We start from the raw sequence: 231757 nt of genomic DNA, 5'->3' as shown, positions 1-231757 counted from the left end.
TATGCCAACTGTCTAGGTCCCATCTCTGAGTCTCCTTATGTCACAGGTCATTGGTCACTGTCCTTCTTCAATCCCAAGACAGGACTGCTGCCCCCTCGCTCCCACCCCCCCACCCCCACCCCCTGTAATGTTGCCAAATGATCTGACATACAACCTTCTCCTCTCTGGGTGTCTCCAGTGCCTTGTCTCTAGAAGGGCTAACCCTAGAGCTTGCCTCATGAGGGTGCTGTAAAGGTCAAAAAAACCAAATGTCACCTCCAGGGTGCCCAAGGGAGAGCCTCAGCAAAGTTGTAGTCTGCCGAGAATCAGGTCTGTCTGCTCCAGTCCCTCATAAAGACTTGGGGCAGCAAAGACCCTAGATTTAAGCTGGTCCAGCGCCCCTTGCCTGCAACCCCAGCACTTAAGAAGCTGAGCCTAAAGGACTGCAGAGAGCTTGGGGGTTTTTTTGTTTGTTTGGTTGGGTTTTTGCTGTTGTTGTTGTTGTTGGGGTTTTTTTGTTTGTTTGTTTTTGTTTTTCGAGACAGGGTTTCTCTGTGTAGCCTTGGCTATCCTAGACTCGCTTTTGTAGACTAGGCTGGCCTCGAACTCACAGCGATCTACCTGTCTCTGCCTCCCGAGTGCTGGGATTAAAGGTGTGAGCCACCACCGCCCAGCCACTGCTGAGAGCTTGAAGCCAGCCTGGGCTACATAGTGAATCCTAGCATAGCCTCGGCTAGAGAGAGTCTCTCTTCTCTCTCTCTCTCTCTCTCTCTCTCTCTCTCTCTCTCTCACACACACACACACACACACACACACACACACACACACACACGAGAAGACTGGCAACTTGGCTTAGTGGTTTAAGGCACTTACCAACAAGTCTGATGACCAGACTTGGAACCCCAGGCCTCACATAATGGAAAGGGAGAACAAACTCCGGCAAGCTATCCTCTGACCTCTGTTGTGTGCAAACACACTAAGTAATGAAAAGAAAATGGTTTAAGGTGAGCCTTGGATATAGATCTGTTAGTGGAGTGCTTGCCTGGCATGCAGAAAACCCTGGGTTCGATGCCCAGGCCCACAGAAAGCAAGCCTGGTAATGCATGTGTGTGTGATCCCAGATCCCTTCCCAGGAGGTAGAGGCAGGATGCTCAGAAGTACAAGGTCACCCTTGCCTCATACTGAGTTCAAGACCAGCCTGGGCTATCTGAAATGACAAACAAAAACAACGATCCTGGACCTACTTCCACTATCTGTCCACTGGCCACCTGAGCCACCAGGGCCTGTGTTAGCAGGTCCTGGGCCTCAAACACTCCCCTATCTCCGTCCACTCAGGCCAGTCTGGCTGGATACCTGTAAGTATTCCTTCTGGACCCTGGAACTGGGTGCTCCACACAAACCACATCAAAGGCAGGACAGTGACACTTAGATAACATCAATCTTCTGTGCAGTAATGACACTTGAAGAATCTGCAATTTAGCTGGGCACAGTGGCACATGCCTGTAATCCCAGCACTGGGGTAAGCAGATCTCTGAGTTCAAGACCAGCCTGATCTACAAAGCAAGTTCCAGGACATCCAAAGCTAACACGGTGAAACCCTGCCTCAAAAGCAAAACAAAACAAAAAGAATCTGTGCTGGCCAAATATAAAGGGCACATCTGGCAGGGCATGGAGGCCCAACACTCAGGAGGCAGAGAAACAGGTGGATCACAGGGCCAGGCCAGCCATGGCTACATGGTTAGACACTGTCTCAAAACAACAGCAACAAATGATGGTGATGATGGTGGTGGTGATGATGATGATGATGATGATGATGATGATGATAGTAATAGTAATAAATTTATTTCAGAAGTGCTGGGGACGCATGTCAGTGGTAAAGGCTCCGTGGCAAACCCTTACCCAGCAGATGGAAGACTCTGAGTGTAGCTGCCAGTATTTCAAGAGAGCAAGGGCAGACTGAAAACACGTCCACCTGCTGCGCAGAACAATGGACAGAAGGGCTGGCAAGGTGGCCGAGCAGTTAAAGACACTCGCCACCGGGCTGGAGAGATGGCTCCGAGGTTAAGGGCACTGACTGCTCCTCCAGAGGTCCTGAGTTCAATTCCCAGCAACCACATGGTGCCTCACAACCATCTATAATGTGATCTGATGCCCTTGTCTGACCTGCAGGTGTACATGCAGGCAGAGCACTGTATACATAATAAATACATTAAAAAAAAAAAAAGACACTCATCACTACGCCAGACAACTCGAGTTCGATTTCTGGGACCTCCATGATAGAAGGAGAAATTTGAAAGTTGTTCTCTGACCTCCACATGCAACCTGGGGTAGGTGTGAACACACACACACACACACACACACACGAAATACAAATGTTTATTATAACGTCTTTGGTAATCCCAGCACTTGGGAAGCAGAGGCAGGTGGATCTCTATGAGGCCAGCCTGGTCTACAGAGTGAGTTACAGGACAACCAGAGCTACACAGAGAAACTATCTGGAGAACTCCCCCCCCCAAAAAAAAAAACATTTTTAGGAAGGGAATGCCTCATGTGGCTCAGACTGGTATCAGACTTGCAATGCAGCCAAGGGTGACCTTGAACTCCTGACTCTCCTTCCTCTACTCCAGAGCACTGAAGTTATAGTCACGGACAACCATGCCGGGGCACATGACCCACCACTACCCTCCCTGTTCCTGCCCCTTGATATTTGGTTTTCTTCCTCTTCCTAAAGGGTCTCATGTCCACTTTTGTGTCATATATATTATCAAACAAACATATAAAGCATCTCGGGCTGGAGAGATGGCTCAGTGGCTAAAGGCACACAGTCCTCTGGCAGAGGACCTGAGTTCAGTTTCCAGCTCCCCTATCAGGTGGCTCACAACCTCCTGTAACTCCAGCTGGTGGAGGGGGGGGTTATCTGATGCCATACTGGCCTTTAAGGACACTGCATACACAGACTCAGGCATAGAAAACCTTGCTTGAGACAGGGTCTCACTACACTCCCAGGCTGGACTTGAACTTGGAATCTGCCTCCCTCCATCCCCTGTGTTGCTGGACTTACAAGCATGCGTTGCCTGTCCTGACCTTGACAGAACAGCTTCCCTGTTAAGCCTTGTCTGAACTGAGACCATAGGGGCCACTCAATACTCCCAGCATCCCTACAGCACTTTACAGATGGGGAAACGGAGGCACAGACAGGAGTGTGGGATCCCTTTCCCTAGGAATGTCACAAAGTTTTGCCAGTGTCACGGCAAAATTTGAACTCAGTCTCTGTCCCTAATCCTGTGAGGATGAAACGGGGCGTCTCAGCCTTCACATTGATGGGTAATTCTTAGCTGTGGAGTCCCTCCCTGGGCACTGTGCCTTTAACAGCATCTCAAGCCTTCATGTGATACTAGTAACACCTGCTCCCTGTTTTGTTTGCCTGTCTGTTTGTTTGTTTGTTTTGAGACAGGCTTTCACAATGTAGCCCAGGCTGGCCCCCTGAGCGCTAGTGTTACAGGTGTGCACCAACAGGCCTAGTACAACTTGGCAAGCAGAAATTGTGTAAATATTGTCAGAGGGACCTTGAGGACGGAGGGGACAGATAGCCAGATTGTTGCCATTTGACAATCTGGTGTCACATGCCTGCAGTCCCATCATTGGGGAGGTACGAGGTCCTCCTTAACTACATAGTGAGACCGACCCAGCCTGGACTATCTGACATGAGCCCTCGTCTCAGAAAACAAACGAACAAAATAAAATGAGGCACTGAAGATGTGGTTCTGGTGGTAGCGTGTTTGCCTGTCATGCACAAAGGCCTGTCTTAAAACAAAATACTTGGGTCCTGTCCCCAGTCCTGCATAAACCAGGCACAGAGAGGACCAGAAATTCAAGGCCATATTTATTTTTTTGTTTTGGTTTTTTGAGACAGGGTTTTTTGTTTTGTTTTGTTTTGTTTCTGTTTGTTTGGTTTTGGTTTTTCAAGACAGTGTTTCTCTGTGTAGCCTTGGCTGTCCTGGACTCACTCTGTAGACCAGGTTGGCCTTGAACTCACAGCAATCTGTCTGCCTCTGCCTCTCCAGTGCTGTATTAAAGGGGTGCGCCATCACGCCCGGCCCTTCTGTTTGTTTTTAACTCTTCTTTTTTCCTTAATGTTGTATGTGTGCGTGTTTTGCCTGCTTGTTTGTCTGATGTGCAAGAGTTGCCTGCTCAGTATCCACAGAGCCAGAAGATGATGCCCCGGACCTGGAGTCATGGTGGTTGTAAGCTGCCATGTGGGTGCTGAGAGCCAAACTGGCAACCCCTGGAAGAGCAGCCAGTGTTCTTCACCACTGAGCCATCTCTCCAGATTTGATTTTTTTTTTATTTCGAGACAAGGTTTCTCTGTGTCACCCTGGATGTCCTCGACTCACTTTGTAGACCAGGCTGGCCTCGAACTCAGCAATCCGCCTGCCTCTGCCTCCCAAAGGCTGGGATTAAAGGCATGCACCTTATTTAATTTACATACTGAGTTTGAGAGGCAACATGAGAAAGTTCCTGTCCCGAAAAATTAATAAAATTAAAAAGAGAGAAAACCAGTGGGGGCATAGTGCAGGCCTTTAATCCCAACACTCAAAAGGCAGAGGCAGGAGGATCTCTGTGAGTTCGAGACCAGCCTGGTCTAAAAAGGGAGTCTAGGACAGCCAAGGCTACACAGAGAAACCCTGTCTCGAAAAACAAAACGAGAGAGAGAGAGAGAGAGAGAGAGAGAGAGAGAGAGAAAGGAAGGAAGGAAGAATGGTTGGTCATGGGGGCACACAATTTTAATCTCGGCACTCAGGAGGCAGTGTCAGGTGGATCTGAGTTTGAGGACAGCCTGGTCTACACAGTCCAGCCAGGGCTATATAGTGAGACCCTGCATAAGAGGAAAAAATGGGGAGAGAGGGAGGAAGGAAGGGCAGACAGAGACAGACAGAACCAGCGGGCTAAGGAATACATCAAATTGTGCCAAGGCAGCAACCCTTGCCTCCTTTCCAACAGCCCTCTAAGGAAAGTCCTGCCGGAGGAAAAGAAATATGTTGGGCCGTCCAGCCTGAAGGTAGTAGAGTGGAAATTTTGAATTCATTCATAGCCAGAAGCTGTTTCCACTGAGAGAGCCGCGATCACTACGGCTCACGCAAGATCTGGTGCCCCCTGGCGGCCAGGGCGCTGGGCGGGGGGAGGGGGACTGACGTCAGCGCTGATTCACTCGCGGGGCTCCCGGTCCACCACAGCTTGGCCATTTATAGAATCCCCGCGAGCTCTGAAGTCAGAGCACAAGCACGGCGGGCGGAGGAGGCGGCGGAGGCGGCGGTCGGGGGGAGCCCGGGTACTCCAGGGGCGGTGCTCTGTGGGCCTGCCTCGGCGTCCTGACCCTGGAGCTCAATCGCTGGTCCCATCCAGGTCCCTGAACCACTCCTCCACAGGCCCATAGCAGCCCCTGTGCCTCAGTTTCCCACTCCTTGAAGAAGCTTGGTGCCTTTCAAGTTTGCTGATGTACAGCACTGATGCCAGCACTCAGGAGGTGGAGGCAGGTGCGTCAGGAGTTCAGGTCAGCATGGGCTACATAGTGAGTTCCAGGTTAGCCTAGGATACATGAGAACCTATCACAAAACAAAACAAAAAACAACAACAACAAAAAGTTTTAATCAAAGAAATTTTAAATAAGCCAGGCTGCGGTGGCGCACACCTTTAATCCCAGCAGAGGTAGACAGATCCCCGAGTTTGAGGCCAACCTGGTTGGTCTACAGACTTCCAGGACACCAAGGACTACACAAAGAAACCCTGTTTCGATAAAATAAATAAATAAATAGTAAAGAAGGAAAAGCTGGTGTCTTCCCTAAGCATGAGGGGACTCCCTAAAACATTACCCCCCACGTTTCATGTGTTGGGGTGAGTGATTAAACACCACTACACGAGTGTCTTTTGGCAATCCTTCTCTTCCAGACTCCTCTTGTCCTGCCTGTCTCTCCAGGAGACAGGTGGAAGGGGCTGAGTTTGAGACTTAGAGGTAGTGTCTGCCTAGCATGCTAGCGTGCAGTAGGACTTATCCCAGCCCATCAACAGATTCATGTTTTGTTTGGGTCTGTGCACAGAGGGCTTGCTAAGCACACACAGAGCACTGGGTTCTAACCCCAGTACGGAACAAACCAGGCGCCATGTTAAAGGCCTGTACTCCCAGCTCTTCGATGTGGGAGGCGGTATAATCAGTAGTTCAAGGCCAGCCTAGGCAACAGTTAGTCCTAAGCCATCATGGACTACGTCAAATGCTGTCTCAAACGGCAAACATAAAACCCACGTAAATAAAAATAAAGAAGGCTAGGGTGGAGGCTCGGCGGGAGAATGCTTGTCTGGCATGCACAAGGTCAACGTTCATCTGTAAAGGTCAGAAAGGTGGAAGATCTGGGGCTCACACTCACCCCGCTCACGCTCACCCTGCTCACACTCAACCGCTTTTGACATGGGGACTTTAAAAAAATTTGGGGGGGGGGGTTGAGACCGGACAGCGCTGGCTGTCCTGGACTCACTTTGTAGACTAAGCTGGCCTTGAACTCACAGAGATCCGCCTGCCTCTGCCTCCCAAGTGCCAGGATTAAAGGTGCACGCCACCACCCTCGGCTTTTAAGATTTATTTGTTTGTTTATTTATTATGTATGCAATGGTCTATGTGCGTGTACACCTGCAGGCCAGAAGAGGGCATCAAATCATTATAGGTGGTTGTGAGCCACCATGTGGTTGCTGGGAATTGAACTCAGGACCTCTGGAAGATCAGTCAGTGCTCTTAACCTCTGAGCCATCTCTCCAGCTTTTTTGTGGCGGGGGGAGGGGTTGTTTTTCGAGACAAGGTTTCTCTGTGTAGCCTTGGCTGTCCTGGACTCTCTTTGTAGACCAGGTTGGCCTCGAACTCACAGCGATCCGCCTGCCTCTGCCTCCCAAGTGCTGGGATTAAAGGCGTGCGCCACCATGCCCGGATTTATGCTAACATTTCTTAAAGCTGTGCATAAATGTGTGTTCCCATGTGTTCATGTGCACATGAGTATGTGTGTGCATGCAGGTGTCCAGAGGTGTTGGGTCCCCTGGAGCTGGAGTGACAAGGGATGTGAGTTACAACATGGGTTCTGGGAATTGAACTCGGGTTCTCTGCAAAGCAGTGGCTGTTCTTAACTGCTGAGCTGTCTCTCCAGCCCCTAATGTTCACCGCTGTAAGTAAAAAATAAATTAACGTTTTGGTTTGTTTAGTCAGCTGAGACGGGATCTTGTTATGTGGCCCAGGCCAGGTCTCAAACTCACAGGTCTCCTGCCTCAGCGGCCTAACTCTGAGGATTACAGGTGTGTACGCCATGTCCCATTCAGGAAAACTTCCCTATCTGCTAAACTAGAGGCCTCATGAGGGCTGTTCAGGGTCTGCGCTTTGTTTGCTTTTCTGTCCCTTCTCTCTCACTTGGGTGTTTTTTCTAGCCCAGGAGAGCAAGCCACGCCCCTTCCTTGCACTTAGTTTCCCAGCTCTACGGATTCTCGGCTGGGTGTTCTCTGTCAGCCGGCTGTGAGCCTGCGCCGACTCTCAGCAGGGGTTTGCGTGGAGAGTCTCCTACAGTGGCCCCAATGCAACTGAACCTTTCTGGGAAGGATACCAGAGAGATGACAGCGTGCCTGTGTGCGTCATACCCAGGGCATGTGATGTCACTATGACTCACGGCTGCTGACGTGAACGGTGGCCTCTGGCTGCCAGCACTCCTCACTATTTATCTAGGGTTATTTTAAGGGCTGCACGAAAGAGGGACAGACACTCAGGGCTTCAAATATTCTATTGTGTTCTATACCATACACAGCTGAGAAGGGACACGGGTGCCCAGCAAAGACATGTGTTTTAACAACTACTCAGGGCTACATTCCTTTGCCTTCAGTTGCTTAAATTTTTTTAAAAAATATATTTTGTGCATGCAAGCAGAAGCCAGGACACACATGTGAAGATCAAAGGATACCATGTGGAAGGGTGGTGTCCCCCGTCCCTCCCTGTTCCCCCGCCCCCCACTAAGTGGACTCTAGGAATCAGAGTTCAGGTCTCAGGGTCTTTACACGAGCCACATCACTGCATCACTGATCTGGGATTTTTTTTTTTTTCTTTCGAGACAGGGTTTTTCTGGGTAGCCTTGGCTGTCCTGGACTCCCTGTGTAGACTAGGCTGGCCTTGAACTCACAGCAATCTGCCTGTCTCTGCCTCCCCAGTGCTGGCATTTAAGGCATATGCCACCACGCCCAGCCTTTTTTTTTTTTTTTAATGGTGGTGATGAGAACAGAACCTAGGGACTGGTGAATGCTAAGCAAGCACTCTACCGCTGAACTACATATGGAACCCCATGGCACCTTTTCTTTGTTTGTTTGTTTGTTTCTTTCTTTTTTAAAAAAGATTTATTTATTATTTATACAGTGGTCTATATGTACATTTGCAGGCCAAAAGAGGGCATCAGGTTACATTATAGATGGTTGTGAGCCACCATGTGGTTGCTGGGAATTGAACTCAGGACCTCTGAAAGAGCAGTCAGTGTTCTTAATCTCTGAGCCATTGCTCCAGTCCTGTACCTTTTCATTTTAAAGCCTTTAATCATTTAAAAAAACTTATGGGCATGAGTGTTTGCCTGCACTGAAGTGTAGCGTGTGCCTTTAATGCCAGCAAGAGCAAGTTTAGTTCCCAGACCCAGCTCACAATCATCTGTAACTCCAGTTTCAGATCTGTTGCCCTCTTCTGGCCTTTTCAGACACTGCACACAAGTGCACAATCCACACTCAGACACATGTACAAACACATAAATAAAAATAACAAAACTAGGGGACTAGAGAGATGGCTCAGAGGTTAAGAACACTGTTTTCTCTTCCAGAGGTCCCAAGTTCAATTCCTAGCAACCACATGGTGGCTCACAGCCATCTATAATGAGATCTGGTGTCCTCTTCTGGCATGTAGGCATACATGCAGGCAGAGCACTGCATACATAATAAATAAAAATTTTAAATAAGAAAGCAGAAATCATATGGTGATGGCACACGCTTTAATCCCAGCACTTGGGAGCAAGGGGAAGGCAGATCTCTGTGAGTTCGAGGCCAGCCTGGTCTACAAAGCGAGTCCAGGACAGCCAAGGCTATACAGAGAAACCCTGTCCCAAAAAACCAAGAAAAAAAAAAGCATAAAATTTTTTTAAGTTAAAAAAAAAAAAGAAAGAAAATGAAAAAGTAAAAGAAAAACATAGCTGGTCATGGTAGCATCCGTCTTTAATCTGAGTACTCAGAAGGCAAAAGCAGGTGGATCTCAGTGAGTTCAATGCCATTCTGGTCTACAGAGTAAGCTCCAGACCAGTCAGAGATTCATAGTCAATAACAATAATAATAAATCTTTTTTTTAAAAAAGGTTAAACATAAAAAAAATTAAACATCAGGGGCTGGAGAGATGGCTCAGTGGTTAAGAGCGCCGCCTGCTCTTCCAAAGGTCCTGAGTTCAATTCCCAGCAACCACATGGTGGCTCACAACCATCTGTAATGTGATCTGGCGCCCTCTTCTGGCTTGCAGGAGTACATGCAAGCAGAGCACTGTATACATACTAATAAATAAATAAATAAATCTTAAAAAATTAAACATCAGTCTGGAGAGATGGTTCAGAGGTTAAGAGCACTGGCTGCTCTTCCAGAGGTCCTGAGTTCCATTCCCAGCAACACAATTATCAATGAGATCTGGTGTCCTCCTCTGGCCTTCAGGCACACATGCAGGCAGAACACTGTATACATCATAAATAAATAAATCTCTAGAAAACTAACCATCAAAGGCAAAGACAAAGTCATAGGAGTGTAACTGAAGACCCCTGGACCCACCTAGCTAGAGCCCCCTACATGTACAGCAAGTGACTAAGGCAAAAGCTATAGTCCAAGGGGTCATAAAAACAGAACTCCATCATGTCTCACTAGGCAGCCTTAAGTAGGCACTAAGGGGTTGGCACAGGGCAACCCAGACCCTAGATCTACCTCTGCCTTGTCTAGATGTATTAATGTTTTATGTTACTATGGTGAAATGCCTGAGACTGGGTAGCTTGATAAAAAAGAATCCATTCAGCTTAGTGTATGTTCTGGAGGTTCAAAGGCTCAACACTGGGTGACATTTTCTTGCTGGCAGAGAGCCCAGGAAGTGCAAAGCATCACCTGGCAAGAGATGGGGACCGTGAACATGTCCTCTGCGTCCTCCCAACACACACACACTTTTTTTTTTAAATTTATTTATTTTTTTGGTTTTTCGAGACAGGGTTTCTCTGTGTAGCCCTTGGCTGTCCTGGACTCACTTTGTAGACCAGGCTGGCCTCGAACTCACAGCGATCCGCCTGCCTCTGCCTCTCGAGTGCTGGGATTAAAGGCGTGCTCCACCACGCCCGGCCACACACACTTTTTGAGACAGGGTTTCTCATTATGTAGCTCTAGGTGGACCAGGTTATACCTGATTCTGTCACTTTTCATATGAAGACAATAGTACCCAATAACTGGGCCCCATTCTAATGACTCTATGCAGTCCCAATCACCACTCAATGGCATCACCTCAAAGCTACACACCTGGGTTAAATTCTGTCCTTTTATGGAGGCGGGGTCTTATAACAGCCCAGGCTCTGCCATGTCAAGGATTCATTTGAACTGCTGGTTCTTCTGCCTCCACTGTAGTGGATGTAAACATGTTTTTGTTTTGATCCCAAGTGTGGGATATGAAAGAGACTTGTGTGAGGGTGTGCAGTGTTTGTCTGCTGGAAACAGACTTAGGAGAGGACACAGACTTGTGAGAGGACATGTGGTGTTTGTCCTCTAGAAGAGGAACTGTCTCTTTTGGGGGTGGGGCATGGTCTTTGCCAGCTAATAAACATCCTAGTACAGACTTGGAGAAGATATATATATAGTGTGTGTGTGTGTGTGTGTGTGTGTGTGTGTGTGTACTATATATATATATTATAATATATATATGATATATGCCCAAAATAAGAGGCTTGACCTTTTTCATTTTGGCATCGCTTCCTGTCATTTGGCTGGTCATCTATCTGCTTCAAGGCACTGCTAGAAAGAACCACTCCAGAGAAAGCGTCAAGGTTTCAGGGTTGTCTGCAGTGGCTGCAGTCACCTTTGCTGAATTGCTGGTTTGCGGTTTAACGGGTCTGCTGGAATCCTGACACTGAAGAGTAGAACTGCCCCAAGGAACTGAGCTTTAAAAGGTCTACTTCTCCTGTTCCTATTAACCTCTTTTCTCTTCTATCTAGGGTAGGTGAGTTAGAAGAGAGGTATAGGCATTAAAGAGCCCCAAATAAAGTAGGTTTGAAAAAGCTCAAAGCCTACACTCCATTTCTTGAGTTCTAGGGAGTAACAGCCATGTGCTGGGCTCACTCACTTTCTTTTCCTTCCTTCTCCTTTGTCTTAGCTACAGATCCAGTTTGAGGCTAACCTGGGCTATATAAGACCTTGTCTTAAAAATAGTCTGGGCTGGAGAGATGGCTCAGAGGTTAAGAGCACTGGCTGCTCTTCCAAAGGTCCTGAGTTCAATTCCCAGCAACTGCATGGTGGCTCACAACCATCTATACTGGGATCTGATGCCCTCTTCTGCTGTGCAGGAGTATATGCAGATAGAGTGCTCATATACATAAAATAAATAAATTAATCTTTAAAAAAAAAGTTAACCTAGCCCCTAAGCATGGTGGCACATTAATCCTAGCACTTAAGAAACAGAGGTAGGCAGATCTCTGTGAGTTCAAGGCCTGTCAGAATACAGTCCAAGAATGGAGTCATGTGAGAATTCAGAGTGCTTGTGAGAAAATGCCAAGAAAACAAGTCTTGTGACCTCATTGCCTTTAAAACACAGAGTTGTTCTTGGAATGTGTGTTTGTGCTCCTTCCAAGGGTAGCGGACAGGAATTCACTTCAGCTGTGGTTTTCCATGTTTCTGCCACATGTGGCTTGTCCTGTGATTGGACACCTTACTCATGTGACACTCCTTAACCCTCAGAGTACAAACTGACTGACGCCCTGAACAAAGCTGGCTACTGCATGACACTTTAGTCGGCCTCATTTAAGCCCCATTCTCCCAGGTTCATACCACCAACTAGAGTAGGTAAACAAGGGCCGGCCTGGTCTACACAAAGAGTTCCAGGCTAGCCAGGGCAAGCAATATAATGAGACCTTGTCTAAACAAAAGGGTTGGGGCTCTACCTCTTACAATGTAAGAGGCTCTGGATTCTATTCCCAGCCCTACATAAGCAATGCATGATAGCACAGGCCTGTAAATCCAGTGCAGGAAGGTGAGTTCAAAGTCAAACTCAGCTACATACAAATTCAAAGCTAGTCTGGACTACACAAAACCTTGACTTAAAAATGATTACTCCTGGGGTTGATAAGATGGCTCAGTGGGTAAAGTGCTGCCTAGTCTGATGGCCTGAGTTCAATCCCTAGGACCCACACATTAGACAGATTGTACCAAGTTATCACCACATGCACCACCCTCCAAAACAACATTACACACACACACACAGGCACTATTATCTATACACACACACACCAATTCTAAGGCATGATCCAGTCACCTACACAAGTACTCCATAGGCCTCTCAGCCCTCAGAGTGGGTGGTCTGAAGTCAACCTAGCCTCCCAGCTGGGGCGGGAGAGGGGTGCCAGCAACGCACATCCTTTCTCACAGTAGCCCTTGTTGTAGTTATATAGCCATTTTACGTAGATGGATCCAAACCTCAAAAACTCTTATTGAAGGGGGTTAAAAGTGGCTGCAGCCAAGCTTGATAACCCAGGTTTCAGCCCCAGTACCCACATGGTGGAAGGGCCCCTCCTCTCTGACCTCCACACGCATACACAAAATAAATAACGTAACTTGAAATCCTGTGAAAGCTGCTGGCAGTGCTGCCCACCTGAAGTTCCAGCTCCTCAGGAGGCTGAACCCGGAAGATCACTTTGAGTCCGGGGTTTTGAGACCAGACTTAGTACTACAGCAAGACCTTGACTCAAACAGCTCAAAAGCAACCAAGCAAACTAAAACTTTGCTTAGTGAAAACAAATCTTGGGACTTGGGGCTGTAGATTAGGCTGACAGCGGTAGACTGCTTGCTTAGCACGCAAGAGGCTCTGGGTTCCGAACCAGACGTGGTGCTTCCGGTCCGGAACAATAATTTACCATCTCGGGTGAGAAAACTGAACAGACAAGACGGGCTCGAAGGTCGTACGCTTAGAGCCTCCGCCGCAGGAACCCAAGGTTCCCAGGCTTCTGGCATTTGGTGAAGGGAAGCATGGCACTTGCTCCTCCTGAGGCGGGACCAGTGTCCTCCCTCCTTCCTATTGGTGTATCTCTTCTTGGAGGCGGGACCTCTCGGTCACAGGCTCTATTGATTTGCTGTCACTTTCGGCCCGTAACCGGAAGCTCTATGGCTCAACATGACGGCGCCGAGCGGTTCCACTGAGCCGGCTTGGGTCCCGGGCCCGCCGCGTGAGTAGGTGGGTCATGCGAGGGAGGGCTATGGGGCTGTTTGGGATTCGGGGCGTCCACATCCAGGCCTAGTAGGGCCGAGCCGGGGAGGATGCCCTTCAACTCGGCCTCAGAACAGGGCACCGTGACCTTTTTGGGGTGCAGGCTGGGGACCTGCGAGGAAAGGTTGCTGGGCGCCTCTTGCTGCAGATGTCCGGTTTCGCAGATGGGACAGCCGACTCAGGCCACACACATCGGCGGTGAAGGCAGGCACTGGAGCCTTCCAGTCTGCGAGAGACCCGGAACGTGCCAGCCCACACACATACGTACACACCACCTCGCTGTTCAGATTTATCTATGTTTTGTAACATATTATTATTAGCTAATTATTGAGCAAACCACAAACGGGACAGGTAATTTTGTGATTTCAAATAGTGATTGTTGCAAGCAATTCCCCCGCCCTCTCCGAGACAAGAGTCTTCATGTGTTTCAAGCTGGCCTCGAACTCATGGTCCTCCTGCTTCAGCCTTCTGAGGGCTGGATTACACCAAGACAGTAATAGGCAGAGGGTAAAAACAAGTTCAAAGCCCTTGAGACCAATAAACTTGTCTTGTTTCAGAAACAGTGTGGCTGAGGCTACAAGGGATGGGGAGCACAGCAGGTAGGCTCCGTGTGATATGTATTCACTTTGAAGGCTGTTGCGGCCGGGGCACACATGTCATGTTGCATGGCGGAGGTCAGAGGACAATTTTTTTTTTCTTCTATGGTTTTTTTGGAGACAGAGTTTCTCTGTGTAGCCTTGGCTGTCCTGGACTCATCTTGTAGACCAGGCTGGTCACAAACTCACAGTGATCTGCCTGCCTCTGCCTCCCAAGTGCTGGGATTAAAGGCCTGTGCCACCACGCCCAGCCCAGAGGACAATTTTGTTGAATTTTATCCATACGTTTTATGTTGGTTCCAGGATTTGAACTCTGGTCATTAGGCTTGCATTGTTCCAACAGCAAGTACTTTTCCAGATTACATTTTAGACAGGACCTTACTGTAGCTCAGATGGCCATGGAACTCACTGATTATCACCAGCTGGTCAGATTCTGGAGGCAATCCTCCTGCCTCAGACTCCCCAGTGCTCCCTTTACAGACACAATACTGTCTCAAATCCGTTTGTTTGTTTAAAGACGGGCTCCCACTATGTAGCCCTGGCTAGTCTGGAACTTGCTATGTCTGTGTAGGTCAGTCTCACCTCACACTCAGAGATCTGCTTGCCTGTATCTCCTGAGTGCTGGGATTACGCCTGGAAATTCTGTGAGTTCATATGTGGGTGCATGGGCGTATGTTGGTACCTGTACACATGCATGCACATGTGTACAGAGGACAAATGTCAACCTTGGATGTTGTTCCTTAGGAGCTGTCCTCCTTGTGTCTTTCACAGGGACATGGAACTAACCGCTAGGCCAGCTGTGAGCTCAGGGACCTGCCTGTCTCTGCTTCTCCAGTGCTGAGACTGCATGTCATCTCACTTTGTATGTGGGTGTAAGTTGTGCTTAGGTTTGGAGGAGGAAACATTAGGGCACCCTGAGCAGAAATACTTACAACTCTAAGATGTGCAGGCGCCGCCTATGGGTGTTACAGTGCAGATCTCACGCAGGAGGTCTCACAGGCCCTGGGACTCAACTTGCAAAGGTTTAGATTCTTCTCATCTAAATGTATGTCAAGCAGGGTTCCTACTGTGAGCCACGCCATCAGCCCGTCACTAGGCAGAGCCTCCCTGGGCCATGTGCCCCGTAGCTCACTGGAGGGCTCTAGGCCAGGTCTGTCCTATGGAATCCGGTCTAGTTACACCTCCTCCTCCCAGCAGCAGCTGCAGCTGTCACCCAGAAGTTTTCTAGAAGGGCAACTATGTTCCTGCCAAGTCTGAATCTGCATGTTTTGTGCTCCCAGGGCATGTATCTACACCCTTAGCTGTGCACACTGTGGACGTTGAGAGGCCTCTCGTTGATTGGCTGAGAAACAGGCATGGATGCCAGGAAGGAAATCAAGGATGTTAACAAGGGGAGGGGCCTCATTATTGGATCCTTGGCAGAAACTGAACAAGTCGACACTGTGCAGACACTGGCCTCTTCAGGGTGTATTGGACTGACATTACTGACATGACTGTCAGGTGGAGAGGAAGGAGACAGTGTGCAAACATGGCTTAGGTGTAGCTTTGATGGGAAAAAAAGCAGGAAGCTGGAGGGAGATTTTGGGCCAAAATGGGAGATAACTATAAAAATAGTTGTTTTTTTCTTAAATAAGTTCTCACTATGTAGCTGGCCCGGGACTCACTGAGAGCTGCCTGCCTCTACCTCCTGAATGCTGGAATTAAAGGTGTGCAGCATTACCATGCCTGTCTCAACTAGAGGATCTGTCTATCCATCCATCCTGTGTGTGTGCGTGCGTGTGTGTGTACCCATGCCAGTGGAAGAGTGTAGGTCAGAGGACAACTTGTAGGAGTAAGTTCTTTCCTTCCACCCTGGATTCTAGGGATGGAATTCTGGTTGTCAAGACATGCCAGCAAACTGGGTGGTGGTGGCACACGCCTTTAATCTCAGCACTCCGGAGGCAGAGGCAGGCAGATTTCCGTGAAATTGAAAGCCAGCCTGGTCTACGGAGTGATTCCAGGATAGCCAAGGCTACACAGAGAAACCCTGTTTTGAAAAACAAAAGAAAACAAAACAAGATATGCCAGCAACTGCCTTTACCTGTAAAGCCATCTTGTCAGCCCCTAAGGTGGTATTTTGCTTTGTATTTTCTGATTTATTTTCGGGGTGGGGGATGGTGGTGGTCTTTTCTTGATTTTTAGACAGGCTCTCGTGTAGCCCCTGGCTTTACACTTGCTGTGTCTCCAAGGCTGACCCTCTTCCACCTCAGGGCTGGGATTCCAGGTGCACACCACTACTCCTGCCTCCAGCAAGTTTTGGTGGTCCAAGGGTGATCCAAACTCTCCCTAACATGTTCTCTGATATCAAAATCAAGAAGTACACAAGAAAACTGCACACCAGTGCCTCATGAATAGGACTGTAAAATTCTCTCATATGGGTGTGCAAACATGCAAAAAGGAATCTATATCATGTCTGAGGAATTTATCTCCAAAATGCAAGGTTAGTTTAATATCTGAACATTTATGGAATATAAATAGAACACAACCCTAAAATTACGTGGCTATTTCAGACAATGCAAAAAATATTTGAAAAAAATTCAAATGCTTACTCTATTTGAGACAAGGGCTCACTGTGTAGAACAGGCTGCGTGTGGTGGTCCCTGTAAGCGTCATAGCAGCAGCAAGTCAGTCCAGATGACGTTAGGAATGAAATTCGAGTCAGCACAACTTAGCTGCTTCCAAACTTCTGGAGTTTTAATGCCAAGTGATTTGTTTCTTACACACTGAAACGCAGTGTAACTTTGCAAGAAAGTTTCCCCGTGGCAATTATCACAACAAAGCTTTAGACATGGATACACTGACACCCCTTGCAAGTACATGTCTAGCAAACTCATTTCCCAAAAAATGAGTTCTGTTGACTGAGAACAGTGCTCAGGACAAGGGCCCAGGGAGGGAGGGTTTGTAATAAGCATAAAGACGGGTTCTCCTGGCTGAGACGGTGCTCAGCAGTCTGGGGCACTCCATGAGGCTGGCCTTACAGAAAAGCAAAGATTCCCAGCTATTAGCACGTCCATTCCCAGCCTTCTGGTTGGTTTCTTCCTTCTCGGGTGCTGTGTAAGCTGTGCCCTCTACAGCTGGCCTCAAACTCACAGAGATCCGCCTGCCTCTGCCTCCTGGGTGCCACCATGACGAGTGAAAGATTAGATTGGTTTTTTTTGCAGAGTTTAGGAAGCAGACAAGGCTGTGCACTCTGGACACTTCTCAGGGCTTCCAGCAGTAGCACCCAGGCAAGAGAAAGAAAAGAGCCACCATGGAGGCAGCTCAGTTGGTAAAGGACTTCCTGCATGAGCCTGACCATCTGAGTTCTAGCTCAAGTGCCCAGGGTAAGGAAGAGAGGGGACTGGGGACATGGCTAACTGGGTAAAAGTGATTGCTTCAAGCCCAAGGACCTGAGTTCAATCCTCAGCACCCACATGGTGGCTCACCATCTGGAACTCCAGTTCCAGAGGGGCCAAAGCCCTCTCCTGACATATCCAGGCACTTGTATGGTGCATATACATAAATAAAAGCAAAATGTTTATGCATATACTGGCCCCCCAAAAAGTTTTTTTTTCTAGTTAAAAAAAAAAAAGCCAGGCAGCAATGGTATATGCCTTTAATCCTAACATTCAGGAGGCAGAGGCAGGCAGATCTCTGTGAGTTACAAGACAGCCAAGGCTACACAGAGAAACCCTGTCTCCAAATACCAAAGTGGGGTGGGGCACTGAGATGGCTCGGTGGATAAAAGTGTTTGCTACTAAGCCTGAGGTCATGAGTTCACTCCCCAGGGCCCACATGATGGAAGGAGAGAACTGAATTCTGCAAGTTGTCCTCTGTGCTGGTGTCTAGCACATTTGTATACACGCACTCAGGAATGCACACATAGTTTTCTTTAAAAAATTTTTTTGTCTTAAGCCACACCTGTTGTCAGGTGGATCCTACTTTCTTTTGAGTGCCTCTCTCTCTCTTTCTCTGGTATTTGTTGTTGTTTTGTTTTTGTTTTTTGAGATAGGGTTTCTCTGTGTAGCCTTGGCTGTCCTGGACTTGCTTTGTAGACCAGGCTGGCCTCGAACTCACATCGATCCACCTGCCTCTGCCTCCCGAGTGCTGGGACTAAAGGTGTGCGCCACCACACCTGGCTTGAGTACCCATCTCTTAACCCTTGTGCTCTCACTTTTCTTTTCCTTTTAAAGTTGGAGAAGGCAGAGAAAGGGGGGGTCCTTGGGGCTCAATGGTCAGCCAGCCTAGCTGAATTGGCGAGCTCCAGTTCAATATAACACTGCCTCAAAAAATATTCTGGTGCATGCTGTTAATCCCAGCACTTGGGAGACAGAGGCAGGCGGATTGATGTGAGTTTGAGGCCAGCCTGGTCTACAGAGTGAGTCCAGGATGGCTAAGGATACACAGAGATACCCTGTCTGGAAAAACCAGAAGGAGGAGGAGGAGGAGGAGGAGGAGGAGGAGGAGGAGGAGGAGGAACTGTCAGGTCTGAGTTAGTGAGATGACTCATGGTATATAAAGGTACTTGCTGCCAAGCCTGAAAAAATGAGTCCAGTGCTTAAGTTCAGAGACCCACATGGTGGAAGAGAGGACCAGTTCTCCAGGCTATCCTCAGACCTCCACACCAGTGCATGTGTATGTGCACACAGTAAATCAATAGATATAATTTGAGAAATTGCCAACGTTGCGGTTCACACCTGTCATCTCTGCATGTGGGAAGTGAAAGTGAGAGGGTCAGGAGTTAGGGCATCCTTGGCTACCTGGGCAATGCAATACTATGTAGTGGACTAGGCTCTTGGGTTGGACTGTGCTCTGTCACAGTGATGCTGTCTTACGGAAGGTGCGTTGCCAGGCTAATGCTGTCTCCATCTCGTTCAACTAGGTGGTGGTTGAATCTGCAGAGGCATGAGCTGGGTGCAGGCCAGCCTGCTGGCCCGAGGCCTCTCGAGAGGCTGGGGAGGCATCTGCTGGACTGCCCTGTCAGGAGCACCCTTTGCTCAGGTAACCAACCACTGGCTGGGCATTCGTGTGTGGGGAAGGGAAGGCCTGGGCTTTACTCTCACCTCAGGATCAGGCCACAGAAGGTGAAGGTGGTCCTTGGCCTGCCTATCCTGGTGCTGGCCCATGAATTAGTTATTTTGTCATTGCTGTACAGCAACCAAAAGCAATTTACATTAGAAAGTGTGTGTTGGTGCACAGTTCCAGGGGCTGAGTCCCTAATGGCCCCGTGTGAGCAGCATACAGGAAGCCGAGAACAAACTGTGAGGGAGAGGTGGCTATAAAACCTCTACCCCCACCTCCAGCAGGCGCCATGTCCTGAAGGTTCCATAAACCCCAGGAGCACCACCAACCGGGACTGTTCAAACACGTGAGCCCGTGAGGGACAGTCCCAACTCACCCCGTAACGACCTGCCCTCTCCCGGCCCCGTGGCTCCTGGCAGGGTCATGATGCAAAATCATTTCATGCAGGTTCACAAGTCCCCATGGCCTCCAGGGTCAGTAGTGTTTCCCATTCCAAAAGGGCGGAATGAAGGCACAGGGAAGGAACACTGAACCAAAGCAGGGCTGAAAGCCCAGCAGGGCAAACTCTAGACCCTGTAGCTCCAGTGTGTGAGGCGTTAGTTTCAAATAGCTTAGACAGCCCCACTCCTAGCTTTGCACCCCAAAACATACCCCACCCAGACTGGCTCCACTCGCTCTGTGCGGCTCTCCTCCGCAGGTATCTCATGGCTCTGACATCTCCAATATCTTGGCGTCTACAGCAGCCCAGCTTCACTTTCACAGCTTTGTGCTGTGGCCTCTTGAGGTCTCCCGCCCTCTCGGGACTTTCACACAGAGAATCCCCGGCCGCACACCACGGGACCTCAGTGGCTTCCTGAAACTAGATTGGAAGGAGCCACCATGACCCTGTCACTCTTGCTTCCTTCATGTCTTCAAAGCCACTTCCATGTGACACGGCCGAGTGTGGCTGCCAGCTCGTGCTATTTCATCATAGTAACAGAAAAGTAACTAATATAGCCAGGCATGGTGGCGCACACCTTTAATCCCAGCACTCAGGAGGCAGACGCAGGCGGATTGCTAAGAGTTTGGGGCCAGCCTGGTCTACAAAGTGAGTCCAGGACAGCCAGGGCTACACAGAGAAAAAAGCAAACAAACAAACAAAACAAACAGAAGTTGATACTGAAAAGTAGGGTGGCTGCTGTAAAGCCCGGGCCATGGTGTTTTGGGAAGGTGGAGGACTTTGGAGATTTGGTCTAGACAAGCAGGTGAATGCTGTAAGTGAGTTTGAAAGCCCTATGAGGGCATTTCTCATTCAAACCACAACAGTGTGCATATGTGAAACAGAGGCATGCATGTGTGTGGATGCAGACATCCCTGTGAAGTGTGAGTGCTCTACCGTCTGAGGCATCTTGCTGGTCCTTGCAATGTTTCTTAACTGTTTTCTTTATGCTCGTGCTTGCTCATGTGCGTGCATATATGTACTGCACCCATACATGCACATGCACATGCACCATATGTAATCCCAAATGGCCTGGTCATGGAACATGATAGCTGGTCATGGTGGCACACGCCTTTAGCCTCAGCACTCAGGAGGCAGAGGCAGGCGGATCTCTGTGAGTTCGAGGCCAGCCTGGTCTACAAAGTGAGTCCAGGACAGCCAAGGCTACACAGAGAGACCAAAAACTAAATGAAACAACAACAACAAAGAACATGATGTGTGGTTCAAGCTAGCCTTGAGCTCTCAATTCTTCTGACTTAGCCTCCTGGGGGTTGGGATTTCAGGTATGTACCACCATGTGACAGTATTTTTTTTTAAATTTTTTATTCTTTTTTGTTTTTGTCTTTGTTTGTTTGTTTTTTCGAGACAGAGTTTTTCTGTGTAGCCTTGACTGTCCTGGACTCACTTTGTAGACCAGGCTGGCCTTGAACTCACAGTGAACTGTCTGCCTCTGTCTCCCAAATGCTGAGATTAAAGGCGTGGCAGTATTTCCAATGCATTTTGGCATGATATTTCATCCAGGGTTATCAGCCACAGTATCAAAGCTCCTCTGAGGCCCTCCATGATATCCAGGGCACCTCTGCTGGAACACCTAAGCCACAGCCATCCTCTCCCCCCAGGTGCCCTTCCAGGCCCCACGAGGCCTCCACTGCAGTGCAGTGACACATAAGGATGAGGTGTGGTTGGTTCCTCGAGCCCCCAAGCCCCAGAGGAAGCCCATCCCAGCTATGCATGAAGACCTGTTCAGGCCATCGGCAAATGGGGATCAGGACAAGGCAAACTTCCTGCGAGCAGTGCGCAGCTTTGGGGAGCACAGCGTGCGCAAGCGCGGCCATGTGGACTTCATCTACCTAGCACTGCGCAAGATGCCAGAGTTCGGCGTGGAGCGGGACCTGTCAGTGTACAACCTGCTGCTGGATATCTTCCCTAAGGAGGTCTTCCGGCCCCGCAACGCCATCCAGCGCATCTTCGTCCACTACCCACGGCAGCAGGAGTGTGGAATCGCCGTCCTGGAGCAGATGGAGCGGCACGGTGAGGGAAGTGGGCGCAGCCTCTGCACCCAGCTCCACTCCCCTTCTTTCTCCATCTCCCGAGTCCTTTACATCTCTTTCTCTCAGGCTCCTCCTCTTAGAATTATGGGTCCTAGGGCTGTAGGTAAGTTGGAGAAGGACATACCTGGGATGCCCCAAGGCTGACCCCCAGTACCCGGCAACCTCAGGTGCACACCTATCACCCCAGCGCCCCGGGGGACAGAGGGATAAAGCTCAACCTTCACTATATAAGTTGGTTTCTTGTTTGTTTTTAAGAATTCTTTTTCTTTTTTGTTTTTTAAGATTTATTTATTATTTATATAGTATTCTGCCTGCATGTGTGCCTGCCTGCACGAGAAGGAACCAGATTTCACTACAAGATGGTCATGAGCCACCATGTGGTTGCTGGGAATTGAACTCAGGACCTCTGGAAGAGCAGATGGTGCTCTCAACCTCTGAGCCATCTCTCCAGCCCCTAATTTTTAGGTTTTTTTTGAGACAGGGTTTCTCTGTGTAGTCTTGGCTGTCCTGGGCTCACTTTGTAGACCAGGCTGGCTTCGAATTCACAGCGATCCGCCTGTCTTTGCCTCCCAATTGCTGGGATTAGAGGTATGCACCACCATGCCTGGCTTTAAGATTTATTTTTAATCCCATGTATGCTATGTGTCAGTGGGAACGTGAGTGAATGCTGGTGCCCAAGGAGGCCAGAAGAGGGTGTTGGCTACCCTGGCCTGGAGTTCATAGTGGCGCCGTACATGTTCCTTCCTGCCGCCATTTCTTTCTCTACCCTCTGTGCTCAACACGTACATTTTACATGGTCTCATGTAGCTGAGGCTGACCTTGAATTTGCTGTGCTGGGTAGCCAAACCTGGCTTTGAACTCCTGATTTTTGCCTCCTGTTCCAAGTGCTGGGATTACAGGCATGTGGCACTATGCTGCTTTTATATGGTGCTGGGAGTCAATTCTCCAGCTCTGTGTGTCAGACCAGCATTCTACTCAGCTATGCCCCAGCCTCACCCCTAGTCCCTGCTTCAAACAGAACAAACCAGACCACTGATGGGCCAGGTGTGGTGGTGCATACCTTTGATCCCAGCACCTGGAAAGCAGATGCCTATGAGTTCTGTTCTACATATGACAGAGTTCAAGGCCAGCCAGCTACATAGGTAGCAAGACCCTGTTTCAAAATAAGAATAAGGAAAAATAAAATCATGGAAAATACATTCCTTCCCTTTCATTCTAATCTACCTGCTGCTCTGTTTCCTGACTTCAAACTTACGTCTAACCCTGCCTCTCTGAGGCTCTGCTTGGTCTGCCCAGCACAGGAGTCATGCCCAACACAGAGACGGAGTTCCTGCTCATTCAGATATTTGGACGCAAAAGTTACCCCATGCTCAAGTTCATACGGATGAAGCTGTGGTTGACCCGATTCAAGAATATCAACCCCTACCCCGTGCCCCGAGATCTGCCCCAGGACCCTTTAGACCTGGCCAAGCTGGGCCTGCGACACATGGAGCCTGACTTCAGCGCCAAGGTCACTGTCTACCAGGTACACATTCCTGTTATACCCTAAATGACCCTCCATGGCTGGGCCACATGGCTGCTCCCCTGGGCTCTGCTTACTCACCTGCTGTCTTGGCAGTGATCATGACCCTTCCTTATTACCACAGTTGAACCTGTCCTAGTCTATTTAGCCTTGTAACAAATTACCCTAGGTCAGGTGTATTAGTCGCTTTTTGTTGCTGTAACAAAATCCTGGAGGCTGGGTACCTTATAAAGAGAAGAGCATTCAGGCTTAGTGGTGTACACCTTTACTCCCAGCGCTTGGAAGGCAGAAGTAGGGGGATCTTTTCAGAGCTCAAGGCCAGCCTGGTCTACACAGTGAGGTCTGTGCAAGCCTGGACTACACAGTGAGATCTGTGCCAGCCTGGACTATACAGTGAGGTCTGTGCCAGCCTGGACTGCACAGTGAGGTCTGTGCCAGCCAGAACTGCATAGAAGAGCCTCTACTTCATGCCCTAGTGAGGGCGGGGGTGTTGCCTTCCTTGTTCTAGGCATGGGGTCCCACTCCTAGCACTGTGACAATAGAACTTTATGCAGCATGCTAGGCAAGCGCTCGCTACTGAGCCAGTTGTTGGTGCCGCCGTCTGAAGAAGTGTTACTTTCTGCTCCTGCCACTTTTCACATATCTGGGTAACCTGAGCTACAGAGGGAGTGACTTGGACGAGATCACTGCAGGCTGAATATAGGTTGGATGGCTCCAACGCCGCCTCAGGGTCAGCTCAATGTTGACAGCTCTGGCCAAACTGGCTCTAAGCAAAGAGGAAAGGACCACTTTTAGTGACCTGGCACAACTGCTCAGGATTGGCTAGCATCCCCTCCTTCTTGGCTCTCTTGGGCTCCCTGTAGAAGCTGGGAGTCACAACCCCTGCTTTTCCTTGCAGATGTCTTTGCCCAGTGACTCAACAGGCATGGAAGATCGCCCCCAGCCCCACATTGTAGGTAAGGCCCCAGCGTGTCCCCGTTCCTGCTGGGTCCCTCTGGGCCTTTTGCTGTTAGGGCACCAACAGGTCTCATCTCTACACCAGGCATCCAGAGTCCAGATCAGCAAGCCGCCCTGGCCCGCCACGACCCTGCCAGGCCTGTGTTTGTGGAGGGCCCCTTCCCTCTCTGGCTGCGCAATAAGTGTGTCTATTATCACATCCTGAGAGCTGACCTGCCACCCCCTGAGGATGAGGTGAGTTAAGGCCAAGGGCTTGCTGCTAAGCCAGACCACCCGAGTTTGATCTCCAGGACCCAATGGTGAAAGGAGAGAACTGTCTCCTGCAGGCTGTCATCTGAGCTACACAGGGCTATGCATAAATACACGTAATTTAAAAAAAAAAAAAAAGACATACATAGTGGCACTCAGGAGACAGAGGCAGGCAGATCTCTTGCATTCAAGGCTATCCTCGTCTGCTCACTGAGGTCCAGATTAGTGGTAACTCTAGATTCTTGACTACGGGTGCAGGGCTAGTGCTATCCTGAAGGCTCGGGTGAGGGCTGAGGTCCTGTGTTCTGGCCTCTGATCCTGCCTGCTCTCTCTTACCTGAGGTAGAAAGCGGAGGAGATCCCGGAGGAGTGGAACCTATACTACCCAATGACGCTGGACCTGGAGTATTCACGGGGCAACTGGGACGACTACGATTTTGACGTGGACGAAGGTAAAAGCAGTCCTGGCACAGCACATCCTGTGTGGGGCCAGAGGGCTGCAGGCTGAGACGCGCACTGCCTATTTCCCCAACTCTCCACACAGCCAGGGGTCACGCGTCCCTGCGGAACCTGTCCCCCTTGGCCACTGCCCCTCCCCCTTATAATATCGATTATGGAACATTTTATATTAATTAGTGACATGACCAGGATAGGTGCAAGCCTCTGGTCAGTGTAACAGTCAAGTTATACGTGGGGGGCGTTGGGAGGCTTGGGGTCAAGGTTAGCTTCCGGGTAGCATCTAAAGCAGCAGGCACATGGCCCAAGTGAACCGTAGAGCATCCGTGTGGCAGAGAGGGCTGCTGCGTGCATGCATGGACATGGTCATGAGTGCCTCCAGGTGATGACAGCACAAACTCCTCTCTCCCGCAGTGACAGAAGGCCCCATCTTCGCCATGTGCATGGCTGGTGCCCATGACCAGGCGACGTTGGTCAAGTGGATCCAGGGCTTGCAGGAGAGCAACCCAGCCCTGGCACAGATCCCAGTGGTATTCCGCCTGGCCAGGTCTACGGAGGAGCTCCTCATAACCTCAAAGCAGGAGGGACAGTCCGCTTCCCATGTCCCTCCTAAGGGCCAGGAGGAGGATGAGGTCCTTCAGGCACAACAGCAGCAGGGTCAGAGCTGAGGCTGAGCTGGACTGGTACAAAATAATAATGAGAAAATAAAAAAATAAAAATCTCTTCCTGGCCATGTGGCTTCCCTTGAGATACTAGGCACGGGTTCTTCTGGCTTTACCATCTTGGGACCCTCCTTTTTAAAATTTATCTTTTTAAAAATTCTGTTTATGAGCCAGGTGCCAGTGGTGCATGTAATCCCAGCACTCTAGGAGTCAGAGGCAGGCGGATTTCTGTGAGTCCAGGACAGCTAAGGCTACACAGAGAAGCCCTGTCTCAAAAAACCAAAAATCTGTCTATGTACTTTGTGGTGTGGAGATCAGAAGACCACCTGCTGGAGTCAGTTCTGGCTTTTTGACTCCGTGAATCCCACAAATGGAATTCAGATTGTCAGGTATGGCAGCATGGCCTTTACCTGCAGAGCCATCTTGCTGGCTTTTTTTTTTTTTAAAGATTTATTTATTATTATGTATACAGTGCACTGCCTGCATGTACATCTGCTGGCCAGAGGAGGGCATGAGATCACATTATAGGTGGTTGTAAACCACCATGTGATTGCTGGGAATTGAACTCAGGACCTCTGGAAGAAGTCGGTGCTCTTAACGGCTGAGCCATCTCTCCAGCCCCTTTTTAATCTTTTTAAAAATTTACTTACCTTTATTTTATGTGCATTGGTGTTTTGCCTACATGTATGTCTATGTGAGAGTGTAATATCTTTGCGTTAACTGACAGTTCTAAACTGTTATGTGGGTGCTGGAATTTGAACTCGTGTCCTCTGGAAGACCAATCAGAACCCTTCACAGCTGAGCCATTTCTCCAGCCTCTTCGAGAAAAATCTTAAGCCATACTGCTCTAGAATTCAAGAGACAGCTGAGGGTAACCTAAGTACCAGGATCTTGCTGCCTATATTTCCCAAGTAACTGGTTACAATTGGGGTGCACCTCCATGGGCCAAGACGGATTATGCGCATGCGCAGTTTTGGCTAGCTGTCCTGGTTTGGCGCCGCGGGCACTGAAGACTGTGAGAAATCTCCCGGCGGCGCAGACTAGGCACGCCACTTCCGGTCGGGGCTCCTAACAACGGGGGAGGCCGGTAACCAGGGTGGGGGGGATGGCGGAGCGGGCTCCAGAGCCCGGGGCGGAGGCAGAGGCGGGCGCAGGCGGGGAGGCGGCGGCAGAGGAGGGCGCGGCAGGCAGAAAGGCGCGGGGCCGGCCGCGGCTCACAGAATCAGACCGGGCCCGGAGGCGGCTCGAATCCCGGAAGAAGTACGACGTACGGCGCGTGTACCTGGGCGAGGCGCACGGCCCCTGGGTGGACCTGAGACGCCGGAGCGGCTGGAGCGACGCCAAACTCGCCGCCTACCTCATTTCGCTGGAGCGTGGCCAGCGAAGCGGCCGCCACGGGTGAGGGGGCGCGGGGCCGGGAAGGGAGGAGGGAGGAAAGGAGGGAGGGGTGAGAAGAGCTCGGGGCCCCGCCCCCTGCACGTCCCGCCCCGCCCACGAGGCCCCGCCCCCTGTCCTCCAAGCCGGCTTAGAACTCAAGCATTTAAGCAGCCAGACCCTTCAAACGCGCCGCCTCCGGCCCGCTGGCTACCCAGTGCAAGCTTTGCCGCACCCCTCTGCCCGCCTCCAGGAGCTCTGACTGGCCCGTCTCGGGGCGGGACGGGGAGGTCGATCCGCCCCCACTGGCCTCTATTGGGGGGGGGGGGTCTCACAGGTGCTCCAAAGACTGGTTTTCTGTGTATGAGTGCCTTGCCTGCATGTATGTATGTGTACTATGTGCATGCCTGCTGTCTGCAGAGGTCAGAGGTCAGAGGAGGGCGTCGGATCCGCTGGAACTCTAGTTATAGATGGTTGTGCTGGAAATCAGACCCTGGCCCACTGCAAGTTCAGAAAACAGTCTTAAGGACCGAGCCATCTGCTCAGCCACCTGTTTCAGTACCCTTGTCACGTCTCCGTACAAAGACAACAGGTGAAGACTTTGCACAGTACGCTGGTGCTCAGTTAGGTCAGTTAACTTTTTTTTTTTTAACCTGACCTTCCCTGGGCTGAGTTGCTCCCCAGGAAGCAAGAGGCCTGAGGAGTGACTATGCAGCATAGCCTGGGTGTCTGGATAAGAGTATTTTTATTTGTTTGTTTGCTGAAACATGGTTTTTCTACATAACCCTAGCTGTCCCAGAACTCGATCTGTGCATCAGGCTGGCCTTGAAGTCAGGAATCCGCCTGTCTCTGCATCCAGAGTGCTGGGACTAATGGCATGCGCCGGGCTTGGCATGAGGGCTCTTTTAAGAATTTGCTATGGTGTGTTTGTATGTGTATGTGTGTGATATATGTAGGCTCACATGTAGAGGTGGGAGGATCATTTTGCAGAGCTGGTCCTCTCCCACCATGTGTCTTATAGGGATCAAACTCAGACCATAAATGACTCATCACACTGTAGTTGTCCGCATATGCCATGTGCTGCTTGCCCGCACTGAGAAGCTGGCTCTGGATGGATGGCTGTCCCTCCTCATTTGAGACCCATGTTTGTCTCAGTGTCCTCCACTACCCTTTGTCTTAGGTAAGGTTGGGTCATCTAACTCTGATGGGAAGAGAAGAGAACAGTAGAACCGCCCATGAGCAAAAGCCCTGTGCCCTTAAGAACAGCAAGAAGGTGGCACATTTCCAACAGAGGGAGCCCATAATGCAGGGATAGCCACAGAGGGAAAGAGAAACCTCCACCTGGAACTCCAGTGGAAGCTGCAGGTTCTCCAGTCAGCTGCTGCTGCGTGCTGTGACACCTTGTTCAATGTTATCTCTCTCCGGTCTGCACAGACAGTTCCAGCCAGCCAGGGCTACATAATGATACCTGGTCCCGAATAAAACACAAAACAAGAACACAGCTTAGAAAGGATGAGGAGTCACAGTGTAGCCTGTTCGCTCTCGTTTGTTCTCATCACCTGAATGATTCTTTAAGAGTTGATGCTGGGGCTGAAGACGATGGCTCAGTGTTAAGAGCATGTGTTGCTCTTTCAGAGGACCTGGGTCTGGTTCCAAACACAGGAATTGTGGTTCACAACCATCCAGAACCGCAGTTCCAAGGGATACAGTGCCCTGTCTGCCATCCAGTCTGGGTACTCGGCGCAGACCTGCTGCAGAGACATAATTGCAAACAAAAACGTATGCACATGAGAGAGTAAAATCATTTTTAAAAAGTTATCCAGGCATAGTGGTGCAGGCTTTAGTTCCAAGCTCCTTGGAAGCAGACGCAGATAGAGCTGTCTTGAGTTTGAGGCCAGCCTGGTCTACATATTGAGTTCCAAAGATAGCCAGGGCTATAGAGAGATCCTATCTGAGAAGAAAAAGAAAAAACAAAAATAAAACCACTTTGATGCTGAGGGGCAGTAACCAGCTAGGAGCCAGGGGCATAACTCAGTGGTGAAGTGCCTAATACATGAACACACCCGCGCACACGCACTAGTCAGGCATATGGCTCCATCAGCAGCTTGCCTGTCATACATGAAGCTCTAGATTCATTGCATGATTATAATCCCAGCACTCCCAGGCCCGATGACCTTAAATGACCCCCAGGACATATACGGTAGAAAGAGAAAGCTGATTCCTCCAAGTTACTGTGCCATATTCCTTATCCCAGTAAGTAAATAAGCATAACACAAATTCTTTGTAAGAATCAAACTCATACATTGAAGCAGGAGGAATGAGGGTAGGCAGTGGCAGGCCAGGAAGGAGGAGGTCGCAATAATCTCCCTGCCCTGCCTTTACCTCTTGAGTGTTGGAGTCATAGTCACAAGTTACCACCTCGGGTCTGTGGTGTTCAGGGAACGGAGCCCTGGGCTTTGTGGTGATAATAGTTTTCCTTTATTTTGCTTTTTGAAGTAGGGTTTCCCTATATAAGCTAAGTTAGCCTTGACTTCTTCATGTAATTCAACTGTCCTCAATTCCTGATCCTCCCACCTCTGCCTTCTGAGTGCTGGGGGAGGCAGGCATCACCACCACCCCTGACTAACATTTTCAATTGGTGGTTGGTGGAATCTGTGGATACAGAGGCTGGCTCCACACAGGGTGTGTGTTCCACGGGGTAGAAATCACGATGCCCTCTTAGCCTTCTTCCCACCCTCCCAACCCCATCTGCCTGGGGCCTTCTCTAGTAGTGGTAAGAAACCTCCATTCATGGCAGTCCCCCATGCCTGGGACTGCTGGGAAGGGACCAGGACAACTGCAGTTCAAACGCCGTCCCAGAGTTGATGAACTGCTGTGGTTTTCTACCAGGTCAGGATTCGGGCCGGCTTGGCCCCTCATTCACCCTCACCACCTCTCTGTGTTGCAGGAAGCCTTGGGAGCAAGTCCCCAAAAAGCCAAAGCGGAAGAAAAGTAAGTGGAGCCACAGCCTGGGGAGGGGTGGGAGCACCTGCAGAGCATAGCCCAGACATGGCCAGTCATCCAGCGTCCCTGTCCCTCTGCTGCACTATGGGAAGGGAGAAGAGGTGGTCCCTACCTTGCCTGCCTGAGGCAGAGCACGTCAAGTACCAGGTGGGTTGTCACTAAACAGGCCCCATCCAGCATGACCTCGATGCCTTCGGGTCGCGGCATGCCCCCCCTCCCCCCAGCACTGTGGTCCGGAGAGAACCACCTAGTGGCAGTGAGCCTTGCCCTGCCTCTTTTGATGCAAAGGTCTCATGTAGCTCAAGTAAGCCTCAGACTCACTCTGTAGCAGAGGCCGGCATATCTCCCACAATGCTAGGCTGACAGAGTGCCACCAGTACAGTTCATGTGGGGCTAGTGATGGAACCTAGGGCTTTGTGTGTACTAAGTAGGCACTTTACACCTAAGCTATATCCCCAGCTCCCAATGTAAACATTGTTTTCACATGTATTTATCCTTTTATTTGTGTGTATACAGGCATCACTAGTGTTGGAATCAGAACAGTTTGTGGAAGTTGGTTCTTTTTTTTTTTCTTTCTTTTTTGGTTTTTGGAGATAGGGTTTCTCTCTGTAGCCTTGGCTGTCCCTCTGTAGCCTTGGCTGTCCTAGACTCGCTTTGTAGACCAGGCTGATCCCAAAGTCACAGAGATCCTCCTGCCTCTGCCTCCCAAGTATTAGGATTAAAGATGTGCGCCACCGTGCCTGGCAATTCTTGCTTTCTACCACATAGGTTCTGAGCATCTAACTGGGTGAGCCAGGCTTGGTAGCAAGCACCGTGACTCACTGAACCATCCTGGCAGCCTGTTCTTCCTGGCCAGCTTTGCTCTATAAAGCAGGCTGGCCTCAAAACTCCCAACTTGCCTGTCTCGGGATTATAGGCATGCCCCGCCATTCCCATCCCCAGCTTTGGCACAGGAGTGAGCCATTATCTTTCCTCTTCCTCCCTGAAGGGTTAGGGAGTGCCAGACTGGAAATGGGCCAGCTGTGGAAGGAAGTCCATGCCACTGCCGTGCTCCTCACTAGGACGGAGACCCTGGGTATTCTCCTACAGCCCAAATGCCTCTTTTGGCCCCCTCTCCCTTCCAGCCCTACAGGTGGCCCCAGCCTTCTTAATTCCCTCATGGCCTCTCTGCTTCCTCCTGCCTCCTGCAGTCCCCAGCGGTGGAATCCTGGCTTTCCCCTGGTCACTTACTTAGAGCTGCTCAGCCAGATTGTGGCAAAGCCAAGACCTGAATGCAGCCAGTCTGGCTCTGTAGTGCCCACCCTCCAGCACCCTCACCATGTCTGGGAGCTCTTGCCTTAGCCAGTCCCAAGGAAGCAAAACTGATTGCTGTCTCTGCAATCGGAGTGGGACTGGCACTCTACTGGGGAAGACAGACAATAGGCCCCTTAATAGATGGCCACAGGCAGCCTCTTAGTGCTATTATAAACAAACCAAAGTTGGCTAGACCGACTCTGGAAGGAGTGGCTTCTGAGAGGAGAGTGCATGTGGGGAGATTCCTGGATGAAGGCATTGAGCAAGGCTGTTACCTGGAGCAACAGGGCACAGCCATACCCATGAGCCATACCCAGCTCATCTGAAGGGCAGCTAGGAGGCCATGTGGCTAGAGACAGTGAAGAGAAGACAGACCCGGAAAGGATGGCATGGGACCTGGCAGTACATGGCCTTGCTACCCACCGCAGCACTTGCTCCTCACCCTTTGAGGTGGTAGCCAGTGGATTTTGAGCTGAGCGACGACATGTCCTGCTCCCCTAGTGCCCCCTTGTGGCTGTAGATGGCTGCATGAAGGTAGCAAGGAAACTTCCGGGGACCGTGTGGGATGAAGAGTTTGGTTTGGTTGGGGAGTGTTGTTTTGTTGTTTTTGAAACAGGTTTCTCTCCGTAGCCCTGGCTGCCCTGGAACTAGTCTGTAGCTGGCCTCAAACTCAACATCTGCCTGCCTCTGCTTCCAGAGTGCTGCTATTCAAGATGCTGGCTGCAGGATGAAGATTTTTATTAAGAAACAGCTGGAGGGCTGGAGAGATGGCTCAGAGCACTGTCTGCCCTTCTAAAGGTCCTGAATTCAGATCCCAGCAGCCACATGGTAGCTCACAACCATCTATAATGAGATCTGGTGCCCTTTTCTGGTATATAGGTGTACATGCAGGAAAAACACTGTATAATAATAAATAAATAAATCTTAAAAAGGAAAAGAAACAGCTGGAGCTGGGCATGGAATCCCAGCCCTTGGGGAGGCAGAGGCAGGTGGATCTCTGTGATTTCGAGGCCAGCCTAGTCTACAAAGTGAGTCCAGGACAGCCAGGACTACACAGAGAAATCCTGCCTTGAGAAAAAACTAGAAAAGGAAGAAACAGCCGGATGTGGTAGCACATGTCTTTAATCTCAAAAGAAACAGCTAAAAGCTGAGCAGTGGCACACACCTTTAATCCCAGCTCTGGATAGACAGAAGCAGGCGGACTACATAATAAGGCCCTATTTAAAAGAAAAAAAAAAAAGGAAAAGAAAGGAAACAATTAACAATTCTTGTGGCCTGTGCCAGTCTCCATTATCTGTCTGACTTGCTCAGCCAAGGACAGTCCTGGCTGTCTCCCGCGTCCTAGTTTTCTCTAGGTTGTGCCATCTCTCCAAGCCTCAGTTTCTTCTTCTTCTGCAGAGTGACAGTGAGATTCAAGAGGCCGTCTCAAACTGTGGGACTTTTGGGCCCTAGGGGGAGTGGAGCACCTGTTCTCACGGCCACCTGGGGCCATGTGTCCACAGGGCGGCGACGCAATGTGAACTGCCTGAAGAATGTGGTGATCTGGTATGAGGACCACAAACACCGCTGCCCGTATGAGCCGCACCTGGCTGAACTTGACCCCACCTTCGGCCTTTACACAACAGCCGTGTGGCAGTGTGAAGCTGGACACCGCTACTTCCAGGACCTGCACTCCCCGCTCAAACCCCTCAGTGATTCAGAGCCTGACAGTGACAAAGGTGGGTCTGTGGGGTAAGGGCCGAGGGGACAGCAGGCATGGGGGCCTCTGCACACTTCCTGGGGGGTCACCCTGGGCCGCCCTCCGCCTCAGGGAGCCATCACAAGTGCATGAGCCAGGGCTGTGGCACTGTCCTAAGCGCAGACTTGTAGCCTTTGAGTCCCTGCCCAGCTGAGCAGAATTCTGTCCTTCTGCAAGCTAACAACCTTCTAATTTCCTCCAGTTCTTTCAGCTCTGTCACTCTCACTCACCCTCTTTCTAACTCTTTCCCTTCTTACCCCACTTTGTTCTCTTCAGCTGGGTTACTGGTTTTCTTTTTGTTGTAAAGATTTTATGCTTTTTTTTTTTTTCATCTACTTTTGGGACAGGGTCTCACTATGTAGCTCTGGCTGGCCTGGAACTTGCTAATTTAGACCAGGCTGGCTTTGAACTCACTGATCTGCCTTCTTCTGCCTCCTTAGAGCTGAGATTAAGGCATGCACCACCACACTCAGCCCTGTTCTGTTTCCTCAAGTCAAGTCTTTTGATACAGCCCAGGCTGGCTTTGAGTTCTGGACAGTTCTTCCACCTTAGCCCAGCAAGTACTGGGATTGCAGGTGTGCATGCAAAGCCTAAGCCTTCCTAGCGTGTTCATGCCCTTCGCTCGTCACTACAGATTCTAGGCAGGCGCTCTTCCACTGAGCCACACATCCATAACTCCACACCCCTTTCCAGCCTTCATTTTTTCCATTGTTTATTCTGTATCTTGTTTTGCTCATGTATGTCTGTGCACCACAGTGCCTTTGGAGCCAGAGGTGGTGTATCTCCTGGGGCTGGAGTTACAGATGGTTGTGAGCCACCATGTGGGTGCTGAACCCTGGTTCTCTAGAAGAGCCATCAGTGCTCTTAACCTCTGAGCCATCCCTCCAGCCTCTTTCAACCTTCTTTTTACTTTTAAGTCTGAGATGTAGTCTCACTAAGTCACCCAGGCTGGCCTTGGACGCTCTGTAGCTCAGGTGAACCTTGAAAATCCTCCTGTGTCAGCATCCCAAGCAGCTAGAATTACAGGCCTGGGCCACACTCAAGTTTCTTTCCTGTCCTTGATTTTCTGTTTCCCACTGTCATCTCTGTCCCCCTACTACCACCCTCTGTTCCCTGAATCTGTCACATGTTTTATCCCCTACCTCTCTCTTCTGTCCCACACAAGTCACACTGGGCTAGGTGCCCACTGAGGCAGAGAAGGACTCTAGGGAAGGCCCAAGTGCATCATGGTGTGGGCAGTGAGGATGCTGCATGCTACCTCAGGACTTGGCATGACTGACAAGGCCTATAGGGCCAGCTGCCAAGTGCTGTGACAGGCCTGAAGGTGGAGCTAGTCATCAGGGCTAAGTCTGTGCTGGCAGGCGTCACCAAGCAGGTGGCATCCCAGCTGGCTGAAGGGAAGCTAGGGTGAGAAGTACTCCTGGTGGGCCCCACACCCACGGCCACCCCGTTGGGTCTTGGCCAGTCTCCAGAGGGCAGGCATTCCCTCAGCCTGCCACTCCTCCCTCAGTGTGCCCTGCTGGAGGCCCTTTCCTGGGCCATCTGACTCCTCCCATTACTCTGTCATTTGTCTTGAGGAAACCCAGGAGGATTGGCACTAGTCTATCTAGTACCTTAGGCAGAGATGGTGTCACCCCAAGCCAACACTGCTTTGGGAATGAGCCCTGTGGTCCATTAGCCACGTCTGCCCAGGCAGCAGTAAGGAAGTGGATCTGCTCCTGTCCTAGGCTCTTCCCAAGCCCCTCTCCATACCGTGGCCCTTGTCTGGGTGGCCTTGCCACCTCTCTCATGTCAGCCTGAATAAAGTCCAGAAGCACACAGATGCTCCTCTCCTTGGTTGCTGTGGCATAGAACCCAGACCCTGACACATGCTAGGCATGCATTCTCCCCTTGAGCTTTTTGGGAGCTGGGGATGGGCACCAAGTTGCCCATGCTGGCCTTGAATTCACTTCATAATGCCAGTAGGCCTTGAACTACCAGTCTTTCTGCCTCAGGCTCTTGAGAAGCTGGGGTCATAGATTGGCACCCCCAGGCCTGATGTTATGGGTGGCAGGGAGGCCTGTCCCTCTTCCCAACCACTCTGTGGTCCCTGAATCCGGATGGCATCTCCATGCCTGTGTGGGTCAGAGTGCCCAGAGCAATCCACCTAGAAAGAGAAAAGCCTTATCTAGGTTCCAGAGGCTCTGGCCCTGTCAGAACCTGATGCTCAGGGTGAGCAATAGTGGGAGTGCCTACAGAAAAGAGCCACTCAACACAGCTTCCACCAGAGCGAGCCAGAGCAAGCTGAGGTCCCACAATTTTCCTCAGGGCACACTTGTGACCTCAGCCTGCCTGTTAAAAGCTCTACCACCTGCTGTTGTGGTTAATGTAAAAGTATAGCCTAATAAATGTTTATTATTAGGCTATAGTTATTATGGTGGTACTAGACCTCAAATGCAGGCCACTTTGGTGAACACTTAGCCAAGCCATAGCCATGACCCAAGGGCTACTGAGAAGCCAAAAACAAAAATCCAGACCTCCATCTACCTCATCTACCCTTTCGGTCTGTTTTCTTTTTCTTTTCTTTCTTTCTTTCTTTCTTTTTTTTTTTTTTTTTTTTTGGTTTTTCGAGACAAGGTTTCTCTGTGTATCCTTGCCTGTCCTGGACTAACTTTGTAGACCAGGCTGGCCTTGAACTCACAGTGATCCGCCTGCCTCTGCCTCCCGAGTGCTGGGATTAAAGGTGTGCGCCGCCACCGCCCAGCTCTTTTTTTGGATTTTCAAGACAGGGTTTCTCTGTGTAGCCTTGGCTTTCCTGGACTCGACTTGTAGGCCTCGAACTCACAGTGATTCCCCTGCCTCACTTCCTGAGTGCTGGAATTAAAGGTGTGCACCATCACGCCTAGCTCTGTTTTCTTAATAATTAGCCCTAGTGCTAGTTAGACTGGCAGCAGTGATTCTGTGGCCCATCATGGTGCTGTGAAGGCAGGCTATACAAACAACTATAGTAGGTACCAACCCAGGCTCTGGAGCCATAGAGCCCAGGGTCCCAGACAGCCGTGCCCAGTTGTATTATGGGCATAATCAAAGTTCCAGCCACTCATGGCCCCGATCCCTTCAGTTGTGTGTGGAGTTCAGTAGCAAATACCTAATTGAGATGTTGGGCCTGTTGGCCTACTGTTGGCCTTCTGGGAGTGGGAGGGATGCTTTGCCAGGGGGCCGTGTGTGTGTGTGTGTGTGTGTGTGTGTGTGTGTGTGTGTGTGTGTAGGTGCCCAAGGAGGCAAGAGGCATGGGATCCCCTGGAGCTAGTGTTGCAGGCGGGAAGCATCCTGGCAGGGTGTGGGGACTGAAGTGAGAACCTCTGCAGTAGTTAGTACATGACATGCTCTTAGCTGCTGAGCCATCTCTCTGGCCCCCTTTAGGCATTTCTGTCCTAGAGCAGAAGCAGGCAGTGAGCAAAATAATTAACACAGCATCAAATACTCTGGGACAGGGGCTGTTTGAGACAGGTGATCAGGGCGCCTCCCCGAAAGTCAGTGAGCGGCCTGCAGTTCCAAGCAATGCCTGAGAGAGGGGTAGCAGGTGGGATTGCAAGTACAAAGACCCTGAGGCCAGAGCTTGTCTAATGCCTCTGGAGTAGAGCTCTAGAGAGGGAGTGAAGAGACAGTCAGGGAGACAATTGGAGACAGGTAGTGTGGGCTGCTGAGCTACACTGAGTGCCTTCCGAATCCTTACAGGAAGACGACCTGGCCTTGAACATATTAGGACTTTTTTATTTTTTGTGTTTTGGCTTTTGGAGACAGGGATTCTCTGTGTGGCCCTGGTTGTCCTGGGATTAGCTCTGTAGACCAGGCTAGCCTCAAACTGAAAGATTTGCCTACCTGTGCCTCCTGAGTGCTGAAATCAAAGTGCACCAATGCTGAGTGTACCACGACACCCAGCAGTTTTATATGTTTTGAAATTTTTTTTGAGTTTGAGTGTGGGTATGTGGGTAAGCGTGTCACAGTATGTATATCAAGGTCAGAAGACAACTTGTAGGAACCAGTTCTCTCGTTGTACCATGTGGTTGTCCTGGATGGAACTCAGGTCCTCAGAGGTTTGGAGATAAGCATCCCACTGGCTCCATCAGTTCTTACCACTGGCTGATGCTCTGAACTCAGCACCCACAACCCACTTGCTGCTTTGTACCTGGAGACTCAGGATCTTTTCGTCCTGTGGTTCTATTGCCCTCCTAGGCCTGCCTAGATGGATGGTGGGGCCAGGGGCCAGGGAAGTGGAGCTTGGCCCAAGGGAAACCACATCTGCTGCTACACTGGCTGGAACCAGTGCTGGGCTGTCCACCTGTTGCAGGGCATGGGAGATGCAGCCCAGCAGGGTGTGTGTGGAAGGAGGAATGGCTGGGTGTGGGAGCGGCTGGCCTGTCTGTTGTAGGAAGTGATGAGTGGGCTCTCAGGAGCAGAGGAGCAAGCTGCCTCTGTTGTACGAATGCTGAGGCCGTGACCAGCATCTGTAGAGATTGAGGAGAGACAGTTGGGCTGTGGGTGGATGGGTTTTGGATGCAGTCCCAACAGGTTTTGCCGACAGATTGGAAGTGGGTGTGAGAGAGAAAGTCAAGGATAGCCCTAGGACGTTGGCTTGAGCCACAGGAAGGACAGAGCTGCCACCCTGTGAGGCAGGGCCACCTGTGAGTGGCACAGGCTCTGTTGGGAGGATCTGGTGGAGGAAGTCCCAGTGTTGCGAGTGGTTCTGAGATGGCGGGCAGGGGCGGAGGGTGTGGTACCAAGAGTTTGGGGCTCCTAGGAGGCCCAGCTCCTTGTAAACGCATAGAGTTACCAGCACTGGTGTAGCCTATGGTGTCATAAAAATAGAGCTCAGGAGCTCAGGAGATGGCCAAGTTGGTAAAGTGCTTGCTATGCAAGCATGAGAACATGAGTTCAATTCCCAGCACATACATCAAAAAGGCCAGCTACCATGCCTCACTCCTGTAGTGCCAGCAGTGGGGAAATGGGGACAAGACACACACACACACACACACACATACCACACCACACACCCCCGCCGGGCTCAGTGACCAGGTAGGCTAAGCAAAGGGGTGAGCTCAGTACTGAAGGGGAGATTCTTATCTACAAACATAAATTGGAGCTAGGCATTGTGCACACATCTTTAATTCCAGCACTTGAGAGACAGAGATAGAGTTCTGTGAGTTCAAGGCCAGCCTTGTCTACAGAGTAAGTTCTGGGCCAGCCAGGGCTACAAACTGAAACTCAAAAATCAGGGGATTCCAAAAAATGAAATAAAAATAAACGAGTAAGGTAGGCAGAGAGTGAGAAACCCAAAACTGGTTTCTGGTCCACACATGTCTGTACACATGTACACACACGCACACACATGCACACATACACACCTGGTAGATGCAGCAGCACTCTGTGGCTACAGGTTCCATCCGAAGTGCTTCTGTCTGCTCACAAAGTCAGTCATTCAGGACTAAGCTCAGAGAAAGGTCAGCTTGTGGCGGTCACCCTCACACATCGCCGTATGCACCTGTTTCCTTTTAATTTCTGGGTTCTTGAGATGCTTAGTCCTAACTTCCTTCTGTTTTGTTTGTTTGCTTCCAAAACAATACAGTATTGAAAGAGTAGTTTGTGTTATATCAGGTATTATAAATGATTTAAGGCAAGTGGAAGAGTGTATAGAGGTCTATGAAGGCTTACATCGATACAGTTATTTGTTGGGTGGAGTGTGTGTGCCATGACACCATTGTGGATGTCAGTACACATCAGAGGGCAACTTAATGGAGGTTCACAGGGGGGAGTGGGGGGGCCTGGGGGTCAAACTGAACTGTAGACCTGGAGGCTTTTTTTCCCCCCGTTTTTTAGTTGACAGGGTTTCTCTGTGTAGCTTTGGCTGTCCTGGACTTGCTTTGTAGACCAGGCTGGCCTCCAACTCACAGTGATCTGCCTGCCTCTGCCACCATACCTGGCTATTCTTTCATCTTTAAAAGAAGATTTTATTTATTTTATGTATGAGCACTCTAACTGCATGTGCACCTGCCTGCCAGAAAAAGACATCAGATCTCATTCTAGATGGTTGTGAGCCACTGTGTGGCTGCTGGGTATTGAACTCAGGACCTCTAGAAGAGCAGCCAGTGCTCTATCTGCCGAGCCATCTCTCCAGCCCCATGGTTTTTTATTTTTTTGAAACAGGTTTCTCTGTGTAGCCTTGGTTGTCCTGGAACTGGATCTGTAGACCAGGCTGGCCTTGAACTCAGTGATCTGCCTACCTCTGCCTTCCCAAGTGCTGGGATTAAAGGTGTGTGGGACAACACCCAGCTTCCCTGCTTGCTTGCTTTTCTTTCTTTCTTTCTTTCTTTCTTTCTTTCTTTCTTTCTTTCTTTCTCTTTCTTTCCAGGTTCTCATGTACCCCAGGCTGGCCTTGGCTCAATATACAGCCAAGGATGACCTTGAACTTCTGATCCTCTAGCCCCACCACCCCAGTGGTGGAGCTGCAGCATCACGTGTTTATGCAGTGCTGGGGATAGAACCCAGCGCTTTGTGTGTGCTAGGCAAGTGCTCCGCCAACTGAGCTGCAGCTACAGCCTGCAGATACTACATTTTTAAAAACTATGTCGGTTGGGTGTGGTCACGCACACCTTTGGTCCCTGTACTTGGAGAGCAGATGCAGGTAGATCTCTGCAAGTTCAAGGCCAACCTGGTCTACAGAGTGACAGCTGCGGCTACCTAGGAAAAACCTTGCACTCATCGTCCCCAAAAGAGTATATGAGTGTTTGTGGGCATACGTATGTGCACCACATGGGTGTCCAGTACCTGTAGAGGCCAGAAGAATGTCTCAGATCCCCTGGGACTGAAGTTATAGGCAATTGTGAGCTGCCATGTGGGTACTGTGAAGTGCACTCTGTCTTCTGCAAGAGTAGCCAGTGCTCTTAACCACTGAGTCATCTCTCCAGTCCACAAATACTGCATTTAAATAAGGGATTTGATCTTATGAGTATTTTGATATCAGCTTGGAGTTCTAGAACCAATCTCCTCTGAACAATCTTTAGAATTTCTCGAGTGTAGGGGTGGTTACATTCTTTTGTAAACAGCCTCTCAATGAGTAGTTAGAATCTTCTCAGTTTACTTTTACCTTATCAGTGTGTGTGTACACATCCAGTGCTGCAGTTAGAGGTGGTTGTGGCTCCTTGGGATGGAATGTGGGTCCTCTGGGGGAGCACAAGTGCGCTTTCACCCTCAGCCGGGTCGTCTCTACAGCCCCAGTAGCTGTGGGCTGTGTACTCCTATGAAGCCACCGGAACAAGGAGCTCTTTGGAATACCTACCCTTGCTTCTCTGCTCCTTACCTGAGCTAGGTCAGCATACAGAGCTGCTGGGTGGGGCTTGTCATCTAAAAGGCCAAACACAGCGTCAGAGGGGATAGTAACCCAACACCTACCCTGCGGGAGGAGCCCAGCATTTGCTCCTGAAAGATCTTCTGAGCCTGGGGAGACGCTCAGTCAGTGAAGAGCTTGCTGTACAAGCATGAGGACAGGAGTTTGGGTGTCCAGCACCCACAGGAAAGCTGAGTGCTCAGAGGTGCTTGTTGCCAGGTCAGATGCCTGAGTTCTGTCCTCAGAGCCTACATACTGAAGGGAAAGAGCCCACTCCTGCAAGCCGTCCTCTGACCTCCACACATGCACACCATGGTGTCCCCTACCTGCAAGTAAATAAATTTGAGAAATAAAAATAATAAGGGAGCAAGACTGAGGAAGACAGATGTCCACCTCTGGCCTCTGCACACCAGGCTCTGGAGCAGTGAGCAGATTGCTCTGGAGGTACAGATACTTGATAGTGCTGAGATGGAGGTGCTCTCCAAGAGGTACAGGAAGACCTAGGCGCGTGACTTGTGTTACCCTCTTCCGACCACTGATGAGTTGCACCTCAAAGTAAAGCTGTGAGAGTGGTTAACTGAGGGAGAGCTTTCTAGCCTCAGGAGTCTTCCCAGCAAGTCACGCACCTGGGAGCAGCAGCATGGGAATCCCCAACTGACACTTACACAGACAGACAGACAGACAGACACAGACGGACAGTGCTCCAGGACTTTGCACAGGCATCACAGGTGGAGAGTCCTGTGACAGAGCCCTAGAAGCTTGCTTACTCCAGGTATTTTAAGTGAAGTGACCACACTTAACATGAATCTAACCAGCATGGAGTCAGCACTGATACTGGCCGCTTTTGATCCCAGCTCTTGGGAGGCAGAGGCAGGTGGATCTCTGAGTTCAAGAACACCCTGGTCTACATATGAATTTCAGGCCAGGGAGAAGCACTGAGGGCCTAGCAAAGAGAGACCATGGTGATTGAGTACAGCCAGCCATGTCAGGAACAGGAACCCAGAAGGCACCACTGGCTTTGGCTCTGAAAGTCACAGCACCTTGTTCCTGGTGACACATAAATCCCAGCAAGAGCTCCCCACCCCCTCACCCCAGTGTATATGTTTTTACATGAGTGGGGGTAGAAGCCCATGGATAACCTTGGGTGTCATCCTCATAAATGTCATCTACCTCCTTTGAGACAAGCTTCCTCAATGTCCTGGAGCGCACCAATAGGCTAGGCTGTCTGCTCAGGAGCCCAGGGACCCTCCTGTCCCTGCCTCATCAGTGGGGGAGGGGGGTGGGCTCACACATGCACACCACTAAGCCTGGCCTGACATTTTAGAATAGTTTTACATACTATTAGTGAGTGAGTATGTAGCATGTGTGTGGCTCGTTGGGGGGGGGGGCATTGGGTACGAGGGCATGCATGCCACAGAGCAGTCTCTTTCCACCTATGTAGTATTTTTTTTTCTTTTTTTGAGGTAGGATTTCTCTTTCTCTGTTTAGTCTTGGCTGTCCTGGCCATACTCTATAGATCAGGCTAGGCTCAAACTCCAAGATCACCTGCCTCTGTCTGGGGACTGCTGGGATTAAAGGTGTGGGCCACCATGGCCAGACTTATTAGTCACTTTTACACCATGACACAAAAGAGACTTATGGAAGAAAGAATTTGTTCGGACTTAGAGCTCCAGAGGGGTAGAAACCTCAAATCTTGCCCCTAGTGGTGCACTTCCTTCAGCAAGGCTCTACAACCTAAACTTCCCCAAACAGTGATACTAACCGGGGACAAGTGTTCAAATGCCTGAGCCTATGGGAACATTTACCATTCAGATCACCACATGTCGGTTCCAGGAACCTGACTCAGGTAGCCAGGCTTACCTGGAAAAGGCTTTTAACCACCAAGGCAGCCAGCTCACCGGTCAACACAGAAATAGAAAGACTTATTTTTATTTTATGTGTGTGAGTGTTTAGTCTGCATGTATGTAAATGTACATGTGCAGTACTAGAGGAGGCCAGAGAGGATGTCAGATCCCCTTCAACTGGAGTTACAGACTGGACTGAGCACCATGTGGGTGCTGGGAACTGAACTCTGGTCCTCTCAAAGAGTAGTAATACGCTTAACTGCTGAGCCATCTTTCCAGTTCCCATGCGTGGTGTTTCACATGAGTTCTGGAAATGGAACTCAGATCTTTGTACTTAAAAGACAAACCCTTCAGGCTGAGCCACCTCCCCAGCTCGTAACCGTCCCCTCCCTTCTCTCTGCAGTGGGCGATGGCCTGGTGGCTGGCAGCTCTGGCTCATCCAGCTCCAGCTCCAGCTCTGACTCGGAGGAGCCGCCTGAGGCCCAGCCAGCCCAAGCCTCCGCTGCTGCTGCTGCTGCTGCTGCTGCTGTCACCCCCACCAGCCCCACAGGCAGCAGTGGGCTTATCACTCAGGAAGGAGTTCATATCCCCTTTGATGTCCACCACGTGGAGAGCCTGGCCGAGCAGGGCACCCCTCTGTGCCAAAACCCTGCAGGCAGTGGGCCCGAGGCCCTGGAGACGGTGGTGTGTGTGCCTGTGCCCATGCAAGTGGGCACTGGCCCTGGCACCCTCTTTGAGAACATGCCCCAGGAGGCACTGGGTGAGGTGGTGGCCAGCTGCCCAGTGTCAGGCATGGTGCCTGGCTCCCAGGTGATCATCATTGCTGGTCCTGGCTATGACACTCTCACAGCCGAGGGCATCCACCTCAATGTGGCTGCTGGCAGTGGCACTCCTAGCAGCGGCCTGGGTGAGGAAGTATCCTGTGCCATGATGGAGGGCGTGGCAGCCTATACACAGACGGAGCCCGAGGGCACCCAGCACAGCACCATGGACACCACCTCTATAGCCAGCATCGAGACGAAGAAAGGTCTGGGGGTGCCACTGTGGCCTATGGCAGGGGTTGGGAGGGGTGGCAGAGGGGAAGGAGTGGCTCTCGAAGTGAGCTTCTTGACAGCCTTATCCCCACAGACACCACCCCATGTTGCCCCGTAGAGAAGGAGGACCTGTATATGCTCAAGGAGGAGAAAGAGGACGCAGTGGCCCCACAGCTGACAGAGCTGGCAGCTGCCATGCCCGAGAACACAGAAGCAGAAGCAGAGGTGGATGGAGAGGAACTGGACGGCAGTGACATGTCAGCCATTATCTATGAGATTCCTAAGGAGCCCGAGAAGTGGGTGCGAGGATGTGTGGGTGGGACTGAGGGCAAAGAACAGCTGCAGGCGTAGAGCCCGCTGTGCACGCGCCCTGACGCCACAGGCCCCTTCTCTCCAGGAGACGGCGGAGCAAGCGGTCACGGGTGATGGACGCTGATGGCCTGCTGGAGATGTTTCACTGTCCCTACGAGGGCTGCAGCCAGGTGTATGTGGCTCTCAGCAGTTTCCAGGTGAGGCTACTCCCCAGGCAGGGCTGGTGCTGGGTCCAGATGGCCTGGGCCACGTGGCTGCTTGGAGAGTTTTAGGTATAGTGGTGCAGGGCCTGCCTCCATGAGCCCAGTTCATCCCAGCTGGCCTCTCTGCAGACACCAGGCATAGCTGTCTGGTCTGACCATCACTTCCCAGTCCACCCTCTTGGTCTTCCATAGGAAGACTACCCTAGTCCCAGGGACTATCCATGCATGGGAGCCCCAGATCCTTCTACAGGGAGACCTCTTCCTGTAGTTTGCCTTCTGTAGTGTGGATGGTATACCCTAGGGGTAGAATGGGCTTCCCTCATCTCATCACACAAGGCAGCACCTGTAACCTCTTGACTGGCTGAGCATGTATTAAGCACTTAGGCTGTTCTCATGGTCTAAAGAATGAAAAAACAACAAAGTGGATCAAGTCATCGTCGTCCCCACCACCCCAGGGCCAGTGTAGCACCTCGGAGGCATGGGCCAACCACTGTTCCCCAAGGCTCGGTGTCCTCGTGTGTACTGGGCTAGCAGCAGGAGCCTCCCAAGGTTAACGAGCCCAGAGCCAGGACTGGTAAAGCTTTTCTTTGACCAGGCTGCACACTAGGATGCCTCTTCTACCTTCCAGTCTAGGCTGACTATGGCTTCTGCCCTGGCTCCCTGTATGTCTCCCCCACTTTTAGAGCCCCTCCCCATGGGCCCATGGTACCCACTCCTCCTCTCACTCCTAGAACCACGTCAACCTCGTGCACCGAAAGGGGAAGACCAAAGTGTGCCCCCACCCTGGCTGTGGCAAGAAGTTTTATTTATCCAACCACCTGCGACGTCACATGATCATCCATTCAGGTCAGGCTCTGCCAGCTGGGACCCATAGGCCAGGTGTAGTGCACATGTGTAAATTCCAGGGTCCAGGAGGTCTGTGCAGTACCCACATTCATATGTGTCCCAGGTGCTGGTTTTCTTGTGCAGTTGTCCCAAGCCCCAACACGGGTCGTATGGGAGGCTGTCTCAGCTTGGCAATTGACACCTGGTGTCAGGAACCTGGCCCTCTTCTTACTTAATGTCACTGCAGCAGACATTAGCTCTTAGGGAGGTGGGAGAGGAGGTAGGGTAGCTGTCTCCTCGTAGTCACCTCTACTGGGCAGTGTCCTGAGGCTGCTGCCACCTGCAGGCGTCCGAGAGTTCACCTGTGAGACCTGCGGCAAGTCTTTCAAGAGGAAGAACCACCTGGAGGTGCACAGGCGAACACACACCGGGGAGACACCCCTGCAGTGAGTGTCGGGCGCTCAGGAGGGAGGGGACCTAGGCCGGCTGCAGGGGAGGCTCAGCTTGCAGTGTGACCTGCTCTGAGCCCGTCTCCCGCCACACAGGTGCGAGATTTGTGGGTACCAGTGCCGGCAGCGAGCGTCGCTCAATTGGCACATGAAGAAGCACACAGCCGAGGTGCAGTACAACTTCACGTGCGAGCGCTGCGGAAAGCGCTTTGAGAAGCTGGAAAGCGTCAAGTTCCACACACTCAAAAGCCACCCGGACCACAAACCCACCTGACCTGCCCACGCCCACGGACCTCAGCCTCTATTTATTTGTACTCTTGGACGTTATGTCCAGACCTGTCAGAGCCCAAGACACCCACTGGGGCTGCCCCAACCGCAGGCCGGAAGGAGGCATTCCCCACTCTCCCCTGGGCAGGTGCCCCGCCCTACCCCATCATATCCCACTCGAGGAGCTGGCACCTGGGACTGCACTGCTGAACTGTGTCAAGAGCGCAGAGTGAGATTAAAGTGAAAAAAAGATGCCCTTCCCCTAGGCCTGAATAATTATAGGGGCTGGCACCTCTTTGTGACCAATTGACCTGCTCCCTTCCTGACCAAGGCTAGGTTGGGATGGCTGCCCCTGTTAGCCTCTGCTCCCCCAGGGGAGATGTGAGGGACCAGAATCCTGGTGCTTGTGCCTCCCATGTTTCACAGAATATTCATTCCTGGCCCAGAGAACTGCGGGAGGAGCTAAGCTGTTGAACAAACATTTGGAAACCCCAAAATGAGACATCTGCACTGGGCAGAGAATGGAGTGATGGGTTGGCTTAGGAAGGGAGGGGCCTTCCCTGAGGAGGTGGCTTTTGCTCTTTAGCCAGAATGACAAAGAGAATCCATCCTTGTATGGGAGAACGGCTCCTTGTGTTCTTGGAACAGCACGCCATGGGATAAGGGCTGCCTTGGACCCATGGCATGCAGGGAGAGGGAGGTGCCACCACCAGGTGGTGCGCAAGTCGTTTGTCTACTCGGGGTAGTTGCTGCCACGTGACCCAGGGGAGCACAACCACGAGCTCTGGCACGTGCCCTTGGGAGCCCTGCCGCACCACGCGCAGATTGGTCCCGATGGGGTGGCAACAAGACTCAATTCCCATTTGGGCCACTTCAGCCTGGTGCAGGATTACGGGGCTGGTCTAAGAGCTCCGAGAGCCCCTTCCTTCTCTTACTCGCTCAATAGGACCAGGCAGTTTCCATGGGGACCGCGGCTTTGCCCCAGGAGTAGCCTGGCGGCAGACACTGACTCCTAGTCAATGGGAACGTGGGGGCAAGGCGGGGGTGAGCTATCTCTTGGAGGAGGTCCCGCATAGGCAGCCGAGTTGCCCCACAAGCCCCAGAGGAGCCACTCGGAAACTCGTTCTGCCACCGCCCCTATTGCGTGGGTCACTGTGATTAGCCCGCCCTCTCCAGCGTGGCAGCATTCTAGGCGTGTGCTCTCTCATTGGCTCAATCTGCAGGGCTTCTTGCAATTGGGTCTCTCGAGAGTCATTTTTCATTGGGTAAATCAGGCTGATTCGCACTCTTGACAAACTGGATTCTGAAGGGGCGTCCAAGAATAAGAATAGGGATGCCAAGACAGCTCATGGGTAAAAGCATCTGTCCCCAAGAGTGGAAACCTGAGTTCGATTCCTGGGAGCCATACGGTGGAATCCTGAATCCCGAAAAGTTCCCCCTGCGCGTGCGCGCATGTGGAGAGAGGGAGGGAGGGAGGGAGGGAGGGAGAGAGGAGAGAGAGAGAGAGAGAGAGAGAGAGAGAGAGAGAGTTAAAACAAAGGGGGTGTTGTTAGGCTAGGTACTGCGGCTCTGGATGGAGGACTTGAGTGTTGGCAGCAGCGCTTTCCCACCTTGTCAGACCGCTGTCTGTGGTGCTGAAGCCGTGGGCGAGTCCCCTTCCAGCCCCAGGAAATGCACTAAATATTAAAGGAGGCGTTGTGGCTCCAATCTCCGTAAATAGGCGTGTGCTTCCACGGGAGAACCAATCACACGCCCAGGAAGCCAGACATTAGCCAGTAGGACTGCCAAGCCCCACTTACTCAAGTTTGGAGACCTATCTATGGCTCCCAGGTTGTATGACTCCAGTGGGGATAGACCGTAAAGAACATTAGCACAACCCTCTTCACCTGCTTCGGAGCAGCATGGAATTCCCCCCCCCCCGCCAGGAAAGATGCCAGCGCCCACGTTCTGAGTTCTAGAGTGGCGCACTCAAAACCCACAAGCTCTAGTTTCCTTCCATAGATGATAAAGTAAGGCCACCCCCACTGCTTAATCACCTCCTCACTTCCACTTTTCCTTTCCTTCCTTCTTCTTTCTTTCTTTCTTCTGTTGTTCTTGTTTGATTTTGTTGTTTGTTTTGAGACAAGATCTATGTAGCTCAGGCTGGCTTGGAATTCACTATGTCGCCGAGGATGATTTTGAACTTCTGACCCTTTTGCCTCAGTTTTCTGAGCATTGGGGTTACAGCCTTGCAGCACTATGCCAATTTTTTGTGGTGCTTGGGATGGAACCCAGGGCTTTATGTGTGCTAGTAAATGAGCCAATCCCCAGACCATTTTAAAAAGGTATTTATTATTTATTGTTGTTACTAGTACTACTACTGTGTGTGTGTGCATGTGGGTGTGCATGTGCGTGTGAGTGTGTGTGTGAGTGTGTGTGTGTGTGTGTGTGTGTGTGTGTGTATACCTCAGGTGTGTGTGGATGTCAGAGGGCAGCTTTATGGCTCTGGTTCTCTCCTTCAACCTTTTCATCGGTTCCAGGAATCAAATTCAGGTTGCCACCCAACATGGTGACACGTGTCTTTCACCCCAGCACCTGGGAAAGGCAGATGGATATCTGAGTTGGGGGCCACCCTGGTCCATCAAGAGAGGACAGCCAGGGCTACACAGGGGAACCCTGTCTCAAGAACAAAACAAACAAACAAACAAAAAAAAACCCTCAGATTTCCAGGCCTGCATGGCAGGAATCTTTTCCTGCTGAGCTATGTCTACTGCTTCCTAGACCCTTTTGTTGTATTTTATTTTATTTTATTTTATTTTTGGGAAAGGGTCTCATGTAACTCAGGCTGGCTTTGAACTCCTGATGCCCATGATTTTCTGTCTTCCCAAACTGGCCTTACAAACATGTGCCATTGTCCGTGCCTTTTCTCTCTCTTTTCCTTTCTTTCTTTTTCTTTTTATTTAAAAAAAAAAAAGGACAGTGTCTCCTATATAGCACACAACAGGCTATATAACCCAGGTCACCTTTGAGTCCTGTGTCGCCTCTGCTAGACTCAAACTACCAACGCTCCTCCTGGCTCACCACACCTAGTGTTATTTCTAATAACATCAGAGGTCATGTGGAGACAAACACTATTCACCTCGGATCTAGCGGGACATGTCTGGCTCTCTGTCCTCCTGGTTGTGTTTGGGCCACGGGAAGCTTTCTTTACCCCCTTCAGAGTTAGATGCTGGACAAAAGAGAGGAGCCCAGTTTTTCTGCAAAGCTAAAGGAATACTGAAAAGGGGCATCTAGACAGGACTCGGTGTCCGCAGGCATTAGAGAGCCAAAATCTAAGGCCTCACTCAGCCTGTTTGTTCTCAGTATGCGGAGTCCAGGCCGGCATGCACTCGCTTGCTTCCACCTGCCGCGCCGTCGGGAGCCGGGAGGAGGCGGGGACACGCTGTCCCAGCCAATGAGCGACGCCGGCGCTGGCAGCTGCCGCTATAAAGGGCTGGGGGCGGCGGCGGTGCTACCCAGAGCGCGGAGCGCGCAGCGCGGGCCGGAGGGAGGGAGGGAGGGTGGGCGTGAGGAGAAGACCCGGCACCCGGCATCCGGCACCAGGCACCAGAGAGGCCGGACGGAGGTCCCTCCGCAAGAAGGCAGAGCTGCCGAGATCTCAGTCTAGAAAGGGCGACCTCTCCGGGCCCCTCAGGGCCGCGCACCGAGCGTCCTCCATCGCGCGCTCGCTCCCTCCATCCACCTGCCGCCGGGGGCCCGGCCGTCGGCGCGCGCATCCCCAGGCTTGGGTCAGTTCCTGGCCTTCGAGGGCGCCGCCGTCTCCATCTCCGCCTCTGCAGCGTCCGCAGTCGCAGACGGCCGGGCGGGACCCCGGCGTGAGCATCAGGCGCCCCCCCAGGAGTGCACGACCCCCGGAGCCGCCCTCGATACGGACCGCGCCCGCCGGGCATACAAGAATGGTCACTGTAGGTACTCCCTTGTCGCCACTAGACGAACACGGGAGGGAGGGGCTGGGGCTGGCTCTACAGAGACGCGGTGGGGTGGGGGGGTAGGACCAGGCCTAGCTAGGCCTGAATGGGGGGGTAGGACCGCGCCTCAGGCCTGAGAGTGGTCAGAGCCGCATCCGGAGTTCTGGGATGTGGAGCCTGGCCTGAGAGGCTTTGGAGAGCTGGGCTGTGTGTGAGGTGCCCTCAGCCACTCGGGGATGGGGTGGCCCCTCTCTGGAAGGCTGTGGGGGAGGGGCCACGGCGGCGGAGGATGCTTCCAGCATCCCAGGCCCAGACCCGCAGGCGGCCCAGGGGAACGCCGGCCCGATCGTCTGCTGTTGGTCGGGGCAGAGGCCACACGGCATTCTCTAAGAGCTTTTTTTTGGGGGGGGGGGATGGGAGGCGGGGTGGCTCTCGAATTGCGCTGCCCCAGGCCCCGGCCGCACCCGAGAGGCGGGCATTTTCGTCCTCAAGCCCCGTCGACCTTGCGGCAAGCGGGGAGGGGAAGAGGAGGGGGCGCCCTGAGGCCTCGCGGTTGCTGCCGTGGTCCCTTTGTCTCTCCGCCGGGCTGTAGCCTCGCGCGGGGCCTTGGGGCTGCTGGGGGGGGAGGGTAGGTGCGGGAGGGGGGCTTCCCATTCCCCGGCCGCTGCCTCCGTGTGAAGGAGTTCGGGGCTGCAGCAGCACCCCATAGGGCCTGCTGTACTCGCCCTCCCTCGGCCAGGGCTCCGGGCCTCGGGGTGACCTTGAACGCGCCCGCAACTCGCGCCGCCCGGCCAGCGCACAGTCGCTTTCAGCAGCCTCAGAGCTGGTCAGCTCCCGAACTCGCGGCCCCGCCCGGTAATGCCACGCCCTGTCGTGCCACGCCCATCCAGGCCCCGCCCCGAGGCCCCCAGGACCTGCCCTGGAGCGAGCCCTCGGACCTCCACCGGGCAACCCGGGCGTGTCCCGGGGCGGGGCTGGCCAGTGCTCACCGCACCCTGGCTCCACCCCCGCCTCCCTGAGCGACTAGCTCCCCGCGCCGCCGCGCGTCCTTTGTCTGGTCCCCGCGCCCAGCCTACCTTTTCTGCTCTCCGGAGATCTCTTCCCGTGTGTCTCTGAACACCAAGTGTTGTTAGCGACCTCTTTTTCGAGTCATGGCTAACACAGTGGGGATCGGGAAGTTCAGTAGTCCATCTTGGGTCTCCCCTCTCCGGGTTCCCGGACCAGCCCACCTGGCTCTAAGAAAACAAACAAACAAACAAACAAACAAACCACCTCCTCCCCATGCCTTCCCAAAGGCTCATTTTGCTGTGTGACCTGAGGCTGGTTCCTTACCATCTCTGAGCCTCAAGGTGCTCAGCCAGGTCTGAGAACAGGAGTGTGGCCTCCTGGGGACTCTGAGAATCCCTTTAACAATATAACACCGCCTAGACTAACGCCTCATCTGTTGTTCTGCTTGAAAAGGATGCGCAAAAGAAGAGGGTGTGGTAAGAGGTTACAGCAGGGCCTGGGCCCCTCGGAGGCCTGGAACTCCCGATGGTGGAGGTGTGGACACTCAAGGACAGACACTGTGAGGATAGACCAGGAGGAAGTGAGGGGATGGATGAGCCGGTGAGGGCCCCTCGCAGAAGAAGTATAAGGAAAAGGGCTCAGAAATAGAAGGCTCAGTCTGCACCACGTGGTGGCCCTGACTTACCGTGCATAGATAGCCACTCAATGCCCTATTGTCACCAGTATCCAAGCATCTGTCACTGTGACTGGAGCCCAGAGGCCCAGCTGGAGGCCAAAGGGAGTCTGAGGAGCAAGTGGCTTTAGTTGTGTTTTTGAGGAATCATCCTTACTTCAGCTGTGTGTGGTTGGGGGGAGGGGGCTACAAAGACAGGCTGGGGGGGGGCGGTAACAGTGGAAAAGAGAAAGAGTGAGGGGAAGGAAGGCAAGAGTGAGAAACAGACCCACGGGAAGAGCCAGGAGAAGGAGAGAGACCAAGTCCCAGCCAGCCAGCCCTGACCCTCCTGGTTGCTCTCCTTTTTTTGTGTGTGACTGGGCCGGTCCTCAGGGTCCCTCTGATGCTGTGGTGCCAGCATCCCAGGCCACACAGTTAGCAGGGGTGGGTCAGGGCAGGCCGGGTGTGGCTTCTGCCAATCCGATCCCCATTATCGGCTTAGTCGGCTCAGTAGGTTCAGCTGTGAGATGAACGCCTGGCCCTGCCCCTGCCCCGCTAAGCTCAAGCACAGACAGGGGGGAGAAGTGGAGATGAGCAGGCCCCGCGGCAAACCCGTGGACCTGATACATCCCAGTGCCCCCTAATGTCCTTAAAGTGTGGGCAGGGAGGTAACTCCGCAGACTTGGGGAGCCTAAATGCTGGCTGGAAGCTGGCGTGAAGCAGGCAGGATGGATGGCTCAGCAGGTGCTTGCCACCAACTGGGCCCACATAGGTTACATCCCTGGAACGCACAGGGCAGAAGGAGAGGACCAACGCCCAGAAGTTGTCCTTTGGCCTCCGTACAGGTGCAGGAGTACACAGGAACACACAGGTGCACACACACAGGCCTGTCTAGGCTCCATAGGGAACGCCAGCTCCCTTACTGAGAAGTGAAGCAAATGACCTCCACTTTTCTGTATAGTGCTAGAAGTCTAAAAATGTAGCTGGCCGTGGTGGCACCGGCCTTTAAATCCCAGCAGAGGCAGTTGGATCTTTGAGTTCAAGGCCAGCCTGGTCTACTTAGTGAGCTCCAGGCCAGGCAGGGCTACACAGAGAAACCAAAATAAAATAAATCCAAATTCCACATGCTCAGTGCCTGACACACAGTAGGGCTCCAAAACCTAGGGTGTAAGGCTGAAGACAAAGTTCCTAGCATGCACAATGTCTTACATTCCATCCCCAGTGCCCCTCCCCCCAAAAAAAGCACTGCTCGCAGCGTAGTGAACAGTAACCATGCCGCACTGCTTTCCTGTTTTGGATGTTTAGTTGTCTTTTTATTCAGTTTCGTTTTTAAGACAGATATTATTCTGCGTCAGGTTCCTGAGGTCCTGGGAATTACAGAGATGAGCTACTATACCAGTCTTAGTTTGCTATTTTTGTGTTTGTTTGTGATGGCTTTTTGTTTGTTTGTGTTGCTGTAGGTGCTGGGGCTAGACCCCAGGGCTTTGCTACATGCTAAGCAAGGGTTCTACCAAAGAGTTACACGGTTGTTGGTATTATTGGCCTTTTCTTTGATCCTAGATTTGAATTTTCATTACCCTTTTTTTTTCCCCTCTCAAGACTGGTTTCTCTGTGTAGCCTTGGCTATTCCAGACACACTTTGTAGACGACCAGGCTGGCCTCGAACTCACAGAGATCCACCTGCCTCTGCCTCCTCAAGTGCTGGGACTATAGGTGTGCCCCACCATGCCCAGTTTCATTACACTTTTAAATTCATTTACTTATGTGTGTGAAGGTCAGAGGACGACTTGCAGGACTTGGCTCCCTCCTTCAAGCACACGGAGTCCAGGTATCAAGCTCAAGCCCTCAGGCACGGTGGCGAGCATCTTTATCCGATGAGCCGTGGGGTTGAGTTTCCACTCTGCCATTTCACCCAGTGCAATCCTTGTGTGTTCAGTGGAGAAAAGACCCTCATAATGTTCAGTGTTGGGAGGATTTCTTGACGTTTCTCAGTATGAGTGAGGCCCGAGTTCAGTTCCTAGTACTAAAAAGACAAAACAATCAGACGAAGAAGAACAGGCTACAAGGCTCTCAAAACTCAGCTATGCTGTCGACATATTATTAGTATCAGGGAACTTGAATGTAAACCTTGCAGTGTTCGCTGTCTGACGTCTGTGCCCTCGGCAGACGTTACTAATAAACCCAGGATTTAATACATGCAGGGCATGTTCCTTTAGAGACTAGACGTGGCTTCGGAGTACTTTGAGCAGATCACTGTAAGCAGCCACTCTCAGCTGACTGGATGTCAGCGTTCACTCTCTGTGACACCCCTTCCCCTCACCCTGTAGTATTCCGATGCCTTGCACATTATAGGGAAGCGCTATGCCACTGAACTACATGAGTGTAGGGACAACCTTTCTAGGAGACAGAAAGGCAGCTGGGCCTGATGGGGCACAACTGTTGCCAGCCACAGCTACCTGGGAGGTTGACAGAATTCATCGGCCACCCCACGGGCAGGGTATGTGGCCTGAAGAGTGCTTCTTGGCATACCACAAAGCCTGGAATGGATTTCCAGCTCCACTCAAACTGGGCACACTCATACATGCCAGTACATCCCAGCTTGGGGAGGTAGAAGACTCAGAAGTTCAAGGTCAGGGTTCAGAAGGCTCAGCAAGTAAATGCACTTGCCATGAAGCCTGATGCCCTGAATTCAATACCTGGGACCCCACCCCCCACCCCACCCCCAAGGCAGAAGGAGAGAACCACCTTTTGCAAGTTGTAGATGGAACCAGTACTCACTGAGGTGGGGGTAACTGTTGGTAACTATGCTAAGGCGGGGGCTATGAACCGCTACTCAGAGCTAAGCCCATGGCGGACATGGCGAACTGGTCTCAGGCTGCTTGCTGTGCCTGCAATCTGAGTTTCAGCAGTGTGGACTAGAGTCCCAGAAACTTCAGGCAGCATGTCTGAGAATGCACAGCTGAGCAGCTAGTACCAGCCGTGCGTGGTTGGCAGGGGTCAGCAACAGCCTCACCTGCCACATTTCAACTATTATTTCATTAGTGAGCATGTGAGTGTGACAGGCATGCGAGTGCTGCGGCAAGTGTGTGAAGACCAGAGGACAACTTAGTGGTGTCTGTTCTGCCCATGAGCCATGAGTGCCTGGGCTAAACTCTGGTCCTAAGGCTTGCAGGAATGCTTTTACCCACTGAGCCATTGCACCACCCCCAGCAAACATTTGTTTTTTTTAAGATGTGTGTGTGTGTGTATGTGTGTGTGTGTGTGTGTGTGTGTTGACTGTATTCATGTGTGTGTACACATATGGACCTGGTGGTAGTTCAAAGGCCAGAAGAAGGCACTGGCTACATTGAAACTGGAGATACAGATGTGAGTAGTCTTATGCCGCTGAGCTGCCTCTCCAGGCCTCAGCCTCCGTTTTTATGCTCTGTGATGTGGGCTTTGTCTTTGGAGAGAAGGCTTCATTTTGTAGTAATGCCTAAAATTAGGCATATAGACTAGGCTGGCCTCAGGCTCACAGAGATTCACCTGCTCTGTCTGCCTAGACCCAGAGTTAAAGGTGTGTGCCGTCATGTCCAGCATAAATTTACTTTAGGTAGAGTGGTAGAGCGTTGATATGTCTATCATACTGGCTAGCTGACCTCAAACTTGCCATACTCCTGCCTCAGCTTCTCAAGTGCTAGGATTACTGGGAGAGGGGTTGGGGGTGTGTTTACATGCACACCCACGTGCCTGCCACAGTGCACACGTGGAGGTCAGAGTTCAGCTTGACGCACTTGGTTCTTCCTCTGTGTGGGTCCCAGGAATGGAACTCAGGTTTTCAGGCTCATGGTAGGTGCCCTTCCTTACCTCAAAATAAAAGGAACCTCAGTTTCCTTTGTAACCGGACCACACTGAGTGTGGGCTGGATCACTGCAGACTTGCAAACCCATCCAGGAGCAGCCTGAGCCCTGCTGCCATTTCACAGAGTCCTTGGGGATGGATCGCTGCTCTGAGGTGTCTTGTTGGTCCCCAGTTGTTTGGGTTTTTGTGTTTGTTTGTTTGTTTTTAATTTTATTTCATTTTAATTTATGTGCATTGGTGTGAGGGTGCCAGATCTTAGAGTTACAGACAGTCGTGAGCTGCCATGTGGGTACTGGAAATTGAACCTGGGTCCTTTGGAAGAGCAGGCAGTGCTCTTAACCACTGAGCCATCTCTCCAGCGCCCCCAGTTGTTTGTTTATTTGTTTGCCTAGAACGTGCTATGTAGACCAGGCTGGCCTCAAACTCACAGAGATCTACCCACCTCTGCCTCCTGAGTACTGGGATTAAAGATGTGCACCACCACTGGGACTGGCTCGTTTTATTCTCTCTCTCTCTCTCTCTCTCTCTCTCTCTCTCTCTCTCTCTCTCTCTCTCTTTTTGTTGTTGTTGGTTTTTGTTTTTTTTCGAGACAGGGTTTCTCTGTGTAGCCTTGGCTACCCTGGACCAGCTGCCTCTGCCTCCTGATTTTATTTATTTTTTTGAGACAGGCTCGCTTGTAATCCGGACTGGCCTTGAACTGGTGTATGCTGCTGAAAATGACCTTGAATTTCTGTGCAGTGGGCATCATGGGGTCCTAAGACTGTGTCCAGTTATCCTGAGCGATGTCACCTGGTCATGGTTATCAGGCATAGTAGGGTTCCTAAAACTCCCCCTTTCACTCATTTTTTGTTTACTTTTTTTTTAAGTGGTGTACATTAGTATGAGTGTGTGGGGGTCAAAGGACAACTTGCAGGAATCAGTTCTCTTCTATTTTATGGGCCCCGGGGGATTGAACTCTGGTCATCAGGCTTGGCTGCAAGCACCTTTGCCTGCTGAACCATTTTGCAGCGTCCTCTCTTCCCACCACAGCAAGGAAGAGCTGGAGGCAGTGCTGGTTACTTTACATGGCACGGCAGACACAACCAATAGATCCCAGCACTCTTCCCAGCCAAGCCGAGGCCTGGTTTCCCAAGGGCTTTAACACAGCCCGCCCTTCAGAGTCTTTGTTTTGTTTTCACGTGTATGAGTGTTTCTGCATCATGTAAGTGCAATGCCTGGAGGCCTGAAGGTGTCAGATCCTCAGGACTGGGGTCACAGATGGTTACGAGACATCATGTGGATGCCGGGAATCAAACCCGGGTCCTATGGAGGAGCAGCCGGTACTCTTAGCTGCTGAGCCGTCTCTCCAGTTGCTTTGGTTTTGCTGCAAGGTAACACAGAACCTCTTAATATAAGAGCCTCAAGAATATATTCAAAGGCATCAACTGAGTGTGGAAGCCTTTAGTGGCTCTCCTCTCTCACAGGGAATACTAATTTGCCCTTCAGTGGAGAGCGGCCTGCATTTGAGGTCTAATGCCAGCCAAATGCTATGTGACTCAGCAAGTCCTGTACCGTCTCTGAGCCTTAGATTTCGCATCTATCCCAGCAGAATTAGCTCCTGTCTTCAAGGTGTGTCTCCTCGCCCTCGGTGGCGTGGCCACAGGATCTACGAAGCTGACCCAACATAAAACCATAATCCTATTTAAAACGGGTTTTGCCTGACATGGTGGCACACACGATTAATCCCAGAATTCAGAAGGCCTCAGGGGCGGGTTGGATCTGTGAGTTCAAGAACACCTTGCTGTATGTTTTGAGAGCCTGCTTCCAAATAAACACGAGATTGGGGATGGCGGACATTTTGTAAATGGCTGTGGTTCCACAGTGTGAACTTCCAGACAGCCCGAGTGTGATCCAGGGCCAAAAGCTTGGCCACACCTGTCACATGTCCAGCTGAGTTATACTTCTGCATGGAAATGTGAGAAGAGCTGGTTGACAGGGTGGGGCTCAGAGTGCAGCACTTGCCTGGCAGTGTGAAGCTCTGGCTTCAATGCCCAGATCCCAGTGAAAAGAAAAAACACAGCAAACTACATTAAGCCACGCAAACAAAATCCGTTACAATAGGCATGAGAGATGGCTCAGCAGGCACTTGCCGCCAAGCCTGCCGACCTGAGTTCAATCCCCAGGACCCACATGGTGGAGGGAGAGAACCAATTCCAACAGTTTTCCTCTGACTGTCGCATAGGTTAGGGTGTGCATGCACCCACACAAATATTCATATTACAAATAAGTAAACAAAATAATAAAAATTAAAAATCAATAAATAAGCCAGGCGTGATGGTACACACCTTTAATCCCAGCACTTGGGAGGCTGAGGCAGGCAGATCACTGTGAGTTCGCAGCCGACCTGGTCTGCAAAGCAAGCCCAAGACAGCGAAGGCTAACACAGAGAGACCCTGTCTCAAAAAAAAAAAAAAAAAAAAAAAAAAAAACCAAAAAAAAAACCCCACAAATGTAGTTAAAAGAATGTTTGAGATAGGGTCTATTAACCCTGGCTGCCTTGGAACTCCATACACAGACCAGGCTGGCCTGGAACTCACAATCATCCATCTGCCTCAAGAATGCTGGGATTAAAAAAAAAGAATGCTGGGATTTAGGGGCTGGAGAGATGGCTCAGAGGTTAAGAGCACTAACTGCTCTTCCAAAGGTCATGAGTTCAATTCCCAGCAACCACATGGTGGCTCGCAACCATCTCTTCTGGCCCTCAGGCAGAATGCTGTATACATAATAAATAAATCTTTTAAAAAATAAAAAAGAATTCTGGGATTTAATGTGTATGCCACCAACCTCAGCCCAAAATTTAATAAAATAAATATTTAAAACTGTGCATTGTTTTTCTAAACTGCTTGATTTGATGCTTGAAAATCAGTTAACATAGTCTGTGGCATTAATATCTTAAATATAAAAAATCATTTAGTATGCTAGGCATGGTGGTCCAGGCTTAGAATCACAGGGGACCAACGCAGAGGGATCACAAGTTTAAGGCCAGTGGAGGTGTTATCCTAGCACTCAGGAGATAAAGACAGCAGCATCAGTTCAAGATGACCGGCTCTGCTCCAGGTCAGTCTAGGGCACTTGAAATCCTGCCTCAAAAACAGAAGAAAAAAAAAATCTAAGTGTGGTGGTCCTTATCTTTTGTTTGTTTGGGTTTGGTTTTGGTTTTTCTTTCTTTCTTTCTTTCTTTTTTTTTTTCTTTCTTTTTTTTTCGAGACAGGGTTTCTCTGTGTAGCCTTGGCTGTCCTAGACTTACTATGTAGACCAGGCTGGCCTCGAACTCAGCGATCTGCCTGCCTCTGCCTCCCAAGTGCTGGGATTAAAGGTGTGCGCCACCACTGCCCGGCTTGGTTTTGTTTTTTCAAGACGGGGTTTCTCTGTGTAACCCTGGCTGTCCTGGGGCTCGGAATCCGCCTGCCTCTGTCCCCCAGATGCTGGAGTTGAAGGCTCACCACGCCCACCCAGTTTGCCACCCGCCTTTAATCCCACTGCTTGTGATGCAGAAGCAGATGGATCCATGTGAGTCTGAAACCAGCCTGGTCCACACAGAGTTCCAAACAGATTCACTGATCAGGGATCCACAGAGAGACACAGAGAGAGGGGAGGAGGTGCAGGAGAGATGGCTCAGAAGTTAAAGCAGTTACTGCTCTTGCAGGGGACTTGAGTTCCCAGCAGGTGTCTCACACCTGCCTCTAACTCCGGCTCCAGGAGGTCCTGACGTCTCTGACCCCTGCTGGCATCTGCACTCTCAGACCCACACACAAACACATAATTAAGAAGGATAAAAATAAATCCAAACAGAATAAAAATAAATGTGTTAGTTACATGCCATCTAGCTCTGTCTTAAAAATTCATTTCAGCAGATACAAACTCAAAACTATTCTTTAGAAACTTGGAAGCTGGGCGCGGTGGCACACACCTGGAATCCCAGCACTCAGGAGGCAGAGGCAGGCGGAGCACTGTGAGTTCTGAAGCCAGCCTGGTCTACAAAGTGAGTCCAGGACAGCCAAGGCTACACAGAGAAACCCTGTCTCGAAAAACCAACAAAACAAAACAAAGACAGACACTTGGGAGAGCAGGGGCTGCAGAGCACACTTCCGGTTCCAACTACTCTGGAGTTCTGGAGGTTGCAAGCCTGAGGACAGCGTAACAACAGGTTGACCTGGACAGTTTATCAAGACCCATAACAAAAGCTGGGGCATGTTGGGACGCAACTCAGTTGGTAGACTGCCTGTCTAGTGTGCTGTGGTGGTGTCTGCCCCAAATCCCAGCAGAGGTTCAGGAGTTCAAGGTCATCCTGGCCTACCTTGGGCTTTATTAGACCTTGACACAAAAAGAAAATAAAATGGCTACAGAAATAATACAGTGTAGTGAGGTCATCTGGCATGTATGAGCTCATGTTCAACCCCTGCTGAAAGGATAAATTTAAAACAAATGAAAATATTGCTTTTTTGGTTTTTTTCTTTCTTTCTTTCATTTATTTATTTTATTACATATACAGTGTTTTGCCTGCAGGCCAGAAGAGGGCACCAGATCTCATTATAGATGGTTGTGAGCTACCTTGTAGTTGCTGGGAATTGAAGTCAGGACCTTTGGAAAAGCAGACAATGCTGTTATCCTCTGAGCCATCTCTCCAGCCCCTCTTTTTTTTATTTAATGTATGAGTGCTCTATCTACATGTACACATATATGCCAGAAGAGGGCATCAGATTCTAGGATAGACAGCTGTGAGCCATCATGTGGTTGCTGGGAACTGAACTCAGGACCTCTGGAAGAACAGACAGTGCTCTTATCCAGTGAACCATCTCTCCAGCCCTGTTTTGTTTTCTGGAGACAACGTTTCTCTGTGTAGCTTTGACTGTCCTGGACTCATCTTGAAGACCAGGCTGGCCTCCAACTCACAGTGATCCGCCTGCCTCTGCTGGGATTACAGGAATGAGCCACTGTGCCCAGCTGCTTTTTTTTTTTTTTTTAAATCCAGGTGATCAAATAGAGACCCTTGCTCACCTCAGTTACAGCTCCAGGTCCGAAGAAAACATCCCGGTTTTTCTTTGTTTAAAATAGTGTCTACTCTCAGCACTGGGAGGCAGAGGCAGGCAGATTGCTGTGAGTTTGAGGGCAGCCTGGTCTACAAAGTGAGTCCAGGACATCCAGGGCTACACAGAGAACCATTCTCAAAAAAGAAAAAAAAAAGTGTGTGTGTGTGTGTGTGTGTGACAGTGTGACAGAGAGAGAGGGTCATAGGACAATTGAAAGACTTCATTTTCCCCTTCCAATGTGGGATCCGGGGATCAAACTCAGGGTGTCAGATTTTTGAGCCTTCCTACTGGCCCATTTTCTTTTTTTTCTCTTCTTTTTTTGTGGGGGGCCTTTTGGTTTTTTTGAAACAGGGTTTCTCTGTGTAGCCTTGGCTGTCTTGGACTCACTTTGTAGGCTAGGCTGTCCTTGAACTCAAAGAGATCTGCCTGCCTCTGTCTCCAGAGTGCTGGGATTACAGGTGTGTGCTACTGCACCCAGCATCCATTTTCTTTTTTGTTTCTTCCTTCTTTCTTTCTTTCTTTCTTTCTTTCTTTCTTTCTTTTTTTTATGGGATCTCATGTAGTCCAAGTTGGCCTTTTAGGAGAGGGTTATGATGAACCTTCAGCCTCTGCCCCCTGCTTTTGGGTTTGCATGGGCCACTGCCACATCCACCTCCAATTTCCATACTGAATAATCGTTGTTGTTGTTGTTGTTGTTGTTGTTGTTTGTTTGTTTGTTTTCAAGGCAGGGTTTCTCTGTGTAAAAGCCCTCCTTGTCCTTGAACTCACAGAGATCCGCCTGCCTCTGCCTCCCAAGTGCTGGGTTCAAAGGCATGTGCCCCCACCATCTGGCTTCATACTAAATAATCTTAACTGGGTAAAACTCAGTAGAAAAAAAAAATCTCTCTGCTGGGCAGTGGTGGTGCATGCTTTTAATCCCAGCACTTGGGAGGGAGAGGCAGGAGGATCTCTGTGAGTTTGAGGCCAGCCTGCTCTATAAAGTGAGTCCAGGACAGCTAAGGCCACACAGAGAAACCCTGTCTCAAACAAAACAAAACAAAACTCTCAACTCCACTTTCAAGTTGTCCAGTATTTATTTCCTGTATGTGTGAGCATGTATGTGCAGGGTGCAGGGGTAGTGGTAAAACAACGAATTACAACAATGGCCTTCCACCTTGTGGGTCCTGGGGGTGGGGGGTGGCGTTAAAGCTACCAAAATTGTTATGCTTCTAGTTTTTGTTTCTTATTTTGGTTTCTTTTCTTTTCTTTCTTCCTTCCTTCCTTCCTTCCTTCCTTCCTTTCTTTTCAAGACAGGGTTTCTCTGTGTAGCCCTGGCTATCCTGGACTTGTTCTGTAGACCAGGCTGGCTTCAAACACACAGAGATCCACCTGCCGCTGCCTCCTGAGTCCTAGGATTAAAGTTGTGAGCCACCATGCCCAGATTTGCTTTTGTTTCTTTTTTCTTCTGTCTCTCTCTCTTGGAAACAGGGTCCCTCTGTGTAGCCCTGGCTGTCCTGGAAGTTGCTATGTAGACTAGGCCCAGAAGCACTGGGATTGAAAGTGTGGCTCACCACTCAGGCTGTGACTACTTTTCTTTTTGCAAAGAGAAGTGTTTCTTTCTTTCTTTCTTTCTTTCTTTTTTTTTTTTTTTTTGTTTGTTTGTTTTGTTTTTCTGAGATAGGATTTCTCTGTGTAGCCCCTGGCTGTCCTGGACTTACTCTGTACACCAGGCTGGCCTTGAACTCAGAGATCCGCCTGACTGCGTCCTCAGTGCTAGGGTTAAAGGTGTGAGCTACCACCACCTTGCAAGTATTCCTTTCTTTCTTTCTTTCTTTCTTTCTTTCTTTCTTTTTTTTAAAGGTATTTTAAAGGCTTTAATTTCTTTTCTTTTTTTTGTCTTTGTTTTTTGTTTTGTTTTTTTCGAGACAGGGTTTCTCTGTGTAGACTTGGCTGTCTTAGACTCCGTTTGTAGACCAGGCCAGCCTCAAACTCACAGCCATCCATCTGCCTCTGCCTCCCAAGTGCTGGGATTAAAGGAGTGCTCCACCAGTGCCCAGCTAAGTGTTCCTTTATTATTAGGCAAATTCCCAGGTTGACTTTAGGCACTTGCTTGTTTATATAAAGTAACTGCCTATTTTCTCTTATATTTGAAGCTGAATGCTTATTAAGAAAAGAGGGGGCTGGGAAGATGATCCAGCAGTTAAGAGCACCAGCTGCTCTTCCAGAGGACCCAAGTCCAATTCTCAGCACCCACATGACAGCTCACAGCTGTTGGAAACTCCAGTTCCAGAGGATCTGACACCTTCACACAGACATAAGTGCAGGCAAAACACCAATACACATAAACAAAGGAAGAAAGAAAGAAAGAAAGAAAGAAAGAAGGAAAGAAAGAAAGAGAAAGAAAGAGAAAAGGAGGAGAGACCAATGAGTTGGTTCAGCAGTTAAAGGTGCTTGGTGCCAGACTGGATGCCATGAGTTCGATCCCTGGCTCCCATGTGGTGGAAAGAGAGAACAGACTCTCCCTGATGTCCTGAAGTGTGTCATGGCACGTGTGCAGTGTACACACACTATAAATAAATAATATTTAAAGACTTGACATTTTCAGAGAAAGAAAGCGGTTTGGGGTGTTTTGTTTTTGTTAGGTGGGGTGTTTTGTCTTTGTTAGGGCCTCACTGTGCAACCTAGGCCAGCCTCAGAGCTGCTGCAAGAGTCAGCCCTGCCTCAGTCTCCCAAGTGCTAGGATGACAGCCATGTGCTACCTTGTTGAGCTACAAAAGCTTGGCGTTGGAGGTTCAAAGTCTAAGCGCAGGTGGCCCCACCTGTTCATTCCATTGGTTGGTCACAGTGTGGCAGAGAAGGGGAAAGGTTCTCGAGAAACCATAGGGCTTCCCTGGTAGAATGTGCTGACCCCCTACTCTGAGGGGTAGGAAAGCAAACAAGAAGAAACCGCTGTGTTCAAAAAGGCCAGGCGCCTGTGACAGTCTTTCTGCATAAAGACCTAAAGGCTTTGGGTGTGGCTCACTGAGACACCCTGTTCCACCTAGACCTGGGTTTCAGTCAGCACTCCCTACCCTAAAACAACCTAGTGTCTGTCTCTGTAACTTTATTTTATTAATGTGCATGTATAGGCGCATGTGAGTGCAGTACCTCTAGAGGCCAAAAGAGGGCATCAGTGAACCGAGGCTTGAGTTACAGGTGATTGGCTGTGAGGTGCCTGACAGTCTGGTCCTCGGCAAGAACTCAAACTCTCTTAACGGCTGGGCTTCACTCTCCAGCCCCAAACAACCCAGTCTTGAGAGAACTGGCCAGGCTCCCTAGAGAACACCTCTCTCTTCCAAGGGAAACACTCCCTGCCAGTGACCTAATTACTTCCCACTAGGCCCCATTTCTTCAACGCAGGCACACTAGGACCAAGGCCCCAGCACACACACTCCATGTAGCCAGACTATAGAGTACCATGTTTGTTTGTGGGGCAGGCTTAGGACTCAGCCCTCACCCATGTTAGGCAAGTGCCCTGCTGCTGAGTCACTTCCCCTGCTCATATACTGTATTTTGGTTAGGTTTTAAGACAGGGTCTGGGGTGTGGGGGTGTACCCCTATAATCCTAGCACCTGAGTGGTAGAGGCAAGAAAGTCAGGAGTTCATAGTTACATTAGCTACATAGCAAGTTTTGAGATCAGCTTGGGTTACATGAAACCCTGTCCAAAAAAAACCCCAAAATCAACCAAACAAAAAGCTCCGCCAAGGTCTCATTCTTTAGTCCAGGCCTACTGAGTGCTGGGGTTACAGGCACGTAAGATACTTAGCCTTGTGGGGCATGGGCACTCGGGAGGCAGAGGCAGGCGGGTCGCTGTGAGTTCGAGGCCAGCATGGTCTACAAAGTGAGTCTAGGACAGCCAAGGCTACACAGAGAGACCCTGTCTCGAAAAACCAAAAAAAAAAAAAAAAAAAAAAAAGATGCTTAGCCTTATAAAGCATTTATACTTAGCCACATAAGGCATTTGTTTTATTTTATTTATTTATATTAAGATTTTGTTTATTTATTGTGTATACAGTTGTCTGTCTGCCTGTACACCTGCAGGCCAGAAGAGGGCATCAAACATATTGTAGATGGCTGTGAGCTACCATGTGGTTGCTGGGAATTGAACTCAGAACCTCTAAATGAGCAGTCAGTGCTCTTAACCTCGGAGCCATATCTCCAGCCCTATTTTATTTTTTATTAAAAAGTATATTACATTATTTAACTTTGTAGCCAGATGTGGTGGCACACGCCTTTAATCCCAGCACTTGGGAGGCAGAGGCAGGAGGATCACTGTGAGTTCAAGGCCGGCCTGGTCTACAGGGGGAGTCCAGGACAGCCAAGGCTAACACTGTCTTGGAAAAAAACAAAACAAAACAAAACAAAACATTCTAATTTTGTGTACATGCGTGGTGCACTCCTGTCATGGGCCATTTGCAGAGGTCATAGCCCAAAGGCACCATTACCCCCTCCTCTGACTAAACCCGTGTTAGTCTTGTCTAGTTCACCCCCAAAACCGTCTTTTCTGCTAGCCCAATGATGGGGAGTGGGCGGTGAGCGGGTGCAACCTGTTTTCTCCAGCAGATACTGGGGGCCATGGAGTCTCAGGTTGGGGGGGGGCCGGCCGGCCCGGCCCTGCCCAACGGGCCACTCCTTGGGACAAACGGAGCCACTGATGACAGCAAGACCAACCTCATCGTCAACTACCTACCCCAGAACATGACACAGGACGAGTTCAAGAGTCTCTTCGGCAGCATTGGGGACATTGAATCCTGCAAGTTGGTTCGGGATAAGATCACAGGTGTGGCTCTATGTGTGTGTGTGTGTGTGTGTGTGTGTGTGTGTATGTGTGAATGTGTGTGTGAGTGTGTGTGTGTGTATGTGTGAGTGTGTGTGTATGTGTGAGTGTGTGTCAGTGTGTGTGTATGTGTGATGTGTGTGTGTGTCAGTGTGTGTGCGTGTGTGTGAGTGTGTGTGTATATGTGTGAGTGTGTGTGTGAATGTGTGTGTGTGTGTGTGTGAGTGTGTGTGTGTGTGTGTGTGTGTGCGGCCCTAGGTGGCAAGGGTGGGGGAAGTAGCCTCAGAAAAACAAATGTGACCTTGGTGGGGCACCTCAGGATGAATGGAGCCAAGTGGCCCTCTGGGGAACACATTATCGTGGGGGATAATAAGAGTGGGAGGCTGTCCAGCAGCAGGGTGTGCTGGGGGCGCTGGGCAGACTAGGGAAGTCACTCTTGTGGTCTTCCCACAGGGCAGAGCCTGGGCTATGGGTTTGTGAACTACTCTGACCCCAATGATGCAGACAAAGCCATCAACACCCTCAACGGCCTCAAACTGCAGACAAAGACCATCAAGGTGAGTGTGGACCCCCTGTGTGACACCTGCCCTCTCTGCTGTCCCTGCTCCCTGCTCCCTGCTCAGTTCTCTAGCCTCCCAGCCAGTCACCTGGCTTTATTTCCTTGAGCCTGTTTCCTTACCTATCAGTGTGGAAGACTATTGTGTATTTTATTATTCTGTGTGTGTGTGTGCATGCGCACACGTGTGCAGCTCTATGTGTGGAGAGTAGAGCAGACTTGTGGGAATTAGCTTTTCTCCTTTCACCAAGTGGGTCCCAGGGGTCAAAATCAGATGGTAGGCTTGGCACCAAGTGCCTTTGCTGGCTGAGCCTTTCCCCCTAGCTGGAGAATATACTATCAACAAACAGTAAGTCACAAGTTCTTTGAAAGATTTAGAGAATCTGGCAGGCCCAGGAGGTAGGACAGAGTGACCAGGACCCCATGGACAGACCCTCTCCCTGTCTTTGTTCTGGGACAGAGGGTAGGGCCCATCTGCCATCTGGAATCTAATTAGGGCCTGGGGAGGGGGCTGGATGGGGTGGCCCCTCCCCCACCCTTGTGCAGCGCCCCTCCCCCCCCCATGGCCTCCCTGCTCAGCAGCTGCAGCTGGGACCATGTGAGCCCAAGTTCCCTTGGGAGGGATCACCATGGAAACCCCCCCTCTAACTTGGCCTGGGGGTGTTTAGGCTCCTCCCTTCAAATCTGCTCCAGGACCCCTGGGGAGGCCAGGCTGAGGGTGCCCATCTGGCCCCCAATTTATCCTGGGAACAGAAGCATAGGAATCTTTTCCTCTCCCCAGTATTGGGGGGAAATGGGGGAGATGGTACACAGGATGAGCCTCTCTGTGGTCAGCTTGATCCTGAAACTTCCAGTATGTATGAGGCAGTGATCATGACCCTGTGGTTGTGGGACACAGCGTCTGTGCAAGTAACTGTTGTCAGATGGGTCTGGACGGTTTGAGATCCAGGGCTGGGAGTGTGGCTCAGTGGTGGAGTGCTTCCCCAGCCTGTGGAGCTCTGAGATCCATCTACAGCACAGAAAGAAACACCTGAGTGACTGCGGTGGGGCCTGGGGAGATAGCTCAATTATTTGGAGTGATTTGAAAACCTGAGTTCAATTCCCAGGACCCCAATAAACAAGCCAGGTGTGTAAAGCCAGGCATGGTGCTAGGACTTAGGAGGCAGAAGCAGACTGATCTTTGTGAATTGGGGCCAGCCTGGTCTACATAGCAAGTTCTGGGTCAGCCAGAGCTGTATAATGAGACCTTGTCAAAAAAAAAAAAAAAAGACAGATTTGGCAGCCTTTGCCTGTGACCCCAGCACTGGAGGTGAAGTGGGTAGACCCCGGCACCCTATCCTAAGGGCGGACAGCCTCTGGCCAACCCAGGCATGCGTTCTCATGCACAAGAGGGCTTGGGCTGTTTCTGCAAGGAGCACTTACCCAGCATGCTATCCACCATCACATATCCTGGGCGCGGAGGTGCAAGCCGATGGCCCCAGCATTCTTCATGTGTCAGGAAGATGATCAGAAGGTCAAGGTCATTCTTACTTTCCTAGCAAGTTTGAAGCTAGCCTGGGCTACATGAGACCTTGTCTCAAAAATCAAACAGCAACAACAGACAAAATGACGATGGGAGTGTATAACCTGGCGTTAATGTCACACTAGAATTCATGATATGGCCTCCAGGATGCACCAGGGGACGTGTACGTTGCAACAAGATATTTGTGTGGCTTGATGTGGTGGTGGTGGTGGTGGTGTGTGTGTGTGTTGCCTGTGCTGGGTCTGTGGGCCTTATGTGCCGTGGGGTTGGTCTGTGGTCAGCACCTGTTTGCTTTCTTACTGTAGTTCTGGAGGACACAGTTTTATGAGCATGGCAGTGACTTTATGATACCCTTTAGCTGGTTTCATCACCAAAGCCCTGGGTGTTGATGAGGTCTGAATGCTGCCCAGGGTAGATTTGGGCCAAAACACTCCCCGTTACTTGGATGCTGCAGCTCCCATCCCAGTGTGCGGTACTTGAGGAGCATAGCCTAACCTCAGACACTCCAGAGGAACAGAAAAGGCTGAGGAATGGCTGAAGTGTTGTGTGATGAAACTTCCCCTGGGGAGAAAAAACACATGTCTACTCACCCTGCCCATAGGGACCCCACGGCAGACCAAAGCACAGACACCACCCAAGTCCAACTTGGTGAGCCGTGAGTTCTGTTGGGGCTACTTACAGGAATCTGGATGAGAGGTTCCTCACAGGAGCAGAAGTGACTCACAGACAGCTGCATGACCAAACCCCACTCCAGCATGGGTGACAGCTCACAAAGCTGAGAAGCTGGAGCTCACCGCACAGCGTGTGGACAGCTCAGCAGGGTAGACAGTGTCCTTACTGGGTGCCTCAGTTGCTCTACAGCTCTTCTGGGCAGCTGGTCTGGCCTCAGAGCCATCTTTGCTGCTCTGCTCTCCGAGTCTCTCAGAGGGACTCAGCTCTCACTGCTCACTCAGGCAGGAGGAGGCCTAGCGAATCTGCTCAGGTTCAGGGACTTCCTGAGGCTGTTTGAGTTACTTACCTTCCTGCTTCAGGCCTTTCCCTGCAGGATTAACTGTTTCAGTCACGGAGGAAACTATTTTACAGTACTCTACCCCTTCCTCATGCTCTTACATTCCTTTTGGTTGGTTCGAGGTTTTTGTTTTGTTTTGTTTTCTTTTTGGTTTTCCAAGACAGGGTTTCTCTGTGTAGCCCTGGCTGTCCTGAAATCACTTTGTAGACCTACCTGGTCTCAAACTCTGTGATCCACCTGCCTCTGCCTCCCGAGTGCTGGGATTAAAGGTGTGCACCACCATGCCGGGCCTGTTTTTTCTTTTTCAAGACAGGGTTTCTCCGTGTAGCCCTGGCTGTCCTGAAGCTCTCTATGTAGAGCAGGCTGGCTTCGAACTCACAGAGATCTGCCTGCCTCTGCCTCCTGAGCGCTCAGATTAAAGGCGTGCGCCGCCGCCGCCACCACCACCCGTCCTGCTCTTAGATTCTTTCTTCCCCCTCTTTGGTGGTGACCCCTGAGCCTTGGTGGAGGTGACTGTAGATGTCCACCTGTGGCTATGAAATAGGCCACCACGCCAGAGTAACAGTCGCTTGTTCTCAGGAGCGTCTCAGTCGCTATGAGCTGAGGCCTGTGACAACCGTGATCTATAGGGGTAAACACGCATTCAGAGTGCACTTCGCCAGGCACCTCACATCCATCTAGAACAAGGGTTCTCAACCTTCCTGGTGCTGTGACCCCTTAATACAGTTCCTCATGTCATGGTGACCCCCAACCAATAAAATTTTCTCACTACTCCATAACTGCGATTTTGCTACAGTTCTGAGTTGTAATGTAAGTATCTGATATGCATGACCCACCGGTTGAGAACCACTGATCTTGAAAAACCATACAAGTTGCTTCCCCATTGTGACCTATGACCTCCTCAGCCACAGGTTTTTGTCCTGGCTTAACAGTATTAGACGTGAACTCTCGCTCTTTTGGAGCGGGCTTTAAATCCAGCTGGAAGGTTGTTGGTGAGCCCAGGACAGCTGAGCCACTATTGCACAGGCAGGTACAAGGAGGTGCTGTCAGTATTTCAGCACACAAGGTCCCTAGCCAAGCAGCAATGTTGGTGGCAGTTCTTCAGCAGCTACCTGGGTGTGGCTCCTTCTGTCACTATGAAAGCCAGCTAGTGGAGTGAAAATTTCCAGTTCAGTCCCAGCTTAAGTCTTCATGTCTTTTTTTTTTTTTTTTTTTTTAAGATTTATGTATTATGAATACAGTGCTCTGCCTGCATGTGTGCCTGCATGCCAGAAGAGGGCATCAGATCACATTATAGATGGTTGTGAGCCACCATGTGGTTGCTGGGAATTGAACTCAGGACCTTTGGAAGAGCAGTCAGTGCTCTTAACCGCTGAGCCACCTCTCCAGCCCCAAGTTTTCGTGTCTAATAACCGACACATGCATATGCAGTGTCTTCAGCGAGAGGATGTCACCTTCTGGTCTGGCCTACCACCACCAGCAGTAGTAGGGTTTGTGTGGCTTCAGGAGCTTCCTGGGCCAACAACTCACAGGAAGGCAGCCCAACCCTGACACTGAGGCTTTCGCTCAATAAACCCATGGCCTCTGGGAGTGTCCTTTTTCACCCATGCAGCGTATCTTTTGGATTTTCTGTTTCCTTTCAATTAACCCAGCTCCAGTGGAGTTCTGAGCTGGGTGCCAGCACCAGTGCACCTGGTTGTCTCTGATTGTTTTTGTCTCTTGAGACAAGGTTTCCCTGAGTAGCCTTGGCTGTCCTGGAACTAAATCTGTGCACCAGGCTGGCCTCCAACTCAGAGAGGTCCACCTGCCTCCGCCTCTGAGTGCTGAGATTAAAGGCAAGTGCCGCAGCCACCACCTGGCTATGGTGGGTTTTCAAATCTGCAGAACATCCAGGGGTTAGTTATTTGTTTGTTTGTTTTTTTCCCCTCGGAGACAGGGTTTTCTGTGTAGTCTTGGCTGTCCTGGACTCATTTTGTAGACCAGGCTGGCCTCGAACTCACAGCGATCCACCTGCCTCTGCCTCCCGAGTGCTGGAATTAAAGGTGTGCGCCACCACGCCTGGCTCAGAGGTCAGTTTTCTGTCATCCAGAGAATGGGCAAGAGGACAAGGTGATATCCTGAGCCACCATCCCATAACAAATGATGAGTGACAGAGGCAACCTTGGTGTAGCACTCTGAAAGTTGTCACCCGCTCGCTGCAGGTGTCAGGTGATCCCAGAGGCTCACAGCTGGAAGACACTCAAGTCAAACATAGCAAGGTCTAGCACAGCACGGATGCTCCATCCATTGCTTCCTCCACAGAGCATGGACGGGAGGCTGTAAGTCAGCTGCTGTAACCCTCAGTCATTCTCTCTCGGCCATTGTGTTTCTGTATCCTAGAGCTCCTCCACAGAGCCTCCCCACACTCCCCAACCCTGAGGAACTCAGTGAGCCTCACTCAATCTGCTCAGACCTAATCGGGCACAGAGAAGAAGGCGGTCCTGCTTTCCCCTGCTGGCTCCCTGGGTCAGACAGGCCCGGGGCTGGGATGAGGATGTAGCTGTGGCCTTCAGGGAGTCTGTGACTGGACAAACCATCTCCACCCCTAACATAACCTTTTGCTGGGGAGGAATATACCCTCCTTAGAATGGAGGATAACTACCAGCCCCCGGGCGCGCTTGCTCCTTTTCACCTGGGTTGTTCTATCACAGGTGTCTTCTGGGAAGGGCTCCCCAGGCTTGAAAGCCTTCCAGAAGCTCCTTGGCACACAGTCTGGCTTCTTTCAATCTTTTCCTCAGGAGCTCCAGCTCCCCACACAGATCTTACCACCTTTGTCTCTGAGTAACCCAAACAGACATCTTCCTCTGTTTACCCTCTTCCTAAATTCTCTAAGTTGATTTTTTTTTTTTTTTTTACTTTACAAACTCCCTTTACAGGCTGGTCTAAGTCACTGAGACCTGCCAAAGCCTTTCCTGCTTTATAAAGATCTTGCCCCACAGAAGGGCTCAGCAAAGCCACGAAAGCCTGTACCAGCCTCAGTCCCCATTGCATCCCTTGTTCTTAAAGCCCTATGAACACGGCTTTGTCCAGCCAGTGAACTGGGCTTCAAACACAGCCTTCCTAGTACCTACAAGACTGCCCCTCCCGTCCACTGCCCTCCACTCCCAGACATTTATGGGGACTTGGGCAGAGGTAACTGAGTTTCCTAATGGCTGATAAGCCAGTTCATGAAGACTGATTTCCTAGGTTATACCTTAGGAAGGGATGGAAGTTACACTGCTCAGTTTTCTGCCTCCACAGCCATCAGACTCATCTCATCTGTGCCCTTGGCCCAAGCCTCACAAGCCAGGCTGACAGCAGTGCTTTCACACTTGTTTAAAAGTATTCCCTGGGGCGGTGCCTGGGGCTGGGTGTGGTGGCACATGCTTTAATCCCAGCACTCAGGAGGCAGAGGCAGGTGGATCAATGTGAGTTTGAGGCCAGCCTGGTCTACAAAGTGAGTCTAAGACAGCCAAGGCTACACAGAGAAACTCTGTCTCAAAAACAAACAAACAAACAAACAAAAACCTCAAAGGCTGAGTATTTCCTGGTACAAGGCCCATCTGTAGGTCAGGTCACAGAGCACCCCCAATCTTCCTACTAAAGTCAGATTTGAGGGGCATCTTCTGTCACTCTGACCACCTTTTTTTTTTTTTTTTTAAAAAAGACAGGATTTCTCTTGTTGTCCTGGCTGTCCTGGCTTCACTTTGTAGACCTGGCTGGCCTTGAACTCACAGAGATCCTCTTGCCTCTGCCTCCTAAGTGCTGGGAATACAGGGGCACGCCACCGTGTGCGGCTTATATCCTAACCTTTTTTTTTTTTTCTTCATGTGCTAATCTTAAAGACTGCTAAATTTCTTCTAAACTATCAACTGATTTCAGGATATCTCCATACTCACGTGGTGCCCCCCCCCCCACCCACCTTATCAAGCAGGCATTGTCACTTCATGCCACATAGAGGAAGGCTGACATGCTGGGATTCTTCCCACAGACACTCCTAATCTTGATGGCTCTGCCTTGGTGGCATGTCTTACTACCCAGGGCAGGAAGCGTGCAATTGCTGTCAGGGCCCAACAGCAGCCCACTAACATACACCACACAGGAGAAGAATTTCCTCCAGATGTTCCTGCCTCAGCTGTACACCTTGCCACCCATAACCAGGACTTGGTATTCACTGCTCCCCATCTTGTCCTTGGTTCTGTCATGTCCCTGTTCAGGAGCCACTTACGTTGTGACAAAACCTTTCCTGGGAAACCCCAAACACATAGCTACTCACTCCACATAGGTATCTCACAAAGACTGAGTTGTTGGACACCACCAAAGTACAGCTTGGTGAACCAATAAGTTTTATTGGGGTTACTGACAGGGATATACGGGTGAGGGGTTACAGAAGCAGAAATGCCTCAAAGACAACTCCATCAGCAGAGCCCACCCCAGCATGGGTGACAGCTCACAAAGCTGGGAAGCTGGAGCCTGCGGGCAGCTCAGCAGGGTGGACAGTGTCCTGACCGGGTGCCTCGGTTGCTCTACAGCTCTTCCGGGCAGCTGGTCTGGCCTCAGAGCCATCTTTGCTGTTCTGCTCTCCGAGTCTCTCAGAGGGACTCAGCTCTCACTGCTCACTCAGGCAGGGGGAGGCCTAGCAAATCTGCTCAGGTTCAGGGACTTCCTGAGGCTGTTTGAGTTACTTACCTTCCTGCTTCAGGCCTTTCCCTGCAGGATTGACTGTTTCAATCTTGGAGGAAACTTAAGACAGTGCATAAGGTGCTTGCTGTAGAAGCATTGAGACCTAAGTTCAAATCACCAGAACTGTAGCCAGGGTTGTGGGCTAACCCTAACCCTGCAGGGGGAGAGGCGGCAGAGACTGCAGAATCTCCGGAAGCTCATAGGCCAGGTGTGCTGGTGTCCATGGCAGCAAACTAGAGACCAAGGTGGGGGAAGTGAGGCCCAGCACTTGCTGCTGTCCCCTTGCACACGTGCTGTAGCATTGCGCGCACCTATTGCCGTGCAGACAGATAGAACCACCCTGTGCCTTATGTGACCTGAGACCTAAGATGCCACCCCATCTGGGTTGGGTGGTACATGCCTGGGTGGCATCACTCAAGGCTGAGGCCGGAGGGAAACACTCGCCTGCCATTTTTAAGTGTGTATGTGTGTGTGTGTGTGTGTGTGTGTGTGTGTGTGTGTGTGTGTGTGTGTAAAGAAAAACAATTTTTTTTTTAGACAGGCTCTCACTATATAGCTCCAGGTGGCCTGGAGCATGCTATGTAGACCAGACAGGTCTGAAAACTCACACAGAGATGTGTCTGCCTCCACCTCCAGAGGGCTGGGCTGACAGGCAAGCACACACCCAGCTCACCTGGGCGAGAACATGGAGGGGGCTTCCTTCTTGCTAGCTGAGCACTCTGTCAGCTGAGTGACAGCCACAGGCCTAATTAGTTGCTTCTTTTTTCAATCTTCAGTACGTTTACTCATTATGCTTATGTATGTGGAAGTCTGAGGACGACTCCTGGAGTCAGTTTTCTCCTTCACCCCGAGAGTCTGAAAGATCCGATCAATTCAGGTCACCAGGGTTGGTGGCGAGCCTCTTTACCCACTGAGCCTTCGCAACAGCCCCTAGTAAGTTGTTTGTAAGGAAGCAATGCGGCCTGCAGTGCCCCTCCCTAAACAAAGGCCAGGCCCGTAACAAAGGTCCCTGTCCACCCCAGGGTTAGAGGTTTGAATAGAAGCAGCAGAAAGGAGGGGGAGGGGTGCTCGTGACTGAGACTGGCCACCCCATGGACACTTGCAGGCGGGGCCTCTGCAATGTCTCCAGGACACTGATAAAGGCACAGTGAGCCGGGGCTCTGTGATACCCTGAGCAGACTTTTCTTCTCCCCAGTGCCTGGTGCTGTGAGTGTCTGAGTAGGCCCACTGTGAGCAGCTGTGGAACTGGCGAGGTATGTCCTTAGTGATGACACAGTGGAATGACCAGCTCAAAATATATAGAACTCACAAAACCAGAGAGCAGCACCTGGGTCACCGTGGGGCTATCGAGAGGGCCCGGAGGGTTGAAGGGCATTCGCTGCCAAACCTGATGCCTTGAGTTTGACCACAGTGATCCACGTGGTCCACGGACAGCACTGACACCTGTCCTGTGACCTCTACACACAAGTGCGCGTGCACACACACACACACACGCACACACACTCACCAAAAATTAATTATTGTAAAACAAAAAACAAAAAGCTGAGAGTCGGAGAGGGTAGGAAGGACATTTCAAGCTGCAGAGGGCAGAGCGTTTGAACGGGGTGGGGTTGGACAGGGCCTCAGTCTCCTGTGTGGCTCTGCCAGCCCTGAGGTCCAGGCAGACCTTCCATCTAATCCCTCAGGGCACTGCTTTCACAGAGGTGAGCCACCAAGGCTGCCACAAAGAGATTTTCAAACATCAAAACCAGCAAGTGCGCCTTTAATCTTAGCACTTGGAATGTGGATCTCTGTGAGTTCGAGGCCAGCCTGGTCTACAGAGAGAGTTCCAGAGCAGCCAGGGCTACACAGAGAAACCCTGTCTCGAAAAACAAAACAAACAATAACAACAACAACAAAAACCCGGCAAGTGCAAAGGTCCTGAGGCGGGCCATGCCTGGTACATTTGTAGTAAAAGAAAGCAATGGGGGGGGGATGAAAGCAGACAGGTGACCTGGCTGCGTGCAAAGCCTTGTGGACACGGAATTTAGAGCCTGGAGCTGTAGTGTATTGGTAGAGCGGTTTTCAAGCACGCCAGGCTCTGGAGCCAGTCCTGAAACCACACACACACATACACACACACACACACACACACACACACACACACACACACACAGGAGCCCTGTGGGACAGGTGCCGGTGCTGACTGCCAGGCTTGCTGGGACCCACATGGCAGAACTGGAGAACCAGCTTCCTAAGCTCTTCTCTGACCTCCACAGAGATATAGCATGGCAGGTAAGAGCACTGGCTGCTCTGGCAGGAAACTGAGGTTCGTTTCCCAGCACTCACTGTGAGGGTCACAACTGTCTATGACTCTGGGTCCAGGGACACCAGTGCTCTCATCCAGCCCCTGCAGGTACTGCACCCACGCAGTGCAGGTCCATACCCTCAGGCAGACACTCAGACACATAAAGTAAAAGTAAAATAAGCCTTTTAAGAAAAATTAGAATTCTGGAGCCAGGCATGGTGGCGCACATCCCTTTGATCCCAATGCTGTGGAGGCCTTTTTCTTTTTTTTTTTTTTGTTTTTTTGAGACAAGGTCTCTCTGTGTAGCCTTGGCTGTCCTGGACTCACTTTGTAGACCAGGCTGGCCTCGAACTCACAGCGATCAGCCTGCCTCTGCCTCCCAAGTGCTGGGATTAAAGGCGTGCACCACCACCCGGCAACATTTTAAATTTTATTTCATATGCTTATGTGTGTGTGACACACAGAGAGAAAGAGAGTGAGCTCTGAGGCATGACATTGTAAGAGTCAGAGGACAACTTCACAAGAGTTGGTTTGCTCCTTCTGTCATGTGTGACCCAGATCATGTAGTCAGGTTTGGCAGCAAGCACCTTTGCTTGCTGAGCCTCTTGTGGGCCTTGAGTTGTTTATATTTTATTATTAAATTTCTCTCTTGTTTTTTTTTGGTTTTTTGAGACAGGGTTTCTCTGTGTTAGCCTTGCCTCTGCCTCCCAAATGCTGGGATTAAAGACATGTACCACTACGCTTAGCAAATTTCTTTATTTTTATTTTATGTACATTGGCGTTTTGACTGCTTGTATATCTGTGTGGAAAAAAAGAATATAAATAAATCTGTTACAGCTTTCTGGCTGTGCAGACAGATATTGAGGAAGGAGGGTCTTCTGGAAGCTTGGGGGTTAGCAAAGATCACTGTGAGTTATTGAGGACACCTCAGGCTGGGGAACCAAGCCATGGGAAGATAGCAGCAACTATTTCTTGTGGCAGGACATGGGGGAGCTAGTGACAAAAGCCCTGAGTGTCCCCTCTGGGTCCACTCTGCAATAAAGGGAAGACTAGCTGTTTGTTGAACCAGCTAGGCATTCCTGGGTCACCCACGCTCTCCGAGGAGATGCAGAAGCCAGAGGATGGCTTTTTTAAAAAATATATTTTATTAATTTATTCATATTACATCTAAATTATTATCCCATCCCTTGTATCCTCCCATTCCTCCCTCCCTCCCATTTTCCCCTTACTCCCCTCCCCTATGACTGTGACTGAAGGGGACCTCCTCCCCCTGTATATGCTCATAGGGTATCAAGTCTCTTCTTGGTAGCCTGCTATCCTTCCTCTGAGTGCCACCAGGCCTCCCCATCCAGGGGACATGGTCAAATATGGGGCAGCAGAGTTCCTGTGAAAGTCAGACCCCACTCTCCACTCAACAGTGGAGAATGTCCTGTTCATTGGGTAGATCTGGGTAGGGGTTCGAAGTTTACTGCACGTATTGTTCTTGGCTGGTGCCATAGCGTGAGCAGGACAGAGGATGGCTCTTTAACTCCCTCAGGAGCAGTTCTACACCTGCCACAGGCACAGCCTTGTATTTACAGCCTGTGCGAACGACTTTGTGGCTCAGATCTCTTTCCACACATGGGTCTTGGGGAGCAGGCTCAGGCCATCCACCTTCGCAGAAAGATCATTTTCTTTTCTTTTCTTTTTAAAGAGTTATTTATTTATCATATGCATACAGTGTTTTGCCTGCATGTACACCTGCTCACCAGAAGAGGGCACCAGATCTCACTGTAGACGGTTGTGAGCCATCATGTGGTTGCTGGGAATTGAACTCAGGACCTTTGGAAGAGCAGGCTTCCAAAGGCACTCTTAACCTCTGAGCCATCTCTCCAGCCCCCAGAAAGGTCCTTTTCTTACTGAGCTCTTGCTGCCACTGTTTTTGTTTGAGACAAAGTCTCAACTACACATCCCTGGCTGTCCTGGAACTCACTACATAGACCAGGCTGGCCTCTAACTCACAGAGGTGCGCTCACCCCTGCGTCTCCCAACCTTTTTCTTTTCTTGAGATCAGCCCTCTCACCCAGGACTAGGCATGGCCTGTAAGTTCAAACCAGCTGTCAGTGAAGCCAGGGATCGCCCTGCAGCCCCTTGAGGTGCTGGGGTCACAAGTGTGCATGGGAACTGAACATAGAGCTTTTTTTTTTTAGGTAAAAATTAATTATTATTAATTATTGTGTGTAGGTGTGGGTGAGCACTCATGTGCCACTATGTGGGTCAGAGGATGACCTTGGGAGCCGATTTTCTCCTCCCATCACTGGTCGTGGGTATCAAACTCTAGACTGTCAGACTTTTGAAGCAGGCGGTTTGCCCGTGGAGCCATCATCTCCCCAAGCTCCTACTTTGTTCTGTGAGACAGAGAACACGTGACCCAGGCCAGACTTGAACTTAATGTGCCTCCATTTGCCTGGGGATGATAGGTATATGTCACTCCGATTATGCGATGCTGGGACAGAACCAGATTCTTAGACAGGGACTTCACCCCTTCAGCCCCAGCCCACTAGGGGGTGGGGGTGGGGGCATTTCTTGTCAGTTTCCATGCACCCTCACTGTCCTCTGATCCCCGGCCCAGGTATCCTATGCACGCCCCAGTTCTGCCTCCATCCGGGATGCCAACCTGTACGTCAGTGGCCTCCCCAAGACCATGAGCCAGAAAGAGATGGAGCAACTCTTCTCCCAGTACGGTCGCATCATCACTTCGCGAATCCTGCTGGACCAGGCCACAGGTCAGACTGGCAGGAAGAGAGGGTGTCCCAGGGAGGGGAGAGTCACTGGAGAAGGTACGGAGTACCCGAGACTGATGCCCTCGCACCCCTGGCAGGTGTCTCTCGGGGTGTGGGATTCATCCGCTTTGACAAGAGGATCGAGGCAGAGGAAGCCATCAAGGGACTGAATGGGCAGAAACCGCTGGGCGCGGCGGAGCCCATCACGGTCAAGTTCGCAAACAACCCGAGTCAGAAGACAGGGCAGGCCCTGCTCACTCACCTGTACCAATCCTCCGCCAGGCGCTACGCTGGTCCCCTGCATCATCAGACACAGCGCTTCCGGTGAGCCAGCGTCCCCAGACCCCAGGCCAGGCGCCCCAAGCCTGCTGTTCTCTGTTTCCTGCAGAGAGTGGGGACCCAGGAACAGGAAAGGGCATGTGCCCAGGGTGTAGAGCAGGAACGCGGTGTATACTGGCCACTACAGTTGGCGGCTGAGTTCCAGCTGTGGCTCTCTGTCTCTGTCTCTCTCCTTGTGGTTTCTATCACTGTGATAAAGCACCATGTCCTCCAAAAACAATGTGAGGAGAAAAGGTTTTACTGCATCTTACAGCGAGTGGCCCGCTGTGAGGGGAAGTCAGGGCAGAGCCTGGAGGTGGGGACCGAAGCAGAGACCACAGAGGAACACTGTCTGCAGGCTTGCTGGCCGCGCCATGCTCAGCCTGCTTTCTTACACGGCCCTGGCCCACCTACATAGATGGCATCATCCACAGTGGGCTGAGACCTCCCACACCAGTCAAGAAAATGTCCCACAGACTTGCCTACAGGCTAGTCTGATGGAGGCTGTCTGTCTGTCTTTTTAAGCATCTCTGTCTGTCTGTCTGTCTGTTCCTTCCGTTCTGCTTCTCTTTCAGTCTTGCTGTCTCTGTTTATCTCCACGTCTGCCTCTTTCCACCTGTGTGTTTCTCTCTCTTTCCTTGTCTCTCTTTTCTCTGTCTGTCTCTCCCTCGCCACCACCATACATGGCTTGGGCTGTGCCTCACTTCCCTCGTGGATAGCACCACCACCACACATTGCCTCTCTAATGTATTGTGTCCTGGCCATGAGCATATTCTTTTCACGGTAACTGGGTAGACCAGCTTGTACTGTGCCATTTTACTGAGATTTCTTCACTCCAGACAGAGACTAGACAAGCCCAAAAGACTTGAAGCCAGGTCTAGACTAGTCACTCGGCCACTCCCAAGTGGGAGGTCAGTGGGAGCTCCTGGTAGACCTGGGGGTAGCCCAACCTGCCCATCCTCCTGTGGGCTCAGGAAAAACTTCCTGAGGCTGTACCATCACCTTTGTAAGCCCCCATCTCAAGCCAGAGACCTTAGGCCCTGGGTCCTCCCAGCAGGACCAGAGGGGAAAGGCGGACGAGTAGGACAAGGCCTTTCAGGCTGGGCAGCAGCCGGGCTGTGAGGTTCCGTGCCAGGCAGTGTCCAGCCGGGCTGGGAGCGGGCAGTGGGGGCAGGGCCCTGCTGAAGGCTGTGGGGGTGGGGAGGACTGGCTGTCGCATCACAGGGAGTGGGTCACAGGCCACTCTGACAGCTGCTTCTGCCTCCACAGGCTGGACAATTTGCTCAACATGGCCTACGGAGTCAAGAGGTAACAGTGCCCCCAGCCCGCTGTCTCTATCCCCATAGCCCTCTGACCTTGATGTCCCCTCCTCTAACCTCTGCATGCACCTTGTCCCAGGGACCACTGGGTAGCCCTCTCTGCCTGTGCCTAGGAGATGCTAACTCTCAAGACAGTGAGCAGAGCCAGTGTGTAGAGGGAACGGCACAGAAGGAGGAGCACGGAGGGCTGTCTGTGGCTTTCACACGTTGCTTTTTTTCATTTTTGTTTTTTAATATGAATAGTTTTTTCTTTAGTTTTTTTTTTAAGCTTGTTTATTTTTATTTCATATGCAATGGTGTTTTACCTGCATGTATGTCTGTGTGAGATGTCAAACGCCCTGGAACAGACAGTTGTGAGCTGACATGCAGGTAGTGGGAATTGAACCTGGGTCCTTTGGAAGAGCAGCCAATGCTCTTAACCACTGAGCCATCTCTCCAGCTCCTCACTCATTTCTTTTTATCATCTCAAGAAAAGAAGGATGCTGTGGTGCCCCCTAGCTCCCACATTAACCTTCTGAGAGCCACTGGCTACTCTTATTTTGTGTGCTAGGAATGAGACCCTGGGACTTCTGCATGCTAGGTCTGCACTGAGCCCAGCCCCTGGCCCCTCACTGTCGGATTCTTGGCAGGGGCTCTCTAGCCATTCCCTGAGCCCTACCCATTGGCCACCGTTGTTGGTTTTGTCAAAGGTCTTGGAAGGTTCCCTTCCTCCCCACAGTTGCTATGAGTCTTGACATCTTCCTAGCTCCATCCACACCCCCGCTCTTGTGAAAGTCTCCATGTTTATTGTGTCACAAGCTGTTGAGAATTTGTTGAATACCGAAAGCTGGGCTGGAGGCCAAGGGTAAAACATGTTCCAGGCAGACTTGGTTCCTCTTGAACGTGAGTTAGAGATGAAACACAGCACTTGGCACATAATAAAAGGTGGCCGCATAGGAATACTGCTGCTGCTGCTCATGGTCTCCCCCACCCCTACGGCGGTGAGATCTGTGAGTGAGTGGGGGTCAGGGCAATGCAGGGGCAGCAGAAGGGGTGATGGTGACCCAGAAGAGGCCTGATCCACTGCAGAGCTCTGGGGGTCGGGGGGTGACCTAGCAGCAGAAACAGCTGCTGCGAGCGAGGGCTCAGAGGAGAGAGAGAGCTGAGTCCCACGTGGTCAAGGTTACAGCATTCAGACTTTCAGAGTCTTTTCCCCAAGCTGAGTGACTTAATCCTGAGGGCAAGGGAGTCAGTGGGAATGGAGCTCTCTATCCTTTCATTGATTTAGTCAACAAACAACCTACTAAGTGTTACCTGAGAGGTTAGCCATCCCAGAGAACAATGTCAGGAACATGGTGATGACAGGAACAGCTGTCTCCTCACCTTCAGGGACACATCCCGAGACTCCTTGTGTATTCCTGACACAGAGACTGACATGGAAACCTGTATACATCTTATTGACATAAATTTCTACTTATATGTTTGTGAGATAGGGTTTCTCTATGTAGCCCTGGCTGTCCTGGACTCATTTTGTAGACCAGGCTGGCCTTGAACTCACAGCAATCCCCCTGCCTCTGCCTCCTGAGTGCTGGGATTAAAGGCGTGCGCCACCACGCCTGTTTATTATTGTTGTTGCTTTGTACTGGAGAGGAAAGTCAAGGCCTTGTGAATAAGATTTAGAGCTGCACCGCAGCCGTCTTTATGTTTCTTGCCACAGCGTCCCGGGTGGTGCAGGCAGGTCAGCAGCTCTGAGCTGACCCTGTCCTTGAACTCCTGCTCTGTCTGCCTCTCCCTCTTGAACGTCGGGCTGCAGGTGTGTTCAGTTTCTCTTTTGAATTTGGCCTTGTGATTCTCCTGCCTCAGCCTCTGGAGTGACAAGCCTGACCCACCAGCCCACTATGATGTCACAGATAGGTTTGTCCTTTCCTTATTTATTAGTGACCTCAGCATATGATCTTCTCTTTTCCACAAGTGAAACACTTTCACCTTTTCCCTTAAAGGAAACCTTTTACCAATTTATCCTAGGCCTTTCTAAATCACCAGCATTAACCAAGAACCAATTGAAATAATGGTTCCTTAACATAGAAGCTGTGATTTTAGTCAGTCTGACAGTAAAATAGCTTAGTGGTTAATGGGAAGGTAGCATATACTGCATGGATACACTGGCCAAACAATGTGTGGCACTTCATCATGCTGCTGGGACAGTGTAGCCTTTTCTTTTGTTCTTCTTCATTATCCTTTTTTAATTTTTTCCCACTTCTCCCCCCCCCCCTTCTTCTTCTAGACAGGGTCTTACTATGTAGCTCTGAATGGCCTTGAACTCACAGAAATCCACCTCCCATCTCTTCTTCCTAAATGCTGAAAGAAAGGCATGTGCTACCATACAAGGCTTTGCTCTTCTTCTTCTTCTTCTTCTTCTTCTTCTTCTTCTTCTTCTTCTTCTTCTTCTTCTTCTTCTTCGACTTGAGGTATAGATGAAGTGGGATCGTGTTCGTTCATCACTCAAGTGCTAGAATGACGCAGGAACCATCCATCACGTTTGGCTTTTTGTGAAGGAGGGGCTGGGACAGGGTGGTTCGGAGCTGCGGAGATAGATGGCTCAAGGTGACGCAAGCACAAGGACTCCATGGAAAACCCGGGAGGGAGGGATAGTGCTCTATGTAACCCCATTGCTGGAGGGCGGAGACAGAGACAGAGAGAGACACACACAGAGAGAAAGACAGAGAGACAGAGACAGAGAGATAGAGAGAAAGACAGAGACAGTGAGACAGGGAGAGATAGAGACAGAGAAAGAGAGACAGGGAGAGACAGACAGAGAGATTGGTTTAACAAGACAGGCACGCTGGAGAATGGAAGAGTACTAAGCTTGGGGCAGATGCAAGGGTCAAAAGTGTTTGTTTTGAGGCAAGGTTTTTGCTATGTGACCGCAGCCTTCCAAGAGCTGGGAGTATAGCCACATTCAGTATTCAGTTTAAAACGTCATGACTGTGGACTGGCAAGATGGCTCAGTGGTTAAAGGGGCTTGTCACACAAGCCTGACACCTGAGTTCAATCCCTGGAACCCACATAAAAGCGGAAGGAGAAAACCAACTCTGCAGGCCAGCCTGGTCTACAAAGCGAGTCCAGGACAGCCAAGGCTAACACCGAGACCCTGTCTTGAAAAATCAAAAAACAAAACAAAGGCAGCCACTGAAACTGGAAAAAGGCAACGTTTGAGTCAGGAGGGGCTGCTCTACGTGGTTTGGATCAGAAAGACGAGAGAAGCAGACAGATGAGGAGGGCACTTTACAGGAGCAGAGGAAGGGGCTGGGCTGGCTGGGCTCGCACACAGGACACCTGCTCTGCAATCGTAGGGCCAGTGTCCACCCACAGGCGTGAGTCAAGATGGAGTCAGAGCTGGCAGGGCAGGGCTTGGCATGTGCTAGGTTCCTTCCCCAGTACCACAATGAAGGCTGAGGCAAGAACTTTGAGTTTGAGGCCAGGGTGGGGTACAGATTCCCTCCCCCCCCCCCAAACACACACACACACACACACACACACACACATACACATACACAGAGTTGGTTTTGAAGGGGTGGGGACTGGGGATGCAGCTCCACAGAAGAGCACTTGCCTGGCATGTAGATGCCTTGGGTTTCATCTTAATACTGCGTAAGCCAGGTGCGCAGAGCTTTCAGAAGGGAGTGGCAGGAAAAGCACAGGTTCAAGACCAGCAGGCAGGCTGGAAGAAAAATGCAAACAAGAAGCCATCCATGGCTACATGGTGAGTTCAAAGGCAACTGGACTACACAAAAGGAAGCTGGGTGAAAAGGTGTCTCTAGGGAAGGGCTAAGGACTATGCAGGGTCAAAGGTCATGAAATCATGATAAAGATGACACTTAGGACCATGGGTGATATTTGAGAGCTTTCGAGGTCAAGAAAGTTTGCAGGTCAGTGGTGGTGTCTCAGTGGGGGTCAAAGACAGGCAATGGGATCACAACCAGATCAGGACACTACAAAGGTATTACATACATAGCACACACAGTATGGGTTCTCCTGGGGCGGGCAAGTCGGAGGCATGCTGGGGATCAGGGCAGAGCCCGCGTGACCCCCAAAGTAGTCCCCTGTCGCTCATCGCCAGGTTCTCCCCAATCGCCATCGATGGCATGAGTGGCCTGGCAGGCGTGGGCTTGTCTGGAGGTGCTGCAGGAGCTGGCTGGTGCATCTTCGTGTACAACCTGTCCCCAGAAGCCGATGAGAGTGTGCTGTGGCAGCTTTTCGGACCCTTTGGGGCGGTCACCAATGTCAAGGTTATCCGAGATTTCACCACCAACAAGTGCAAGGGCTTCGGCTTCGTCACCATGACCAACTATGATGAGGCAGCGATGGCCATTGCCAGCTTGAATGGCTACCGCCTGGGCGAGCGCGTGCTGCAGGTGTCCTTCAAGACCAGCAAGCAGCACAAGGCCTGAGCATTTACCGCCCTCCCTCCCCGGGCAGCAGAGAGAGAGAAAGAGAGAGAGAGAGAGAGAGAGAGAGAGAGAGAGAGAGAGAGAGAGAGAGAGAGATCACAAGAACAGGCAGACCCACACACCTGCAAAAAACACCACAGGGTGAGCATCAGAACGGGAAGGGGGTGCAGGGCATTGAGAGGAAGGGGACCCCCCCTGTACTCCCTGCTTTCCCCACCCCAGGCTGGGGCTTGTTCACTCTCTCGTCGTGGTTTGGTTCATGGTGATGGCTTTTGTTTCTTTTTTTCGGCTAAAAACAAAAAGAAGAAAGCAGAGAGGAGACCCCCCATCCCCCCTCACCCTCACCACCCTGCATGGGATGGCTTAGAGGACACAGTGATGCCCCACCCAGGCCTCCCTTGCCCAGGCCTGTCCTATACTGAGAGAAAGGGGAGGGAACAGGTTTAAAAATCCCCAAAGCAGCAAAAAAAACAAAAACACAAACATGAAAGAGGGGTGTGGGCGTCCCCGTCCCCCATCCCAGTCCCTGGGCAGAAAACAGGGAGCAGGGTGGGGCAGGGCAGGAAGCAGAAAAAAAAGGGGGTGGGGTGGGGTGGGAGGGGAAGAAAAACTCTATTTTTGTAAAAAGGGAAAAAGACCTCGTGGAGAATTTTTACTGGGGATTCTTGAACTTGAAAAAAAAATCACAAAAAAAGACAAAAAAAAAAAAAAAGAAACTATTTTGGCAAGTTATGTTTACCAACTAACTGGGGCAGGGGTGCAGGGAGCAGGGCTGAGGGCTGAGAGTCCATAGGGCCACCAGCACACACACACACACACACACACACACACACACACACACACACACACTTGTGGCCACAAGAAGGCAGGAAAGACATACCCTTGGACCTTGGGGCCACAGATACACAACACATACAGAAACAGTTCAGGATACATTCAGGAAGGTTGACCAAATCCACACCAGAGGATGGAGACACAGACAGAACCTTGGGGCTGCATAAACATATATGCAGACATTGGCTGCCTGTCTACAAAACCATGTGATGTGTGAAATCCACTGTGGCAGATGTGGATGTGAGAATCTGGACCCCAGTTCCCAGCGAGAGCTGGGGAGTGCAGCTCAGTGGGTAGAGAGCTTTCACAGAGCCTGGGTTCATCCCCAGCACTGAGTAAACATGGTGTGGTGGTACACGGACCTCATTCATCCTAGCTCTCAAAAGGTAGAGAAAGATCAGGTTCAAGGCTAGCCTTGGCTACATAGTGAGTTTGAAGTCAGCCTGGGCTACTACATAAGACCCTGTCTCAAAACACAAAACTAGAACCAAATAGGTCACCTAGAAATACACAACACCCAGGGACACACACCTATGTCCACAGCATCCTACAGGGCCAGACAAGGCGTTCCCACGTGAGACCCTGACTCAGTTACTTCCTCCAGCCAGGCTGGTCCAGCCACTTCTCCCTGGGCCCCCAACAAGCCCTAGCCCCGGGTCCTCTGCACAGACTCCTTAGCTCACCAGGGGCCTCCCTGCTGCCCCCCACACAGGCGTACACATATGGCGTCCATGCATCCAAACACAGATACCTCATTCTACTTTGGCATCACCATGGGCTGGAGGGGGCTCCCACTCCCCACAACACTGAGGCCAAAGGACCCCCCTATCCCTGGGGCTCAGCCTCCCTGGGTCCAGGGGGAGGCCTCTAGTCTCCTCCCTCAACTAGGGCCAGTGTGCTCCCTACCACAGCAAGCACCTAGCACACCCCGCCACACCCAGGGGTGGGTGGGCCCAAGGCGTCCCCCTACATCCCTTCCACTTGTCACCCTCTTTTGATTGTTGGGTTCTTTCGTCTTTTCTGGATTATGGGGGAACCATGGATGCAGCCTTCGTGAGCCCCGGCCCTGGCTTCTGACTGGATTTTGCATCCATAACCCCGCACCCTGACTTTTCCTTCTTTTATGCGAGTTCCAACAGAAGCCACAGGCTGGGGCCCCTGGGAGCCCCAGACCTTCAACCCACCCCTCAGTGGGCCCAGTCACAACCAAGAGTCGTGAAGCCCCCACCCCCACTCTACACTCTAGTTCTAATTGCTTTCTTCCGGTGTCCTCTGCGTTTGGTGTCTGGCCACGGCCCCATTTGAGCGTCCAACTCTCTCTCCCCACCCCTCCTGGTGTTGTTCTTAACCGTCTGTGGAGTTTCTGCTGCAAGGAACAAAAAGAAAAAAAAAAAAATTTAAAAAAAGACCAAAAAATAAAAAAAGGAAAAAAAAAAAAAAGAAAGAAAGAAAACTCAAACAGAAGATGAAATATAGCAACAGGAAAGAAAAAGAAAAGAAACAAAAACACACAAAGACAATTAAAAAAAAAAAGGAAAAAAAAAAAAGATAAACTGTCACCAGTTAACTTTCTTGTACTTTTTTGCTGAATTTAGCTTCATGTAGTTTTAACTTATTGCTATGTTAACTATTTATTCTCCTTGTTGGCCTGTAAGGACTTTGTGTATATTTCTGTTCTTTCATTGGTTTGCGAGTTGAAGGAACATGTTCCTTTCCTTTCAGTTTTGCTGAGATGTGGTTATGCCTAATTTATTTATACAAAGGGGAAGTGGAGTCATTAAAGTAATAATTATTAATAACAGTAATGGTAGCGGAGTGCCCCCAGGGGGTGCCGTGGGCTCTGTGGGGTGGGGTGGGGTCCCCACAGCTGGCGGTGCCCCGGGGCTCTCAATGGGATTGTTTTGCTATTGTCTTGAGAAGTTTTTCTGTCTATTTAGCTGGTGAACTCTAGCTTGCTCACGATACACCGAACCTATTTATTCTGGTGGTTTCTAAGTCTGCCCTTATCTTCCTTCTCCCTCCCAGCAGACAGGGACTCCCCGCCTCCAGGAGGGTCCGACCCCTTCTTTCCCTGGTGTTTCTGGGGTCTCCCCTGCCCTCCGCACACGCTGGAGGCATCCGAGCAATAAGGGCTGGGTTTGTCCCCCACCCTGGGGGGAGGGTGGGCTCTGAAGAGGGGGCACCTCCCCCCACCCCCTCCCACCAAGGCCTAGGTCCCTGCCCCCAAGACTGGAAGGAGGGGACTTTTTTTCTAAGACACAAGCTTAGCCCAGCCAGGCCCCTCCCTGGAGGCCAGTCCCCCAAGAGGGCCAGGCCAAGGGCTCCCAGGGAGAGGGGCCCTTGGGTCTTCCAAAGTCTCTGGGGGTCAGGGTTAGGGCCAGGGCCAGTGGGAAGAGGGCTCAGCCCCTCCAACCCTCCCTTCATCCTGTTTATTGGGAAAGTCTCAAACCATGACAGAGCCCATGTTGGAGGTGATATAAGAACTGTAGAAAAAACAACAAAAAAACCAAACCTCAACCCAAACCCAAGAACACTTCAAGTTATGTTTAGACTATTTATTACCGAGATTCCAGGCCTGGCCGCGGTAACTGACTTTTACATGGAATTGTTTAATTATTTGTACTTTTCATGCCAGAAAATAAAAAGTTCAGAATCTTAAGAGTCGGGTGGTTTGTGTAAGTTGGTGTGCGAGGGTGTTGAGACACCTGGGAAAGGGAACCATCCCTCCAGGGCTTTCTAAGGACGGCCTCCCCTAAGCAGGGAGCCTCAGGCTGACCACAGCCTATTACTACTAACTGTGGTGCTACAGGATCTCAACGTGGCTACTTCCTGATCCTTTTGTAGGTGTGACAGACACCTGACACAGGTCATGGCAGGAAGGCCTGCAGTAGGAGCTGCTGCCACACTGCACAGCCATCAGGAAGCAGAGGCTTCAGTGGCTGGGGTGCTTGCCGCCAAGCCTGACCTCAGTTCCATCCCAGGAACTACCCGAGGTTTGTCTCAGGCAACGCCAGGTCCTGCCAACCGGACAGGCACGATCACCACATTCCACATTTGCTGTCTGTTCCCACTTATCCTGTTCCTCACCCCACAATGAAAACAGACCCAGCCTGGCACACTGGCTCATGCCTTGGGAGACTGAGGCAGTCCTGAGGCTAGCCTAGACTACATAAAGAGACCAACAGGGAAAAAAAAGGGCACACAATGTGGGAGCGTCACATTTATTGTTCTGAGGTCACATGTCAAGTCATCACTCATCTCCCACCAGCAGGGGAGGCAGGAGTGAGGTGGGGTGCAGAGGTTAACCCGCCACCCCAGGAATCCAAGGAGGGTAAACTCATTATCCATCTCTGGGGACTGCTGGGGCCTCAGGAACGTGGCTTGGCTAGCCTGGGCTAGCCTGAGCCAGAAACAGGACTTCGAGCCCCACAGGGTGTTCCTGCTACCTGAAGGGGTGGGTAGCCTGTTGCGCAGACCACGCGATGAGTAGACTGGTTTCGGGCACTAAGGTTCTAGGATGGAAGACAGACAGAATTAAAAAGACGGGAGGGGCTGGGATGGGCAAGGGCTAGGGCAAGCGTGTAGGAAGCCCCAGTTCCCACCCCAGTTCCCACCCCAGTTCCCACCCCAGTTCCCACCCCAGCACTGGAAAAGATGAGTCTCAGCAGACAGACTGTCTGCCTAGCACACAGAAAGTCCTGGAGTCAGTCATCAGTACTGCACGCCTTGGCATGGCAGGACAGTGGAAACAGGATTGACAGATCCTCAAGGCGAGCCTGGACTACATAACACTGGAGTAGTGGTGCGTGCCTGTAATCCCAGCATTCAGGGAGGCAGAGGCAGGTGGATATCTGTGAGTTCAAGGCCAGCCTGGTATACAAAGCAAGTCCAGGGCAGCCAGGGCTACACAGAGGAACCCTGTCTCGAAAAATGAAAAGAAAAGAAAAGAAAAGAAAAGAGCCCTTAGGAGGCAGAGGGCAGAGGCAGGCAAGTCTCTGTGAATTTGAAGCCAGCCTGGTCTATAGAGTAAGTTCCAAGACAGCCAAGGCTATGTAGAGACCTTGGGTCAAAACAAATCAAAAAACTGTCTTAAGAAAATATGGGCCTAGCCAGGTAGTGGTGGCGCACGCCTTTAATCCCAGCACTCAGGAGGCAGAGGCAGGCGGATGGCTGTGAGTTAGAGGCCAGCCTGGTCTACAAAGGGAGTTCAGGACAGCCAAGGCTAAACAGAGAAACCATGTCTCGGAAAACAAAAAATAAACATGGGCCAGCTGGGCGGTGGTGTGGCTCCCCGCACTTGGGAGGCAGATCTCTGAGTTTAAGGCTAGCCTAGTCTACAGAGCAAGTTCCAGGACAGTGAGAGCCTGTCTAAAAAACAAGACAAAGTGAGGGGCACGGCCTAGGAGAGCAGTAGCTGTGCACACTGGAGCGGGCAGAGCTTGTCTCCTTACCGGGCTACAGCTCATCGTGGTCTCCATCAGTGGGTGCTTCTGGCGGTGGCTCTGCACAAGCTGCTGGTGTCATCAGCTCCATGAGGTACTCACAGCGACTGGGCTCCGTGGTACTGGTCACCACTGTCTCTTTGCCACACAGCAGGCGTACCTAAGGATTGGAACAGAACAGGGGGATGCTGGACCTGGCTGGGCTGTCCAGGCCTGGTTCCCCATAGCTCTGGGGTCAGGTACTCACTGTGGTGGAGCGGTTGGGGCCCTGCCAGCAGCCAGTGCCCTGCTCGTACTTCATGGCACTGAACCTGTCATGCTCAGGACCAGCCCAGGAGCCCCACGTGCTGTGCGAGAGAGAGCAGGGGTGCTGAGTGCCCGGCCAGTGGGTGGTTGGAGGCAGGGAAGGACAGCAAACTTCCAGCTACTCACCCCAGGCTGGTCGGGGAACCCCCATGTTTGGGCTTCTGGGAGACTAGTTTGAACGGGCAAAGCCGGTAGATGTACCTAAGGGCAGGGAGGAGAGCTTGTGAGCGACAGGACACAGGGACCGTAGGCACCACCTCCCAGCTCTTCTCCACCTCCTTACTACGCAGGCTCACAGCACTGTAGCGTGCACTGACCTCTGGGCTCTATCTGTGTCCCCCTTTTTTAGACTGGGTTACACATAGCCTAGGCTAACTGCAAATATGCCAAAGTAGTTAAAACCGGCCTTGAACTTATGGTCCTCCTTTCACCCACCTCAAGTATGCACCACTATGCCCAATTTAATGAGGTGCTGGGGGTGGTGCCCTCCTGCCTCAACCCTCCAGCGACGGGATTACAGATAGCAGCTGCAACTTCTTGTCTGCCCAGTGCCCTCCCCTGCATCTTCCTCCCTGATCCCCACCCCTCCAAGAACCAGGATGTACTCATTGGTGCTGAGCTCGTAGCACTGGCTGTAGAGGTATGCAAACTCCCCGGAGGGACCGAAGTCAAAGGAGATCTCTTGTTCCAAACTCCTGGGAAAGTAGGTCCAGAGGTTAAAGGAAGTGAGGACACAAGAGGCCACCACAGAAGGGCCCAGCTGCAAGCTGAGCAGACACAGGTTGTGCCTGGGGCCCTGCAAGAGCCGGGCTGGCATCGCCTCCAAAGCGAAGGTGGTAAACTGTGGCTGGGCAGGAGGCAGCCTTGGGGCCCGTACCTGATGGACTCTTCCATCTCTTTCAAGGACCGTTCAGCTTCCTCAAACTTGTTCCGGGCCTCCTGTGCAGCTGAGGGAAGGAAATCAGAGTGCACCCCATTTCCATGAGAGAAGAGACAGAATGGGGCCCCACAGAATGTGACAGCCGCCTCTTCCTCTCTGGGTTTGCCCCCAACAAGGACAGACCTCTAGGCCTTGCCAGCTGCAGTGAGCCCCCTCTGCTGCCTGGCTCTCTGGAGTACAGGGCCAGGGCTCCTGGGACCCAGCCGACTCCCAGCCTGCTCCGGATGTTACAAACAAGTGCAGCCCATGAGGAAAGAGGACTCTGGGGGATAAGAACAGCATCCCCAAGCAACCCTGGCATCCAGGGGACAGCAGCAGACCTGCTGTTAGGAGGGGGCCTGAGTGTTCAACAGGGAAGCTGGGTCCCTTCCTATCCAGGTCCCCACTCACCATCGATGACAGCCTGTGTCTCCTCATCATAGGGTGGCATCTTTTCATCCTCAGTGGGGCTGGCAGGCTGTGGGGGCTGCAGAGGGGGCGGAGCCTCCTGGGGAAGAGGTGGGGTCCAGTCAGCAGGCAGCCCCACCTACCCACCTGCCCACCATTCTCCCAACACACACCTTGGGTTGCTCCCCCTGCACCTCCTCCTCGTCTTCCTCTTCCTCTTCTTCTGGCTCCTCCTCCTCTTCCTCCTCCTCTGTAGGCGGCAACACCGGTGGCTGCTCTTCTTTGGGCTCAATCACATCCACAGTGGAAGGGGCAGGCATGTCAGTGGGCAGCACCTGGCAGACCCAGAAGTGAGGAGGCCAATGCTGAGGAAGACTGGGGCCACTGGTTCGCACATCTGGGAGAGCTGGCCTCCTCGGCGTACCATGTGCCAGCACAGGAGGTGGCATTTTTGTGACAGGATGCATCAGGACCACTTCCCCTCCTTTCCCTACATACCTCAGAGCGGTACTTGTCCCTGATGGCGGCCCAGACACGGTCATAGAAGGAGGTAGGGTCAGTCTGTGCGTCCCCACTGAGAAGGGCCTGCATTTGTTGGGGTAGATCGAGTTAGGGCCTCCACAAGTCCATACAATACACCCCACCCCAGGCATTTACAACCAGGGACCATGCCACACCAGAAGGGCTAGGTGTGATGACCAGGAGGGACAGCACTGGCCTGATGAGGTACCAAGGTGGGGAAGTAAGGGGACATCAGGACAAGACACAGGCGTACAGAGGCAGTGCCAGAGTCCGCCGTTCACTAAGCCAAGATCCAGAAGGACAAGAAAGGGCACTTTGCAGCAGAGATGGACGGAGGTGCAGAGCTGGGGATGGAGGCCCAGGGACAGCATGTACAGGACGCCCACACCGAGGCACCAAGTAGAAGCCAAGGTGGGGGTGGGGGCAGGCATGGGAACAGGCTCCACACCGCCCTGGTACTGGGCCAGGGTGGCACCAGGTGGCTGAATGGCCTCACCTCCAGCCAGCAGGAAGCTCTTCATCAGAGCTGGCCTGGCCGGGCCGGGCCCCTCTCACCCTGAATTCCCTCTAGGTCAGTGGTCTTTCCCAGTCCCAGGACAAGGACAGAGTGAGTACCTGGGCCTCCTCCTCAGACAGCGCTCCATCTCCATCGGCGTCCAGCTCCGGGTGAGTCTGTAACTCAGCCAGCGAGACCCTGTCGAGTGCAGGGCAAGGAAGCATGAGGCTCCCCTGGGGCCTCTGCATGTGAAGGTGGGGGCTGGGCTGGAAGGGCAGAGGCCCAGTCACGTCCCACTTTCCCCTGTAAGAGATCTAACTTGCCTGGCGTGGTGGCGCATGCCTTTAATCCCAGCACTCGGGAGGCAGAGGCAGGCGGGTCACTGCAAGCTCCAGGCTAGCCTGGCCTACAAAGTGAGTCTAGGACAGCCAAGGCTGTCTCAAAAAAACCAAAAAAAAAAAGGGGGGGGGAGAGCGCACGCACTCTAACTCTGGAGGGGAGGGGCACACAGCAGTTGGGAGAGTGGCCTTGGAAGACATTTAGACCCTACATTCCCAACCACTATTTCTTGACCCACCTGCTTCTGTCCCACATGTCAACACCTTACAACCACCCAAGGGTGACAGCTCTCACCTGCAATCCCAAGGCTCCAGAGGCCAGGCAGGAGCAAAGTAAACTTGAGAGCAGCCTGGCTACATGATGTGTTTAGGCCAGGTTGGCTAGACTGGCCCACCTGGGTTGGGATGGGGACCCCCAATGGGTAGTGCGGCAGCTGCACTTACAGCCCGTCCTTGTTGTCATCCAGTTCCTGGAAGGCACTGGCCGCCAGCTCCTGTTCCCGCCGGGCCTTGGCAGCAGCTTGCTGCTCTGTAGAGGGAGGACTCTGTCACCCTGTGCCACAAGGGGCCAAATCCCACCGAGTCTTGCCCTCCCCAAACAGTGAGACCAGCTTTGCACTGAGTGCTGGGGAGAGCCCTGGGAGGGAGGACAGATTTAGGAGCAAGATGGCTCGGCAGGTACAGAAGCTTGTCACCAAGCCTGAGAACCAGAGCTCAGTGCCTGAGCACATCGTGGAAGGAGGGCACCGACTGCTCTGACTTCCACATGTGTGCACACCTTCCCTCCCCACCTTCCCACAGACACAGCGCTTAAAGCCTTGGGGTTGGGGAGCTGGGAGAAGGGCAAGTGAAGGCCTGGGCTGGCAAAGCTGGAGCAGCGGAACCGGCAGATGTGTCCACGGTCCCTGCCAGCGGACAGACAGCTGGCAGACCAGCAGGGTGTTCCCTCACAGTGGCCAAGAGGACATCACAAAGTACAACCGCTTGATGCTCAGAGCCCCTCCAGAGCCTGCAAGGCCCAGGTGACCTGTCCCAACAGGAACCTCCTCGCCCTCCCTTCTCAGGGCTCTTCACCTAAGGGACCTGGTCTTTCCTTGCTTGACTAGGGTCTAATGTACCTCAGGCTGGCCATTCCCGTATCGTGGAGACTGGCCTTGAATTCTCTTTTTTCTTTTTTGGCTTTTTTCAAGATAGGATCTCACTATGTAGCTCTGGCTGTCATGGAAATCACTCTGTAGACCAGGCTGGCCTTGAACTCATAGAGCTGACTGCTAAGATTAAAAGCATGCCCAGCTGATCTTGAATTCTTTTTTTTTTTTAAGATTTGTTTATTTATTATGTATACAGTGCTCTGCCTGCATGTACACCTGCACACCTGAATATCATTATAGATGGCTATGAGCCACCATGTGGTTGCCGGGAACTGAACTCAGGACCTCTGGATGAGCAGCCAGTACTCTTAACCTCTAAACCATCTCTCCAGCCTCTGACCTTGAATTCTTTTTGTTGTTGTTGTTTTGTTTTGTTTTTTCGAGATAGGGTTTCTCTGTGTAGCTTTGGTTGTCCTGGACTCACTTTGTAGACCAGGCTGGCCTCGAACTCACAGCGATCCGCCTGCCTCTGCCTCTCGAGTGCTGGGATTAAAGGTGTGCACCACCATGCCCAGCCCATGACCTTGAATTCTTAATCCATCACCTAAGAGCTGGAACAGTAGCCTCCACAGCCTGGCTCTTTCTTACACTTTGTTTATTAGAGATAGGGCCTCACTGTAGTCCAAGTTGGTCTGGTATTTCTAATCCTCCTGCCTTAAATGTCCAAGAGCTGGGGGTGACAGGGGCATGCCTGCTGGGACAAAGGTGGGGACTAACAGGAGAGCCTCTTGTCACCTCAGGAGCATTAGCCAGAAAAGATCCGTCCTATCCTTATCTAGATTCATACACTGTGTAAGCTGAAGGCTTATTAGCACAGTGGGAGAGCCCTGCCTGGGATGCAGGTGAGGGCTGAGACACACCAGCAGGAAGGCAAGGGCTGGCCAAGCACAAAAAGGCACTGGGTTCATTCCAACCACTGGGAGTGAGCTGCACATTGCTCGAGAGGTCAAAATCTCAAACCTTCAACTTGGGCTTAGGATCCCTGGAAGGGAAGGTTCCAGGCACCAGACAACAGGAAAATAGTCTCTAGAGGAGGATCTTGCTACCAAGGCTACAAACTACTCCCTCCTACAGTTGCCACATGTGCCGACCGACTCAAAGATAAGCAGGTATGCAGAGAAATGAGCCGTCATGGTAATAAATAAAAAACAAAACCGCAAACATCCATTATATGGAGACAGGAGGACCAGGAATTCAAGGTCTTCCTCGGCTAGATAGTAAATTCAAGGCCAGCCTGGGCTAACAAGACCCTGCCTCAAAAGGTGGGGTGTGCTGAAAGCACTTGGCTAGCTTACTGTATTTTTTGGACCATAAGACACACCTTTTCCCTCAAAAGTGGGGCGGTGTATGTGTGTGTGGGGGGGGGGGGGTTAAGGTGGGCCTGATGTTCCAATTGCTGTTTTTACTGTTTTTTCTTGTTTTACTGCTCCAAAAACTGGGTGTGACTTATACTTCGAAAAATATGGTATATTCGGGCCTTCATGGGGGGAGAAGTCAGTCCACCACAGCGGCCTGTTCCCGGCCTGGGCGGAAGCCCCTGCTGCCCACAGCTTACCTTCCCACATCCTCATGTGCTGCTCTTTGGCCTCTTTCTCCGGCTTCTCTGCTTCTTCCTTCACGGTCCGCAGCAGCTCCACCTGGTCTTCCAGAGACTTCTTTCCAGCCTGAAGCTCAAAAAGCTTACTCTGGAGGAAAAGTAGAAGGCAAGAGGCCAGTCTACTTCAGCTTGGTCTTCTCTTCCAGCCCCAAAATCTTTCCAAAACACCCAGGATTCCCTGTGGCTCTGAGGAGCCCAGAAGCCAGATGCAGTCCACGATGCCCCACATGACAGGGCTCTTACCCAGGCCCACTGGTTGCAGCCCAATCATTTAAACTTGACTTTCTTTACATTCTCTTTTTCATTTTTATTTTTTGATGAGGGATACAAGTGACAGTCAGAGGACAACTCACAGTCAATTTTCTCCTGTCCTGGGAACCAAGCTCAGGTCATCAGGCTTGGTGGCGAGTGCTTGTCACTGAGCCACGTCACTACCATGCCCAAGCTAAAACTCAGGACAGCACCACACCCCTCCACCCTTCTGCCTCCACTTTTTCACTCGTGCAATTCTTTTGGCCTGGAACACATGCCATGGCTGACTTGAACTACCCTACAGATTTCAGTTAAGATAGCCCCTCCTCCAGGAAGTCATCACCATTTCCTGCCCCTAAGATGGGTGAGAGTAACCATGCAAGAAAGCTCTTGATGACCTAAGGTCCCTGAACCTCCCTCCCCAACAACAGGGACAGAACTTTCTAACTACCCTAGACAGGTGCAAGTCTGGTTATAGCCTGCATAACACCCAGTATACCCTGGCCATCTATTTATATTCTGAAAAGCAACAGGGCTAGGAGTATAGTACAGGGATGAACACCTGCCTAGAATCCCCAGTGAGGGGCTGGGGTGGAGCTCAGTGGTAGAGCCCCTGCCTAGAATCCCCAGTGAGGGGCTGGGGTGGAGCTCAGTGGTAGAGCCCCTGACTAGAATCCCCCAGTGAGGGGCTGGGGTGGAGCTCAGTGGTAGAGCACCTGCCTAGAATCCCCCAGTGAGGGGCTGGGGTGGAGCTCAGTGGTAGAGCCCCTGACTAGAATCCTGCAGTGAGGGCCTGGGGTGTGGCTCAGTGGTAGAGCCCCTGCCTAGAATCCCCAGTGAAGGGCTAGGGTGTAGCTCAGTGGTAGAGCCCCTGCCTAGAATCCCCAGTGAGCGGCTGGGGTGTGGCTCAGTGGTAGAGCCCCTGCCTAGAATCCTGCAGTGAGGGCCTGGGGTGTGGCTCAGTGGTAGAGCCCCTGCCTAGAATCCTGCAGTGAGGGCCTGGGGTGTGGCTCAGTGGTAGAGGCCCTGCCTAGAATCCTGCAGTGAGGGCCTGGGGTGTGGCTCAGTGGTAGAGGCCCTGCCTAGAATCCTGCAGTGAGGGCCTGGGGTGTGGCTCAGTGGTAGAGCCCCTGCCTAGAATCCTGCAGTGAGGGCCTGGGGTGTGGCTCAGTGGTAGAGGCCCTGCCTAGAATCCCCCAATGAGGGCCTGGGGTGTGGCTCAGTGGTAGAGCCCCTGCCTAGAATCCCCCAATGAGGGCCTGGGGTGTGGCTCATGAGTGGTAGAACAAACTCTCCTTGACAGGCTGGGTTGCTGCTTAGTACTAGAGTTCTGTCTAGCTTGTAGAGGCCCTGGGTTCCATCTTTAACACAAAAATAAAAGAAAATGAGATGTGGGTGTCATGGTGCACATTTTGATCCCAGAACTCAGGAGGCAGAGGCAGGTGAATCTCTGTGAGTCTGAGGTCAGTCTTATCTACATAAAAAATTCCAGGCCAGCCAGAGCTATAGTGAGACTGTCTCAAAAAAAATTTAAAAGCGGGGGTCGGATGGGATGGGTACAGCAATGTGAATAAAAAGTATCCCAGGCAGCTCTGGTCTAAGGATTTGGAAATGAGTTCCCATAGCCCTTGTGAGATGCTTCCGCCTGGGTCAGGACCCCTCAACCTAGCCTGTCACCAGACTCTTCCTCCCCTGGCAAGTAAAGGTCACATGGAACTGACCTCACCACCTGGCTTCCCAGACCCCCTGAACTGGAAAGGGCAACCACTGCCCACTGATCTAAGCAGGGGGCCTTCCAGCATCTCAATCCAGAGTCTCCAAGCCAAGGGAGTGGGAGAGAAGCCTGCAATCTCTCTTGGACAGAATCAGAGTCGGGGTCTTGTCTTAGGATGTCCCAAGCACTGCCGCTGCTAAACCAAGGATGAGGCAAGCCAGTGGCAGGTGAGGGAGGCTCTTGGGTCTAAGAAAGTCATCAAGTACTTACCACACCGATTCAATGCAGCAGTTCCTACTGCCATTAAGCTGATAGCTTTCCCCAGAACTAGGGTGTCAAGACACCAACCCAGGATGCAGACAGTGAGGCTGGAGATACGAAGGGATGTGCTTCCTGTCCCCAGGAGTTAACACTTCTGGCTCATAAGCCGATAGCCTCTCACTCGGGAAAAGCTCAGCCAACCATGGGCTCACCACAGCCCAGCGTCAAGGGGGACACTCCACCTGCATTTGCAGCCCAACACTCAGGAAACCCAGGCCCAGGTCCCACTGACGGGTTTCTCTGGTCCCTCACCTGCTTCTCTTCCCGGGCTGTCTTCCATTCTTCGATGAGCAGTTTCTTGAGGCGGAACCCTTCTCGGGTGACCTCGGCCAGCTGCTGCAGGGACTCTTTTTCCTTACGGCCCTTCTCTCTGGGGTAGACACACACAAATCCCACTAAAGACACTCAGGACCCAGGAGGTTTCCCTTTTCCAGAAGGGCTTAAGGCACCTGCCAGCTGCAGGCACGCCCTCCATGAACAATGCTGAGAAAGGCAAGACACAGAAAACAGCCTCCTCACCCTGCCCCTCCAGATTCTTTTGACCTTAGAGGCCTTAGGTCTGTCCTTGAGAAAAAGGACAGTGTGACAGTGCACAGCTCGCCTGTCCTTGGGATTACAGGACCGTACTGAAAATGATGAGGTACAGGGTTGGAAGCTAGTCCCCAAAGTGACAAAGAGGCTGGTCATAGTGACACACACCTTTAATCTCAACACTTGGGAGGCAGCCTGGTGTATGTAGTTGAATGCCAAGCCACACAGTCAGACCCTGTCTCATAACTAAACAAAAAAAAAAAATCAAAACCAAACACAAGAACCACACGATTATCAGGTGTGGTGGCAAACACCTGTAAATTCCAGCCGTCAGGCAAGAAGAACAGCAGCTCGAGGTTAGGATTGGCTAGCTAGCCAACCTTGAGGTTAGTCTCAAAAAGTAAATCAAAGCCCAACAAGACAGCACACAGCTGTGATCTTAGCAACTGGAAGACAGACACAGAAGGATCATCTCCAAGTTCCAGGCCACCCATGGTAAGCCTGAGACCCTGTCGCAAAAAGTAAGACAGGGGCTTGGGAGATGGCTCGGTGGGTAAGAATACATGTTACATAACCACAAGGGCCTGAGTTCAAATCCCCAGCAACCACCAAAAAAATCTAGTTGTGACCACATAAACCTGGAACCCAGCCTTATAGGGGGTGGAGATGGGGATTGCTAGGGCTTTCTGGTGACCAGCCTACCTCAAGGAATAAAGCAGAGCAAGTGAGAAAAAAAAATCCACAACATGTCCTCTTAGCTTCCGCATGCACACATCTGCACACGTGTGTCTATACTAACTTACACACATACCACATAAACCCGGGAGTGGTGGCACACAATTCTAATCCCAGCACTCGGGAGGCAGAGACAGGCGGATCTCTGTGAGTTCGAGGCCAGCCTGGTCTACAAAGTGCGGGGGTGGGGGTGGGGTGGAATATGTTCACCTAACTAGAGTTCAAGTTCATGCTACCACCAAACACAAGTCAAGTCACCTCTTTTCCTGCACTTATGTTTTTTTTTCCCCCCAGGTTTTTGTTTATTTGGTTAGTTGGCTGATTTTCATTTTTTTGAGTCAGAGTCTCCGGCAGGGCCAGGCTTCAGATTGATTATGTAGTCAAAGCTGATCTTGATTTCTGATCCTCCTGCCTCCACCTCCCAAGTGCTGTGATTACAAGCCTTTGTCCCGTTTCCCCATTTGGAACAGGTAAACAACCTTCACTACTTCATAGCTAGAGGGAATGAATGCTGTTCTGTGCGGCTCCCAACGGGCACGGCCAGCGGATTCACAAAAAAACAAAAGGAGCCACAGTGGTGTAAGCCTGCAATCCTGGTGCTCAGGAGGTTAATGAAGGAGACGCTTGACCACATTCCAGCTGACCAGGGACACAGAGGGGGCCTATCTCTAAAGAAACAAGGCAGGGGCTAGAAGAGACGCACTTGCTGATTTACCAGAGGGCCTGAGTCTGGCCTCTGACTCCAGCTCCAAGGGGTGAGACACCCTCTTCTGACCTCTGCAGACATGCATGTGGGTGGCATGGGTCGTGTGATCTCTCTCTCTCTCTCTCTCTCTCTCTCTCTCTCTCTCTCTCTCTCTCTCACACACACACACACACACACACACACACACACAACCATAAAAATAAACCTGCCTCCCAAGCACTGGGACTGGAGGTGTGTATCACCATGCTCAGCAAAGGAAAATTAAATCTTAGAGCCAGACATGGTGGCGCACACCTGTAATCCTAGCACTCAGGGAGGCAGAGGCAGGTGGATCGTTCCAAGTTCAAGGCCGGTCTAGAAAGCAAGTCCAGGATAGCCAGGGATACACACAGAGAAGAAACCCTGTCTCAAAAAAAAAAAACGAAAAGAAAGAAAGGTGCAGGGCACCCTGGGTACCCCACTGTTACCCACCCACCTGCAGGTGTTCTCACAGCCGGTGCCACTGTTGTACTCATCTGTACCATCACAGCAATCTGAGACAGAGGTAAGGGCCAAGATCAAAGAGGGCAGGGCTTCCTCTGGCTGGCCCGGCCTCCTTCCCGAAATCCCAGGGAAGCATCCACACTCACCACATATCCCATCGTTAACCCGGCTGGAGGGGACGTACAGGGGCTTGTACCCAGTGTTGGTGCAGTGGAAGCTGCCATTGGGACAAGCAGCTGTGCCTGCAGAAAAAAAAGAGAGAGCTTGCTGAGTGTGCTCCAAGCCAGACGGGTCGCATCTACTCATAGGAAGCACCAGAAATTTCGGTGTCAATTGGGTGTGGTGTGCTTGTCTGTCACCCCAGCACTTGGGAGGTAAACACAGGAGGATCAGTAGTTCAGGCAGTTCTCAGTTAAACCATGTGTTCAAGGCCAGTGTGTCTCAAAAAGAAAAATAAACCAAGGAACAACCCGGAATAAAAACCCTGTATTTTCAGGTGCCTGCAACAGAGCCCTCCAGTATTTGCCAGCTTCTCCTAGGTCTGTTCCTTCAAAAAGCCTGGCAACCCCTTTCCACCTCTTCTTTGCCTTCCTAGTCCCCAGAACGCCATTCACTCACACCACACCCCCCCACCTCTGAGAGGGGCTCTTCCTGACCAGAAACCTCACCTCCTCCCGGAAGCCATTTCTAGTTCTCACGATGACATTTGCTGACTTGGCCATAAACCTGAACCTGTGCTCCTTGACTGGGGAATGGAAACCAGGGACTGGCACCTACAAATTCTGCCACCGAGCTAACCCACGCCAACAGGGATCTCGTTTCTGTGCATACTTCTGTTCATGGAGCAGAGGACAACGGGAAGAGGGGGCCCTAATTTTTACGGGGCATCTACCCTTAGCAGGCTCATGTAGTGAGCAAGGAACAAATGCGGGAAAGGCTCACCAGGCTCATCTGAACCATCCTTGCAGTCGCAGTAATCATCGTTCACCTGGTCGAATGGGATGGTGGCGGTGCCGTCCAAACACGTGAAAGGCTTGGATTCGTCATAGAAATGATGGTCTGGTGAGGAGAACAAGAGGCCCAGCCCAGATCTTTAGTAAATACTACTTCTGCCCTACCCACTCACCAGTTAAAAAATGCTACGGGAGACTGAGAGGAAAGACTGAAAAGGCCCCTCCCGACCACCTCGCCAAGCATAAAGAGGACTCACTGCTGAGGGAAACGCCCCGGGGTCTCTTAACCTCTACCGCCCAACAGAGGGGTAGCAGCAGCGGCAGAAGCAACATCCCGTCCTGGCCGTCACCGGAAGTGTGCTTTGCAGCAGGAAGCAGGCTGTAGGAATATAAGCGATATTCTTACTGCAAGAAAGAATGAAACATCCAGTCTTTGGGAGAGGGCTGCTTATCCAAGAATGGGCTTACCGCTGCTCCCGGGGGGGGGGGAGGCTCAGTAGGAGCTGGAGATGCAAAGCCTGGAGGTCTCCCCACCCCGAGCCCGTGGAAAAATCTCAAAGGAAACCTTAGGTGTCTGTGACAGAGTGAAGTAGGCAACTCCCGCCAACAGGCTGAAAGGACTTCCAATCCCTCCATACTGCCCTCCCCGCTGCAACCTATAAGAAATTAGGATGCCTTCCTCCCCTCGCTGCTTAATCACCTACACGAGGCTGAAGCAAAGATCAATAGCCACCACACCAGGTTGGCTGAGCAGCCAGGGTTCCTGCAGCAGCAAGAAAGCGGAACGAGCTACGGTACGTCACTTCCGTTTTGCTCGCCGCGTTTGGGGAACAGCAAGTCCCCCGACGCCATGTTGGGAGTGGCAAGAGTGAATGTGCCGGAGCTGAGGCAGCCATCTTGAGTAGGAACATGAAGACTTAGCCTTAGAGAGGACAGATCGGAAGTCTAGCGGTTAATGGCGGCGCAATGAGCCTCCATCTTGGGAGTGGCAGGTCATTGCCCTTGAACGCGCGGGGGTGGGGTGGGGAGGGTGGGGGGAAAAGCACGTGACCACTGAAATGACCCGCCCCCTCGCCGAAGGTTCGCGCCGCTCTTTTGCCACGCCTCCTTGTGGTACCGCCCCTCGGAGCCGCGTCAGCCAGTGAGGGCTGTGGAGTGTAACGCGCGTGGTTCCCTTGGGAACGCGGGCGGGGGAGGAAGTTACTTAGCAACCAGGAGATGCTAGGAGGCCCCCAGCCTAGCGGTTAGCAAAAGTGCATTCCCTGCGCTGAGGATCCGGGACTGAAGAGGCCAAATTGTAGTTTTTCTCCCACCCCTTAGAGGCTTCCTGACCTCAATCCAATCACCATGACATCTCCCCTGTGCTGGGCCGCCGGGACCAACGGCGTGACTAGCCAGGAGCCAGTTTCAGCGCCCTCTTCCAAAGCCAAAGGCAGTAAGGCTCAGGGGAACCGCCGTGCCCGAGGCAAGGTTTTAGGCCGGGCACAGGCCTGGCCCGCACACCGTCTCAAGTCGGCAACCTCTTACCATTTGATGAAGTCTTCTGTGCACGCACAGGTGCTTGAGTTACAAAGGAAAATCCAACTGTTAGGTAAGACAGCTGCAGAGGGCACAGAAGGATCAGGGATCTACAGTACCCACCCGGCTTTCTGACTACGTGATGGGAGTTTCACGAGCGCGAGTGACCAACTTGTAGATGCAATCACTCAGATTCCTCAGATTACTTCTTTCCTCACCTTTCTTTCACATTTCATTGTAATTTTACCTCTTCTAATGTGCATATGGGGGGATGGAAAGCACTTATTCTAGAACTTGTGTTTCGTTTTTATTTATTGTTTTGTTTCGAGTTTCCGTGGACAGGGTGCAGCACCCTCAGATGCCAGGAGAAGGCATTGGATCCTTTGGAACTGGAGTTACAGTTGGCTATGAGCCGACCAATATAGGTGCTTGAGAGTGACCTTAGGCCCTCTGTAGCAACTGCTCTTAATCATTGAGCCATCTCTCAGGCCTAATTTTTATTTATTTATTAAATTATTATTTTTGAGACTTGGTCTCATGTGGCCCACACTGGCTTGAACTCTAAGGAGACTAGCTCCAACTCTTGCGTGACAGGCACTGGCCACCATGCCTGCATTATGAGTGGCTGGGACTGGAACTCAGGGCTTTATGCATGCTACTCCGGCGGCGCTTTACTGAGTCATATCTCCAGGCGCAAGAGACTTTGTTTCTCCGGAGTCTGAATCCTAGCTCTGCACAATAGTTGTTTGGTCTTGGAGAACTGGAGTAATCTAATTGTTCTTCAGTTTTTCCATCTATAAAACGGGCATAGTAACTCTACAGTGTAGTACTTGACATTCATATAATTCTCGAAATAGTGCACATTGTAAGCAGTAGAGCATGAAAACTAGTGTCTTCCATAGAGGAGATAATGCTGCCTTTTCCAGAGACCATTTAGCAATGCTGCGGACGTCTGTGTCGCACTGTTGAGTGTGTGAGGGGAGGGGATTACTTGGGTTTATTAAGTAGAGGCCAGGAGAAGGCTTTATACAGCCCACACAGCAAGGAGATATCAAGACCAAATGTTGATTACACCAGCATTTGGAAAACTCTAGTGTACTTTTGCTCTTATTATTAAGAGGTCATCTAAAACTGGTTGGTGGTGGTGCACACTTTTAATCCCAGCACTCAAGAAGCAGAGGCAGGCAGATCTCTGAATTCGAGGCCAGCCTGGTCTACAGAGTGAGTCCAGGACAGCCAGGGCTACACGAAGAAACCATGTCTTAAAAAAAAAAAAGAGGGAGAGGTCATCTTGCAGGCTGGATGTGCATGTATGCATGTATGTACACACATGAGTTCAGAGTCTACAGAGGCCAAGAGATGGCACTGAGTCCTCTGGAGCTGCAGTTAGAGGTGGTAGTGAGCTGCCGGACATGGGAGCTGGGACTTGAACTTGGGTCCTCCGAGAGACCAGTATGCAATCTTAACTGCTGGGCCATCTCTCCAGCCCCCCCTGCCCCCCCCACCCATTCCCTTACTCCCTTTGGAGGTAGAGTTGCTGTCACTCTGGGGCTGCAGTCTCTGCTAGGCTGAAAGCCAACATACATGTGTGCACTCAGGCACACGTGACCTCCTCCTCTTCTTGTTCTTTTTCTTCTTCTGTGAAAGAGCTCTGGGGCTGTAGCTCAGCCTCGTATGGTACTTGGCTGGCGTGTTCCAACCCCAGCACCGCGCAGACTGGGTGTGACATGACAGTCACATCTGCGGTCCCAGCTTTGGGAGGATAAGGAGTGAGAGCTGAAGGCCAGCCTCGGCTACATGATGAGTTTGTAGTCAGCCTGGGCTACACGGAGCCCTATGTCAAAACAAAACAAACAAACAAATAACCACTACCACCACCACCACCACTGCCCCCAAATAGGCCTTTTCTCTGAGAAGTGCCACCCACCTTCCAATGACAGTGTGACCTCTGTCTGCCCCAGAGGGTGACCGGAAGGCCTTTTATGAGAGCTCCGAATGGAACATAAAGAAGAACCAAGACACCATCACCCAGCTCCAGGAGGAGACCAAGGCTCTCCACATGCAGCTGAAGGACCTGCTGCAGGTGAGGGGGCACAGGGGAGCGGCAGGGTGTGGGGAGGCGAACCCGTGACCTCAGGAAGTGACTGGCCTCCTCTCCTTGGCAGGGGGATTCTAAAGTGATCCAAGCCATCCTTCAGGAATGGAGGTCAGAGAAGCCATACCTGAAGAACAGGACCTGTGAGGTTAGCCCTGCCACCACCTTCCCCGTCCACTTCCTCCACACTAGACTTCCGCCTTCCATTAGCTTCCTCTCCATGCCGGCTGTGGATCGTTTATTCACTCAATGAAAAAAAAAAAAGACATTTATTTTTTTTTGTCTATGCAATCTCATATGCCTCAGCACATGTTTGGGGGGTCAGGCAACCACTTTTGAGAATTGGTTCTCTCCTACTGTGTGAGTTTTGGTGAGTGAAGTCAGAGCAGCAGGCTTAGCGACAAGCACTTTTACCCACCGAGCCATCTTGTTGGCCCATCAGTGAAATCTTTATTAGAAGTAGACCTCATGTTTGACCTGGTGTTACTGTCAGTGACCTTGTGGGATAGTGCAGAGTGAGCCTTTCCCAAGAAGGTATGTCCTAGTGGAAGACTGACAGGTGCTGAGTGTAGGGGTGCATGTAGGCTGACAGAGGAGGAGCGGGAGTTCAAGGCCAGCCTGGGCTGTATGGTGAGACCTGAAACCCAGCGTTGTGGGGGTAGGTATCAGTTTAGAGAGGTGGCTCAGTAGTCAATAGAACATACTGCTCTTTCTTTCTTTCTTTCTTTCTTTCTTTCTTTCTTTCTTTCTTTTTGGTTTTTCGAGACAGGGTTTCTCTGTGTAGTCTTGTCTGTCCTAGACTCACTTTGTAGACCAGGCTGGCCTTGAACTCTCAACGATCCGTCTGCCTCTCTGCCTCCCAAGTGCTGGGATTAAAGGCGTGCGCCACCACACCAGGCTCCAAGTTGGATTTCAAGCACCCACTTGAAGTTGCTGCTGACTGGCTATAAGCCTAGCTCCTGGTCTGTTGCCTCTGCGCTCTGAGGACACTGCACACATTTGCATATATCTGCATTGATATGCATAATTAAACGTGAACTATGTCCTTCAAACAAAGAAAGCAGGGTAGAGAAGGTGAGTGCCAAGACCAAAGGCTAAAACTGGATGGAAAAAGTTGTAAACCAGCAAGACACTGCTAGTCTCTCCATCTCCCGTTCCGATCAGCTCTTGGATCAGGGGTCTGCTCAGGTCTGTGTCTGCCACCCTGCTAGGAAGGCCAGAGGCCCCACCTGGACAGCCTTCCAGCAGCTGCTCCCTCTCTCAGTGACAAACAGGAGCTCCGGACCAGTGTTGTCTTCTGGGACACTAGCACAGCAGCCAAGTTAATTTGTGTTGAGGCCACCACAGTTGCTGTGGCCAGATGATGGCCTGGCATGGTGGCAGGAGCCCATCGGCCGCGCATAATGTTTCTCCTGTGCTGCCTGGAGCTGTTCCCCAGCCGAGGCCGCGAAGTTTTTCTCTTTGGTGGCGCCTTCCTCATCCTCTTTGCTATGTGAGGCTCTGTGGGGTCACCCAGTGGCTACATGCCAGTTCTAGCACTTTGGTAGCTAAGCTTTATGATGTGGGGGAGGGGCGAAAACAAAACAAAAAGATCCCTAAAGTCTGGGCACTGGGTGCTGGAGCAATGGCTCAGCAGTTTAAAGCACAGAAGACCTGCATTTGATTCTCAGGACCCACATGGTGGCTTACAACTGTCTGTAATTCCAGCTGCAGCAGATTCAATGCCCTCTTCTGACATCCTGGGGCACAAGACACAAACGGTACACAGAACTACATGCAGACAAAATAAAATAAAATAAAATAAAAATTTTTAAATGTAAGCTGATGTGGAGGTGTATACCTTTAATCCCAGCACTCAGGAGGCAGAGACAGGTGGATCTCTGTGAGTTTGAGGCCAGCCTGGTCTACAAAGTAAGGTTGCACAGAAACAGCCTGTCTCAAAAAACCAAAAAACAAAACAAAAAAAAATTGAAAATGTAAAAAAATGTAATGGGTGATGAACTAGGAACCAAAGAGATGGCTCAGTTCAGAGGTGTGCTGGCTATGCAGGCGTGAGGACCCCAATCCGATTTCCAGAGCCCATATAAAAATTTGAGTATGGGAGCTGGACAGATGGTTCAGTGGTTAAGAGCACTGGCTGCTCTTCCAGAGGTTGTGAGTTCAATTCCCAGCAACCCAGTAGCTCACAACTATTTTTAGTGGGATTTGATGCTCTCTTCTGACATTCAGGCATATATGCAGACAGAGCACTCATACATTTTAAAAAAATACATGAACAAAATTTTAAAGGTTATTTATTTATTATTTATTGTATATGAGCGTTCTATCTGCAGAAGAGGGCATCAGATCACACTATAGATGGTTGTGAGCTACCATGTGGTTGCTGGGAATTGAACTCAGGACCTCTGGAAGATCAGGCGGTGCTCTAAACCACTAAGCCATCTCTCCAGCCCCCATAAACAAAATTTTAAAGCCAGGCATGGTGGCATCTCTAATCCCGGCATTTGGGAGGCAGAGATAGACAGATATCTATGAGTTTGAGGCCAGTTTGGTCTACAGAATGAATTTCAAGACAGCCAGTGCTACACAGAAAAACCCTTTCTTGAAAAACAAAAAAATGGGCTGGAGAGATGGCTTGTTGGTTAAGAGCACTATCTGCTCTTCCAAAGGACCCGGGTTCAATTCCCAGCACATACATGGCAGCTCACAACTGTCTTAACTCCAGTTCCAGGTGACCTGACACCTTCACACCAATGCACATAAAATTAAATAAATTATTTAAAACAAACAAACAAATAAGCAAAAGTCTGAGAGTGGGCTGGAGAGATGGCATCAGGTGAAAGTGTTTATTGCCAAGTCTGGTGACCTGAGTTTGACCTCTGAGACGCAAATATTCAAAAGGAAGACCCATGTCCCTCCCAGAAGTTGTCCCCTGACCTCCTCTTGTGCACCCCTTCCCAGAAAAACAAAAACAACGGGGGTCCAGCTGTGGTTGCATGCACCTGTCACCCTGGCCCGGGGAACTGAAGACAGGAGAACACCAGCTCTCAACACTAGTCTAGTGATCCAGCTACGTCAGGCTCAGTGAGAGGCCTGCCTCAAATCCAGAGGTTTGAAAGCGGTTGAGAAAGAACCCAGACATTGACCTCTAACCTCCATAGACTCAGGTGCTCATGTCCCTGCACACACACACACACACACACACACACACACACACACACACACACAGAGAGAGAGAGAGAGAGAGAGAGAGAGAACTGGAGGTGTAGCCACGCACAAAGCCTAAGCCCCAGTTGATCCCCAAGGATAAAATGGAAGTTCAGTGTTGCATCAGTATGACCTCAACACCCAGGAGGCAGGTGCAGAAACATCACAAGTTCAAGGTTATCTCTGGCTACATACAGAGTTAGAAGCCAACCTAGACTACATAAGACCACATCATTTAAAAAAAATATTTTATTTATTTATTTATTATGTATACAATGTTCTGCCTGCATCTGTGCCTCCCTGCCAGAAGAGGGCACCAGATCGCCCTTACAGATGTTTGTAAGCCACCATGTGGTTGCTGGGAATTGAACTCAGGACCTCTGGAAGAGCAGACAGTGCTCTTAACTGCTGAGCCATCTCTCCAGCCCCATAAGACCACATCTTAAAATTAAAAAAAAAAAAAAGATGCACGCCTTTAATCACAGCACTCTGGAGGCAGAAGTAGGCGGGTCTCTGTGAGTTTGAGGCCAGCCTGGTCTACAGAGTGAGTTCCACGACAGCCAAGGCTACACAGAGAAACCTTGTCTCAAAAAAAAAAAAAACAAAAAACAAACAAAAAAAAGTAAAAGCTGAGAATAGCTCACAGGTGTAGCCTCTGTCCAGCTGTGTAAAGCTCAAATTTTCCTATGTCTGCATGCTCATGCACACACACATGCACATGCATGCACACACCCATGCTCATTTGCTTGCTTGCTTGCACAGATAGAAAAAAGAAAAATATTGGATCCAGAGGGTCCTGGAAGCCAGCTAGGAGACCAGAGAGACCGAGCTTCCAGGAGAACAGAAAGTCAAGGACCAGGGAGAGGAAGCTGAGGCCTGCTCTCTGCCTTCCCTGCAGCAGGCCCTGGAGTACCTGGAGCACCAGCTTAGGGAGAAGGTGAACCATATGAATGCCTTGCGGCACCAGGTAACACTGCGGCAGAAGCGGCTGGAGGAGCTGCGGCTGCACCACAGCCTGTGCCAGCTAGAGACGACAGAGGTGCAAGACAGCAACACCGAGGCTGCCAAGGTGGGACCCGCTGAGGGCTGCCGGGTCCCTGGGGGAGGCATGGAGGGCGGTGGAAAGAACTCACTTGGCCCAGCCCTGCCAATGCCCCCTAGACCATGCGCAACCTGGAGAACCGGCTGGAGAAGGCCCGGATGAAGGCAGAGGAAGCAGAGCACATCACCAGTGTGTACCTGCAGCTCAAGTCTTACCTCCAGGTAGGGGCCCTTTGTGGAGAGGGTAAGTTGAGGAGGTGGACCTGGCCAGGGACAGCAGCCACAAGCCTTCCCTGTCTCCGTGTGCCAGGAGGAAAGTCTCAACTTGGAGAACAGGCTGGACTCCATGGAGGCTGAGGTGGTAAAGACCAAACATGAGGTGGAAGAGCTGAAAGTGTTGAACCAAGAGGCCCTGAACGCCCGGGACCTTGCCAAGGTACTCGTTATACCTGGCCTGGGGTGGCGTGGGGAGGCCCTCTCAGCTACCAGGGTATTACGTGGCTTCTCTTGGGGAGATGGTGCTGTCCCCTCTCCCCACATAAAACACTAACCACAGCCAGGTAGGTTGATGCACTCCTTTAATCCTAGGGTCCAGTGGCAGAGGCAGGATCTCTGCAAGTTCCAGGTCAGCCAGGGCTACAAAGTTAAGAAACGAAAAAAATCACCAACCGCTCCACCAAAGTCCACCTTGGAGGACAATGAGACTGTTGGGTTTCCTTACAGAGGCACGGGCGAGAAGTTACTGACATGAAAGTAACACCTCTAGGCTTCCACTCGTCAGTCTCCTCACCCATCCGTTGTTACTGAGTAGGGGCCTTGTGAGTCTTGTTTGCTTCTTTCTTTCTTTTTTAATATTTATTTATTATTATGTATATAGTACTCTGCCTGCATTTACACCTGCATGCCAGAAGAAGGCATCAGGTCACATTATAAATGGTTGTGAACCACCATGTGGTTGCTGGGAATTGAACTCAGGGCGTCTGGAAGAGCAGACAGTGCTCTTAACCACTGAGCTGTCTCTCCAGCCCATGAGTCTTGAGGCTTGTAAGTTTCATGAACTTCCTGAGTCTTGAGCTTCCCTCTCCCTCTAGAAGGGAATATTTTGTTTGTTTCTTTGGTTTTTTGTTTGTTGGTTGGTTTGTTTTTGGTTTGTTTTTCAAGACAAAGTTTCTCTCTGTAACATCTGTAACAACTCTGGCTATCCTGAAACTCGCTCTGTAGACCAGGCTGGGCTTGAACTCACAGAAATCTGCCTGCGTCTGCCTCCCAAGTGCCGGGATTAAAGGAGTGCGCCACCACCGCCCGGCGGAAGGGAGTATTTCAATCCAGAGAAAGTAGCCCTGGAACACCAAAGGATCAGGGAATCCTAGTCAGAATTCAGTTGTCTTTAAGCCTTTCCCGGCAATTGCACTGCTGCTGTGTGGCCTGGGGCCCGCTGCCTCGCCTCTGGCCTGGCCAGCTACCAGCCGCCCCTGTCTGCCCACCAGAACCAGCTGCAGTATCTGGAGGAGACGGTGATCCGAGACCGCAAGAAGCGTGAGTACTACATAACTGACTGCAAGAAGCGGGCTGAAGAGAAGAAACTTCAGACCGAGCGCATGGAACGCAAGGTGTGCACGCTCAAGGGTGTAAGGCTTCACCAGCTCAAAGCGCAGGGTCCCAGCCCCTGCTCTGTACCCACATCCCGACTGAGACCCTTCCCTACACCTGACATTTGTCCTGAACCTGCCCTCATGTGAGGCAGTGGTACCCCCCACAATCTCACCTCAGCCTCCTTTCCTGGGAGAGGCCATGGTGTCCAGTCTGCCCCTCTGCTCATCCTTCCCCATTTAATTTAGGCCCTTTTGTTCCCTGGTTCTGTGACACACCCACCCCCTGCCCCCGACTCCTGCCAGGATACGGGCACCTAATTCCAAGCCTTTGCCCTGCTCTCCACAATGCAAGCTGAACCCGCTTGTCTCCAGGCCTCTGCCCCAAGCCCTTATCTGGAGTTGGCTTTGACAGTGGCCTTGACTGTCCCCCACCCTCAAGCAGACCCACCGGGATCACGTCCTGCTGCAGTCGGAGGATACAATCCAGGACTACCAGCGCCACAAGGAGGAGGAGCTCAGAGAGCGCTGGAGCATGTACCAGATGGAAGTGATGTTTGGCAAGGTCAAGGATGCCACTGGAGCGGCCGAATCGCATGTGAGTGCCTTGGGCCTGCACCCAAGTGGGTAGAGGCTCCTCCTTCCTTAAAGGTGGCCTCTCCAGCCCGCTCCAACTCCAGCAGAGCTGTCCACATCCGCCCTCACTTCTGCCCATCCTTGCACTGAGCTGGCTTCTTTGGTCATGTCGGTTCTGGGAATTTTATTTGTGAGGTTCTCTTTCTCAGACCCTCACTGTGTGGACTGGTCTAGGACCCAGTAGACTGCTCAGGTTGGGCCCTAGCCGTGGAATCGGGCCCCTGTTCTGTGTCCCACAGCCATGCTGTCTTCCAAAACCCTGCGTGCCGGCTGCTGCTTGAGAACAGTCATTGTCATCCCCCTGGTCCCCGCCGCGCCCCACCCCAGCCGGTCTCTCTAGCTTAGCTTCTCTGCTGCTCCTCCAAAGGGGTTAATCCCCTGGAGACCTGGACTCTGACCTTCCAGGGCAGCTGTGGACCCATTTGCCAGGCCAAGGGCCCTCTTCAGAACTGGGTGCAGACCCAGTGCGCGGTGGCTTAGTGGGTAAAGATGATTGCCCCGGGCCTGACAGCCTGAGTCCCATCCCTGGGCCCCCTGAGGTGGAAAGTGAGAGCCGATTCTTCCCCACTAAGTCTTCAGAAATCCACGTGCGCTCCAGGCATGCATAAGGCAACAAATGGCTGGGGAGGGGAGGGCTGATCCAGCCCCGAAGGCACAGCACCTGTGCACTATTGGGTGCGATACCCGGTCAGAACTTGCTGGCACAGTGATTTTCGAACACTGCTCTGCTGCCTTCCCGCATGCTGATTTTAGCTGACTCAAATATAGGCAGGAAAGGGCACGGGAGAAGGACAGCCTTGAAACAGCTCAAATACCAATGCATACAGTCCTTACACATGGCTGTGTGACCCAGACACAGGCAGAGGCTCGAGCCTCCCTTGACCCAGACTCTGAGCAGGGATGGGTGGCCCGCAGGCGGTGGTCCGAAGGTTTCTGGCCCAGGATGAGACCTTCATGCAGTTGGAGACTCTCAAGAAGGACAACGAGCAGATGCTGTTGAAGTTGAAGGAGGACAAGCAGCGGCTGCAGGCAGAGCTGGAGACCCTCAAGTACTCAGGAGACGCCATGCTCATTAGGTGAGGTCTCAGGAGCTGAGGGAGGCCCTGCGGGTGCTGGAGTCAGTTGCTTGCTCACAACTCCTGGCTCCTGGCAGCCAGCAGAGGCTCCGGGATAAAATGCAGGAGACACTCAAGACGGAGGAGCAGCGGCACAGCGGCATCCAGGAGAGACTGGATCGTACCCTGCAAACCATCCAGGTGGCCAAAGATGGCCTGGAGCATCTAGCCAACAAACTGAGCCATGTGAAAGTGGTAGGCCTGGCCCTGGTGATGCTCCACTCTGGGGAGGCCCCATCCCAAGTAGTCCTGTCCCTATTGGCCACTGTCCCTGGGAGGCCCTCCCCGCCTCCATCCCTGGCAGCCCAGCCCATGCCCTCCAATAGCATGAGCACAGCTGGAGCTAAGGTGCCACACAAACTATAGGATACCAGCCTATTTCTTCTCTAGAACACAAGGCCCCATTTACAGAAGAAAGTTCCATGCCCCACTGTCTCGGTCCCACATTCCTGGGGAAGTCCTCTTTCTCTCAGCCTCAAACTCTGACTCCATGGGCGAGAGCGACTATCTGCTCAACCCGGAATTTAAGCAGCTCAACTCCAGCAGTGGTGGTTCCGCCCTTATGGGAGGAAGTCCCACCCTGTCTGCAAAAATATCACTTCTTCAGAAGGCCACCCTCACAATGGCCTGACTGCTGTTAATCTCAACAAGACCTCCCTGTCCTTTGGACCTCAAGTCCAAAGCTCTGCCTTCAAGGCCAGGCTCTGATTTTAGAAGGGCCCCGCCCGGTAGAGGGAGACATCATCCCTGTAGATAAGTCTACCTCAAACTCTCGCCTCTCTGGGAAAAGCCCCACTCTGGCGTGAAGCGTGTCCCCTCCCAGGGACACGGCATGTCGCAGCTAACTTGGGCCATGCCTGCTGCAGGATGAGAACCTTTTGGCAGGAAAGACGTTAGACCCCGACGCAGATGACTACGTGTCCAATCTGCTGGTGGTGGTTCAGGAAAAGCTCCTCAAGCTGCAGGGGCAACTGGAGAGCCATAACGTGCCGGAGATGCTGCGACACATAGAAGACAGAGAGGTGCACAGAAGTCACACAAGACTTAGGGGAGGGTGGAAAACCAGAGAGTAGGCTGAGACTGGTGGAGACTGAGGCAAGAGAGAGCCCCATAGCCAAAGAAGAGACGCTGGGACTGACTGGGTGGATCCCACAAGGCAAGCAGGGCTGGAGATTCAGGGAAGGCCCGTGGGGGGCGGGGCTTAGAAACGAGGCCATAGGCTTGAGTGACAGGGTAGGCCTGCTGGGAAAGACCGCACGGTGAAGAGTGGGCTGTGGTCTCTACCTAGAATCCCAGCATTATCTTAAGGTATGGAGGGAGGAGGAGGAACAAAGGGTCTTTGCAGTCTCCACAACCTCTCTTCTGTCTCCCCGTAGTTCCTGACCACGTTAGAAGGAAAACTGCCCCTGTACAACACCCGCATCCTTCTGCCTGTTGCCAGTGTCAAGGACAAGTTCTTTGGTCAGTGTGGAAGGTGGAGGTGGGCGGGGGGCGGAAAGGGCATGAGTGGGAGGGACATGAGGTGGCCTTAGGTCAAGGTCAAAGAGGAGGGGCATGATGTAGTGAAGGCTGGGAAGGGAAAACGAAAGGCTCTCTTACCCTCCCCACCCGCATGCCTCTCTGTAGACGAAGAGGAAAGCGAGGAGGATGATCATGAACTGGTGACCCGTGCTGTCTTCAAGCTCCGTTCCCAGAAGTTGATCGAAGCCCGCGGCAAGAAACGCAATAGGTCGCGCAGATCCTAGACTCAGCCAAGTCCCCTGGGATGCCTCTGGGACTCCAGGGAGCCCTCAAACCCTCTGGGTCCACCCGCAAGTGTGTGTTAGAGGGAGCCCCCCACCCCCGCAGGCCTCCTCAAGAGCGGGAGGAGGCTCAAGCAGGGAGCACCACAGACCAGCAGCGCTCGCTCGCAGGAGAGGAAAGGCCGAGCCATTAGTTCCCACAGTAAATCTCTCTCGAGGCGGGTTAGTGCCCGCCTCAGAATCGCGCAATAAAGGTCACTGACCAAACCCTTGGGTATTCACCTCTTTTTGACCCTGCGCCGCCTCCAAAAGGCTGCCCCCACAAAATGCAGGGCCACAGACACTTCGCGGCTTCCAACCTGAGGCTATCTGGCTCCCGTCACCTGTAGTACAGATTCAGTGTCCTCCTCCTCCTTCAGGCATAGGAGACTGACACCCCCTACACCTGGGGCTGATCAACCCCAACTGAACAAAGAACTTCCCGCTCCGGGACACAGACGTGTCGTCTCTGTCTCCCGTCCATTGCTCTGCTCCGCCCGCCCCCCATATCTGGGGTCTGGGGAGACTCATGTCTGGGTGACAGATTGACACACACCTCTGGGGAGGAACGGGCTTCTATAGGTTGGCCTGGGTGCGGGGTGTCCAGTTGGGGACCTCTGGAGTCGTGGGACCGCCTTGCCCAGCCCCGCCCCTCGGCTGGACTCTCGTCCGCCCCGCCCCACTGCCCGTGGCTCGCCGGCCCTTCCGCTTCACTCCACCGCGCCAGGGAGCAGGACGGGCACCGGGGCCATGGAGAGGACAGCGGGCAAAGAGCTCGCCCTGGTAAGAGAAAGCTGGGGATCCTCGGATCCCTCGTCCCTAGTGTACCCCCGGATTCAGAAAGTCCAAGTATCCAAGCCCTCGTTTTCTAACCTTTCTGCAAAATGGATGTGTCCGGGAGTCCCCATTTGGGGATTCAGAGTTCCTGACACCTTGAAGTGGCTGGTTTGGGGGATGGGAACAGGGGTCTAAGCGCATCTCCCGAAGAGACAACCGAAAGATTCTTGGTGACTTTGAACTCCGGGATGTCCCCAAATGATACTCCATCCACTCAAGACCTGGGAGGAGGGTTCCCGTGGAGCAGAGGGATCCACCTGGAATCCCAGCCCGAGCCTCTCGTATTCAGTTCGGGAAAGTGGGCCAAACATAACGGCGAGGGTCTGAGGCCGGGGCACTTCTCTGAGCCGGCCTCCACGTCCAGGCGCCGCTGCAGGACTGGGGCGAGGAAACCGAGGACGGTGCGGTGTACAGCGTCTCCCTGCGGCGGCAGCGCAGTCAGCGCTCGACCCCAGAGGGGCCTGGAGCCCGCCAGGTGAGGATGGGGCTGAGGTGAGCCGGGGAGGGCGAGCTCAGCTCAGGGACCCGGGAAAGCTGGAGAGCTGAGAGTGAACCTCCCTAGAACAATCCGGCCAGGAGGAAGGGCGGAGCTTTCAGGCGACCAGGTAAGTAGAAAGGGCCGGGGGGCGGCCAGGTGACTGGGTATAAATCCAGGAAATAGGGTAGTGCCAGGTGATAGCGCTTCCCCAAAAGGTGGAACTGACCGGCAGGGTGCAGGAAAGCTGAAAGGGGGGCGGGGAGGCAGCCAGGTGGTGGTGGGTGGGACCGAGACTTGGCCAGTGAAGCGAGACTGCACGGCTGGCTGAAGCCTAGGGTGGCCCGGTGAGGAGGAGACAGAGGGAAGTGCTTAGAGGAATTGGTGGTCCTCCAGGGTTGATGTTAGCCTCTGATGATCGGGTGTATATAGGAATTTCATTCTCAGAAATGGACACCTTCAAAAGCAAAAAAAAAAAAAAAAAAAAAAAAGTGCCGAAGACGGATGTGATTGGACACTAGGTGCTTGGAGCGCCCCTCAAGTTATTTCAGCCCACGGTCCCACTTCCCGCAGGTCCCCACCCCGGCTGCTGACACCTTCCTTCAGTACCGCACCAGCAAGGTGCGGGCACTGAGGGCGGCCCGACTGGAGCGGCTGGTGCTTGAGTTGGTGTCCGGAGACCGCGAGCAGGATCCTGGCTTCGTGCCCGCCTTCCTGGCCACCCACCGGGCCTTTGTGCCTACAGCCCGCGTTCTGAGCTTTTTGCTACCGCCGCCACCGCCGCCACCACCACCACCTCCTGGGTCAGTCATTTTCAAGAGACCCGCATGTTCCTATCCCCTGAACCTTATCTGCCCGGCCCTCTCCAAGTCTCTCCTCAGATTTGGAACCCCAGAGCACAGGTCCTAAAAAGCCGTGTAGCTCCTTTCCCATCTGACAGAGGCTTTCTTCCCAGGGTAGACAGCCAGAGGACAGAGGGACAAGATCTGAACTTCAGCAAGAACCTGAGGTTTGTTTCCACCCCCACCCCCACCTCCACCCCGACCCAAGGGAGCGTGGGGGAGGGGACCTCAAGGTCAGGTCGGCCGCAGCAAGCTTGGGAAGGTCTAGATCCTTGGACTTAGTTGCGAGTCGCATACCGCCACTTTCTGTCCAGAGCTGTGGTTTCCGTACTTGGTTCTTGGCTACGAGATCACCCTCAGGACTTCCGGGATCCCCCTGCCCATCAGAACCTGGGCAATGTCCGAATCTTTCTGGGCTGGGCAGCCCCAGGAGGGGCGGAAGCCAGGGAAGCAGAGAAGCTTCTAGAAGATTTCTTGGAGGAGGCTAAGGGAGAGCAGCCGGAGGAGGAGCATCGTCTGGCTTGGGCAGGTAAGGGACATTCAATGCTGGTGATTCTCCAACCCACAGACCCTGAACACATTTTACTTATTTATTTTAGTGCCTGGGAATGAACTCAGACCTTTGTGCATGCCAGGCAAGTGCCATTCCACTGAGCCACACCCCTAGCCCTTGGACAAAACTCTTTTCCCTTCCTTTACCTGTGTGCGGTGTGTGCACTTGCACATGTGTGCACAGAGGACAATACTAGGTGGCTTCCTCTCCTACTGTCTCTTGTTTTTTGAGACAAGTTCTCTTCCTGAACCTGGAGCTCACCTATTTGCCTGGACTCGCTGGCCATTGAACCCCAAGGATCCTCCTGCCTCTGTCCCTCCAGTGTCTGACTTACAGATGTGCCCTACCATGCCTGGCTGTTCGTGGGTGCTGGGGATCTGAACCCAGGTCCTCACACTTGCACGGGCAAACATTTTACCCACAGAGCCATTCCTTTAGCCCCGCGGGCAAGACTTTTTTTTAAAAAATAAATGAACCTTCTTTCTGCATCTCAACACAAGTCTTTAGCAAAAGTATTAGCAGTTGTCTGGTATGCTCTTGCACGCGGAGGTCCTCTGTTCTCTGACTTGGGATGCCACTTAGCAGCAGAGTGCTGGCCCAGCTGAGAACGGTACCCTGGGTTCAAGTGCTGGGCTTGCCACCTTCTGATTGTGTGACCTTTTCATCTCTCGGAGACCAGTTTTCTATGTGTAAAATGGGAGCGATAGCAGTGTCTGCCTCATGCAGTTTTGCATTTAACAAGCGTTGACCCTTTAGCTCTGGCCTCACAGTGGTGGCCTAGGAGTCCCACCCTCCTAGGAAGGACGTTTAACAAACGGAAACTCCGTTAGCAGTTAGGGCTGGCCAAGTGTCTTGGTATTTGGTTTAATTTGTATTTGTTATTGTGTGTGTGTGGACAAATGTATGTGGATTCCTGCATGCCATAGAGTGCAGGCTTTCTCTGGAGTCTGGTCTCTCCTACCTTTATGTGGACTCTGAGGGGGTGGGGGAGGGTTGTTTGGTTGGCTTGGTTTGTGTTTGTTGTTATTGTTTGCTTGGCTGGTTTTGGTTTGGTTTTTTTGAGACCTGTCTGTTTCGAGCCCTGGTTGTCCTGGACTACCTTTGTAGACCAGGCTGGCCTCGAAATCACAGCAATGTGCCTGCCTCTGCCTCCCAAATGCTGGGATTAAAGCCATGTGCCACCACACCTGGCTCTGAATCTTACTTTTTATATATCTACCAGGTGCGGTGGAATGTATGCCAGAATACCATATTATGAGTACTTGTACTTATTATGGGTACTAAGATACAGTGAGATGAGAGCTAACCTGGTCTACAGTGAGCTCCAGACCGCCTACCCATGCTACGTGATATAGAAACGCTGTCTCCAAAACATACAAAGCTGAGGGTAGAGAAAAGCATTTACAAACCTCACTCTTGCCTTGTTGAAATGTCACTTCTGGGGCTGGTGAGCGGATTCAACAGGTCAAGGGGTTTGCTGACAAGGCTGAGATTCTAGTGTGATCTCTGAGACCCACATAATGGAAGGAGAGAACAGACTCCTGAAAATTGCATACACGCAGTAAATGAGCATACACATGTTTAATGAACAAATATGTTTTATTCAGGTGTTCATTTACTTATATACATTTTATTTATTGGTGGGGGGGGCATGCTATGGCCCACACATGCCCATAAGCCATCTCAGTAAGCCTAAATGGGATTTTAGGCTTTAGCTTTTGGTTCTGTTTTGAGCCAGTGTCTCACGTGTAGCCCTGGCTAGTCTGGAACTTGCTAGGTAGCCCACGCTGGTCTTGAACTCTGCCTGTCTCTGTTTGCTGAGTGCTGAAAGACATGTCACCTCTCCTCTGAGCGCCTCACACCCTGTGTCTTATTTTTCGGCACATCAGTTGTGATTGATTAGCAAAGGATCCTATTGGCTTTGTCCCTAGGAACAGGACAATTCAGATCAGCTAACTGAATAACTGCTTCTACGCAGCCATCATCCCCCATCTGTGTTTGATCTCATCCCTATTTGATTCTGTGTCCTAAACCCTCATCCTTTAATCCGTTAAGCCGTGAGTTGACACGCTCTGCCCTTCGAGCAGCAGCAGCTACTTACCTATGCCTACTGACAAAGCTTTTTCTCTCCTCAATTGATTACCAAGAAGTTTCCTTTTCCTGCTTTCACGTTTTAAATCTTCTATTACATTTATTTTGTTTATTATGGGGTGGGGTGGGACCCTCTCTCCACCATGTTGGTCATGGGGACTGGACTCAGGTTGTCAGGCAACTGGCGAATGTTTTGTTTTTTTGTTTGTTTGGTTTTTTTTTGTTTTCTGTTTTTGTTTTTCAAGACAGGGTTTCTCTGTGTAGCCTTGGCTGCCCTGGACTCGCTTTGTAGACCAGGCTGGCCAAACTCACATCAATCCACTTGCCTCTGCCTCACAAGTGCTGGGATTAAAGGCATGTGCCACCATGCCCGGCTCTCTCTGTTCTCTCTCTCTCTCTCTCTCTCTCTCTCTCTCTCTCTCTCTCTCTCTTTCTCTCTTCTTTTTCTTTTTCTTTTTGTGAAGCTAGGGATTGAGCCTAGGGCCTCACATCTGTGTTCTGCCATTGAGCCACATATCCAGACAGACAAGGATTTGGGTTTTAGGTTGGTTCTGTGGAGTTTCTTTTGTTTTGTTGAAACAGGGTATAGCAGCCAGATGTGGTGGCACATACATTTAATCCCAGCACTTGGGAGGCAGAGACAGGTGAGTTCGAGGCCAGCCTGGTCTACAGAGTGAGTCCAGGACAGCCATGACTACACAGAGACATCCTGTCTTGAAAAACTAAAAAGGAAAGAAAAAAAGAAAGGAAGGAAGGAAGGAAGAGAAAGAAACAGAGTACAGCTGTCCATGCCTGAACCCACTATGGCATCTCAAATGACCTCAGATTCCCAATTCTTGCTCCCTGGGGTAATAGGTGTTCACAACAACACTAAGCTAGAATTAGAAGCTACATTTTATTTATTTATTTATTTATTTATTTATTTATTTTGGTTTTTCAACAGGGTTTCTCTGTGTAGCCTTGGCTGTCCTGGACTCACCTTTGTAGACCAGGCTGGCCTCAAACTCACATCGATCTACCTGCCTCTGCCTCCCAAGTGCTGGGATTAAAGGCATGTGCCACCATGCCTGGCACAATATAATTTATTATTTAGGATTTATTTTTAATTATATAGGGTGGGTACATGAGCTCAGGGGCCTTCAGAGACCAGGGATTGGATCCTTGGCTGGAGTTACTAGCACCTGTGATCTGTCTGACTTAGGTGCTTAGAACTGAACTCTGGGCTCTGCACTAACTACGTGTGCTTAACCTCTGAGCTGCCTCTCGAGCCCTATGTTTTGTTTTGTTTTGTTTTGTTTTAACATTTATTCATTTATTTTCATTTCTGAGGCATCCTCATGTCACAGTGTGTATGCGTATGTGTAGGTCAGAAGACAACTTTTGTTTTTTTTTTCTCTCCTTCCGTTATACTGATGAGATTCTTGTCTTCAGCTTTGGCAGCAATGTCCTTTAACCACCGAGCCACCACACCAGCGCCACACCAGTGCCACACCAGCGCCACACCAGCGCCACACCAGCGCCACACCAGTGCCACACCAGCGCCACACCAGTGCCACACCAGTGCCACACCAGTGCCACACCAGTGCCACACCAGCGCCACACCAGTGCCACACCAGTGCCACACCAGCGCCACACCAGTGCCACACCAGTGCCACACCAGTGCCACACCAGTGCCACTCCACCTTAAGACAGGGTCTCACTATCCTTCCACCAAATGCCCTCCCCACCAAAACCGTCATCAACCCAAGACAAGGAAGGGGGTGTTACATAATAAAGAAAACGTAAGAACCCAGCCAGGTGTGGTGCTTATAATCCCACTCAGTGTGGGCTGTTGAGACGGCTCCCACACATAAAAACACTTGCTGACAAGCCTCATCACTTGAGTTAGATTCTTGGAACCCACAGGGTGGAAGGGAAGGACCAACTCCCTTTGCCCTTTGCCCGCCATACACAAACCATGAGCACACAGAGAATTACATATATAAAGAAATGTTTAAAAAACAAACAAACAAACAAACAAAAAACCCAATGCACTCAGGGTGCTCCCAGATAAGGAAGCGAGGCTCAGAGACACAGAGGCACAAGCCTACAGTCTCACAGGTGGGACTGGAGGGGTCAGGCACACAGGGCAAGCTACATGGCCACAGGACCCAGGACAAATTACCAAATTGCGTGTGTGTGTGTGTGTGTGTGTGTGTGTGTGTGTGTGTGTGTAGGGGTAGTGTTTCATTGTTTTGTTTTGAGACAGTGTCTCAGTATGTAGCCCTAGCTGGCTTAGAACTCACTAGAACTTCACTTGGTTTCTGCCTGCCAAGTGCTGGGCTCAAGGCCTCAACACCCCTGGTCAGATTTGAGGTTGTTTATTTTTTCTTTTCTTCCTTCCTTCCTTTCCTCCTTCCTTTCTTCCACCCACCCTCCCTCCCTTCCTTCCTTCCATATTTGCTCTTTCTCCATTTACTTTTATTTTGTGCGTACGTGTGTGTGGATGTATGCGTGTATGTCAGGGCATCGCATGTGCGTGGTGCCCACCGAGGCCAGAAGAGGGCACTGGATGTCCTGAGACTGGAAGTATAGAGTTGTTAGCTGCCAGGAAGACGCTGGGGATCCACCCTGGACCTTTGGAAGAGCAGCAAGTGCTCTCTCAACTGCAGAGCCATCCTCTCTGCTCAAATGTGAGTTTTAAAGAATTGTATCTATTCCTCAGGCCCTCCAAGGGCTGCCCAGCCCCCTAGATCAGAGCTCACAGAGGACTGCTCCGAAGAGGAAGGTCCCAGTTCAGAAGGCCCCGAGCTCCTGGACTTCAGCGTGGATGAGGTGGCGGAGCAGCTGACCCTTATGGACGTGGTGGGGACCCCAGCCAGCGACAGGGCGGTAGGGAAGGGGGAGGCCCACGAAACCGAGCACCCACCTCACCCTTATCTCCCTTCCCAGGAGCTCTTCTTGCGCGTGCGGTCCTGCGAGTGCCTGGGTTCCATGTGGTCTCAGCGCGACCGGCCGGGAGCTGCGGGCATCTCACCCACGGTGCGTGCCACGGTGGCCCAGTTCAATGCGGTGACCGGCTGCGTGCTGGGCTCGGTGCTCGCGGCACCTGGCCTGGCGGCCTCACTGAGGGCACAGCGCATCGAAAAGTGGATCCGCATCGCCCAGGTATGCGTCGGGGATGGGACTGGGAGAGATTTGGGAGAGTGACCCGGAATTGTGGAAGACGCGCTCCGAGTGGCTGAGGAGTGGAGAAGGGGAAGTGGGTGTGATGAAAGAATAGGATTACAGACGGGAGGAGGGGAGAAGGACAGAGTGAGAAAGACAGAGACAGACACACACGCGCGGGCGTGCTCTCACACACACACACACACACACACACACACACACACACACACACACACACACACACACGGATCAAGAGTGTGGGGTGTGGGCCTGGAGGACTTGGAGGAGATGGGGCGTGGAAGGGGTGGTGCTGGGGGCGGGGCGGGGCGGGGCGGGACCGGAGCATCTCGGTTTACATGCTTAGTTACTTGACAGGCGAGACCTGGCGTCTGACCTGGCGTCAGAAAACCCAACCTCAAGCTGGTGTAGTGGCACATGCCTGTAATCCCAGCCCTGGGGAGGTGCAGGATGGAGAGTTTGAGACCAGCCCTGGCTGTAACTGGACCTTGTCTTGTTAAGAACAAAACAAAACGAAGAAGTCACAATATCTAAAGGAGCTGTGCCTGGGAGACAGCCCTGGAGTGTGGCCACTGACCAGAAACCCCCCCCCCCCCCCTTTACTCCCAGCGCTGCAGGGAACTGCGAAATTTCTCTTCATTGCGAGCTATCCTGTCCGCCCTGCAGTCTAACCCCATCTACAGGCTCAAGCGCAGCTGGGGAGCTGTGAGCCCGTGAGTCAGGTGCCCTGTGTAGCACACCGGATCCTGGCTCCGGTTGGCCGCTCCGCTGACCCCATCATGGCTCTCTCATCCCTGCAGGGAACCGCTGTCCACTTTCAGGAAGCTGTCGCAGATTTTTTCTGATGAGAGTAACCATCTCAGCAGCCGGGTGATTCTTTCCCAGGTATTGGGTGCCCCAAATTCAAGAGAGTCGGGTGTGGTGGCCCAGGCTTGTAACCCCAACACTTGGAAGGCTGAGGCAGGAGGATCACTGTGAGTTAGAGGTCAGCCTGGTCTATGCAGCAAGTTACAGGCTAGCCAGGGCTACATTAACAAGACCAGCCTGAACTGTGTGAGACTCTGTCTCAACATATCCAAAAAGTAAGGAGACCGGGTTTCTCAGTCGGAAAAGTGAGCTCAGAAGCCAGCACCCACATAAAAGCTGCATGGGAGACCTGTAACCCCAGCACAGAGGGAGGAAGACAGGTGTGTGTGTGGGGGGGTGGGATGGGTGGAGTGGGGGATGGGGGGATGGGTGGGGTGGGTGTGGGAGGGGTCATTGGATAGAAAAACTAACCAAAAGCATCAAGGTCAAACTCCAGATTAAGCTAGGGACCCTAGCTCAAGAAAAACAAAATGGAAGCCAGGTGAGGTAGTGCAGGCCTGTAATCCCAGCCCTCAGGAGGCAGAGGCCGGTTTAGAAACGCAACAAAAAAACATAGGTGAGGTTGTCCACACCTGTCATCCTAGCACTCAGGAGGTAGAGACAGGAAGATCAAGAGTTCAAAATCACTCTGTGCTACAAAGAGACTTTCGGGCCAACCTGGGCTACATGAAACCCTGTCTCAAAAATAAAACAAAATAACAGCAGCCGAAACAAAAAAACAAAACAAAGGAATGAAAGGAAGGAAGGAAGAAGTAGAGAGGTAGAGAGAGAAAGGAGAAAAAGAAAAGAGAAAAGAAATTATCTTGTTAATGGCTTGGCAAGGTAGGAGTGCTCTCATCTGTAAGCACAGAACTCAGGAACAGAGACAGGAGGATCATAAGTTTCCAACCAGCCTGGGCTACAGCAAGACCTTGTTTCAAAACGCAAAGATCAGGGAACCAGAGACATGGTCAGAGGTCAAGGACGCTGGCAATCTTTGAGAGGACCTCAGTTTGGCTCCAGTGTTCCACTCATGCAGCCCACAACCACCGTAGTTAGGCACCTGGGAATCCTGCGCCCTCTTCTGGCCTCCTGAGGTACTGCAGATAACCACCCAAAAAAGCAACCACACCACACCCCCCCTCCCCCCCCCCAGGAAACCTTTCTGGTGGAAGTGTATCTCAAATGAGGAGGCTTTGAGGGACAAAAAGCAAACATTGTTTCTTACCCACCAAAAACCAAACACATCCCTGATCCTGTAGGGGACTCCAGTCCAGATGGGGACAGACCAGACCTTGCTGTCTGAACTGTACATCTGAGCAGTGAACAGAAGTGATTGTCAGTCAACCAGTTCTACGTAGACTAGGGTGCAAACTTTCCTTCCCACCCACTCTGGGGGCCCGCCCCCTGCTCTAGGTCTCCCCTGATTTCCGGCTTTCGCTGACCCCAGATTGACCCCACAACCTGTTTGACATTAACAATTCATTTGTGGTGTTCTTTTGTTTTAAGACAGGGCCTCCGCCCCGCAGCCTGTGATTTTTTAACTAGGCAACATGGGTTGTGGGTCTCAAAGTGGCCTGTGTGAGAAGTGTCAAAGTGGGCCTCAGCTTCAGTTAGTCTTTCCCTTCCTCTCAGGAGGAGGCTACTGAGGGACCCCAAGATGATGACAGCCCCCCAGGAAGTCTGCCTTCAGTAAGTGATATGGCTCAGGATGGGTCTGGGGATGGCAAAGGCGTCTCTTTGGGAGTGGCATGGGGTCAGCAATGCCCCTGACTAACTGAAGCATTGGGTCTTTCAGAAATTGCCCCCAGGTCCTGTCCCCTACCTTGGCACCTTTCTCACAGACTTGGTTATGCTGGATACAGCCTTACCGGATACATTGAAGGTTTGACCCCTTACCCTTGACTCCTGACCCCTGTTTATTACCCCCAAAACAGCAGTCCCTCAGACATCTACCTTTGATCTTGCTTTGTACTCATACCTGACACTGTCCCCCCCCCCCCCCCCCCCGCCCCACACACACACCATGGTGGCTCATGCCATCCTAGCCCTTGAACTTGACTTTTGACCCTTGACCCTGGATGCTATGACTCAGGCTAGCTTTGCCCCCTCAGGGAAATCTCATCAACTTTGAAAAGAGGAGGAAGGTAAGTGAGCAGGTGCTGGGGCAGGGGAGGGATGAGGTGGGGTAGGGGATGCCCAAGGGTGGGAGGCAGGGGGGGGCAGGAGCTCAGTGGACGCCGCCCCCCCCCTCCGCAGGAGTGGGAGATCCTGGCCCGAATCCAACAGCTACAGCAGCGCTGCCAGCACTACAGCCTGAGCCCCCGCCCGCCAATCCTGGCTGCCCTTCGAGCACAGCGCCAGCTCAGCGAGGAGCAGAGGTGACCACTCAACCAAGTCCAGATCACACATCAACCCGCCACACTTTCCCTTCCAGAAACTTCCCAGACCCCATCCTGAGGACAGCTCCCCCCACCCATAACCTTTATTTTCTCCTGCCTGACCGCCACCGCCCACCTCTAGCCCAAGATGTGACCCCCATCCTACACTCTGATTTCAGCCCTTAGTGCCCAGCCAGCCACTGAGCTGGAATGGCCCATCTGTTCCGATCCTGTCATCCGAATCTGTGGCTCACTAACTGCTCGCCTGATACGCTAGCTTTAACGTTCCAACTCGATTAAGCCCCACTGTTTCCTTCCACTCTACCCAGTCCACGGCCTTTAACGCTGACCCCCTGAATTACCTGGCCCTGAACTTTGACCCTTGGCCCAGGTCAACTCAGTGGTCTCACCCTGCAGTTTCCACTTTGCTGATCATCTGCAGTGCTAGCGCCTCACACACTGGTCCGAGTTCTATCCCTAAGGCAGGGCCCCAGCCCCTCACTGGGGGGGGAGACTCTAGGCAAGCACCCTGTGCCTGAGCCACGCCCCTAGATAATCTCACCCTGTACGTGCTGTGCACTCCACTAACCAGTCAGTTCGCCTCATCTGTAATGCACCCCGATCCCCCCGATATTCCCATTTCTATCCGGACCTTGACATAGCGCTCTAACCCCGCCTTCCCTCCTCACCCCAAACTTGATTCTCACCTCACTCTGCTTTCCTGCCCCAACACCCCTCACGCGCTGACCCCCTCTCCAGCTACCGAGTCTCCCGCGTCATCGAGCCACCAGCGGCCTCCTGCCCCAGCTCCCCACGCATCCGCCGTCGCATCAGCCTTACAAAGCGTCTCAGCGCGTGAGTGTCACGACGTGTGCAGGGAGCCATGTGGGCGGAGGCTCGGGGATCCACCCTCAGAGTTAAGCCGGATGCTTGTCCGTCACCCTAGGAAGCTGTCCAGGGAGAAGAACTCCTCCCCTGGTGGGAGCCCCGGGGACCCATCCTCACCCACCTCCAGGTGAGCAGCCAGGGCAGAGGGGACGACGAGAGACACCAGGACAAAAGTCGGGCTGGTCATCTCACCGTGAATTCTGTGTCTTCGCCAGCGTATCTCCAGGGTCCCCCCCATCCAGTCCTCGAAACCGAGACCCTCCTCCCGGCAGTCCTCCAGCCTCCCCGGGGCCTCAGGGCCCCAGCACCAAGGTACCAAGATAATCTGTGATTGTGTGGAGGACCGGGGCACCAAGGGTTCGGTGGTGTGTACGTGTGCGCGTGCGCGTGCGCATGCGTGCGTGCGTGCGTGCGTGCGTGCGCATGTGCGTGTGCGTGTGTGGCCATATGAGCAACCCCCTATCATTCCGCCTTCTCCTTAGTCTGACTTGGATTTCCGTCTATCTGCAGGGCACACCCGGTGTGATCCTCCCTTCTCTTTCTCCTAATAAGCAATATTCCAGCCAAGTGTGGTAGCCCAGGTCTGTGATCCCAGTCCTTGGGGGATGGAGGGAGGCAAGAGGCCCAGAGAGGCTCAGAGCCATCCTTGGCTATATAATGAGCTTGGGCTCCGTGACATCATTGCTACAACAACGATGACAAAAACAAACGAAATAAATAAATAAATAAAAGAACTGGGATTGAACCTAAGGCCTCACAAGGCTTTACCACAGAGCCATACCCCACGCCCTCACTGTCTGGAGACAGGGTCCTACTAAGTTGCCTAGGCTAGCCTTGACTTTGTGGTCCTACTACCTCAGTCTCTCCAATAGCTAGGAGAACAGTTCTGTGCCACCAGCTCCAATTGTCACTTCTTCAAAAACATGCAAGTCCCCTAGGCTTACCTGTCTAGGAAATGGTCCAAGCATCCTCAGGACTATGTATGAGGTCACTCCCTGATGGGATGCTGTGGGTTTTCCACTGTGGGCATGCTCACCATGTGCATCCACTCGGCTTTTGCATGTGTGTGTGTGTGTGTGTGTGTGTGGTGTGTATGTGGGGGTGGTGGTCATGTGTTCATTTGCTTCTGTAAGGGAACTGTAGCCTGTGTATGGTGGGAGGACACATCCTCAGCCTTGTGTGTGTACCCTAACTGTGTGGTCCCCAGGCTCTCTCGTGTGTGAGGACTCTTGGGTGAGTGTGTTCATTGGCTGAATGAAGACAGTGGGGAGGAGCCTGACGGTGCTCATCACACAGATGAGCAAGGCTGAGGCCTTCATCACCCCGCACTGCCTACAGCTCTCTATGAACATGGACCCACCAGGGCCCTGGCCCATGACCTTGACCCTGAGCAGCTCTGGAATTCCCCTCCCCGGGCAGCAGACCTCAGAGGCCCGTGTCATCCGAGTCAGCATCGACAATAACCACGGGAACCTGTATCGGAGCATCTTGGTGAGGGGCTGGGAGGGGACAGCCTTGTCCTTGGATCTGGGACCCTGTCCCTTTAACATCCGTCCCCCTTTAAATTTTTTTAAAATTACATTTATGTAGCGTGTATGTGTAGGTCAGAGGAGAACTTGCAGGCATTAGCTCTTTCCTGTCAGTGTCAGTGATCGGAGCCACTGTTACCCGCTAAGCCGTGTCACTGGTCCCTTCCTGCTCTTCTCCAGCTTACCTGTCAGGACAAGGCCCCCAGTGTGGTGCAGAGAGCCCTGGAGAAGCACAGTGTGTCCCAGCCCTGGGCCCGTGACTACCAGCTCTTCCAGGTCCTCCCTGGGGACCGAGGTAAGCGGGGATAGCCTGGGGCTGGTGGAACTGGGACAAAACACCTGACAAAAAGCAGCCGGATAGAAGAAGGGCTAATCTTAGCTCAGGGCTCCAGAGCTAGCGTCCATGGCAGGGAGAGCCAGGAAGCAGAGGCCAAGCTCTGCTGCTGCTGCTGCTTGGATTATTTCTCGTTGAAAAAACTTTTTATTGCCAGGCATGGTGGTGCACTCCTTTAATTGCAGCACTCAGGAGGCAGAAGCAGGCAGATTGCTGTGAGTTCGAGGCCAGCCTCATCTACAAAGCAAGTCCAGGACAGCCAGGGCTATACAGAGAGACCCTGTCTCAAAAAACCAAAAAAATAAAATTAAATAAATAAATAAATAGCTTTTTATTATGCTGGGCACAGTGTCGCACAACTGTAATCCCAGCACTCAGGGAGAGAGAAACCCTGTCTTGAAAAAAGCAAAAATCAAAAAAACAAACAAACGAAAACAAAAAACAAAAACAGGGTTTCTCTGTGTAGCCTTGGCCGTGCCGTCCTGGACTCACTTTGTAGACCAGGCTGACCGAGTGCAGGGATCAAAGGCATGTACCACTACGCCCGGCAAAACTTTTTTTTTTAATTTACATTTTATTTATTTCACTTTTGAGTGAAGCCAGGTGGTGCACGCCTTTAATCCCAGCACTCAGGGAGGCAGAGGCAAATGAGTCTCTGAGTTTGAGGCCAGCCTGGTCTACAGAGTTCCAGGACAGTCAAGGGCTACACAGAGAAACCCTGTCTCGAAAAACAAACAAACAGCAACAAAACACAAACTCATTTTTGAGTGGGGAACATACGTATCATAATGCATTGGCAGAGGTCAGACAACAGGGAGTTCCTTCCCTCCTTCTGCCTCGTTGGCTCCAGAGATCAAGTTGAGGCCAGCAGGCACTTTCTGCAGCGGGCCATCTAATCGGTCCTTTCTGTGCTCTGAAGCGCGCAGGGCCTCAGCCCATTGGGTGATGCCACCTTAGGCCGGCAGGTCCTCTGCCTCAGTCAACCTGATCCAGGTAATTGGGCCAAGCTTGTCTTGGGGTCCTTCTAGTGCGTCTCCAGTTACGACCAACACCACGCCTCACAGAGCCCAGCCTGACCTGGACCAGCAGGGCCACAAGTCAATTCAGGCAGAGTGGTGAGGCCCATAGAGTGGGGACAGTGTCTGTACCTTCATTCTGCGTGGGTCAGGAGGTTGTCCTGGCTCAGGGTGGTCAATGGGAGCTGTGAGGCAGTGACGTCACCTTCCGTCAGATGGGAAAAGGAGAAGTAGGAGGCTTGTAGTATTTGTGGTTGTTCAGGCTCAGCCGGGACAGAACAGGAAGCTGAGGGGGTTGGAAAAGGGAAGGAGTCTGTTCGGCTCGTCACGAGGGCCCTGGAGTTATCTGAGCGTGGGTCGGGACAGGGCCAAGTGATCCTGGGTTCAGGAGTACAAAGTTGCTTAGCCTTGGGGCAGAAATGATCGAGTTCGTGCTGTAAAGCATTATGTAGTGGGAGCTGGGCTCCAGCACAGAATGGGTGAGGCTGGTAAAGTGGCTCAGTGGACAAGAGGATCCAGGTTCGGTTCCCAGCACCCACTTCAGGGAACTTGTGGCCACCTGGAACCCTGGTTCCAGGGGGACTGACCCTTCTGACCTTTGTGGACACTGCACGCATGCACGCGCGCGCACGCGCACACACACACAGGCACACACAATAAAAATTGAAGCTGGAGAGGAGGTACCTCAGTTGCTAAAAGTACTGGCTGCTCTTTCAAATGACCAGGTTTGATTCCCAGCATCCACATTGGCAGCTCATGAACCAATGTCTTCTTCTGGTCTAGGTGGGCACCGGGGGTGCACATGGGGCATAGACACACATGCACACAGGCAAAACACTCATATGCACACAATAAAAGTAAATCATAATAATTTCAACAAAGAATGCACAAAGGCTCACCTGCTGGAGTGTTTGCCGGTCCTGAGGTGGATTTCCCAGGACCGATGGTGGTGTGCATCGGTAATCCCAGTGCTCAAGAGATAGACAGGAGGCGCCCTGAGGCTCCTGCCAGCCAATCTATTGATGAATTCCAGGCCAGTAAGGGGCCCTGTCTTAAAAAAGAAGAGAAAAGAAAAAGAAAAAAAGAAAACAAAACAAAAACCCAAACCTAAAAAGCAAAACCAGTCACGGGATCCTGAGGAAGAACCCTATGATTATTCTCTGAAGCGTCATGTCCCCAAACACACGAGCACCCACAGGCACATACAGAAGAGCATATGAGGCTGAACATGGAGGTACGGGCCTGTTACCCCAGCATGTAGGAGGCCAAGGCCAGCCTGGGCTACAGAGTGAATTCTGAACAGTTTAGAAAGACCTAGTCCCCCCCATCCTGCCCCCCCCCCATACGGTTTCTTTGTGTATAGACTTGGCTGTCCTGGACTCACTTTATAGACCAGGCTGGCCTCCAACTCACTGCGATCCACCTGCCTCCGCCTCCCAAGCCCTGGGATTTAAGGTGTGCGCCACCACTGCCCGGCTGGAAGACCTAGTTTTAAAGAAAAAGATAAAGCTGGGGGCAGTTGAGAGTGGTGGATCCTACCTGCCCAAGAGGCCGAGCAAGAGGATCCAAGGTCAAAGCCTCCCTAGAACAGGAATGGTGAGCCCAGCCTTTGGGAGAGTTAGGCCATCCTGCGCTTGAGAGCAAGCTCTTGGTCAGCCTGGACAACTTAGTTAAGACCCTGTTTCAAAAGAAAACAAAGGAGTCTGGAATGTGAGGCAGCTGCTAGAGAGCTCAGCTGCCGAGTGGAATCCTGACTACGTCATAGCACACAAGCCAGGTGTGCTGGTTACACCTGTCATCCCAGCGCTCAGGAGGCACGAGCACCAGGAGTTCAAGGCCATCCTCATCTACGTAGACAGTCGGCAGCCAGCTTAAGCTACAGAAGACCCTGTCACAAAAACAGCAACAACAGAAGTCACAAGAAAAAGGAGGAGCCAGGTGGTGGTGGCATACACATTGAATCCCAGCACTCGGGGAGGCAAGGCAGGCGGATCGCTGTGAGTTCAAGGCCAGCCTGGTCTGCAAAGCAAGTCCAGAACAGCCAAGGCTACTCAGAGAAACCCTGTCTCAATATGCCTCCCCCCCACCACCAAAATTAATTTTTAAAAAATGGGCTGGGGAATTGTCACTCAGTGGTAGTCTTTACCTTACATATTCAAGGTCAGTACCTTGGAGACGGGGCTGGGAATGCAGCTCAGTGGTAGACTACTTGCCTAGTATATGTAAAACTGGGTTTGGTGTCCAGTGCTGGGTGTGTGTGTAATGTATATTATGCATATAAATATCCACACCTATATACATATACACACTATATTAGTTACCTTTCAATTGCTGTGATAAACACCATGACCAAGGCAACCTATAGAAAGAAGCTTATATGAGCTCATGGTTCTAGAAGGTTCTAGCCCATGACTGATGTTGAGCATTGACTGACATCTTGAGTGGCAAGCACAGAGCAGAGTCTGAACTTGAAATGGCGCGTGTCTTTAAACTCTCAAAGCCCGTCCGCAGGGACGTACTTCTGCCAACAAAGCCATAGCCCCTCAGCAACCCCAAATAGTGCCACCACCTGGGGACCAAGTGTTTAGATGTCCAAAACTATGAGGGGCATCTCAACTCTGCCCCCACCCCCACCCACACCCACATGCACAAAGGGCTGTTGAATGTGAAAGCCTGTGGCTGGTAGTCGGCATCTGGGTTATGGTCATGGCAGCCCAAGCTTCCTGGGAAGTGCTTTGGGAGAGACTCGGTTAGCCTGGGGAGAAGCCATTTGAATGATAGAAGGTTACCAAAGGAGCCCCCAAGAATTTGCAGGTCACCCACTGTGGTCCCCATTTCCATGCAGAGCTCCTGATTCCGGACAGTGCCAATGTCTTCTATGCTATGAGCCCAGCTGCCCCTGGGGACTTCTTGCTGCGTCGGAAAGAGGGGAAACGGCACACGCCCTCTGCCTCCCCAACCTGAGGCAGTGCTCTCCTCGTTCTGGGGCACAGACACAAAGAAGAGCTTGGAACCTGGCTTCTACCACCATCAAAGAAGGGGGCCCTATTTCCTGGAGAACCTCCGTCTCCCAATGAAGCCATTTTGCTCCATATCCTGGGGACCTCCCAACATTAGGCCATTGGACCCCACCTCTCTGACTCCCTGGGTACTTGACCATTGTTCCAGAAAACATGGATGTGTGAGAAGACCATAAATTAGGAAAAGCCAAGAGCCCTAAGAGCTGGGAGCTTAGCTCAGGTAGCAGAGCGCTTACCCAGCATGCCTTCATCCCCAAAATAAAAAGCCTAAGGGGTTTCGGACTATAGGCTGTAGTTCAGATGGCCGTCAGGGACCCAGCACCGAGTATACCCGTGGTGGCATGTGCCATAGTCCCGGAGCTTGCTTGGGAGGTGGAATCAGGTGGGTTAGGCCACATAATGAGTTCGAGGCAAACCTGGGCTACATGGTGAAACCTCATTCCAAAAGAAAACAAACAAAAACCCCTAAGAAGAAGTCAGAAAGATAAGCAGAGCTCGGGGTTTTCTCCCTCCCAAGTTTAGGAGGCACTAGCTGGCTTTTCTGCCATGAAGGAAGACGTGGGAGCAGAGAAGGAGTTAGTCATCTCTTGCAAATCCGGGCAGTGAGAAACGGGGGGGAGGTGGGGGTATGCCCGTCACCCCAGCACTGGGGAGGCCGAGGCAGGAGGGTCTTGACTTCAAGGTCATTTCCAGCTGTGCTGTGAGTTCCAGACCAGGGCTGCATCATTTCCCTGTCTGTGGGGGTGGGGGGGGGGTGATAAGAGATACCACATAGACGATGTGAGCTCAGGCAGCCTTGATAGTAGCTGCCTCCGCCGCCACACGCTGCCTCCTGAGCTTCGGTTTTGAAGGGGACTATGGTGCGGCTTCTGCATCTCACCAACTTCTTTCCATTTCAAGGGGCCTGCACAGTGGCCTGGGGGGCAAGTGTTTGTTCTGCAAGCATCGAGGACCTCACTTCAGATGCCCAGCACCCACATAGAGAACAAGGCATAGTGGGGTGCATCCATAATCCCACCTCCAGGAGGTGGAGAGGGACAGACCCCAGTGTGGAGGCACTAGGATGGCTCAGGGGCTTAGTGTGTCACCAGGCGAGTCTGGAGACCCGAGCTCAAGCCCCAGGATCCACGCAAAGGTGGAAGAAGAAAACTGACTCCACAAGAGTGCCCTTTGACCTGTGCGTGTGCACCAAGACGTGTGCACTCAACACACATCTTATATATACACACACAAAATAGTAACATGTACATATTTCTAAAAGTTAAGACCGAGAATGACTGACACCTGATGTCACCCTCTGGCCTCCATGCAAGTCTGCAAGAGTGAGCACACACACACATGCGTAATGCTCACACATGCACATAATGCTCACACATGCGCATAATGCACACACACAAGTCCTTAAATAGGCACATGCCAAAAAGAAATATCTCCAGCCCCACCCTCACTATTCTTTGAGACAGGGTCTCTCACTTAACTGGGTCCTCAGGGTTGCACAGCAGGCACTTTGCCCACTGAACCATGTCCTCACCTACTGTTTTCTATTTGTTTGGTTTTGTTGTTGTTTGGGTTTTGTTCTTTAGGGGTTTTGTTTTGTTTTGTTTTCTCTTTTTGGTTTTGTTGTTTGGGTTTTTTGGGGGGGGGGGTGAGTTGTTGATTTTTTGAGACATGGTTTCTCCGTGTAACAGCCCTAGCTGTCTTGGATGTGCTTTGTAGACCAGGCTGGCCTCAAACCCACAGAGATCCACCTGCCTGTGCCTCCTGAGTGCTGGGATTAAAGGTGTGTGCCGCCATCAGCCTGCTCTGTTGTTGGTTTTTAGTCGAAATCTCATTTAGGCTGGAGGTGGCCCCAAACTGGCTATGTAGCCTAGGACGCCCTCCTGATCTACTTCTCAAGCGCTGGGATTACAAGCCCCTGCCAGTTCTCCAGGCTTTGAAGGTTCACGCCTCACAGGGCAGCAGCAGCAGCCTCACCCCTTAGCATGGCAGGAAACAGTGCCTCTCTCTCCCATTTGCTCCAGCTGAAGTCCCAGCGTGGGCTCCACTGGGTGAACCTGGCCCACAGCTGAACCAGTCACCGTCCCGCTGATTGGCCAGGTCCAGGTTCTGCCCCCAACCTTGGATCTGGCAGGAAAACTTCAGAGAAACCCGCAGAGAGTTTGGGAGGAAAACACGTATTCACGGTGAATCTGAGCGCTATTGGGAGGAAGAGAGAGAATTCTGGTGAAGGGCGGGGGAGCGGGGGAGCCATTTCTGTTGCTCTGAACACTGTCTCGATGGCATGTATGGAAGGCCCGCGTGTTGTGTGGCGGGGAAGAGAAGCATCACGTACGGTCTGGTAGACCAATTACAGTGTGGGCCGCGCTTTTTTTTTCCCCCTTTTTCTTGAGACAGGCTTTCTTGGTTGGTCTGGACCCTCTTTGTAGACCAGGCTGGCCTCGAACTCACAGAGGACTACTGTTTCTGTCTCCCCAAGTGCTGGGAATACAGATGTGTACCACTGCCACCCGTCTATGTCATGATTTTTAGCATTTTTAGATTTTATATTTTCTTGAGGAGGGGAGGGAGAAAGCATATGGCGCCACAGGACACGCATGGAAGTCAGAGGACAACTTTCAGGAGCCCACCTGTGCCTTCTGCTCTGTGTGTCGTGAGGCTGCTTGCAAGACCCTTTACCCATTGAGGCATCTCACTGGCTTTACCCCATGTTGTTACACTGCTAATATTTATTGCGAAGGTTTCCTTTCTTATTTTTTTGATTGTTTGTTTTGAGACAGGGTGTCTCTGTGTAGCTCTGCCTGTCCTGAAACTCACAGAGATCCACCTGTGCCTTCTGGGCTCTGGGATTAAAGGTGTGAGCTGCCACGCCCAGCTGTTTTAAATTACTTATATATTTGTGTCTATTTTTTTGTTTTTTTTTTTTGTTTTTTTTTCTGCTTTTTGAAACAGGATCCCTCCGTGTTAGCCTTGGCTGTCCTGGACTTGCTTTGTAGACCAGGCTGGCCTCGAACTCACAGTGATCCGCTTGCCTCTGCGGGATTAAAGGCATGTGCCACCACGCCTGGCTTTTTTGTGTCTATTTTATATTCAAAGGTAGAACTGGGGTTAAGGACAAGTTGTGGGTGACCAAATGGGTGCTGGAAATCAAACCTGGGTCCTTTACAAGGGTAGTCAGTGCTCTTAACTGCTGAGCCATCTCTCCAGCCCACAGTGTTTTTTTTTTTCTTTCACAAACATGAGCTCCTTCAGACCGTTTGGGTGTGTAGCACCATCCTACTTGAACTAGCTCTTGCGAGTGCCCCCCATACCCATTTCCAGATGGGCCTGGTGGCACATCCCTGTCATCACAGCTTAGGGTGCCAGAAGAGCAGAGATGGGGAGGTCGCTGGGATTGTGAGCCTTTGATACATAACCAGGGTGTCTCCAAAAGGGATGTTTTCTTTTCTTTTCTTTTTTAGATTATATAAAGTTTATTAAATGAGCATGAGGGCAGGGGGGAGGGGGTACCTGAGAGAGAGAGAGGAAGAGAGGAAGGAAGAGAAGGAAGAGAGCCCTTTTTTGGTTTTTGGAAACAGGGTTCTCTATGGAGCCCTGGCTGTCCTAGACTCACTTTGTAGACTAGGCTGATCTCAAACTCACAGCGATCCCTCTGCCTCTGCCTCCTGAGTGCTGGGATTAAAGGTGTGGACCGCCACACCTGGCTTGAGGAATTTTTTAAAGGCATATACAAACACCCTAAAATCCTGTTTCTTGAGGAAGAAAGTTGCCCTGACATCTGTCTTTTGTTGTCGTTTTATGTGTTTGAGAGTGTTGCTTGTATCTGTGTAGGTGCACTCCATGTTTGCAGTGCCCAGTGAGGGCTAGAAGAGGGTATTGAATCCCCTGAACTTGGAGTTACAGACATTTGTGAGCCACCATGTGGGTGCTAGGAATTGAACCCAGGTCCTCTGGAAAAGCAGCCATTACTCTTAACCACTGAACCATCTTTCTGGCACCTGTTTGTTTTGTTTTGTTTTGTTTTTCAAGACAGGGTTTCTCTGTGTAGCCTTGGCTGTCCTGGACTCCCTTTGTAGACCAGGCTGGCCTAGAACCCACAATGATTAGTGATTTCTTTATTCTTATTTTATGTGCATTGGTGTTTTGCCTGCATGTATGTCTGTGTGAGGGGGTGAGATCCCCTGGAATTTGAGTTACATGCAGTTGTGAGCTGCCATGTGGGTGCTGAGAATTGAACTTGGTCCCCCAGAAGAACAGTCACTGCTCTTAACCACTGAGCCATCTCTCTAGCCCCAAAGGCCACACCTCTTAATTCTCCCTAAACAGTCCACCAACTGCGAACCAAACATTCAAAGATATGAACCTACAGAAGCCATTCTCATCCAACAACTGAGCTATAATGTAAATGTACATGTATGTACTATGTACATATGTATCTACTATCTGTCCATGTGTATCTATTCATGTATGTGTATATATATACATGCATGTATGTAAAAACATATCCACACATGCATCTTTGTGTGTTTGTATATATCATATATGTGTCTATCCAAGTGTGTATGTATCCATGCGTGTATCTACCCATGTATGTACATACGTATGTATGCACCCACCTATCTCTCTGTTTTGGTGGTGCTGGGGATAAATCCACCCACTTGCCTAATAGGGCTTTCCACCTGCTAGGCAAGTGCTGCACCCTATTAATTTTTTTTTTTTAATGTACAGGAAGCTGGGTGTGGTGGCACAGGTCTGTGATCCCAGCACTTAGGAGCCCCAGACAGGAGGATTGCCGTGATTCCAAGACTGTCTGGGCTATTTAGTGACACCCTTTGTCAAAACAAAACAAGGGGCTGGAGAGATGGCTCAGCGGTTAAGGACACTGGCTGGTCTTCCAGAGGTCCTGAGTTCAATTCCCAGCATCCACATGGTGGCCCACAACCCTGCATGAGATCTGGTGCCCTCTTCTGGCCTGCAGGTGTACATGTATATAAAGCGCTCATCTACATAAAATAAACAAATTATCTTTAAAACCAAAACAAAACCAACGCTGGGCTATAGCTCAGTTGGCTGAACACTTGCTTAGCATGTTTGAAGACCAAAGTTCCGTTCCCAGCACCACACAGACTGGGTATGGTGGCGCAAACCTCCCATCCCAACATCCAGGAAGTAGAGGCAAAAAGACCACAGGTCCAAGACATCCTCAGATCATCCAAGACCATCCGGGTCACTGTAGAGTGAATTTGAGTCAGGGCTGGTGAGATGGCTCCACAGGTGAAAGGACAGTTTGGCCAATCCTGAAGAGCTAAGCTCAACTACCGGAAACCCACACGGTGGGAAAGCTGACTCCCAAAGTTGCCCCGTGCCCTCCATATGTGCCCTGCTGCATTTGCACACTCAGGCACACACACAATGCCCCCCACTACACACAATTAATAATTTTTTTAAAAAATCACATATGATATCTCATATTCCCAAATTTTTGCAATTCACAAACAGAAAACACCATAGCACATGTTTGTCACACTCCCACACCCAGTGGCTAGTTAGTTGTCTTTAGGATTCTTATAGAGACTGGGCTGGGGAAGACATACTCGTTGGAGTAACAGCACAGCTTCCGCTGTTGCCTGCCGGCTGCACAGCAGGCTGGAGTGACAGTCACCCTGATTAGAGGTGAAGTAAGGTTAAGTCACCTGTCCATGACCACCACATAAGCAAACCCACCTGAAACAAAACCCTGCTGTCTGCCCCACCCCCTACAGTGGTTTAGGCAGTGGCTGTGCCCAAAAGGGCCCCTGTTCCCTTGGAGGCCTGTACTTATCTGTCCCCAGACTGCTTGCTGGCCCCGCCCCCTTGGAGGGAGCTACTGCTTGGAAGCTCCTGGTCAGCTGTGTCCTGCAGCTGCTGCTGACCCAGCTGTGGACTGAGGGAAAGGGGAAAGAGGAAAGGGAAGAGGTGTGTGTGTGTGTATATATAAGGGGGAGACGCGGAGGGCTGGAGCCCTGGGCTTCCTGAAGCTGGGGGCTACATCATGGACCACCTCAGAGTGCCCCTCTGGCCTCCTGTGGGCCCCCTCTGTCTCCTACTTGCTGGGGCAGCCTGGGCACCCTCACCCAGCCTCCCGGACCCCAAGTTTGAGAGCAAAGGTAAGAGCTGCACGTCTATAAGTCTTAGAAGAGAAGGAGAATGCTAGTGCCTGAAACCCCACTGTACATCCTCTGAACCTCCAGAGGGGATCCTAGCGGCCAAACTGGTGTCTGAACCTGGTGAGGCACGGGGTGATGCCCAGAGCATAAGGCTTAGAAGGGCTTAAGATTGTTTGTTTGTTTGTTTGTTTGAAATAGGATCTCACTAGGCATACCAGGGGGGCCTGGAACTGCTAGGACTAGAGGCTTGTGTCACTATGCCTGTACTGTTTATTTGAGGCACGGTCCATATAACCAAGGCTGCTCTCAAACTCACTATGTAACTGAGCTTGGATTTGACCTCCTGATCCTCCACTTCTTAGTTGCTGGGATAACAGGCATGAGACAATACATTGGGCTCTGTTTTGTGTTCTGGGGGAGTCTGGGACACGCCTGGGACATGGCAGCAAGCTAGTACTAGGTCCGAGCTCTCGGGAGAGGTGATCAAGCTCACAGTGACCCTGTGAAGTGGGACAGGTAGTGGGAGACCGGGACCGGTTGTAAACAGTTTGGCGGGCGGATGGTGCTAGCTCCCTTTTACTGCACACTAGGAGGAGGAAGGGGGCGGGGGACACGGTTGGCGCTATCGGGGGGCAGCTGGGTGCCTGCGGGGACAGATAGGAGGTCGAGGCTTCTGCACACACACCCGCTAGGGCGGGGCCAGCACCGCTCAACTTGCAGGGTGAGTGGGCGTGCTCACGGGGGTGGGACAAGGCAGGCGGGGTCGCTGCTCTTGGGAGTTCTAGAGGCGCCACTTTTGCAAGACCCCTCCAAGGCTCTCTTGGAGAAGAGGGCGGGGCACTAAAATTATCGGGTCTGCACAGGCGACCGGAGGGAGGGTAAGGGGACTGTGAAAGACGGGCCTCGACTTCCCTGATTCCACCCCCCTTCCCTCGCCATGGCCACCCCCTTCCATAGCGGCCCTGCTGGCATCCCGGGCCTCCGAAGAACTTCTGTGCTTCACGCAGCGCTTGGAAGACTTGGTGTGTTTCTGGGAGGAAGCGGCGAGTTCCGGGACGAGCTTCAACTACAGCTTCTCTTACCAGCTTGAGTGAGTCGTCCCCCACCCCCCACCCCCAGGACCAGGCGGCCTTAGGCGGGGGTGGGTGCAGCAAAGCTTCCTGGATGTCACAGCCCGGAATGTCTCCCTCGGCCTGGAAACAGGGTTAAGGGTGGGAAGCTCAGGGGTGAAGGGGGAGGGGGTGGGTGAGTGGTATGGATGTCGCCCCCTGGTGGCCTGGGCTGAGAATTCCTCTCCATCAATCGACTCAAGTGTCATGTTGGAGTTAGGGCACTCCAATGGGTGTGCTAGTCAAAATGCTCTGGTTCCAGGATCTGAGCAAAAGAAATCGGAAAGTCTCCAGTCACCTCCTGCCCTCCCTACGTGTTTAACCTTTTCTTCCCGGTTCCCCCGGTTTGCGCAGGGGTGAGTCACGAAAGTCCTGTCGCCTGCACCAGGCGCCCACCATCCGCGGCTCGGTGCGGTTCTGGTGTTCACTGCCGACTGCAGACACGTCGAGCTTTGTGCCGCTGGAGCTGCAGGTGACGGCGGCCTCCGGGTCCCCTCGCTACCACCGCATCATTCATATCAATGAAGTAGGTAGGTGAGGGGGCATGGGAGCGACATCGGTCGGGGTGGGGACGGGATTGGGTCCCCCTCCCCCACCCGACCCTCTTCACTTTCTGCAGTGCTCCTGGACGCCCCCGCGGGGCTGCTGGCGCGCCCGGCAGAGGAGGGCAGCCACGTGGTGCTGCGCTGGCTGCCACCTCCGGGGGCACCTATGACCACCCACATCCGCTACGAGGTGGACGTGTCGACAGGCAATCGGCCAGGGGGGACGCAAAGGGTGAGCCCGAGAGGACAACCCTGCATTCCAATTTCTCTGAGTCCTGACCCAAAGCCCCACCGCTTCAGGTCTCTCCCCAGTGCCCACCATCTCATTGCTAGTTTTTAATTGCTCTTTCCTGACATTTAGACATTAAAAAAAAAATATTTGTCGGGGCGGGGGTTGCACACTCGCCTCTGTGCACTTACTTGTAGAGGTCAACGGACAACTTTCATGAGCCTTCTCCTTAAGCCACTTGGGCCCACTGAGGCATATCGTCGGCCCGTCCGGCCCCTACCTTTGGCGCTGACGATAGCTCACTGTCCCCCCTACCCCCACTTTGCTCTGGTTGCCTCCGAGCAACCATCAGTCTCTCTCACAACCTGGTACCTATTCTCAGACCTCATAGAGGCGCTCTCTGAGTGCTGCCTCTGCCTTTATAAGGCTCAGGGCCAGTTCCTGACTTTGGGGGTGGGAGGGGGCGGTTCCTCCGTCTGGCCTTGAACCAAGAGTGAACCTTACCAGTTGATACTTGAGCCTTGAGCAACCCCCAGTACCCTTCCCCTGCAAGCTCCCCGAGCCTCTTCTCCTCACTTGGTGTTAGTTGCTTAGCGGTCTCCTGGCTCCACCCGCCCCCAGGTGGAGGTCCTGGAAGGACGCACTGAGTGTATACTGAGCAACCTGCGGGGCGGGACGCGCTACACCTTCGCTGTTCGAGCGCGCATGGCCGAGCCGAGCTTCAGCGGATTCTGGAGCGCCTGGTCTGAGCCTGCGTCGCTGCTGACCGCTAGCGGTGAGGTCCCAGTTCCTGGGGGGGTGGGGGGCGGTGAAGGAGGAGCTGGGCCAAAGACCCAGCAAACCTCTCTGACCTCTTTCCTGCCCCCCAGACCTGGACCCGCTCATCTTGACCCTGTCTCTCATCCTCGTCCTCATCTCACTGTTGCTGGCAGTGCTGGCCCTGCTGTCCCACCGCCGGTGAGCGCCCTACCTGAGCTCTAACTTAGACTGTTCCCTGGGACCTCCCTCTCTAGGGAAAGCGAGGCTCAGAGAGAGCACTTGCCCAGAGCTACACAGCGTGGTCAGTGCTAGAATTGCATGTCACACCACACACCTAGACTCTTGAACTTAAGCTCTTGGGCACTTTGCCCTGGGTGTTTTTTGGCTCCTTCCTGCATTCCTTTGTGGGTTCCATTTCCCAATGTCGTCTACTTTGTCAAATGAACCAGAAAGTCTAATGGAAAAGCTTTAAGCCAGTGGCTTTAATGATCTGACCAGCCAAGCTGACTTTTTTTTTATGATCCCCCAGTGCACTCAGAGCTTTGCCCTTCCTGCTTTTCTGTAAGGACATATCCTGTTTGCCTTTCGTGGCCCCTGTTTATTTACTTCTTTGGAAAACACACACACACACACACACACACACACACACACACACACACACAACTTTGGTGGGTCTGGGGAAACCCCCTCCCCCCATTGAAAGGAATCCAATGAAGGCAGCATACACTGAACTCCTATGCATCCTTCAAAACTACCGTAATTACCCTTTTAGGGCCTGGTTGATGCCTCCTCCACAGGCTGTTTCCCGTCCTGTCATCACTGTGGTGGGGAGTCTGAGAGGGCACAGATGAGTGTCTAGTAGTGTCACACACCCAAGGACTTGTTTCTACCCATTTCAACAGGGCTCTGCAGCAGAAGATCTGGCCTGGCATCCCAAACCCAGAGAGGGAGTTCGAGGGTCTCTTCACCACCCACAAGGGTAACTTCCAGGTAGGTGTCCTGTTCGTCCTCTCTGCTCCTGCTCCTTCGTGCTGCCACCTGCTGAAGCCCGGGCCGCTGAGCTGAGCTGGCGGGTGCTCTCTTTCCAGCTGTGGCTGCTGCAGCAGGACAGCTGTCTCTGGTGGAGCCCAAGCAGCACCTTCCCCGAGGACCCACCTGCCCACCTAGAGGTTCTCTCAGAGCGTCCTTGGGGAGTGCCACAGGCTGGGCATGCAGAGGCCGATGAGGAAGGACCCTTACTGGAGCCAGTGGGCAGCGAGCATGCCCAGGACACCTACCTGGTACTGGATGAGTGGTTGCTGCCCAGGAGCCCAGGCAGTGAGAACCTCTCAAGATCTGGGGACAGTGTGGACCCGGTGACTATGGATGAAGGTTCAGAAACGTCTTCCTGCCCCTCTGACTTGGCCTCAAAGCCCAGGCCAGAGGGCACCTCACCTTCCAGCTTTGAGTACACCATCCTGGACCCCAGCTCTCAGCTCCTGTGTCCTCGGGCACTGCCTCCTGAGCCACCTGCCACCCCACCTCACCTGAAGTACCTGTACCTTGTGGTGTCCGATTCGGGTATCTCAACAGATTACAGTTCAGGGGGTTCCCAGGGAGTCCGCGGGGACTCGTCTGATGGCCTCTACTCTCACCCCTATGAAAATAGCCTTGTTCCAGGCCCAGAGCCTCTGCACCGTAGCTACGTGGCCTGCTCCTAGGACTCCAGCCTACAGCGTGCAGATCCCAAGCCCACGACTTCTTCAACGGGATTGGGAAGGCCATTAAAGTCATGGCCGACCTTGGCACCCTGCCCAGGAAGCGGCAGGCTTGCAATGTTAAGATGGCTGGGTATCTGTCTGTATATAGAAATACATATGTATCAGTTTTTCTACCATGGCTGTCTTACTGCGTGCATATGTATGAGGTGAGTGTGGGTGCATGTATGCTTCAATTCATGCATACATGCGGGTTCTCTCCTCTCAACTTGAAGCAGAGTGCCTTGTTCCTGCCACACTTCCTGCTCCAGGCTGTCTGTCTGTGCGTTTCTGGTTGTCTTTCTTGTCTGCCTCTCATCTTGCCTTTGGATTGCTGCAAAGACTGCCGCTGTACCACAAGCAGTTTTTTGTTGTTGCTGTTGTTCTGTTGTTTTCACATGAGTGACTCGTGTCCTTAGGTTTGCATGGGAAATGCTCCCCACCCCACCCCACCTCCAGGTCTTCTTGCTGGCCCATATTTCAGTTTTGAGACACACAGTAGCTAAAGGTGACCGTGACCTCTCAGTGTTCCTGCCTCCACCTCCTGGAGGCTGGGACTCCAGGCGTGCTCCACCAGGCCCAGCTTATGAGGCACTGGGCATTAAACTGGAGCGTCTCGCTTGTTAGGCGGGCATTCTGAGTACTCAGCTGCAGCCCGTCCTCTGCCATGGCCTCAAATCTCTTTCCCTGGATCTGGACTATGGAAACAAACAGCTTAAGTCTTTGAGCCAAGACTGAAATTTTGGATCTGGCAACACGAAGACAGACCACAATGGTCAGTGTAGATTTCGCTAGTTGCCAACACTAGCTGCTCAGAAAGTTTGCCTCATTCACTGTGTGTGACACGACCCCTGCAGGGCACGAACAGAACGCCCAGACAGAAAACCTGTAACTCACCCAAGTATGTATACCACCAAAATCCAATTTGGTGAGCCTGTGAGTTTTCCTGGGGTCATGTGCGGGAACATGGGGTTACTCAGGCGTAGACATGACTGAGACAGCTGCATCCTCAAAGCCCACCTCTGCATGGGTGGCAGCTCACAACGCTGGGAGCACGGAGTGCAGTGCTCGGCCTGCAGGCAGCTTGGAGAGTCCTTTCCAAGCAGCTCAGCGCAGCTTGTCTGAGTTGCAGGGGTTCCGGAAGTCTCTGGGTTGCTTACACCCTGAGCTTCAGGCGCTTCCACAGCAGGATGAGCTGTTCGCCTCCCTTTACAACATCCTAGGTCTTCAGGAGCTTCCTCCAAGATGGTTTGTCTTGCTTTTTAAGATTTATGTACTTACATCTCATGTGTACTCATTTTCATGTGTGTTCTGCTTATATGTACGCATGATCACCACTTCATGTCTGGTGACCAAGGAAGCCAGAAGTAGGCAACAGATCCCCAGGAGCAGTAGTTACAAATGCTTGTGTCTGCGGTGGGTGCTGGGAACTGAACACAGGTCCTGTGAGAGAGTTCTGAAGCACTGAGCCCTCTCTCCAGCTCCCTAGTGTTTTGTCTTTGAGACAGTGTTGAGGTTATTTTATCAGTATGGCCTAATGTTTATTATCAGGCCTTTAGTTATTATTACATCAGTATTTTCTAACTCGCTAGCAATCAATGAAGACACAGACACCCGTTGTATCTTAAATAGCCTTAGTTAACCTGGAGCAGAGCAGATATTAATCTCCTAAACTACTTCCCATATTAGGGCAGGTATGAGATTCCTGCCCCAATCTCATGCCATCTGCTTCTAATAATTTCCGTTGAGCTACCTCCCAACCATAATCCCAAATACTTGCTAATTATCATCATCTGGGCCAAATCTCCATCCTCCATCTCCTCCACCTAACCCATGGCATAGCCTCCTCCTTCCTGCTCTCCCCTCCCCCACTCCTCCCAAGAGTCTGTCTCCCAAAACCCCGGCCCAGGTGCTTTTTATTGGTCAAACAGGTTAGGCTCTTAGGCAAGGTACAGGTTGGACACAGAGACCTCAAGCAGTAATTAGCATCAAAATACATCAGACCAACCTCCAACAAGACAGAGTCTCATTACAGAGCCCCCGGTTGGCCTGGAACTTGCCTACAGACAGATCTGCCTGCCTCTGTGTTAGAATCAAGGCCTGTGCCACCACACCTGGCCCTTTATTTATTTATTTATTTATTTTTTGAGACAGGGTCTAGTGTAAGCCAGAGTGACTTCCAACACGCTTTGTAGCCAAGGACAACCTTGCACTTGTGACCTCCTACCTCCCAAAGCTGGCCTTACCATTTTGCACACCAGCATACTCAGCTTCAGTTCAGTGACTTTAACGATGGATAGTCTAAGGAAGCTAAACGTACGCAATCTCTACATGGAGTGGCTCTACTCCCAACTGTATACCATAGATACCCCTAATGGTATGTCAGTCAGCACACACAAGTAACTGGAATACAAGCACCCGAGTAATATGCGGGGGGGGGGGGGGGCCAGAATGGGAGCACACCCCACAGGCTCTGCCCTCAAGAGATAAGGCTAGAGGGTCAGGAGTTCAAGGGCAGCCTCAGCTAAGTATCTAGTTTGAGGGTAGCCTGAGCTACAGAAGATCCTGTCTGGGGGGAAAAAATGCAGCAGGTAAAAAGAAACGAACTTGAAAACATGGCTGAGTCTCACTAACAATGTGACAAAAGTGGACAAAGGAAGCCTTGGATGATTTCATTTGTTTTTTAAAGTTTAATTATCTATTTATTATTATTAGTGTGGAGGGCATATGTGTGTATCTACCCAAATGTGGAGGTCAGAGGACAATTTTTTTTTAAGGATTTATTTATTTATTACATATACAGTGCTCTGCCTGCATGTATGCCTGCATGTCAGAAGAGGGCACAAGATCTTATTATAAATAGTTGTGAGGCACCATGTGGTTGCTAGGAATTGAACTCAGGACCTCTGGAAAAGGGGACAGTGCTCGTAATCTCTGAGCCATCTCTCCAGCCCCCAGAGGACAGCTGTTTACATTCCTACCACATTAGTCCCAGGAATCAAAGTGAGGTCATCCTGCCTGTTGCTAATGCCTACTGAGTCATCTTACTAGCCCCCAACCATGCCAGGTGAGAAACAGAAAACCTCCATTTTTCAAGAATTGGAGTCTATACCTGTCCCTGAAGTAAGTATTCCATCCAAGGGAAACTGAGGACCAGAGAGGTTGTCACCCACCAACGCTGCAGGCTGGCTTCCAGCACTTGGACCTTTTTTATCTGAGCAGGGCTTAGAAGCCTGGTATGGCCATGGGGCGATCTTCATCTCTCCACGGGATAAGAAAGTCACTGACCACTCTGTCCTGAGGCTCGGCTTACCCAAGTCCAGGCTGGCTCGAAGGCAGCGTTGCTGTCCCAAGCCTAGGGCATCTGGCGTCAGCCAGCACTGTGCAGGAAAATACCGCTGAAGTAATGTCAGATGAGGGACATCCCCATCAGCTTCTTTTTGGGTCTCAAGGGCCACCACAAGCCCGCAGCTGCCACTGGCTCCCAGACGGTGGCTGAAGTATGCAGCAGTATCTAGAAGCAACGCAGCCACGTGGGCAGCTTCCTGGGCACCCAGATCTTCTGTTAGGTATTCATCCAGGCCGTCCAGGAGTAGAAGGGATAGTGCGGGCCCGGGGGCCTCATGGGCAGAGGCTAGCAAGTGAAGAAGCTCTTGAATTGAGGATGGGTACTGGAATCGAACCTTCTAGAAGATAGGAAAAAGGCTAGATTTTAATATTGGAGGCCAAGACTTGCATAAGGAAGATTTATTATTTTCTTTGATACAGGGTCTCATGAGAGCCAGGATGACTGCAAACTCGTTTTGTAGCCAAAGGATGTCCTGACACTCACTGACCTCCTGAGAACCGAATCCGAGGCGTGTTATTACCTAGCCTGGTTAAAGGGATGGAACCCAGGGCTTGGCGCGCGTTAGGCAAGTGCTCCACTGAGCGAGCCGCGCCCGTTTTGGTTTTGTCGTTGTTGATGATGATGATGATGGTGTGTTTTGGCTCGGCGCCCATGCGCTCTAACGCCGCCCGACCACGGGAAGGCTTTCTGCTTAATCTTAACTAGACCCTCACTGTCTCGCCCCGCGTGGCTACTCCGCCTCTTCCACCCACCACTTCCACGTAGGCTTTATGACGAGTTACACGTCAATCTACGACCCGCGCTGCCATTGGCCTGGAGAACTGCCACTCGTGCGCAAGCTTTTCTGCCATCGCGCGACACTACCTGGAGCCGCCAGTGGTCCCGCGCCGCGGGTGTACTGAGCGGCAGGCTCTGGAGCGGCCTTCGTGTCAGGAAGAGGACGGGCCCGCGGCCTTCCCCTGCCGCCTCGAGGGCGGCCGCAAACAGCAGAGACGTCTGCGCGGAGCGCGGAGCCCCGAGCAGCAGCAACGGCGGCCCCGCGGCGCCATCCTCCCCGGACCGGCCCGCGCGGCCGGCGTCCAGCACGCGCCTCAGCGCCTCCGCCATTTGCCGAGTGCCGCCGGCCAATCAGGGGTGCGGCCTTCTCCTGGGCCCGCCCCCACAGAGGCCTCATTGGCTATAGCTCATAGTCACACCCTCGGTCGCCGGAGGTGTCCGCAAATGGTCAAAACGGTGGAGAAAATGGGTGCTTGAGAGCATCTGCGGCAGGCAGCTGCGGGATCAGATTAAAAGGAAGGTCGAGGATCCAGACGCGCTCCCCAGAGCCTCCCCAGCTTTTAGGTGGGGCTGAAGTGAATGGCCCAGTGGTTAAGAGCACTGGCTGCTCTTCCAAAAGACCTGAGTTCAGGTCACACCAAGTGACTCACAGTTACAGGGAGTTCGACGCCCTCTTCTGGCCTCCGCGGGCACATGGCACACATCTATACACAAGCAAGCAAGCGCACACACATACACAAACGTAAAAATAAATCTTAAAATATGTAGGTCACCCTTAGCTGTCTATTGAGGTTTGAGGCCAGCCTGGGTTTAAAAATAAATTATAGGGCCAGGAGGTGGTGGCGCACGCCTTTAGTCCCAGCACTTAGGAGGCAGAGGCAGGTGGATCCCTGTGAGTTCGAGGCCAGCCTGGTCTACAAAAGTGAGTCCAGGGCAACCAGAGCTACACAGAGAAACCCTGTCTGGAAAAACCAAACTAAACCAAACCAAAAAACCCTGAGATCGATCTCCAGCCTTACAGTAACTTGGCACAGGTTATCCTCAGAGCTCCAGACAAGTGTGAAATGTCTGGGACCCTATTTAAAAAACAAAGCCCATGAGTCCCAGCGCCCATACAAAAGGCCATCTATGAATCTGTAACCCACAAAAACACACCCAAATATTCAAGCAGGCAAAGACAAGCTGTCCCTTTCCTTCTGTGACATTAGCAAATATTCACACCAATACATTGCAATGATCACAAGGAAGCATAATACTCGTTTGCACGTGGGCAAGCTAAGGTTAGGAGGCGAGGTGTTTGTTTGTTTGTTTTTAATGTATGAATGCTCTATCTGCATGTACACCCACCTGACAGAAGAGGGCATCAGATTCCAGGATAGATGGCCGTGAGCCACCATGTGGTTTCTGGGAATTGAACTCAGGACCTCTGGAAGAGCAGACAGTGCTCTAATCCACTGAGCCATCTCTCCAGCCCCAAACTCAGGGTTTTATGCACAAACTATGCCGTGTCCCTGACTCTCCTCAGTGGGGGCTTAATTACATTTATTTAGTTGGTGTGTGTGTGTGTGTGTGTGTGTGTGTACTCCCATGACACAATATGCATGTGTTCTGAGGACAAGTTATGGGATGGAATGCAGTTCTTCCTCTCCTATCATGTGGGTTCCGGAGATGAAAGATCTTCAAGACTGTTGGCAAGAACCCTCGGAGCCATCCCACTGGCCCTCATTTCTGCTATAATTGTTTTTTAAATCTTTGGTGTGTGTGGGTGTGTGCAGGAACACCCGTGCCACCTGAGTGTGTGGAAGTCTGTCTGTGCCTTCCGTCTCATTTGAGGCAGTGTATCATATTCTGTGTTGTGCACCCCAGACTGGTTGGCTGTCACAGCCCCACCATGATACTGTGTCTGGTGTTTTCATGGGTGTTCATGCCTGTACATGCAGCACTTTACACGCTGAGCCCTCTCGCAGACTCCCTGTGTGAGGGCTCCAGAAGAGGCCCGCCATCTACCTTTCTCTTGGCCTGGGACAGTTCTTTCTTTCTTTCTTTTTGGTTTTTTGAGACAGGGTCTCTCTGTGTAGCCCTGACTGTCCTGGACTCGCTCTGTAGATCACATTGGCCTTGAATTCACAGAGATCTGCCTGCCTCTGCCTCTGCCTCCCTGAGTGCTGAGATTACAGGTGTGTGCCATGATGACTGGGTTTTTTTTTTTTTATCAGGAGGATGTGTCTGCGATCTTTTTAATGCTTGCTTGTGCTGGGGGAAGAGAGAACCTTGCTTGTGGGGAGAGAGAGGAGAGACTTTGGGACTTGGTGGTGTCATTCATGAGTGTCGGCAGACTCAGCGGAGAACTGCAATTCTTGTTAAGTCACTGAATGAAGGAAGGAAGAGCCGATGGGAACCAAGACCAGGGGTTGCTCCGCCAGTCTCTTCACCCAAACTTGGCTCTAGAGCTGTCACTCAAGCTTGGTTTCCCTGGAAACCTTGTTTCCTAGTAACTTCAAAGTGGTACGGTTGCTTGGAGACCCAGGGACAGGACAGAACTGTGATTTCCTGGGCTTACTCTCTCCCTCTGGGGACAGAAAACAGCTCCACAACATCCCCCAGTACACCCACACACACAGCTGGGCACCCCTACACCCTGCACGCACACACCATGGCATTTCGCATACATTCCTTTTTCAGATTTCTATTATTTCCCCCCCACACACACTCACAGTTCAACCTTGACACAAATCATTCCATGCAGTATCCCCACTTTTACACTCCACACTCTGCTCCTTGCACACGTGCACGAGTGCATGCGTGCATGCACACACACGCGGGCACACACACACACACACACACACACACACACACACACACACACGTATGCACTTTGAGATGACTCTGTGATTGACGTTTTCCATACAAGCGTCCAGCCAGCCATCTTCAGCACACTGGTAGACTGCTATGCAAAGGAGGCTGCTTCAGCCTCCCACCCCCACCTCAGACTCACAGGAAAGCTTAAAATTCAGGAGCCCAGGTCACAAGAGCACACTTGAGCACAGGTCGTTTGCATGTCTTCCTCCTTACCTAGAAGACTTGGCTCTGAGGGCTCTGGGTAGCTCTGTTTTGTTTGTTTGGCTGGTTCCTTCCTCCCTTCCCCTCAGGACTGAGGACAGAACATAGGGCCCAGCAGGTACTCAGTAAGCTAAGCACTCTAACACTGAGCCACATACAGCCCTGGCCCTCTTTTTCTTTCCTCACTTAAGTTTTTTTGTTTATTTTTATTTAATGGCTATATGTGTTTGCCTACATGTATTATGTGCACCACCTAACCTGGTGCCCTCAGAAGTCAGAAATGGACCACAATGTGAGTGCTGGGGGCTGCATCCAGGTCCTCTGCAAGAGCAATGTGTACTATTAACTACTGAGCTGCTTCTCAGCCTCCCTCCTTTATTGTTTTACAATTATTTACTTATTTACTTGTTTGTCCTGTGATTACAGGTGTGTGCCACTGTGTCCAGCTGGATTGTTAAAAAATTGACATTCATGTCCTTAAGGTGCGTAGGCTGGTGTTGAACTTGAACTAGGCAAGCCTTGAACTCATGACCCATCTGTCTTAATCTCCTAAGCAGCTGGGATTGCAGGCTGCGGCACTAGGCCTGGCTGCCATTTGCTTTACACACACACACACACACACACACACACACACACACACACACACGCTACTTGCTTTTCACACACATATAATGCATATTAGTATTTTGTCCACACATGCATGTTTGTGCAACACAAACGTGCAGTGTGCACGGAGGCCGGAAGAGAACATCCGATGTCCTGGAATTGAGGTTACAAATCATTGAGAGCCACTATGTGAGTGCTGGAATTCAAACTCAGGTCCCTGGAAAAGCAACAAGTGCTGCTAACTTCTGAGGGGACATATCTCCAGGCCCTTAAATTCTTTTTGTTTTTAGTTACTTACCTGTATTTTATGCATATGGCTGATTTTTCTGCATACACATGTGCCTCATGCCTACAGTGACCAGAAGAGTCGGATCCCCGGAACTGGAGTTACAGAGGTGAACTGTTCTGTGGATGCTTAGACTGAACTTGGTTCCTCTGCAGACACTGTTCTTCCCCCCTGAGACATGTCTCTAGAATTCTCTTCATTTTCATGTGCATCTATGTGCGCCAGAGTGGTGTACAGGGAGCAGAGGGTGAACTGTGGGGGAGGGAATCAGAGCTCTCCTTCCACTGTGTGGGCCCTGAGATTTGAACCCATGTTGTCAGGCGTGGCGGCAGGCCTTTTTATCTGCTGAGCTATCTCGTCGGCCTCCGTTGCTTCATTAACTTGAACTGAACACCACCTGCTTGGAGAGACTTCACTTGAGCAGGTGTCCAAAACTAATGTGTCCTTTCATTTGTTTTTTGTTTTTCTGTTTGTTTGTTTATCCTTTGGGTTTTTTTTTTTTTTTTGAGACAGGATTTCTCTGTATAATAGTCCTGGTTGTCCTGGACTCACTTTATAGACCAGGCTGGCCTCGAACTCACAAAGATCCACCTGACTCTGCCTCCTGAGTGCTGGAATTAAAGGCGTGCATCACCGCGCCCGGTTCATTTGTTTTCTAAAGATTTATTTCCTTTAAAAGTTTGTGTGTGTGTGTGTGTGTGTGTGTGTGTGTGTGTGTGTGTTTCCCCCACAAATATCTGCACCATGTGTATACATACCTGATGTCCTCAGAGGCCAGAAAAAGGGTGTCAGATCCCATGGAATGGAGATACAGATGGTGTGAGCTACCATGTAGGCACTAGGAATCGAACCTGTATCTTCTACAACAGCAGCCTCTCCAGTGCTTTAAGGTGTTTCATCATCATCATCATCATCATCATCATCATCATCATCATCACCATTGTTGTTAGTGTGTGTATGTGTATGAACGGGGAGCCATCCCACCTTTACCTGGGTTCTGGAGACCAAACTCAAGTCAGCAGCTTTTGTAACAAGCATCTGTAGCTGCTGAGCCATCTAGCCTGCTCAGTGTTGTCTCAGGCAGCCCAGGTGGGCCTCAAACTCACTGTATGACTGAGAACAACCCAGAGTTTCTAATCCTACTGTTTTCATCTCCCAGATGCTTGGGTTAAAGGCATATATCATCGTGCCTGGCCACAAACATTATATACTGGGGATGGGACACGGCCTCTCACACTAGGCAAATGATCTACCACTGAGCTTAACTCCCAGGCCTGGAGGGCTTTAGAAGAACAACTTGTACCTTCTACCTGAGCTTATCCATTCGTGTCCGAATTATGTGTGTCGGAACAAGAGTTTGTCCAATCCCTGCACAGCAGGCCAGCCAGCCATCTGCCCCGCCCCTCCATTGCCCGCCCACCGAATCAGCACCAAGGACAGAGGCATCTGGGCGCTGTCCGCGGTCCTGAAATCGGACGCCCTCCCTGACCTCCTTGTAAATTATCAGGCACGCACAACTGAAGCACCACTTGGTCCGTCAAGATACAGGCTCTACGATCAGGTGAGCCTTCTCATGGCTAACCCCGCCGTGGCCACTGACTGGTCCCTACACCTCCCGGGTCACCTCCTCCTCCTCTGTCCGCTCTTCAGTCATTGAGTTCCAGCCACACACATATCCTTGTTCTTTCTTGGAGAAATCAGGCCTGGGCCTCACCCCAGGACCTTTGCACTTGCTGTCTTACTTATCTACCTGAGATTCTTACATCTAGAAACACCTAGACATACGCACACTTTCCAGATAGTCATGTGACTGACTCCCTTTTTCCCTCACATCTCACCTGAGCTGTTTTCTCTTTAAATATAAAATTGTCTCCATTCCAGAACACACACACACACACACACACACACACACACACACACACACACACACACACACACACACACTTTCTCCTTTTCTGCTGATGTAGCCCAGGCTGGCTTCCAACTGACTGTGTAGCCAAGGACAACTGTGGAAGCTCTCATCTTCCTGTCCACCTCCCAAGGACTGAGATCGCAGACATGCGCCACTGCTCACCCACTCGGAAATGTTTCCTTACTTTTACTTAATGAGAAATGACACTAGGCTACGGCCAGATAACAAGTTGCATGAGTCAGTTCTCTCTTCTGCTCTCCTTAGTTTTGGGGCAACAAACACCTTTACCTAGTGAGCCATCTCTCCAGCCCTCAATTTCCTTTAAAAATATTTTTTAATATTTTTTTTTTTGTGTGTATATGGAATGTGAGCTTAGGTACCCCAGAGGGCAGAAGAAAGCATCAGATCCCTTGGAGCTGAACTTACAGCCGGTTGTGAGCCACACATGAGTGCTGGGAACAGAACTTCATGTTGTGCCTCCAGGCCCCTTTTGTTGTTGTTGTTGCTGTTTGTTTTGTTTTGTTTTGTATTTCAAGACAGGGTTTCTCTGTAACAGCCCTGGCTGTCCTGGACTCACTCTGTAGCCCAGGCTGGCCTCAAACTCACAGAGATCCACCTGCCTCTGCCTCCCTAGTGCTGGGATTAAAGATGTGCACCACCATGCCAGGCCTCCAAGCCCTCTTTTAAAGAACTAGCATCAGCATCAGTATCAGCATCATCAGCATCAGCGAGGATGAACCACAGTGTACATGTGAGGCTTTCCGTAGTTTGTCCTTTCCTTCCACCCTCGGTTCTAAGAATGGGTCGCAGGTTGTCAGGCTCCAAGAAAAGTGCTTTCACCTGCTGAGCCATCTCACTGTCTCCCACCCCACAGTTCTTAGACCATCTTTCCCGGCTTGAGCTGAGGAGGGGGGTGGTTATGGGCTACATAATGAGACCCTGTCTCTAAAAAGCAAATAAACAGAAACCTCACACTCTTACCTAAATCGTAGAACCCAGAGTTTTCAGTTTCACAGTGTTAGAGGCTTTTGTGGGGGTGGGTGGCAGGGTCTTGGGTAACCAAAACTGACCTCAGACTTGCTCTGCGGCCAAAGATAACATTGAATTCCAGGTCTCTCTGTCCGCCTTACCCCCACCCCCAGCCAGTGACTTGGCGACAGGGATGCTAGGGATGGATGCTGGCTAGGCAAGCACATCCCTAACCCTGACCCTGGATTTGGACTCATGTCACTGGTGGCATGGCCACCACCACCTCCACATTTGTCCTTGGATACACTGTGACAGCCCACCCACATCCACAGTCACAGCCATCTAGAGCCAGTGTTACTGTCTCCCCCATCTTCCAGCACTCGGGGGAGGCAGGCAGGTGGCCAAACTTCTGTTACAAACAGGTCTTTATTAAAGATGAGGGGGGCAGGGGATGGGGACAGTGTCTCATCTGCCACTGCCTTTGGCTATTCAGGGTAGGGTAACTCCCTTCTGCTCCACCCATGCCCCCCAAGATGGCACAACTGCATTAGGCTGAGGCATAGGGGACAGTGTGAAGAAGAAGGGTAGGTCCCCCCCAAAATAAAGTCTTTTTCCACAGCCCTAAGAAATAATAGAAGGTTTGGGTGCCCTGGGCACAGCCAAGGGGGACAGCACCCGGAGCTCCAAAACCTGTGAACTGGGGCCAGCCCTACTTAAGTAGGGAGTTGGAGGGTGTGAAATGGTGCACCTGGGGGAAGGGCTACAAGGGAAGGGGTGCCGCAGGACGCTGCTATGGGGGAGCCTGCTCCCCACCCTCCAGCTGGACTCTAGGATCCTGGGGGAGAGTCTGGATAGCCCTCCTTGCCGTTGACACGGGCGGTCCGCCATTGACTGGAATCATTCCCACCCTCCATTGGCAATTCTGAAAGCCAAGGGCTCCTATTGGCTGTTTAGATGCTGAACACTCGCTGGAGTTGCCCTTCTTGCTTGAGGAAGCTAAGAAGAGGTTCCCATAAATTTTTGTAAACTCTTGGGTTGAATTCTGAGAACTCGGGAGCTCTCATTGGCTAGGCAACGGCCAGGTGGGTCAAACGTAAGCCGTTTAAAGGGCAATCCTACGGACATGGGCCCACCTGGTTATTTTTTGCCTACCCAGATGTCCCAGGAGGCCAAAGAGCAGCCAAGAGATTTCCCCCCTCGAAGTGTCCATCCAGCCATCTTTTGACACTAGGCCTGACTGGTTTGGAGGGCAGGGGTCTTTAGCACTCACGTGGCACACGCACGCGTGGCAGGGGGAAACGGGACACTGGGTAGATTTTAGGTGGTGAATCTCACAGCAGGTGGTCGCGGCTGGCAAAGAGATAAGGGCTGAAGTTGTCACGGTGAAAAGGGGAGGGATGGAGTCCACTGAGGGTGTACAAGTCCCGCAGCAGGGGCGTGGGCAACAGCAGCTTCCGGCCACGCCCACCTCCCCCGCCTGGGCCCCCGGGTCCAGGGGAGGAAGGCGAGGGACCCTGGCTGGGAGTTGGTGCGGGCAGGGGCAGTGGCAGCGGCAGGGGTGTTGGCTCAGACCTCAGTCGAGGGCGGGGCACACGGGGCGAGGAGCACATCGCTGGGGCCCTGGAGGACACACAGCTGGGAATCAGGTGGCCACGGCGGGCACAGTTCTGCGGCTCTAGAGATGACAGTCGGAGATCAAGAGGTTAGCAAACCTGAGCAAGTGGCACATAAGCCAGGTGAGCCCTCTGCCCACCTGGAAGAGCTATTTACCTCCCGCCCCCCACCTCAACCTCTCCAACACTTACTGGATGGGGTGAGCCGTGCCGGTGTCGAATGCTGCGGCCTGCAGGTCTCGGGTTCCTGAGACAAAAAATAAGAGGGGAGGGGCTAGAGGATCCCAGGACCCTACAACTCACAGTCAAAAATGGCTCAAAAGCCAGCCGCCCCGATGGAAAATGCAAGGGATCTTCAGATTAAGGATGTAACTTTGGGAGGGAGAGGAGAGGGTCGTCTTCCACTCATTAAGGCTGCCTTCTTCCTATTTCACCCCTCGGAGCTGGGTGGCTCCTCTCTACCCCTTCTCCTGAGACAAGGGGGCACTTGTCACCTGATTTCCTACCTCACTGGCCTCCTCCAGCCACCACCCTCTCCAGCCCAGAGCAGCTCCTGGGCCCCCTTACCTGGGCCACACTTAACTTTTCGAGGGGGCTGTCCATGGTGGGGGCCTGGCTCAGGTCCTCCCAGGGGGAGAGCCTTCGACCAGAGGAGGGTCGGCTCTGGAAATTGTGCACGACACAGGTGACCTAGGCCATAGAGACAGGAGCAGGCTGAGGCTTGAGATTAGCAACACAAGAATTATGAAAACACCCTCTTCATTTTCAGATAGAAACAGAAGCTCGGATTTCTAGAGACATATAGCCTTCCTTTATAATTTTACTTTTTATTTATTGATCGGTATTTTGAGACAGGGTCTCTCTGTGGCTGTCCTGGAACTCTGTGTAGACCTGGCTGGCCTTGAATGCAACAGAGATCCATCCACACCTCCCCCAGGTGCTGGGATTAGAGGTGTGCACCACCACGCTGCATTTGTTTGACATTTAGTATACTGCAATGATTTGGCATGAATATTGTTTTTTGTCTTTCCGAGACAGGGTTTCTCTGTGTAGCCTTGGCTTGTAGACCAGGCTGGCCTCAAACTCACAGCGATCTGCCTGCCTCTGCCTCCCAAGTGCTGGGATTAAAGGCGTGTACCACCAAGCCCAGCCCCAAAACCTTTTTTTTTTTCTTTTTGAGACAGGGTCTCTCTGTGTAACCTTGGCTGTCCTGGACTCCCTCTGTAGACCAGGCTAGCCTCGAACTCACAGCCTCTGCCTCCTGAGTGCTGGGATTAAAGGCATGCGCCACCACACCCGGCTGAATATTGTTTTTTTTAAAAGATTCCTTTCCTTTTATTTTCTATGAGTGTTTTACATGTATGTTAGTGCACCACCTGCATGCCTGGGAGCCAAGGAGGCCAAAAGAGGGCATTAGATCCTCTGGAGCTGGAGTTACAGATGTTTGTGCTGGGAACTGAACCCAGGCCGTTTGCAAGAGACGAATGTTCTTAAATGTGTGCTATTTCTCCAGCCATGAATATCTCTTGTTAATGTCACAGAAATATTCTTACTTTTTATTATAACTATTCAATTTGTGGGAGGGTCACCCACCACACACTGCACTTAGTACCTCTTACCAGTTGTGACCCAGGATGGCATGGCATCTCTGCTTAGGTGGCAATCGCCTTTACTAGCTTTCTCGCCGGCCTTTCCCCAAATGTTTTACGAGGAGCTGAGTATGGCTCACTCCAGAGAATGCTTGCCTATCATCCATGAAGCCCTGGCTTCCACCCCCAGCACCACAAAAGCAGGGCATTGGTGAGGCATGTCTGTGACCCCAGCACTAGGGAAATGTGGCAGGAGGATCAGAAGGACAAAGTTAGGCTTGAGATAGCAAGTTCAAGGACAGCCTGAGCTACATGAGAGCTTGTCTCAAAGAGCAAGCAAGCAAGCAAGCAAGCAAGCAAGCAAACAAACAAACCCAACAGACCCTCCGGAAGTGGTGGTGCACAACTTTAGTCCCAGCCCTTGGGAGGCAACAGTAGGCAGACCTCTATGAATTCAAGGCCAACTGGTTTAGGCATCGCATTTCCACAACAATCGGCCCTGCATTGTGAGACCCTGTAGACCAAGATGGCCTCAAACTCAAGAGATCTTGCCTTTGCTACCCAAGTGCTGGGATTAAAGGGATATGCCACCATGCCTGGCCAAAATATACTTCAAAAAATATATTTAGGGGTCTGGGAAAGGGGCTCTGTGGTTAAGAGCACTGACTGCTTCTGCAGAGGACCTGCATTCTGGTTCTAGCAACCACACGGTAGCTCACAGCTATTTGCAACTCCTGTCCCAGTACACTGGCCTCTTCAGGTAACACACACACACACACACACACACACACACACACACACACACACTGCATGCAAGACACTCACACAAAATTAAAACTAAACTTTTAAATATGTATGTATATATGTAAATGCACAGGTGGCTATGCATGTCTGTGTATGTGGAGGTGCATGAGTGTCTATGCAGGTGTGTTCATGTGCTTGTGGAGGGCAGAGGTTGGTGTGTGTGAAAGGTAGGGGTCAACCTGGGCCATCATTCCTCAGGACTGGTCCACCTTGCTTTCTGAGACAGAGCCACTCCCTGGCCTGCAGCTCCCAGATTAGACTAAACTGGCTGGCAGTGAACCCCAGGAATCATCCTGCCTCTGCCTCCCTGGTGCGGAGATGACAAACACACCACTTCCGGCTTTACATGGGCGCTAGAGCACTGAACTCAAATGCTCATGCTTGAAAGGCAAGCACTTTAGCCCGTAAAATAGTATTTATCTCAACTGCAGAGTGGTGTCGCATCCCTTTAAATTTTGCCCTCCATGGTAGGACCCTGTCAACCCATTTCACACATGAGAACAAGCAAGCAGTCAGGGTCGAAGTAAAGGACAACTCCCCTGCCCAGGTCACACAGCACCTGTACCGTCAGCATCATTGAGCAATTCAGCCTTTTGCTTCAGGGGCCTGGGGAGAGGTCTTCGGTACAGAGATGAGTGGGCGGGGGACTCACCAGAAAGGTGGCGATAGCCGCCCCTGTCAGAAAGCCAGCCAGCACATCCGACCAGTGGTTGCGATACTCTGCCACACGGACCACGCCCACCAGGAAGGCGGGGCACAGCAGGGCCAGGCAGAGGGAAGGTTTCACCAGGCGGGAGCCCTTCACGCGGAACACTAGGGTCACGTACATCTGTGGGAATCAAACTGATCAGAGGATGAACCCACGCCTTTCAGCTCAGAGCATGGGAGGCTTTAGGGTGAAGGCGGCTCCAGGAACGGAGCAAGCGGACACTCAGCGGGGCAGTGCAGAGGTGAAGATGTGACCACACAGAGAGAGGGGGTGCCTGGAATTGGAATGGCAGGAGAGGGGCTCCAAAGCTCCCCAGGGGTTCTGCATGCAGGTGGTGTGGCCAGAGTGCCAAAAAGGACGGGCGAGGACTTATGGAACAGGCTTCCCCAGGACGAGGAAAGATGCTCGCTGCCATTAAAACATGAGCACAGACCTAGGGAGTCGAATCAGGGTCAAGGGGGCAAGGTCCAGGAGTTCCAGAGGTGGCCTTGGAACCTCATGGGGCCACGTAAGTGGTCGGGGGGGGGGGGCGCTGGAGGACGGGAACGACAGACATATCAGTCATTCCAGAGGCCAGGAAAAGGAAAGAAATCGAAGCAACAAAGCCCAAGAGTAGAGAAAGGAAACGCACCAAATTAGAACCGTTTAGAGTCAGGGGCGTGACCTCTTCAACAAAGGGGAGGGACGAGGACTTCAGGAGGCGGAGTCAAAGCCTACTCAGGGCCAGCAGCCTCTTAGCAACGCCAATGGGCAGAGTCCAGGACAATAGAGTAGTCAAGCCCACAGGTCTAGGCTGCCCCAGAGGGTGTGGCCTCCTTCCCAGACCTCCCTCAAGTCAAGGCGCCCCCTACCCCATTTCCAGACCCCAGGCAGCTGCCCCAGGGCCTCACCGCAGTATAGGTGACCGCGTAGGCACACAGGGCTGCGTCCTTGCAGGGAAAGGCGCGACGCGCGGCAGCCACCAAACTGGGGCTGCCTGCACAGGCGCTCTGGTCCGTGACGAAGCGGTCGGGCCCTGGTCGGTCAGGAGACGGTGGTGGGCACCCCAGGGCCGTGTAGTTGGGGCGACACACCGACAGGAAGTGAGGTGTGGGGTTACCGGTCACCACCTGTCCCGCATTTGCAAAGATGGTCGTGGTGAAGAGGCCAAAAGAGTACACCCCTGGCAAAGGGGAGGAAAGAGGTCAAGTTCCTTTCACTGGACCCCTCCCGAGTGCCCCACAGGGTTCCATTAAGCCCGCTGTGTCTTTTAAAACATTTTCTTTAGGGTGTTTGTGGCACTCTGGAGGCAAAGGTAGGCAGACCTCTGAGTTCTAGAGAGTTCCAAAACAGCTAGGGCTACACAGAAACTCTCTCAGGAAAAAAAAAAAATTTTTTTTAAAACATGTATTTATTTGGGGGTGTATCTGTTTGTGTGGGCACCACTGTGTGGAGGTCAGGGGACAGCCTACGGGATTTAGTTCTTTTCTTCTACTAAACGGGTTCCTGAAATGGAGCTCAGGTTGTCAGGCTTGGTCACAAGCTTCTGTAGACAAGTCCCTGCTCTCAGTTGTCCTGCCATTCCTAGGATGGCCACTAAAGCCAGTCTAGTGCCCTATGATAACTGGGTGAGGTCCCCTTACATTTGGTGCCACCATGGAGCCCTCACTATGGTGTATACACATGGTCTGTCTCTAAGGAATACACTGTGTCAGGGGTTGGCCCTACCTGACTTCATCACAGCTTACCCTGGGACCCCTCAACGCCACTGCATCAGGAATTTGGACCACCTAAAAAGAGCTTATTTGAATGATTCCTCCTCCTTCCCTTCCTTCTAATATTAATATATATATTTTTTTAAATTTAAAGAATTACATTTATTTATGTGTCAGAGGTCAGAGGGCAATGTGTGACAGACCGATAAGTCTGTCCTTTCAGCATATACGCCCTAGGGATTGAACCCAGACCATCAGGCTTGGGAGCAGATGCAGCGCCTATACCACTGAACCCTCTGACTGGCACGCCCCTTTTCCCAGCCCCACTCCTCCACGGGCAGTCTAGATGTGTAGCCCTAACTGGCCTTAAACTTGATATATAGACCAAGCTGGTTTAGAACTTTCAGATTAGCCTGAACTTTAAAAAAAAAAAAAAGATTTACTTATTATTTTTATGCGCATGCATGTGTGCCTCTGTGAGTTTACGTATACCACATGGATGCAGGTGCCCATGGAGGCCAAAGGGAGCTGTCTGATGTGGGTGCTAGGACCTCAACCCTGGTCCTCTGCAAGAGCAACAAAGCACTCCCAATCACTGAGCCATCTTTTTAGCCCCTGATCAGAACCTTTGAGTGCTGAGATTATAGGACTGTGCCAACCCACACAGCCTGCTTTTGTTGTTGTTGTTGTTTTAAAATATTGACTTATGTTGTAGCCCAGGCTAGCTTCCAAACTTGAGATCTTCCTACCACAGCCTTCCAAGCTCTGGGGTTACAGATGTGCACCACCACACAGGCTTGAATTCTTTGCGTGTGCAAGTGCATATGTTGTTATGGCGGGGGGGGGGGGGGGGGAGGGGGGGAGGGTCAGGGGACAATCTCAGGTGTCATTTCTCTCACACCTTCACATTTTGAGACAGAGCTTCCCCCAGGCCTATAATTTTGCCAAGTAGGCCAGATCGGGCAGTCCAAAGCTCCCATGAGTCCGCCTGTCTCCACCTCCCAGCTTCCATCTCTGGGACAACAGATGTGTGCCATTTCTGGCTTTAAAAAAAGAATTTCTATTATTCATGCGTGCGTGTACATGCCTACGTCTTTGTCTCTGTGTATGTGTGTGAGTATGCTTCGATCTATGTGTGGGTACATGTATGTGTGTCTGTGTATATGCGTCTGTGAATGCATCTGTGTGCGTGTGCGTACATCTGAGTGTGTGTCTGTGTGTGTGCATGCCTGTTTCTATGTGTGTGTGCACGTGTGTACATGTGTGCGTGTGCCACACCTTGAGTGCAGTCAGAGAACAGCTCCAGAATTGATTCTCTCCTTTGACCACGTGGATCTGGGTAGTCAAAGTCAGGCCAAGCTTGGTCTCAAGCACCTGTGACCACTGAGCCATCCTGATTCCCTGGCCTGAGATTATTTTTTAAGGTAGAACTGGACCATATTATCCCTTTGTCCCTGAACTCACCTCCCTCCCCAAGACCATTGGACTGACCCCAGGCTGCATCTCTCACCCAGGAAACGGACTAGCCTCCGCAGTGGGGGGCTGAAGCGGCAGCAGGCCCCGGACACAATGGTGCTCTCCCCACTGATGGGACGGGCGGAGGGCGGAGCAGGGAAGAAGGCACGAGCCAGCTCCCCCAGCAGGATCTGTGGACAAGACCAAGATGGGGTCTTCAAGGCCAGGACTCCACCAGCCCCAACCTGGCCCTCCTTGGGTTCTGGGAGGTTCTACTGCCTGGCATCTGACCTGGGTGACCCACACCATCTCACCGTTAAGGTGGGCCCAGCAGTGACCAGGGCGTAGATGAGGGCGGGAGGTGCTCGGCTGCTCGCCTCAGGGCCGGGGTAGGGCTTGGCATAAGCACTGTCATAGCAGAAGAAGCCCTGGGTGTGCACAGGGAAGGTGTCCGTGAACTCCAGGCGGTACGCAAGCAGGACCACGATGCCCAGCAACACGGACTGCAGCCAGTCAGACCCGGGGAGAAGCAGAAAGAGACAAGAGGAGGTCAGAGGCAGTGAGGTCAGGGACAGGAAGGGGAAATAGAGAGTGGGGGAGGAGGAGGAGGATGGAGACAAAAGGAGAGGGCAGAAGGAGGTACTGAGTTACTACATTGTAACCTTTCCAGCAACTGTAGCCAGGGTGCCCTGTTTTCCTGTGCCTGATCGGCTTTTGTTTTGTTTCGTTTTTTGACATGGCCTCATGTAGGCCAGGATGGCTTAGAAGTCACTGTGGAACTGGGGGTGACTCCTGATCCTCCAGCGTCCACCTCCCTAGTACTGGGGTTACAAAGGGATAGAACCCACGGCTTGTTTCAAGCTAGGCAAGTTTCTATTGACTTGGGCCACGTTTTCTTTTGTTTTTTTGAGACAGGGTTTCTCTGTGTTAACTTGGTTGTCCTGGACTCACTTTGCACACCAGGCTGGCCTTGAACTCAGAGTTTCTCTTGCTTCTGCCTCCCGAGTTCCGGGATTAAAGGGGTGCACCACCATTCCCGGCTTGGGTTTTTGCTTTTTCAAGACAGTTTCTCTGTGTAGCCTTGGCTGTCCTGGGCTCGCTTTGTAGACTAGGCTGACCTTGAACTCACAGTGATCTGCCTGCCTCTGCCTCCCTGAGTGCTAGGATTTACAGGCGTGCCCCACCGTGCTTGGCTTCAACCCATTTTTTATTTATCTATTTACTTACTTATTATTTTTTAGATGGTCTCATTATGTATCTCAGACTGTCTTGGAAATCACAGGGGTTTTTTTGTTTTTTTGAGACAGGGTTTCTCTGTGTAGCCTTGGCTGCCCTGGACTCCCTTTGTAGACCAGGCTGGCCTCGAACTCACAGCGATCCGCCTGCCTCTGCCTCCCGAGTGCTGGGATTAAAGGCATGCGCCACCACACCCGGCATCATAGTTTTATTTGAGACAGAGTTTCCGTGCTGGCCTGGAACTCACTGTCGTCCAGGTGGCACGGAGGTCATCAGAATACACACATGCCTTTTGCCTCTGAAGTGCTGTGATTAAAGGTGTGTGGGACCACATCTGGCTTGTTTGTTTTGAGACAGGATCTTACTCTGTAGTTCTAGCTGGCCTAAGTATATGGACTGGCCCTGAATCTGCAGACATTCTTCTGCCTCTGCCACTTAAATGTTAGGATTACAAAAACGCATTACAATGGCTGCCCCTCTTTCTGCCCCGCCCTCTCTCTCTCTCTCTCAGTTGGACTCTCATGTAGCCCAGGTTGGCCTTGACTTCCCTGAAATTCTTCTCCGTCAGTCTCCCAGATGCTGAGGTTACACATAGGAACCACCACGTCCTGTTAATTATGCCCACTTTAGAGATGAGGAAGTGGAGGCGCAGGCACGCAAAGTCCCGAAATGTGACAGGTCAGGGCAGAATGGGGATCCAGAGACAACATTTTTGGTTCCATTCAGAGAGAGTGATGCTAGGACTGGAGTGGAGCCAGGAAGGTGGGAAAAAGAGTATGGGAAAGGGCTGGGCCAGGAGCAGGGAGCCAGGCTGGGCAGAACAGGAGGATGAACCGGAAACCAGGAGCACTTTCTCAGAGCGGCTCTGAGGTCCTCACCTCCACGAAGACGAAGCAGGGGATGATGGAGAAACTCCGCTTCAGGTGAGGTCTCCCTCCAGCCATGGCGAAGGCAGGGCCTGCGGAGGGAGAGGGAGCAGGAACGCCGGGGGCACACCACTGAGCAATGCAAGCCTGCCCTTTAACCTGGCCATGCTCTGCAATCCAGCCCCACCCTGCTGGCCCCTGTCCCTGCTCACTGGACATCAGGACCTCCTCTACACCAGGGTCTGACTTCTACCAGAGACCTAAGACTTTTTTTTTTTCCTTTAGTTACATTTATTACTTTTGTGTGTGTGTGTGCACGCAGGCCTGTGTGCATGCTCGTGCACGCACCACATAATTCATATAGAAGTCAGAGAGAAACCTGCAGCAGTTGGTTCTCTCAAAAGATCCTATAGTAGTCTCTTCTCTCTACCTTCTATTAAAGAAATTCTATAGATGCCATGCCTTTTTTTTTTCCTTTGCTTTTCTTTTTTTTTTCTTTTTTTTTTTTTTTGCTTTTCAAGACAGAGTTTCTGTGTGTGTGTGTGTGTATCCTTGGCTGTCCTAGACTCACTCTGTAGACCAGGCTGGCCTCGAACCCACAGCAACCCACCTGCCTCTGCTTCCCGAGTGCTGGGATTAAAGGCCTGCGCCACCATGCCCGGCAATCCCATGCCTTTTATAAAGGTCTCTAACCAGTTTTGAGAGGAGACACCTCCAGCTTTAAAGAAGGGTGCCTCTCTCCTTGGTACCCACCTTAGTCATATTTTAGGGCCTTTCATCTTCTTTTCCCAGGAGATCCCATGCTTCTTGCCCTCTCACTCCTCTAAGTCTCCTCCACCCCACCCCTACTCCCCACCTCCACCCCCCACCTACCCCCCATCCCCACCCCTCACCCCCTATGGCTTGTGGTATCTGCTGTGGGCTGATAGCCAGACACTCCCCCTCTCCCAGCTGCCCTGCCCCCACCCCATCCTCCCAGGCCAGCTGCCTTTCCCCCACCCCCCATCTCTTCTCACCAACCCCCTAAATCTAACTTCAACCCCCCAAGGCATCGGTAGCTGATACAGTCAAGCCAGCTTTTACCCACAGTCACCCCTGGTCTCACCTGTGAAAGCACCCTAGGGCTTCCTACAGGCATCCACCTCGATGGACACCGACTCACAGCCACTCCCGGAGGCCAGCAGGGCAAGAGCACTCATCCCCATGGCATGGATGCGGAAACTGAGGGCCAGGCAGAAGAGGGTAGGCGCTGTGCATCCAGGGCTCCATTGAGACCTACTCCACAGAGTGACATATTGGAGTGACAGATTCACTTACATGGGTACTCTCACAGAATATAACCCAGCCACGGCTCCCATCCACACACCACACACACACGGACATCTCAGAACATGAGACCCATCCATCCATTCCACAGCAAGATCCAAGCATCCTGTGTGCAGTGCCTGCTTCATGTTGAGCAAACCAGATTTGCTCATTCACACAAATCACCGGTACTCCTAAACACACACACACACACACACACACACACACACACACACACACACACAGTTTGCATACGGCCTGTCATAGACACCCACACGGATGGAACATACCCCCTCAAACACCAGTCAGACAGACACCCCAGCCCCCAACAAACCCTTACCCTGATACAGTCACCACCATAGACTCAAGGTTGCCAGCACATGTAGAGTCACGACAGAGTCACTCTACACAATGAGAGCCACAGAACGGGTCACAGGGTCACACCCCCAGTTACAAGGTCCTCGATGACACTCACACACATGAACACCCTCTCCACAGTCGTAGGAGAGACAGTGTGCCACCCACAACCTACCTCAGCCACATGGTCAGGTATATATGTGAAATAGACTTACAGCCACACACATACAAAAGGCAGGTAGGATCAGACACCTGCCAGATTGCAAAACATCCACACACCGTCAGAAGCAACACAACAGTAACCACAAAACGATATTCACCACCCAACTAGACACCTAGACACACACACACACATGCACACACACACACAGTGCAAGCAGTCAGACACCCTAAGGAAGCTAGCTAATGCTCTTGCTGGTGTGTGAGCTACCCCCCCCCCCCACACACACATCAGCCGACACACCCGAACCCATCACAGCCAGATAGCCACACAACCAGTTACACAATCACACACCAACACGGGCGGCCACACCATCATTCACTCACAGCCATCCTCGCAGCACTGTGGCCAGGCTCTTGAGGGCCCTTGCGGGGGGGATGGGGGTGGGGGTGGGGGGTGGGGGAGAGGGTGTCCCTCTCCAGGTTCCCCTCCCCCAATCCCATCTAAAGCCCGAGATCGCCGCCTCCCCTCCCTCTAGCAATCCCCCGCCCACCCCCACCCCCCGCAATTGACCCGCAGGGAACCGATCGGAAGGACCCATGTCCCCGGTCTAGACCTGCGTATCTGGGCTGAGCAGCTACCCGTCTGGGAAGAGGGGCGCCCACGCATCTCCCTCACCCTGTCTAGGCCGCTGGCGCCTGAACCTTCCCTCCGTCTAGATGATCCCGGAGCCGCAGAACAGTCAGACAGACCGCTGGTCAAGAAGGCGGACACGGAGATGAAGTCTGGACCGCCGGGCTTACTGCTCCGCGCAGACTCCGTGGCCGAGGCAGGGGGCGGGGCCACAGTCTTATTTGCATAACAGAGTGGGGCGGGGCAAGACAACATTTGCATAACCCGAAGGGGGGCTGATCCATAGTTACCCAGGCAGGCGGGGTTATTGGGTCCCTTATTTGCATAACACAGTGGGGCGGGGAGTTGTTAGCGTGTCAGGGCGGAGCTATAGAACTTTCATTTGCATAACTCAATGTGCCGAGGCAAGTGTTGGCAGAGATTGGAAGGAAAAATTTGGGCAACGGATCTAGAAAGGAAGATTCTATCTGGACAAAGAGATCCACTTTTTTTTTTTTTTTTAAGATTTATCTATTGTGTATGCAGTAATCTGCCTGCATGCACACCTGCACACCAGAAGAGAGCACCAGATCTCGTTGTAGATGGTTGTGGGCCACTGTGTGGTCGCTGGGAATTGAACTCAGGACCTTTGGAAGAACATATTAGTGCTCTTAACCTCTGAGCCATCCAGCCCGCACTTTTGTATTTGAAACAGGGTTTTGCACAGCCCAAGCTGGTGTCCAGTTCTATTTGTAGCCAAGACTGGCCTTAAGCTTGTAGTCAGTCCGCTCCCTTCTTGAGTGCTGAAATTTCAGATCTGTTCCACCACATCTGATTTGTATGATGTTGGGGTTGGAACCCAAGGCTTCCTGCATGCTAGGCAAGCACTGTCCTGATTTTGTGTTTTTAAATTTTTAAAATTACATTTATTTGCTTTTAATCCCAGCATCGGGGAAGCACAGGAAGGAATATCTCTGTAAATTTGATCCCAGCCTGGTCTACAGAGTTCCAGGACAGCCAAGGCTAGAGAAACCCTGTCTTGAAAACAATTTGTTGTTGTTTTTGTTTTTGAGGCAGGGTTTCTCTGTGTAGTCCTGGCTGTCCTGGACTCACCTTGTGGACCGGGCTGGCCTCAACTCACAGTGATCCGCCTGCCTCTGCCTCCCGAGTGCTGGGCTTAAAAGCGTGCACCACCAGGCCCGGCTTGAAAAGAAGTATTTGAAAATTACATTTATTGGCGTGTGTGCTGTGTTTCGTGTGTCTTTATAGGTTGGAGGACAGCTTGCATGAGCTGGTGCTCCACCACCATGAGGGTCCCTGGGATGAACCTCAGGTCTTCAGATGTGGTGGCAGATGCCTTTACCCACTGGGCTATTTAGTTGGTACACTTCTGTTTTTAAGACAAAGTCTGCTGTCGCTCAGGCTGGTCCCCTCCCTGCTGTGTTAACTTTGTCATGCCTTCTTCCACCTAGCTCCCGAGTGCTGGGATCACATGCCCCGCTAGATCCCGTCTCACTAGCCTGCCTAGACCCACGTCCTCAAAAGTGCTGAGTCTCTGCACCCTCCAAGACATCAAGGAGTCATCTGTGGGTGGCACGAGGAGGACCTCAGACTCTAGAACCAGCAGGGGCAAAGAGTCCAGCGTGGAGGAAGGTCTCGGCTAGTTTATTTTTTCTCTGGAGGGGTCTTCGGGGCAAGCAGTCCCAGCTGCTCAAGCTGTGGGGAAGAAAAGGTTGGCCATGAGCTACTCAGGGTTGCCAGCCAGGGACCAGATGCCCAGACAGAGTGCCAGTCTCAAGGTTCCCATGGAGGAAATCACAAGTGGGCCACATGAGGGATGGCAGGGGCTGGGGGAAGGCAGTACCAGGAGGACAGGATCAGGTCTTGCTGAAAGGTCTCTCGCAGTCAGAATCGGAGTCCCAGGAGGGGTACTGAGAACTCAGGCACTGGTGTCCCTTGTGGCCTGTGAGAGAGACACACTGGGCTGGCCCTTCACATCCAGAATATGGCCCTCTAGCAACTTCAGAATTTGGACTCTGTATCCCTTAAAGATGAAACCACACTGATTTATGATCCAGACACCCACATCCCATGTGTGACCCAAGGTAATACCACCTTGTATCAACGGCCCTTTAAATGAACTCTTTTAAAAAAGATCCCATCAGGGGCTGGAGAGGTGGCTGCTCTGCCAGGTCCCAGGTTCAATTCCCAGCACCCACCTGGTGGCTCACAATCCTCTGTAACTCCAGTTCCAGAGGATCTGATGCCTTCCTCTGACTTTTGAGGCACCAGGCATGCAGGGGGTGCACAGATATATGCAAAGTGCCCATAAAAATAAAATAAACCTAAAGATGAAACCCCAGGGGGCCAGCAATGGTGGCACACGCCTGCAATCCCAGAACTGTGGAGGTGGAGACAGAAGCAAGGGGAGTCCAGGTCATCTTTAGCTTGTAATCTTAAGTTAGTCTGGGCTGTGTGAGGCAATAGCTCAAAAAACCAAGAGAGGAAAAAAAAAAAAAGCCGGGCGGTGGCGCATGCCTTTAATCCCAGGCAGAGGCAGGTGGATCGCTGTGAGTTCGAGGTCAGCCCGGTCTACAAAGCGAGTCCAAGACAGCCAAGGCTACACAGAGAGACCCTATCTCGAAAAGAAAAAAAAAAAAAAACCAAACCAACCAAACAACAACAACAACAAAAACCAACCTCACAGATCCTAACCATGACTTCAGTGGCTCACAAATGAAACACCCAGCTGATCTTGAGCCTTGGTCCTCTTTCACCCACCCCCTAATTTCTGGGATTACAGGCCTTCAAAGTCTCAACCAGTCTCTCCATCCCCCACCCACCCACTGTAACCCTGGATCAAGCCCGCAGCCTACATGCCCCTCGGAAGGACCTCTGAAGGTGACCTCATAGTCACCAGGCTGGGAATGACCTGTCCCATTACACTCAGGCGCTCACCCCTGAGACTGGAGGCCTTGGGCCTGCTGCCCATGGACAAGGTAAGACAATCGATGGAGTTCTGCAGACTGTGGACAGCAGACCTGTAGGGAGACAGAGACAGGGGCCCCAAGAGATGCTGCAGTCAGGGTACCCCAGAATCAGAGCTAGGGCAAGGGAGGCTGTGGGTTGGGTGACTCCTGGGAGACGTAGGAAGGTTTAGAACCAATTGGGTTCCAGATGCAGCGGCTGAAGGGGCAGGATGGAGGAGGATGAGGGGTCAGAGGTCACGCTGGAAGCTGGCCTCACCATATGTCACTCAGCTCCTTCTGGAGGTCATCCTTCCAGGAGCCACTGCCTTCTGCGGCCACCTCCTCAGCCTCTGGCCACGAAGACGGCTCATATGCCTGCTGCTTCATCTTGGTCAAAACCTGAGGTTTGTTCGGGAGGGGGTTGAGGGAGCAAGTGGTTAGACACAGAAATAATAATGGCGACCACAGGAAAAATAATCACGATGTAGCACGTCTATTCCAGGCTGTATTGAAAGCATGAGGCCTTCAGGAAACCTCAGGATAACAACGATTATACCCACAATATGGAGGGGCAAATCGAGGCCCGGAAAGGCAAAGTGACTTGCCCAAAGCAGCACAGCATTAACTGGCAGAGCTGGCATTCGAATTCTGCCTCCTAGATTGAGTCCAATGGCGGAAGCCAGAGGAAGATCCCATTTGCCCCGCAGGCACTGGCGTTCTCTGCTCACCTTGCGGCACTTCACCTGTGTTTTCTGCATCTTCTGGATATTTAAGAGGTTCTCAGAGATCTCATCCTCTTGGGCCTCTGTTAGGGGAAAGAGCTCCGTGATCAAGGGGGACGCAGAGCCGCCCCACCCCTGACTAGCTGTGCGCCCCCCGGCGGCACTCACGGAGCTTCTGATAGATGAAAGTCACCTCTTCCCGCACCAGCTCCAGTTCCTCCCACAGGAACTTCTTGCTGAGGGGACAAAAGCGCCTAGACCCACATTCCTAGCCCACACCCTCATCTGCCCAGGCCATCTACAGCCACAGGCTCCTTCCACCACCGTAGGTCCTTCCGGGGTATCAGGCTCTATACAGTACCCGGGGCTCTGCCTACAAGCCTCAGAATCTGTCCACAGACCGAGGCTCCACCCAGTCCCAGACTCTGCCCCGGGCTGCGTCCTCTCACTCCCAGTCTACTTTCTTCCCACCTGGGTTTTCCCAGCCTCAGCCTCAGCAACCTCAGCCTCGCTCAGTCTTCGGAGCCCCTGCTTCCTTCCCCACCCAGCTTGCAGTCTCCCTAACCTTCTAGTTCCCTTAGACTCCTCAACACCCTCTCCCCTGGCCACCTATCTCCTCTGAGGATCCTGTCCTGTCCTGTCCCGTGTCGTATCCCCCTACGCTTCCACTCCCTGCTCTGTTCAGTTCTTGCAGTGGCCGCCTGCTTTCTTGAAACCTGCACACCGCCCTCCTGCCCACACCCACCTACCTGTCCCGGATCTCCTGGGCCAACAGCTTCAGGGAGCGAGTGGTACGGGCCTGTTGCAGCTCCTCACCTTCCCTCAGCGTCTTCTGCAACCCCTGCAGCCCTTGGGTCAGGGCCTCATACACCTCCTGCCTAATCTGCTCCGAGTCCCAATTATGGCTCTCCTTCTCCCCTTGGCGGCCCAGGGGGCTCAGCACTTCTGTGGAGAGGGTGGGATGCCCCTGGTTTTATTTATATGCATGGACCTGTGTTTGCACAGGTGGTGTGCACAGGTATACTGGCACACGGATGTGTGCAGGAGTAGGGAGGCGCAAGGACCTCAGTTCTTCTCTACCTTATCTGTTGAGACAGGGTCTCTCACTGAACCTGAAGCTCCCAGATGAGGGTAGACTGGCTGGCTAGGGAGTCCATGCTTGCTCTGGTCTCCACCTCCACCTCTGCAGAACTCGGAGCCCAGCTCCCGCATTCTCTCTCTGTCTCTCTCTGTCTCTCTGTCTCTGTCTCTGTCTCTCTCTCTCTCTCAAGATTTATTTATTTATTATTTATACAGTATTCTGCCTGCATTGTGAGCTTGTACACCAGAAGAGGGCACCAGATCTCATTATAGATGGTTGTGAGCCACCATGTGGTTGCTGGGACTTGAACTCAGGACCTTTGGAAGAACAGACAGTGCTCTTAACCACTGAGCCATCTCTCCAGCCCCCCCCCCTCTCTTTCTCTCCCCCTCCCTCCCTCCCTCCCTCCCTCCCTCTCTCTCTCTCTCTCTCTCACTCTGAGTTCTGGAGATGACCCATGTTCCCAGCCCTGGAATATTTTTAACTTTCAAGATGACTTAGGGCCAAGCATGGTGGCTCATGCCTTTAATCCCAGCACTCAGGAGGCAAAGGCTAGCGGATCACTGTGAGTTCAAGGCCAGCCTGGTCTACAAAGGGAATTCAGGACAGCCAAGGCTAACACAGAGAGACCTTGTCTCAGAAAAAAAAAGTTGCTTATTTTGTAATCCCAGCACTTGGGAAGCAGAGGCAAGTTTGAGGCCAGCCTAGTCTAGAAAGCTATTCTAGGCCAGGCAGAATGACAAGAGAAACTGTGTCTCAAACAACAAGACAAAAAGAGATTACTTATTTTTATGTGGCTTATGTTTTTGTTGTTGTTGTTTGGGGTTTCTGGGTTTGTTGTTTGTTTGTTTGTTTGTTTTTGAGACCGGGTTTCTCTGTGTAGCTTTGGCTGTCCTGGACTAACTTTGTAGAGCAAGCTAGCCTCAAACTCACAGAGCTCCACCTGCCTCTGCCGTCCCAAGTGCTGGGATTACAGGCGTGCACCACCGTGCCTAGCTGTGGCTTTTGTTTTATGGGTGTTTTACCTGGTGCCTCTGCATGGGCAGCCGACGCTCTTAACTGACAAGCCATCCCTAGGCCCAGAGCTCTGGTTCTTTTGGGGTTTTTTGTTTGTTTATTTAATATAGAGTGCTCTATCTGCATGTACACCCCTTCATGCCAGAAGGGGACACCAGATCCTAGTAGAGATAGTTGTGGCCACTGTGTGGCTGCTGGGAGTTAAACTCAGGACCTCTGGAAGTGCAGACAGTGTTCTTTACCACCGAGCCATCTCTCCAGCCCCCCAGGGCTCTGTTTTTATCTTTTATTTTCCAGACAGAATCTCTAGCCCAGGCTGACCTTCAACTCCCTAATTGGATGATAACCTCCAACGTTTCTCTCTTGCTTCCCTCTCTGGAGTGCTAGGACCACAGGCGCGCATCATCTGGTCCAATTTTAGTCCAGCCTGGAGATGGAACCCAAGGCTTCATGCATGCTAGGCACGTGCTCTACCAACTGAGGCCCAGGCCCAGAAGGTGGCAAAAGATGTGGGTCTGAGCCGGGCGTGGTGGCGCACGCCTTTAATCCCAGCACTCGGGAGGCAGAGGCAGGTGGATCACTGTGAGTTCGAGGCCAGCCTGGTCTACAAAGCAAGTCCAGGGCAGCCAAGGCTACACAGAGAAACCCTGTCTCAAAAAACCAAAAAAAAAAAAAAAAAGATGTGGGTCTGAGGCTAGCTTGAACTCCAGCTTTCCTGAACCCCCTCCTTTTTTTTCCTTTCCTTTTCTTCCCTTTCCCCCTCCCCACCCCCACAGACAGGGTCTCTCTGTGTAGCCTTGGCTGTCCTGGATTCACTTTGTAGACCAGGCTGGCCTCGAACTCACAGCGATCCGCCTGCCTCCGCCTCCCTCCTGACCTTGGTTTGACCTTGACCTGTTACTTATTTTTTGCTCCGGGGAAATCTTGCTCAGACCTCCGCCTCCATCTAGTCCTTACCTTCAAGCTGCTGGATCTTGATCTGTTGTAGGCAGCTCTCCTTCTCCAGCATGGTCACAGAGTGGTTCAGGAACTCGAAGGCCTGGAGAGGCAGGAGGTGAGGCCCTGGAGTGGGGAGGAGCATGAGAACACGGGGTGCAGAGGGTGGAGGGGGGCTCACCTTAGTCTGAGCCTGAAGCTGGGTCCTGAGAGACTCCAGCTCACTTCGCAAGAGCTTCTGAGAGTCAGGAATTATCATGGTATTCTTAACTGTGGGCGGAGGCAAGAGTGAGCCATTGCTGAGGTAAAATCAGGGCAGAGATTTGAGGGGCAGGGGCAGGGGCCAGGGGAGAGGGAGGGGCTGATATAAAGCCAGGGAGCCCCTTGAGGCATTTAATGAGCATGAACCTTGATACTGGAGAAGACAGTGGAAAGTGGGCCTGCAAGGCGGCCAGTGGGTAAAAGGCACTTGCCATCAAATCTGAAGAGGCGAATTGCAGGGACCCACAGGGTAGGGGAGAACCAACCCTGGTGAGTTGTCCCCTGACCTTCCAATGTGTGTGGCACACACGTATCCCCGCCCCCCCCCCCCAAACACAGGACGTAACTAAAATAAAAGTAAAATAAAAATTAAGTGGGGATGGGCTAGAGAGATGGTGCAGTAGTTGAGGGCGCCGCCTGCTCTTCAGGAGGTCCTGAGTTCAATTCCCAGCAAAGACATGGTGGCTCACAACCACCCATAACGTGATCTGATGCCCTCTTCCTTAGGTAAAGCACTCATATACAATAAATAAAATAAATAAATCTTTTTAAAAAATTGAGTGGAGAGAGACCCAAATGTCTCCTCCCTCCAGGCTTACCTCTTAGTTTGGAAGAGCCAGACTCCAGGTACTTCTGGGGCAAGAGAACAGAGTGATGCTTTATTCCTAGATTGTTCACCGTACTGCAGTTCAGAGGGTAGCACGGGGGTGCTTCTCTTGAGTGCCGGTTATCCCAACACTGTGTCCAGGGACATTCATCCACTGGCCCTACCCCCAAGGTCACCATCTGCACATGCTCACAAGTCCACTTGTGCGCCTCATCCCAAATATCTGTGGGCCTCTGGATTGACCCTGACAGAAAGCAGATGCCAGGCTGTCCCTGATTTGACCTTTCGCTTTAAGAGCAATGACAGACAGTGATGTCTGTCTACAGTGACCACCATCAGCACTTACTTGACATGCGCCACAAGCTGTGTTCCTTTTATTTTGTTTTGTTTCAAAACAGGGTTTCTCTGTGTAGCCTTGGCTGTCCTGGAACTTGCTCTATAGACCAACCAGGCTAGCCTTGAACTCACAGAGATCTGCCTGCCTCTGCCTCCTGAGTGCTGGGATTAAAGGTGTGAGGCACCACTACCCAGCCACAAGCTGTTGCTAAACACAATCAGCCCACATAGACTCACAATTTTAAATACAAGTATAAGTCTCACCCACACAATCAGAAACCATATAGACACAGAAATAAGAAACATCAAACAAACAAACAGATGCCCTCCTGTCTTAACACATAGCTCAATGCACTGCTCTGGCAGGAGACTGGAATTTGGCTCCCAGTATCCAGGTTGGGTGGCCCACAACCACTTAAAACTCTGAGAGATCCGATTCCCCCACTGGCTTCCATAGACAGACACCTCGTACTAATGTGCACATACATGTATATATATGGGGCATGGTGGCACACGCCTTTAATCCCAGCACTTGGGAGGTAGAGGCAGGCAGATCTCTGTGAGTTTGAGGTCACTGTGTGAATTACATAGTGAGTTCCAGACCAGCTAGGGCTACACTTTTTTTTTTAAAGATCTTTAAAAGTATGTTTACAGTTCACTACCTGCATGCCAGAAGAGGCCAGATCACATTATAGATGGTTGTGAGCCACCATGTGACTGCTGGGACTTGAACTCAGGATCTGGAAGAGCAGTCATCTCTCCAGCCCCTCTACACTGTCTTTGTTTGTTTGTTTGTTTGTTTGTTTGTTTTTTCCAGACAGAGTTTCTCTGGGTAGTCTTAGCTGTCCTGGACTCACTCTATAAAATAGGCTGGCCTTGAACCCAGACATCCACCTGCCTCTGCCTCCTGAGTGCTGGGATTAAAGGCGTGCGCCACCATACCTGGCCTTATACTATTGTCTTTTAAAAAGTGCATAATGGAGCTGGAGAGATGGCTCAGAGGTTAAGAGCACCTTCTGCTCCTCCAGAGGTCCTGAGTTCAATTCCCAATAACCATATTGTGGCTTACAACCCCCTGTAATGAGATCTGGTGCCTTCTTGTGGTGGGCAGGCACACATGTGGGCAGAATACTGTATAAATAAAAAAAATAAATCTTAAAAAAAAAAGTGCAGCTGGGTGTGGTGGCACACACCTTTAATCCCAGCACTTGGGAGGCAGAGGCAGGTGGTTCACTGTTAGTTCTTGGCCATCCTGGTCTACAAAGCGAGTCTAGGACAGCCAAGGCTACACAGAGAAACCCTGTCTTGAAAAACCAAATTAAATAAATAAATAAAGTGCATAATGTTCTTTTTTTTTTTGTGCATAATGTTCTTAAGTACCCCATTATCCAGGTCAGAAGGCTCTCAACTATCTACCTGAATTTTAGCTCCAGGGACCTGATGCCCTCTTCTGGCCTGGCTTCTTAGGGAACTGTTGTCAAGTGTGTGTGCGTGCACACACATACACACACATGCACATACACACACACACACACACACACACACACACACACACCTTCAAAAAATTAAAGTCAGGCCAGGCAGTGGTGTTGCACACCTTTAATCCCAGCACTCAGGAGGTAGAGGCAAGTGGATGTCTGAGTTCCAGACCAGCCTGGTCTACAGAGTGAGCTCCAAGACGGTCAGGGCTACACAGGGAAACCCTGCCTCAAAACAAAACAAAACAAAACAGCAACACCAACAAGAACAAAAAGCCCACCAAACAAACAAACAAACAAACAAAGACATAATGTCTCTTTCCTATAATTCTGGCATTCAGGAGATAGAGGCAGAAGATACAGGAGTTCAGAGCCAGCTTGGGCTACAGAGGAAGTTCAGAGCCAGCTTGGGCTACAGAGGAAGTTCAGAGCCAGCTTGGGCTACAAGAGACACTGTCTCACAACAAACAAGCAAAAAAACACAAGTACGATTCCTCCCATTCCTTCCCCCCTCCCTCCTGGAGGTGCTGAGTGTAGGTCCCTGCCCAGCAAACCCTTCCCTATGCTCCACAGAGGCACACAGCAAGTGCATCCCTAAGGGCGGGTGCAGGCATCACCTTGGCTGTGCTGTGATTCCTCTTCACAAGGTCCTGGTCATGACAACGTTCCTTGTGCAGGTCTAAGTTGGAGTAGGATGTATCGTCCTCATGAGGCTGAGGTACCAGGTCCCACTCCTCCTTCTGCCAGCCCGCACACTTCACTGCTTGTTTGGGACCAGCGGTCAGGATCTCAGGCTCCAAGTTCCTGGACCAGTGGGTCATACAGTCCAAAGCTTTGACTGAGAAGGACCCTGGGATGGGGTGGGGGGGAGAAGACGGCTTCCTTCAGGGGACAAGTGAGGACAAGTTTGCCACTGTCAGTCCCTCCTAGCCCTCTAGCGTCTACCAGAGCCTCCAAAAAATACCAGTACTTGCCCCTCTCGTTGACAGATGTGATGGAGAGGGACGGTGGTGGGCAGAGGTGAGCTACACAGCAGTCAGGGTCCCGAGATAGGCCGGCCAAAAGAGGATCACTGCAGACACACACGGGGGTGGGGGTGGGGCAGGATAGGAGGCACTTTAAGCCCAGTCTCTAACTCCCAATCCTTTCAGACAAGAGTCTCAAGCATCCCAGGCTGGCCTCCAACTCCTCACGTAAGCCACCTGGAATTCCCGATCCTCCAGGCTTCTACCTCCCTGGTGCTAGGACGACAGATGTATGTGGCTACATCTAGTTTACACAGTGCGGTAGGTGGAAGCCAGCTGCATGCAAGGCACGTGCTCTGTGAACTGAGAAGCAGCCCTAGCCTCCTAACCCCTTTAGAGTCTCCCCCAAAGAGACCTCCCCCTCAGAGATGTTTCAGCCCAGAGTGAGTCTTCTCAGTGTCAGCAAAAGCGGAAGTCCAAAGACAGAAGGTTAAGTCCAAAGACAGAGGTGGGGATAGGGTATGAGAACCAGACAGCCCACATAAAGACACAAGGTCTTCCGGGGCTGGAGAGAGGGCTGGAGGAGGGAAGTGCTTGCTGCCAACCCTGACAACATGAATTGGATCCCCTAGTAACCAACTTAAAGTGGGAGGGCAGAACCAACCCCACACAGTTGTCCTCTGACCTCTACACGTGTGCCATGACACGTGCACACTTAAGACATATCTCATGCACACGCAAGAAGAACAAATCAAGTTTTATATTAAAAAGGGACATAAAAGAGGCTGGAGAGATGGCTCAGGGGTTAAGAGCATTGGATGCTCTTCCAGAGGACCCTGGTTGGATTCCCAGCACCCACATGGCAGCTCACAACTGTCTTGTCTGTGGGCAAGACTCAAATTCCAGTGGGTCCTACTCTCTCACTCAGACCTATATGTATGCCAAACACCAAATGTACATATAAATAATTTTTTAAAAACTTTTAAAAATTTTTCAAAAAAATACTTAAAAAAATAGTACACAAAGTAGTCACACGCCTCTAATCCCAACACGCAGGAGGCAGAGACAGGCAGATCTCTATGCGTCCAAGGCCAGCCTGGTCTACATAGTGAGTTCCAGGACAGCCAGGGCTACATAGAGAGACCCTGTCACAAAAAAACCTAAAAACAAAAACTTGAGAGTTGGTTTAGCAGCTCTTCCATAGTACACAGGTTTAATTTCCAGCACCAGTATGGTGGCTCACAACCTTCTGTAACTCCAGTCCCAGAGGATGTGACGCCCTCTTCTGACCTCTACAGGCACCGGGTATGAAAGCAGTGCACAGACATACATACAAGCAAAACACTGATACACATAAAACAAAATTTAAAAATCTGAAACAACAACAAAGCCACACAAAGGGCAGGATGTGGTGGTTCACCCCTTTAATCCCAGCACTCAGGGGATCCCCGAATTTCAGGTCAGCCTGGTCTACAAAGCTAGTTCCAGGCCAGACAGGGCTACACAGTGAGAAGCTGTCTGGGAAAAAAAAAGTCACAGGTACTTTATTGGGCTGTCCTGATTACACAGATTTAGTTCACTGCTTGGTAAACGAGAATTTGTTCTAGAATGTTACCTGAAGACCACAGATGCCCTAGAAGATTAGAGGGGAAAAGGAAACAGACATTTCAGAGCTTCACCGCAGGAAGAACCCCAACCGTGCCTGCCCTCCCCCCCCTCAATTTAATCTTCTGATATGCCCTTCCCCAGAGAATTCTTCGAGCGAGTGGGCGTGACCATCACTATTGGCCCCGCCCCTTGTCCTGTCAATCTCCGCCGATCTCTCGACCCCTTCTTCCATCCCTACCTACCTCATACCACCTGTTCATGCTCTCCCATCAGGGACCACGAAGCCAGTCCTCGAGCTGTGACGCTGAAGTTTTGATCCCCTGAGGACACCATCACTGGAAAACGCACGGAGGCCGAAGGTGGAGTCACAGAGAAGGGCGTGGCCTTCCTTTCAGCCACGCCTGCTCACTCCGGGTCAGGAGCGGAGCTTACGGGCGCCTGTGACTGGATGAAGTTCGGAGAGGCGGGTTTGGCAGGATGATTCCCGCAAGCCAACTGGGCAAATCCTTAAGTGGGCGCGTCCAGAGGAGTCATATCTGTGATCCTATTGGCTGCGGCTGTCTGGGAGGTGGGGCGAGGCCTGCGGGGCGGAAGAAAACCTGGGAGGTTTCAGGCGAGCGGGAGCTGCACTGGAGCTGCCCCGGTTCTTGGCTCTGACACCTGACCTCGGGTGCTCCAACGGTGGGGTCCCATGGGCGCTGCGGGGGTGCTTTGGGATGGTCCTAGGATATCTCGGGATTCCGGATAAGGGGTCTTGGCTATTTCCAGAGACTAGGCATGTGAACCTGATCTGCTGTGGCTCAAGCTTTTGGGTTTTTATAAGGTGCAGTGGGTATTGGGAGTCTAGAGAGAACCTGAGGTCTTTTGTTCTAGAATTTTGTTTGCTTCTGAGACAAGGCCTCATGAATCTCGGATTAACCTCCAACTCCTTACCCTCCTGTCCCTGCTCAGTGCTGGAATGACTTGGAGAGAGCCAGGGCCTGACTTCTGCAGAGCTGGAGATGGGCCGCAGGGCTTCCTGCACGCGAGGCAAGCTCTCTTCCGGTAGCTGGAGCCTGAGATGTTTATTTATTTATTTTGAGATAGTCTCGCGCTATCTCAGGCTGTTCTCTAACTCAGTAATTTTCCTGCATCATCCTCCCATATATTGGATTTACAACTGTGAGTCTCTGTTTTTAAATGCTTTTTGGAATGGAGGAGTCTTTTTCTAACCCTGAGCTAGAAAAGTGGCAATCCCCCTGCCTCAGTCTTCCAAGTGTTGGGGATTTATAGGTATGAGCCTCCACACTGGGCTGAGATTGCTTATTATATTACTATTACTACTGTTTCGCAAATATGTTTAGGGAATGTGAGGCCAATACCAACCATTTCCCAACCTCAAAGCCATAATTCCAGCCCCAAGCCTGAGCTCAGGCCGATCTGTTGGGCTTGAGACTGTCTAGGGACTGCTTTGAGTCTTCCAACTGCCATTTCCAGACTGTTTTCTCTCATCTTTGCGCCAGTGTGAGGCTGGCCCCAGTACTCTGTACCAGGGCCTCAAAACTAGTGGGCAAAGGTCGAAGGTCAAGCTGAGTCACTGCTGCCTCTTTCCCAGGGCCACAGGATGGAGGAAGGTGAGGATCCAGGAAGCCTGATTAAAGTGGTCCACTTGCTGGTCCTGTCTGGTGCCTGGGGCATGCAGATGTGGGTGACCTTTGCCTCAGGTAGGCACCCTCCAAACTGTCGTTTAGGGTGAGGACTGAACGGGAGAGGGATCTGGATGTCTCCTAATAGGTGCTTGTGGCCCTCTGTCTCCCAGGCTTCCTGCTCTTCCGGAGCCTTCCTCGGCACACCTTTGGGCTCGTGCAGAGCAAGCTCTTTCCGGTCTACTTTCACGTCTCCTTGGGGTGTGCCTTTGTCAACCTCTGCATCTTGGCTCCACAGCGAGCCTGGATCCACCTCACACTCTGGGAAATCAGTCAGGTATGAGGATTTGAGGGTCACAATTCTCTGCAGACTTGTCCCCAAGACTCCAGTGAGCAGTTATGAAGACCTTATTTCAGTGTGTGTGTGTGTGTTTGGATGTGTACATTCATGTGCACAATCATATGTAGAGACCAGAGTTGATGTTACATACCTTCTTCTAACACTGTGTGTGTGTGTGTGTGTGAGAGAGAGAGAGAGAGAGAGAGAGAGAGAGAGAGAGAGAGAGAGAGAGAGAGAGATTTTTGAGAGACGGTTTCTCTGCGTAGTCCTGGCTGTGCTGGATTCACTCTGTAGACCAGCATGGCCTGGAACTCAGAGCTCCACCTGCCTCTGCCTCTCGAGTGCTGGGATTAAATGTGTGTGCCACTACTACCTGGCTTATTTATTTTTGTTCTTTAGACAGGATTTCTCTGTGCAGCCTTGGTTGTCCTGGACTTGCTTTGTAGACAGGCTGGCCTCGAACTCACAGAGATCTATCTGCCTATGCCTTCCAAATGCTGGAATTAAAGGCTTGCATCACCTAGCTTAGCTTTTTTTTTTTTTTTTTTTTTGAGACAGGGTCTCTCATTGAACCTGAAGCTCACTGACTTGATCAGACGGGCTGGTTGGCAATCTCCAGAGATCCTACTAGCTCTGTCTCCCCAGCACTTGAAATTACAAGCATGAGCCACCACATCAAGTTTTTTTGTTTGTCGAAACAGGGTTTCTCTGTGTAGCCTTGGCTGTCCTGGACTCACTTTGTAGACCAGGCTGGCCTCGAACTCACAGCGATCTGCCTGCCTCTGCCTCCCGAGTGCTGGGATTAAAGACGTGCACCAGCAACACCTGACAGCTTTTTAAATTTTCACTTATGTCTGTGAGCATATATGCGTGGGTACCCTCAGAGGCCAGAGGTGACAAGTCCCCCTAGAACTGTCGTTACAGGCAGCTGTGAGCTGCCTGAAGTGGGTGCTGGGAACTGAACTTGCTGCTCTGCAAGAGCAGTATGCTCTCTCAAGTGCTGAGTCATCTCTATATCCCCAAAAGTACAGGCCAGGCTGGCCTCAGACTTGCGATTCTTCTGCGTCCACGTCCTCAGGATATCCTCCTGGTGTGTGCCACCACAACCAGTTCAGGCGACGTTGTTTCGAAAGGGACAAAGACATGACTCTTATTCCCGGTGAAGACAGAGCCGGTCACTGGGTACCTTGACCAGTGGGTGCACATGTTCCCCCCTGCAGCCCCCTCTGTCCAGCCTTATCTTCCCCATTGGCTCCTATTTCCCCTCTGCCCAATCGCTGGGCCTCCTGCCAACCTGGAGTGACTCAGCTGAGCCGAGGCACTGACCTCAGTTCATTGTGTAAAAACCAGACAGACTGGGAGTTTAGGTTTCCCTTCCCATCTACATATTCCCTCACACAATCCTCCGCAGCTCAGATTTCCCCACCCTTCCCTCACTCTGCTCTGGAAGTTTTCAGATGAGGGCAGGTGAGCCCTCACTCGTGTTTTGAGAGTAATCTCTCAGCCTGTTGTGGTGGTATAAACGTATGCACACACACGCGCGCACACTCACACACACCTGTCACCCCAGGAGGCGAAAAGATGAGCCGGGGGGATTGCACACGTTCCAGGCCAGCCTGGGCTACATAGTAAGACTGCATCAAACAACAATAACAACAAAACAAGCCAGGTATAGTGGTTCGTACCTTTAGTCCCAGCATTTGGGAGGCAGCAGCTGGCTGATCTATCTCTGTGAGTTTGAGGCCAGCCTGGTCTACATAGAGCGTTCCAGGACAGCCAGGGCTACAAAGAGAGACCCTGCCTCAAAACAAAACGAAAACAATCAATTAACTAAAGGTAAAATTTTACATTAAAAACCTAAGGCTGGGGCCGGGGGTGGTGGCACACACCTTTAATCCCAGCACTCGGGAGGCAGAGGCAGGCAGATCGCTGTGAGTTCGAGGCCAGCCTGGTCTACAAAGTGAGTCCAGGACAGTCAAGGCTACACAGAGAAACCCTGTCTCGAAAAACCAAAAAAAAAAAAAAAACCAACATAAGGCCGATTTACCGGTGATACCTATGACCCAGCTTGGGAGGTAGAAGTGGAAGGGGTCAGGAGTTCAAGGCCAGGGTCAGTTACTTAGGGAGTTTGAGATCAGCCTGAGCTACTAAGATCCTGTCTCGACCTGCTTCCTCCAAAAGAATAATCTTTTAGAGATGAGAGAGTTATGGGTAACTGGTACTCCCCAGGTGTTTAATCCATTTCCTGTTGGCCTACTGTCGGTTGCTTGGGTCTGAGCTGGGACCACAGAAGGGATGGGCCCTATTTTGGGCTGTGTGCTTTTGGGCAGGGAGAATGAAGGAGCAGTTAGTATTATCTGTCTTGATTTTGGGCAGAGAAGACGGGCAAGCCGACCGTGCCAGCTATTTGGGAAGCTGCAGCAGGAGGATGGCAGGTTTAAGGCCAGTGTGGCTACTCAGTGAGTTCCACTCCAGCCCAGGCAACTTTAGTGAGACTTTGTCTCAAAGTGAAAAGAGCGGAGGCTGGGGGATGGCTTGGGCCAAACAGTGCCTGCTGTGCACACATGAGGACCCGAGTTTGAATCCTCAGCATCCACTCAGACAACAAACACAGAGGAGGTTACCCACCATGGGGAGGGCTGGAGCCAAGGATGGAGACAGGCGGAGCTCTGTAGCTTATTGGCCAACCAGTCAGCTTGGCTGAATGAGGGTGGTCTACAATCAGTGAGAGACTGTCTTCAAAAACAGAGACCCTTGCGGCCAAGCCTGCTGACAATCTGAGGGTCTACACAGTGGACGAAGAGAAACAACTCTAACACACACACACACACACACACACACACACACACACACACACACACACGCAAATTCAACAAATTTAAAAAGTAAAAGGCTTAGAGCCCAAACAAAGGTGACTTCTGGCTCCCCCACAAAACCACACATACACACTGGGCGGTGGTAGCACACGCCTTTAATCCCAGCACTCTGGAGGCAGAGGCAGGTAGATCTCTGTGAGTTTGAGGTTAACCTGGTCTACAAAGAGAGTCCAGGACAGCCAGGGCTACACAGAGAAATCCTGTCTGGGGGTGGGGGCAGGGCATCAGGAGACCACACGTACATATATACACATGCACCCGCAAGCACATGTGCACTTATGAACATGAACAAGTACATATACCCATATGCAGAAAAGAGGGCTGGGTGTGTAGCTCAGGGGAAGAACACATATTACATATTGCAACCGAGCCCCAAGATCAATTCTTGGTACTAAAATATATATATATGTTTTGTTTTGAAGAGGTTTTGGTGTTTGGGGAACTGCGGGAGAGTAGGCCATGCCCTGGGGCCCCAGGAGCAGAAGAGAAAAAGCCACCTATAGGTAGATACTTTCCTAAGGATTGCTATTTTCAGTGGTCTCTCTGGGATGTGAGGACACAGGCATGCCCTCTCTTGGGTCCCTCCAGCCAGCCGCTCAGCCCCCCTCACCTTGCCTTCCTGTCACTGTCCTCAGCTTGCCCTGCTGCTCCTGAGCCTCACACTGGCCACCATCAATGCTCGCTGGCTGGAGGCTCGCACCACGGCCGTCATGTGGGCCCTGCAGGCTGTGGAGAAAGAGCGAGGCCTGGGCACAGAGGTGCCAGGCAGCCACCAGGGCCCCGACCCCTACCGCCAGCTGCGGGAGAAGGACCCCAAGTACAGCGCTCTCCGCCAGAAATTCTTCCACTATCACGGCCTGTCCTCCCTCTGCAACCTGGGGTGCCTGCTGAGCAACGGGCTCTGCCTTGCTGGCCTTGCCCTGGGGCTCAAGAGCCTCTAACATGGGCCCTATGTACCAATAAATGCTTCTTTAGAAATGGTTGTGGTCATTTTCTTCCGCCCCCGGAGAAGCCAAATGGTGTGTGTGCTTGTGTGTGCCTATGGCATGATGCGTCGGGGTGTGAGCTATTGAAGTTCCAGCATCTCTCTAATGAACATTTATTGAGTACCTGCTGTATGCCAGGCTTGGTTCTAACCATTGCCCTTACTGTATGTTACTGCAGCGACAGCAGGTTCCCACCTCTCAGGCACAATTGTACTTCTTAGCCTACTGCCGCAGTGGGGCGTGGTAGTCTGACTTGATTTGGCTGATGAGGCGTGAGCACAAGTGGCATGTGTTTGCGAGGCAGGAGAGAACTAACTCGCCTCATCCTTCCTTAGTCCATAGCATCTGTCCCCACATGAGAAGCTAGGTGAGTGGTGGTCTGGAGGCTTTGGGGGCTGCTCGTTCCTCAGCAGAACTCAGCTCTCCCTAGCTAATGCACTCATCTCGAGTCATAGATGTTGGAGCGTTGGTCCCTTGAGGCAAGTGGGTGAGTAGAGAAGTTTAAGTTGCTCTCTCTGTCTCTGTCTCTGTCTCTGTCTGTCTGTCTGTCTGTCTCTGTCTCTGTCTCTGTCTCTCTCTGTCTCTCTCTCTCTCTCTCTCTCTCTCTCTCTCTCTCTCTCTCTCTCGTGTGTGTGTGTGTGTGTGTGTGTGTGTGTGTATGTGTGTAGGTAGGGTCTGTAGTTTAGGTTGACCTGGAATTCTGTGGCCCAGGTTGACCTGAAACTCATGACAGTGCTGTCTCCTTCACTTCTCGTGTGCTAAGATTACAGGCGTGAGCCACTACATCAGTCTCTATTTTTTTGAGACAGGTTCCCACTATGTAGCCAATCTAACCTGAAACTTAACCTGTGACCCAGGCTAGCCTCAAATTAATGGCAGTCCCCCCACCTTAGCTTCCCAAGTACTAGGGTTACAGGTGCACACTGTCTCACCTGCACACCCATGTGCATGTACACACACACCCACACCTTTTGAGACAGGGTCTCATATAGCCCAGGCTGGTCCTGAACTTACCACATGCCTGAGTATGGCCTTGAACTCTGCCTTCCTCTATTTCCAAACACGGGTTACACTGTAAGCCCCCCATGTCTAAATGTCTGGTTTTGTTTTTGTTTTTTACATTTACTTATTTAGTGTGTGTATATGTGGAGGTTCACAGGACAACTTGTGGGTATTGGTCCTTCTACCCTGTGGGTTTCTGGGATCAAGTCCACCCTGTTGGTCCCTGGAATCCTCTTTTCAGGCTTAGCGGCAAGGGCCTCTACCCAGTCATCCATGTTGACAGCCTCTCTATATTATTTTGAATTCTAAATATTGCTGTGCGGTCTCAGGTAAATATCTGCCTTTCTTTGACCCTCAGTGTCCTTATTTTTAAAACATATTTTAACTCCAAGAACCCTTAAGAGTATTGAACAGTGGAACTCAGCACCCTTTAGGGCCAGGGACTTAGAATCCTCCCACACTGCACAGGAGTATGCCGAGCAGTCATGAAGCCCCCAGCACTGAACAGAAAATGGGGTGAGAGGGTAGAGTGCTTGCTTAGTTTATGAGAAGCCTTGGGCCCCATCCCTGGCACCATGTAAACCGGACGTGATTTTGCATACCTTCAATCCCAGACCTGGGGAGGTGGAGGCAGGAGGATTCTTCACTTCATGGTGAGTTCGAGGCAAGCCTGAACTAAGTGAGACCTTGTCTCTAAGACAAAACAGTATTAATTTTTTTCAGATTTTAATTTTAGTTTACCTGAGTGTTTTTGCCTGCCTGTATGTCTGCACCACGTGGGCCCTTGCTGCTTGATGAGGTAAGAAGAAGGGTCGGATCTCCTGGAACTGAAGTGATGGATGGTTGTGAGCCAACGTGTGGATCCTCCTCGGCAAGAACAAGTGCTTCTGACAGCCGAGCCGTCTCTCCAGCTCCCAAAATAAAAATAAAATAAAAACAAAAACACGGTTACACACGTTTTGTTATGAACCACTTGGCAGATGAGAAAGGGTTCGGGGAGATTAAAAAATGTCACAGTCCTAGAAAGGGCAAGTGAGACTAGAATTCAGCTGAAGTTTTCCTCTTAACCACAGAGTGCATAGAAGACGTTTTCTACTTGTAGTTAGGAAGGAGAGGCTATGGGGTGGGGGGACTTACAGCTCTTTTGGGCTCTCTCTAGCTCTGACTGACTCTTCCTGCAAGGCCTCGCCCACTCCGCTCTAGGATTTTTGCGGCGACCAGGTCCCCGACAGGCCACGCCCATGTCCTGGCTCCTGCGCGGAGCCCCCCCGACCCGCAAGACCACGCCCACCTCCGGACTCCAACTCTCAGGACAGCCCCGCCCTATAGCCCCGCCCCCTGTAGTCGCTCCTGCTCTTGCTGCTGCCTCGCCCTCCACCTGGGCGGAGCCGGCGCGGGATCCGGTTGTCAGTGCTGGCGGCGGCGGCGGCAGCTGCGGGGCGGGGGTCGCGGCCGTGTGCGGGCCGCAGCGACTTCGTGGGCGGATCCTTGTGTGCTAGGCGGGACCCGAGGTGAGCCCAGGAGCGAGTGCGCCCGCCAGCATGCCGGCTCGCGCGTGCGCTGTGACAGGGTTGAGCTGGGGTCCGCGCGAGACTGGGTCCCGCACCCCACTCGCCGCTGCTGGCTCCTCTGGGTTCCCCACGCCCGGCTGGCTCCGCGAGCGGTGGCGGAGCGGGCGAGAAGCCCAGGCGGGGGCGAGTGAGGGCGCCATATGGTGATGGGGGAGGCACCTGCTGGTGCACGCATTGCAGTGACAGCTCGGATGCCAGCCTTAAGGGTTGGGGACCCCTAGATGGCCTGGAAGAGGCGAGGTGGTGGGGCGGGGGCCAGCCTGGAGGCCCTGCTGGACGGACGCTTTGCGGTCCCTTCTCAAACCCGTTCTCCCGGAATACAGGGTGGGGTTGGCTGCGTTCTCCTTGGAAATGCACGGGGCAGAGAAACAGAAAACACCGTTGAGAAATCCTTTTGCTTGGGCTTCAGAGAGAGACTCTAGACAGCTGGAGAAACCGAAGCCTGGGGAGCTTGGAAGGGCACCCTAGATTCGGATGAAACAGCATGCTGCAGTGTGGGCATATATACAGCAGGATGTGGGGTGGTGGGTTTTGTGATCATTGAGTGGCGAGAATAATTCCCCTGGATTTGATGACGTTCATTCCGGTCTGTGGACCATGGTTCGGGTGAGTCAGCTTTGACCAAGAGAGAGCCAGGCCCTGCCCCTTTAACAAATAAAATGGCAGGTACCCACTTGGGAGCCTAACTGGGCTTTTAAACAATGCTATATTTATAGAAATTCCACTTACCCAGGGACAGGGTTAAAGTGGACTTGGAGGGGAGAGGACAGGCACCCAGTGGCAGGCCCCCCCTTTCGTGCCCCCCCCCCCGCTAAAGTCAACATCCAGGCCCTGATGGAGGGGGCTCTGTCTAGCTGGCAGTCACCACCCCCCTCCAGCTCACACCTGGCCATGCCAGCTGCTTGACTGGGCAAAGTCCAGCCTGCAGCCCGTGCAACTTCCTCACAACTGCCCCCCCCACAGGCCCTGAATTTTCACCTGTTACCTGGCTTCTGCAGCATTAAGGCAAGTGATCAGAGAAGGCTCAATTTTGCTGCCTTTTTTTTTCTTTAATTGAGACAGGTTCTCGTGTAGCCCAGTTTGGTACCAAACTTCCAGTGTAGCACAGGATGACCTTGAACTCCTGATACTCCTGTCTCCCTAGTGCTGGAATTACAGGTGTGCACATCACACCTGGTGCAGTGGGTGCTGGGGCTGAAACCTTAGGCGAACACCAGCCCCAGGCCTCAGCTTCACCCTTTGTGTAAAGATCAAGTGGCAACCATAGCCCTTCCACTGCGGCTTCCCCCAAAAAGGTGAGGCTCTGTCTTCCGCACAGCTGTGGCTCTTCAGAGACCAGCACCGGTGCAGAGAAGGACTCAGCCGAGATTTGTTGGTGAACTTAACAAGAATCATTAAGAAGGAAGGGCATAGCAGTGCACGCCTGTAATCCCAGCTCCAGAGACAGGGCTCAGAAGTATGAGGTCGTTATCCACCACTCAGGGAGAGTTTGAGGCCAGCCTGAGCTATGTGGGACCTTTTCTTTTCTTTTTTCTTTTTTTTTAAAGATGGAGGACTTTTTTTTTTTTAAGATTTATTTATTTATTATGTATACAGTGCACATCAGATCACATTATAGATGGTTGTGAGCCACCATGCAGTTGCTGGGCATTGAACTCAGGACCTCTGGAAGAACAGTCAGTGCTCTTAACCTCTAAGCCATCTCTCCAGCCCCCTGTGGGACCTTTTCTAAAAGAATAAAAAAGAAGAAAAGGAAGAGGAGTAGAGAGAGATGGCTCAGCTGTTAAAAGCAGCTTTTTCAGAGGACCTGACTTAGTGCCCGGGTCAGGCAGCTCACGACTACCTGTAACTACAGCCCCAAGGTGAAGGTATGAACCAGTCAAGCCCCATACACTTGGTAGAGGTAGGAGCAATAGTGAGGGTTAGAGGCCAGACTAGGTTCCATAATGAGACCTTGTGTCCTAAAATAAATAAAACGAGGGCTAGGGATGGCTTTGCAGGAAAAGGCATTTGTTGCCCAGCCGGATGACCTGAGTTCCATCCCAGATCCACGTGTGGGAAGAACTGATTCCTGGACCCAAATGGACCCACAGTCTCAGTTATTGGTGTCTGCTCCTTTCCCCCTCCCCCCCCCACAGGATTCCGCTCTTTCACATCAAGATTTCTGGCCTCCCTTCCAAGCAGACCCCACCGCGATGGCATCTGCTAGTGAGCCCCCTGCCAGCCCAAGGGATGCTGCCGACCAGAACTTTGACTATATGTTCAAACTGCTCTTGATCGGGAACAGCAGCGTGGGCAAGACCTCCTTCCTGTTCCGCTACGCCGACGACTCCTTCACCCCCGCGTTCGTGAGCACGGTGGGCATCGACTTCAAGGTCAAGACAGTCTATCGACATGATAAGAGGATCAAGCTGCAGATTTGGGTGGGTCGAGTAGCCATTCAGGGAACGGGATGGCGGGGGCGGGGGGAGGGGAGGGGGCGTGGGCGGCGTAGGGGGCGCAGTCAGTAAGGAAAAGACCCTGAGTAGAGCTCCCGGCAGGGTGTGTGAACACGCCTGCCCTGGGTGGCCTGTGGAGGGACAAGGCAGACTGAAGGTGCATGTGGGAGGTACCAGTGACTAGTGAGGAGGAAGTTTGGGGCCATCTATCTCAGGGACTCCCGTGGAGGCTGCCAGGTTCAGAGCCTATACACCCTGTCCCCAGCCCAGCTGTTGAGACCATTGTGGTAACAAGGGGGGTGTCAGATGGAGATGGAGATGGCGGCCTGAGGCCCAGGTGGCTCTTTTTTGTGTATGACTATTACATTGGTTCTTGGGGACAAAGTTAGGGACACTCATGAATGGGAGACAGCCCTGCACACTGGAGCTGAGTCGGTTAACTGAATTCTCAGATGGGACAGTGGGACTTGGTGACACATGCCTGCAGTGCCTCCCCCGTGGGCCTCTGCAGGTCACACCACTCTTCTCCCAGCAGAGTGGGCCACAAGAGCAGACCCCCTGTCCCTTTCAGGGTCCTGCAGTGTCAGGTGGGAAGCAGGTGGCCCCTAGCTGACTGACTGCTGTTTGCCCAGGACACAGCAGGCCAGGAGCGCTACCGGACAATCACCACAGCCTACTACCGTGGAGCCATGGGCTTCCTGCTCATGTATGACATTGCCAACCAGGAGTCCTTCGCCGCCGTGCAGGACTGGTGAGTTCTGAGCAACCACTGACGTGCCCTAGGCTTTTGCTACCCCATCACCACCACCCCCAGGCCCCTCCCCCAATCCCTAACCCTCCCTCTCACTGTCTACAACTCCACAGGGCTACACAGATCAAAACCTACTCGTGGGACAATGCCCAGGTCATCCTTGTGGGAAACAAGTGTGACCTGGAGGGTGAACGGGTTGTACCTGCCGAGGATGGCCGGAGGCTCGCGGATGACCTTGGTTAGTACCCAACCTGACGTCACGTCTCCAAACTTTCATCTTCGCCATTGAATCCCACAATGGTTAGCTGAGGGTCTGAGGGGGGAGGGGAGAAAAATACCCATGTGTTGGGGCTGGGGAGGTAGATGGCCTGGTGGGTAAGTGAGTAAGCACGCTTTGTTGTGCAAATATGAGGCTCTGAGTTAGAGTCTCCAACACCCGAATAAGAGGCCAGACATGTATATACATGCACACAAACACCCACACACACATGCACACCCGCCTGGTCAGGCCTGGAACCCCAGCTGTCTGTACATTAAGCAAGCACACTACCACTGAGCAACACCACCCATCTAGGCTCTACTTTTTTGTTTTCTTTTCTTTTTTAAAGATTTATTTATTATTATGTACACAGTGTTCTGCCTACACATATACCTGCAGGCCAGAAGAGGGCATCAGATCACATTATAGATGGTTGTGAGCCACCATGTGGTTCCTGGGAATTGAACTCAGGACCTCTGGAGGAACAGTCAGTGCTCTTAACCTCCGAGCCATCTCTCCAGCCCCACTTTACATTTTTCTTTCTTTTTTTTTTTTTTAACAGTCTCACTATGCAGCTAAGGCTGAACTTTGAACTCAAGATCCTTCTTTCTTAGCTTCCCAATTTGCTGGGACTGCAGGCTTCCTTTTTCATTCAGGATATTGACTTGTTGTAGGAACTGAGTCTTCTTTCATGACGGGGAAGATTCTGCCCTGTGAAAATCCAGGTGTAGTCACACCCAAATCCTAAATCAAGCCTAAAAGTTGCAGGAACTTGGAACAGAATTTCCAAGAGGTGAAGGTTAGCCTGGGATGCACAATGAGACATCTCTTAAGCAGACAAGGGCTGGAGGGATGGCTCAGCAGCTAAGAATTACCTTGTTTGTTTGTTTTTTAAAGATTTATTTATTTATTAGTATGTATATGTGTTCTGCCTTCACGTATACCTTAGGCCAGAGAGGGCACCAGATCACATTATAGATGGTTGTGAGCCACCATGTGGTTGCTGGGAATTGAACTCAGGACCTCTGGAAGAGCAGTCAGTGCTCTTAACCTCTGAGCCATCTCTCCAGCCCCTGAATACCTTGTGTTCTTGCAAAGGACCCAGGTTTGATTCCTTAGCACCGGCATGGCAGCTAACAACCATTTGCACACATATACAGTCAGGCACACATACATATGCAGAAAATACATTTTAAATATTAAAATAAATTCATAAACAAAAATCCCAAACTGTTTTAGGGTTGCCGCTCTAGGGTTGCAGAGTGTTTGCCTAGCATACGAGACACCTTTGAAGTACCACATACAGCAAGGAATTGTGGTACACACTTCTCATCTCAGCACTCAGAAGGCAGAGGCAGGAGGGTCAGAAGTTCAAAGTCAACCTCAGCTATGTAGTGAGTTCCAGACCATGCTGGTCTGCATGAGACCCTATTAGAACCAAAGAAAGACACTTAGAAGGCAGAGGTTAAAGGCTGGCCTGGGCTGCATAGCAAGTTCTAGGTCTGGCACGGTTGCATAGTGAGACTCTCTTCCAAAAAAGAGGGGGGGGGAGCACAAAACAATAACAAAAAAGAAAAGAACCCAAACAAAAGAAATATGAAGAAGAACTGGAGCTTGGTGGCACATACCTTTAGTCCCAGCACTCGGGAGGCAGAAGCAGGCTGATCACTGTGAGTTCAAGACCAGTCTATTTTACAAAGCAAGTCCAGGACAGCCAAGGCTACACAGAGAAACCCTGTCTTGGAAAAAAAAAAAGAATGCAGATGTGTGAGGGGGAGTTGATACATGTTAATAAAACACCAAATTTACCCTAGAAGATAGTAGAGCCACACAGATTTCACCAGGCTCCTAAGAGCTGAGTTCTTGTACTCTGTAATATTCACCATTCAGTCACCCAGCCAGCAGCTTCTGAGCATTACTCAGGGCTGGAGATGTAGCTTAGCAGTAGAGCCCCTGCCTAGAATCCCCCAGTGAGGGGCTAGGGTGTGGCTCAGTGGTAGAGCCCCTGCCTAGAATCCCCCAGTGAGGGGCTTGGGTGTGGCTCAGTGGTAGAGCCCCTGCCAAGAATCCCCCAGTGAGGGGCTGGGGTGTGGCTCAGTGGTAGAGCCCCTGCCTAGAATCCCCCAGTGAGGGGCTGAGGTGTGGCTCAGTGGTAGAGCCCCTGCCTAGAATCCCCCAGTGAGGAGCTGGGGCATGGCTCAGTGGTGGAGCCTCTGCCTAGAATCCACCAGTGAGCAGCTGGGGCGTGGCTTGGTGGTAGAGCCCCTGTGTAGAATTTCTCAGTGAGGGGCTGGCTGTGAGATAGAAGACCTGTTTTGCCCTAGTTTCCAATCCTGCACTGAGAAATACCCTAAAGTCTTCTCTATATATACTTTGTATCAGTGACCAAGAGCTGCAGGAAGATTTAAGGCCTCCTTGGGCTGCTCCATTTTAGTAGCCGAGATGAGTATGAAGTGGAAATCGTACATTCACCTAGTCAGGGTTACGCTTAATGCTGGAAATCAGATGCACCCCCTCATGCTAAGCATCTTTCTTCCCTCTGGCTCCAGCTTTCCATTGTGTCCTTTCTGAGCTGCGGGTTGAGAGATGGCCTCACTATAGCCCAGGCTAGCTGGGGGTTGAGAGATGGCCTCACTATAGCCCAGGCTAGCTGCAGGTTGAGAGATGGCCTCACTATAGCCCAGGCTAGCTGGGGGTTGAGAGATGGCCTCACTATAGCCCAGGCTAGCTGGGGGTTGAGAGATGGCCTCACTATAGCCCAGGCTAGCTGCGGGTTGAGAGATGGCCTCACTATAGCCCAGGCTAGCTGGGGGTTGAGAGATGGCCTCACTATAGCCCAGGCTAGCTGCAGGTTGAGAGATGGCCTCACTATAGCCCAGGCTAGCTGCTGGTTGAGAGATGGCCTCACTATAGCCCAGGCTAGCTGGGGGTTGAGAGATGGCCTCACTATAGCCCAGGCTAGCTGGGGGTTGAGAGATGGCCTCACTATAGCCCAGGCTAGCTGCAGGTTGAGAGATGGCCTCACTATAGCCCAGGCTAGCTGGGGGTTGAGAGATGGTCTCACTATAGCCCAGGCTAGCTGCTGGTTGAGAGATGGCCTCACTATAGCCCAGGCTAGCTGCAGGTTGAGAGATGGCCTCACTATAGCCCAGGCTAGCTGCTGGTTGAGAGATGGCCTCACTATAGCCCAGGCTAGCTGGGGGTTGAGAGATGGCCTCACTATAGCCCAGGCTAGCTTGGAGCCTCAGCAGTTCTTCTGCCTCAGCCTTCTGAGTCCTGGGATTACAAGCGTGCACCACCATGCCTGGCTCTGGCTTTTTTCTTAAGATGCATCTGGGTGCTTTGCCCACAAACCTACATGTCAGTGCGCCATGTGCTGCAGACCCCAGAAGGGAATCAGATCCCCCGCAGCTGGAGTTAGAGAGAGTTGGGAGCTACGTGTGAGTTCTGGGGATTGAACCCAGGCCCTCAGGAAGAACAGCCAGTGTTCTTTTTTCTTTTTCTTTTTTTAATATTTATTTATTATTATGTATACAGTGCTCTGTCTGCATGTACACCTGCAGTCCAGAAGAGGGCACCAGATCACATTACAGATGGTTGTGAGCCATCATATGGTTGCTGGGAATTGAACGCAGGACCTCTGAAAGAGCAGACAGTGCTCTTAACCACTGATCCATCTCTCTAGTCCCGTAGTTTATTTAGTGTCTGTGTGTGACACGCGCACACACATATGGAGGTCTGCCCTTCGGTCTTGTAAACTCTGAGGATTGAACTCAAATCAATTCAGACTTGGCAACAAGTACCTTGGCCACTGAGCCATCTTGTCTCCTGAAGACTCTTAGCTAGGTGCAGCCTGTAATCACTGTACTCTGATAGCTGAGGCAGGAGGATCCCTGAGTTGGAAGCTGTTTGGATTATTTCAGCATTGCTACACACTGAACTTTTGTCTCAACTTCAAAAGGGGTTGACTGAGCCTGGGAAGGACCCTAGGATCTACATTCAAACAATCACGCATGGCAGTGCACACTTGTCACCCAAGGGGCTTATGGGCTAGCCAGCCAAGCCTGCCTGATGAGTTTTAAGTCATTGAAAGACGCTGTCTCAGAGGAAAAAAAAAATGGTGATGGCAGAAGAGGGACAACACACCGACATGCACATGCGTACTCCCCCCAACCCCCAACACACACAGCAGGTCAGGCAGGAGTGAGCTCAGAATACAGGTTTAAACAACTCCGCTTTCTAGGTCCAGCCCCTTGGGACTCGCCTGACTGTCGCATCTGTCCCCACCTTCTGTCCATGCAGGCTTTGAGTTCTTTGAGGCCAGCGCCAAGGAGAATATCAATGTGAAGCAGGCGTTCGAGCGCCTGGTGGACATCATCTGTGAGAAGATGAACGAGTCCCTGGAACCCAGCTCCGGCCCGGGCAGCAATGGGAAAGGCCCAGCCCTTGGAGATACCCCGCCCCCCGAGCCCAGCAGCTGTGGCTGTTAAGGGCAGCCCTTGACCTCCTCACACCTGTCCCCCGCTTGCCTCTTCAAAGACTGCAGCCGAGGTGTGAGCTATGGGGGCCATTTCCAAGCTCAGGGCACCCCTTCCCGCCTGTCCCCTTCCTCCCCCACCACCACCCCCCCCCCCGCCTCTTGTACAACTTATCTCCCTTTCTCACCATGTCAGTGTGCTCAGACGGTCCCGGTTAGAGCACACAAACCCCAGGGCTCTGCTCAGCTTTGTCTTGAGGGGTTGGGACACCCCATGTAGGTGCTTACTGCTTCCCAAGGCGTTTTGATGGAGGGAGGGGTCTGTGGGCAGCATTGCCTTCTGTGAGTGATGGAGGGGACACTCCATGCCTTCTGCCTTTAGAACCATTTCCCAGGTGTATGATCTACTCTTCGTACTGTTGGCTGAAGGTGTCGCCTGGTGTGGGTTGCTGTCCAGCTTAGCCCCAGCGGCCTCTATAGCTCAGGTCCACCAGCTTGGCCTTGAAGCCTGCCTGTGAACTGACCGCTAACCCAGGGCGCAGGCAGGTCCCCAGTTTCCACACTGGTTCTCTGGCATCTGCCAGAAAGCCTGCTTTCCAGTTATACAAGGGCCAGAGTCAGAGCCACTCCTGGCACGGGTGACTCTCCAAAGTGCCTTCCAAGCCTCCCCTGAATCTGTGTCACTCGGTGTAGGTTAAGGCCACTCCCAGAATTAAATTTTGGAACATTCCAGGCCCTGTCACATGAGGGGCTGGGACTGACCCACTCTTAGCAGTCCAGCCGTCAGTTCACCTCAGAGCCATGGGACTGAGCTGCTCGCCCAGACCCTGGTCTGCCTGGTGGTGTTTTAAGCAAGAGTTTTACAAATCTTACATCCTGTGTAGAGACGGAAGTGGGGAAACCAGCCCACAGAGGACGTGCTCTTGCTGGTCAGTGTCTGATGGCAGGAGCCTTCCACCTGAGGACTCTTGTATAGACCTGGTGTCAGTGTCATCTCCATCACCACTGGGGCCCAGGGACACTGTGGGGTCATGGGGAAGGATGGGGAGAAGACACCAATGGGCAACCCAGTGTTTCAGCTGGTACCTCCTGGGAGCAACAGGCCCTCCTGTGAATTGGAGATGGGCTGTGGGTTGTGATCTATGAGTCCACAAAGTTTGGGGCTTATCCTGTAGGATCCCCAATTCTCTCCAGCCAGGAGGTCCTCCCTACTCACCAACCAAACTCCCTCTCCACACCTGACATCTCATGATTCAGGTGACACTGTCCAGATGGTCTGCATTGCAAATCCTTGATTCTCTATCAGAGGTGGAGTCCACTCCATCAGTCCCCACAGCCAAAATGACATCTGAAGCCTTACTGAGCTCAACATCCTCCCGGGGGTGAGCGACAATGCCTGGTTCAGGTTGACATGTATTTCTAGCCCTGCCAACATCTGTCCCTAAGGGCATCAGGGCGAAGCTATCTTTGTATAAACTGGGTGAAAGGGAGTGGATAAATCACATTAACAAAGTGAGGGCTTTGGAAGACTTGGAAGAGAGAGCCAATTTTTTTTTTATGTTGCTTTATCATTAAATAGTCAAAACGGCTAAAATTAACTTCTTAATATTCAACAGCTTGCGGGGCATGGTGGTGCACACATTTGATCCCAGCACTCAGCAGGCAGAGGCAGGTGGACCTCTGCGTTAGAGGCCAGCCTGATTTGTAGAGCTGGTTCCAGAACAGCCAAGCTCCACAGAGAAATACTGTCTTGAAACAAAGAAACAAAAAAAGCAAGAGAGACCCTGTCTAAGAATAAAAACCACAACAATGACAAATTCACAGGTGTCTGGAACTAGCTAGTTTCCTAGTTCCATGCTAGCATGTTGCACAGGTCCTGAGTCTGAAGGCCCCAGCACCACACAAACTATGCCTGTGGTTCAGGGATGTCATCCTAATGTAGGCAGGAGGATCAGGTTGAGGTCACCTTTGATTACTACCTAGGAGGTTCAAGGCCAGCCTGGAGCTATACGAGACTGTCTCAGAACTGAAAAGAAAGCAAGCCTGTCCAAAGATTCTCCTGAGCCGTCCACCATGCCTCAGCATAGTGGCGAACAGCCTGTCCTTATCCAAGACCGTTCCTGTCACTTCCTGGCACCAAAATCACCTCTGACTGGATTTTGGATTTGGTCTTGGCTTTCTGTTGGCTCCCTACTTGGAGTAGGCACCTGTGGTTTTCTTATAACTGGGAATTTGCCTGGTAGGGTGGCTCATCTGAAGTCACTTGCTACAGAGCCTGTGACCTAAGTTAAGATTCCATGATCCATGAGGTAGAATTGATCCCAAGTCACCCTCTGACCTCCACACATGTGTCATGGTATGCATGGGTGTGCACACAGTCAATGTAAAAAAAAAAACTTTGTTTTGTTGAGACAGGTCTCTGTATAGCCTAGCTGTCCTAGAACTCACTCTGAGGCTAGCCTTGAACTCACGGAGATCTGCTTGCCTCTGCCTCCCTGAGTACTAGGATTGAAGGCGTGTACCTACCTCTACCTGGCTATAAAAACTTTTTTTTAAAAAACTGAATAATGTGGAAACTTTGTTTATTGCTCCAATTAAGAAGGATTTGAATGTCTTGATTATTCCAGTAGGTTTTACCAGGGATGGGCGCTGGGTCCCTGGTGAGCAGAGGCTGCCATCTGGGGGGATGGGAGCCTGTGGAGTTTACAGACAGAAACTATGCTGAAGACCAGGGAAATGTTTGTGTGCAGCAAGAGAAAGCCCAGGAGCACCCAGCTTCTGGCACCTTCTTCCTGTGTCCTCCCAGAGAGAAGTGGCCGTGGATGGCTACAGTGGTCTGATGGTCTGGGATTTGTAAGTTTGTTTTTTTTTTTGGTTTTTCTTGTCCTTGTTTGTGGGTTTCATTCTGTAGCCCAGGCTGGCCCGGAACTCTGTGTAAAGAGATCCACCAGCCTCTAGGCCTCCCCAGTGCTGGGATTTGAGGTGTGCATCACTGGTGCCTGGCTGACTTTCCTGCCTGCTACATGGTGGGACGACAGGCCACCCCACCATACCCTGTTTGCTGCAGAGCTGAGCGTGGAGCCCAGACCTCCTGCAGGTGAGGCAAGCGCTCTACCACCAGGCTTGGCCCAGGCCTGGTCTCTACGTCCAGGGGGTGTTTCTGTTCCTGGCTCCCCTCTAGCAACCCTGAAATAATGCTGAGTCAACTCTGGCCTGCCTGTTCCTATTCTTTGACATCCAGTCCAGAAACAAAAAAATGTGTGCTTCTTCCGATGTGACAAAATAAAGGAAGCTTATTATGCCCATGTGTATATTGTGTAAGTTCACTGCAAAGCCAGTGGTTGGTTGTGGGGTACAGAGCCCTCGTCAGGGCTGCGGCTGTTTCTAGCCAGGCCCAGCCACCTTGTATAAAGAACGTTTTGCTTTGTAAAGACAGTGCAGTGGGTATTTGCCTCCAAGTCTGATGACCCAAAATTGATTCCTGGAACCCACAGAGTGGAAATCAGATTCCTCCAAGCCGTTCTCATGTCTTAGGCTTTCTTTGCTGCAATGAAATGCCAAGACCAAAAAGCAAGTAGGGGAGGAAAGGTTTTATTTGGCTTACACTTCCACATTGTAGTCCATCGTTGAAGGAAGTCAGGTCAGGAACTCAAACTGGAACCTGGCACCTGGAGGCAGGAGCTGATGCAGAGGCCGTGGAGGGGTGCTGCTCACTGGCTTGCTCCTCAGGGCTTGCTCAGCCTGCTTTCTTATAGAACCCAGGACCACCAACCCAGGGATGGCACCACCCACAATGGGTTGGACCCTCCTCATCAATAACTAATCAAGAAAATCTGATCTTATGAAAGCATTTTTTCCCTCTCCCCCCCACCTTTTTTTCTCCCCCCCACCTTTTTTTTTTTTTTTTTTTTTTTTTTGTGACAGGGTTTCTCTGTGTTATCTTGGCTATCCTGGAGTCTCCTATAGACTAGGCTGGCTTCAAACTCACAGTGATCCACCTGCCTCTGCCTCCCGAGTACTGGGATTACAGGCGTGCACCACCATGCCCAGCTAGGAAGGTTCCTTCCTTTTGGATGATTGTAGCTTGTGTCAAGTTGGCATAAAACTTCCCAGGACACCTCTGACCTCCACATATATGTTGTGGTACATTTGCCCATCCCACGCTAAACATAAATGTGTAAGACCCCTTTTGAAGAATGTTTGTTTTTATCTTATGTTTATGATTGCTCTGCTCACGTGTGTATGTGTGTGTGTGTGTGTGTGTGTGTGTGTGTGTGTGTGTGTGTGCGCACCACTTGTGTGCCTGGTGCATGCAGAGCTCAGATGAGGGCATCCAGAAACCCTGGAATTGGAGTTATGGGTGGGCATAAGATGACATGTGGGTGGTGGGAATCGAACCCACGTCCTCTGTAAGAGCAGCAAGTTCCCAGCTGAAGAAGATGGTGCAAGTCCAGGACAGCCAAGGCTAACACAGAGAGGCCCTGTCTGAAAAAAAAAAAAAGAGCATTTGTTGTTCTTGCAGAGGACCCAAGTTCATTTCCTAGGGCCTACATGGTGACAACCACGCATAACTCCAGTTCCAGGCCATCTGCCACTTTCTTAGGACCTCCACAGGCACCAGGCACATAGATGGTGCACATATATACATGCAGGTGAAACATTCACACAAATATCTAACAACAACAACAACAACAACAACAACAACAACAAAAGAACAACTGTACCAGGTGGTGGCGGCACACAGGCTCTTAATCACAGCATTTAAAAGGCAGAGGCAGGCAGATCTCTTGAGTTTGAGGCCAGCCTGGTCTACACAGTGAGTTCTAGGATAGGCAGGGTTACACAGAGAGACCCTATCTTGAAAAGTGAGTAGTAGTGAGTGGTGGTGGCAGCAACATCACATACCTTTGATCCCAGAACTCTAGGGTACACAGAGAAACCCTGTCTCAAAAAGCCAAACCAAACCAAACCAACGACAACAAAAAACGAAGGCCAGGTGCCCGGCATGCTGCTGTCAGTGAGCAGCTAATGGCTGAGGCGGAGAGGAGTCTATCTGCTGGTAGGGAGGCTGGAGATGCCGGCTGTTGCTGGGTCTCGATGCCTTCTCTTTCTGCTTGGAATCTCCAAGACTGGTTTTCTCTGAGATTCCTGGGACTCCTTCGCTCCATCTTTGCTGGCCACTCTTGGGCCTGCCCCAGTGTGTCCTGGGAACCTAATGCTTTTTTTTTTGTTTTGTTTTTTGGTTTTTTTTTTGGTTTTTCGAGACAGGGTCTCTCTGTGTTAGCCTTGGCTGTCCTGGACTCACTTTGTAGACCAGGCTGGCCTCGAACTCACAGCGATCCACCCGCCTCTGCCTCCCGAGTGCTGGGATTAAAGGCGTGCGCCACCACATCCGGCGGAACCTAATGCTTTTGTTTTCATTTTTTTAGTTCCTGTGACACAAACACACTAAAGAAAAATGACATTCTCCATGTGGTAAATTATGCTAAAACTTTCCTAAGCCAGGCACTCTGACTCCTAGAAAGCCATCTTTAAAAGGGGAATGCAGCCTGAATGCCATCATACTTGCCTCCTATATAGATTGAGAAATGTATTGGGGATTGACAGATAATAAATTTGAAGGAGAGGGTCAAGGGAATGTTTAAATGCTGGAAGGTTTACAGAAAATTCAACCAAAGAAAATACAAATCAGGAGAGATCAATTACAAACTCGTAATAATTTTCAGTGATTGCTGGAAGAAGTTAACTGGCTCTGGCCACAATGGAATTATCTACTCACAAGCTAAGTGATTTATTTCAAACCTTACAAGGTAATAATAACTTAAGTTGTGGGGCTGGAGAGATGGATCAGAGGTTAAGAGCACTGACTATTCTTCCAGAGGTCCTGAGTTCAACTCCCAGCAACCACATGGTGGCTCACAACCATCTGTGGTAAGATCTGATGCTCTCTTCTGACACACAGGCATACATACAGGCAAAACAGCATATACATAATTAATAAATAAATCTTTTATTAAAAAAAGAACTTAGGCCGGGCATGGTGGCACACACCTTTAATCCCAGCACTCGGGAGGCAGAGGCAGGTGGATCAGTGTGCATTCGAGGCCAGCCTGGACTACAAAGTGAGTCCAGGACAGCTAAGGCTACACAGAGAAATCCTGTCTCAAAAAAAAAAAAAAAAAAAAAGAACTTAAGTTGAGAGAGAATTGGCTCTGGTAGAAAAGAAATTACAGGTTGCACATGTGGACTGTTTGGATCCAAAGCTTGTCCTTTAGTTACTTTGCCTTCCAATCATTCTCCCACAGGAATCCTTTTTTTAAAATATTTATTTATTATGTATACAATGCACATTATATCACATTATAGATGGCTGTGAGCCACCATGTGGTTGCTGGGAATTGAACTCAGGACCTCTGGAAGAGCAGACAGTGCTCTTAACTGCTGAGCCATCTCTCCAGCGCCCCCATAGGAATTCTTATGCGGAGAAAAGATATCTTAGAATGGATATTTTTAGCACACAGAGTAAAAAGTTAAAGACCTATGTAGAAAAGATTTCTGAATTGATTCTGAAAAGAAAAAGAAAACTTCACTAATTAGCAAGAATAGAGCCAGCAGAAATTGTGGTACCTTTGACTAATGCCGAAATTGCCTCATTAAGTGCAGAAAATGAACATTGGAAAAGAGCTTGCAGTAATTTTTTTTCTTTTGGTTTTTCAAGACAGGGTTTCTTGGTGTAGCCCTGGTTGTCCTGGACTAGCTTTGTGGACCAGGCTGGCCTTGAACTCAGTGATCTGCCTGCCTCTGCCTCCCAAGTGCTGGGAATAAAGGTGTGCGCCACCACGCCCAACCTGCAGTAATTTTTTTGAGAGAGATTAATAACAAATATCTAAAAAACAAGAGACTTCAGTTTATAAAAACAACTCAGTCATTGCCAACCATCCTATGGCCATAAGGGTGCTGTTACAATGATGGATTGTTGGGAGGAGGGCTGGAGAGATGGCTCAGAGGTTAAGAGCACTGGCTGCTCTTCCAAAGTTCCTACGTTCAATTCCCAGCAACCACATGGTGGCTCACAACCATCTATAATGAGATCTGGTGTCCTCTTCTGTCATGCAGGTGTGCATGCAGGCAGAGCATTGTATAATAAATAAATAAATCTTAAGGAAAAAAAATGATGGATCCAAAGGTATTACAGTGGGACTGGTACCTATCTGAATTCCTTTGTGACCAGGATGTTGTAGCAAAGGGGTTTGTGCCTTTCCACACTGAGAAAATGGCTCAGTTAGCTAAACTGCTCACCCCTTTCCTCAAAAGAGGCACCTATTGAACTGTGGGGACCAATGGAATGGTCACAGCATTTGACTAACGCATGGTTAACTGTTGGTTCATCAACCATGGGTGGAACCAAAACTAATGGACCGTGGCAGCCTATAGGCTGGGGGATGGAGGAAGGAACCACAAGGTCAGCACAACGCTATTGGCTGTAACACAACTAACCAGGAAAGCAAAAGGGAAATCTCGATCTTCTCCACGCCACGGTGCATGTGCAGTGGCATTCCTATAAAGCCATCAAAATGAGAAACCACTAACTGATGTCTGGTCCTGGGAGGCATGAGTGGAAATGGTAAAATCTAGAAAAACTTAGCAAGAACATCAAATTTTGTTGTTGTTGTTGCTTGTTTCTTTCTTTGGTTTTGGTTTTTGATTTTTGGAGACAGGGTTTCTCTATGTAGCCTTAGCTGTCCTGGGCTCGCTTTGTAGACCAGGCTGGCTTCATACTCAGAACTTAAGAGATCTGCTTGCTTCTGCTTCCTGAGTCCTGGGATTAAAGGCGTGCACCACTACCACCTGGCTAAGACATCAAATTTTATGTAGTTCATACAGACAAGACAGAAAAAAAAAAAAAAGAATCTGAAGATAATGAAAATTATTAAAGTTTTCCAGGAAGCAAATTTAGAATAAATCAGTAAGAACAATAGATTACACACTTAAAAACCTTGAAAATTTATGCCTAACACTAAAAAATAAGGGGAAATGGAAAACCAAATTAAACTAGGACAGCCCTATGAGAATAACTATTATAGGGAATCCATAGCCAGGCAGCAGTTGACACCTTTAATCTCAGCATTTGGGAAGCAGAGGCAGGCACATAAGAATTAAAGTGATTTAAATGTTTTCTTTCTTTCTTTCTTTCTTTTTTTTTTTAGACAGGGCTTCTCTGTGTAGCCCTGGCTGTCCTGGACTCACTTTGTAGACCAGGCTAACCTCAAACTCAGCAATCCACATGCCTCTGCCTCCCATGTGCTGGGATTAAAGGTGTGAGCCACAACACCTGGCAAGTGATTTGGATTTCAAAGTCACTTGCAAAGGGCTGGAGAGATGGCTCAGTGGTTAAGAGCACTGGCTGCTCTTGCAGAGGACCTGGGTTTAACTCCCAGCAACCACCTGATGGCTCACAACCATCAGTAACTGCAGTTCCAGGGGACCTGATGCCGTCTTCTGACCTTTGAGGGCATCAGGCACACACACAGGGCATAGACATACATCCAGGCAAACACCCATATTCAAAATAAATAAAGTAAATCCCACAACCCTGAACCCACTAGACTTGTTCCCTGCTTTTCCACTTTGCGTGTTATGTGTGTGTGTGTGTGTGGGGGACCACAGAGTAAAGAGACAAAGGCAGGAAAGAGACCAAATCCGGCCTCAACAGACGAGACTGTTTATTTCAAAGACTGAAGGACAGAAGGATAGTCACTCTCCAGCACAACGCAGGTCCTGCAAGCCTACAAAGGGGGCTGGGCCTGGCAGAGAGGTGGGGGAGGGGCTTGGGACTAACGAGGTTGGTGCAGCCATCAGCGACAGAGTGCAAGGAGACACAGACTATTTTGGAGAGCAGGCTTCTCAGCAGACATTTCTCTCTGAGGAAGTCCATCTGTAACCTATAGGAACTCTGATTTGTTGTCATTGTAATTGTTTTGGTTTTTTGAGACAGGGTTTTCTCTGTGTAGCCCTGGCTGTCCTGGAACTCGCTCTGTTGACCAGGCTGGCTCAGAACTGAGACATCCACCTGCCTCTGTCTCCCAAGTGCCGGGATTAAAGGTGTGCGCCACTACTGCCTGTCAGGAATTGTTTTTACAACTAAGGTACGTGCAGGGCGGTAGTGGTGCACACCTTTAATCCCAGCACTTGGGAGGCAGAGGCAGGCGGATCACTATGAGTTCGAGGCCAGCCTGGTCTACAAAGTGAGTCCAGGACAGCCAAGGCTACACAGAGAGACCCTGTCTCGAAAAACTAAAAACAAAACAAAACAAAACAACTAAGGTACTCTATTCACACTCCATCTACCACAAATAAATAAATGTAAGAAGATTAGGTTTTGAGCACCAGGCAAAATGGAGCATGTCTATAATCTCAGCACTCTGGAAGGCAGAAGCACGTGGATTGCTGTGAGTTCGAGGCCAGCCTGGTCTACAAAGCAAGTCCAGGACAGCCAAGACTATACAGAGAAACCATATTTTGACAAACCAAAAAGAAAAAAAAATTAATTTTTTTTTTTTACAAATATTTGTGAGGTGGGTGACATAGTAATGGGGAAAAAAAAAAAGCAACAACAACAACAAAAATAACAAATCAAATAGCAGCAGCAACAACAAAACCCTAACACAATGCAAGTGACTCTGTAATGATGTCAGGCCTTTCGGGGTGCCAGTCCTTGGTTAGTGCTCACTGGTAGGAGAATGCCCTGCTGCCTCAGTTTTGACACAGAAGGAGCAAACTCAGTGTAGTTTCGAAAATGTTTAACAACAAAGGGGCATTCTGACACACCATGTGTTGGTCACCAGTGCAGCTTGCCTGGTGCCCTGTATCAGATCAGTCCTTTAAGAGTACCCAGCCTTAGGCATTTTATTATCACAAACCTAGACTCACACACGCTGTTACACTTAGCTGTTTCAAGTTCATATCCTTGCCAGCTGGAGCATAAAACTTAGCTGTTTCAAGTTCGTATCCTGGAGTATAAGACAAAAACCAAGAAAGACAGAAGGACAGATAGGGGTCCCCTGATATTTTATTACTAATTTTCCCCTAAAGAGCAGTGAGTGCCCCAGAGAAATAAGGGACTCCGTCTCCCGCAGCCAGGTGGACCCTGTGTCCTGTCCTCTTCCAGACTTTGTCAGCCCAGCTTCATGAACAACAGCAAGGTGGCGAGAGTTCCCGGCAGCTGTCAGGAGAGATAGCCAAAGCACAGTCAAGCTGGATGATGCTAACAAGGTGGCTCAGCGGGTATAGGTGCTTGTTGCCAAGTCTGATGACCTGAGTTCAAGCCCTCAGACCCACCTGTAGAAGTTGAACAGGTTCTCAACTTCCGATTCCTGCAGGTTGTCCTCTGACCTCTACACCTGTGCAGTGGCACAAGGTGCCCACCTCCCCCACACAAATGTTTTTGAAGTTATTTTACAGACTTGTTTTGTGTGTCTGAGTGTTCTGTCTGCATGAATATATGTGCACCATGTGTGCTGCCATGGTCAGAGAGGGCGTCGAACACCATCCCCCCATAACCAGTGACAGGGTCAATATCCGTGGTCATTAGTCTGCAGATGGGGCAGGAGAAGAGGCCGCTCTGTATACCGAAAAGTTGGCTAATACTGTATAATTTACACCTCTGAATCAGTAACTCTTGCCTTGGCCTTTACCTCCCTTGAGTACTACATTTCCCAGAATCCCCTACAATGACTTTCCTATAATGATGCACCAATAGGAAACCTCTGTTCTCTAACTTCCAGCAACGGTTAGGAATTGGAAGCTCAGGTGGGAAATAACATCTGCAGAAGAAATCTCGGAGCTACTGTTCCGACACCTTGTCTTCAGCTCTGCAGTTACAGCTGTGGCAAAGTGGCCTCTTTTGTTTTCTTCTGCTAAATCCATTAATTAAAAAAAACATTTTATTTAAATTTTAATTTATGTGCATTGGTATGAGGGTGTCAGATCTTAGAGTCACAGAAAGTTGTGAGCTGCCACGTGGTTGCTGAGAACTGAACCCAGGTCCTTTGGAAGAGCAGGCCGTACTCTTAACCACTGAGCTATCTCTCCAGCCCCTAAATCCGCTATTTTATTATTTTATTTTAGACAGGGTCTCACTATGTGTCCAGGCTGTCCTGGAATTCATTGTGTCCGTAGAACTCAGAGACCAACCTAGCTCTGCCATCCCGGTGCTGAACTACCACGTGGGGCTGATTTTCTTTTTTTAGTCTTGTAGCCCAGACTCGCTTCAACCCCCTGACTCTCCTGTTTCCCCCTCCCAAAGCCTAGGGTTACTGGTGTAGCCCACCATGCCCGGCTTTTGATCAAATTTTCTTTTAAAATTATTACTTTATTGTGTGTGAACATGTGTATTTGCACATGTCATGGTATGAGTGCAGAGGTCGGAGACCAGCTCTGACAATCAATTCTTTCTTTCCACCATGTGGAGCCAGGGACTTGATCTCAGGTCATCAGGCTTGGCAACATGCACCCTTGCCAGCTGAACCATCTTGCTGGCCCTCGTGTATGCGTGTGTGTGTGTGTGTGTGTGTGTGTGTGTGTGTGTGTGTCTGTCTGTCTGTCTGTCTGTCTGTCTGTGTGTGTCTGTGTGTGTGTGTCTGTGTATGTCTCTGTGTGTGTGTGTCTTTGTGTGCCTGTGTATGTGTCTGTGTGTCTGTCTGTGTGTGTATCTGTGTATATCTCTGTGTGTGTCTGCGTATATCTGTGTGTGTGTGTGTCTTTGTGTGTCTGTGTCTGTGTGTGTGTTTCTCTCTCTGCCTTAATCATGAGACTCTGACCAGAAGCCAAAGACACTTAGCTACCAGAACCATAATCCAAAATAAACTCCTGGCTGGAGGTGGAATGTGTGTGTGTGTGTGTGTGTGTGTGTGTGTGTGTGTGTGTGTGTGTCTCATGCTGTCATCCCAGCCCTTGGGAAGTAGAAAAGGAGGATGAGGAGGCTCAAGGTCATCGTCAGCTACATAGTGAACATAGTGAATTTGAGACCAGCCTGGGAAACAGGAGACCAAAAAAAAAAAAAAAAAGCAAGAATTCCAAAGCCACTTGTGGCAGCACATACCAATAATCTCAGTACTGAGGAGGCTGAGGCAAGGGGTTGGGTTATTGAGATTGACCTGCACAATAAGAGCATATCTCAAAAACCTAAAACTCTAAAACACCAACAAAAATGTATAATATGTCTTTTGGTAGTACTTCATGTCTGCAATCTCTACACTTAGGAGTCTGCAGCAGGAGGATTGCCATGGGTTGAGGCCAACCTGGACTACATATGGGGTTCTAGAACAGACTGGGGTATGGAGTAAGACTGTCTCAAAAAGAAAAAAGAAGAGGCTGAGGATGTGACGCAGTGGGTATGACCCTTGCCTAGTGTGGATAAAGTGTGGGTTCTATCTCCAGCACCCCATAAGCTGGGGTGAGTCCAGCACTGGGGAGGCAGTGGCAGGAGGATCAGGAACTCAGGATCATCCTAAGCTACATAGGGAGTCGAAATCAGAAAAAGAAGAGCCAGGCGAGGCAGCGCATGCCTGTTACCCAGAAATTGGGAGGCAGAAGCAGGCACATCTCTGTGAGTTCCAGGCCAGCCTGGGATATACAATGAGACCCTGTCAAAAAAAAAAAAAAAGTAGGGGCTGGAGAGATGACTCAGAGGTTAAGAGCACTGACTGCTTTTCCAAAGGTCCTGAGTTCAATTCCCAGCAGCCATCTATAATGAGATCTGGGGCCCTCTTCTGGTCTGCAAACAGGATACTGTATACATAATAAATAAACCTTAAAAGAAAAATGATGGCTGGCCGAGGTGGCACACGCCTTTAATCCCAGCACTTGGGAAGCAGAGGCAGTTGGATCTCTGAGTTTGAAAGCTAGCCTGGTCTACAGAGTGAGTTCCAGGAGAGCCAAGAAGGCTACAAAGAGAAAGAGAAACCCTGTCTTGAAAAACCAAAGGAAAGAAGAAGAAGAAGAAGAAGAAGAAGAAGAAGAAGAAGAAGAAGAAGAAGAAGAAGAAGAAGAAAGAAAGAAAGAAAGAAAGAAAAAGAAAAAAGAAAAACCAAACCAAACAACACACAAACCCACAAAATCTTCCATTGACTTTCTGTGACAAATAGAAGACAAGTTTCTCCCTGAACCGCTCAGGTCACACACGATGGGTGGCAATACAGTCTGTGCCCCTTTGCTCAGTCTTCTCTAGCCACAAGGTCAAGGTGGCTTCAAACTCACAGGTTCCCCTGGCTTCTCCCTCCCAAGCCCTGGGATTAAAGTCATGTGCCATCATGCCAGGCACAGGTTTGTTTTATTTTTGTGTGCTTGCCCGTGTGGGCCTGCATGCACTCGGGTGCAGGTGACCACAGATGCCAGAGCGTTGTGTCTCCTAGAACCAGAGCTATGAGTGCCGTTCCCCTCTGACCACAAAGTCCCTCAAGCTTCATAATAGGCTTGTACTCACCTCCTCAGGCACGGGGCGTGAGGAGGCCTCCTCAGTGTAGCTCACATGGCTTCCCTGCTTAAGTCACATTCAGCCTTTGTTTTGAGACAAGGTGTTGGATAGCCCAGATTTGGCCACAAAATCACTACACAGCCAAGGATGGCCTTGGACTCTGATCCTCCAGATCCACCTACAGAATGCTGGGATTTATATATAAACATGTGCCACTACACTAGTTTTTTTTGGGGAGGGTGGGTGGATCAAGGCAGGCCTAGCACACTAGGCAAGCCCTCTACCAGTTGAGGTTCATCCCCAGTCATGTTATCAAGTGTTTTGTTTTGCTTTTGTCTTTCGAGACAGGGTTTCTCTGTGTAGCCTTGGCTGTCCTGGACTCACTTTGTAGACCAGCTGGCCTCGAACTCACAGAGATCCACCTGCTTCTGCCTCGCAAGTGGTATCAAGTGTTTTGAACTGAGATTTTTATCTGTCTTTCTCTTGACTCTTGGCTCCACCACAGCAGATTTCAGACTTTCACTCGCTGCTGTGTCTCTGGTGGTTAGAACCCTGTTCAGCATTTTCTATGTCCTTCATAAAAGAGTCTGACTGGGGCCAGCAAGATAGCTTAGTGGGTAAAGAAGCTTGTGGCCAAACCTGAGGACCCAAGGTTGATTCCCTAGGACCCACATAGTAGAAGGAAAGAACCAACTCTAACAAATTGTCCTCTCTGACCTCCACAGGTGTGCTGGGTTTTGTTTGGTTGGTTGGTTTGGGGTTTTGTTTTTTAGTTTTTCAAGACAGGGTTTTTCTTGTAGTTCAGGCTGTCCTGGACTCGCTTTGTAGACCAGGCCGGCCTCGAATGCACAGCGACACGCCTGCCTCTGCCTCTGCCTCCCGAGTGCTGGGACTACAGGCGTGCCTCAGCATGCTGGGCTCATTGCTGCTTTTTTAAGTTCAGTTTGACCAGGGAGACTGGGTCTTACCTGCACTGCTGCGGCCCCCAAGGAGACTGCACTCAGGGTGAAGCTCTGAGACCTGGTGATTTTCAGAAGTTTGACAAAGCAGCCCTGAGACACAGATAAGTCAGAGCTGTTAGCAGCTCAGGGACTCTGGGGCTCTCTGAAGTCCACCCCTCTGGCCACACCGGTCCCCATGGAAGAGACGGAGTTCTGGGTTCTTTCCTCCCTGGCCATCTCCAGCCCAGCTTCTGGCCTGGCCTCCTTTTCCCTCCCTTCTCCCAATACGTGCTGGAGAGTAGGTGTGGCCAGTCAGTCACATCCTGAGGGGCTGTGTGATCTCAGGCAACTTAAGGTGCCTCTCTGTGCCTTGGCTACCCCAATCCTAGATGGAACCAATGCTGTGAAAGTTTTGTGAGGACTTCAAGAATTTATGTGGAACGAACCAGCTGTTATTTCTCCCCTCTCCCCATCCCTTTCTACTCCGCCCCCCACCTCTGCTGGTAATTAAAGGCTTGTGCTACCACTGACCAGCTTGCCCACAGGCCATTTGATGGAGGCATTTTCTCAATTGCAGTTCCTTTAATAAAATTATTTATTTGTTTTTATTTGTTACACAGTGTTCTGTACTGCATGTACACCTGCACACCAGAAGAGGGACCAGATCTCATTATGGATGGTTGTGAGCCACCATGTGGTTGCTGGGAATTGAACTTATGACCTTTGGAGGAGCAGTCAGTGCTTTTAACATCTGAGCCATCTCTCCAGCCCTAACTTGTAATGTCTTATACTGTAATATTAATATGAGATCTTGGGGGGTAAACAAGAAAGGAAGGGTTATGGTTTAATAGTATTGTATTGGTGTGTCGAACTGACAAGTGGTATGTTGTTCTGGCTTATTTCTTCGCCAGCTTGACACAAGCTAGTGTCATCTGAGAGGAGGAACCTCAATTACGAAAATGCCTTCCTTAGATTGTCCTGGAGGTAAGCCTGTGGGGCATCTCTTTGGACAGATGATTGATGTGAGTGGACTCAGCACAGCCCACTGTGGGTGAGGCCATCTCTGGGAAGCTGGTCCTGGGCTGTATAAGAAAGCAGGCTGAACAAGCCATGAGGACGAAGCCCGTAAACAGGGTTCCTCAATGGCCCCTGCTTTAGCTCCTGCCTCCAAGTTCCTGCCTTGACTTCTCTCAATGACAGATTAAAAACTGCAAAGTTAAATAAACTCTACTCCCCAAGTTGATTTTATAGTGTCACAGTGTTTTAATCACAGCAATAGAAACCCAGTTACAGCAGTTACGAGCTGCCTAGTGTGGGTGCTGGGATTGGAACTCAGGGTCTCATGATTGAGCACCAAGTGCTCTTAGCCACTGAGCACTCCCTATCCAGCTCCTCCTATGGTTTTGGCTTTGCTTTTGAACATGGTCTCCCGTAGCACAGGCTAGCTTAGAACTCTCCAGGTAGCAGATGATGACCTTGAACTCCTTAATTCTCCTGCCTTCGCTTGCCAAGTCCTGGGATCATAGGTGTGTTTGTTGGCTTATGTGGTCCTAGGGACCAAACCAAAGGTCTCAGGCATTCTAGGTACAACTAAGATGTACCTACTTAGTTACATCCTCAGCCTTATTTTAAAATTGTTTTTATTTACTTGTTTGTTTACTTAAGATAGTGTCTCATTATTTAGCCCAGGCTGACCTCAGGCTTGACTCCTGTTTTAACCTCCAGAGGGCTGGGATTATGGACACGTGCATCCCTCCTCCTCATGTGCATCCCTCTTCCTCCTCCCCCTCCTCCTCCTCCCCCTTCCCCCCTCCCCTTTCTGGGATCCTGAACCCAAGGCTTCATTCAAGCTAAGCACATATTCCTCCACTGAGCTATGTTGTTATTTATTTCTGAGTGCTCTTTACATATGAGTAAAAGGAAAGCATCAACTATTCAACACCTCATCCCTTTCTTTGTATTTTCTCATTCATCTCCCAGTATGGTATTATGAAATGGGTTCTACTCTTTTCTCTGTCTCACGGGTGACGGAACTGGTGTTCATTTATGGTTAGGAATCCATGCAAAGAGGTGTACCAAGAAGCTGCCTGCGGAAGATCCCTTCACAGGCCCCTGACACAAATGGCCTCTACAAGTTTGGGCTGGCTGAGGCTTGCTTTTCTCACTGTTTAAAGGACTTCTCCCACTTGCACATAGCACTTTTTTTATTTGTTTGTTCATTGAGAGAGAGCAAGAGAGCGAATATGACTCAGGGACCCAGCATAGTTACGGAAGTCAGAAAACCACTTACAGTTGGTTCTCTTTCGAGCATGTGGGTCTTGGGAAATCAAACTCAGGTCGTCAGGCGTGGTGGCAAATCATCTCACTAATCCCTCATGATGTCATCACTAATTGACTACTGTGCGCTAAGCACTAATCTGAGCTCTCCAATTCCTACCCTATTGACCCTATTGACCCACACTTCCTCAGACCAGAGGCCACCCTAATAACGCCATTCTCTTATGATCCCATCGGGGGCCCCATCAGTGGCCATGCCAGAGCTTTCTTGGTTTAATTACCTCCCTGAATCTCCAGAACGCCTAAGCCAGGAGGCTCTGTGGAACGCGTCTGGCTTAAACCACAGCTGAATCCTGCTCACATTAAAGGCATTGCTCCAACCTTGCTTCTTTCTTTCTTGTGTTGTATACGCCCGCTCATGGTGCATACGCCACAGTGACCATCCACATGGAGGTCAGAGGATGAGGGAGGAATTGCCTCTCTCGTTTCAAGTGGGTCCCAGGGCTCAAACTCAAGTTGTCTCACGTTTGGTAGTAAGCACCTCTACCTACTGACTCATCTTACCAGCCTTCCTCCTTTTCATTTTTTATTATTTATTTATTTTATTTATATAGAATTCTGCCTGCATGTGTGCCTACATGCCAGAAGAGGGCATCAGATCTCATTACAGATGGTTGTGAGTCACCATGTGGTTGCTGGGAATTGAACTCAGGACCTTCGGAAAAGCAGACTGTGCTCTTAACCTCTGAGCCATCTCTCCAGCAGCCCTCCTTTTTATTTTTTATTTTTTTAAATCTAGGTTCTTGCAGTATAGTTATAGCTGGCCTCTCAGACTCACAGTGATCCTCCTGCCTGTGCCTCCTCAGTGCTGGGGATTACAGGTGTGAGACACCCTGGCCAGTTAATATTCCCTCTTTTTCAGTTGATAATCTCAGGCGCTTTGTTACAGTCTCAGAAAGCTGACTTGTTTAGCCCAAAGCGACACCATCAAAATGAACTGAACGCCCAGTGAGTTTATCTCTCCTGTCCCGCCAGGCCCTCGGCCAGGGTTCCCACAGATCAGTCATGACATCCTGGGGTCTCTAAGACAGCATACACTAAAACCCCTGAGTTACCTCCTGGTAGATGACATCTGAGGACACGTTGTACCCATCGCAGTTCGCAGAGCCTATGGATTTACAGCAGCCCCTGGGGTAGGTCTGACCTGTTGTCACTTGAAAGGAAGAGCCAGCAAAATCTGTGTAGTTATTCACCCCACAGCACTTCAGCTGCAAGAGAGAAGGAACACTGATGACACCCCCCCCCCCCCCCGCCCATGAGGGCTGTGGAAGGGATGGCTCGGTGGTAAGAACATTTGCCGCACAAGCATGAGGACTTGAGTTCAAATCCCCAACACCCCTGTAAAAGGCCAGGCATGCTATGTGCGCCTGTAACTGCAGTGCTGGGAGGCAGACAGGGAAACAGGGACTACGGGACTGCCAGCGTAGCATCCAGGTCCAGCGAGAGGCCATGTCTCGAGGGAACAAGGTGGGGGGTGATGGAGCAGGACAGCGGATGTCCTCCTCTGGGCTACTTGTGCATATGCATCTGTACACGCCAGTTCACATGCCGTATGTAAAGCCACCCCTTTAAGTAATAAAGCAGGCACCAAGAAAATCACAGCCACCACAGAGTTGCCACACTCTTCTCCCTGGATTCTGGTTAAATGTCCCTAATGCATGGGGTAGAAACTAGCCTCTGTGCTGTGACTCACAACGTCTCTGCCTCTGTCGTCTCCCAGTCTGAGCTGAGGCTGGTGTTGAACTCACGATGATCTTCCTGCTCAGTTTCCCAATCCTTAGTGACCCGCTACATCAGGGTATTTGGTTGGTTGGTTTTGGTTTTTCGAGACAGGGTTTCTCTGTGTAATAGGCCTGGCTGTCCTGGACTCGCTTTGTAGACCAGGCTAGCCTTGAACTCACAGCCTGCCTCTGCCTCCCGAGTGCTGGGATCAAAGGCGTGTGCCACCACCGCCCGGCAACTTTAGGTCTTTTCAACCCACAGTTGTCTGACCCTGGACATGGAGCGCTTCAGTAGGGAGACTAACTAGGGCTCCTTTTTCTCTCCTGGTAACTAACTGCCCTAAGCCTGCACTGGGCATGCGCTTGCAGGTGGTCCAAGGTCACCTTCACCTGCGTTAGTAGTGTGAACTCCGGGCCAGGCTACAGGAGACTCCTTTTTTAAAAGGTTAAAGTGTGCCTGGGAGACTGTTAGGGGGCAGTTTGTCTAACGTGTGGAGCATCGCTGGTTCCACCCCCAGCACAACACACACACAAAAAAAGGCTTAACTGCTCCCCTTCTGGGAGTGTGCCGGTTATGAAAGGCAAGATCGCACCTTCTCCATAGCGATGTTCCATTGTGCGGAAAAGTCATCAGGCTCGTTGTAACCTCGGTAGTTCCTCCTAAGGCTCAGGAAGGTGTGCTCCGAGGCTATGTCTTGAACCTTCCAGGAGAGACCAGAAGCGGCAGCAGCGAGGGTGAGCCACTGATGTAGAGCTCCTTCGGGGGCTGGTGAGATGGGTCAGCTCACAAGCCAAAATGAGAGAGCCTTTGGTCCCTCCTTCTGCTACACCCCCCTTCTTTCTTCCTCCCCCTCCCTTTAACCCCCCCCCCCAAACTGGTCAGAGCCGGGTAACCAAGGAACCTGAATCACCCACTCTTTCCTGTCCCTGCAAGCCGGCTAGGCCCCCACTTCGGCAGCAACTCCATTTTAAAAACTATTGGGCTGGAGGTTAAGAGCACTGACTGCTCTTGCAAAGGCCCTGAGTTCAATTCCCAGCAACCACTGCAGGCACACATGCAGGCCAAATATTATATAAGTAATAAATAAAGCTTAAAAACAGTGGTTAAGAGAACCGCCTGCTCTTCCAGAGGTCCTGAGTTCAATTCCCAGCAACCATATGGTGGCTCACAACCATCTATGATGTGATCTGATACCCTCTTCTACAGATAAAGCACTCATGCAATAAATTAAAAAATAATTATTATTTAAAAAAAACAACTGTAGGCAGGCAGGCATGATGTCATTTTGTTGGGGGTTGGTCAGATGTATTCTGAGGCCAATTACTGCTAATTACTGTCTCTGTGACCTACCTTGCCTAGAGCTTAACCTGTTTGACCAATAAAAGACTTTCACACCTGGGCAGGGCAAATGGGATGGGCGTGGCTAAAGTTCCTGGGCTTCGGGAGAGAGAAAGGATCTTGGGAGGAAGAGAGACTGGGAAGAAGAGAGAAGGAGGAAGGCCGCCATGGGTGAGGTGGAGGAGAAGCACATGGCCGTCGTGGATGGAGGATTTGGCCCAGGTGAAGCCCATTAGCAAGTATATGGGAGTATGGATGGGAGGTAACTCGATAGAAATTACTAGAAGCAGATTGCACAGGATTGGGCCAGGTATCCCATACCTGCCCCACTATGGAAAGTAGTTTAGGGGATTAATATCTGCCCTGCCCCCCCCAGGTTAACTAAGGCTTTTTTTTTTTTTTTTTTTTTTTTTTTTTTTTTTTGGTGACAGGGTTTCATTATCTTGGCTGTCCTAGACTCACTCTGTAGACCAGCCTGGCCTCAAACTCATAGCAATGCACCTGCCTCTGCCTCCAGAGTGCTGGGATTAAAGGCTATTTTAAAATATAGCAGATGTCTGTCTGTGTCTTGATTGATTGCTAGCAGGTTAGAAAATACTGCCATACTAATAATTAAAGGCCTGATAATAGACATTATTAGGTCATACTGGTAAATTAACCACAACAATTTGGCGCCCAGTATTTAGGCCATACTGGAAAATTAACTACATCATTCCAACACTGAGAAGGTGGAGGCAGAAGTCAGAGTTCATAGTCAGCCTAGCTTCTCTAGCTACTTAGTAAGTAGCCTAGCCTGGGCTATGTGAGGTGTGTGTGTGTGTGTGTGTGTGTGTGTGTATGTGTGTGTGTGTGTGTGTGTGAGAGAGAGAGAGAGAGAGAGAGATATTAAATACTAAGCAAATTCTCTTAGAATACATAAGGAGCAAATTTAGATATTACTTTTTATATTTTGTTATTTGTTTATTTGTTGACATAGAGTCTCAATAAATCTCCAATATTGATTGGGCTGGTCTCAAACTGACAGAGAACCACCCCCCACTGCCTTCCCAGTGCTGGGATTAAAGGAATGCACCACCACAACCAGCCTCCAAATTTTTATTTTTAAATAACGATTTTAGCCAGGCGTGGTGGCACATGCCTTTAATCCCAGCACTCGGGAGGCAGAGGCAGGCGGATCACTGTGAGTTCGAGGCCAGCCTGGTCTACAAAGGGAGTCCAGAACAGCCAAGGCTAATACAGAGATACCCTGTCTCGAAAAACCAAAATAAGTAAATAAATAAATAAATATTTTGAAATACTGGAGTGGGGTTCCTGGGGCTGTGGCTGAATTAGTTAGCACCTGCCTGGCATCCATGAAGCTCTGGGTTCAATACACACACACACACACACACACACACACACACACACATACACACACACACACACATACACACACATACACACACATACACACACACATACACACACACACACACAGACACACACATACACATACACACACACACAGACACACACACACAGACACACACACACACATACACACACACATACACACACACACATACACACACACACATACACACACACACAGACACACACACACATACACACACATACACACACACACAGACACACACATACACACACACACACACATACACACACACACATACACACACACACATACACACACACACACACACACACACACACTCCAGCCCACCCCCACCAACCACATAAACCAGGCATGGTGGTACAGACTTGAAACCCGATCGGCAGGAAGGTGGAGATAAAAATATCAGTTCAGGATCATTCTCAGCTGTAGAGGGATTCAAGATTCTGCCTTGAAGCCGGGCGGTGGTGGCTCACACCTTTAAGCCCAGTTAGTCCAGGACAGCCAAGGCTACACAGAGAAACTCTATCTCAAAACAACAACAACAAAACAACAAAAAGATCCTGCCTTGAACAAAAGCCAAGAAATACCTGCCACAGCAATGATACCGCCCATCTTCAGAACGAACAGCTCGAGACAGTCAGCCATGGAAACTCTTCACCGGCCTCCCCTCAGGAAACGCCTCCCTCAGCCTGTACAGGTGACTGAATCTTGTGACCCGGGTCCATGTGTGGGGCAGAGCCTACTCCGTTGTCTACCTCCTCACAGACACCTGGCTGTCCCCAGCAAGGGCCAGTTTTCACTGCCTCTCATTTCTCTCACAGTGACCCCACTGCCAGCTGCCATGAAGTGGGCTTCCGTCCCTCGGCCCCGGCACACAGGCCTCATGGGCTCCACCCAAAGGTGAGTGGGTGAGTCAGGACCCTAGGTGTGTTGTTTGAGGCAGGTTTTATTGGTTTTGTTTTGTTTTTTGTTTTTTTGAGACAGGGTCTCTCTGTGTTAGCCTTGGCTGTCCTGGACTTGCTTTGTAGACCAGGCTGGCCTGTAACTTGCAGCAATCCACCTGCCTCTGCCTCCCAAGTGCTGGGATTAGAGGTGTGCACCACCATGCCCGGTTGAGGCAGGATTTTGGCAAGTAGCCCAGGTTGAACATAAGTTCATGTCCCTCCTGCCTCAGCCTCCTGAGTTCTGCAATTACAGGTGTCTGCCATGACTCCTGGCTCTTTGTGTCACACACACACACACACACACACACACACACACACACACACCTGAATTCATGTGGAGGCCAAAGGTCAACTTCAAGTGTTCTCCACCTTCCCTCCCTTCCCTCCCTCCCCCCTCCCTGTTTTGTTTTGAATTACACTTGTCCTGTGTGTATGTGTGTCCACGTATGGAGGTCAGAGGACCAGTCAGTACTTATCTTCCACTGTGAGTCCTGGGATGAAACTCAGGTTACTGAGCTCAGTGGGAAGCACTTTCCCCCAGCATGCCACCTTGCGGGCCCCTCCTTGTGCTTTGAGACAGGCTCTCTCACAGGCTTGTAACTCACTGATAGGTCTAGACTGGCTGCCCATGGGTCCCAGAGATCCCACTGTCTCCATCCATCTCCCCAGGATGAGATCCCGGAAGTACAGCACCATGCCAGGCTCATATGGTGCTGGGGATGGACCCCAGGACTTGGACATGCTGCACCCGCAGCCTGTGAGCTGAGCCCGAGCCCTTCTCCAGCCTCTACATGGATTGCCTAGTCTGTGATTAGCCCAGTGACCCACAAGAAGGCTGTCTCCACTCCCGGCTTTTCCAGTCCTCATAGAGTGGCCTGTCGCCACCTCCCCAATGACCCATATAAATTTTTTGTTTTCATTTTCAAGACAGGGTTTGTCTACATAACCCTGGCTGTCCTGGAACTCACTCTGTAGACCAGGCTGGACTTTAACTTACAGATATCTGCCTGCCTTTACCTCTGATGGGAATAAAGGTATTCACTACCAACACCAACACCAACACCAACACCAACACCAACACACCTCCACCACCTCTACCACCACCACCAGCATCACCACCTCCACCACCATCACACCATCGCCACCACCTAACCACCACCTCTACAACCTCCACCACCTTCACCTCCACCACAACCACCAGTACAACCACCACCACCACCTCCACCATCACGAGCACCACCACCACTTTCACCGCCAGCAGTACCTTCACCTCCACTACCACCACCACCAGCACTACCTCCACCTCTACCTCCACCTCCACCACCATCACCACCACCTTCTTCACCGCCACCACCTCAACCACCAGCACCACTACCCCCACCACCATCTCCATCACCATAACCCCTACCACCACCACCTCCTCCACCACCATGACCACCATCACACCACCACCACCTCTAGCAACACCACCACCACTACCACACCACCACCTCTGCCACCACCCCCACAACCACCAGCACCCCCACCCCCACGACCCCCACCATCTCCATCACCACAACCACCACCTCCTCCACCACCACCACCACCACCTCTACCACCACCACCTTCTTCACCACCAGCACCTCAACCACCAGCACCATCACCCTCACCACTACCACCATCTCCATCACCATAACCCCTACCACCTCCACCACCACCACCTCTCCCACTCCCACTACCACCACCTCCACGACCACCACACCTCTACTACCACCACCATCACCACCAACAACAACATCACCACCCTTACCACCACCACCTCCACTGCTACCTCCACAACCACCACCTCCTCCACCACCACTTCAACCACCACAATGTGGCTACCACATGACTGTTTAAAGCCTTTGAACCTTGACGGGAGAATACTCACCCCCTCTCTGTGAATTCTAGGCGGGGGCTCTCTGGCTAAATCACCCCTACAAACCTAATCTTTGGATATCTTTTTTCAAAATTCTACCAATGGCTGCCTTGCCCCTGGCCTCCTATCTCCCTACAGAAGACAAGGCGTACGGTAGCAGGTTCCTGGTGTCACCTGAGGCTTTCAGTTTTCCCCTCCCCACCCCTGGGTTCCCCCATCTCCAGGCTTCTGGGTGTCTGGTAAGGGCATGGAGTGGGAATGCCTTGGGGACCAGACTTCTCTCTTTTCTGTGACTTAGAAACTGTGTACTTACAAGTGGGAAGAACACAAGCACCACAGAGGCCACCACGACTTCCAGGATGACAATGATAACCAGGAACATCACATACTGGAGGGCACAGAGAGGGACAGGGCTGGGCTGCGAGCTTTTTTAGCAGATCCCAGGGACCTAAAGCTGGGGACGGAAGAGGTCCTCTGGTCCTCCCCCCAGACTTCACAAAGCTCCAGTTTGAAAGAACCCAGACCCTGGTGGGGGTAGGCGGTTGCCGGGTTTTGTTCCTCCTAGCTCTGATTCCAGGGTGTGGGAAGCCCCAGGATTGCTGACTAGCCTGGGTGCTTGAGGGAACTGTGAGGTGGGAACCTTATCTTGAGAGGCTTAAGGGTTCATATACATGGAGGACAAGGCTGACGAAGAAGAAACGAATATGAGAGACTCCAGGCGAGTCTCAGCCACCTACTGGGATCAAAATAAAACTCTGCACTTGAACAGTATGGAAAAGAGAGAAACAGGCTCAAACTCATCCTTGGCTGCTTAGCCAGATCAAGGTCAGCCTGGGATGGATGAGACCCTGACTCAAGAAGAGAGAGAGAGAGAGAGAGAGAGAGAGAGAGAGAGAGAGAGAGAGAGAGAGCTGGAGAGATGGCTCAGAGGTTAAGAGCACTGGCTGTTCTTCCAGAGGTCCTGAGTTCAGTCCCTGGCAACCATATGGTAGCTCACAACCATCTATAATGAGATCTGGTGCCCACTTCTGACTGGCAGGCACACATGCAGGCAGAACATTGATTACATAATAAAATCTTAAAAGAAAGAAAGAAAAAGCAAAACAAAACAAAAAAGCCAGGTATGAACCAGGTGTGGCAGTGAATACCTTTATTCTTAGCACTCTGGAGGCAGATGTAGGTGGATCTTTGAGTTTGAGGTCATTCTGAGCTACTTAAGGTCCTGCCTCTAGCCGGGCTGTGGTGGCACACGCCTTTAATCCCAGCACTCGGGAGGCAGAGGCAGGCAGATTGTGAGTTCAAGGCCAGCCTGGTCTACAAAGCAAGTCCAGGACAGCCAAGGCTACAGAGAGAAAACTTGTCTCCAAAATCCAAAAAAACAAAACAAAAACAAAAAGAAAACAAAAGAAAGAAAGAAAGAAAAAGAAAACAGAAAAACAGGGCTGTGGAGGGAAAGCATTGGGGCCCCATGCGATGAAGACGGCCATGTTGGCTGGCCGTGCTGCTCCTACTTACCATCAGGAGTGTGCATCTGCTTTCCTTGCTCGTCCCATACCACCCAACAAGGCTGAGCACTATAGTGAGGCATCCCATTCCCAGGCTCAGGAAGCCGAAATGAAAGAGGTAGGCAGAGGACATCCCGAGGACCTTCGTCAGTGTGGCCTCTCCATACTTGACCCCGAGACCCAAGCCAGTGAGGACCATCCCAGACATCTTGAGAACAGAAACCAGACAGGAGGTCAGAGTGCAAATGGGACTCTTCCTGGGTGGGGGCTAGAGGAAAGCAAAGGCTAATAAAATCAGCAAAAATGCTGAACAGGGTAATACTCAGAGCCAGTGGTGATGTGGAAACACTCTCCTAGTTGTTTGAAAAACAGAAAACAAAACTTTTTGTTTGTTTGTTTGTTTTTTCGAGACAGGGTTTCTCAATGTAGCCTTGACTGTCCTGGACTCACTTTGTAGACCAGGCTGGCCTCAAACTCACAGCGATCCACCTGCCTCTGCCTTCAGAGTACTGGGATTTAAAGGCATGAGCCACCATGCCCAGCCAGAAAACAGAACATTTCAAATTGAGGGTGTGGCACGGTTGGCTGAGCTCTGGCCAAGCAAACACAAAACCCTAGGATCTTGCTGGGCTCTTAACTGCTGAGCCATGCCTCTGGCCCCAGAGTTGACTTTTTGAGGTAAAATTCTATACAGAAATAACATTTTGGGATTTTTCAGCTTACGGAAGTAGTCACAACCATCTTTCAGGGACAAACAGGTGCATAGCCCAGGCTTGCTCACTGGGTAGGCTAACCTTGGACTTCTGACCATCCTGTCTCTACTCACTGAGTGCTGGAGTCACAAGCATGGCCTGTTATACCCCGCTTTGTTACTATGCTTTGTTTTTGTCACTGTGTAGACCAGGCTGGCCTTGACCTCATGGAGCTCTGCCTGCCTCTGCCTCCCAAGTGCTGGGATTGACGGTGTGCACCACCACATCCAGCTGTTACTGTATTTTCATATAAAGAGGACATGGGGGCTCAGCCATTAACATTTGCTGTTCTTGCAAAGGACGTGAGCTCCGTTTCCAGCACCCACACTAGACAGTTCACAGCTGCATGTAACTCCAGTTCCAGGGGAACCGTCCCCTCTTCTGGCTTCTGCAGGCACAGAGCGTGTACACACACACACACACACACACTCACACACACACACACACACACACTAAAACACTGAAGAGTGCTTGCTTCAAATCATGGGTCCCAGAGTTCAGATTCTAGCACCAATTTAACACTTGAGGTACCTCCCTCCCCCCCCCCCAAACACCTGTAACCTTACCTCTGAGGCAGGCAGAGACAGGAGGATCACTGGGCTTCCAGCCTAGCTGAGGCACCAGCTCCAGGTTCAGGGAGAAAGCTTAACTGCTTTAATGAAGCATGCTAGAGGTCAACTGACACCCCCTTCTGCCACCCCAACACTAAAATAAAAAGAAGAAAGATTAGGAGGGGCCTGGAGAGATGGCTCCGAGGTTAAGAGCATTGGCTGGTCCTCCAAAGGTCCTGAGTTCAATTCCCAGCAACCACAGTGGCTCATAACCATCTATAATGAGATCTGGTGCCCTCTTCTGGCCTGCAGGTGTACATGCACACAGAATACTGTATAAACAATAAGTAATTTTTTTTTTTTTTAAGATTAGGAAAGGACAGGAGAGTAGTGAAGAGGAAGGCGGAGAAAGGAACAGAAAGGAGCAAAATCTAGGAAGGAGAAACACACACACTGAAAAAAAAAGTTGTCAAAGTATGGGGCAGGGCTAGGGACCTGATTCAGTGGGCGATGGTGCCTGCTGCACAAGTGTGGATACCTGAGTTCAAGTTTCCTGTACCCAGGTCCAAGCCAGGCATCGCTGCCTGCCTGGGCTGTAACCCCAGGGCGGGGAGGAGAGACTCGAGACAGGAGGACCGCAGAGCTTTCTGGCCACCTAGCTCTAGGCTCAGTGAGAGACCCTGCCTCAAGAGAAAAAGGTGGACAGTAACAGAGCAGGATACCCAATGTCCTCCTCACCCCAAACCAACAGGGACACTCATATACACAACCGCTGGCTAAGGCAGAGAGAGATTTTAAATGTGTTTGTGCCTTAGATTTTGTTTCGTTTTGTTTTTTGTCTGTTTTTTCAAGACAGGGTTTCTCTGTGTAGCCCTGACTGTCCTGGACTCACTTTTGTAGACCAGGTTGGCCTCGAACTCACAGTGATCCACCAGCCTCTGCCTCCCGAGTGCTGGGAGTAAAGGCGTGCGCCACCACCGCCCGGCCCATGTGCTTTCGTTTTTAAATTATATTTAATACATTATATTTACCTCTATCTATCTATGTGGAGGTAAAAGGACAAGTTGAAGGAGTCAGTTCCTGTCTTTCCCCATGTGGGTCCCAGGGCTGGACCTGAGGTGTCAGGCTTGGTGGCAAGTGTGTCTAACCACTAAACCATCTCATTGGTTCTAATTTGGTTTTTTGTTTGTTTGTTTGTTTCTGAAACAGAGTCTAATATAGCCCAGGTTGGCCCACCGGTCAGTCTTTCAACATCTGTGATTGCATATGGAAATTACTCCACCCCAGTCAGAAAGATTAGGAGTTCAAGGTCATCTTCAGCTACATAGTTAGTTCAAGGCCAGCCTGGGCTATGTGAGACTCTGCCTTAAAAAAAAAAAAATCTAGGAATGGTGACACATGCCTTTAATCTCAGCACTCAGGAGGCAGAGGCAGGTGGATCTCTGAGTTTGAGGCCAGCCTGGTCTACAGAGTGAGTTCCAGGCCAGCCATAAGGCTGCATAGTGAGATGTTGTTTCAAAAACAAAAAAACAAAACAAAACAAAACAAAAAAAATATACTTCATGTTACCCTGCTAGTAAAAAAAGGCTGCTTCAGAAAACTTAAAAGATCAAGAAGACATGAGGATGGATGCAGCCTGGTGGCCAGGTGCTTAGCAGGGGTGAAGGCCAGGTTTCATCCTCAGCACACAAAATAGTAAACAAGAAAGGCCAGGAGGGCTCGCTCACAGAGAGGACCCGACTTCAGCTCCCAGCACCCACCTGGCAGCTCACGGTCCTTATAGCTCCAGCTCCAGGGCATGGGAAACATAAATAAAACACACTGTCTTTTCTATCAAAGGGTTAAAAAAAAAAAAAAAAGCAAGCCCCCAGAAAAACATTGTAAGGAAGCCACTTGGCAGAAGATTGAATTCCTCAAGGGTCAGCACTCTTGCAAATCAAACTCGCTATGTTCAGCTTTCACTTCTCCATAGAAACCTTGCTTGTTTGTATCAGCTGATATCCTCGGAATGTGAGGCCCGGCTCTGACCACTCATGAGGTACAGGACTCCTCTGTGTTTTTACGAAAACGTGGTGGCAACCTACCCGAGGCCATGCACCCTTCTACAGTAAAACTTTTGCCTTGCCAAAAGAAACACTGGCTTGTGCTGTCATTTTGTTTGTTTGTTTGTTTGTTTTGTTTTGTTTTGTTTTTTTCGAGACAGGATTTCTGTTTGTATCCTTGGCTGTCCTGGACTGGCTTTATAGACCAGGCTGACCTCGAACTCATAGAGATCTGCCTGCCTCTGCCTCCCAAGTGCTGGGATTAAAAGTGTGCACCACAGACTGATTTCGTTTCTTTTTTCTTTTCTCTTTCTTCTTTCTTTCTTTCCCCAGCTCTGGGTCCCTTGGTGCCTACACACTTATTTCTGACACGTCTCCCCCTACCCCCATCAACCTGACCTACATCTCTCCTGCCCCCTCTGCCAGCCCCCAACCACCTCTGGGAGCACAGATCCGGAAGGCAATTTAGATCAACTTATTTCTGTCTTCCAAGGAGAAGGCTGTGAGGGGGACTCCAGGGCCCGCATTGTGACATACTCACAGCCGTGAAGCCATTGAATAAAGACAAGAGCTTCTTCAAGAAAGAATATGACGTGTGTGTTTCAGGCATAATGGACAGAGCTGGGGTCCTCTGGATATTGAAGTCAGCATCCTCCCTAAGCCTCTGGGCGGCCGAGTCCGCACATGCTAGCGATCTTAGCAAGGGACACGCCAGCTGACTGGCTCTGTTTCCCAACTGCCTGGCAATTTCCTTGGGCTGCTTGCACCAGCCCTAACCCTTTATCACATCACAATAGGGAGCTAGTTGGGCATGATGGCACACACTTTTAATCTCAGCATTTTGGAGACAGAGGCAGGAGGATCTTTACAAAGATGAGACCAGCCAGGGCTGTCCATGAGACCATGTCACAAACAAAGAAACAGGCCCCCTCAAGAGTTGGAAAGATGGAATACACACTGCTCTTTCAGAGCACGGGAGTCAGGTCCCAGCACCTACTCCTGTTGGCTCACAGCTGCCTGGAACTCCAGCTCCAGGGGATTTGATGCTTTCTTCTAGCCCCAGCCGGTCCCTGCCATCACATGGCAGACAGCTCACACAGACATGCATGCACACACCTAGAAATAAAAGTTTTAAAAGTACAACCAAACAGTTGGAAGCTGGGGCAAGATTTATCGCAGCAGGTGTGCCACGTGGCCCCTACCCGGTCGCCTCTTCAAACAGGCCATGCGGGACACAGAAAGAGACAAGTCTCCTTCATGACACCAGAGCCACTAGGCAAAGTCCTCAGTACTTATTACTGCAATGATTGACGTTCCTGGTGGTCCCTCCGCACTGCCCTGAGGCTTGGCCCAGTTGGTGCTCGGGAGACTGGGGTTGGGGTGGGGGTGGGGTGAGGGATGAATGAGGAAGGGACTTCAAGGGTAACACATTTTTTTTTGGTTTGGTTTGGTTTCTCTGTGTAGCCCTGGTTGTCCTGGACCTGCTTTGTAGACCAGACTGGCCTTCACTTTACAGAGATATGCCTGCCTTTGCTCCCCCCCCCCCCCCCCCAGAATACTGGGATTAAAGGCCTGCACCATCTGGTGCCCATAGAGGCAAGAAGGCATTTGGTCCCCTGAGAATGATGTAGCACAGGCTGGCCTCAAAGTAGGTATGTAGCTAAGAGTAATCTTGTCCTTTTTTCCCTTTGAGACAGGGTTTCATTGTGTATTCCAGGTTGCCCGTAATTGGTTCTGTAGAACTCACCGAGATCCGTCTCCCTGCGCCTCCCATGTGCTGGAATTACCCGCACAGCTGGCTTCATCCTTTAAGCCACCTCTGAAAACTTGCAGTGGCCCGCCTCCCCCGCGCGGCAGGTAGAGGGATATGTCTCTCTCTTCCACAGAGAATTCTGAGGCGCTGAAATCAACCTCGCTGTGGAGTCCACAGGATTTTGAACTTAAAGGATGATTTCCTTGACCTGCAAAATCATACTGGCTGCAGGAGCGGAATTCTGGAGCTGTTCCCTGGTGGACACTAGGGGGCGCTATTCCCATAGAAAACAACTGCCGCTTCTCAATGGTCTTAAGGCTATAGAAGCGTGCTTCTGGGTAAAGCCCCTGGGGCGGGTGCGTGCGCGGGTCACCAGTCTCCTCAAACACTGTTTCGTGCCGCTCAGGCACACGTTGGTGGAGGGCTCCATGTCCCCATATACCCACTGAGTCCTCTCCTCTCCTCTGCCTCTTTCCTCTGCCCCCTCCTCTCTCATCTTCTCTTTAAGACAAAAATTTCTTGTAGCTCAGGCTGTCCTTAAACTCCATGTCACCCAGGATGACTTGGACACTCTGTCCGTCCTTAGTGTCATGGCCACGTGGAAGCCGTGCCCTGGCCGTGTAGGTGAGGATGGCCTTGGACTCTCTCTTCGGTTGCTCCTTTTGTTTTCTTTCTGAGAGATTCTAATAAAATTCTATTTCTCCCTTCTCTTTTCTCTCTCCAAATCCTCCCATAGACCCTTGCTTGCTCCCTTTCAAATCCATGGTCTCTCTTTTTATTCCTCATTGTTTCATGTGTATATGTATATGCATGCACACTCCTGATACATATAACCTGCTCGGTCTCAGTCTGTATGGTGTGACTTGCGGGTGTGTTTTCAGGGCTCACTGCGTAGCATTGGATAACCGAATGGCGCGCTCTTCCCTGCGGAAGCCTGGCCCACTCTCAGAATCCCTTCCTTGCCTGGAGGTCTTTGGGTAGGATGCACACCTCATGGCTTTTCTCTGCCCATTCTGAGATGTCTTGCTCAGCTCACATTTAGTTAATTATTCTGGTGATGCATTACGGGTACAGCCTCTGATATTTCTAGAAGACACAATCTCATAGCAAGCCCCCAATCGCCTGGCTCTTACACTTTTTTTTCCCCGAGACAAGGTTTCTCTGTGTAGCCCTGGCTGTCCTGGACTCACTCTGTAGACCAGGCTCGCCTTGAACTCACAGCGATCCGCTTGCCTCTGCCTCCCGAGTGCTGGGATTACAGGCGTGCGCCACCACCGCCAGGATCCTTTTTTCTTTTTTAAGTTGATTATGTCAAGTATTTTGTCACAGTGACAAAAAACTAACTAGCACAGTCACCAGCTACTATCCTAAGAACTTTATATGTGTCGATCCATATTTAAATGTTTCTACTAGCAAATAGTAATTATATACGATACCGGGGCTCATTCTGGCACTGCCATAAGTGTGTCAGAGGATTTGCTGTCACAGTAAATGTGGTGCTAGCCCTTCTCCTCAATGTGAGGTAACCGAGGCATGAGGGAGTAGACACCTGCCTAAGGCTAAAAGGATCTTTGAAAACTCTCTAACTCGCCGGGCGTGGTGGCGCACGCCTTTAATCCCAGCACTCGGGAGGCAGAGGCGGGCGGATCGCTGTGAGTTCAAGGGCAGCCTGGTCTACAAAGTGAGTCTAGGACAGCCAAGGCTAACACAGAGAAACCCTGTCTCAAAAAAAAAAAAAAAAAAAAAAAAAAAAAAAAAAAAAAAAAAAAGAAAGAAAGAAAAGAAAACTCTCTAACTCTCTCTCTCTCCAGCCATGCAGGTCAGGCAAAGGCGCTACTCACTGAGCTACATCACCAGCTGAGAAAAGTCTTGCTCTGATTCCAGCTTGGTCTGGAACTTTTTACCCTGCGGCCTCTAAATGGTTAGGTAATAGGTCTGAGGCACTAGGCCAGGCCTTTGGCCTCTGCATTCTCAGGGTTTCCCTGCAGCCTTCTCAGCTGGCTGCACCTGCTGAGCCTGGCAGGGAGGATCCTGGGAATCGGGATCACATCCTGGACCAAGCAAGTAAGAGATCAAGGAGGGAAGGGGGCGGGGGGAGAAGAAACAAACCAGTTCTGATCTGAGACTTAGCTAAATCCTCTGGGGAGTCAAAGAAAACAGCCGCCCGGCCCAGCAGAGGAATTTTCCTTCCTGGTTTTCTCTGCGCTGTGCTGTAGCTCTCCTTTGATGAGAAGTGGGAGGGTAAGTGGAGGGATTTCTCAGGATGGCTCCTGCAGGGTACCTGGGCTGGAGCAGGGCAAGGCTGAAAGGTAGAGCCCCGCCTACCGTCTCAGGGAGGAGCTGGGGGCGTGGCTTGCCTGTAGAGGGCTGGCCTGGCAGTTGGGATCCCCGAGTTGCACTCCCAACAATCAGCACCACAAATCAAGTGGCCAGGAGAGGACTCAGTCTCTTACGGAGTACTCGCCTGGCAAACTGGAAAACCTGAATTTGATCCCCAGTACCCACACCAAAAAACAAAAACCAGCCAGGTGATGGTGACGCACACCTTTAATCCCAGCACTCGGGAGGCAAAGACCAACGATCTCTGTGGGTTTGAGGCCAGCCTAGTCTACAGAGTGAGGTCTAGGAAAGCCAGGGCTACCCAGGGAAATCCTGTCTTGAAAAACAAAACAGCAATGAAAAATCAGATGAAGGGGAGCTGGAGAGTTGGGTCGGTGGTTAGGAGCACACAGACTGCTCTTCTAAGAGACCCAGGTTCAGTTCCCAGCACCCACATGGCAGCTTACAGCTGTCTGTAACTCCTGTTGCAGGGGATCACACACACACACACACACACACACACACAAGCAGGCAGAACACTAATGTACATAAAATAAAAATACATTATTTAAAAAACCAGGTGAAGCAGGGCATGGTGGCACACTCGGGAAGCAGAGGCAGGTGGATTGCTGTGAGTTCTAGGCCAGCCTGGTCTACAAAGTGAGTCCAGGATAACCAAGATAACATAGAGAAACCCTGTCTCGAAAAACAAAACAAAGAAAAGAAAAGAAAAAAAACAAAACAAAAAACCAAAAACCCCAAACAAACAAAAACGCAAGGGTCAGATCTTGGTGTTACAGACAGTTATGAGAGTTGGGTTGAACCTGGGTCCTCAGGAAGAGCAGTCGGTGCTCTTGACTGCTGAACCATCTCTCCAGCTGCAATTTCTAATTTTTAACATTTTATTTCTTTATTGTAGAGGTTGATTGTCTCTTTCCATCATGAGGGTCCCAGGGACTGTACTAAGGGGGTAAGGTCTGGTGATTTTCGTTGTTGAGACCTGTGTAGCTCAGGCTGGTCTGGAACTTACTATGTGGCTCAGGCTGGCCTGGAACTCACTGTACAACTCAGGCTGGCCTTGAGTACTTGATCTTCCAGTCCCATCCTTCTAGGGCTGCCTAGGGCTGACATTTCTGAGGTCAGCCATTTTGCATTGCAGTAGAAGGCGGGCGGCTTTGCCCTTCTGTTCTCAGTTTCCCCTCTTACAATGGGGACTCTTAAAGGCACCTTCCTCAGAGTTGAGTTCTGTGGATCCGAAAGTATTCTGCAAAGCTCTTGGCACCTAGTAAAAACCCAGCAAACAGCACGAGCCGCTACAGTTATGCCGTCCACTCTTGCCCTTGGCAAGTCTGTCTCCCCACATTTGCTAGGAGCACCTTTGCCCCAAACACCTTGAAAACTGGTCAGAAAAACTCCCCCACTCAACCAGGACCCTCACCAAGCCTCATACCAATTTTTTTTTTCACTTTTAAGACATGTTACTTATTTACTTGTGTGTGGACAGACACACCTGCCGGGCTGTGTGAGTGGGGAGCACAGTGCAGATGTGGAGGTCAGAGGCCCAGGGATCAAACTCAGGTCACCAGGCTTGGCAGCCCGAGCCTCTTACCCAGGGAACCATCTCGCTGGCCCCTGAATGTGGCCTTCAGCATCTGAAGCGGCAATAATGTCTCTAAGATGACTAGCTGTTGCCTGAAGCAGTAAGTAATTCTTTTTGTCTTCCTAAAGAATATTCCATGGTACGGACAGACCCTGGCGCGACACTGACTCCTGGACACACAATTGGCCATTTCAAGTCATTGGCAATAATGAATAAAGCTGCTATGTCTGCTGTGGTTACATTCATGGGCGGTGGGTTCCAGGCAGGGTGTAGGGAGTGGTTAGCTGGAGGGGGGGGGGCAGTCTTATTAGAGTTCAAGAGAAAAGCAATTAGATGGACATACTGAATTCCCAGCAGCCACTGGGAAATGGGGAGTGCAAGTGGCAGGGAGAAAGACATGCCATGTGATTTAGGGTCCCAGAAAGCAGGAAGGTTGGGCCGGCTGGATGGCTTAGTGAGCGAAGGTGCTCGCCACCAAGCCTGGCGATCCGAGTTCAATCCCCAGGACCCACACAATGAAAAGACAGAACCAACTCCTCCAAGCTGCCCTCTAACCTCCACATAGATGCCCACGGCACACCTGTCCATGCCTGCCCGCCCCGCCCACCCACCCAAATAATTAAACACACATAAAAAGAAAGCAACCACGGTCTGCAGTGGTGGTCTGTGAGCTTCTACGTGGGGCATGGAGGGGCAGAGAGGTCTTTAGAGAAAACAGTGAGTGAGTACAGAGTACAGAGGGCCAGAGGGAACATGCTTAGGGGTTGCTCACTGTGCAGAAAGGGACAAGGTGTGCATCCTGGTTTCTTCTTCTTCTTCTTCTTCTTCTTCTTCTTCTTCTTCTTCTTCTTCTTCTTCTTTCTCTCTCTCTCTCTCTCTCTTTCTCTCTCTCTCTCTCTCTCTTTTTCTTTTTGGTTTTTCGAGACAGGATTTCTCTGTGTAGCCTTGGCTGTCCTGGACTCACTTTGTAGACCAGGCTGGCCTCGAACTCACAGCAATCTGCCTGCCTCTGCCTCCCGAGTCCTGGGATTAAAGGCGTGCGCCACCACATCTGGCTGCATCTTGGTTTCTATTGCAATGGCAAAGACCATGGCCAGAAGGAATATGGGGAAAGAGGGTTTATTTCATAGTATAATGGCTCTGTGGTGGTTTGAGCAAAAATAGGGAGTGGTACTGTTAGGAGGTGTGACCTTGGTAGAGGAAGTTTGTCACTGGGTAGGCAGGCTTTGAGGTTTTAGAAGCTCAAGCCAGGCCTAGTGGCCCACTGTCTCTTCCTGCTGCCTGTGGATCCAGATGTAGAACTCAGCTCCTCCAGCACCATGTCGGCCTGCGTGTTGCCATGCTTCCCGCCATGATGATAATGGACTAAACCTCTGAGCTGTAAGCCAGCCCCAACTAAGTGTTCTCCTTTATAAGAGTTGCCATGGTCATGGCGTCTCCTCACAGCAGTGGAACCCCTAACTAAGACACTGAGGCTAGATTGAAGAGCTATGAAATAACAGCTCCGGCAAAGGAGAGTCCCGAACAGCCTAGCACTGACTGTGCTGTGTGGCTATTGATGGCCAGTCTTATGCAGCTCTATAACACAAAGGAGCAAACCGAGCAAAGTGTGGAGTTGGAGCAGGAAAGGAGCCCTGGGAAGTGTAAACAGATCAAAGAAAAGCCTCATGTCAAGTGGAATAAAGGGAGTGGTGACCTCAGAGCAGGACCTCACCCAGCTAAGCCTCCAACTTGTGAAAAGGAATTTTTACTTTATTTAATTTTTATTTTATATGTGTACAGTGCTCTTGCCTGCATGTACACCTGTACGCCAGAAGAGGGCATCAGATCACATTATAGATGGTTGTGAGCCACCATGTGGGTGCTGGGAATTGAACTCAGGTCCTCTTGAAGAGCAGTCAGTGTTCTTAACCGCTGAGCCATTTCTCCAGCTCCCCTGAAAAGGAATTAAAGGAAAGCCAGTCATGGTGGTGCACACCTTTAATCCCAGCACTCAGATGGCAGAGGCTGCGGAATTCAAGGTCAGCTTGGTCAACAGAGCGAGTTGCAGCACAGCTAAGCTTAGGTGGTATAGGGAACCATCGGAAATAGAAAGCTGCTGAAGTAACGGAAAGCTGCTGAGGCCAGGCATGTGTCAAGGGTGTCCCTGCATGGAGACCCAGAGAGGCCACTGCATGAGGCCTCATCTTCACCTGTGAACCCTGGATTGCTTTGAAGACCCCAAGATGTTGGAGGTGCCAGAGCCTGGGATACCTGCCGAGGAAAGCTGCTCACAGGGGGTGGAACAAGCCCAGGAGAGGGAAGTGTGTTGCAGTCAATGGAGCTGCAGATCTGAAGAGCGCTTTGACGCCAGACATGGAGCTGCAGAGTTTGGGGTTTGCCCAGCTGACTCTCAGCCTTGCTTTGGCCCAGCATTTCCGTAAGGTAATGTATACCCTGTGCGGTTGTATGTTGGAAGTATGCAATCTGCTTTTCATTTTGATTTTTACAGAGGATTGCATGACTCTCAGAAGAGACTTTGAGTTTTGGACTTTTAGGCATTGTAGAGACTGTGGTAGACTATGGGGACTTTTGAGGTGGATCGAATGCAGTTCTGCACTATGATATGTCTACCAGCTACGGGGCCAAGCTGTGGAATGAAGCGGCTGGCATAAAAATGGCCCCCATAGTGCCGGGCATGGCGCCATGCCTTTAAAACCCAGCACTCTGGAGGCAGAGGCAGGTGGATCACTGTGAGTTCGAGGCCAGCCTGGTCTACAAAGTGAGTCCAGGATAGTCAAGGCTACACAGAGAAACCCTGTCTAGAAAAACAAAGCAAAAAAAAAACTCCTCAAAAACTGACCCCCATAGGTCCGTAGGGAATGGCACTATTAGGAGGGGTGTGTGTGAGTGTGTATGTGTGTGTATGTGTGAGTGTGTGTGTGTGTGTGTGTGTGTGTGTGTGTGTGTGTGTAGGGGAGAGGGCATTTGAGGTTTAGAAGTTCAAGCCAGGCCTAGTGGTCCACTGTCTCCTCCTGCTGCCTGTGGATCCAGATGTAGAACTCAGCTCCTCTAGCACCATGTCTGCCGGTGCTGCTGTGCTTCCCGTCACCATGACCATAATGCACTAAACCTCTGAACTGTAAGCCACCCCAACTAAATGTTTTTCTTTATAAGAGTTGCCGTGGTCGTGGTGTCTCCTCACAGTAATAAAACCCTAAGACAGGCTCCCGCAGGCTTGTGTATTTGGGTTTTGGGGCGGGGGGGGGGGGGGGGAGTGAGGGATGGGCAGCATTGTTTGTTTATAGTTTGATTTTTTTGGCATTTAATTTTTTTATTCATTAATTAATTTGCTTTACATCCTAATTGGAGCTTCCCATCCTTCTCTCCTCCTAGTCCCTCTCTCCTCCCCTCCCCTCCCCCTTCTCTCCTCCTAGTCCCTCCTTCTCCCCTCCCCTCCCCCTTCTCTCCTCCTAGTCCCTCCCTCTCCCCTCCCCTCCCCTCCCCCTTCTCTCCTCCTAGTCCCTCCCTCTCTCCTCCCCTCCCCTCCCCCTTCTCTCCTCCTAGTCCCTCCTTCTCCCCTCCCCTCCCCTCCCCCTTCTCTCCTCCTAGTCCCTCCCTCTCTCCTCCCCTCCCCTCCCCCTTCTCTCCTCCTAGTCCCTCCTTCTCCCCTCCCCTCCCCTCTCTCTCTCGTCCCTCCCTCTCCCCTCCCCTCCCCCTTCTCTCCTCCTAGTCCCTCCATCTCCCCTCCCCTCCCCTCCCCCTTCTCTCCTCCTAGTCCCTCCCTCTCTCCTCCCCTCCCCTCCCCCTTCTCTCCTCCTAGTCCCTCCTTCTCCCCTCCCCTCCCCCTTCTCTCCTCCTAGTCCCTCCTTCTCCCCTCCCCTCCCCTCCCCCTTCTCTCCTCCTAGTCC

The 231757-nt window shown here is 51.2% G+C and overlaps 13 protein-coding genes and 1 long non-coding RNA gene across 38 annotated transcripts; 8 read left to right on the top strand and 6 right to left on the bottom strand.

The window, feature by feature from the left end:
- The first annotated feature begins 13326 nt into the window (after positions 1–13326).
- Positions 13327–25592, top strand: ECSIT (ECSIT signaling integrator). 2 transcript variants are annotated; one of them, XM_084781845.1, is made up of 8 exons: positions 13327–13480; positions 19010–19128; positions 21247–21658; positions 22980–23203; positions 24099–24156; positions 24243–24391; positions 24752–24857; positions 25276–25592. In XM_084781845.1, the coding sequence occupies exons 2-8, from the start codon at positions 19033–19035 to the stop codon at positions 25527–25529; spliced, it is 1299 nt and encodes a 432-aa protein (XP_084637971.1). In that variant the 5' UTR covers positions 13327–13480; positions 19010–19032; the 3' UTR covers positions 25530–25592. The 2 variants fall into 2 exon arrangements, with proteins under 2 accessions (XP_084637971.1, XP_084637972.1); XM_084781846.1 differs by having other exon boundaries at positions 13370–13472.
- Positions 25593–25698: 106 nt separating this feature from the next.
- On the top strand, positions 25699–45482 carry ZNF653 (zinc finger protein 653). Of its 2 annotated transcripts, none has more exons than XM_084781844.1 (9): positions 25699–26921; positions 29845–29888; positions 32696–32911; positions 42542–43165; positions 43291–43468; positions 43570–43681; positions 44419–44533; positions 44859–44958; positions 45058–45482. In XM_084781844.1, the coding sequence occupies exons 1-9, from the start codon at positions 26629–26631 to the stop codon at positions 45233–45235; spliced, it is 1860 nt and encodes a 619-aa protein (XP_084637970.1). In that variant the 5' UTR covers positions 25699–26628; the 3' UTR covers positions 45236–45482. The 2 variants fall into 2 exon arrangements, with proteins under 2 accessions (XP_084637970.1, XP_084637969.1); XM_084781843.1 differs by having other exon boundaries at positions 43267–43468.
- Positions 45483–48745: 3263 nt separating this feature from the next.
- ELAVL3 (ELAV like RNA binding protein 3) lies at positions 48746–86937 on the top strand. Of its 3 annotated transcripts, none has more exons than XM_084783927.1 (7): positions 48746–49172; positions 64327–64543; positions 64994–65097; positions 77227–77380; positions 77476–77701; positions 78965–79003; positions 83093–86937. In XM_084783927.1, the coding sequence occupies exons 1-7, from the start codon at positions 49164–49166 to the stop codon at positions 83442–83444; spliced, it is 1101 nt and encodes a 366-aa protein (XP_084640053.1). In that variant the 5' UTR covers positions 48746–49163; the 3' UTR covers positions 83445–86937. The 3 variants fall into 3 exon arrangements, with proteins under 3 accessions (XP_084640053.1, XP_084640054.1, XP_084640052.1); XM_084783928.1 differs by having other exon boundaries at positions 64324–64543; positions 83114–86937; XM_084783926.1 differs by having other exon boundaries at positions 64324–64543.
- A 548-nt stretch (positions 86938–87485) lies between these two features.
- Positions 87486–100977, bottom strand: PRKCSH (PRKCSH beta subunit of glucosidase II). Of its 3 annotated transcripts, none has more exons than XM_084783923.1 (18): positions 100857–100977; positions 100410–100531; positions 100142–100258; positions 99346–99441; positions 99192–99249; positions 96997–97114; positions 94416–94545; positions 92154–92238; positions 91491–91569; positions 90852–90938; positions 90527–90688; positions 90357–90453; positions 89904–89973; positions 89632–89721; positions 89153–89227; positions 88968–89067; positions 88730–88880; positions 87486–87790 (listed from the first exon to the last, which is right to left on the bottom strand). In XM_084783923.1, the coding sequence occupies exons 2-17, from the start codon at positions 100483–100485 to the stop codon at positions 88734–88736; spliced, it is 1587 nt and encodes a 528-aa protein (XP_084640049.1). In that variant the 5' UTR covers positions 100486–100531; positions 100857–100977; the 3' UTR covers positions 87486–87790; positions 88730–88733. The 3 variants fall into 3 exon arrangements, with proteins under 3 accessions (XP_084640049.1, XP_084640051.1, XP_084640050.1); XM_084783925.1 differs by having other exon boundaries at positions 90548–90688; XM_084783924.1 differs by having other exon boundaries at positions 100853–100966.
- A 44-nt stretch (positions 100978–101021) lies between these two features.
- Positions 101022–113362, top strand: ODAD3 (outer dynein arm docking complex subunit 3). 3 transcript variants are annotated; one of them, XM_084783922.1, is made up of 13 exons: positions 101022–101144; positions 103632–103753; positions 103836–103913; positions 107871–108041; positions 108134–108235; positions 108324–108449; positions 109501–109623; positions 110045–110200; positions 111154–111314; positions 111392–111548; positions 112220–112375; positions 112730–112814; positions 112980–113362. In XM_084783922.1, the coding sequence occupies exons 2-13, from the start codon at positions 103730–103732 to the stop codon at positions 113096–113098; spliced, it is 1458 nt and encodes a 485-aa protein (XP_084640048.1). In that variant the 5' UTR covers positions 101022–101144; positions 103632–103729; the 3' UTR covers positions 113099–113362. The 3 variants fall into 3 exon arrangements, with proteins under 3 accessions (XP_084640048.1, XP_084640046.1, XP_084640047.1); XM_084783920.1 differs by lacking the exon at positions 101022–101144 and adding an exon at positions 101307–101743; XM_084783921.1 differs by lacking the exon at positions 101022–101144 and adding an exon at positions 101309–101743 and having other exon boundaries at positions 110048–110200.
- LOC311598664 lies at positions 112979–113822 on the bottom strand. Its single transcript, XR_014779620.1, has 2 exons — positions 113691–113822; positions 112979–113478 (listed from the first exon to the last, which is right to left on the bottom strand). It is a non-coding gene; the product is annotated as an uncharacterized lncRNA (long non-coding RNA).
- On the top strand, positions 113823–131398 carry RGL3 (ral guanine nucleotide dissociation stimulator like 3). 2 transcript variants are annotated; one of them, XM_084783917.1, is made up of 19 exons: positions 113823–113917; positions 114336–114446; positions 115020–115249; positions 115402–115455; positions 115603–115817; positions 120637–120776; positions 120864–121079; positions 121707–121810; positions 121898–121982; positions 123579–123635; positions 123742–123828; positions 124058–124090; positions 124203–124324; positions 125084–125179; positions 125271–125339; positions 125428–125524; positions 126551–126703; positions 126922–127036; positions 130937–131398. In XM_084783917.1, the coding sequence occupies exons 1-19, from the start codon at positions 113885–113887 to the stop codon at positions 131053–131055; spliced, it is 2136 nt and encodes a 711-aa protein (XP_084640043.1). In that variant the 5' UTR covers positions 113823–113884; the 3' UTR covers positions 131056–131398. The 2 variants fall into 2 exon arrangements, with proteins under 2 accessions (XP_084640043.1, XP_084640044.1); XM_084783918.1 differs by lacking the exon at positions 130937–131398 and adding an exon at positions 127233–130305.
- Positions 131399–136814: 5416 nt separating this feature from the next.
- Positions 136815–141772, top strand: EPOR (erythropoietin receptor). 2 transcript variants are annotated; one of them, XM_084781115.1, is made up of 8 exons: positions 136815–137254; positions 138212–138344; positions 138718–138893; positions 138983–139140; positions 139759–139912; positions 140007–140094; positions 140799–140886; positions 140985–141772. In XM_084781115.1, the coding sequence occupies exons 1-8, from the start codon at positions 137140–137142 to the stop codon at positions 141594–141596; spliced, it is 1524 nt and encodes a 507-aa protein (XP_084637241.1). In that variant the 5' UTR covers positions 136815–137139; the 3' UTR covers positions 141597–141772. The 2 variants fall into 2 exon arrangements, with proteins under 2 accessions (XP_084637241.1, XP_084637242.1); XM_084781116.1 differs by lacking the exons at positions 136815–137254; positions 138212–138344 and having other exon boundaries at positions 138625–138889.
- Positions 141773–144299: 2527 nt separating this feature from the next.
- Positions 144300–146118, bottom strand: SWSAP1 (SWIM-type zinc finger 7 associated protein 1). The gene is made up of 2 exons (XM_084783573.1): positions 145846–146118; positions 144300–145318 (listed from the first exon to the last, which is right to left on the bottom strand). Exons 1-2 carry the CDS (start codon positions 146086–146088, stop codon positions 144725–144727), a joined length of 837 nt encoding a protein of 278 aa, XP_084639699.1. The 5' UTR covers positions 146089–146118; the 3' UTR covers positions 144300–144724.
- A 6880-nt stretch (positions 146119–152998) lies between these two features.
- Positions 152999–165520, bottom strand: PLPPR2 (phospholipid phosphatase related 2). 6 transcript variants are annotated; one of them, XM_084781830.1, is made up of 10 exons: positions 165058–165501; positions 163663–163832; positions 162570–162689; positions 160770–160883; positions 160511–160646; positions 158197–158468; positions 157250–157426; positions 154772–154894; positions 154397–154451; positions 152999–154266 (listed from the first exon to the last, which is right to left on the bottom strand). In XM_084781830.1, the coding sequence occupies exons 2-10, from the start codon at positions 163693–163695 to the stop codon at positions 153923–153925; spliced, it is 1374 nt and encodes a 457-aa protein (XP_084637956.1). In that variant the 5' UTR covers positions 163696–163832; positions 165058–165501; the 3' UTR covers positions 152999–153922. The 6 variants fall into 6 exon arrangements, with proteins under 6 accessions (XP_084637956.1, XP_084637958.1, XP_084637955.1 ...); XM_084781832.1 differs by having other exon boundaries at positions 162570–162649; positions 165058–165498; XM_084781829.1 differs by having other exon boundaries at positions 160770–160958; positions 165058–165494.
- A 1116-nt stretch (positions 165521–166636) lies between these two features.
- CCDC159 (coiled-coil domain containing 159) lies at positions 166637–177349 on the bottom strand. 4 transcript variants are annotated; one of them, XM_084781836.1, is made up of 13 exons: positions 177214–177349; positions 175373–175470; positions 175016–175248; positions 172577–172607; positions 171898–171986; positions 171738–171819; positions 169432–169627; positions 168851–168918; positions 168689–168765; positions 168238–168359; positions 167950–168032; positions 166856–167035; positions 166637–166707 (listed from the first exon to the last, which is right to left on the bottom strand). In XM_084781836.1, exons 1-12 carry the CDS (start codon positions 177216–177218, stop codon positions 166869–166871), a joined length of 1251 nt encoding a protein of 416 aa, XP_084637962.1. In that variant the 5' UTR covers positions 177219–177349; the 3' UTR covers positions 166637–166707; positions 166856–166868. The 4 variants fall into 4 exon arrangements, with proteins under 4 accessions (XP_084637962.1, XP_084637961.1, XP_084637963.1 ...); XM_084781835.1 differs by having other exon boundaries at positions 172577–172610; positions 177214–177348; XM_084781837.1 differs by having other exon boundaries at positions 166856–166954; positions 172577–172610; positions 177214–177346.
- Positions 177350–177404: 55 nt separating this feature from the next.
- Positions 177405–182790, top strand: TMEM205 (transmembrane protein 205). The gene is given in 7 exon segments (XM_084781842.1): positions 177405–177440; positions 177442–177474; positions 177476–177532; positions 177534–177584; positions 178566–178674; positions 178770–178933; positions 182448–182790. Coding segments are annotated over 7 exon segments (741 nt in total). The 5' UTR covers positions 177405–177419; the 3' UTR covers positions 182754–182790.
- Positions 182791–185153: 2363 nt separating this feature from the next.
- Positions 185154–196605, top strand: RAB3D (RAB3D, member RAS oncogene family). 3 transcript variants are annotated; one of them, XM_084781840.1, is made up of 6 exons: positions 185158–185311; positions 186335–186376; positions 187510–187794; positions 188442–188560; positions 188674–188798; positions 193122–196605. In XM_084781840.1, the coding sequence occupies exons 3-6, from the start codon at positions 187567–187569 to the stop codon at positions 193307–193309; spliced, it is 660 nt and encodes a 219-aa protein (XP_084637966.1). In that variant the 5' UTR covers positions 185158–185311; positions 186335–186376; positions 187510–187566; the 3' UTR covers positions 193310–196605. The 3 variants fall into 3 exon arrangements, with proteins under 3 accessions (XP_084637965.1, XP_084637966.1, XP_084637967.1); XM_084781839.1 differs by lacking the exon at positions 186335–186376 and having other exon boundaries at positions 185154–185311; XM_084781841.1 differs by lacking the exon at positions 186335–186376 and having other exon boundaries at positions 185163–185311; positions 187556–187794.
- A 6758-nt stretch (positions 196606–203363) lies between these two features.
- On the bottom strand, positions 203364–222930 carry TSPAN16 (tetraspanin 16). Of its 5 annotated transcripts, none has more exons than XM_084781659.1 (7): positions 222733–222930; positions 218861–219058; positions 217659–217733; positions 212363–212535; positions 211104–211256; positions 207739–207822; positions 203364–203518 (listed from the first exon to the last, which is right to left on the bottom strand). In XM_084781659.1, the coding sequence occupies exons 1-7, from the start codon at positions 222803–222805 to the stop codon at positions 203471–203473; spliced, it is 804 nt and encodes a 267-aa protein (XP_084637785.1). In that variant the 5' UTR covers positions 222806–222930; the 3' UTR covers positions 203364–203470. The 5 variants fall into 5 exon arrangements, with proteins under 5 accessions (XP_084637785.1, XP_084637786.1, XP_084637787.1 ...); XM_084781660.1 differs by having other exon boundaries at positions 212363–212470; positions 222737–222930; XM_084781661.1 differs by lacking the exon at positions 207739–207822.
- Positions 222931–231757: the final 8827 nt, after the last annotated feature.

Source organism: Acomys minous (genome assembly GCF_964271855.1).
Source record: "Acomys minous genome assembly, chromosome: 5".
NCBI classification, from domain to species: domain Eukaryota; kingdom Metazoa; phylum Chordata; class Mammalia; order Rodentia; family Muridae; genus Acomys; species Acomys minous.
Note: the sequence above shows the minus strand (reverse complement) of the source record. Positions and strands in the feature narration are given on the sequence as shown.

Coding starts and splice junctions, on each gene's coding strand:
- ECSIT (XM_084781845.1), top strand. CDS start 19,033: ATGAGCTGGGTGCAGGCCAGCCTGCTGGCCCGAGGCCTCTCGAGAGGC. Junction 24,392..24,751: donor TGCCACCCCCTGAGGATGAG/GTGAGTTAAGGC, acceptor TACCTGAGGTAG/AAAGCGGAGGAGATCCCGGA. Junction 24,858..25,275: donor CGATTTTGACGTGGACGAAG/GTAAAAGCAGTC, acceptor TCTCTCCCGCAG/TGACAGAAGGCCCCATCTTC.
- ZNF653 (XM_084781843.1), top strand. CDS start 26,629: ATGGCGGAGCGGGCTCCAGAGCCCGGGGCGGAGGCAGAGGCGGGCGCA. Junction 26,922..29,844: donor CAGCGAAGCGGCCGCCACGG/GTGAGGGGGCGC, acceptor TCTGTGTTGCAG/GAAGCCTTGGGAGCAAGTCC. Junction 29,889..32,695: donor AAAGCCAAAGCGGAAGAAAA/GTAAGTGGAGCC, acceptor ATGTGTCCACAG/GGCGGCGACGCAATGTGAAC.
- ELAVL3 (XM_084783926.1), top strand. Junction 77,702..78,964: donor CATCAGACACAGCGCTTCCG/GTGAGCCAGCGT, acceptor CTGCCTCCACAG/GCTGGACAATTTGCTCAACA. Junction 79,004..83,092: donor ATGGCCTACGGAGTCAAGAG/GTAACAGTGCCC, acceptor CCCCCAAAGTAG/TCCCCTGTCGCTCATCGCCA.
- PRKCSH (XM_084783923.1), bottom strand. CDS start 100,485: ATGTTGCTTCTGCCGCTGCTGCTACCCCTCTGTTGGGCGGTAGAGGTT. Junction 99,442..100,141: donor GGATGGTTCAGATGAGCCTG/GTGAGCCTTTCC, acceptor TTTTTTCTGCAG/GCACAGCTGCTTGTCCCAAT. Junction 92,239..94,415: donor GCACATGAGGATGTGGGAAG/GTAAGCTGTGGG, acceptor CTCCCTCTACAG/AGCAGCAAGCTGCTGCCAAG.
- ODAD3 (XM_084783920.1), top strand. CDS start 101,500: ATGACATCTCCCCTGTGCTGGGCCGCCGGGACCAACGGCGTGACTAGC. Junction 103,754..103,835: donor AGCTGAAGGACCTGCTGCAG/GTGAGGGGGCAC, acceptor TCTCCTTGGCAG/GGGGATTCTAAAGTGATCCA. Junction 112,376..112,729: donor GACACATAGAAGACAGAGAG/GTGCACAGAAGT, acceptor GTCTCCCCGTAG/TTCCTGACCACGTTAGAAGG.
- RGL3 (XM_084783917.1), top strand. CDS start 113,885: ATGGAGAGGACAGCGGGCAAAGAGCTCGCCCTG. Junction 124,091..124,202: donor ACTTTGAAAAGAGGAGGAAG/GTAAGTGAGCAG, acceptor CCCCCTCCGCAG/GAGTGGGAGATCCTGGCCCG. Junction 125,340..125,427: donor CCATCCTCACCCACCTCCAG/GTGAGCAGCCAG, acceptor TGTCTTCGCCAG/CGTATCTCCAGGGTCCCCCC.
- EPOR (XM_084781115.1), top strand. CDS start 137,140: ATGGACCACCTCAGAGTGCCCCTCTGGCCTCCTGTGGGCCCCCTCTGT. Junction 138,345..138,717: donor AGCTTCTCTTACCAGCTTGA/GTGAGTCGTCCC, acceptor CGGTTTGCGCAG/GGGTGAGTCACGAAAGTCCT. Junction 140,887..140,984: donor CCCACAAGGGTAACTTCCAG/GTAGGTGTCCTG, acceptor CTCTCTTTCCAG/CTGTGGCTGCTGCAGCAGGA.
- SWSAP1 (XM_084783573.1), bottom strand. CDS start 146,088: ATGGCGGAGGCGCTGAGGCGCGTGCTGGACGCCGGCCGCGCGGGCCGG. Junction 145,319..145,845: donor GGGACCACTGGCGGCTCCAG/GTAGTGTCGCGC, acceptor CCTATCTTCTAG/AAGGTTCGATTCCAGTACCC.
- PLPPR2 (XM_084781829.1), bottom strand. CDS start 163,695: ATGCCTGTAGGAAGCCCTAGGGTGCTTTCACAG. Junction 160,959..162,569: donor CCTGCTTCGTCTTCGTGGAG/GTGAGGACCTCA, acceptor GACTGGCTGCAG/TCCGTGTTGCTGGGCATCGT. Junction 154,895..157,249: donor CGGCTATCGCCACCTTTCTG/GTGAGTCCCCCG, acceptor TCTATGGCCTAG/GTCACCTGTGTCGTGCACAA.
- CCDC159 (XM_084781835.1), bottom strand. Junction 168,766..168,850: donor TTTCATCTATCAGAAGCTCC/GTGAGTGCCGCC, acceptor TTCCCCTAACAG/AGGCCCAAGAGGATGAGATC. Junction 168,360..168,688: donor CACAGGTGAAGTGCCGCAAG/GTGAGCAGAGAA, acceptor AACAAACCTCAG/GTTTTGACCAAGATGAAGCA.
- RAB3D (XM_084781839.1), top strand. CDS start 187,567: ATGGCATCTGCTAGTGAGCCCCCTGCCAGCCCAAGGGATGCTGCCGAC. Junction 188,561..188,673: donor TTCGCCGCCGTGCAGGACTG/GTGAGTTCTGAG, acceptor ACAACTCCACAG/GGCTACACAGATCAAAACCT. Junction 188,799..193,121: donor GAGGCTCGCGGATGACCTTG/GTTAGTACCCAA, acceptor CTGTCCATGCAG/GCTTTGAGTTCTTTGAGGCC.
- TSPAN16 (XM_084781659.1), bottom strand. CDS start 222,805: ATGCCTGAAACACACACGTCATATTCTTTCTTGAAGAAGCTCTTGTCT. Junction 211,257..212,362: donor GGAACATCGCTATGGAGAAG/GTGCGATCTTGC, acceptor TCTCTCTTGCAG/CTGAAGTGCTGTGGGGTGAA. Junction 203,519..207,738: donor TGGGGGCCGCAGCAGTGCAG/GTAAGACCCAGT, acceptor CTCTCCTGACAG/CTGCCGGGAACTCTCGCCAC.